The 261,291-nt window shown below is 35.7% G+C and overlaps 2 protein-coding genes across 2 annotated transcripts in view; both read right to left on the bottom strand.

Moving 5' to 3' along the window:
- Nucleotides 1-52, bottom strand: part of GPR25 (G protein-coupled receptor 25) — a 3,196-nt gene extending 3,144 nt beyond the window's left edge. The window contains exon 1 of the mRNA XM_074220402.1: nucleotides 1-52. This exon is cut by the window's left edge and continues 3,144 nt beyond it. The gene's annotated coding sequence lies outside the window, so the exon portion shown is untranslated.
- Nucleotides 53-17,874: 17,822 nt separating this feature from the next.
- CAMSAP2 (calmodulin regulated spectrin associated protein family member 2) lies at nucleotides 17,875-177,422 on the bottom strand. The gene is made up of 19 exons (XM_074220896.1): nucleotides 177,189-177,422; nucleotides 131,067-131,326; nucleotides 98,673-98,834; nucleotides 78,576-78,659; nucleotides 68,976-69,008; nucleotides 63,707-63,848; nucleotides 61,254-61,393; nucleotides 44,876-44,969; nucleotides 40,662-40,755; nucleotides 37,386-37,462; nucleotides 36,982-37,051; nucleotides 34,446-36,660; nucleotides 33,145-33,281; nucleotides 32,671-32,891; nucleotides 30,563-30,635; nucleotides 29,401-29,516; nucleotides 21,915-22,055; nucleotides 21,715-21,734; nucleotides 17,875-21,163 (listed from the first exon to the last, which is right to left on the bottom strand). The coding sequence occupies exons 1-19, from the start codon at nucleotides 177,331-177,333 to the stop codon at nucleotides 20,684-20,686; spliced, it is 4,704 nt and encodes a 1,567-aa protein (XP_074076997.1). The 5' UTR covers nucleotides 177,334-177,422; the 3' UTR covers nucleotides 17,875-20,683.
- Between the last annotated feature and the right edge of the window lie 83,869 nt (nucleotides 177,423-261,291).

Raw genomic sequence — 261,291 nt, 5'->3', positions numbered from 1 at the left:
TACCCAAAGAAATGTGAAAGCCATTCCATGCTCTTAAATTCAGTCTAACAAAGGAGACAACATGCAAACATCTATGTCTAAACAAGCTCAATACAGGATAAACTGGAAATAATTAACAGAGGGAAGGGAAGGCACTAAAATGGAGGCTTTCTGTAGAAAGTAGGATTTTAGCTGGGATTGAAGGAATTTAGGGAAACCAGGAGGTGGAGATGAGGGAGGAGAGAATTCCAGGCAGGGGAGTCAGCCAATAAAAATGGTCAAAGTTTGAGGGATGGGGAGGTCAGTGTCACTGGGAAGGTATACAGGTTAAGAAGACTAGACAGGGGCACCTAGGTGGCCCAATGGATAGAGCACCAGCCCTGGGGTCAGGAGTACCTGAGTTCAAATCTGACCTCAGACACTTAATAATGACTTAGCTGTGTGGCCTCGGGCAAGCCACTTAACCCCACTGCCTTTCAAAAACTTAAAAAAAAGACTAGAGAGATGGGGGTCATTAAAGGCTTTGAATGTCAAATCCTGAGGTGATGGGGAGCCCCAGAGCTGATTGAGTAGTGAATTGGTCAGACCTGTGCAGAGTTGGGAGTCCTGGGTTCTAAACCTTTATTAGACTATCTTGGTATTGTTAGCTAATTTACTTTAACTCTCAACAGGGAAGATAGGATAGTGGAGAAAACAGAGCATTGGGAGGCAAAGGACTTAGGCTGGAACACTAACTCTTCTCTATATCATTTGTATGACTGTTGCAAGAGACTAATACAGTTCCATTATGTGTAAAATGATGGAGTTGGACTGGATCAGTGATTCTACTCCTGTGGTCTTTGGAATTATTGCTAAGAATCCATCTCAGTGACTTCACATAGCAAACAGGCAGACATTCTTTCTGGAGTCTCACTGAATAATGTCTCATGTATTACTACTTTTCAAATGCAGGCAGATGTTATGATGAATTTACATTCAAAGTCATTCCTGAATTTAAATGATTATTTTTGTATTTTATATAATACTTTATCATATTAAACACAACACACAAATAAATTACAAATATAATATTATAAATACATTAAATATACTATATAATGTAACATTTATATATTATACATTATAAGTAAATAAATTTGATATATTTATATATTATAAACATTAAATATAAAGTATAAATATAATGCATATTATAAATATAGTAAATTTAACATATAAATGTGATAAATATAATATATAAATGTGACATGTAATACATTTGCATATTTTACATAATTATAAAATTAAAATTAAATCATAATTTGACTTTTAGAATGATGTCTCTGAGTCTGTGTTCCTATCTTTATTTGTGCTTCACCCTGCCTAGTTTGTCTCCAGGGCTGTCTCTAAATTAATTTATGGTAGGACCATAATGCCGGAAGAAACCTCAGAGAACATTTAATCCAACTTCATCATTTTTCTAGATGAAGAATTTGAGACCTAGGGAGATGAAATGATTTGCTGAAAGGCACAAAGGTAGTAAGCTGGGATTTGAACCCAGGTCCTCAAAACACAACCAGTTTTCCACAAGACAATACTATATAATTCCTGGCTTTTTATCCATATATATAAATGGAACAATAACTACTATTGTGTGTAGAAGGAGGATAAAGTTTTGAGATAAAATCTTTGTCCCTTTGATAAGTCTTCTAACCAAGTGTGATTTGTCACAAGGTTAAAGGTGATGCTAAGTTAATTGTCTTAAGAGTCAGAGTTGTAGAAATGTTTGGGGCAGCTTTAGTTGGGGACTGGTCCACAGTGGAAAGATGAACTTAGATACAGTTGTGCAGGTTCTCACCACTATGGAGTTTGGGGGGAAGGTCCTGGAGACTCATAGGTGAGATTTAGGAATGCTATACTTGTAGGGAGAAATTATCTCTATTATTGCCATGTTGACACTTGGGAGCTAAGCCTCTCTATGACTGCTAGGAATACTCCCTTGGCACCCTAGGGCTATTCTTTCCTGCTGGCATCCAAACTTGTTCATATTATTTTATTTCCCAGAAGCAAAACCCTACAAGTATAAATTATAAATAATATTCTCTAGTTCTTCAGAAGATGGTGAATCTGTTTATCACTGTGATTCATAACTCTGCAAATCTGTGACTCATTGTTACAGATACTTATCCCTAAAAATCTTTGGGAAACCACTATCTTTAGCTCCTATTTTCTACAGTGAAAATGAATACAAAACATTTGCTTAACTCCAAAAGTCAGTCAGCAGGAGAACTGGAATCCAGAACTCCTGCTGCTTTCCTCACTGTCTACTCCACTGGGTGTAGCTACCTGCCTCTCAAATTCAGAGAATAGGGGCAAGTTTAGTCTGATACCTAGGAAGTGTGATTGATCCTGAAAATCAAAGATGAATAAAGAGGAAATTCCTAGGGAATTTGGTCTGGTTGGTTAGATGAGTTTTGAAGGGGAAGAAGATGTTTTTTAAGAGTAGAGAAACAATTTGATATGATGAACATGGAGTTAAGATTCTTTCTGGGGATTTGGTCTCTTGCTGACTACAAGTTTATGGTCCAAATTATAGGATGAGGTTCTCCTAGGACAGTGGGGGAGATCCAACAATACTTATTGTATTGATCACCTTTGCTTTCATATGCGTCATTTCCAGATATAATTCAAAGTCACCACCCTATCACTCTCAGTTCTCTATTATAGTAAAGAAAAAAAAGTTAAGCAAAATTAACTATGATTAACAATGGGTACAAGATTCTGCCCCATAGGTTCCTAACTTTCTACTTAAAAGTGGAAAGTGCTTCCTTCTCTCTGGGGCCAAGATTAGTCATTACAATTACTCAACATTTAGCTCATTTTTGGTGTTTTCATTTACATTATTTCAGTTATTTTGTGCAAGTCCTTCCAGTTCTGCCTATTTTCTTTTGACATCAGCTCACACAACTTATATTTCTCTGATCTATACTTAATTTTTCTAAACCTTTGGAAGGATCCACAATTGCCTGGCCTTGTAGGGTCATGCCCAACCAGACTACACAGGATTGTGTTCCTCCTCCTCATCACATTGTCTCCGACAACCCAAGATAGATTTTTGTTTCATGCTCATACCAACATATTGGTGCATAGAGGACACAATGGGCTTAGTGGGGGAAAAGTCAACAAAGTCACTTCTCTTTTATTTGCACCAGCCATAAAGAGTTAGCAGGTCATTATAATTTGACTTTAGAATGATGTCTCTGAGCCTGTGTTCCTATCTTTATTTGTGCTTCACCCTGCCTGGTATGTCTTCAGGATTGTCTCTATCTAAACCCTAGTCATCCTTCAAGTCTCACCCCCCAGTCAATACTCCCACATTTACCAGCAATCTGGAGAATGGCAAGGGACCTTAGAAACTATTGAACCCAATTCCATCATTCCACTGAAGAGGAAAGGACAGGAAGTTGACCAAGATGACAATTAGTTTAATAACAGAGTTAGGGGTATCATAACGGGAGTACCATTTAGAGCTGCTGCTTCTAATCCACACTGCCTTGCTGGGTTCTTTTCTCATCTATCAAATTGTGATTGAACATTCTATGACCCTATGACAATTCCCCTCTTGATTATATAATATGTATTCTCTCAATTTTTCATAGGTTTTCTCTTGCCAAGAAGATAAGTTCCTTAAGAAATTGTGAGATGGGGGGTGGCTAGGTGGTACAGTGGATAGAGTACCAGCCTTGGAGTCAGGAGTACCTGAGTTCAAATCCGGCCTCAGACACTTAATAATTACCTAGCTGTGGCCTTGGGCAAGCCAGTTAACCCCATTGCCTTGCAAAAACTAAAAAAAAAAGAAAAAAAAAGAAATTGTGAGATGGAGAGATGTCTATGTTTGTATATGTTTAAATCATGACCCAGTCTGAGATTTTGCCATGTATTATATTTTTAAAATATATATAAATATGTAATATATTTATATGAATTATGTACATTTCCTGTCATATCTAGACCAATTTTAAAAATGAAGTAAACATTCTGGAAAGACAGAGTAGGCCAGAAAACTTTCAGTTCTTCAAATTTCCTCCCCTCCAAAAAAGACAGCACATTGCCTCAGAGCAGCAGAAATAAATATAGGGTAAAGAAGCTATCCCCCTAAAATAATTTGAGATCTCAGGAAAGACCCAACCTTGAGGGGCAGAGGTTCAAACTGAGTGAAGTGAAAACATCCCAGGCCAATTCTGCAGAATCAACAAACCTCTAGTGGTGAGGGGCAGCTGGGTGGAGAGGCACCATGAGCCTTAGTGTTGGGATGGGGGGAGGGGGCTGAACAAATACAGCTGGGCTGACCAGACACATCCAGGGTTGTGGCTGCTGGAGAAGGGGTTCACACCTGCTAAGAGTGGTAGTGAGGGGCGGGGACCCTGTTGACTGTGGGCAGTTGCAGGAGAGCAGAGTCCCCAGTTTCAGTTCCAGGGCAGAGAGAATAGCTGTAGTTTGTAGTCAGCTAGCTGTGACTTAGGAGTGGAGAGGAGAGTCCAAGGTTGGGTCCTGAAACACACCTTAGAAAATAACAGGGAGAAGAACTTGAAGCTTGGGGCATCATTCCTCAATCTTGGGAATGACAACTTAATGACATAATAGCTTCTATAAATCAAACAATCAAACAATAAATAAATAAAAATGAGAAAAGCAAAGGATAAAAAAATCCAACTACAGATAATCACTATGAGGATAGAGAAGATCTGGGTTCATATTCAGAAAGCTTCTCTTTTTTTCAGTGAGAAATGTCAATTTGTCCCAAGCACCAAAAAAAAAATTCTCAGAAGAATTTAAGAAGGACTTTCAAAATCAAAGAAATTGAGGAAAAATCAGGGGAGGAGAAATTGGGTAATCCAAGAAAATTATGAAAAGTCAATTTAAAATAGAAAATCAAAAACTTAAGAAAATAATTCCTTGAAAACTATATCTAGGCAAGGGGAAGCTAATGGAATTCTAAAACACCAAATATTCATTGAACAAAATTAAAAGAATGGAAAAGATAGAGTAAAAAGTGAAATGTCTCATCAGAAAAAAAAATTGATCCAGAGAACAGATTGAGGAGAAATAATATAAAAAATAGAACTACTTGAAAATTAAGATAAAAAGAATATTGCTACAATATTACAAGAAATATTATAGAAAAATTGCCCTGAAGTTCTGGAACAAGAAGACAAAGTAGAAATAGAAAAAAAATCCATTGATCACCACCTGAAAGAGATTCCAGGAGGAAAATGTACCTTAATATCATAGCAGAGTTTCAAAGTTTCCTGGTGAAGGAGAAAATATTGGAAGTAACAAGAAAAAAACAAATTAAATATCATGGAGAGACAATAAGGATTACAAGATAGGTCTTAAACAACTTAAACTACTAAACTGAAGGTCTTAGAATACTCTATATTCTGCAGACCAAAAGATCTGGGGTTACAACCAAGGGTAACTGACCTAGAAAAGTTAAGTAACAATAATGAATGGAAAAAAATGGACATTTAATTCACTTAAAGTCTTTCACTCTTTTTGGGCAGAACTGAGTATGATGGGGTGATTCTAAAAAAAGTGTGTAGAGAAACAAAAAAAGAGTTAATTATCTCATACAAGTGAAGCATAAAAGAAAAACTGACACAGAAGGAACTCAGGAGGGTGGGTAGTGTGGAATCTTATCCTCATCAAGAATGGGTTAAGCTAGGTGGCCCAGTGGATGAAGCACCAGCCCTGGAGTCAGGAGGACCTGAGTTAATAGCCAGGTTCAGGCATTTAATAATTGCCTAGCTGTGTGACCCTGGGCAAGTCACTTAACCCCATTGCCTTAAAAAATTAAAAAAAAGAATGGGTTAAAAACAGATTTTACACACACACACACACACACACACACACACACACACACAAACACAAACACTTGTTTAAAAATCTTCAAAATAGGGGCGGCTAGGTGGTGTAGTGGATAAAGTACTGGCCTTGGAGTCAGGAGTACCTGGGTTCAAATGTGGTCTCAGATACTTAATAATTACCTAGCTGTGTGGCCTTGGACAAGTCACTTAACCCCATTGCCTTGCAAAAAAAAAAACAACCTAAAAAAATCTTCAAAATTGGGGCGGTTAGGTGGTGCAGTGGATAGAGCACCAGCCCTGGAGTCAGGAGGACCTGAGTTAAAAGCCGAGCTCAGACACTTAATAATTACCGAGCCGTGTGTCCTTGGGCAAGCCACTTAACCCCATTGCCTTGCAAAAACCTAAAAAAAAAAAAATCTTCAAAATTTAGAAATAAATAAGAGGGTAAAGGCATAGTTGGGGGGAGAGGATAAGGGAAGGACTTTTAGAGGGATGAACAGTTAAGGGTAGGAAGGTCAGGTAGCAGATATAGAAGTAATGCAGAGAAGTGGGGGGGAAATAGGCTAAATAGAAGGGGAGTGAGCCAAAAATAGGAAGGATGAAAATACACAAATAATTGTAGCTTAGAATGGGAAAGGGAAAAACATGATGGAAATGGAGAGCAGATTAAAAATATGAATTTAACAATATGTTGCCTTCAGGAAATATCATATAAATGAAAGCTACACACAAAAGTAAAAAGGGTAGGAGTAGAATTTAGTATGCAAAAAAGCAAGGATAGAAATCATCATCCCAAAGTTAAAATTAAAAGATTTATTTAAAAAATGAAACTACACTATGTCAGCAATATTATTCAATATTGTTTTAGATCATTTAAAATAATTAAGACAGCATTAATGTCTGCCAAACAGACACAGGAACTATATGAACATAAACATAAAGCACTTGAACATAAACATAAAGCACTTTTTATGTAAAATTCAGATCTAAATAATTGAAGTACTATTTATTATTCATGGGTAAGCAAAATCAGTATAATTATTAAAATGACAATTTTACCTAACTGATTTATTTATTCAAAGTGATCCCAACTAAATTACTAAAAAAAAATTTTACTGAGGAAAAAATAATAAAGTTAATTTGGAAAAATAAAAAGTCAAGAAAAAACCTTAGAAAAAAAAGTGTAAAGGGAGTCCATTCAGCAGTATCAGATCTTAAACTATAAGGGAAAGCATTGCTAATGTGTGAAAAAAAATAATTGATTATTTTAAATTAAAATTTTCTATGATTGGCCTCCAAATTTATCAAGGCTTTAAGTATGTTTTGGAAATAAGTTCTAAGTTTAGTTAAGGACTAATTCGATTTTACTCATAAATTATATTGTCAATGGAAATTATTTGCCCATTTTTTTATTTTTTGTAAGGCAATGGGGGTTAAGTGACTTGCCCAAGGCCACACAGCTAAGTATTAAGTGCCTGAGGCTGAATTTGAACTCACATCCTGCTGACTCCAGGACTCAATATTTCTCCATTTTTTAAAAAGTATCTATCTGATCATTTTAAAAGGCAGAAAAAGAGTTCTTAAATGAGCTTCCTGAGAAAAAGCACTAGGACCAGACAGATTTACAAGTGAATTCTATTAAACACTATATCAGGAACAGAATTTAGGTAAAGATAAAGACAGCAAATAGTATTTGAACTGAAATTTTCTGAAGTTTCAAAATTGGATAACCAGATTTAAATGGCTGTATAACCTCTAGATTTTGTAACCAAAGAAGCAGAGCCCCGATTAGAGCAGTACTGAGAATAAAGCATTTTGTATACCTGGATACACTTCACTTAATGGACTAATCCCAGTTAATTTCTGCCTCTCCTTTATTGGTCAAGGGTAGGGGTTTTTTCAAACCCCCTCCCTTTGGCCAAAAGGGGAAAATGTCAAAATATTTTGAATATACCATTTCCCTGACTTTAATTGATTTTTAAAAATTTATTTTTTCTAATTACATGCTATGAAAGTTTTTTGACATTTATCCACTTGCATATTTACAAATTATATATTTTTCTACCACTCTCCCTTCCCACCCCCCTCCCCTCAGTGGCAAACAGTCTAGTTAAAGTTGTTTTTAAACATTTGTGTTTAACATGTTTATATATTAGTAATTTTGTGTGTGAGGAATTAAGACTTAAAAGAAAAGAAAGAAAACCATGGGACAGGAAGAAAAAATATAAGAGAAATTTTTAAAAAAGTAAACATAGAATCCATTCAGATTCTGAGGGGGTTTTGTTTGTTTTTGGTTTTTTTCTCTGATGTGGATAGTATTGTCAATAGCAGGTCTCTCAAGGTTGTCCCAGCTCTCTGAACTGCTAAGAGGAGTGCATCCATCATAGTTGGTCAACTCATGTTGTTAATGTGTACATTCTCTTGGCTTGAGCAGGCTGAAGAGCTTGGTATAACAATAATCCTTTGTTCTGGGTGATCTCAGCCCCTGGCTAAGTGTATTGCTGTGACCAAAACCAGGCATTCCCTAAGGGATTTATGATTTTAGCTTGCTCTATTTCCCAGGGATCTGAGAGCAGCATCCATTGAATCTCTTGACATGTTCATAATCCCTTTTTGCAACCAGCTACTCCTGGTCCCATTACAAAACTCTGGTGCTGTACTGGGTCCTCTACAGAGTAATAATGTGTATATAAATTCTGCCTTTTCCATCAGCAAAATGAGCCCTCCTTCTCAGGACTCAGGGCGGGAGAGGGGGGAGTTGTTTGCAAATATCATTCTCCTCACTCAAATTAAGTTTGTCCTGACTCTCCTGTCCCTGGTCTGTTTTATGTGGCTCTAGCCACCCACAGGTTAGAGGCTGGTTCCAGTCCAGTTGACATGGGTATGTCACTTAACCTCAGTTTCTTCAACTGTACATTTACCTTTGAAAGTTTGTTGTAAGGATCAAATGAGATAATATTTGAAAAGGGCATGGTATATGGTAGGTGATATATAAATGTTTATTATCTTCCCTTCCTAGAATGTAAACTGCTTGAGAGGAAGAGTTTCATTATTTATATTTGTATTGTCTATACCTAGCTCAGCAGAATCCTTAGCATATAATATAGGTTATTAATATATGCACATTAAATAGAATTAAATTCCTAGAGTAGGAGAACAAGTTGTGAGGTCGATCCTTTGAACATTTTCTTCCTGGCCCCATGACTGGAAGGGGAGATCTTACTATTTTGGGTAATTGAAAGGGCCACCACGCTATCAAGAAACAGGACCAGAGGACCACAGATTTTGTTCTGGACAGTACCTCAGAACCAACAGTTTAAAGAGCTGCAGCCAAGAGCCTGTGACTGGCCCAAGGTTACACAGGTAGCAAATGATATAGGAGGTATCACCATTGTAACAACAAAGCTGATTGTATGTCATTTCCCCCATTAGCATGTGAGCTCCTCAAGGGCAGCCACCAGGTCTTTGCTTTCTCTAACAGTGTAGTCACTGGACCCAGGGCCCTAGACTCCACATCCACTCTACCTTCCCATATAGCTATCATCTCAGTATGGTTCAAATGGTCCATTTTTTCATAAAGTGTCAGTACTAAATACAGGACATGGTGGGGAACCCAAGTCTGGGTTAGAAATGACTATCTAGGCTTCAGACTAAACCCAGGGTGATGACTCAGATGGAAGCCCTGTGGACTGAAGCTGCATACAGATAATAATCGAGCAATTATACGGCACTCCCATAGACTATCTATCGCATCTGAGTCTTACCACAACCCTATGAACTAGAAAACAAAAGTATTATTGTCATCCTCATTTTATAGATGAAAAAGCAGGCTCAGTGAGGTTAGTGCTCATGATAAAATGGCTAGTAGTTGGATTTAAACCTGAATCTCTAAGACCAATTCTCTTTCCATTACATCATACTGCTAAGACATAGATCTCCCTCAGATTCCTCTTCTGGCTATTTGAGGATTTTTTTTGTTGCTATTTGGGGATCTTAAGGAGGAGTCAGAGTTGATCAATCAATTAATAAATTTCTACTATGTATCTGGTACTGTGCCACATAGGATGCAAAGACAAAAAAGGAATCCCCACTTTCAAGTAACTTATTACTAAGGGAAACAATGTGTACATATTTAAATTTATAAAGAATAAATGTATTCAGAATAAATGCAAATAAATATAAATATATTTAATATAATTATATATTTAATTGAACACAATATAAATTAAATATATTTAATAAAACATATTTAGCAGAAACACAAATACAAATATAGTTAACTATGAGGTTAAAAATACAAATATAGTTTAATACGAGGCAGAGGAGGCACTAGCAATTGTTGAGGGTGGGAATGATCAGGAAAGGTAGTGCTTTCACTGAATCTTGAAGGAATGCATTCTAGATATGAAGAATGATCAGTTCAAAAAAATGGAAGTGGGAAAGGGGCCTAGAGGAGGCCACTTTGGTGAGAGGAGGATGAGGAATAATTTATAAGTTTAAAGCATCTGGAAAGAGATTACAATCAGCTTGTAAGGGTCTGTAAAAGTCAATTAATTTTTATTTTTATACAAGTAGCAATAGGAAGTTACTAGAGTTTACTGAGTGGAAAAGACATAGTCAATTTTGAACTTAAGGAAAATTGCTTAAGTAGATAAAGTCCAAAGAGAAAAGATGAGGCAGAAATGCTAATTAGAAGGCTTCCTCAATAGTTCAGGCAAAAATTGTTTAAGGCTGAAATTAAAATGGTCATTGAAAGAGTCAGATTTGAAAGATGAGAAAGGTATATTAGAAATGGTAAAATTTAGCAAATGATCAGGTATATGTAAGGTGAGGGAGAGCCAAAGTTGTTAACCTGAGATACTGGGAAAATGGTGGTCCTTTGATGAAAAGACAGTTTTGGTAGAAGTAAAGACTTGGGGAGAAGATAATTCCATTTTGGAAATGGAGAATGTTATTTTCAAGATAAGAATGACTCCTTCTTGCTCTTACAGATTACTTCTGTTCAAGGTCTCTTAAGAAGATGAAATGCAAACCCTAAAGAAATGCAAAAGGGGGCGGCTAGGTGGTGTAGTGGATAAAGCACCAGCCTTGGAGTCAGGAGTACCTGGGTTCAAATCCGGTCTCAGACACTTAATAATTACCTAGCTGTGTAGCCTTGGGCAAGCCACTTAACCCCATTTGCCTTGCAAAAAAAAAACCTAAAAAAATGCAAAAGGAAAGTCACTGAAAGTACTTTGAGAACTTGTGATGGAAAATACCATACACATCCTGAGAAACAACTATGGAGTCTGAATGCAGACCAAAGCACACTATTTTCCATTTTTAAAATTTGTTTCATAATTTGTTTTTTCCTCCTTTCATGGCTTTTCCCCTTTTTGTCCTGATTCTACTTTCACAACACGACTAATATGGAAATAAGTTTAACATAGTTATACACGTATAACCTTTATCAGATTACTTGCTGTCAAGGGAGGGGAGAGAAAGGAGAAAAATGTGGAACTTAAAAATCTTACCAAAAAAATCAAAGTGAAAAACTCTCTGCATGCAGTTGAAATAATAAATTTATAAAAAAAACCCAATCAGTTTAAAAAAAAGTACTTTGAGAAATAATATTCCCAAGTGGATAAAAATTGCTGGTTTTCTCAAATGCAAGAAAGCATTGGATATATTAAAGTGGTCCTGATATACATTCAAACAAATTTTGTTATTTTATCAAATTCTGTAATGTATCCCTTTGGTAATTTGATTAGTATAGCATCAAAACTATAAATTAACTTTGGTGGTAGTCATTTTTGTCATATAAGTATTAACATGGTCCAGCCATGAGCACTAAATATTCTTCCAATTATTTAAGTTCTTTATTTCATTAGAGCACTTTATAATGGAATCTACCCAAATCTTTCTTGTGCTTTGGTAGTTTGATGATCTCCATATGCATTCTGAAGTTATTTGGAATGGGATTTCTTTTTCTAATATTGACCCTTGTATTGTGTTATCATTTAAGTCATTTTTAAGGGTTTCTTTTGTAGCCTACAATTTATTGTTTTTAAAACTGCATTTCCATTACTTTTTCTGAAAAGAATTTCTTTGCTTCATTCTCTTCATTTAATTTGCTTTCATTCATCTTATCTTTCAGTCTATTCTAGATTTCCCCCCCTTGATTTATAGCCTTTATGCTTTTACTAAAATTTTTATTTATTACCTTACAGTTTGCCCAATGGGTTCCCTTTTCTGTAATGCCTCATTTTTAGTTTCTGTAGTAGACAGGATATTGCCCAGTGGTAGAAATTTTCATTTGTCCTTGGTTGTGTTGTTCATTTGCCTTTTGCCCTGCCTGTGGTCAGTATTTCCCATTTGCCATGAAATTTTCTCTCTGGGAATTCATGGGAGGGACCATGCCTCATCCTTGGTGTTGCACTCAGGGAGCTCTGATTTCCCCTTCTCCTGAGGCAGAATGAGTGACTGGTCTCTAAGCACAAAATAGCTATTTCATATTTAAAATACTCATTTTAAGGTGCCCGTTTTCTTTTAAAGAATATTGGGAACATTTGTCAATGGGACTTCCTCCCATTACCGATATGAGATTTCCCCTTTTCTTTCCTCCTGTTTCAAGCCCTCTCTTTGCCCCTGTGAACATTCCCCTGTAGGTCCTCTTCTTCTTAAAAGACTACAGAAGTTATTTTCCTTTTATCGTTAAAACTTTGACTTGATTAGGGTTCAACACATATTTCCCTTTATCCTCTTCCTCCCCTCTCCTTATTTACATGTTCTCTTCTGCAATTAAGTTCTATAAAAAAAATTGACTCACTTGTACATAGTATATGAGTTTAGTCAATGTTGTCAGATCTATTTCTCCACCATAACTCCTATTGACTTCTGACTTTCACTTTGTTTCTTGTGTAGTTTTAGAAAGAAACCTCTTAAAGATATCTCTGCTGCTTTGTCTGTTGGCTGATTTTTTTTAAGATCATTTTTTTAAGGTTTTTTTTGCAAGGCAAATGGGGGAGGAGGGGCGCGTTAAGTGGCTTGCCCAAGGCCACAGAGCTAGGTAATTAAGTGTCTTGAGGCCAGATTTGAATGCAGGCACTACAGACTCCAGGGCCAGTGCTCTATCCACTGTAGCACCTAGCCACCCCTTCAGATCATTTTTTTTTAGGTTTTTTTGCAAGGCAAATGGAGTGAAATGGCTTGCCCAAGGCCACACCGCTAGGTAATTATTAAGTGTTTGAGACCGGATTTGAACCCAGGTACTCCTGACTCCAAGGCCGGTGCTTTATCCACTACGCCACCTAGCCGCCCCTAGACCATTCTTATATTTCTATTGTTTGGGGTTTTGGAGAAACAAAAAATTGTTCAGATCTCATTTTCTTTATGAGAATTATGTGAATAGTTTTAAATTGAAATGTTCAACTTTTTTCATTAATGGTTAGTCTCAGGCTTTATAGGTCTATTCTATTCCCTTCTGTGATTTCTTGATTTTGGCGATGTTTGTTTGTTTTGTCTTCCTGAGTTGGTGATTTTTGATTCTTTTGATTGTCACTGTTGTTTGTTGTGTTCAAAAGGTCTGGGCAGTTTTCTTGGATGTTCAGGTTTTTTGATTTGCATTCTTCTGGGAGAAAATCCTAAAGTTATCTCTCTTTAGCAACAATGCTTTGTTTTTATAAATGTTGATTTAATGTTTTGGGTTTTTTATTTTGTTTTTATTTCAGATTTTTTCTTTCATGTATTTTATGATCCTATAATGTTATCTTCCCTTTGTTTTTCCCCCGGTTTTTGCAAGGCAAATGGGGTTAAGTGGCTTGCCCAAGGCCACACAGTATTTTCCCTTTCTTTGGTGAGATACTGAATTCAAGTTCTTGTATTCTGAGAATTATTTCTGCTGTACAATATGCTTTTACAATTCTTATCTCTCTCTTAAAGCAATCAGAAGAATCCTTCTATGGATCTATCCTTTCATGTTTTCTTGGTAATTCTTAGGGTCCTTTTCAACAGGTGGTGATTCATTTTTTTGGTAATATTTATTCAATGTGGTATATTCATAGATGTCTGACCATCTGGCTGATCTGGAGGCCGTATTTTCTTATGTTATTACTTTCTGCTGATTTATCTACTATGTTCAATGTATTTGAATTTTTTTCTCCTGAAATCTTTAGTCTTAGGCTTTCTTTTCCTATATTCCCTATTACTCACATTTTTGACTTCTTCCTCTTTGATTAAGGTGAGTTTTCCCTGGATGCTAGAACTCAAAAGCTGTCTTTGCATACTTCCAAGCTGGACAATTCACCAAATTTTGTCCCTGTCTCCAGTGGTGGAGAACTGGTCCCAGCATTGTGTTGAGCATTTTGATTCAGGCATCATGCACACTCCCAGTCTTGTTTCAGTTCCCTCAGTTCTTCAGAATATTATTGCATCACAGAGCTCTGTAGTCCCAACCAGAGCAAAACTTCTGCCTTTTGGTTTTCCAAAGCATTGGTGGGGCTGGCTTGAGTTCTTTTCTGAATCTATGGGTTGGTTTAAGAATTAGGGATTAACCTCCTTTGCAGTTACTTGAAGTTTTAGCTTCTTAAAGTTTTTAGTATCTTAAGACTCAAGATAGCTGAAATTACTTTATCTCTCAGAAATGTTTGAGAGATCATGAAAATTAAAGAGAAAATGTCTAGTTCTCCATCTTGACTGTGTGACATCTCCCAATATTCATTTTAAGAGGAAAGTAACATACTTGTGGTCATATCAACACATTGATATCGTTATTTTCTATTTACAAACCTATAAAACCTGCTAATTTTCAAAAACAATGAGTTTCACAGGGCAAGGGAATCTCAATGCAGGACAAGAAGATCTGGGAGTTATTCACATAAGGAAAACTAGTTGAAGTTTTGAGAGTGAATGGGTTTCAAAGATATCAAATCAAAAGGAAAAGGAAAAATATTTACAGTGGCCCTTTTTTGTGGTGGCAAAAAATTGAAAATTGAAGAGGACATCCAACAAATTGTGGTATATGATTGTGATGGCTGTAAGAAATAACAAAGAGGATGACTTCAGAAAAACATGGCAAGACTTACATGAGCTGATGCAAAGATAAGTCAGAAGAACTGGACAATAACAATAATATTCTATGTTGATCAATTGTGAATGACTTAGCTACTCTGATAATACAGTGATCCAAGATAATTCCAAAGAACTAAAGATGAAAAATGCTATCCACCTCCAGATAGAAAACTGGTAAACTCTTGAATGCAGACCCATTTTTTTTTGCTTTATCTTGCCTTTTTTTTTGGCAATATGGCTAATATGAAAATGTTTTGCATGACTTCATATGTATATGGTAGCAATTTTTTTTTTGACCTTTTCACTGGTGGGGGAGAAGGTGGAGGGAGGGAATTTGAAAAAAAAATTTTAACTTAGGAAAAAAAGTGAATCAGTTCTCTCAAATACAAAGTATAGAGAACATGGAAGTCATCTGAGAAAAGAGCCTTGGATGATATCTGTATAGGGGTAGAAAGAGGAAAAGTGATCAGTTGGGGGAAGCACTGAGGAAGACAATAAAATAGGGAATGAGTCACATATACCTGAATTTGATTCAGATTCCAGAGCCAGAGTTCAGATTTTTTGTAGTTCAGTTTTTCTATTTAATTTCCTGAGTGATGGTCCCAATGAAGCTTGAGTCAAAGGGTCAGTTATCTCAGATTTTTAAGGACCATGCTTCTTTTGCAATAGATAGGAAGAAGTTGCAAAAACAAAACTGAGACACACAACACATTGGGCTGAGAGAATGGTGTATACCAAAAACATTACTGTGGGATCTTTGAAAGCTTTAAAGACTACATCTTGAGTTAAGTTTGTATTCATAAAACATCTTTCATTAAAGCATGCACATATGTACATACACACACAGACACACATTTTTACCTATGATTTTTTGACTGGTCCTGGGAGTTCATGGCATATAGGAAACTCCCAATGAGCAACCTCCTCTATTCAGATGGCATTTTCTCTAGTTTAGTCTTGACTTGACAAGTTTCCTTGAGTGTGAGTTATCCTTGTCTGCTCAATCTGTAGCTCCAATCAGTTGCCAGGTTTTTCAATTCTACTTCTCAGTATCTCTCATCTCTATATCCCTCTCTACTTACACAGCCAGCACCCAAACTCAGGTACTGTATCAAGAGCCTCCTAATTGGTCTCCCTGCCTCGAGTCTTTCCTCCAGCCAGAGGTCTAGAAGTTACTTTTTTCAAGCACAGCTCTTGTAACAATACTGTTTTAATTAAAAACTCCAGTGACTTCTGACCACTGTTAGGATTGAATATGAACTCTAAGATTTAAAGCTATTTGGTAGTTGGCACCAGCTTACTTTTTCAGTCTGATACATTACTTTATTCACTTTCATAAACATCTCTGGGATTCAGTCAAAGTGGCTACTTTGCTTACTCCTTCAACCAATCAATACTCTACAATCTCCATCTCTGTGCCTTCATTTCAAACATAGCACCTCTATTTAATATACTGCTTCTTAGAATCTCTAGATTCCTTATGCCCAAAGGGCAACAAAAATGTGCATACCCAGCAATACCACTTTTGGGTCTATTCCCTGAAGAGAGATCATGAAAAAGGGCAAAAACATCACTTGTATAGAAATATTCATAGCAGCTCTGTTTGTGGTGGCAAAGAATTGGAAATTGGGGAATGGCTTTATAAACTGTGGTGTATGTATGTGATGGAACACTATTGTTCTATTAGAAACCAGGAGGGATGGGAATTCAGGGAAGCCTGGAAGGATTTACATGAACTGATGCTAAGCGAGATGAGCAGAACCAGAAGAACACTGTACACTCTAACAATAACATGGGATCATGATCAGCTTTAATGGACTTGCTCATTCCATCAGTGCAACAATCAGGCACAATTTTGGGGCATCTGCAATGGAGAATACCATCTGTATCCAGAGAAAGAATTGTGGAATTTAAATAGAGACCATAGACTATTACCCTTAATTTAGGGAAAAAGTTATCTTATTGTGTACTTTTGCTATCTCTTATATTTTATTTTTTTTCTTATTATTTCTCTCTCATCACATTCAACTTAGATCAATGTATACCATGGAAACAATGTAAAGACTAACAAACTGCCTTCTGTGGGGGGTGGGAGGGAAGTGAGATTTGGGAAAAAATTGTAAAATTCAAAATAAATAAATTTTTAAAAAAGAATCTCTAGATTCCTTCAGAGCGCAATTCAAGTCTCATTTTCTGTATAAGGCCTTTTCTGTTCCCATCTGTGATTCCATTTCTTTTTCTTCAGTAATCAACTTATATTAATTTTTAAGTACAAAAGGAAATACAAGTCTTCCTAGCATACACAAAGTATGGCACAGAGTTTAATGCTTAGTAAATGTCTGTATTGAGAGAAAGTGTATAAGTTAGGCATCAAATGGTCTAGGCTTTACTTTTTAATCTCTTTTATTTGTTAACTAAATGAACCTGAGCAAATCAACTTTAACCTGTTTCTGGAGTCCTTTGTTTCCTCATCTTTAAAATGATACCACAACAGATCCCTTCCAACTGTATAAAACCAATAATCCAAAGGATATAATCATATACTAAATATGTTTAAAATTGTGACTAGAAATCCTTATAATCTCCAAGACCTGAATCAGACTATAAGATTGTGGGATAAACAGTTAAATAATCAATTTTCCTTGATCAACATATGTATTCTGGAATAGATTTGAAACCATGATTATCCACCACTGTCTTAAGTATTAAATTCTGTCACTATTCAAACTAAGATGACAGCTAATGTAAATAGACTGATGGAAAAGTCAATGTAATACCAGAAAACCTGAATATTTTATTATAGCACTGTTAAAAGTATATTCTTTTACACTACCCAAGAGGTGTGGAGAATTTGAATACTTAGCCTTTAAGTATATGTTACCACAAAGGAAACACAGAATTCATTTTTTTTAGTATACTAATGATTTGCAAAAATGCAAAAATTCAAATCACAGAGAGGATACCTTCCCCACCCCATTTTTAACTGGAGACAGATAATGAATCATTTGGTGCCATGCTTTTATTCAAATGAAAGGGGGAAAAATACACTATACCAGGAAATGAACAATATGACATTATTTTACAACACAGCATCTGAAAAAGAGTTGGAAATAATGCTCCAAGTGGATAGATAAGTACACCATACACTGTACATTGCTCAACAGCCCATTGAAACTATAATTACATTACCTGATTTTGGCTTTAAACAGCCAAACAAGAAAATCTGTAACAATCAGTTATACTAAAATCAAAACCCAAACAAACCAAGAGGAACTGAAATTTTTCCATAGTTGCAATTATAGTTAGAATTGGACATTTTTGCATTGATAACTAAGAATTGTTTGGGAGATTTAACCATACTGATCATAGTTATAATAATACTATGAAAGCACCAGTGTGTTCCAACTAGGTCAATGATAAATCCTATCTTAATAAGAAGCATCAATTTCCTTAAAAATTTATTTCCATGACTCCAAGTAAAGCCATACTGTAATTAGTTAGAAAATTTGCAGTCTTAAAAAGGAAAAGACCCAAACTCTTCCAGTATCAATAAAGTAAAATTTTATACTGAGAGCAATGAACTTGTGAAAATATTCACATTCTGCCATTAGACAACTCACAAGTTACAGTTTAACTGTTAGACAACCAGACTCCAGGATACATTGTGTCACATTTGATATCAATTATTTGAAGGGCTCTGTTTAAAATTACGCATCAAATTTTTTTCTTTAGAAAATATTTAGGGGCAGCTAGGTGGCGTAGTGGATAGAGCACTGGCCTGGGAGTCAGGAGGACCTGAGTTCAAATCCTGCCTCAGACACTTAATAATTACCTAGCTGTGTGACCTTCAGCAAGTCACTTAACCCCATTGCCTTGCCAAAAAAAAAAATTTAGGCAAACTTTATAAGGAGAATGAAATAGTCATCATTTCTAAATAGCAAATGTAATAATTAACTTCTTAATTTTCAATAAACAATCCCTAGTCACCATATTCTGATTTTTTTTTTTACTATGACCTTTCTGAAATGTTTATTTAAAATCACTCTGTTATATTATAACCATGGACATTGTTGTCTAACAGGCAGGCAAAATGTGCAACCCTCCCCCATTTTTTTAATATTTATATATTATATACATAATATGTATATGCTTAAAATATGAGTTACATATCCTGGTCTCTTACATGCAAACAGTAGATCACAAGTAGTTTTGAGCTACACATACATTTTGCACAGGAATTGGAAATTCTATGAATTTTTTTTACAGTTTTAACAAATATACATAAATATAAGAACATAAATTACAGAAAATATTGACAGAACTTCTGAGAAAATGTTAACTCAGATGCATTGATGCCTAAGGCCTTATAATAATTAAAAAAGTATGGTTCAGGGACATCTCATTCCTATTCTTTTTTTTAATAAGTAAATAAAGTACACCATATGCAACATTATCTTTAAACAACTCAATGAGAGAAATACTTCTTTTTAGTCTCTACTTCCCTTGAAAGAAAACACATGATGCCTCTCAATGACAGCATAATCCTGTCTTTTCCTCTAAGTCTGACACAGCTGTCACAACACTGAACATAACAGAGTCACATAATCATTCAAGTCCTTTCCTGAGAATGAATTTTTTTCCCCCAACTAACGCTCTGGTAGGCATTGTTAAAGAAACCAAAGATCATATAGAGAAGGGTTTCAAGTTTGTACTTATTCTAAATAATTCTATTTGAAAACAATTTAAAATGGAAGAATGTCCAAGCTAAGCAAAGATAAAATAGAATAGACATTGTTTTGGAAAAAAAAATGCAGCCCTTTATACATATTGTTTAAAAAGATTTCTAAATATAGTTTTTATACTGCTTATAAATATAATGAAAAAAGCTCTTGAAAACAACAGACAGCCAGATATCTTTCTTCAGGTGTAAAGACTATTCTCAAAATGTCACTCATTTCTGTAAGATTATAAATGATTTACAAGTGAGAGTCTTTTTGTTAAAAGAAAATCTACATCATTCTGAGTAGGGCAGAGCTGATGTGGACACAAGGTACATAGATTTAATTCTTTACAGTTACTTAACCCCCAAAAGACAAACCTTAGCAGCTCTATAAAAACACTTCCTCCTTTTTCTAAAGAAATGTTAATACTTGTGTGAATAATAAATACAGACTGTAAATACTTAGTGTAACAGCTTTTGAAACTGTTTTTACATCATTTAAATTTTGAGGATTTTTGCAGAACAAAATAGTGTTTTTTTCTGCAGCATCATTAAGAAAGGTGCAAGTTACCTCTTAAGATGTGTTTCATTTAATCTCACAGTCTCCACACATAAACAAAATTCAATGGAGTTTAAGAACAAGACAAGTTTCTTTAGTAGAGGAAAAATTAGCAAAATAAATCATTTGAAGACAAGTACATACATAAAAAAAGGTAAAAAATGTAACAAACAAAAAAATCCATAATTTCAGCCATATTTTCAACCTCAAGTCCAGCTACTACAGAAGAACATTCAGTGCTTGTGTATCAAACCTATGTCGTGCAGCTGTACCCTCTATTACCACATACACACCTCCATATGTGAATCAGTATATTCCCATGATCACTTGAACTTATCACCAAAGTGACAATCTTCTCAACTCCCAAATACTGCAGTTTACATTCCAGTTGTGCATAACATCAACAGAGCTTAGTGTCCAGTTTTAAGTAATAAAAGTCTTGTTGGCAACCAAAAACTTATCTTTGATAGGCAAGAAGATGAAGTGCAAATATATCACCAAGTGTTCTGAAGCAAAAATTTTTCCCAACTACTATGCCTTAGTGGTTAAAAGTTTCTTAGGTGTTACTGGTCTCTTGGACTGCCACAAATGACTATGAATAGTAATTGCATCCACACTGGCAGACATGGTCTTAGCAGGTATGTGGCTAAATTGCTTTCTGTCAGAATTATATTTATAAAGCCCTTCTATCATTTTTTTAGTGATAGATTTAGGGCCAATCCCAGCCAGTTTATTGATTTCTTCTGTTTCTGGGCAGTAGGTATATAAAGACCTAAACTGGCAGCCTGAATCCCGGAACAAGATTAAGAAGTTGTTGGCATCTGACTTTCCATTTCCTTGAGAAAAGAAGAAAGAAAAAAACAACACATTTGCTGAGTGAACATGGCTATGTTCTGCACCAGTATCTATACTCTGAAAAATATCAAGTACAATTAAGAATATTTGTAAAAAGGACAAAGTTGAATATATCATGTAAAATTTGAAATAAATGCTAATTAGAGATATGGACACCTTAAATGAAAAATCCTATTTATTCTTTGAAAATACAATTTCACAGGAAATTTTGCAATGAATGACTTGCTTATTCCAAATATTTCTTTCCTTTGACACTAATGTTTCTTTCCTTATAGTCTGCTACAACTTAGTTTCAGAAGAGGAAGTTATGCTATTTTTGAAACATTTTATACCTTTGGGCTTCAAAACTGTCAGAAAATTTGCGATTCTGTCAGTGTCATCATTCTTCTCAATGATATTCATTACAACTCTTCCACACCTTGAAAGACAATCTTTATGACTATCACAGCCCAAACCTATCACTTGGGACTACTTCTGCTAAGCCTCTTTTAAACTTAGCTGGGTTGATCCATGAGAAGAAAATATATCTTCTACTTTTCTAGAATCTCATTTTAACTGAACTCAATTTTATAATCAAGATTACAACAATATATCTTGTTACAGCTGCCTTAGAAATAATAATACTTCAGCATTTGCAAAACACAACACATATTATATGTCATTTGATCCTCAGAACAACTTTGGAGGTAGGTTCAATTTTATCACACCCGTTTTACAGCTGAAGAAACTGAGGCAGAGAGAAGCTAAATGACATGTCCAGAAAATGTTAAAAGAGGAAGTGAACTCTTTCTGATTCCAATCCCAGGATTCTCTTTATTCCCCACCTGACTACTTCCGATTACAAGAGGACTTAATCTAATAGAGAATGTTCTATAATTTAATTATTCATCACTTTAAAAAGAATCACTGTAATTAAAAATATATTTTACCTCCAATATTTTTTTCTTCTGTCCTTCATTTACTTTTCCAGCCAAGCAGCAATGAGCTAGTGCATTTTGTATTATATGCTTATTGGATTTTGCACTGGGTTCTTTGAAGAGCTTTGGTCCTATGAAAAAAAAGATGTTTTAAGAAATTTATTTTTTTCTTATCAGAACAGCCACTATTTTAAATGACAAAAACGCCATTATGTTAGTGGACATCAGGGTTATATTATATTTATGTTAGAAATTCCTTAAGTTTTGAATACATTTCTGAAGCTAATGAATTCAACAAAATCCAAGGCGTTAATGCACTGCAGTCATTTCTAAAGGTTCATTTAAGCCTCCTCTTGAAACCTCCAGAGAAGGTAAACTCAACAGCACTTCATTTATTGTTTAAATCTTTCATTAAAAAAATTACAAATCTCATGATATTATCAAATAAACAAAATGAAGAATAGTTTTTTGCTAAAATTTTTTTAAAAACTAAAATGCAAATGAGAAAAGAAAAAGCTACCATATTATATCCAGCAGACCCTAAGAAAGAATTTAATATATATATATAATAATATATATAAATAATATATCTACTCTTGTCCTTCAATAAAAACAACCAATTTCCATTTCAAGAAAACCTATATAATAAATATTACACATTGTTTTCAAAGCTGCCCAGCTTTGCTTTGCTTCCTTTGGATATTATTTTGTTCTCTACTGCGTACTTTTTACTTTATCCCCCCCCCTTACTCTAAAGAAGGTTTCAATTAAGTGCATGTGAGCGCGCACATGCACGCGTGCACACACACACACCCCTATAAACTTACATATATATAAATGGAAGATTGTATTATGCTTATTTCTACCTATCATTTATTTCTCTGAAGGTGAATGGCATTTTCCTTTATAGGTACGAGTCTTTTTATGTTTTTTCTAAATCAACCAGTTCATCTGTGCTACACTACAGCAATATTCCAACTCAATCACATCCTATTTGAGACATTGTCTATGAAACTTTTTTCCCCCAAATTTTTGCATTCCTTTCATTCTTGGCTACATAGATTTTATTTAAACAAGAAAATGTTGATTTAAAATAATCAAAAGTATTCTTTTTATACTTCAACAATGCTCTCCTTATAATATACTTTAAGTTTTGGTACTGCTGAATCTAATTTTTATATTTTTTTCCTGATGCTTGGAAGTTCCCAACTTTTTTGCTCTTCCAAATGAACTTTGTTATTATTTTTCCTAACCCAGTAAAATAATTTTTTAGTGATTTAATTGGAATGAAATTGAATAAATAGGTTAGTTAGGTAAATTGTCATTTTAAAAATTAATTTGGCTTTATCTACCTATGAACAATAAATAGTACTTCAAATATTTAGATCTGCCTTTATTTGTATAAGAAGTTATATTTAGATTCATATGTTCCCATTTGTTTTGGCATGTATATTCTCAGGTATTTTATACTATCTAGGTATTTTAAATGGTCTAAAACAATATTGAATAATATTGTTGTCAGTGCAGTTTCTCTATTTTTTGCTTCCAATTAAATCTATTTTAATTTTGTCTGAGATCATGATTACTATCCCTGCTTTTTTTACATACTATATTCTACTCTTGTCCTTTATTCTATCTTTGTATTTCTCTCTCATTTTTATAATTTTTTTGAAAGTAACAATGCTGAATTCAAATATTTAATCTGCTATCCATTTCTATTTTATGGGTAAATTATATCTATTTTTCTCCTTCCTATTTTTGCTCATTCTCCTTCTCTATTTACCCTATTTCTCCTCACTCCTCTACTTCATGACTTCATTTTTATTTATTTATTTTTTGGTCTTTGGGAGTCAATGGGTTTAAGTGACTTGCCCAAGCTAATTATTATTAAGTATCTGAGGTCAAATGTGAACTCAGGTCCTCCTGACTCCTGGCTGGGGCTCTATCAACTGCGCCATCTAGCTGCCCCTATTACTACTTTATATCTCACCCAACATCACTTTATTTTTTTTAGAATCACATCATCATAATAAGCAGCCCAAGACTTTCTTTCAAATTACCCAAATTGTGATGACAATCATAATAGTACTGTAAATGTTTTCACAAATATGAAGTAAACAATTAGACCTTATTGAATTTCTTATAATTGGTTTTTAATGTTTACCTTATATTTCCCTTGGATGTTTTATGTCAAATTTTCCCTTAAGTTCTGGAGTTTTCTGTCATGAAAATGAGTCTTTCAGTTTTTTAAATGTTGATTTTTAAAAATTTAATATAAATAAATTCAATATTATATTTAAGAATATATTTTCAACAAAAACCTTAAACCCCAAACCCCATGATGATTTTTTTAAGTTAGTAAAATGGTATTATTTTTCTATGTCTTCTTTATCTATCCCCCCACCCCATGTCTTAAAAAACTTGTTTTGATCTTTTAAAAATATAATCAACATGAATGTATATTTTAGCTTTGCCTCTTAGCCTTTGTGTGATCTGACCACATCACCTAACTTCTCTGGTCTTCAATTTCCTCATCTGCAAAGTGAGTGAGGGGGTTGGACTAAAAGGATCTGCAAAGTCTCTTTAAAATCAAAATCTATAATGCTAGGATACTGTTTGTTTTTCTAATTTGACTTTCCCCTCTATTTTGCATTGAATTGTGTACCAATATATTTTATATTTGTCATATTTTCTAAGTTCAATAATATTCTATTAATATTAAAATGTCATAATTATTTCAACCATATCACAATCATTGGCCAAACATCCTTTTCCCCTCCCAAATACAAGCGAAAATTATGTTTTACACCCTTTTAAAAAAATCTCAAGAGGTCTTATAGGCTAATCAATAGTCATTCCTGTACAAGACTCTCTTAGTGGACCCCTAAGCTTTTTCCTCACAGTCTCTAGAGAGAGGGAGCTTATTACCCTTAGAAAACAGATTATTCCATCTTGGTATAGTGCTATAAATTATAACATTTTCTTTAAATTAAGCTTAAATTTATCATTTTGTTATTTTAACTCTTTGTATTTCTAGTACTGTCTTTTGGGACCAAGCAAAACAAATCTATTTTCTCATTTGCAACAGTCTTTCAGATACTGATGGTAAGCTAGCATGTTTACTTTCCCACACACCAAGTCTTCCTTTTCCAGGCTAAATAAACATCCTTAATTCCTTTAATTTATTCTCTGAAGTAATGGATCCATGACTCTTCACAATGTTAAATGTCTGCCCCTGGAATTTTTCCAGATCATCAATGTCCTTTCTAAACTGTGGCAAACATAATGAAATACAAATTCCCATTCCAGATGTTATCTGATGAAGGCAAGGTACAAAGGGACCATAATTTATTGAATCATACAAGGCATTAGGTTTCTCTTACTAACATAATTTTCTAAGCCTAAGACTTGAATTAGCTTTTTGGGGTTGTTTTTTTTTACAAGGCAAATGGGGTTAAGTGGCTTGCCCAAGGCCACACAGCTAGGTAATTATTAAGTGTCTGAGACCGGATTTGAACGCAGGTACTCCTGACTCCAAGTCTAGCGCTTTATCCACTGTGCCACCTAGCCGCCCCAGAATTAGCTTTTTTTTGATTGTCAGATCACACTACTGACTCAAATTGAGAGTGCTAAGACAATGAAAACTCCAGCTCTTTTAGATGAACTGACATTTAGCTATGTTTCTCCCAACTTGAATTTGTAAAGCTGACTTTTTGAACCCAAGGGTAAGCCTTTCCATTTATTTTTATTAATTTCATATTATTACATAACACAGCCTATTAAGGTCTTTGTCAGATCAACAATCATTTATTAAGTACTACTGTGTCCTAAACACTTTACTAAGCCCTGGTGATACAAAGAAAGGGAGAAAACAGTCCATGCCTCCAACAAGCTCACAATCTAAAGATATGCAAAGAATTGTACACAAACAAGGGTAATTTGGAGATCATCTCCAAGAGAAAACATTACTGTTATAAGCAGGATTGGGAAAGGGTTCCAGGATCTAGGAAACAGATGAGGCAAGAGAAAGATCCAATTAGAGGGAAGTCAGTAAAAAGGCAGTCAGGAGACAGAGGGTCTTGCTCAAGAAACAGACAAGTTCTGAAGGGATTTACCAGCCAAGTAGAATTTATATATAATTCTGAAGGCAATGTGTTTTTAGGAAATTAACTTTGACTGCTGGATAGAAGAGAAACGTGCAAGTGAAGAGACTTAAAGACCAACTAGAAGTCTATTATTGATAATCTAGGAGGGAGGTAAGAACAACCTGCCTGTCCTAGGGTGGCAGCAACATTAGAGGACATATATGAGAGAAGTTACAAAGGAAGAATTGACAGGAATTAGCAAATGATTGGATATGAAGGAGCTAGAGAGAGTGAAGATTCATGAATGATATCTAGGTTGCAAACCTGGGTTCCTGGGGAGATGGTAGTACCCTTGAGAGTAACAGGGAAGTTACAGAGAAGTTAAGCACTTTGAGGAAAAAATAAGTTCAGTTTTGGACATGCTGAATTTGAGATGTCCAAGGGACATCCAGTTTGAGACATCAAGTAGATAATTGGAGATGTGAGACCAGGTTAGGAGAAAACTGAGTAAAATGAGAATCATTTATAATGGGATGACAATTACAACCACAGAAGCTAAAGAGATCAAGTAAAATAGTAAAGAGAGGAGTCTAATATGTCATCTAACCTATCATTTTATGTCACCTAGACATCTAAGAAGTACCAAGGGATGCATTTATCCAAGTCATTGATAAAAGTGTTAAAATACCACAAAACCAAGCACAGACAGGTAGGGTTCTCCATTAAAGATATTCAGTTCTAACCATGAATCATTAAAAACTCTTCTGATTCAGCCAGTCTACAACGACCCCTATAGCACCTAAAATTCTTCTTCTCTTACCAGATCAGACTCCCCTTTCCCCTGGTTACCCCCCCCAGAACATGTTCATCTATTCCCCCCTCTTAGAACAAAAGCTCCTTAAGGACACAGATAATCTTGCTTTTTTTTATTTGTACCTTCCCCCCCCCCCCCCCCCCAGCATCAAGTACAGGGCATAGCATCCAGTAGGTACTTAATAAGGTTTTTTTTTTTTTAATTTGTTAGGTCTATTTCTGCAGGAAATGCTGTTAAGTCTATGAATGCCTTTTCCTTTATACTATTTCAACACCAATTAGTTGTTTGAATTTGACATGTTGGAGTTCTTGTGCTTGTTGGCAGAGCTGATTTCAGATCTTCACTCTGACTCTGTTGTTCATTTTAACCTTTATTCTGGAAAAGAGGAGAGCACCGGCTGCTTTGTGGAACTCACTTTGACATCACTAAAAATCACAGGAGTGATCGTTTCCTGTCTATTAAGATGAACTCAATTTCACTTTTGCTATTCGCTCCATCCAGGACACACTAACTCAATCTCTTGCCCTCCAGATAAATTCTTCAAATTGACATTTTTTTTCTTTGCAAGGCAATGGGGTTAAGTGGCTTGCCCAAGACCACACTGCTAGGTTATTATTAATTATCTGAGGCCGAATTTGAACTCAGGTCTTCCTGACTCCAGGGTCAGCTCAGATAATCTGTTCCGCTTACATGATGTCATTTCTCAACTTTAAACAAATGATTTCTAGTTCTAAACATCCAATCCTAAGCTCCCTCCAGTGCTCTAGTTCCACATCTCTAGCTTCCTACTTGACATTCACTCTGGATGACCCACAGGCATCTCACACTCTGCATGTGCAAAACAACACATTATTTTCCGCCCTCTAAACTCAACCCTCTTCTTAAATCTAATAGTTTAAAATTGAATTAAGACTTCTGGGACAACTTATCTATATATAGCCTAGAGAGGTTGGAACTAGACCATAAAGGGCTTTAAATGCCAAAGGAGCTCTGTGTTCTTCTGAAGACAACAGGAAGTCATTGCTGTTTCTGATGCAGGTCAATAACTTCGAAAACAAGTACATTATGTACTTGTGAATGGTGAACTAGAGAGGGGTTAGATCGGAGGCAGGGAGACCAAGTCAGAGTCTAATGCAATAACCTAAGGGAAAGGGGTGGCTAGGTGACACAGTGGCTAGAGCACCAGCCCTGGAGTCAGGAGTACCTGAGTTCAAATACAGACTCAGACACTTAATAATTACCAAGCTGTGGCCTTGGGCAAGCCACTTAACCCCATTTGCCTAGCAAAAACCTAAAAAACAAAAAATATAAGGGAAAGATGCTGAAGACCTGGACTAGGTTGTGGTGTGGATGCAGGAGAAAGAAGTGAAAAGACTTAGCATCATGAGGGTGGGTGAATGAAGAGCTGAGGATACCTCCTGGGCCACAAACTTACATGACAAAAACGGTGGCACCTCCCATAGAATTAAGTAAGGAAGAGGACTTTGGTTAAGGACAAAGAGAAGGAGTTCTGTTTATAGGTACTGAGTTTGAGATGCCTATGGGTCATCCATGGGAGATTTCAAACAGGAAATTAGAGATAAGGGACTAGAGCACAGGAAAAAAATTAAGAGCTGGATATAAGATTTAAGTCACTTGGGTAGAGATGATCACTGAATCAATGGAAATGGAGAAGATTATTGAGATAATGGATTAAGAAAGAAGAGGAGAGAATAAAGAATAGAGTCCTGAGAAACATCCACATATAGGGACAAGAAGGACTGGTCTATAAGGTAAGAGAATTACCTTGTTTATCTCTCAGTGCTATTGGAACTCCCTATTTTCTTGAGCTAGCATTAACTAAATTTTAAGCCATTCTTTGAATTTAAATTTGTGTACATCTCTGTGTGCATTTCTGTGAACAAATTATTTTACTATTTTAAAAAATTCATATTTTGATTTATATTCACCTGACTATAATTGTTAAATTTTCTTTATTATGCAGTTAAGTGACTTGCTCAAGGTCACACAGCTGGTATCAAGCATCTGAGATTGGGTTTGGACTCAGATCCTCCTGACTCCAGGTGCTCTATCTACTGTACCACCTAGATGCCCCAATTTTCTTTACTTTTACATTATTTTGTACTTCTATAATTGTCCATCTCTTTTCTATGCCTATCTCTACCCCCATCCCCAATCACTTCAAGAGACAGCTACACTGACTCCCTAATATACCTTGTATTTGAGCCTCTTATCAAAATGCCAGTAGTTTAATATTCTAGTTCAATTTCTTAGAAGTCATATTCTAAGTTAGCTTATACAACAAAAAAATTGAATAGATAGAAAAACTCATATTCTTTTTTTTTGGTTTTTGTTTTTGTTTTTTTTTGGTAAGGCAAATGGGGTTAAGTGGCTTGCCCAAGGCCACACAGATAGGTAATTATTAAGTGTCTGAGACCGGATTTGAACCCAGGTACTCCTGACTCCAGGGCTGGTGCATTATCCACTATGCCACCTAGCCGCCCCCTAAAAACTCATAGTTATTCTAATAAATATTTCAAATTCAATTATTTCTTTAAAAACACCACACCAACTTACCTGTATACTCTGTTCCAGATGCTACTGAAGAGGTTGTAGATGCATTTTCCCAGTCTTTTTCACCATTTCGGCTGCCACAGCGACTTGGAGATAAGAAGCCCTCTACAGACTCTGACCTAAAGAAACAAAATAGTTTGTCCACCTCAAATTCTTAAGAGAAATGAACAGGAAATAAATTAAAGAGCATGATACCGTGAAATAGTATAATTTCTATTTTTTAAAGACTGTAGGTAATCAAAATAACATTTTTATTCAATTTGATTTTCCATTCTAAAGTTCTCTCCCTCCCTTACTCTCCCACTAATTACAAAGTAAGAAAAATGAAATCTATTAAAACATGTAAAGTCATGTATGACCTGTGGTGTATCTGAGTATTTCCACTATGACAGCCATGCATTGACAGGGACTCAGCAATCACATCTGCCAATTGCTTCAGTATCTGCAAATATAGTTCATCTAGGTCTGGTTACTTGAATTCAAAGGCAACTTATTCCAATATTCCTCCTTGTGAGTCAACTCCTCCATTTCTATTTTTATAGGTTCTTTCCAGTCCAAAATTCTTTCTCATTGGAAAGGAAAATGGAAGGGTTGAGCAGCAAGTCTTGTTCTTGGTCCTGAGTTATTACTATAACATTTGCTGTTTACTTTAAGTTTTATTTCTATCTTTCTTTGATACTCAGAATCCCCCAATTTTAAAAATTCTGCTTTTTAATTTATTCTTTGCTTTTTTTTGCCAGCCCTTCCACCTCCAATTACTTCATTTGTGTGTAGGGGGGGGTGATTTTTATGAGGATCAATGGTACAAAAACAATTCAGGTCAATAGCAAAAAAATCATTACTCTAAAGAAACAATAAACCCAGAAGATAACTGGCACTAAACCTAAGTAATTTCACTTTTCCTTTATCTTCCCCCACAGCAGAATTTTTATTTAGCACAATTTTAGTGACAATTCATATACATAAGTGTTTTCATGAGTAGCACAAAGTGTGGAAAACCTATGACCAGGAAGAAAAGTCTTCTAAAGGAAAACTATGAATATTATTTCAATAAACATAAGGCATTATAAGAGTGAAACTGAGAAAATTGAAAAGTTTCCATTTAATATTTAGGGATAATTAGAAAGACTTATTTTCCAAAAAATGTTAATGATTACTGAATTACCTTGGTGTTCTCTTGCCTGAATGCATGCTCTCATTGTCTCCTGTGTTCAATGATGCCAAAGAAAGGCTAGAGACTGAAAAAACACGATAAATTCGTGACCCTGGATAAAAACAAAGTTAGAATTTTTAAACAGGCAAATAGCAAAGAGTCTGTTCATTAGATAACACCAGCATATGGAGTCTGAGCTTCTATAATTTTTTTTAAACTTAGAATTCATATTAACATGTAATATGCTGCATGCATATATGATGAGTCTTGTGAATTTTTGTAACATGTAAATATGAACATGACATACTAGGCATATACTTGTAAGCAATTTTAATTTGTGGCTAAAATTTATTATTTCCAAAAGGTAAGCTTTAAATTTGATGTATGAAATAATAATCCCATAAGAAATTTTTTTTTAACAAAAATAACCAAAAAAATTCAACTCTGCAAAAAGCATAAGACTTTTTCAGAAATCCTTCATTGGTAGGTGGGAAAAAATCCAGCTTTTAAAATTACCAAAACATTTTTAGGCAATACTAATATTTTATCCACTAATGTTTCAGTTTGATGCTTCCTCATGACATGAAAAGGACCATGTACTTACAAAGACTAGGCCAACTGTACTTGAGCTTGGGCAAGTTCTGACAAGAAGAAAAAGCATTTGAGAAGGAGTGTGCTGATGGACTCTGATTGTATGAAGATCAGTCCAACTAACCTTAAAATTCTCGTCACACTAGGTTAGTTTCTAGGCAATGAAGTCCCTTGATTTGGGCTGCAAAGACCCAGGCACACCACTTAAGAAAGAAGGATAGGGCAACAAGGTGGCACAGTGGCTAGAGCAGCGACCCTAGAATCAGGAAGACCTGAGTTCAAAGCCGATCTCAAACACTTAATAATTGCCTAGATGACCTTGGACAAGTCACTTAAGTTCATTGCCTTAAATTTAAAAAAAAAAGAGGAGAAGGGCTGTGATTTGTGTTAGGAGGGAGTATAGGGAGTATCAACATCAGTGAAATAAAGGCAGCCTGGTGTAACAAAGTATGGAAGTTGGAGTCAGCAAGACCTGAGTTCAAACCTAACTTCAGACACTTTAGTAAATTTTATGACTTTGGACAAGTCACATCACCTCGGAGTTTCTGAAACTCAAAGTAAAGGGGTTGGACTAAACGATCTCAAACTTCCTTTCAGTTCTAACCTAAAATCCTATGAAATAGTGATTATTTATGTGAAATGTATTTCCAAAGAGATATCTACTGAGTAGTGGATCTAATGTAACCGTTACACAATTCTTTTACACATGAGCAACAATATTTTGTTGCATGTAATAATTATATTTTTAAGGGGTTTTTTTTTGGCAAGGCAATGGGGTTAAGTGGCTTGCCCAAGGCCACACAGCTGGGTAACTATTCAGTGTTTGAGGCCAAATTTAAACTCAAGTCCTCCTGACTCTAGGGCTGGTGCTCTATCTACTGTGCCACCTAGTTGCCCCCACATGTAACAATTATATTGAGAATTTTCTTAAGTTTTTAAAAAGACTAGGAGAATATTGTCAAACTTTCTAAAATATTAAATCATAAGAAAATAAAGATTTTGGGGAATAAGAAATTAACCATGCAAAAATGAAAGAGAAAAGATATTAATTCAAGATATAAGAAATGAAGATCTTTAATTTGTTTCTACATTAAAGGAGTTTGTTTAAGGACTTTTTACCTTACATTTCTTATTATGGTGAAATCCTTCTTGTCCATTTCATCTTTCTCAAATTATTATATATTCCTAAGTTTACAAGTGCAAGAATGGGTTAGTAAATTGAAAAGAATATGAAGTGGCAAAAGCACCCCAAAACATTAGTTTTATATTGGGGGGAGGGGGGTATGTTTAACATTCACATTTGTGTTGCTATTTTATATATACATATATATATATATATGCATGCAGACATAACATATTACTATTAATGCAACTTTCATCTGCTACTTTTGACTTTCCAATTACAATGCATGCAGATTTCTAAATTAGATTGATCAATTTAGCAGAAGCTAATCAATGCAAAGTCAAGTTAGTATTTCAAACCAAGCTGGTGTTTTTATATGAACAGACTCTTTCTAGCAAGATGTTACCTGGTGGACCTTTGATTGGTGTCTTAGGTGATTCAATGTGATCCCTGTGAATAGATTTTGGACGCTGCTTTTTTTGTTTTGCTACATGAGGGCGGGGCTTAATGACTGTATCCATATCTTCCATGAGTTTCAGTTGTTTTCTTCTCATATATTCTTGCCTAATAAATTCTCTACGTGCTCTTTCATCTTCTTTCTTCTGGCGTTCTTCCTCAGTTTTACGCCTAAGAAATCAAATACAGTTAAAATTCCTAATATTATAGATCATGGCTTAAAGCAAAGAGTGAGTTTATGTGAAACAGGCCAAAAGTAACTATTAGTTATCAAAAGAAGATAATCTGAAAACTATAAAACACTTAGAAATTAATAAATTTATCTATATTTATAGCAGAACCATTAATCCCATTATACTTAAAACCTATTAATGAATATAAATGCATAAGATATACTATTTTTAATATATAAAAAATTAATTACCTTGTTTCTTCCTTCTTATGTTCTAATTCTGCTTCTAGCTGCTGTTTTCGAAGTAAAGTTTCTCTTTCTCTCCTCAATCGTTTTTCTAACAGAGCTGCCCGTTTCATTGCCATATCATTTTCTGCTTTTTGATCATCCTAATAATAGGGGAATTTAATTTATTTAAATATTTAATATTCAAATTTAATAAAATTTAATAGTCAAATAATTCATATTTGGATGTGGCTATACCTCTAGCTGGTAATATGAACCATTTGTACAATGGATGGATATGGAAAATTTATGCAAATCTACTAGGCACATTTAGGCAGTATAAGGTGATGCAAGATAAGAGTTTAAATTTCTATAAAAGCAGGATGGTTTGTGCCCATTCCACAAGTTTCCTCTAAGGGTCCATTGGATGTTCTCTTCTCTACTCCCAGGTATTAATGCTTTCTTCTATACTCCTAGTGCTTACTGCTCCTTCACCTAGATGACCAACGCAGGGCTGCCCTCTGCTGGTCAGTTTGGGAATATGTTCTACAACATAGGTCTGAAAAAGATACCTATTTTAGATTTGCAAGAGAAACCTTGATTTACAAAGTATTCCCTTCCTCACTCCAGTTATAAATGATAATTTTCCACATTATGAAAATGGGTGTACTTGATGTAGTACTATTAATTTATCTTAGAATTCTTTTTTAAAAATATGTAATTGTATAAAGTGTCAATCTAAGTTAATGTGTTTTGCCCAAACTGATTCTTTTTCATTTTTTTAAAAAAAATTCTCTTTAACAAGGGATGGCTCCCTGAGTAGAAGAGACAGAAGGGTATATTTGGAAATTAAAGTGAAAAATAAAACAAATGATTTCAATAAAAATTAAAAAAAGAAACTATAAAAGAAGATATTTTGCTAAAAAAGACAGCTGTAAACTAAATTCAAAATACAAGTCTCACATATTTTCCAGTCCCTTTTCTAAATTGGCAATTCTTTGACAGATATGAAAAAAATTGAAATTCTAAAATGGCTTTCTGCAGAATAATTATGGGGGGAACGGCAATCAGGGGACATTTTTGTAAATATGGAAACTAATGCCTATCATCAAAGAAGACATTTTGACATCAAATCTTAACTATATCATCCTTCACTATTTCATGGAGATTACTGTATGCTTGAATATTATAATTCCCACTGGTCAACCAGGAATCACAGTATCAAACATCAATAAATGCATAGTGATAGACTGATTAAAAAGTCAATCTGGAATAAAAAAACAAACATACATTATCTGGTAGATGTCAACACAATTTAAATTGAATACCTTGAAAAAGAATCCACAGCATACTTTCTGATCATCATCAAATTGTTCTTTGTCACTTTCTCCTTCATCTTTTTCCACTGATACATCAGCCTTATCAGGAGGTTTCAAATCTGAGAGGGAAACTTCAATTAAATTAGCATTTTTAGGAGCTGGAGCTGGCAAAGTAGAAGTCTCAGGGGGTATGGTGGTTTGATTTATCTGATCGTCATTTGGTGTAAGACATACAGTCTCTGTAATGGGCTGTGACAATACTTCAGAAACTGATGATTCCACAGGTTTGATCTCCTTTTCCTCCAGTTTGTGAACATGCTGTTCCAAAGTCCCTCTGGATTCTGTTTCCTCCTTTACTTCTTCTGTAGATTTAGCTTCCTTTAACTGAGGTTCACATACATGCTCTCCATCATCTCCAAAACATACAAAAGATCTAGTCTGAATGGGAACTTGACTTGGTGAGAACCTCCTCAAACGAGGAAGGCTATCTACAGACCTAGGTGGCGTTAAGGTGCGATTTAAAGGTGTTATTTTGAGTTCATTTGGTCTAGGAGTCCTTTGAATTTTTACAGGGAAAGAAGAGGTCTTTCTGTTAGAAGGCTGTGGAGATGGATGAGTTGGACGAGGGGAGTCTGAAGAGAATGGCACAATTGGAGATGACATTCCTGTTTGCCTAGAAGATTTAAATTCTCTAATCTGTTTTTGTGGAGAAGGTTGTGGAGGTGAAATCACCCAAGACTGCTGCTCCCTCATCTGCATTAACATCTCTTGTTGTAATGACAAACGTTGCATTTCTTGTTGTAGAAAATGAAGAGATGAATTTAGCTTTTCAATGGATTTTGTATATTCTAAAATTTCTCCTTCATTTAAAGTCTCTTCAGAGGGACTAGCCAAGTTCCATTGCTTTTCAGGATCTACAGGTGTGGTTGGAGACTTCAACCATTTGCCTTGGGGGTTCTCAACATTATCTTTTATCACTTCTGTTGCAGATGTATTGATTCGTACATCTGCTTTCTGTGATTCTCTTTCCTTTGTTCGATCAGTATAGACTTTTTCATCCTCAGCACCAGCTGCTTCTTCTCTAAGAGGGGATATTCCATCTCCTTTCTTTTTCACTACAGTGAGGAAAGCAGTTCTACCCATTTTCTGTCTCTGCTTTGTGAAAGCTGCTTCCATTTTCTTCTTCTGAGCTTCTATAGCTCTCCGTTTTTCCTCTAGTTTCATCCTAAGATGCACCATTTCAGAAGCCAGTAGCTGTGTAGTATCTCTTCCTTGAGGAAGAGATGCTTCTTCAGGGATTTGAGCCCAAGAAACAACATGGGGAATATTGAGTTCAGAGCCTTCTGGTGTTGTTTTCTGAGAACTGCTACCACTACTTCTACTGTCTGTGTGATTCAGTTTTCTGAATTTTTGCTCAGCAAAGCTTGTCATTTTAACTCCGGAGCTGGAAGAAGCGCTGCTGCCTGGCTGAGACCTGGTACTCATAGTGCTTGGACAAGGACTCAAAGCTTCTCTGTGGTTTCCAACTCGCATATCATAATCCTGAACAAATTTGGAGGGTTCTTCCATGTCTGAATCCATACTAACGGTGTAGTCTTTCAACGAAGAATCTTCATCCATCGTTTCTGGAATATCTTCTGAAGGAACATGAATCCCTGTATCTACCTCTGTATTATCAGTCATAGGACTCAGGGCTCCTTTTGTGTCAGTTATGATGTCAGGACTAGATGAATTCAGTTTGAAATCAGTATTAAGGAGGCTTATTTCTGGGCTATGAAGAAAGAATCCATTTGTGACTTGATCTGACTGAGGGGTACAGGGAGATCTGTCTGCATCATGAATTATTTGTAAGGCTTGTTCAATGCTTGGTGTTTCAATCTGATTGCCAAACTCATCTAGACGTACCCTATTTTGCAAAGCTCCATTTGGAAACTTATAGTGAATATTTTCATTAGAATTTAGTTCAATTGTTCTATGTGGTACACAAGATTTGAGGTCATTTTGGGAATCTGTATAATTTTCTTCTTCAATGCTTTCTGTCTCCTCTTCTCCATTCACTGGCTTGAAGGACAAATTTTTCCTAATGTGTTTAGGCATACGATTGTTGTTTAGTGTAAGACCTTCATTACTAAGAGATCGAGTGATTCCTTTGGTTGGAGTATTTCGCCGTACACTATTTTCTTTATCGAAAGAAATATCAAATGAAACTCCATGCACTGATGATCTTTAAGAAGGAAAAAAAATGAGATAAAATCTTAGATAATTCGAGAAAAGAACAGCTTCAAATATAATAAAATAATTTGGGATGAACCCTTTAGGGACGAAACATATTCTTCTTTCTGCCTGCTTATAATTATGGCAATCTCATTGAATATGCCAGGAGATACAACCTACCCACCAAGTTTCTAAATTTAACTATATTTAATCCCTACATGCCTGTTCTAATGCTTCCCTTACTTTAGGGACTAAATACAAACTTGGATTAAGTAATCTGGTTAACAGATTTACTTGGTAGCTATATTTAAAAATAACTTCTATTATTTACCTTTTCTCTTTAGGCCATGTCCCTATGAAGCCATCAACATAAGACATAGATGTAGACCTTCTAATTCCTCCTTCAAATGCAAAACAGAAACATTTTATCACAGGAAAACAATATTTCTTTCTTTAAGAAAATAGGAACTTTTATAAACAAGTATTAGCATTACAAAAAAGCAAAGTAACAATTTGGAGAATTACAGATTTTCTAATTAACTGAAAAAAAAATCAATGAAACATGAGGTATTTAATCCAGCTCTAGATTAGCCACTATTTCAGGATAAAAAATGACCACTCCTATTTATTTATAAATGCTTATTCTTGGTGATTATTTCAAAGCTAAAACAAACAAAATAAACAAATAAAATATAACTAAAATTCATTTCCTTTTAATCTTTCATTTTTATTTACCTGAATCAGATGGTGGCTGGGAACATCGCTGTCTAGTAGATAGATGATGATGAGACTGGGAAAATGTAACACCTTCCCTAAAACAAATCAATGAAATATTACACACTTTGCTACATAAAAAATTTTATATACTATGGTTGGACATATTAAAAAAATCTCACCACCTCTCATTCTATGCTATGAAGATTAAGAAATAGAAACTCTATAAAATTTTCAAAGTCCAAACATTATTATTCTATAGAAAAAAAAATAATTATGATCATATGTGGCACAGGGGATAGAACACTGCCTTTGGGAGTCAGGGAAACCTGAGTCCAAATCTATCTCAGATATTTACTAGTCAATCTGATGTGTGTGAGGTGATATGTCAGAATTGCTTAGTTTTAATTTCTTTGGTTATTAGTGATTTTGTTCATTTTTAAATATGGTTATAGATAGTTTAGATTTACTTATCAAGTAGGGAATGGCTCATTTTTTTTCCTTGAAAATCTGTTTGGGGAACAATCAGGATTAAGTGACTTGCTTAGGTTCATACATAGTAAATATCCAAGACCAGATATGAATTTAAGTCTTCTTGACTCCAGGGTTGGTGTTCTGCTCTCTGCACCCTAAAGCTGTTCCTGAATTCACTTATCTTTTAACTAATCAGTCAAACACATGAACCTTTGACTATGTATGATTACTTAAAAAGAGAAGTTGATTTAGTTTAAATTAAATGTACCTAAGCAGCTGGAATGGTGAATCTTAAAAAAAAAGTTCTATGGATTTCTTTTTTAGAAAGAAAACAAGTGTCTGAGGACATTCTATTTAGAACAGAATTTCTTAATTGTAATTTTTTAAGTCTGCTCGGAATAAGAATCTTTAAAAAAATTAGTAAAAAAGGGCAAAGAATAAATTGTGGTACAGTGGAACAAGTATTTGATTGGGCACCAGTAGCCCTGATTTGGATTCTTAAGCTCTGCTACTTACTACCAGTGTGACTTTGGACAAGTCATTTAATATCTGGGAGTCTCAATTTCCTAATATATAGAAAGGAGGGACATACAATTTAACCAAAAGTTAATAGCTTTTCCAGCTCTTGAAGGCTGAGTCAGTGATATTGAACCAACATGAATAGCTGCATGGATGGCAAAATTAATTGGATATAAATTATATAATTAAAACAGTTATCTTTAGACTTTCCAAATCTAATAAGATATTTATACAACACAGTAAGGTTTGCCAAGGGTTTTCCCAACAAAAATTCTGTGAGGTAAAACGGTACATATATCATCCCAATTGGATGAGAAGTTAGTGAATTGATAATCATCTAGTTATTAAGTATCAGCTGTAGGATTAGAATTCCAGGTTCCTGATTGCAAGTCTAGTATTCTTTCCCATTAGGTCATACTGCAATAACTCTCAAGCAAAAGTTCATTTGTTCCCCCCAGGTACAATAAAATCAGTTGATATAGATGGATCACCAGTCAATTCTTACTCATTTACAACAATGGGAACAATAAGGTAGATATAATAAAAAACAAATTACCATTCAAAATAACTTAAATTTGTTCTTCAAAATGCATTTCTACATGCAATTAACTATTATTAGATCTTATAAGAGAAAATTCAAATAAAGGAGAACATTGAACAATAAAACTTGTTGACAGATCTACAATTCGTTTTTGTACTTATTTCTTTTTTTTTAGGAGTATTTATTTCAATGTGTGTGTGTGTTTGTGTGTGTGTGTGTGTGTGTGTGTGTGTGTGTGTGTATACACTTCTCACATCCTAGAAATTTAAAACATAGCAAACCTAATGAAGAAGCCACATATGAAATATCAAAGTGCCAGTAGAAGTAAGCAGCATTTTATTCTCCAACATCTTCCAATTTATGATAGGGAGAAGAACACACTTAAATAAGTGGTCTGAGATCTGGCCTGAGTTAGCCTATTTTCCAGAAGTCAGGAAAATTAAGTATTTCTTTTTTCCTGATGAATGAACACAGGTTGGGAGTAAGGGAGATAGAAACCTTAGTGGTATACTTGAAACATTCCCTTCCAGTTTCTTTTGAGCTATAGACTACATAACTTTTAAAGAGTCAACAGAAACTGTTCCCATTCACGTGCTATATTGATGTCCCTTGCTTGCTCTTTTCATCTCTCCAAAATTACTCCTTGTCACTTGTTCAATTTTTATAGGATGATCAGATTATAAACATAGAAACTGAAATGGCCTCAATCTAGTCCAATCCCATCATTTTACAGATAAAGAAACAGACCTGAGGAGGTTGCGTGACTTACTCAAGACCAAGAAGGTGGCTGCAGAATGGAGATATCAACTGTCTCTTAAAAAATCATGCCAGAAGCTATGACTTTAACAGACTAGGTGTAACCCTGAATATTTATATAACTTTAACTACTTTAATTTTAGTTTTAGCCAGGAAGAAAGAAATTATTGGATTTAATTATGATACTTTCATACCTCAGTAAAGTTCTTTGAAATCCTTAGCTAAAGGGTATAAAAAGTATAAAACATAAAATAAATGAAACAGGCTTTATTCAGCCTCTGGAAAATACAAATAAAGAAACAGAAAATAGAAAAATACAGGAATTTAAAATTTAGAAAATCAAAAATAAAAATAAACTTTAGATATTTTGATAAACAATTAGTAAAAGTTGCTTACAGAATTTGCTGCAAAAATATCGAACACCACTACCATGTGCAGGTTTTAGAAGCCAGGATATTCTCAGGTTTTAATGGTAGAGAAATGATGTAATCAAACCAAAATTTTCATTGTGCTTTCAATTCAAATTTCCAGATTTTAAGAAAGCAAAGTAACACTCCAAAATTTACACGGAGTAATTTTAATACTATTATATTGTTGAAATCTATTAGTAACCATAAAGAATATTTTTAAATGTAAAAATTAATGCCTTAAAAGATCAAAACTCATTTCTAAATATACTATAAATATATATGTTTTAAAAAAATCTAATAATAGATTTGTACTAAAGAGTATTAAGAGTTAATTCATCTGCTTTAACAAATTTTGCAAACTAATTGCTCTAAAAGTTCAGTTTTGGTTGTTAGGAATTCAGAGTACACTGCTGTACAGAAATAATGTAGCCCAACAAATATTTTATTTAGAGGTACTAAAGCCTATTTAAAGATGATTTTTAAGAGCTACAAAAACTCTTATAAGATTATAAAAACTTGCTTATCTTAAAGCAATTAGCACTTGCTGTAGTTTCATTAGTAAATACTGCAAGAATAGTGACACATCACTGTTGTTACCTTGTAGGGAAATCAGAACTGCATGAACCATCTGTAAAATTTCTTTTGGCAGCATTCAAGACTGGAACAGAAGGCATATCTTTCACAGATTCAGCTAGAAAAGAAGATGAAAGCTTTGAGTTACATTTTTCTTTTCGTCCATGTTTTAATATTTCCAATATTAAATACATTTAGAACTTAAATAATGACTTAAAAGTCTAAAAAATCAATTTCTCTCAAAATGGCAGGACAGGGACCAGAAAAAGAACAAAATTCTACTTCATCCGCAGCAGTCAGTCAGTTTCTATTTATTAAGCAGTCTGTGATAGGATCTGTGCACTAAACATAGGAAACATAAAGAAAGGAAAAACAGACTTGGCTCAAGGAGTTTATCTACAGACAAGTTCTATACAGAAAAATGTTGGAAGTGGGTTACCTCAAAGAGTAGACACAAAAGTAAGGAGAATTGGGAAAAGCTTCTTATGGGACTTTATTTAAGACATAAAAGAGGTTAGAGAAGTGAAGAGGTGAAGGTGAAGAGGGAGAGTAGCAGAGGCATGGAGGACAGCCAGAGAAAATGTTTGGAATCAGGAGATAGGGTATCTGAGTAGAGGAACAGCAGAGGCATGTGTCACCAGACTGATTAATTCATGGGGAGGACAGTAAGGAAAAATAGGAAGGGGTCAGGTAGGTAATGAAAGGTTTTGAAAGCCAAACAATTTTATATTTAATCCTGGAAATGACAGGGAGCCACTGGAGTGGCATCCCTACTGAATGGGGATGAGGAGAAGGGGAAAACTGTCACACTTTCATTTTAGGAAGATCAATTCTGACATGAGTGGAAGATGAATTGGACAGAGTAAAGACCTGAGGCAGAAGAACAAATAGCAGGCCATTGCAATAGTCCATGTGTGAGATGATAAAAGGCCTGTATCAAGGTGCTTGCAATGTCAAGAGGAGAGAAAAGGAGGCATATAAGAGACTTCACAAAAGTGAAAACAACAGGATATAATAATCACTGATTGTATAAGAGGATTAGAAGAGAGTGAGAAAGTTAAGGATGACATCAACAGCACTGGCAAATGTCTAAAGAACGCTTTGATTTAGAAAATATCTTTGGAGAAGAGAGAAAGAATCCTAACGAATTGCTATCTAGTTGTTCTACAGATGACTGGTTGACTGAACTGAAGTCAGTAGTACTTTTCTTATTTCACCTCCAATATAAGAGAGAGTAGAGTCCAAAGAATAACCTTGGGGCTGAATGTGAAAGGTTTCCCTTAAGTTTATAACTCTGTCTTCTATTACTTTTCCCCTTAGTAATTTGGTAAAACTATTATTACCAAATTTCAAACTTTACAGACTGCCCTGAGGGATAAGAAAATACTGATACTCAAGAAGGGCTGACAGGAGCAAATATAAGGTAGTAACTACAAGGGGTAGTCCCAAGTCTATGTAAGTTTGAGGAATTTTATGAATTAAGGGAAGATTTTAAGAGAATGAGAATAAGAATCATCAAAGAATGTTGTTTTCTTATTGCTCTAGGGATTTTCCTTATGTGTTAAAAGAAAAATTATAGGGGTGGATAGTGGATAGAGCACTGGCCTTGGAGTCAGGAATACCTGAGTTCAAATACAGCCTCAGACACTTAATAATTACCTAGCTGTGTGGCCTTGGGCAAGCCATTTAACCCCATTGCCTTTCAAAAACTAAAAAAAAAAAAATAATTTTTGTATATTACAAAAACTTATCACTCTACCAAAACAGGTTTTAAAACTCAACTCTAATTAATTCCTGTAGTGTTCCATATTTTCCATAATTATCCTCTAAAGCTTGATGAAAAAAGTGAGCTATAACCAGATGAATTCTAAATAAAGTTAGAGAATAGAGATATTTTAAAGTTAATGGAAATTTGGCATTTTATTTTCCAAAATTTCCAGGAATTTTAACCAGATGTAGATGTTTTCATTTCTTTACCTTATACACAGTATTAGAGGAAATATGGTATTCTTCCTATCGAGTAATTAAACAAGGATCTCCTCTCACCCAACCAAGAGAGAACATTTCACTGAAAAGGAAATTCAAACATGTCCAGGTTAAGTTTATGAAAATAATTAATGAAGAGGTTTGGGTTGTTTTCATAATCACTTAATTTTTGTAACTATTGAAATGGATGTATCTTTATATTTCAAATTGAAGGCTTTCTCCAGGCAAGCAAGAGAACCAGATTTTCTTTTTTGCCAGTAGATTGTTCCCTGTTTGCAGGATTAGGAAAATTATGTAGTTCATATTTTGGTGAGCTTTTTCCCTGGCTCCAGGTCTTGTTGTATTAGTCAAAAAATGACAAGCAAAGGATCACTGTACCTGTGTAGGAGAAGCCCCCCTTACTCCATAAAATCTTTCTTTCTGTTCTACTGAGATAAATTCAGTTTTAAACACTGTGCTTTAGATTAGGCTATGTTCTGAAGAGAGGTTTAGGCTCTTCTAAAGTGTGGGCAGCTTTTTCACTGATGTAGTAGTAGTAGTAGTAGTAGTAGTAGTAGTAGTAGTAGTAGTAGTAGTCCTTTTATGACTTGATAAATGTTGTCTTAATTCCATAAATTATTATATTAAAGTCACCTGTGTTACATGTTTTATAAGCTGTGTTTATTTAAAAAAAGATTTCCATATTAGTTACTAAAGTATAGAATACCCATGTTCAATTAAATTTTAAAGCCAGTTTTAAGTAGATCATCCATATTTAAAGCCTTCAATTTGAAATATAAAAGATACATCCATTTCAATAGTTACAAAAATTAAGTGATTATGAAAAGAAACAACCCAAACCAATTCATTAATTATTTTCATAAACTTAATCCGGATTTCCTTTTCAGTGAATATTACCTCCTTCTCAGGACTGGTGTGAGGATGAACTGAGACCATACTTGTAAAGCATATATGCAAAGCTTCAAGTGCCTTAAACATGCTAGGTATTATCATGATCATAAGGGGGAAGATGAAGAGAGGGGCTTGTCCATTTTGCTACTATGATAAAGTGGGAGGATCCGTGGTAAAGGTCAAGACATTCCAGAGAAGCAGAGCAAATGACAACTAGGTGGGAGGAGACAAGAGAAAGAGCAGGATTAACACCAAGAAATCCCTATCCAGATAAACCTAAGGTCACTGAAAAAAACTTGCTCCATGACTTGAACCCTGTACATTTACACAGAAGAGAATTGGAGGGGGAAAAAAAGGGTTTACTATAGTAAGAATAGTGACAAATTAAAGATTAGAAAGTTAAAGAAGAAACAAACCATTGAAGAAAATATTTTTCTCTACCAAAACCACACATTCAATTTTATAATAATGGAAGCCAAAGAAAAATGTAAAAATTTTGTTATATCACATTTTACTTTAGAGATAACATTTTAGAAATACCTCTTTGCAGTGTACTTCTATGGATATTTATAAGAAAACTTCTTAATTTCTCTTACTGTTTTCATGTCATAAAATGAGAAATTTGTAGCATGCTTAAATACATGTTTGTCATATAGTAGGCTCTTAATAAATGCTTTTTCCCTTCCCGTGCTTATAAAAATTTCAAATCAATGGAACATAACCAGTTTTAAATTCACAAAATCTGTTAGGTTTCAACATTTAAATAAACAATGTTCAAGTAAAAAGTAATTTAGATGGGTTATGAATATTTGCACATCAAAATGCTCAAAATCTTTTTTAGTTTTTTTTTTTTTTGCAAGGCAATGGGGTTAAGTGGCTTGCCCAAGGCCACACAGCTAGGTAATTATTAAGTGTCTGAGACCGGATTTGAACTCAGGTACTCCTGACTCCAGGGCCGGTGCTCTATCCACTGAGCCACCTAGTCACTCCCAGAATCTTTTTCAAGGGTAGGAGTAGGGTTATAGTAAGAGAAACTTGGACAAGAAATATGAAATCAGATAAATATGATACTAAGAATAACTCAATGTCAGGCTGCATATTAGAGCCTTCACAGATTCTGATCTTTTATTAAAGTCCTTCTGCAACATCTCTGTGCAGTTTCCATTGCCCTGCCTTTACCAATCAGCACCTTGGACCCACATAAAGAAGGGAGTTTTTCAATATCCTCATAATTGATTCATGCCAAAGCATGATTTTATAAGTGTCACAGGCCTGCCCTTTGAATATTTATAAACAATCTCCTTCTTATTTTGTTCTGCATAGGCTAATACAAAATTTTAAGTGTTTATATTTTTCTTTACCTTGTGGATGATTGACAACTCGAGGCTGTACGAACGATGGCTTCACAACTTCAAACCACCAGAACAGCTCCGCCATGAACACTAAATAATTATTCTGTAAGAAGGTTAAGAAAATTACAATAAAATCCCAATTAAACAAAACTCAATCTTATGTGGGGGAAAAAAAGTATAGAATTAAACCTGAAAATTACAAATTTATCAGCTCTGCTCCTGACTTCCCTGGATTTTCCTTGGAAACTCTGGATTCTAAATAATAAAGACTCTAGACAGAATTTTTTGAATGATTCTTAATTATGCTGAAATGTACAAACATAAAATTTATTTTACCATGAGTCAAATTTATTTTAAATAAGATTAATATTAATTAACACACGTGCTATTCTTGTCCTTATCTGAAAATACCATCAACATTTTTTGCAAATATTTATATTTGCAAAGCCCTAAGCCCTCAAAAGCATATATTACTTGAAAAGTCCATGTTAAAAAATACCACCCAGTATAAAAACTAGGAACAAGGAAGAAGAAATCAAATTCAAGAATTCATTAAAAGTCTCTTGTTCTCCCCTATTAAAAAAAAAAAATCACATGAACTCAACAAGACACATACAAGTAAATAACCTTGCACACCAACTCAATCTCCATTCAAGTTTTTCTATTAATGTTATTAACCCTGTTATAATGATCCAAACTAAAAAACCTATATTCCATTTTACAAGTTATGTTCCCCTTTGGTGCCTTGGGCAATTTCCTAAGACTAAGTTGACAGAAAAGGGCCTACATGTCTTAATAAGAGGGAATTTCTTAGAACACTGAAATCACATATGCAACTATTGAAATGGGTGTATTTTGATATTTTAAATTGAAGGTTTTAAATATAAATGATCTACTAAAAATTGGCCTTAATTAAAACTTAATTGAATAAAAATATTCAATACTTTAGTGACTAATATGCAAGACTTTTTTAAAAAATAGAACTTGTAAAACATGTGGCACCAATAGTCTATATCCAGCCACCAGCATCTGAGTATCACCTCTGAAATACATTTGTCACATTCTCATTCCTATAGTCATAAACACATGATTATGATATTGATATGATACTGCATAACATTTAGGCTACTCCCACTTTTTACAGATGAGGATACTAAGTCTGAGAACTAATGATGATGATGATGATGATGATGATGACGACAATGATGACTCCCACCTATTTAGAAAGCAACTAGGTGGCTAAGTGGATAGAGAGCTGGACCTTAGAATTCAAATCCAATCTCAGAAACCATCTATGTGATCCTGGGCAAGTCACAACCTTTATTTGCTGAATTCATTGAAGAGAAAGGAGAAGGAAATGTCAAAGCACTTGTGTCTATGTCAGGAAAATCCCATACTGGGTAATAAAAGAGTCATACAGGACTGAATGAGTGAACTATAACATACAGTGCTTTAATGTTTATGAAGTACTTTCCTCATAATCTGAGATAAATAAACAAAAGATATGATTCCTCCATTTTATAGAGGAAGAAACTGAGGCTCAGAATGCTGAAATGACTTGCCAACGCTATGACCTAAAGTTCCTGTTGCCTGATCCAGAGTCTTCTACTAAACCTTATTTCTGAACGAGATCACCCATTTGTGGATTACAATAGTAGAGTCAGTACAAAAGAAAGATGGAAGATGGAAGGTCCTAAATAAAAAACAGCAAATATTTACTAAGATAAGATCCAAATGGATACAGGATTTAGACATAAAAACAATACTATAAACAAATTAGAAGATCAAGGACTAGTTTACCTGTCAGATCTATGGAAAGGGGAGCAATTTATGACTAAGGAAGAGATGGAGAACATCACCAAAAACAAACTAGATGATTTCGATTATATTAAATTAAAAAGCTTTTGCACAGATAAAACCACTGTAACCAAGATCAAAAGAAATGTAGTAAATTGGGAAACAATCTTTACAACTAATGATTCTGACAAAGGACTCATTTCTAAAATATACAGAGAACTGAGTCATATTTTTTTTTAAAAAAAAGCCATTCCCCAGTTGACAAATGGTCAAAGGATATGCAAAGGCAATTTATAGATGAGGAGATCAAAGCAATACATAGTCCTATGAAAAATTGCTCTAAATCATTAATTATTAGAGAATTGCAAATTAAAGCATCTCTCACACCTCTCAGACTGGCCAATATGACCAGAAAGGATAATGATCATTGTTGGAAGAGTTGTGGGAAATCTGGGACACTATTACACTGTTGGTGGAGCTGTGAACTCATCCAACCTTTCTGGAGAGAAATTTGGAACTATGCCCAAAGGACAACAAAAATGAGCATACCCTTTCACCCAGCAATACCACTACTGGGTCTATACCCTAAAGAGATGATGAAAAGGGGTAAAAACATCACTTGTACAAAAATATTCATAGCAGCCCTGTTTGTGGTGGCAAAGAATTGGAAATCAAGTAAATGTCTTTCAATTGGGGAATGGCTTAGCAAACTGTGGTATATGTATGTCATGGAACACTATTGTTCTATTAGAAATCAGGAGGGATGGGAATTCAGGGAAGCCTGAAGGGATTTGCATGAACTGATGCTGAGTGAGATGGGCAGAACCAGAAAAACACTGTACATCCTAACAGCAACATGGGGGGTGATGTTCAACTTTGATGGACTTGCTTAATCTATCAGTGCAACAATCAGGGACAATTTGGGGCTGTCTGTAATGGAGAATACCATCTGTATCCAGATAAAGAACTGTGGAGTTTGAACAAAGTTCAAGGACTATTCCCTTTAATTTAGGGAAAAAAAACAGTTATCTTATTGTCTGATCTTGTTATCTCTTAGACTTTTTGTCTCTTCCTTAAGGATATGATTTCTCTCACATCACACTCAATTTGGATTAAGGTACAACATGGAAACAAAGTAAAGACCAACAAACTGCTTTCTGGGGGGGGGGGGAAGTAAGATTGGAGAGAAAAATTGTAAAACTCAAAATCTTTAAGAAAAATTTTTTTTAAAAAACTCCAGCAAATAAGGCCAATTTGGGTGCAGCACATGTACTAAGACTAGAAGAGGTAGACTAAGGCTTTAAAAATCCCAAATAAGGGAGTTTAGATTTGATTCCAATAATATGGAGGCACTGTGATTTAAGATTATTCAAGTTTTATTGTTAGGCCTGCAACTTAAGAAAATAATTTTGGACAATTGTATGCAGCATAGGCTGGGAAGGGGGAATGATGATATAGGGAGAATACTTATGGAGGAGAAGAGGGATCTTGACTATATAAATAAAAAGATGGAGATGGATGCAAGAGCCATTATGCAAATGGTAACAACAAAATTTGGCAATTCAGAAAATGTGTGGACCAGGCAACAGTGAAGAGTCAAGGATTATGCTCAAGTTTCAGGTCTCAGGAACTAAAAGAATTATGGTACACTTGATTGAAATGGGGAAGAAATGGGGATGGGGAGGGATAATTATCTCTGTTTTGGTCATTTTGAGTTTAAGAGTCAAGAAAATACCTAATTTGGAACATGCCCAGTTGGTGATAGAGAGCTCAAATGATTGTGATTCAGTTGTTTCAGCTGTGTCTTAACTCTGTGAAACCCCATTTGAGCTTATCTGTCAAAGATCCTGGAGTGGTTTGACATTTTTTTCTCCAGCTCCGTTTTTGCAGATGAAGAAACTGAGGCAAACAGGGTTAAGAGACTTGACTAGGGTCACAACAGCTAGTGAATTTGAGGCCAGAATTGAATCTGTGAAGATGAGTTCGCCTGAATCCAGACCTATGCTCTCAGCCCTATGATGCCACTTAGGTACTGACTTGGAGTATATCTGGGAAGCCATAAACATAGAGATGGTAATTAAACCATTGGGAGATGAAGAGATCATCAAAACAATGAGCATAGAAATAAGACCCAGGACAGACCTACAATTAGTGGGTATGCTAGGGATGACTAAATGAATGAGACTGAGAAAAAACAATCAAGACAGATTACAAAATAAGAACCAAGAAAGAAATATCACAAAAATCCAGAGAGCACTGGGAAGGACAAAGTGGGCTACAGTTGTGGTATCAAAAAGATCAGGTAGTATACTGACTTAGAAAACAACAAATTAATACTGGTTAGGTTGCATTATATTTTTATTCATTTTGTTAAACATTTCCTAATTACATTAGGCTGCCAGTTTGATAGCTCTGGTCTATGGTATCAAATATTTCTGAAACTGAGATGGTTGAGGGATGAGAAAAGAGCAAGATACAAAAAAAAAAGATAAAGAACTAATTGTGATGATTCCCTACACATGTCTAACACATAAAGCAGAGGTCAAAGTACCCACAGAAATATAGCAGGCAAAAAAGATGCCAGTTAGTAAATAAATCCATTTGTAAAATGCAAGAGGAGGATGGTCAAACTGTTACATCTAGCATTGTTCTCTATCTTCTCACCTGCTGCCTTCTAATGGAAACATCCAAACCTTACCTTGAGGACTTAATGCTTTTAAACTTATGAGTGCTTCTCAAGGCCTACTCTTTAAGGGACTCACTCTAGTCATGCCTTACTTTACTCCCTAGCTATCTTCTTATCAGTTGCCTGGCCTTCCGTCCACCCCAGCTTTTCAGTCCTAGAACTAATAATTAATAGTGAAATTATTACTGGAAAGAATGGTTCAAGCTACTCATCTATGGCTTCTTTCATTATCCCAGGGACTTCCCAAAACAAAAATTCTCTTTTTCTGGTCAATACTGCCCTTATCTGTGTGGTCTCCTCTCAATAAAATATAAAATCCTGTGGTGCAAGGACTACTTAGTTTTGTTTTTTTTAAAACTAATATTTCCAGGGGTTGTCACATGTGACAAAGAAATTTTTCCATTCATTCATTTTCTGTTTTTTGAAAACAAAAAGAAATTTGTTTTTCTAATTGCATGCTTTGGTAGTTTTTCAACATTTGTCTATTTGCAAATATATGTTATACTTTTTTTTAACCACCCTCCCTTCCCTTTCCCTTCCCCTTGGCAGAGTAGTCTGATAAAAGTTATACATGTACATTTCTGTTTAACATATTTACATATTGGTCATTTTATGAAAGAGGAATTAGAACCAGGAGATAAGGAAAAACCTAATTTTTGAAAAAGTGAACACAGAATACATTCAGATTCTGTGGTTTTGTCTTGTTGTCACCCCCCCCCACCCCGGTCTGGATGAGATTGGCATTGCCCCAATAGGTCTCCCAGGGTTGTCCCTGATCTCTGAACTTCTGAGAAGGAGCTATGTACATCATAGTTGAACAACTCATAATGTTATTGTTAAAGATATTATTTGAGTTTTACAGTTTTCCCCCAATCTTGCTTCCCTCCCCCCATCCCCACCCTACAGATAGCACTCTGTCAATCTTTACTTTGTTTCCACAATGTTATTGTTAATGCATACAATGTTGTCTTGGTTCTGTTCCCTTGGCTCATTTCATGTCTTTTTTTTTTTTTTTTTTTTTTAGATTTTGCAAGGCAATGGGGTTAAGTGGCTTGCCCAAGGCCACATGGCTAGGTAATTATTAAGTGTCTGAGGTTGGATTTGAACCCAGGTACGCCTGATGCCAAGGCCGGTGCTCTATCCACTGTGCCACCTAGCCACCCCTATGTAATTCTTTCTATGCTTCTCTAAAGTCCTATCACTCATGGTTTCTTATAGAACAATATTACTCCATTATAATAATATACTATAACTTGTTCAGCATTCCCCAACTGATGGGCATCTCCCCAATTTCCAATTCTTTGTCATTGCAAAAAAAGAGCTGATATATTTCTGAACATGTTGGACTTTACTAGAATTTTTTAAGATTTCTTTTGGATATAGGCCTAGTATTGGTACTGCTCAGTCAAAAGGTGTGCTCTGTTTTATTGTTCTTTGGGCATAGTTCCAGATTGCTCTCCAGAATGGTTGGTTCAGTTCACAACTCCACCAATAGTACATTAATGTCCTAATTTTCCTGCATCTTCTCCACAATTCCTTTTTTTATCATCTTAGTCAATCTGATAGGTGTGAAATGATACCTTCATGGTTGTTTTAATTTGAATTTCTCTAATCAATAATGATTTGGAGCATTTTTCCTATGATCATATATATATATATATATATATATATATATATATATAAAATCTATATCTTTAACTTTTTCATCTGAATACTGCCTATTTAATACTGCCTATGATCATTTGTCAACTGGGGAATGACTTGAATTCTTATAAATTTGATTCAGTTCTCTATTTTAGAAAAGCGACTTTTACCAGAAACATTAGCTGTGAAGTTTCCCAGCTTTCTGTTTTCCTTCTAATCTTGGTTGCTTTGGTTTTATTAGTGCAAAATCTTTTTTAATTTAATAGCTAAAAAAATCATCCATTTTGCAATTTATGTTTTCTACGTCTCACTTGATCATAAATTTCTCCCCTTTTCATAGATTTGACAACTAGAATATTTCTTGATCTCTTAATTGTTCTAAGGTATTGCCCTTTATGTCCAAATCCTATACTCATTTTGACCTTATTTTGGTCTAGGGTGTGAGATGTAGGTAAAATATAGTTTTTGCCATACAATTTTCCAGGTTTCCCAACAGCTTTTGTCTGAGAGTGAGTTCTTATCCCAGAAGCTAATGTCTTTGGGTTTCTCAAACAGTAGATTATTATAATCATGTGAATGAATTCTAATCCACTGGGCCATTATTCTATTTCTTAACCAGTACCAGACAGTTTTGATGACTGCTACTTTATAGAAGTTTTAATACTACTTTTTCTAGCTCTGTAAATAGTTTTTTTTTTCTTTTTCGCTAGGCAATGGGGTTAAGTGGCTTGCCCAAGGCCACACAGCTATTAAGTGTCTGAGGCTGGATTTGAACTCAGGTTCTCCTGACTTCAGGGCCAGTGCTCTGTCCACTGTGCCACCTAGCCACCCCCTGTAAATAATTTTTTTGATAGTTTGATTGGTATGGCATTGAATAAATAACAAATTCCTTTCCATTCATTCATAAGGGGGAAAATCCAACAAAGAATAGTACAGGGGAAAATGTAATTAAGGAAGATTAGCCTGAGTCATGATTAAGCTATATCACCACAAGACTAGACTAATAACCTCTGATATGAGGGCTGCTGAACTCTTTTCAGGGTTGTTTTCCACCTATGATGTCCACCCAAGTCACCTCTCACCTGTGGCTCCCAAAAACTGTAGCATAAGGAAGCCACAGCCTGGTCAATCAGTTCAACAAATGGATTAAACCAAGTTGAGGGTAACCAAGAGGGTCTCAAACCCATGAGAGAGTTAGTAGATTATCTACCTCAAGCATGAGAAGACTTCCATTGGTGTATTGGGCAGATGAGAACAATTCATTCCAATACCTTGAAGGTAGCAGAAGCAGGAGCTGTGGAGCACTTAGAGCTTGATTAGACACCAAGACCCCAAAGTCATCACTGTACCTAGATCCATTATCAGTTGTCTTGACTATCTTGCCACTGGACAATGATGACATTTGAAGAGATAGTGAGACCGATGACCACACAACTGCATTATTTTAAATTCAATTTATGAATCAAAAGACACCACCCATACTATTTTACCATTCTTATTTCAAAGTCCTATGGTGATAAGTAAGTGACAAAGCAGCAGGTGTGTATATACTGGGAGCTGTAACCACAAACCCATACACAGGTAGCCTAGACCAGAGGGTCATTTTCCCCACTGAAAGCAGAAGTGGGATCAGCAGTCTCCTGGGTGTCTGAGCAACCTTTTAAGGATTGTATTACATACCTCCCAGTGTGAGGAAAGGACTAAAAGATTGTCTGCTTACCCCACCCTGGTCTGATTACCATGGTAGGCAGGGATCCCATCTTGTAGTTAAAACACACAAAAAAATACAAATTCTTCCAAGAATATCCCACTCACCATTAGTGCATGGATTGTGTGTACACTCCTAGACAATACAAGTTCCAATAGACCTGAAAGATAAATAGCTCTTCTCGCAAGAAAACTCAACAGGTATCATATCCAAATAGCAGCTCTGAGTAAAACAAGGCTGGTAAATGTAAGCTAGTTTATTGAATATACAATTTTTTTGCAGTGAAGGGGAGCATCATGAAGCTGGGGTAGGTTTAGCAATCAAAATTAATTTAGATGCCAAGCTTGAATGCCTACCAAAATGACAATGATAGGCTTGTGACAGTGAGATTGACATTTGAAGGAAAATATGGCACCATCATCAGTGCCCATGCTCCCTCCATGACAAAAGCTGATGAAGGCAAAGAAAAATTTTATGATCTGGAGGCCCTTATTATCGATGTACCAAAAGAGGATAAGCTTAATTTTGGGTGACTTTAAGGCTAGAGTAGGCTCCAACTATCAACCATGACAGGGAGTCTTTGAGAGAAATGAAGTTGCAAACAGCAACAGCAATGGTCACATACTACTGAAGACCTACACATCCTATGATCTTCTCATCACAGACATTGTCTTCCATGTACCTCAACACAATAAAACTTCCTGGATTCACCCTCACATCAAACATTAGCATCTAATAGTCTATGTGATCGTAAGGAGATTGCAAAAGTGATAAAGGTGCAAAATGCTGGACTGATTACAGACTCACCCTAGCCAAGCTAAATATTCACATTCACCTGAAGTGACAGCCCCAAGGCAAAGTGACTACTGGAAGAATTAATATCAAGAGATTAGAGCAATTCTCCAGTGAGAACAGTTTGTTGCCAATTTGGAGGGAAACTTGAGCCAACACACAGGTGGCAACAGTAGAGCAGAAAAGGAGTGGGCAGCTTTCAGAGATCTTGATGTACTGCATTTGCTAATCTGGGTCAGAACACTCACAAACATCAAGACTGTTTTGATGAAAATGAGGGGGAGAAATATAGAAGCTTCTATATGAAAAACAAGAACTCCACAGAGTTTACAGCAGGAAAACTCATCCACTTCTAAGAAGGCAGAAAGTTTCCATCAAAAGTAAAGTAAAAGAGGCGGCTAGGTGGCGTAGTGGATAAAGCACCGGCCCTGGAGTCAGGAGTACCTGGATTCAAATCTGGTCTCAGACACTTAATAATTACCTAGCTGTGTGGCCTTGGGCAAGCCACTTAACCCCGGTTGCCTTGCAAAAACCTAAAAAAAAAAAAAAAAATTAAAAAAAAGTAAAGTGAAGTAAAAGTAAAGCTTAAAGAGATTCAGGACTCTTGACTCAGTAAGAATAGAGATGAAATTCAATTTTATACAGATAGTAACAATCTAAAGTGCTTTTATGATGCCCTTAAGTCTATTTATGGGACAAAGACATACAGTGCTGATGGAGCCACTGTGGCTTCAGAAAGGGTCAAGAAACATTGTTATGGGGGCTGCTAGGTGGCGTAGTGGATAAAGCACCGGCCTTGGAGTCAGGAGTACCTGAGTTCAAATCCAGTCTCAGACACTTAATAATTACCTAGCTGTGTGGCCTTGGGCAAGCCACTTAACCCCATTGCCTTGCAAAAACCTAAAAAAACAAAAACAAAAACAAAAAGATTGTTATGGTGTTTGCTGCCTGACAACTCCAGGAAAAAATGCCAGAAGCAGAGCAGAGGTCTGTATATAATGTTTATGAATCTGATAAGGCCTTTGATACTGTCACTTTTGAGGGCTTATATAGAAAATGATGTCAAAATTTGGTTGCCCGAAGAAGTTCAGTTATATTGCATGTCAGTTGCATGACAGCATCCTTGCCTGGGTTTCTGGATAATAGCAATGCTCCCATGCTTTTTACAGCATGATGTTTTCAGCCATGTTATCAAACTTCTTCATTGAGGATGAACACAGCCTCAATCAGCTACCACACTGATGGTAACTTCTTCAACTTGAAATGATTACAAATCAAGATCAAAGTGGAGGGAGTGTTGGTATATGATCTTCTGTTTGCAGATAATTGCACACTCAATGCAGCCTCTGAAGCTATGATCCAACAAAGTATGGATTGATCCTCTGCTGCGTGTACTAATTATGGTCTAACAATTAACACAAGAAAACATAGGAGCTCCAGTCAGCATGACACCATGCATATATGGAACCATTGGTTATAGCAAATGGAGAAGTTTTGAATAATATGGACAAATTTACATACCTTAGCAATGTATTTTCCAGGGAGTTACATGTTGATAATGAGACTGACACACGCATTGCCAGAGCTAGCTCAGTATTTGGGAGGCTCCAGAAGAAGGTGTGGGAGAGAAGAGATATTAGACTGACTACCAAACTGAAGGTCCACATTCATTGTGCTGATCTCATTGCTATATGTCTGTGAAATCTGGACAATTACCAGCATATGCCAGGAAACTGAATCATTTCCATTTAAATAGTATTAGGAAGATAATCTGAAGATCATCTGGCAGGAGAAAAATACCAGAATACTGAGGTCCTTTCTTGAGCTAAACTGATAAGAATTCAAAAATATTATAGAAAGTACAAATCTAGTAATCTGGACATATTCAAATGCTAAATGTATACCTGCCAAAAAGACTATTTTATGGAGAACTCACAGGGAAAGTGTTCACAGGGGGATCAGAAAAAACAAAACAAGAAGACTCTGAAGGTCTCTCTTCAGAACACTGGAACTGATTGTTCTGCATGGGAAACACTGGCACAGGACTGCCCAGCATGGTGCAACCTCATCAGAGAGGTGCTGTGCTCTATGAGCTAGGCAAAACTGAAACATGAAGATGCTTAAGTTTAGAGAACCCTCCCTAGGTATTCATAAGGACTAATTGTGCCTGATATGTGGTAGAGCATCGATCTGATTAGCCACAGCCACTTGTCTCTAATATAGTGATATCATTCAGATCTCCTTTGATAACAACAGGAAAAGAACTAATCACCATCATTACAAGAGCATTTATGGAACAGATACACAATGGAATTGCCACATTTGAACTTTGCTCCAAATTCCTTTAATTTGATATAAAGAGTTAAGAACAGTTGAGTCAGATAAAAAGAAATTCTGTCATGGAAGAAAACTAGTTTTCAAAGCACTGACTCCAAAGTATCTGGCCTTTCATACATTACCAATCTTCCTGCTTTACATGGTTTGACAAGCCTGATCTTCTGACCAGTCTATCTATATAGCATTCAATTGTGCACCAGACTTCTACCCCACATAAAATACTCTCGCTCTTCACCTTTGCTCTACAGAATCCCTGAAGTCTTGCAAGGTCTACCTCTGGTCATGTATTACCTCTCATAAGAAGACTTTTCTGATCTCCAGTGACCAGTGAGCCCCCCCATCCTGAAACTGCTTTGCATTTTATTCTCTATATATTCATATCTGTATATGTTACTTCCCCAAAAACAATATAAGATCCTTGAGGTTGGCTGTTTCATTCTCATCTTTGTAATCTGTTTAGCAAATTGTTATTAAATACTTGTTTGATTAATTGATCAATAATTTTTAAGGCATCTGATCTGAAAGAAAGGAAGCTGAACATTAAGTTAGGAACAATGATTCAGTTCTGAGAATGTATCCAATAGGTTCTGCTATCTATTATATAGATATAGTATCAAATAAATCAAAGTGAATAAAAGAATAGAAGTCCTAAGAGAACCAGAAGATGTTGGTAAGGTCTTGGTGCTGAGTTGATATAACAGATCAAAGAACTGGATATGCTCATGATGATGTTACACGAAACTAAGACTTCATTTCTCTTGCTTTTATCTGCTCATTAGAGGGTTTTCCTGCATATGCTGTACAAACATGCTTGACCAAACAAAAGTAGAAATAGAGACTTGGTTAGGATTTGCCTTGGCCGAGCACAAGTGCTTTCTATGTTTACATAGCTAGATATAAAACTACATGATTAAATAATGCTCAGTTCACTCTAAGATATAATACCTTAATTTAGTGAATTTCTCCATTTAACTTAAAATTCAAATACACAAACAGAAAAAGCAATTTCCATTTGTAAAAACAAGGTTTGAATATTTATATTTACATTTCAATTACCTTCAAATTCAAATAAAAACATGTTATATTTACATTTCAATTCAGATTCAAATAAAAACAGCTAAAGAATACATTTTTTTCAGAGAAAAAAGATCTACACGTGCAAAACTCTTTTTGTGGTAATAAAGAACTGGAAATTGAAGGAATGCCCATTAATTAGGGAATGACTGAACAAGTTCTAAGTATGAATGTAATGGAATACTATTGTGCTATCAAAAATGATGATCAGGGCAGCTAGGTGGTGCAGTGGATAAAGCACCAGCCCTGGAGTCAGGAGTACCTGGGTTCAAATCCAGTTTCAGATACTTAAAAATTACCTAGCTGTGTGGCCTTGGGCAAGCCACTTAACCCCATTTGCCTTGCAAAAACCTAAAAAAATAAAAAATGATGATCAGCTGGATTTCAGAAAAATCTAGAAAGACTTACATTAACTGCTGCTGAGTGAAATAAGGCAGAACCAGGATACCACTGTACACAATAACAATAACACTGTGTGATGAACAGCTACGACTGACTTAGTTCTTCTCAGCAAGACAATGATCCAAGATGATTCCAAAATACTCATGAAGGAAAGTGCTATACACATGCAGAAAAAGAACTATAATGTCTGAATTCAGATCAAATTATATTACTTTCAGGGGCGGCTAGGTGGCGTAGTGGATAAAGCACTGGCCCTGGAGTCAGGAGTACCTGGGTTCAAATCCGGTCTCAGACACTTACTAATTACCTAGCTGTGTGGCCTTGGGCAAGCCACTTAACCCCATTTGCCTTGCAAAAATCTAAAAAAAAATGAAAACCAAATAAAAAAATTATATTACTTTCACTTTTTTTATTTTTTATGGCTTATCCCTCTTGTTCTGCTTTTTCTTTTTTAGGTTTTTTTTTTTGCAAGGCAAATGGGGTTAAGTGGCTTGCCCAAGGCCACACAGCTAGGTAATTATTAAGTGTCTGAGGCCAGATTTGAACCCAGGTACTCCTGACTCCAGGGCCGGTACTCTATCCACTGCACCACCTAGCCACCCCTTGTTCTGCTTTTTCACAAAATTACTAATGTGGAAATGTTTCCATGACTGTATATGTATAACCTGTACCAGACTGCTTGCTTATTTGGGGAGGGAGGAAGAAAAATTTGAAACACAAAATCTTATAAAAATGAATGTTGAAAACTATCTTTACATGTAATTGGAAAAAATACTTTTGCAAAAAAAATTACACTTTTCATTTATTTTAATATCAAGAGATATTTAATCCTCTACTAGAAATGCTATAGTAATAGGGGAAGAAAAAGAAATTAAAGGAATTAGAACAGGCAATAAGGAAACATTATTTCTCTACAGATGGTATGTTATCCTTAGAAAATTATAGCAAATTAACTGAAAAACTACTTGAAATTAACAATTTTAGCGAAGTTGCAGGATACAAAAGAAACCTGCAGAAATTGTCAGCCTTCCTACATATTACCAAAGTTCAGCAGCAAGAATTAGAAAGAGAAGCTTCATTTAAAATAACTGAAGACAATATAAAATCCTTGGTAGTCTACCTGCCAAAACAAACCTAGAAATTATATGAATACAACCTAATAAAACACTTTTAACACAAATGAAATCTTATTTAAACTGGAAAAATATTAATTGCTCGTGCATAGGTCAGTGTCATACCAATTAAAAAATTATTTTATAAAAACAAAAGTGAAAGATATCAAAGAAATAAGTGGGAAAAAAACTGTGAAAGAAGGTGATCTAGCCATACCAGATCTCAATCTGTATTATAAAATAGTAATTATCAAAACAATCTAGTACTGGCTAAGAAATAAAGTGGTGGATCAGTGGAATAGGATACAAATTATTATTTAATAAATGAACATAGTAGTCTATTATATGATAAACCAAATATCTAAGCTTTTACAACAAACACATTTGACAAAACTAGGCATAGATCAACATTTCACACTCTATACCAAGATTAAGTCAAAATGGGTACATGATTTACACATAAAGGGTGATACCATTAGCAAATTAAGGGAGCATGGAATAGTTTATCCATCAGATTTATGATTTAGGATCAAAGAAGATATAGACAACATTATAAAATGCAAAATAGATCATTTTGACTCTATAAAATTTAAATATTTTTGCACAAAAAACCCAATACGATAATCAATATTATAAGAAAAAGAGAAAACTAGGGGAAAATTTTTGCAACAAGTTATATCTAATAAAAGTAACATTTCTCAAAATACATAGAGAACTAAGCCAAATTTATAAAAAATACAAATCATTCCTCAATTGATAAATGGTTTAAGAATGTGAAAAGGCAATTTTCAGACAAAGAAACTGAAGCTATCTAGAGTTCAAATAAAAAAGTTCTAAATCACTACTGATCAAAGAAATGAAAATTAAAACAACTCTGAGGTAACACCCTCACACCTACCAGAGTGACTAATATGACAAAAAAGAAAAATGCTGGATATTGGAGGGGATGTAGGAAAGATGAAAGACTATCAGTGGAGTTATGAAGTAATTAAACCATTCTGGAGAGCAATTTGAAACTATGCTCAAAGGGCTACAAAACTGTGCAGGTCCAACAATAATACTACTGGTTAGATCAATATCCCAAAGACAGCTAAAAAAAAGGGTAAAGGACCTATTAGTATAAAAATATTTGGAGCAGCTCTTTTTATGAAGGCTAAGCATTGAAAATCAAAAGGATGTCCATTAACCAGAAAATGGCTAAGCAAGTTGTGTGTGTGTGTGTATGTCTGTACACATATATATGATTATAATGAAGCATTATTGTGTTATAAAAATAATAAGGAAGATGATTTCAAAAAAATTTGGAAAGACATGAACAGATGCAGAAGTGAAATGAACAGAACCAGGAGAACGTTGTAAAAAGTAACAGCAATAATATATAACAAAGAACTGTCACTGACTTAGCTATTCTCTCCAAGACAATCCCAAAGGACTAACAATGAAATATACTTGCTACCTCCAGAGAAAGAATAGATGATGACTGAATACAGACAAGCATAAGATTTCATTTTCTTTCATTTTTTGTCTTCTAATACAAAATGATTAATATGGACTTTTTTATATAATTGCACATATAACCTATATCTGATTGCTTTTTTATCTTAGTAAGGGGTGGGGAAGGGTGGGAGGAAGGAATAGAATTTAGAACTCAAAAAACAAAATGTTAAAAAATTGGAGGGGGCGGCTAGGTGGCGCAGTGGATAAAGCACTGGCCCTGGAGTCAGGAGTACCTGGGTTCAAATCTGGTCTCAGACACTTAATAATTACCTAGCTGTGTGGCCTTGGGCAAGCCACTTAACCCCATTTTCCTTGACAAAAAAATATAAAAAAAAATTGGAGAAATAAAGATAAGAACATTTCCAAGAAAAAAAATTTAATATCATGAGATGCAGTTTATAAATTACCAGTTAAATGTTATATATAACCCAAGTACAGGAAATAATTTATAAAACCCTAAAAAAATGTGATATTTAACACCAGGCTCATAGTGAATCTTTTATAATAGGGATGGGGAACCTTTTCTGCCAAGACTATTTAGATGTTAATAATATCATTCACCTGCTATATTTGGTCAAAAATTAATTAATTCACCCCTAAAAAGCTGAGGATTTATTGAATTTCAAATCTTGTCTATGTTTGCTATAGAGGTGGCAGACCAATTGGCCCTTGAGTTCCCTGCCCCTGCTTTAGATTATTATTAACATTGATTATAAAACTTAAGTTCTGAGTTCTTTACACTCTTGCATGCTTGGACAGGTCATTCATCTGTGTAAGTCTTCATTTATAAAATACAGTTAATTTTCATTTGTTCTTCTTCCCTCATAGGAATTTTGTGAAATGAAATGAGATGATGTATGTAAAAGAACTTTGCAAATTATATAAGACTACACAATTATCATAAGTTAAAAATTTTAATATACCAACTCAGCCAAATGTTAAAAGTAACATGAACATTTTGAATTTTAGTGAGGGATTTTTAATTTGGAAGATGACACATTTTAAATTGTTCAAAAAATATTAAAACTTCTTATACTACATAGTTTTGTTGGTTTTCTCCTCACATATAAAATAATGATTTTTACTTAAGTCTTAATTTTATCCCAGAGTTTCCCTATACATCAACTAAATGTATAAAAGTTAATGGGTAAAGGTTAACAGAAAAATAACAATAGGGAAAAAATTTAGGACAGATCCTACAAATAGATGTTCTATTAATGTAGTCAACATTCTTTATGAAACTTTGGAAATCATAGCCATTTATGTAACTTTTCAGTAAATTTTAACCCATATGAAGCTTTGAAAATCACATTAAGAAATATAAACAATTTGGTTTACCTTTATAGATGATGCAGCATAAAGCATATCTTCAAGGGTAAAATGGCAGCATTGGTTCAAATACTCTTGGCAAAATTCTTGGATTAGTTGAAGATTATATAAGCTGTCAGCCAATGACATAGTTTCTTTCAAACAAATATCTTGGAAAAGAAAAAAAAAATGTCAGTGCTCATTTGATGGTAAAATGTTTTAAAATTAATTTTTTTAAAACTTGGGGTGGTTAGGGGCAGCTAGGTGGCACGGTGGACAGAGCACCAGCCCTGGAGTCAGGAGTACCTGAGTTCAAATCCAGGCTCAGACACTTAATAATTGCCTAGCTGTGCAGCTTTGGGCAAGCCACTTAATCCCATTGCCTTGCAAAAACTTAAAAATGTTAAAAAATGAATAAACCTTTTTAAAGTCTTACATGGAATTCTCATCAAGGCAAGGAGATGATCCTAGGATCTCAAAGGTTATGACAGCAAAGTTCAAGATCTGGCAGCTGCTACAGTGATAGAAAGGCTTTGGAGCATGGTCCAGCAAAGGATTATTATGTGGGTTTTTAGGGACTAGTCTGGTTTAGTAAAGATAGCCTCATCACAAGTAGGTTGATTACTCAGTGATGAACTCTGGTCATGATGACATTTAAATTAAAGCAAAAAATTCAATGAGCCTGGGACAGCTAGGTGGCACAGTAGACAGAGCACTAGTCCTGGAGATAGGAGAACCTGAGTTCAAATTTGGCTTCAGACATGCAAGTCACTTAACCCCCTTGCCCTGCCAAAAAAAAAATTAAATTAGTCTTCAGTGCTTACAGACCCTTCCCACTTTAAAGCAATGGTAACAAAGATGGAAAAGGGATCAGAAGGTACAAAGAATTATACCTCTTGTAGATTATCTATAAATATCAACTTAGTTGCTTGTGTTTTCCTTATGAGATCATTGTCTAATGAATGAATAGATGTACTACTAGAACAATCAGAATACCAGAGTAACACTCTTATTCATATTCTAGTTACAAATGCAGATGGAAGACTAAAGGAAGTTGAAGTCAAAAGAAAGGATTAGTTCACATCTTCTTAGAGAAGAAAGGAATACTTTATCATATCAAAAAAACAAGATAAATGTTCTAAGACATTCTCCCACCTTGCACTATAGTAGTTTATGAACATATGCAAAAAAGACAACCATGAAAATCAATGATCTAACCCATAAACAAGCACTGTTTTAATAGTCAAATACTAGGGGGCAGTTGGGTGGTGCAGTGGATAGAGCACCGGCCCTGGAATCAGGAGGACCTGAGTTTAAAAAAAAAAAGGTCAAATACTGGATTTGGGGGGAAATAAAGAAAAAAAAAATGAAACGGTTGCTGCCTTCAAAGAGCACTATTATCAGAAGAGACAATATGTATAAGAATACACAAAACAAAAGGTAATTTTGAGAAGATACTAACATGAGAGAAGATAGGAATCAAAAAAGGCCTAATAGAAGGAATATGGCACCAGAGCTAAGCAGCTAAGCAGTTAAAGAAATTAGGGCTTCTAAAATGAAGAAATGACAAAGGAGTGCATTCTACTCATGGGTGATAGCCTGTGCAAAGGCAAAGATGTCGGAATTGGAGTGTTTGTCATTGGCAACAGAAAAGTTAGCTTGGCTGTCTCTGGAGTGAATGAAGAAAAATGATCCATTATAAGGCTTTTATCAGTAGATTGGATCTAAGTTGTGAAGAACTTTTATTTTTTATTTTTTGGTTTTTTTTGCAAGGCAAATGGGGTTAAGTGGCTTGCCCAAGGCCACACAGCTAGGTAATTATTAAGTGTCTGAGACTGGATTTGAACCCAGGTACTCCTGACTCCAGGGCTAGTGCTTTATCCATTACGCCACCTAGCTGCCCGCTGTGAAGACCTTTAAATGATAAACAAAGGAGTTTCTATATGACTCTATAGGACACTAGAGATTACTGGGAAGGGGAATAATATGGAAAGAGTCACACTTTAGGAAAATCACTTTAGTATCTGTGTGGGGGATGAATAAGGAGGAGTTGAGATAGGCAGGTCATTCAGGAGGATACTACAATAGTCCAAATTCTTCTCTTCCTGCATTAGTAACAAGAGAACTCATTTTTTCCTTTGCAAGGCAGTGGGGTTAAATAGTTTGCCCAAGGTCACATGTCTAGTTAAGTATTAAGTGTCTGAGGTAGAATTTGAACTCAGGTCCTCCTGACTCCAGGACTTGTATTCTAGCCACTGGGCCACCTAGTTGTCCCAACAGAACTCACATTTAAACTAAAATCATGGTCCCATGAAAAATGGAATGTGTAAATAAAAGATATGTCTAAATATGCTATCTTTTGAATGTCTTAGAAGGTAGATTTCAAAATAAGCATTTATTAAAAATATGAACCTTTATTACTTATAAAGTACATTGATATTTGTCAGAATCTTTGTACAGAATTATTTAGCATTGGAACTTACCCTCTAGCCTGACAATATCAGGACAGTAGAAATGGATGAGGGCAGCTAAAGCACAGCCATCTGTACCATCCTTCAAGAGATTTTCCATTAATGGAATGCAAGGAAGCTGCTTAAGCAATGTTGGCTCTTTCCTATAACGAGCCTATAATGTAAAAGGAAAAAATTAAAACAAGATAAATGCTTAGAAATACATGAAAAAAATGAACATAATGTTACTATTGGGCAACTAATGCTTCATTAGCAAAATATATCCTAGAATAATTAAAACTAAACATTTTGTTAATCATTATCAGATTAATACTATCCATCCTTTTGTTTTATAATATTCTATTTTATCAAAGTAAATATATAAAATACCAAAGTCCAGAGAACATTTAAATATTTTATGATCTTGCAATTTATATAATTTACCATTCAGTTTAGATCTTTAAAAAGCTCTTATAGGGTGTGTCCCAAAATTCTTAGTGCACCTCTAAATGTTAACAGGTTGCTATTAATACTAAAACTGAGTAGCTCACCAAAGGCAGCTACATGGTATAGTGGGCAGAGCAGTGGGCTTGGAGTCAAGAACTCAGGAGGACCTGAGTTCAGACACAAGCTGTGCAAACTTGGTAAAATCACTTAACCCTGTTTGCCTCAGTTTCCCCATCTATTAAATGTGCTGGAGAAGGAACTAGCAAACTACTCCAGTATCTTTTATAAGAAAACCCAAAATGGGGTCACAAAGAACCAAAATGAAACAAATGAACATACTTTTGGAACACAATGTATAATTTAAATTTTAATAGTATTCATGAACTAATGAAAACTTTGTACTTTAACTAATGTAAAAACAATTACAAATTTTAGACAACAAAGTGTATACAGTATAAAGTACATTGATATTTGTTTTATCTCAATGATAATGATTCAGATAATGCTGAATTTTCTTTCTTTCCAACAAAGCTGTTAGTTCTGTGTAAGAAAGACACTAGAAATAGTAACAAGATTTTTTTAGTGCAAAAATAAAGTATTATTATTATTAAATTATAATTTTAATACCAGGAAAAATTCTTGAAAAAAAGAAATAACACAGGATCAGAAGAGACACTGGATTTAGAGGATTATATAGTCCAGTGCTCTTATTTTGCAAATGAAATAAGACAAGACTTGGAAAAATTAATCAGTTTACTCAAGGTTTCATGAGTAGTACAAATTACAGAGTTAGGATTCAAGACTAGGCCTCGACTGATTAAAAAAAATCCAGTAGTTGAATTATGCCATACTGCCTTCAACCAACACAGAATTCTATACCTGAAGTAACTGAGGTAAAAGACAACTCAGTTTTAAAATGGAAAAATGCTATAGATTTCTTTATATAGGGAATAGTTGTAGAGAAAAATCAATGGCTATTTCAAATGCCCATAATCACTTGAAAAAAAAAAATCAAAGCATTTTTCTCTAAAGACTTTATGATAGAGGCAGCTAGGTGGTACAGTGGATAGAGCACTGGCCCTGGAGTCAGGAGTGACTGAGTTCAAATCCAGTCTCAGACACATAATAATTACCAAGTTGTGTGATCTTGGACAAGTCACCCCACTGCCTTGCAAAAAAAAAAAACCAACTAAAAAAAAAAAGACAAGTTTATAAAAGGGGCAGACAGTTTTTTAAAACTTATTTTTAAAGGAGATTAGTTTCTCAAAACAGAAATAATAATCCTAAGTATTTAGTTATATAAGGTATAACTGATATGCTGGAATAGTGAAATTCTTGTATTCATAAAAATTTGGCAACAAGACATTTAGAAGAGTAGTTGAAGCCTCTTAATTTTAACAGGTGAGGATATCTGTATGCATTTCTATTTTTATCTGTCCCAGGTACCACTGCAATATCAACAGTTTTCAAGCATAAGGATGTTCAAAAATCAGAAATGTCTATAAGAATATTTAATTAGGCTTTTTCTTATTGGAACCAAATTTCCAATTCACAGTTTAACTCTATAATTAATGAGATACTGAAAATAATTAGAAATTAAAATAAGCATGGAGAAATTAAAATTTCACTGACAGAAGCATAATTATCTATGAGTTTTGATTTAATTTTAGCAATGGCTCAGAAGAACATCTAATAAAAAGTGGAAAATTTAATTATCAACATTTCTCCAATAAATGTAGGTATTTTGACAACATTACATAGGAATATACACATGTTATATAATCTTCTAATTGTTCAAATTGCTCTTCCTTAATACCCATTGAGAATGAAACTGAAAGCAAAAGGTAATAAATACTAATACCAATTTTTATACTATAATATATAAATATTTATATAGAAAAACTAATACCAATTATTAATAGAATACCTAGCAGTATTATTTCAACTACATTATGGGCTTAAAAGATCATTATGAAAACCTAATCATTTGTAATATTACTTCAACAGGAAAATGCATTCCATTACTCCATGAGATTACAATAGCGAAATATAAGTCTTATCTTAAACATAATACTATTCTTTTCTCTCTTCAGGGCTATGGAAAAAAATATGTCTTTTCCCCCATGCAGGGGTCTTTCAAATGTTCAAGATATCTATTAAGTCTTGGAATACCACTATTATTCATAGAATAATGCTGTATAAAGACATTTTTTTAATTGCTACCCATCTCTACTATTTTTTCTTTTAGAAAATCTTCTTCTTCCTATAACTCAACAGAAGCACCTTCTGAAATCTTGAGTAATTCTAGTCCCAGATCCCATTGTATGACAAAAATATAGATAGATTTATAAATCTTCAAATATTACCTCTGTATCAAGAAATTTTGCCTGACCATGAAAAAGGGGCTCATTTCTGTCAAGGACCTGCGGGGTATCATTTGGATAATCTGGTTCATCACTTTTCAAATGAGTCCAAGGAAAACAACTTAATGGAACATTTAAGTAGAAGACATAAACAGTAAAGAGCCTGACAGGTTCAGTTTATGAAACAGAATGAGGTCCAGTTCTAGGTTTACCATGATTGTTCAGAGAATTCCTATTCCTATCAGTACTGACCTGATTAAGGTTTGTTTCTAGGAAATCTAGGGAGACAAGTGGCCTAAGACCAAAACTACCCAAAGCTATTCCAAGCAGAGTGCAGGCTACTTTGATCACAGTCCATATTAATCATTCAAGATGCATTTATTAAATCTTTACTATATGCCAAAGACTAACCTAAGTCCCAAAGACAAAAATGAAAACAGTCTTTGATCATAAGGAAGTCTACACTAGAATCTACTTAACAATGGAAAAAAATGGTTTAAAAAAAGGGTAAAAGAATGAGTCTTTGAAAGTTATAAGAAGTGGGGCGGCTAGGTGGCGTAGTGGATAGAGCACCGGCCCTGGAGTCGGGAGTACCTGAGTTCAAATCGGGCCTCAGACACTTAACTCAGACACCTAGCCGTGTGGCCTTGTGCAAGTCACTTAACCCCATTGCCTTGAAAAATCTAAAAGTTATAAGAAAAGCAAATTGTTTTCTAGGGTGAAGGGCCTTTTGCTAATTTCTATCCATTGTATTATTTCCTATCAAGTGATAGTTATAATTAGTTAACAGATATAGTTTTCTAATGTTTGGAATAATAACTATGTGTGGTATACTACAGAGAATCAACACACTGAGTGGTGGTATAAAGTTTATCCATTTTCTTGAAGATTCTGTCCTAGAAAAAAAATTAAACTACAAGGGCAAAATAATTCTAGTTCCTGAGTTACTTATAAACTCCCCTTTCATAAGCCAGATTTTGAACTATTTAGTCATCTCACAATTAAAGAGTCAATACGTTCTTAACCTTATTCCCCTAAAAATAATTTCCTGGTTTCTTTTTTTCTAAAATACATAAGGAACATTTCTATTTCTAACAATAAAACTAATCAAAGTATCCTTATATTAAAATTAAAGATATTTGGGGTATTCCAAAAATCTGAAGGTAGTTTTAATAACTTCAGAAATATAAATGTTACACCTTATAAAAAAAATAAAATGTTTAATTATTTTATTTATTTTTTAGTATTTTGCAAGACAAATGGGGTTAAGTGGCTTGCCCAAGGCCACACAGCTGGGTAATTATTAAGTGTATGAGGCCAGATTTGAACTCAGGTAGTCCTGACTCCAGGGCTGGTCCTCTATCCACTGTGCCACCTAGCCGCCCCAAATGCTTAATTATTTAAAGATCTTTAAGTTGTTTAAAAAACTTGTTTAGTTTTTAAATTTTACTATTGAGTTCAAAATGCTAATTTTGACAAGGTGAGTCATCCTATCATTATGCATTGTATATGCAACACTTTACAAAACCCAGACATGTGGACCAGTAGATGAGGTTCTCTTTGCTTGATCATCATAGTCACCTGTTTTGTCTTTTTTGTATCAGAACTTCATTCTTTGGATGAACTTAGTGTTAGGATTACTAATGCAATTCTTTCAATCACGGAGCAACAATTGAAAGTTAAAAAACATCAACTATACAATGTATGGCACAAAATAATGGTTATGCTGAATATTAATGACAAATATTTTAAAATATTTTTTAATAATTTTAAATAATTAAACAATTTAAATAAATAATTTCAAAATATTTTTTTAAAGATTGTAGTACTTACATTTCTAAAATTATTAAAGCCCCAAACTGTATTAACATTTCTGAGACATCTTATATAGCATATCATTTCAAAAGGTCATCTTTATAAGTCAAACTAAAATTTGACACTGTGTGTGTAAATATCCTAAACACACAGAAGTAAATAAAAAGTTAAAGAAAATATAATTCATCTTCCTCCCTGATCCAACAATTTCATTCAATCAATTACTGTATAAAAAGAAATGCAAATAAAATTTAATGAAAAAGATGATTTTTATAAGCTAAAGCCAAAATTTTGATGGCTATTTTATGTCAAATTATAACTTGACCGAACATTTTTTTCATTGTGATCTGTACTCATCATTTTTACGGAGCTTGTTACAAATAAAGACTCTATATCCCAAAACCTTTTTTTACCTACACTATGATGGGCTGGGATTACTCCTATTTCAGATCAACTAAGGAACAGTTATTCTTCACATTATTTTAAACCTATCTCTAAACAACCTTTTTATATTTTAATTTTTCCCCATCTTGCCTTAAAATAACTAGAAATCCTAAAATTTCTCTAGATATCATCAGCAAAATTACATGAAAGGAATTACAACAGAGTGACATAGGATAAAGTCATTCTAAAGAAGTGAAAATGAAGATCAAAGTGAAGTAGGTGGGCAAACTTACAGGAACCAGTTTCCAAAACCATTTGGAAGGAGACTTCAGAAGAGGCAGCAGGAAAAAAAAAAGAGAAGGTAAAAGGCAAAGGGAAAATTTATCAGAATTTATTTTTAACTTTCTAAAAACATGAATTGCAAGTACATAGTATCCATAAAATATGAATAAAAGTTCATTTGAAGAGTTTCTTAAAATACAGTACCTATGATAAAGATTTTTAAACATTCTCCTACTGATCTCAAAACACCAGGATCTCGAGTTTATTCTGCTGGTAGGAAATTTCAACTCTGAATTTTGGCATCATGGTATTCAATTACAAATGAAATGTAAAAAAAATAGACACTTAAGTCATACTACCAAATCAAATAAAACATGCAGTGCAAAGCAAATGTGCAATTATTATATCTAATAATACAAAATTTTGCACTTCCCTTAAAGATTCTTTCTAAGTAAAATTCAATAAGGTGAGTTTCTACTCAAAGGGGAAAAAAGAGTTTAGAGACAGGTTTTTGCAGTGGCAAACACCAAAAGTAGTAACATGAGCAAGATGAAAAGTTCTTTTGCTTATCATAAGATTTGGCAGACTGATCAGTAGAGGAGGCTGTCTTGCTTGATCACCTGATCTGTCTCCATTAGGTTTTTTCTTATTGAGTCATGTGAAATTTAATAACCTGCCTATTTCATAGTCATTGTGAAAATACTCAAGTATACAAAGCAAGTAGCTATTAACTAAATATATTTGAAATAATATTAATGCATTTATTCAACAAGTATATCAAGCAACTATTATATGCCAAGCACTATGTTTAGACCTTGGGATGCAGGGACAAAATAATTTCCTGTCCTCAAGGATCCTACATTCGACTGGGGAATGTAATGGCGGGTGGGGAGGCACAACTACCTACTTTACTTAAAAGGTATTCCTTAGGGGAGATGGTAGGCCATACTAAATTAGACCTTAACTGAAAATCAATCCTGTACCTCCCAAGGAAGATACTTTACTTAATAGTAAGTTTTTACTTTCTAACAAAATATGCCTCTTTGTAATTTTCATCAATGTAGATCTACCATCTAGGGATACAAATTTAATTCTTATCCACATGACAAGTCTTCAAATACAACTGAAGGAAGGAAGGAAGAAGGATGGAGGGGAAGAAAGAGAGTGAAAAAAGGAAGAATGGAAATGTGGGTGAACAGGAAGGAGATCAAAACAAAAAAAACTAGTACTTCTATGATTTTAAGCCAAAACTAGAAGGGACTTCAAAATGTCATACAGTTTAACATCACAAATAAAGCTGAGACTCAGAGGACAAGCATACTGTCCAAGATCATAAGCAACTCAAACCCACAATCCTCTTATTCCAAATCTTTAGAAGTTAAATATATAGTAACAGCTTTAGATACTGTGATTACTTAGATAAATTTACATCAAAACTACTTTAAAATGTTTCCTAAGTAAAACAACTAGGAAAACAGCACTAAGGAAAAATTAAATAACTTTTTGAGACAATCAAATATGATATCCCTCCCTTGTTCAAAGAGAATAAATAAAATGTTTGCTAAGTAATCAACCAGAAAAACAGTTCGTGTTCGTTTTCTCTCTCTCTCTCTCTCTCTCTCTCTCTCTCTCTCTCTCTCTCTCTCTCTCTCTCTCTCTCAGAACTCTCATTCTTTTATAACCAGCCAGGCAGGAATACCTTCAGATACAAATCCCTACTCTGATCACCAGGCAGGACCAGAATCACAGAATTTAAAAGATAAGTTACATGGGACATCAGTTGCCACCTAATCTAACCCATACCTGAATTCCTAAGATGATATACCACACAAATGGCAATTCAGACTCTGCTCCACCATGGAGGAGAAACATAACGTGATTGGGACAGCTTTCATTGTTAGGAAGTTTTTCCAGACAGCATGTCTAAACCTCTCAAATCCATAAAGACGTCTGATCTGCCTTCTCACATTTTTTATTCCTCCAGCTCCAGTTCCTTCAGCTAATCTTGGTGTGATTTCATGTCAAAGGCCCTTTACCTCTCTGATTGGATTGCTTTGCATAGAATTTAGGTTAACAATATCCTTATTAAAATAGGATGCCCATGGGGGTGGCTGGGTGGTGCAGTAGATACAACACTGGCCCTGGAGTCAGGAGTACCTGAGTTCAAATCTGGCTTCAGACATTTAATAATTACCTACCTGTGTGATCTTGGCCAAGCCACTTAATCCCATTGCCTTGCAAAAACCGAAAAAAAAAGTGATGCCCAGGAATAAATATAAGAATAGATATGGTCTGACCATGACCTTTTTTAAATCTGTGCTTGTTCTCCTGATTTGGGGGGGGGGGGGGCGGTAAAAGAGGGGAATTAGGGATTAGATTTAGGTCACTTGCCCAGAGTCACAGAGTCAATAACTTACTGAGGTCAGGTTCTCCTGATTCCAGGGTTGGTACTCTATACACTGTGCTACCACCTACCCCTGCTTAATTTTTTCTTTAAAGATTCCCCTGCCTGGGTTTGTGATACTAGACTCTGCCAGTTCTGACTATTCTCCCTTCTACTAGGTATACTAGGTAGCTCTATTGGTTAGAGACTTGGACTCAGGAAAACATGAGTTTTGATTCTGCCTCAAATATTTATCAGCTATGTGATACTAGAAAAACAATTTCATCTCTCAACTCTCATGCCAGAGAGAACATAACAGGTTCTCTCTCTCTCTCTCTCTCTATATATATATATATATACATATAAAATGTTTATTGACTAGCAGGCTCAACTTCCTAATCTAAGAACTGGACATCATAATATTATCTATCTCATAGAGGAGTTGTATGTATGTTAAAGAACCTGAAAGCTTTAAACTACTATAAAAATGTCAACCATTATTGGGACAGCTAGGTGGCACAGTGGATTGAGCACCAGCCCTGGAGTCAGGAGTACCTGAGTTCAAATCCAGGCTCATACACTTCATAACTGCCTAGCTGTGTGACCTTGAGCAAGTCACTTAACCCCATTGCTTTAAATAAATAAATAAATAAAATTTTAGGAGACTGTTATTGATGATGATAATGATGATACTAATAATGTTCCCCCAGGATATATCCACAGATACCTTCTTATCTCTTTGTCTACACAATTATTTCCAGCAATTTCACAAAGAATTAAAGAAATTGGAAAGGAGGTTTTGTCTAGTTCCAGAATCTGGTACAATACACAATACATAAAAACTACTGCTTAAATGTTCAGTGACTGTTCAGCATCCACCCAATCCTAAAAGCAGCATCTGGTCCTCTGAAACATCCAAGAGTAGTCCCTACAGACCTCTAGTAAGGGGGAAACACTTTAATTCCCAAGATAACTCATCATAATGTTTAATAGTAATAACTGTTAGGGTGTCTTTCCTTTCAGGGAGCCACTGCTACAGTTTCAGCTATCATTTCTATGAAGATGACTCCCAAATATTAATTTCTAGCCTTGACCTCTCAAGTCCTGGATTTCCAGCTGCCTGCTTGGCAGTAAGAGACATAGGAAGAAGAGAAAAATAGCAGTAGTTGTTGATTCTTTGCTTAAAAATACTGAGGTAGCTATATTTCAACCTGAGAACAATAGATAAAAAGTCTGTTGTTTTAGAGTACAGATAATAAAGTTTTAACAGACAACTTCCCAAAGCTTATCAAAATGGATACACTTCTAGGATCCACATGGATAAAGGCAACAAAGAAAAAGTATTAAAAATTACTGCCAAAGATTACAAAGTATTAGTTAAGAGACTTGATAGAGAAGATTTAATTTATTTAGAGGTTGCATTTTAAGGAAAAAATGCAATTAGAACTAAATAATTATCTATTTTCCAAAAGTAATGGCTTCATTTGATTTCCACCCCTGCAATAGCCCTATGAATATTTCTCTTTACAATGTAGCAAATGTCACAATAGAAAAGAACCTTGTATTTATAAGTGGAATATAGTAAAAATGAAGTTCTCAAATAAGCATATAGCACACATAGGTTAATGAATACTGTCAATTTAAGAAAATAAAAGAATTAAAGTCTTTTTTCTAAGAATTCCCTTTTGCTCCTGCTAATCCCTCCCTCACTGATCCCCAAACAGACCTTCTGTTTTTATTGCCTCATATCAAGGCCATTTAAATCAATCCATGCTTAAACAGTTGCTATAATATGACTTCTATAGGTAGTCATTCAACCTTTTCCTTAAGGCCTGCTAGAAGAGGGAGCCCCACCCTTCTATTATGGAAGACCACTGGACTTTTGGAGAGCTCTAAATCTTGTGCTTTTTCCTTATAGCAAATCTAATTTTGCTTCTTCACAACTTCTAACCAATGCTTTCAATTCTACCCTGGGAACAAGCACAATAATTGGAGGGAATTAGATGGTATGGAGCCCTGGATGGGAGTCAGAAAGACCCCAAATTCAAATCTGACCTGACATTTATTGTGTGATCCTGGGTAGGTTACTTCCCCTCTGCCTCAGAACAGCACTTACCTTCTCAGGGTCACTGTAAAACAGGGTCACTGTAAAAGATTCTGTAGAGTTTCTAGAATATAGCAGGAGCTTAATAAATGCTTATTTCCTTCCTTTGTCCCTCACATGACACCATCTGTAGACCCTCTACTGTCCCTATTAATCACTTATTGTTTTCTTAGTCTCCTCATGGTCACTTCTGTGCTGCCATCACTCACAAACATCTTCCTCTAAAGTTCAGGAAGTCAATCTTCACCCTCCCCCCAGACCATGGTGTCTAGGGGCTGTTAGCCCTCCTCAGGTCATTTCATCCCCTTTCTCCTGAAGTTCAGCACCTAGTACACTGTCTTTCTCTGATCATCATGGCCTGACCTTACACTAATAAGAGATATCAAGATAAACTTGTTCAAGAAACAGAGACCAACAAACACAAACATTTTCATATACAAAAAAGAGCAGAAAATGAGGCTGGCACAACAGCAAACACGTCGATACTCCTTTAACATCTTAATATTCCAGGTTCGTGACTCTCTTCAAACCACACAAATGACTCCCTCAACTCCAAAGCATAGGCAGAGTCAGACTAGATTTTGCCATCAGCCAAAAATCTTCCATTATTTTGATATTCCTCCCTCTGATCATAACATCCTATCGTTTCAATTCTCCCTATGCCTTACTGCTCTTCTAAATCTATTCTTAGTCCTCTCTTCGTAACCTCCAATTTCCCCACTGTTATTATTTTCTCAAGCCATTAAGTCTACTCCTACTTTACTTTGTCCCTTTGCTTCTTCCCACTTAAGATTATCAGTGAAAATAGCATAACTGACTATATTTTCTCCGCCTACCTTAATGAGTAGCAAAAATTACCAAATGGCTGACAAGAGAAAGTCAAAATAATAAAAGATATTACATAATTCACTAAGTAAATAATGAGCTACTGAATTAGAATTAATAAATTTAAAACTTTAACGTTATATAAAACTATTTAAGAAGTTCTAATTGTAATGTAATTTTTAAGTATTACTTTAAAAATATATTTTTAAAATTTGTTTTAGTATATAACCAAAAAATGAACCAAGTGTGAACTTCTTAAGAGTCTACTCAAGGGGCGGCTAGGTGGCATAGTGGATAAAGCACCGGCCCTGGAGTCAGGAGTACCTGGGTTCAAATCCGGTCTCAGACACTTAATAATTACCTAGCTGTGTGGCCTTGGGCAAGCCACTTAACCCCATTTGCCTTGCAAAAATCCTAAAAAAATAAAAAAAAAAAAAAAAAAAAAAAGTGTCTACTCAAGAAGACTTTTTAAATGTGTTTGTATAGTTCCTGGGTTTATCTTGGCAGGTAGACTCCCAAGTATTTTATATTGTCTACAATTATTTTAACATTCATTTTTGTAAGATTTTAAGTTTAAAATTTTTCTTCCTCCCCTCCCTTTCTTTTTCTCTTCCCCAAGACAGTAAGCAATCTAATATAGGTTGTAGATGTACAGTCATGTTAAAATTATTTCCACATTAATCATGACAAAAGGGAACAACCATGAGAAAGGAAAAAAAAATAAAAAGTGCAAACAATATGCAACAATCCGCATTCAGACTAATTTTTTCTAGCTTTTTTCCCCCCTGAATATGGGGAACAACTATGAGAAAGAAAAAACAAAAAGTGAAAACAGTACGCTTCGATCTGCATTCAGACTTTTTTGAGCTTTATTCTGAATATGGATAGCATTTTCCATCATGAGTCTTTTGTAACTGTCTTGAATCACTATATCGCTGTAAGTAACTAAGTATCATATGTATACTATTATTTTTAAATGAAATTTCTCTTTTTATCTCTCTTTGCTGGACTTTGTTGATAATATACAGATTTACTTTATATCCTGAAACTTTGCTCAGGTTGTGAATTATTTCAAAATAGTTTTTAAGTTGATTCTCAAGTATATCATCATATCACCTGCAGAGTGATAGTTTTCTTTCCTCATTGCCTATTCTGATTCCTGCAATTTCTTTTTCTTCTTATTTCTATAACATTTCTAGTACAATATTGGACAACAGTAATGATAATAGGGATTCATTGCTTTGCCACTTACTCTTACCACTGGGTTTGTCCCCATTTCAGATTTTTAAAAAAAAGCTACATTTATTCCTATGTTCTCTAGTGTTTTTAAAAGGAATGGGTGTTATATTTTGTCAAATGCTTTTTCTTCATCTACTAAGATCTTATGATTTCTTGTTGGTTTTGGTACTGATATGGACAATCATGCCTATATATAAATTATGTTTATATAAAGTTAAACCAGTCCTGCATTCTTGTTTTAAATCCCACCTGTTCATAGTATATGATCCTAATGGCAATATTGCTATGATCTCTACTCACTAGTATTTTATTTATCATTTCTGAATCAATATTCATGAGGAAAACTGATCTATAGTTTTGGTTTTTTCCTATTTTAGGAATCAGAACTCTTATTTGTGTCACAAAAGGAATTTGGTAGCAATTCTTTTTTTCTTATTTTTCCAAATACTTTATATAGTAGTAGAATTAATTGCTCTTTAAATGTTTGGCAGGATTCATTTGAGAAACCATCAGGTACTGGATACTTTTCTTATGCCGTTCATTGATGGTTTGCTCAATTTCTTTGTCTAAAATAAGGCTATTTAGAGGGTAGCTAGGTGGTGCAGTGAATACAGCACCAGCCCTGGAGTCAGGAGGACCTGGGTTCAAATTGGTTTCAGACACTTAATTGCCTAGCTGTGTGACTCTGGGCAAGTCACTTAACCCACCATTGCCTTGCAAAAAACCCCCCAACAATCTAAAATAAGGCTATTTAAATATTCTATTTCCTGTTGAAATATTCTTTTCCCTCTTTTGTTAATCTGGCTAATTTATGGTTTTGTAAATATTCAACTGTTTTGCTTAGATTGTCAGAACTGATTGGCATATAATTGGGCAATATAGCTCCTAACAATGGTTTTTAATTTCTTCTTCATTGGTAGTGAATTCACTCCTCTTATGCTTGATACTGTTAATTTGGTTTTCCTTTATAATCAATTTACCAATGGTTTAAAATCTATTTTATTGGGTGCTTTTTCCCCATAAAACCAGCTTCTGTTTTTATTTAAATTCATTGGTTTTCTTTCAATTTTGCTATTCTCTCCTTTGATTTTTTTCAAGGATTATCAATTTGGCTTTACATGGGGCATTTATTTGTTCTTTTTCTACTTTTTTTTTAGTTGCATGCCCAATTCGTGAATAATTTGGATTATATAAAAATAAAAAGGTTTTGGAAAAATAAAATCAATACAACCAAAATTAAAAGGAAAGCAAAAATTAAGGGAAAATTTTTTTAATATGTATAAAATTTCACTTAAAATTTTCAAACATTTTAAAAAGATCTTCTGAATGTGGCAAAATACTTATTTTTGTTGTTTACTGAAGCATTTTGAAAAATAAAAACTTTAGAGCAAAGAATCTCTGAAAAGGTCTCATTTCTCAAATATACAGAGAACTGAGTCAAATTTATAAGAATACAAGTTATTCCCCAATTGACAAATGGTCAAAGGGAGTTTTCAGAAGAAATCAAAGCTATCTACAGTTTTTGAAAAAAACTGCTCTAAATCACCACTGATTAAAGAAATGCAAATCAAAACAACTCAGAAATACTATCTTACACACTTATCAAGATTGACTGATGACACAAAAAAGGAAAATTATAAATGTTGGAGGGAAAACTGGGACACTAACATACTGAGTTAAGAAATGCTCCAACCATTCTGGAGAATGATTTGGAACAATGTCTAGAAGGGTTATTAAACTGTGCGTACTTTTTGATTCAGTAAAACCACTACTAGGTCTGTAAAACCAAAGAAATTTTTAAAAGTGCAAAAGGGAGAGAGAAGAGTAAGAAGAACCTACTTATAAAAAATGTTTATAGCAACTTTTTATTTTTAGGTGACTAAGAATTGGAAATTGAGAGGATGTTCATCAATTGGAGAATGGTCAAACAAGTTGTATATAATTCTAATGAAATATTTTGTAGGGACGGCTAGGTGGCGCAGTGGATAAAGCACCGGCCCTGGAGTTAGGAGTACCTGGGTTCAAAGCTGGTCTCAGACACCTTTTTTTTTTTAGGTTTTTGCAAGGCAAATGGGGTTAAGTGGCTTGCCCAAGGCCACACAGCTAGGTAATTATTAGGTGTCTGAGACCGGATCTGAACCCAGGTACTCCTGACTCCCAAGGCCGGTGCTTTATCCACTGTACCACCTAGCCACCCCAACTGCTCCACCTAGCCACCCCAACCGCACCACCTAGCCGCCCCACTGCGCCACCTAGCCACGCTCGGTCTCAACACTTAACATAGAGAGAACGTAGGGAGGAAATAAAAGACCAAAACACTGTTCTTAATAAAAAAAACATTAATCATTCTAGAATTTGTTATGTTAAAAATTATTTTCTGGGGTGGCACAGTGGATAGAGCACCAGTCCTGGAATCAGGAGTACCTTAACAACCTAGCTGTGTGGCCTTGGGCAAGCCACTTAACCCCATTTGCCTTGCAAAAAAAAAAAAAAAAAAAAAAGAAATATTATTTTGTTGTAAATAAGAAATGACTAACAAGATGATTTCAGAAAAACCTGAAATGACTTACATGAACTGATACAGAGTGAAGTGTGAAGAATCAGAATACTGAACACAATAATAGCAATATTGTATGATGAACAATTGTGAATGACTTAACTATATTTAGCAATACAATAATCCAAGACAATCCCAAAGGATTCATGATGAAAATTGCTCTCTGCCTCCACAGAAAAGAACTGATGCCATCTGAATTCAGACCAAAGCATATTACTTTTCACTATTTTTTTTATGGTTCAAGTTTTATTTAATTTATATTGCTTACCATCCCAGGAAGGGGGGAAGATATAGAATAACAATAATCAAAACAAAAATTCAAATGTTGAAAATTCTTTTTATATGAAATGGGGGAGAATCATACATACATACATGTAGATATATTTAAAAAACTAAACAATGATCTCATTTAAATGTATATGAACATATTAAATGTGAGTTATATACATTCCCATAAAAAATTCCAACATTTACCATGAAAAATGTTATTTAAGTATACATACCTTTTGACCTCCTGGAGTTTCAACTATATGGTGGTCTTTCAATTTTTGTTCTTGTTCCATTATATCTTTCAAATGTTCATTTACCTTAAAAATATAAAAATGTTTACAAGTTAGTTTTATGTAGGAAATGTACAATAGACAGTTTAATAATTATAACAGCTCAGGCATGTCATTTACCAAAAATAGTTACTAAATTAAAAAACTGTACTTTACTTCCCACAGAAGTTGTGCTCTAAAATTTTAATGTGTTCAAAATTTAAGAGAATTTTATATATATGTTAATGAAAACTTCATAAAGCTTCAAAGAAGTTTAACTATAATACTTAATATTTAGTAAATCCAACAAAAGAGAGACAATGTGATTATGACAGAGAGCTGGTCTAGGAAACAGAAAATCCTACCACATATTAGTTCTGCCTATGTATAATCCAAGTAAAATCCCTTTACCTCTCTCAGTGATACATGCAATGCTCTTAAGACTCTATTACAGAGACTGTAGGGAGGAAATAAAAGACCAAAACACTGTTCTTAATCAAAAAAACATTAATCATTCTAGAATTTGTTATGTTAAAAATTATTTTCTGGGGTGGCACAGTGGATAGAGCACCAGTCCTGGAATCAGGAGGAACTGAGTTCAAATCCGACCTCAGACACTTAATAATTGCCTAGCTGTGTGACCTTGGGCAAGTCACCTAACCCACTGCTTTAAATACAAATTTTTTAAAAATTGTTTTCTGTAAATTAAACAAATAACCTCATTGATTAATGATTAACAATACAAGCTACCTGTTTTAGTGTATAGATTGCTTTCTGCAAACCATTTTAATTATTTTTGAAAAGTATATTAACATTTTCAGGTCATTAGAGTAACACTGAATACAAAGAATCAAAATATTTCTATAAATATTTCAATCATACAAAAGCATTTATCACAAGATTTTTATTTATTGAGTAATTTAATAACATTTAAAAAAATTTTTAGGTTATTGTGAGGCAATAGGTTAAGTGACTTGCCCAAAGTCACACAGCTAGATAATTTATTAAGTGTCTGAGGCTAATTTGAATTCAGGTCTTCCTGACTCCAGGCAAGGGCACTCTATCCACTGTACCAACCAGTTGCCCCTTACAATATTTTTAGGTACCAAGATACTGAAGTAGATGTAAATGAAGTCTTAACTGTCTGAAATTTGATGTGCTTTCTATAATTTAACTTGTGATAATAAAACCAATCAATAAAAATCAACTAAATACCTTCTGGGGACAGGGTTATATACTAGATATTAAAAGAATGAATTACAAAAATATTTAATTAAATCAGTAAACTGTGACTATTAAAACTTTCTGCTGTTTAGTTAAAATAAAAAAGTTAATTTACATGAAAATATCTTGATAAGACTTTCCAAAGTAAATAAACATGTACTTTAATACTTATTTATTTGGCTGCAAAAATATTCAGAGAGAACATTGAAATATATTATAAAACATGGCACAGAATCAAGAAATGAAAGCGGCAAAAGGATTATATATGATACAAAAGTATTATCGCTATAAATTATTACTACTTTCTTTAGGAAGTCAAGTGGTACCATACATAGCAAACATCAACTATAGTATACTATAACCAACCACCATCACTGCCTATCCCATACACTCCAAACCCCGCCCCCAACTGCTGATGTCTTCAGATAACAGCCAGCTAGATCTCAATATGAATCATTCAATTAGTTGCTACTGATTAAAGAAAAAAATTACGTAGCTATTAGAGATAAAAGATGTAAAACTTCAATGTCAAATTTTAAAAGCTTTGACCTAACCTATTTGAACAAGCTACAGAGCCAAAAGATGCAAAATGAATAAAGGACCAGATATCAACAGACTATCACCATTTACTACTGAAGTCCTAGAAAATAATGTTCTTGCTGCAGAAGACTTTGACATTTCAAATAGTTGAATATCAAAACATATATCATATATATGTAATGTATATATATGAGAATGTGTCAGTGGAAATGATATTTTAAAATGCATTACTATCCGCTTTGCTCCTTTATCTATAGAAGTGCCATGTGATTTTATTTGCAAACTGCTTTTCACATAATTAATGCAAAATAAATGTTCTTATCACCTTTGCCTAGACTATTGCTATAGCTTTCTATGTAGTCTCCCTACCTTAAATCTCTCCCACTGAAATCTCTCCATTCCAGCTGCCAATTTAATTTTTCTACACTGCATATCATCTCACTTCTCAATAAGCTTTAAAAGCTACTTCCAAAGGCTTCAATAGTAATTCTAGGATCAAATATATACTCAACTGCTTATAGAATTTAAAGTTCTTCACAACCTAGTCCCTTCCTGCCTTTTCCAGACTTTTTACACTTGACTCTACCCTGCATATATGCATCTCTGACGCAATTCCACTTGTCTCTGCAATTTCCCAAATATAACATGCTGCTTCCTCTCTCTGTGCCTTTTTACAAATCACTCTCACTGATAGAGCCACTGAAGCTTCTTGATCTGGTTAGAACTGTTCTTTGGAACAGTTGGAACAGTTTGGAAGACTGGAAAGAGAGTGCAGCTAGAGAATCCATTTAGAAAGTTATTGTATGCTATTCAATTATCACCAAATTTGTTCCTGAATAAGAGCTATAAGACTGCACTTCCCTTCTTCCTTTCTTTGGGGAGGGGATATTTACTATGGTATATGGACATGGAAAGCTACATAATATCTGACTTGGTTGATGGATTGTATAACTTTGCTGAACTGTTTCTCCCCCCCCCCTTTTTTGCTAAAACAGATGGCTTAGTGATATAGAGAAATGTCACATTAAACATTAAATCTATTGATAAATGTAGCACATAGTATTAAAAAGAAAAAATATTTTTAAAGCTATTGTTATACATGATAGATGATGAAAGCATGAACTCAATCAAGTTTGGGCTATAGAAGGGGATGAATTCAATTGATGCTGAAGAGATATAATCAATAGAATTAGCAGCTGAATAGATATAGGGATAGGGAAAAAAAGAAAGTTAAAAGAATGACAAAGTTGTTGCAGTAAACTTGGATGGAATGAAAAAAATGAAGGTACATGTGATAGAACTCTGGGAGTTAGGAAGAATATTAGGTATAGTTAAGAAATGATAAATTCAACTTTAGAAATATTGAGTTTTAAAGGTCTTTGACACATCTGGTGCATAGCAGGGGATCTGTTGCAAAAGATGAAGTAAATAGAAATCCTATGAGAATCCTCAAGAATTAGTCTATATCCACTGATTTTTACTGATTTCAATCTGAAGCACACAGATGGCCAAAAAATAAAAAAGTCAGAAAACAGAATTCAGGCCTAAAAAATTCAAAAGGCCAAAAGTATTTCATTCAGAAATCTTACTTTTACACATTAAACATACTTTGTATATTTGATGTATAAATAAAAGTAAGGAATTATGCATAGAGGCAAGGAGAGGAGAAAGAAATCTTAACTAAACAAAAGCTAAAGATGATCATAGAAGATAAATGGAAAATTCTGACTAAGTGAAATTGGTAAGTTTTTGCATAAACAAAGCTGATTCAGTTAAAAATAACTAGGAGAAAAAAATCTCTGCCTCAAACATTTCTGATATCTGAGATATTTAAGGGATTGATATATTAAAAAAAAAACAAAAGCTATCTCCTAAAAGACAGGTAGTCAAAAGATATTTACAGGTAATTTTCAAAATAAGAAATTTAAGCTATCAATAATCATATTAAAGAATGTTTCAAATGAATAATAAATGACAAATTAAAATAACTAGTTTTACCTTGTACTTAACTATCAGAATGGAAAAAAAATTTTTAAAAATTAAAAAAATACCAAGTATTGGAGAGGAAGAGTATTGCAGGATGGTTGAATCATTATTGAATACAATGTACATAAATTGTATCTCCAAAATCTATATACCTCTTGAGCAAGCATACCAAATTGAGGCATACATCCCAGAGAAAGTTTCCATATATACAATCAATATACATTTATTCAAAACCTATATGCCTTCAGGCTTTATAGAAGTTGCTAGGGGTACCAACACAAAAGTGAAATAATCCCTGTCCTCAAGAAGCTTATGTTCTATAGGAGATCTAGGTAGGTGATGGTATGAGGACAGGGTATGTACACCCAAGTCTCTACGTAATATATATCAAATGAATATAAGACAAATAGGTAAGGATGGGGAAAGAGCACTTTATTAGCTAGGGAAAAGGGTATTAAAAGAGTTACTAGGAAGTCATCTCAGCAAATTCTATCTACTAGCCTATAGAGAGACTCATAGTAACTAGCCAAGGACACCACTAATTTAATATTTTAGAGAGGATTATGAAAGCTTTCAAGCAATATAACTCTCAGAAAAGAGGAGAAAAAGGGGTGGCTAGGTGGTGTAGTGGATAAAGCCCCAACTTTTATGGAGTCAGGAGTACCTGTGTGGCCTTGGGCAAGCCACTTAACCCCATTTGCCTTGCAAAAAACCCTAAAAAAACCTTAAAAAAAAGAGGGAGAAAAAAGGAGGTAAAGGGGTGGTGGTAATGAATCTGAATATAGTTTTTGTCATAAACAAAATCATCCTGAGATCATTTATATGTGAACTTGGACTATCAACAAATAATATAATAAAAAATTCTTCTGGCAATTTGACCTCAATAGGGACAAAAGTGGGAGTAACACAACACTTGTGCATAACTACTTAGCCTAAGAACATATGAAGAAAGTAAAAAACAGAAAAGAGCCTTGAATTAAGCAGTAAGTCACTAGTGACCACATGATTAACTTCAAAATAGTCAGCTGACTGAAATCATCCAAATTTTCTTTCCTTTTTCTATTTATTTCCCTCTTCTAAAAGTGACTTGCTTATGTAAATTCAATGTGACAGGCTAATCATTGATAACGGGATCATAAATTCACTGGTGCTATGGAATGTTAACCCATTCATTTTAAAGTTCTATCTAGTTCTCAAGTCAGATGACCTGGGTTCAAAATCTTAGCTCTTCTACTTACTACCTTGGGAAAGTCACTTCACCTCTGTGGACCTCAGTTTTCTTATCTGTAAAATGAGAAGTTGGACTAAATGACTTCCAAAGTCCCCTTCCAATTCTAAACCTATGATCCTATGATGTGACAATAGCACTCAGAAAAATTAAGTTGGTAAGGCTGTAAGGATTATAGTATTCACAAGAAATCCATGATTTGTTCCAATAGTTAGCTTTAGATGAAAGGGGAAACCATGGAACAGGCTTGGACAAGAAATGGGCACTCACCAGCATTTGCCAGTTATCTTTTCTAGAGCTTAAATACACAAACACACAGCCTTGGGAACACTTTAGGACCAACTTGATGAGGTATTTGGCCATGCAAATGAGATCACCCTAACAATCCATAATGAAAGGGGGAAAAAAAAGATGGCTAAAGAATATATATTAGTTAAATTTTGACATGCAGTTGGCAGGCAACCCATTGAATTAGTTCATTAATATGTATATACTGATGGGGCGGGCTAGGTGGTGCAGTAGATAAAGAAGCAGCCCTGGAGTCAGGAGTACCTGGGTTCAAATCTGGTATCAGACAATAATTACCTAGCTGTGTGGCCTTGGGCAAGCCACTTAATCCCATTTGCCTTGCAAAAACCTAAAAACAAAAATGTATATACTAAGTAGGTAACCAAACAATAGGGTAGACTCAGATTTTAATGAGAGCAGAGTAGGTTAGGTTGCATTTAGAAACTCTTAAAAATCTCAAATTCCTTCAAGATATAAAGATGTTTTAACATCCATATTCTCCCAGTAATTAGAAAAAGCAGTGAACAATGGAACAAAATCATCTCAAGAAGAATCACAATTACAGATATGCTCAAATGGCTACTGCAATTGCATTGAAATATAAAACTCTGCAAAACAGTGAGACAATCAAGTTACAAGAATGATTGATAACAGATGGATGACCCAAGTTTTGAACTGAGACATTATCAAAAACAGGGAAAGCCTCTACAGACTAGGTGGCTCCTCAAATAGAATACTTATGGAAAGATAAGTAAAGGATAGGAAAGATGAGTTGAAATTTTTCTCAATGAAGGGAGTGTATGTAGAGATTGTAGTTCCACTGAAGTGTGAATTCCATTCATTAAGAACTTGTTACATGGGGGGCAGCTAGGTGGCATAGTGGATAAAGCACCGGCCCTGGAGTCAGGAGTACCAGGATTCAAATCTGGTCTCAGACACTTAATAATAATTACCTAGCTGTGTGGCCTTGGGCAAGCCACTTAACCCCATTGCCTTGCAAAAAAAAAACAAAAAACAAACCTTAAGAGTAAATGGAAAGGTCAAGTGAAAAATTTTAGGTCTATTTATTTTTTTTTTTTAGTTTTTTTGCAAGGCAGTGGGGTTAAGTGGGACAATTCAGGGAAGTCTCACAATAGACACAATCAATGACAATTACAATTTAGATAGAATTGAAGAAATTATAATTTTAGATAGAAATTAGGGGGTTCCAAAAAGGGAGAGAAAGATGTCAGATTACAGAGGATCTTAAAAGCTAGTTAGAGAACAATAAAAGCATTTTTATAATGCTTTAAAGTTTGCAAAGAGCTTTATATGTGTTCTCACTTGCTTATCTGGAGGGAAATAAAACAATGAAAATGGTATCTTAGGAAGATTAGTCAGGCAGAAGTATGCAACACAAATAGGTTGAGCCTAGCAGAGAACTGTAGCAAAAAAGATGTATGAAAATGAAAGAAACTTGAAAGTAAAGAACAATGGAATTTGGCAAAGAGTTGTATACAGAGGATGAAAGAAAAAAATTACTTAATTTTTATCCTTAGCAAAAAAGGTTAATGATATTATTTTAGCAAATCACACTATCTCTCTTTAAGGTCCAATTTCCTTATCTATAAAATCAGGAGATTGGATATGATGATCTCCAGAGTCTCTTGCCATTAATATTAATCTAGAATACTGAATCTGAGATCTCATAAATGGAGATAAATTCCCCAATAATGAAAATCTACAGACCTGAAAAACATTGATACCTAACCATCCTGTTTATCTCTTCCCTACATTCTCCCACAAAATTTTTTATAAGAATTCCTATCCAACATTCTAGATAGGGAAATCACTATTACTCTCTTGACATCATGTAGAATCTTAGAGAGAGCATCCAGGTTATTAGCTCTCAGTATGTGATTGATTCTTTTTGGAGTACAGAAAGACTCATTGCTCTCTGAAGACATTCTTTACACCATTTTATCCATCTACAAATTTTGGGAATTTTTTTTTTTAGATTTTTCAAGGCAATGGGGTTAAGTGGCTTGCCCAAGGCCACATGGCTAGGTAATTATTAAGTGTCTGAGGCTGGATTTGAACTCAGGTCCTCCTGACTCCAGGGCCAGTGCTCTATCCACTGCGCCACCTAGCCGCCCCTATCTACAAATTTTGGATGTTAATATGCAGTAGCATATTTATACTCAGTAAGCATTTCTTTATTGGAAAATAGCAATTAAGACATATGGAAATCAAAGGAAGTAAAAAACAAAAGATATCCAATTAAAAATTAAACTAATTCTTTTAAATCTTTAATTCTCAAGACTATGGTATCACGAGTAATAGTAAAACAAGCATCATTAGATAAATACTATTTTTAAAAAAAGTGATGGATCTTTGATTCTGGGAGAAGGTAATAGGTGAATAAAAGTACTGTCGACAAAGGCAATTCAGCCAGTTCTCCTTTTATTTATTATGGGTCCAAGTCACACTTGATTTACAATATTTGTCCAAGGGATATCTACTAATGAATTGGCTTAGCTCTATGGACTGTTCTTCTAATTATCATAGTTAAGAACAAGAGGCATTTGTTGTTCACTTGTTTTTTTCCCATATGGACAAGTAAGTTGGACTCTTCTGTATTAAAGAATGAACTCTTTTGCTAAAGATACTGTGCAGTATTCTAGGCATTAACAGAATAAGCAAAAAGTCAAGCATAAAAAGGAATATCTGAAAAGCCTATATAGATATATATATATATATATATATATATATATATATATATATATATATATAGATAGATAGGCAATACCTCCTCCATATATGACAGTAACGAACAACTTTGGTAAACACGCTTCTCTACTTTGTGCCTTTATATAAAAGTACTGAACAAATTTCTCTCTTGATTTCTTTGAAGGAATCTTGTATGACTTTAACAAATGCAGAGGAGATGTCCTGTTGGATAAAAATCTATTTAAGGTACAATTTTGCTCTAATAAGGCAAATTCATATAATAATAATAATTATTATTCCAATAATAGTTTTTAAGGCAATTGCATAACCGTAAAGATATGTTCTTTAAAAAACTACAGAATATTATTTCTGAAAGTCTGTCTATTTCTTCCTCAAACTTTCATTATGTATGTATGCTCTTAAAAGTTTAAGGATTGAAATCATAAAATTTTAGTAGAGAAACAACCATAGGTATCATTTGATAGTTATTAGGTCACTTCTGGAGCAGGATAGGGAAAAGCATTAAGAGTGTCAGAAATTGGGGTGGCTAGGTGGCACAGTGGATAGAGCACCGGCCCTGAAGTCAGGAGGACCTGAGTTCAAATGTGACTTCAGACATTGAATAATTTCCTAGCTGTGTAACCTTGGGCAAGTCAACCCCATTGCCTTGCTAAAAAAAACAAACAAAAAAACAACTAAAAAAGCTTTCCAAAACTTTTGGTATCTTCTTCTTTTCATATACCTTGAGAATTGATTCTTAAAATAGTATAACATGAGCTTACTTATTATATATTGAGTCTTTTCCCATTTTTAAATTTTCAGTGGTGGCTCCACTGTCACTGAAAGTGAACAGTTCTTAAAAAAAAGTCTTTCTAGATATTTCTTGATCATTTTTCATCTGTTGTCCTCCTCTTCTGTTTAAGAAAATTATTATGAACATTTTTTGTTTTTACATTGACTCTGATCATATTCCCTCCCATAAAACTATCCCTTATGATAATGAATTTAAAAAGAGAGGGGGGGAAGCTACTTTTATTAAAACCTAGTCAACATATCAAAAGTATGATAGTATAATTAATATTCCACATCCATGGTTCTCAAAATTCTGCCAAAAGAAATATCAAGAAGTATCATCTCAATATTTCTTCATTGAGACTAAGCTTGGACATTGCAATTTCACAACATTCAGTAGATTGTTTTTTTGTTGCTGCTTCCATTTACATTGTTGTAATCACTGGTTATATTCTTTTATGGTTCTTAACCTTTTATAAATTGAAATATTTCCTCAAACTTCTCTGTAGTTATCATTTCTTAGAGCATGATATTTCATTATATTCATTTACCAAAAGTGGCTTAACTACTCTCCAATCATTGGGCATTCACTTTTTAATAATCTTTTGCTACCCCAAAAGCTATTGCTATAAATATTTTGGTGTATATGGAGTTTTTTTGTTATTGGTATCCTTAGGGTCCATACATCTAGCAGAATTTTTCTGAAAATGAACATTTTATGGGTTTTGGATATGGGATATAAACACTTCCAGGCCATGGACATTTTAGTTACTATCTTTACATCATTCCACGGTACTTTTTAGAGTGGTTGAACTAGGTCATAGCTCCATTAACAATGATCAATGTGTCTATCTTTCCACATCCCCTCTATATTTTGTCAACTTGCTGGGTGTGAGATGTAACTTCAGGGCTGTTTTGAATTACACATCTCTTATTATAAGTAATTTGCAACATTCTACCATATTGCTGTTAATAGTTTGCAATTCTTCTTTTGAAACTGTTCATTTTCTTTGATTATATGTTCACTCTATATAGCTTGGTCAAGACTCCCGTATAAACAATAATTGATAAAAAAAAAAAAACCAGAGGTCTACCCTTTCTATCAGGGCCTCCTGGATTTTGTTACATAGAAATCTTGTTAATATTTTTGTAGATTTATTTTATATCCTCCAATTTTATTGGTTAGGTGTCTCAATTCATCTCTCCATTTGATTATACCTAGAATAAGAAAACAGAGAAATTAAGGAAGGTCACCTATTGAAAACAGAATTTGATTCTTTTAAGTCAGGTAAACTATGAGGAGAAAGAGTAAGAGAGTAAAGCATATATGTGTAATGAACTATTAAAAACTAATGTGGCAGGGCGGCTAGGTGGCGTAGTGGATAAAGCACCAGCCTTGAAGTCAGGAGTACCTGGGTTCAAATCCGGTCTCAAACACTTAATAATTACCTAGCTGTGTGGCCTTGGGCAAGCCACTTAACCCCATTTGCCTTGCAAAAACCTAAAAACAAAAACTAATGTGGCTATGTCATAGTGTGAAAGGAAGAAATATATATATATATATATATATATAAGTCTGGAAGGGTAGAATGAGGCAGTCAGATTGTGAAGAGATTTAAATTCCAGAGAAGCTTAAATCTGATCCTGATAACAAGCAGGGCCAAAGTCAGTTACACAGCACTGAGTGTGTCCAAATGAAAGACAGACATTCAGGGGACATACAAGTGGGCAGATGGGTAGGAAAAAGGTCTCTTTCAGATTGGAGGTTTCATGCGAAGCCCTTAGTCCAGTAGTGAGTGACTGTAGCAGTTTCTCTACAAGTCCATTATTCTACTTTTACATGGAAGGTTTTTGTCTGAGATTACAGAGATGAGGGGCAGGAGTAGGGAAAAAGCACAGTACTGTACAATAGAGTTAACATAGGCAGGTGGATTGGTTGTTTGGGTTTTTTTTATAAAATAAAGATTTCTTTCAGAATTCATTACATTGGGGCAGCTAGGTGGCGCAGTAGATACAGCACTGGCCCTGGAATCAGGAGCACAGGAGTTCAAATCGGACCTCAGATACTTATCATCTAGCTGTGTGACCTTGGGCAAAGTCACTTAACCTCAATGCCTTGCAAAAACAAAAAAACCCACCAAAATTCTTTACATAGAAGTCAAATTTGACAGAATTCACATAAAGCAAGATTTGTTTGTATCAAACTGTTTCCCTATGGGAATGTTCTTCAAAAGGATCCAAACATTTCCCCCAAAGGGAAAACCTTTTCTTTTCATTTGCCCTGTTTCAATCCCTCACTTAAGCCACGTGTCTCGTTCTACTCTAATCTCTCTTTTGCTGAGAGGATGTGGGATTTATCATCCCTTTGATAATAATACATAAACTTAATAAAAGTGTATCATCCATTTCCCCACTGTCCATCTCCCCTTTATCCTTATCCTCCCATACTGCAGTTTTATTTTTTAAATCTCCCAAGGATCTATAACTTTTGACCCAGAAATTCTGGTGCTAGGCATATACCCCAGGGTCAAAGATAGAAGGGACTCACACATACTTAGAACTAGAAATAAAGCAGACTGGGGAATGACTACATTAACTGTGATGCACAGATATAATGATTATTACTATGCTATTAGAAATGATGAAATTGGAAGTGGAGGGAACAGGATAGAGGAAAAATATGGTTAATAATAGTAACTGTGGGAAAAAAAATCAAGTTTCTCTGATAAAGATCTCATTTTACAACTACAGAGAAGTGAGTAAGATTTCTAAAAGGTAAGAGCCATTCCCCAATTGATGAATGACTGAAAGATATGAAGTTTTCAGATAATGCTATTTTAATATCTATGGACATATTTAAAAAATGTCCTAACTCACTATTGGTTGGAGGAATACAAATCAGAACAATTCTGAGGTACTACCTTATACCTACTGGACTGGCTAATAGAACAGAAAGAAAGAAAGAATGGCAAATGTTGGAAAGAAAGTCAGGAAAATGAGACATTAATACACTGTTGGAATAGTTGTGATTCAACAATTCTGTAAAGTAATTTGGAACTATGTCTAAAGAACTATAAAAATATGCCTAACTTGACAAGCAATGCCACTACCAGCTCTATATTTGGATATTTTTAGCAGCTCTTTTTTAGAGGCAAGGAAATGGAAATTGAGGGGATGCTAGGTGGGGAATGCTGAACAAATTGTATGTGATTATGATGTAATAATATTCTGCTATAAGACATGATGAGCAGGATGCTCTAAATAAAACCTGGAAAGACTGATATGAGCAGATGCAATGGGAAATGAACTATACGCAAATTAAGAGCAATATTGCAGAATGATCAACTGTGAATGACTTCCCTGTGACCCAAGACAACTCTGAAGGACTTATGATAAAGAATACTATCTATCCCCCAAGACAAAGTTAATAGTGTTCAAAGATGGACTGTTTACTTTAACAACATGACTATTATGATGTTTTGCATGACTGTACATTTTTAACTTATACCAAGTAACTTATTTTCTCAATGAGGGGAAGTGAAGATGGAAGAATGGAGAGAATTGGGATTTATTTAGAAATAAAATAGCTATTGAAACAAAAATGAACAAAAAAAGAAAATTTCAATATCCTTGGGATGACTTTGTTTTATAGGTGTCCCCTCACCAAGCTTCTTGTAAATTTATTTTTCCCTCAGAATTTCCCAGTGCTTTATGAGTTGAAATTGCTTATAATGGCAGCATTCTCCATTTTATTCACTTGTAAGATTTTAGAAATGAACTTAACATTTGAAATAGATCCTGCTTTTAGTTTTTCTCTTACCTTGGGGAGGAGATTAATTAGTTTGTGGTCTCATTAAGATAACTAAATCATATTATATGAACTCTTTAGGTAAATGGATCAATGTCTCTTCTTTTAGTCATTTCCCATTTTTGTGGACTCAGTTGCTTAAATAAATCAGGGCAGAGATGTCAATTGTATGTAATGTCTTCACAATTTTATCCATTCATCTTTAGTATTTGATCCAATTCTCTTATGAAATTAAGACTAAAGTGATGACTAGGCACCAAAGTGTTATCACTTTGTCCACACAACAGATTGAACAGCTAAAACGTAGTGAGAAAGCAGCGTGAAAGAGTTTATAGCCTGGATTTTGTTTTGTTGTATCAATTTAATATTAGCTAACATTTATAAAATATTTTAATGTTTACAATGCAGTTATCTCATTTAAATAAGAAGTCATATATCTAAGAACTACTACCCACATGTACTTTCAATACCAGTTCTTGTATAGTAGTCATATTGTACACTATAGTAAATCTCATTTTAGAAATCTATCAGTTATCCATGATGAAATTTTCCACTAACTGTGTACATGATTGATGCTCCCTATTAGCTTATTTAATAACTTGCCTAATTCTGCAACTTCAATTCCCTTTAACAATTTTAGCTCACAGGTTTAGCATTACTTTACAAAAGCAAAAAGGGTACATATATATTATGGTTTTTAACTAGAACTTTAGGGTTAGTTTTCATGACTGGTAGTTTAGTTGCTAAAGCATAAAGAACACATACTGTTAAGGGAGGGAGGTAGGGGAAAAATGGAACTGTGAGATATTAGTAAATTTTAGAATTTGTATTTATCTCAATATGCTGACAGGTAATGCTTAATTTTCCCATTTGATAGGTAGAGATTTTAAACAAAAGGGAGCTATTTTAGTCAGCAAAATGGTGGTAAAAGGAAAGCATCAAGGCCTGTTTCCTCATTTATAAAATGAGGGATTCAATTAGATAACCTCTAAATGTTTCTTCTAACTTTAAATCTATGATTCTTAAGCATAAATAATATCTCAGTTAATACATTCCAAAGATGCAAAACATTAGTTGACATGGTCAACACAAGCAAAGAGATCTTAAAACTTCCTAACTATAAAATGTGAGAAAATGGAAACCTAATAACTTGATAGTTTTGCTTTTTGTATTTGAATATTTTTTGAACAAAATTCTCCTACATCCTTAAAAACATCTTTACCTGATTCTGCTATCCCTTCAGACTATCATTCTACACCTTTCTCTCTTTTAAAGTCCAGACTCTAAGGAAACACCATCTACATTTACTGCTCATCCTCTTACAAGCTGATTTCCAATCCAATTACTTGCTGAAACTGGGATTTCAAAGGTCATGGAGACTCTTTAAAATGCTAAATCCAATAGTTTTTCTTTCTTTTTTTTAAGATTTTATTTATTTTGAGTTTTACAATTTTCCCCCTAATCTTACTTCCCTCCCCCCAGTCAGTCTTTACATTGTTCCATGGTATACATTGATCCAGATTGAATGTGATGAGAGAGAAATCATATCCTTACAGAAGAAACAAAGTATAAGAGAAAGATCAGACAATAAGATATCAATTATTTTTTTCTAAATTAAAGTTAATAGTTCTTGGTCTTTGGCCAAATTCCACAGTTCTTTCTCTAGATACAGATGGTATTCTCCATCCAATAGTTTTTCCTCAGTCCTCAGGGCTTTAAACTTTTTTTACACTTGTGACAATGTTGATCAACTGTCCCTCACTTGAATATTCTCTCTTCCTTCAGCTTGTCTGACACTGTTCTCTCCTTTTCCTACTGGACTGACACCTCAGAGTTCTTTGCTGGATTCATTATACAAGTACCACTAAACCTGAGTGTATCTCAGAACCAGCTCTCCTTGTATTCAGTTATTATCTCTATGCTGATAACTCTCAAATCTATTTCCAGCTATCATCTCTCTCTTGAGCTTCGGTCCCTAAACAATAATTGTCTTCTAGACATCTTCACTCAGATGTCTTATGGACATATTAAACTCAACCTTCCCAAAAACCCATCCTGCCTTTTAACAATGAAGTAGGGATTATGGACACAGTAGATATTGTGGAATATGTTGCAAGGAGTTATGGACATAGGAGATATGATTAAAAACAAACTCTGTAGAAGGAAAAATATTGTCTGTGCCTGTCTAGGGGGCTCCTAATTGTTCCAAGTGACTCCATTGTTAAATGTGAATTAGTCAATATGGGAATAGCCTTGGCTTGTTCCCCCTCCTCCAGATTCCAGTTTCCAGACTACCTGACTTAATGGGTCAAGCTTGAACTGGAGTGACAATCATTTTCTACAGGAAATGTCATATTGAACTTAAGAGTCACGTACCTGGGGACAGACAACACCAGCACAGAGAATACTCTCTCTCTCTCTCTCTCTCTCTCTCTCTCTCTCTCTCTCTCTCTCTCTCTCTCTCTCTCTCTCTCCTATGCCATGTGCTCCCTATCTAGGCCCACTGGAGAACCACTGGCCTCTATGCCATGTGGCCAGGCTAAGCCAGCCCTTATGGCTGTCTAGCAACAATATCACTTTTCTGTCACGGATACAATCATTGTCCTAGCTGTTGCTGTTTGTATATCATTCTTGAAGAAGATCATGACAACAAGGAGGTAATTATTAAGTGTCTGAGGCCAGATTTGAACTCAGGTACTCCTGACTCCAGGGCAGGGTGCTCTATACACTGCACCAACTAGCCACCCTGAGACCTTGGCTTTTTAAAACTAAGTCTTTTCCGGGGCGCAGTTTGACCGAGGCAACCCCAGTCAATAATATTGGGCTAAGAGAGAAAAGCACAGAGGACAGGAATGACAGAAGAAAGAGGAAAATAAAATTGTTGGGAAGATAAGACCTTTAAGGTATTCTCAGTGATTAAGGTAAGTGAGAAAGAAAAGAAGCAAGGAGCCTCTTTTGAAAAGCCACCCCCAAAAAATCTATCAGTAAGGAGAAGACCATCAGAGTTTATGGCCAAAACAAAAACAATTGCTATTTGAATTCACTCTGAACCAATCAAGGCCCAAAGGTGAAGTGGGCTTAGGATAAAACCGATTGTTAACCAATCCAGGAGAGCCAGAGTGATTTGGGGTCTATAAATCCCAAAAAATCTTATTAGGCCTATGCGCATAAGTACCCTAGTTACTTAAGATTTGAAATATCAGTCTTCTCAGACTTTATTCTCACCTACGAGCTGCAATGGTCCTGTCAATCTTCCATTCCATCTCTCACATGCATTCAGTTCTCTCCATTCACACAGCCAGAAAAATCTCATCAACATTTCTTGTCTAGACCAGAATTGTCAAATGTGCAGCTCACTAACCTACCCAATGTGATCCAAACCAATTTAAAATGTAATTGGGAAAGATTTCACAAAATAAACAAAATTCCAACAAAATACAGATATTACACTGTTAAACTAAATCCTACTGCCTGCTAGGATCCTACTGTTCTATTTCTTTATGAGTTTGGCACCACTGGCCTAGACCACTTTTTTTTTTTTTTAGGTTTTTGCTAGGCAATGGGGTTAAGTGACTCTTGCCCAAGGCCACACAGCTAGGTAATTATTAAGTGTCTGTGACTACATTTGAACTCCAGGGCCGGCGCTCTAACCACTGAACCACCTAGCTGCGCCCCCCCTCCGCCACTTTTAACTGGTTGCTCATCTCCAATCAATCCTCCAAAGAGCTACAAACAAAGCTATTCCAAAAGCACAGTTAAGATCATGTTACTCCTTGCTCAAGAATCTTCTGGAACTCTTTTAGAATCTTTTACAACAAACTAGAAGTTTTTCTCTTAGTTCTTCAGAACACAGTTCCAGCTTATCTTTGTAGACTAATTTAATGTTATATCCCTTCAAATACATCTAAGGTTCAGCCAATTTTCTCTAATTGCTATTTCCCATATATATATGACAATCCCTTTCTCTGCTCTAGGATTCTGCACAGACCCCAAACTTAGAATCTAACTCTCAAAAGATCAGGTTAAATATGCTACAAAAGGCCTCTCCTGATTCTCTTAGAAGTAAAGTATCTGACAAAGCTGCTATTCTTATAGAAAAGATGGAGAGATGTGGACTGAATGGAGAATAGTATAATTATATGACACAGAACTGTCTGGATGACTAAAGAGTAGTTGCTAATAGTATAATGTCAGTGGAGTTCTCAAGGAATCGAAGTTTGGCCCCTATGCTGTTTGTCTATAAATAAAGGCATAAATGACATACTTATCAAATTTACAGATAACTTGAGGCTGAGAGAAACAGCTACATATTGGAAGTTAAAGTTGCTACTCAAAGGATCTTGACAGATTAGAAGATTGAACTAAGATAAAATTTAATTGAGAGAAATATGAAGTCTTAATTTATGCATTAAAATCAACTTCACAAACAGAGGATGGAAGAGGCAAGATTAGAGCATGGATTTTCCATGTCTGAAAAACATCTGGGGGGGTTTTAGTGAACTAAGTGCCAGCAGGGTGATGTAACAAACAAATATTATCCTCAGTTATTTTAAGAAAGGTGTTACCACCTAGAAAAAAAGCTGTCAGTCCTTCATTTTCTTGCCTCAGTTAGATTACTATAGACTATTGTATTCTGTTCAGGGTGCCACTATTTTAAAAGGAACACTGAAAAGCTAGAGAGCAACCAGGATGATGAAAGATTCTGAGTCCATGACAGATGAGGACTGGTTGAAGAAAATGAAGCTATTTAGTCTGGTGAGAAGTGGGGAGGAAAGCCAGCTCTGTATTTGAAGGGCTATTGTATGGAAGGATTCTATTTGTTTTCTTTGGTTCCCAAAGGAAGAACCAGGAATAATGGCTAAAAACTACAAATAGGCATGGCAATATAGGAACAAAGTTCTAAAAAACTTCTTAAAATTAAATGTCTTCACAAGTGGTTGCTATAGGGTTGATGCAGAGAACCATGGGCATGGAGAATATTGAAATCAACTGGAAACAGATTTTGTAAATCTTTTGTTTGCACTGTTAAAAAAAGATCTTCATTCTTCCTCTACCACTCTGTTGAGACACTTCTTGACTTCCAGTCTGAAAGTGGCCCCATTCTCATGGGCGGGGCAAGCTAAATTATGCAGGTTGAGGCACTGTCTGAGAACAGAATCTGAGACCCCTCTCCAAAAAGTAAACTCTCCAAAGCAGGACTTGGGCAAGCCCAAGTCATTACCTCTTTCCATTGACCCTGAGGGGAAATTTAAGGAGATTTCTGGGGGCTGGGGTTTTCTATCCCCACCACCCCCATTTCTGCATAACCTTGGCAGCTAACCTACCAATATTAATTAGCAATCCGGGTGGCTTTTCTTTAATCTCCACTTAATTTCTCTGTGTTGTAACTTTTTTTTTTAAAATAAATCTCTATTTTCTTTTTACACCAGCATTCCTAAGGTCAAAGAGTGATTCTTCACAAGCAGAATACCAAACACCATGGTCAGCTGGATGGCACGGTAGATAAGAATGCCAGCCGTAAGGTCATACTTATCTTCATGAGTTCAAATCCAGCCTCAGTTAGTTACTAGTTATGTGATCTTGGGCACATAAAGCTTTCTCATCTGAAAAATGAGCTGCAGAAGGAAATGACAAACCACTCCAGGGTCTTTGCTAAGAAAACATCAAATGACATGAAGAGTCACATATGACTAAAAACAACTGAACTGAATAAGTAACTGGGTTGCCACAGAAAATAGTGAGGTTCCCAACACTGGAGGTTTAAAAGTAGAGTTTGATATGCTATAGTAAGGTCCAAGGATAGGTTGGAAGAAATAGATCCTGAGATTACTCTAAAATTTTGTGGTTTTGAGTTAACACTTTCTCACCTATCCCAGATCCCCAAGTTACTTTATAATTACTGATCTGTGTGTGATAGAGAGAGAGAGAGAGAATTCTCATGATTTAGTATAAGCTCTTTTGTTATTTTGGTATTTGTTATCTTTTTATTTCCAGGGCCTAGAATAGCACCTTGAATGAAGCAAACTTTTTAAATTTTTTTAAATTTTTATTTATTTTTTTTTGGCAAGGCAATGGGGTTAAGTGGCTTGCCCAAGGCCACACAGCTAGGTAATTATTAAGTGTCTGAGGTCAGATCTGAACTCAGGGTCTCCTGACTCCAGGGCCAGTGCCACCTAGCCACCGGCAAATAGAGCTTTAAATGAAGCAAACTTTAATAAAATCCTGTTTAAATGGAGAGATCTGCACTTTTGATTGAAATATATTAAGGAGGGGGTGGCTAGGTGGCATAGTGGATAAAGCATCGGCCCTGGAGTCAGGAGTACCTGGGTTCAAATCCGATCTCAGACACAATGATTACCTAGCTGTGTGACCTTGGACAAGCCACTTAACCCTGTTTGCCTTGCAAAAAACCTAAATATATATATATATATATATATATATATATATATATATATATATATATATATATATATATATATATAATGCCAGTGCTTAAATTTAAAAAACCAGTTAATCTGTTTTAAACATTATAATAAGAGATCAAAAGTCTTAACTAGAGAGAATGAGAATATTTAATTAGATTTTCATCATTTTAAATTTTATTTTAATAAGAGAACATCTAACTTGATTCAGAATTTCACTTGCCTTTGATGAGATTCAAATTTTTTCTCCTCTCAGGTCCTTATAGTGATGCTTTATTCATAGCAATAAACCTGACTTAAGGACCATGCAGCTTTAAGCAACTTGATTGTGTTGTGGACCCAGGGTTGATTTCAGATATAGGATTACCAAAAAAACCCCATTTATATTGAAATATAGTTATCAATTAAAAAATTAGTTTTATATAACCCAGCTAAGAACCCCTACTGTAATGGCTTCACATGTGAGCTTGGCAATATCAGACTAGGTGAGGTTCTAATCTAACAAAGTCCTGAAAGGCTTGATGATTTTTGAGGTAGGCCACAAAAACTCATTAAGTCAAAATTGTCCAAACAATGCTACTTACACTGGAGGGACTAAGAGGAAAGCAAAGTGAAGGTAAAAAATATTGATTATTTTTAGTGTTAAGATACATAAATGCATCTACTTTTTTTAAAATAAAACATCAAATAAAAATCTTCAGCTAAGACTATCATAACAAATTAACTTCTAATGAAATGGAAAACATTTAAGTGTAAATAAGGTCAAGTTAGAGCTCCCATCTATCAAATATTTATGCAATCTGCTATCATGTAGATTGCTTCTATAACATAAGTTATTTAAATAAATCATCTTACATAGTGATGGTGATTTTCTTTAAAAGGGTGGGAGATGGTACTGCTACATGAAATTTCAAAATGAACATACTGAAATTATGATCTGCATCAATGAAAGGAGTGCCACATATCAACAAAAATCACAGCTGTCCTCCCAGTATGAATCTTCATCTCATCTTTTCTCAAATTCTTTGAATGACAATGTCAGCATAAAACATGTATGGTCCTACCTTATTTATCCAATACATGACAGCATCCTCGATGTCATAGGGTAAATCAGTTGCTTGAAAGAATGTTGAATACTGCTGGGCACAAGCAATTACTTTCTCTATGCTGACCATTTCTACAGTATAAGCCATCATTAAGGTGTCAATCATGGCCAAATGGGCACTCTGAAAATATAAGACAAGATTTCTTTTAAAAAGTATTTCCATTTAGCAGCTATTGTACCTATATTAAAAAGTAGGAAAAGAATTCAAGATCATATAAGGTCAACTTTAATAATGATATTTTCAAACAAGAAAAGATGTACAAAAGGTATCAATACTTAATAATTGTCAGAGAGAGGATTCAAACTCATATTTCTTTATTTCATAATCATTCTAAAGTAATTCAGTATTATATTTTTTCAAAACCACCTCTATATTAATAAGTACTCCAGAAGTCCCATGATTTGTATCTCAACTAGGCAAACACTACCCCAACCTGTTGGTTCTTTTTTGTTTGTTTGTTTTTAGGTTGTTGCTAGGCAATGGGGTGAAGTGGCTTGCCCAAGGCCACACAGCTAAGTAATTATTAAGTGTCTGAGACCGGATTTGAACTCAGGTACTCCTGACTCCAGGGTCGCTACTCTATCCACTGCACTACCTAGCCACCCCCCAACCTGTTGGTTCTTAGTGTGCAAAATAGCATAGTAGTTGAATAGTATTATTAGTTCTTCATCTCACTAAAGTTCAATTTTCCCAATTTATCTTTCTGATAATGACCTAGAGTCTTAAATTGGAGGGTGCAGAGTTTTTTAAAAGGAACTATAGTTCTGTAATAAAAATTATATAAATGTAAATAAACTAATTATATTTTCAGGTCAACATTTTTGAACCATTTTTTATAGTTCTAGTATTTATATTTTGAACCAAAATTATAAATTCCAAACTACAACATTCACATTAGCATTAATTTCACTGTGAAATCATTTTAACAAAATAAATTCATGAAAAATTAGAAAATAGCATAATTATGGTGTGTCAATATAAAAAATGTAATGCATGTGTAAAACTTATACAAATAAGCTAAGCAAAAAAATCAAGTACTAAGTTCCTTGATCATAATGAATCTCTGCCCTGACCTCCAAATCATCTCTATGGAACTACAGAGAAATTGTTTAGAAGTGCAAAAATATTAAGAATATATTTTTTAAGATTTCTATGCAAAAATTATATGAATGATGATATACTACAATAGGTTAACTTCTAAAATTCAATCTTATGTGATCTAGAATTGGTTTAGACTTAGGAAAATTTTAATTAGAATGATACTGAAAAATATATTTTATACATATATCTGCATGTATGTATCATATCTTTCCATTGAGAATAATCCAATAATTAAAGAGACTCATGAATCACATCCTAGGGTGCTGAAAGACTAGAAGCAATGTTTGAATAATCATAGAAAACTTTCACTTATATCCAGAAATCAAAAAGTTAGAAATTAGGATGTTTTGATGCAATGAGTGGTAAGAGGGAGTATGGAATCTAGGAGACTGGAAAACAGCTGAAAAGAAGGAAAAGGGCTCCAAGATAATTTGCTCATTTTCTCAAAGTCAGTCATCTTGATTCAGAATCCCAATAAGATAATTTTTCAGAGCTTATGCAATACAGCACTTAATGTCAAGCTTTCTTGATGTGATAGTTTTTGTCACAATTTTTTCTCTTTTATTTTTTATTATAGGAGATAGCTCTATGTAAGAGGGTAAAGAAAAGGCTAATTAGGAAATATAATTGATACAAAAACAAAAGCTTTTAATAAAAGTTAAGTTTTAAAAACTGGCAAAACAAATTTTTTAAAGAAAAATCATTGACAACAGTCTTATGTTAGCAGTAGAAAGACAAAAATGTTGTCTTGACTTTCAAATAGTGAAAACAAAGTATATTATAGAAATCCTATTGAAGTTTGCTGGACACAATATGAGAATGGAGAGTTCAAAGAAAGGAATAATTGCTATAAGTGAAGGAGACTAAATAAGAACAAGTCATAAACTAATCTCATTTCCACTTTTTTGATAAGTTTACTAGATTGGACCACTGCAGAAATGCCACAGATGCAAAGCAACTTGACTTTACAAATACCTTGTAATATCCCTGAGCACAAAAGAGAAGAATATGGGGTGGATTTAGAGATGGCTGAACAACTGTTCCAAGGAATAATAATGGATCAGTGATGATCTGAAATTTACAAGGAAAGAGATTTCTATCTGATAGAAAGTAAGCTTTCAAACAAAAATGAAACAGGCAACTTTTGATATCTTCTATCATTTGATAAGAGTGCTACCTAACAATATGTGAGGTCAATGACAAAAAAATAAAAATTCACTTAAACTTTAGAGAAAACTTCAGCAAAATGCTTTTTTTGTGATAAATGAGAAAACTATTAGAAGGCTGAAAAAAAACTGGACAGTTATAGAAGAGTGGAAAACATTTTGAAAAAGAGTAAGCAATTTTAGAGTTCAAATTTTAATGCTTCCAAGTTATTTGTATGTGATTTGGGAGCCTAAATTTTTCTTACCTATTGCATTACCTGAAGAACAAATGAGATAATGTATATAAAACATTTTTAGGCCATAAAGAACTACCAAATTATTAACTTTCATAAAAAAATAGTGTTATAATGGAATGAGTTGGAATTTGTAGTACAGTATTTCTCATCACAAATTCTCATCACACTTTCTCATCACAAATTCCCAATCTGGGAAATCACAGATTCAGTTTCTTCCTATCAATTGTCATATTTATACACAGATTCAAAGGAAATCTAGTCTCAGAAAAAGTTGTCATAAATGTAGGCCTTATAAAAAAAAGTTGTTCTTAAAGCAAGCAGCCAGAAAACATGAAAGCTATGCCACTACCAATCTAAAATTAAAAGAATTCCAATCACATGTTAAGCCTTGACAAATAACTAATATTGTAAAACAAGAAAAAAACTATTTTAATGAGAATTTCTAAAGTATTCATTTATGTCAAAAGCTAAATGTGAAAGTATGTAATAGGGATAGACATCAGCAAAGAAGTGAGTAGATTCCTTCTACCTCCCATTTCAGTCTGCTTGCTAAGAAAACCACTAAGCTTTTTTCTGGGTTCATTCACTGATATGTATTTTCTCTCTTTTTAACCTTGCCCCCCAATCCTTTCCAGATATGTACTTCTGCATTTAAAGATGCAAAATCCCTTAAACTCCTAAGGAGATCTTAGGAAAAAGAATCAGAATGGAATACTAAATATCTGATATTAAGCTAGTCAATTAGCAGCAGTCTGTGAAGTGACAGCTATCTGTTATCCTTGTCCTTCTCAAAGAACTGTCCCACTGTTTGTTTTTTTATATATATATAAATGAATTATTTTAGGAACAAAATACTGATCAATGCAAAGAATTAAACAAATTTATTAACTATTTACATTAACACTAATTTAAATGAATAAAAATACTATTATATCATTACTATCATTCCCTCTAAGAATTCATCATGGTTTTCATTCACTTTTCCTCACACAGCTGCAGTTAATGTACACTACATTCTTCTAGTTTTTCCAATTTGCATTATTTCATAAAGATTTTATATATTTCTTTGTATTCTTTGAACTTGTTGGTCTTAATTGTATTATAATATACTAAAATATCAACATACCATTAGTTTAACAGCATTGGGTTGTTTGCTATGAAGATAATGGCTCTTTTTTTGTTACTGGAATCTCTAAACACATTTTCTGGGAAGCAGAGGTCAGGATTTATATAGAGCACCAACCAGTTGTCATGCACTGTGCTAGCAGCACTTCACAAATTACCTCACTGGATCTTTTCATTGGACTGGTATTCTCCGAAATGGAATTTAATCAGGACATGATTAATTGTAATTTGATGCACAGTTTCAAATTGTTCTCCAACAAGAAGAGTCTCAGTTCACAATTCCATCACCAATTGGCCAACCTGAAGTGGTACCTCAAAGTATGTTTTTTCCAAATGATAATGTACAATGCTTCCTCTTTTGAAAACTATTTCTCTAGCCTAAAAATTAATCATGATTTCTAGATATTTTAATTTTATCTATTTTATAGTATAAATACTTATAATTAAGATTATATTTATTATAGTTTCCTTTTAATCTATTCAGTTCTTTTTATTTCAATTGCTTACTGTTGTATAGGTTGAATTTTTTTAAATCTCAAGGTCATCACATCATAAAAAATTTAGAAGAAAACCAAATCAAATACCTTAACCAAGAGAGACAGAAACAATTTCAAAAATCTTCAAAAATGTGAAACTAAAAATTTTAGCACTAGCAAAATTCATATAGTTAATATAAGAATGGAAGTTGTGGATAAAAAATCATTATATAATCACCTTTGATGAGGTCAGAATATCCAAGACACATGAGATAACAGAAATTTTATAAAACCAAGACTCATCTTCAAATTAGCTAAATGGTCAAGGAAGAGAAACAAACAGCTATTAACTATCTAAAGAAAGAAGGTGGAACCAATATGAAAGAGTAGCAAGGAGGATTACACCAAACTCCCACACAAAAAACTCCCCCAAACACATACAGAAAAGAACATAAAGAAAACACACCAGACTGAAATCTTATGGAAAAATCCAAGAAAATGTCATAGTAAATTGTTTTTCCAACCTAAGTCTGCCAAGAAGGAGGTGGGGAGAAACTTTGTGGACTCAGGAGATGAGTCAGGAGCATGCGGCACTTAGAACACTCAAGCTAGTCCCCAGGAAGAGGCTGCACACCTGGAGAAGGGAAGGTCTGAGATTCAGGACCAGATACAAACTAGCAGTTTTGTGACCCCATTTCTGAATGGGGATCCATAGTAGACTGAGAAGGGAAGTTGAGTCCAGAGCTAGCATTCTTGGGGAGGGAGGTCCTGGACTGTATACCAAAAAAAAAAATAAAGGATTAAGTTCAGATGCAAAGAGAAGCCCTCAGATCATTGAAACTCAATGCAGTCTTAGTTCAAGCATCAAGTTCAGTCTAGAAGGGAGGGACCCTAAAATTCTGTCATTGAGAATGAAAGAAGCTTTGCTTTACAGCTGGTACAGCAACTGAATCCAGAAGCATTTTCTTCTTGCTAAGATCTAAGCCCAAGTCAGAAACTTACAGAGTTGAAGGGGAAAGGCATGCAACAGTTAGACTTAGCCCTGGATCAAGTCTTACAAAAACAATGAAAGGTTGCAGGCCCTTTCACTATCCCTGAAATCCTGGAATAACACAACAGTCAAAACCCTAAGAAAGAAGCAACAGGATCAGCCTAGACTTACTTTCCAAAAGTATACGCAGAACTTCATCAGTCCTAACACTGAATTCAAAGTCAATAAGAAGAATGGAAGAATAAGCAAACAAAAAAGAGAATTCTACCAAAAGAATTAATAAAAAGAAACCTAAGTCAAAGCAATGAATAAATAGAAGAAAATGTAAAGTATCACATAGCAAAAACAACTGATGAAATCTTAAAACAAAAACTGTTCTGATCTTGGAACCAGAATCTACAAGTTACCTACTGAAAGAAACTCCAAAATTAAAACTCACAGGAACTTTACAAGCATCCATATCAAAGAAATACTGCAGAATCAGAAGTACTCAAGAATCACAATATGGATTACACAAAATTTGACAACCTCTGCCTTAAGAGAACAAAGATACTTGGAATGTGATAGTCTTAAAGGAAAAGGATATACAACCAAGAATAATTTACCTAATAAAAATGAATATTACAGTATAGAGAGACAAATTTACCTTTAATAAAAAGAATATTATTAATAAAAAATAAAGAGCATCCAATAATTCCTTTGAAAAGAATAGAAATTCATAGAAATGTTGGAGTTCAAAATCAAGTTCACTTTTATTTTTTAAATAGAAACATAAAAAAGAATAAAATGCTTACATTCACAACTGGAGATTATACATATGTCCCTTCTGAACCCTATCATTATCAGGGGTCATGAGACTAATTGGACAATGTCTGGTAATGATTCCATTATAAATACCCTGGGGGGGGGATTAGTAAAAATTGTTTCACTAATCAAGGTGTGCAACTGGACATCAATACAAACAAGGAGAAGAGGCTAAGTAAAGGGAGCAGATGATATTTCAACCTCACTTTCTTATGAACTGATCAAAAAAGGGAAGAATACACACAAAAACACAGATATACTGCATGCATGCACATACATACATAGAGTTGGGTAAAGAAATAAAGTTTACTCAATAGGAAAATAGGAGGGAAATGAGATAGGAGGGATTCATCTCAAGGAAAACAAACCCTAATATGTTTAATTGTCCCCCAATGCTCTCTCCTAGGTTTTTTCTTCTATCTCTACTTTTTTTTTAACTTGGTGATCTCCTCAGTTCTCATAGATTCAATTATCATCTCTATGTAGTTGATGTGCTTAACATTTATTTATTTATTGAGTCCTAGCCTTTCTCCTTTACTTTAGTCTCTTATCTCCAATTGCCTCTCAAAAATATCAAACTGATGTCCTGTAAACATCTTACATTCAAACATGTCCAAAATAGAAATCATTGTCTCTTCCCTCTCCCTTTCTTATTACTCTTGAAAGCACCACTACCTAGGTCACAGCTGTTCAAAATGTGGCCCATGGACACAGGTTTATGCAGCCCACCTGTGGGTTTACTAAATGCTTTAGTAAATGAAGCTGAGCTGCCACAGAGCTCTCACTAAAATGGCAAATCAAAATATATTGTCTATTGTTTCAATAAAAACTTTTAAAAAGTAAGGTCACCAACCCTGATCTAGGTATTAGTAATCTTCAACTTCTCATTCATCTTTCCCCCTTAACCAATCCATTGCCAAATCTTGGTGATTTTATTTTATGCAACATCTCATAACACGACTATTTTTATCCTTTGACACTGCCACTACCCTGGGTGTAGAGGCTCTCATACCTGGACTCCTGTAATAGTTAACTGGTGAGTCTTCAAGTGTCTCCTCACTCCATTCTAGTCCTCTCCATCTTACACTCAACTTTCAAAGTTGAAGCTTCTTTCTAAAGCATAGTTCTGACCAAGTAACCTCCTTTCAAAAAACTCTAATAGCTCCCCAATACTTCCAGGATTCCTTTTCTATCTACATTTCACTCCCCTCCATATACTCTTCAGTCCAGTGACTGTGGCTTCCTTGATGTTCTAGGACAAGACTTTCTTGACTCCAAAAATGTCCTTCATGTCTAGAATTCTCTTCCTCATTTCCATTTCCTGGCTTTTCTGCCCTCTTTCAGGTTCCAGTTACAATTCTGCCTTCTGCAAGAAGCTTATACCAGTGCTCCTTAATCATAGTGCCTTTGAAAATGATCAATCTTGGAAGGGATGTGGGAAATCTGGGATACTAATATTGTTGGTGGAGCTGTGAATTCATCCAACCTTTCTGGAGAGCAATTTGGAATTACACTCAAAGGGCAACAAAAATGTGCGTGCCCTTTGATCCAACAATACCACTACTGGGTCTATACCCTGAAGAGATCATGAAAAAGGGTAAAAACATCACTTGTACAAAAATATTCATAACAGCTCTGTTTGTGGTGGCAAATAATTGTAAATAGAGGGGATGTCCATCAATTGGGGAATGGCTGAACAAATTGTGGTATATAAACATTATGGAACACTATTTTTACATCAGGAGGAATGGGATTTCTGAGAAGCCTGGAAAGACTTGCATGAACTGATGTTGAGCGAGATGAAACAGAACCAGAAGAATATTGTGCACCCAAACAGCAACATGGGGTTGATGATCAACCTTAATGGACTTGCTCACTCCATCAGTGCAATAATCAGGGACAATTTGGGGTGATCTGTGATGGAGAATGCCATCTGTATCCAGAGAAAGACCAGTGGAGTTTGAACGAAGACCAAAGAGTATTAGACTCAATTTTTTTTAAAAAAAAGTTCTTTTAAGTGTTAAATAATTTTGCTATCCCTAATATTTTCTTTCTTCCTTAAGGATATATTTTTTTCTCTCAACACATTCATTATTGATCTATGCATAACATAGAAACAATGGAAAGTCTATCAGATTGCCTTTTGCTGGGGGGAGGGAAGGGAGGGGAAAGGGAAAAATTGCAAAATTCAAAACCTTGCAAAAAAAGTAATTGGTAGAAACTACTACTGTATATAATTGGAAAATAAAATATTTATATAAAAAAATCATAGTATCTTCTATCTAAGATAACCTCTAGTTTTTCCTTTATATTATCTGTACAGAGCTGTTTGTAGGCTCTCTTCCACTGTCTAGTGAGTTACTTAAAACTTCAAAAGAATAACTTTTTAAAATTACAGTTTTCTTCAAATCTAATAAGCATGCTAAGCTTAGCACATAATGAACACTTAAAATGCTTACTGACTTGACATGTACAATTAAAAAGATCACACAATACAATAGAACCGATAAGAAAATCTTTTAAACTTTTAACATAGATCCTTGAAGAAAAGGTTTATTAGTGGTGAATAAAAGAAGTTCTAGGGCACTTTTGTAAAAATCTTGAAGACTCATGAGTAGTTTCAGAGCTTTAAAAGCTAATGATTTTTTTTTTTAATTGTCTCCTTTCACTTCAAAACTTTTTACTTTTCTTGATGATATGAGCTAAGGGTCTTGTCAGCAAGTGAAGATGCTACAAATTGTTATCTGTACCCAGTTCTACTTTAACATAATTGTATATCTGAGGTCATTTTTTTTACTTACAATTTTTTTTGCAGGGGGGGTGGGGGGAGTGGGGGAGGCATAACAAGTGAGGTGAGCGGACAAAAGTTAAAAAAGAAAAGAACAGGGGCAGCTAGGTGGGCTAGTGGATAAAGCACCCGCCCTGGAGTCAGGAGTACCTGGGTTCAAATCTGGTCTCAGACACTTAACAATTACCAAGCTGTGTGGCCTTGGGCAAGCCACTTAACCCCATTTGCCTTGAAAAAAAACCTGAAAAAAAAAAGAACAGCTGGGAGACTGGAAGAATTTAACAGAAAATGAAATGAAAATAGAAAGGAAAAGGGAAAAAAAGAAAGTGAGTAAGAAAAAAGGCTCAAGAGGAAAATACATATTGTAAATTATCCTCCTCAGGCAGAACAAAGAGAGGGGTTGGAGGTGAAGAGAAGGCCAGTGCTAGACAAATACTTCTACATTTTTACCACCAGATGGCAAAATTGGATCAGGATGGTTTAGTTGTTAATGATCAAACGAAAAATCATATTTCTTGTGGAGTCTCATTGAGTTTTGTTGAGTTTCTCTCTTGTCATCACTGTATATTCTTTTTTCCTGGTCTTGATTCTGCTCTACTCCTTTTTCTAATACTTGATATAAGCCTTCCCCACTCTTCTCTACACCCATCATCCTCAATTTCTTGCAGCACAATAGCAATTCCATAAATTTTAGTGCCACAATTTGTTTAGTGATTATCTCCAATTGAATGGACATCTAGTTCTGGTTCTTTGTTGTTGTATGGATATTTAATTCTTTGCAAAAATTCCATACATTATGCTTAGACCAATTCACAGATCTATCAACAGTTCATGAGTTTCATATTAACTGCTTTCTTCACAACTAGGAGAGCCTATTTCTATTATGCAGAAAATTGTCATAAGTTTCTTAAGGCTGACAAGATTCTTTAGCTCAATTGGTTGAAACATGCTACTAAAGGGACCCTAAAGTCCAATCCTTATACATGACCTGTATATAAAAAGTCACATCACGAAAAATTTAGAGGAAAGTGGAAATCGCCTTTCACAACTAAGAATAGAGGAAGAATTCCTGACCAAACAAAAGGAAAGAAAGGATCACAGGAGGTAAAATGAACAATTTTGATTACATAAAATGAGAAAGCTGTTATATGAATATTGATTCAAATGAAATTAGAAAGTTAACAGTTAACTATAAAAAATTTGCAAATTTCTCGCATAAAAGTCTAATATCAAGATTCATAGGGAATTGATTAAAAATAATATAAAAATAAGAATTATCCCCAATAGATAAATGGTCAAAGAATATCAACAGATAGTTTAATCTGAAAAAAAGCCACCAAATCACTAAAAGGAAAAAAATAAAATAAATGTGAGATTCTGCCTCATATCCACCAGATTGACAAAAATGAGAAATTGGGGGGGGGGGGGCGCACTATTGGAAGAGGTGTGAATCGAATACACCCATTATTGAAAGCAACTTTGAACTATACCCAAAAAAGTAGATAAAAGTCAGTAAGCTATAACCTCAATACCACTACTAATCATATCCTAACCCCCCCCAAACAAAGAGTAAAAGGGCAAATGTGAACAAAAATAGAACAATACCTTTTTTAATAGCAAGAAAGAAGGAAAAAAAAGTGAATATTCAAGAACTAGAAAATGGAAAAACAAATGACAGGATAGCTGATGCTCATTATAAATAATTCTGTTCTTGTGAATTCACCTACTCATTAAAGTGTATTTTTAATCCCCATATCAATACTTGTAGCACTCTTACATTCATCCATAGACCTGCACACAAAACTGTCCTTCAAGTGCAGTGCTTTAGGGTTGTCTAGTATTTCTAAGAAAATTAGACTTCAATATGACTTATAGAGAAAATAACATGTGTTAGATAAGTTTTGTTTGGGTATGAGTTCCAATTAAGATGGCCATGAGTTCAATGCACTCCTAAGAGTTTTATCCGTTACCCAAAGTAAACTTTCTTCTATGTGTCATCTTCCATAATTGGAGCATAAGCTGCCTGAGAAGAGACAATCAACAGTCAACATTTATTAAGAGATCACTTATTGAGTATTTACCATGTGTAAGACAAAAGAAAAGCAAAAAACAGTACCTGAGGGGCTTGGATTGCCTAAAAGAGAATTTTATATTTGATCCTGGAGGTGATAGGGAATCCTTGTAGTTTACTGAATAAGGAAGTGGCATGCTTAGATCTGGGCTTTAAAAATCATTTAGCAGCTAGAGGGGAAGAGACTTGAGGCAAGAAAATCCTCCAGTAGGCTATTGCTGCAGTTCAGGTGTCAGATCACAGGAGCCTGAACCAGAAAGGTGGCAGAGTTAGAGTAAAGAAGAAGACATATGAGAAATGTCATTAAGGGAAAATGGACAGAAATTGGCAAAAGATCTGGATATGGTAAAGGGGAAAAGGGAGGGGTTCAGGATGAAACCTAAGAATCCTCGACAATAATGGACAAGTTCAGAAGGGGTAATGATTTTGGAGGAAATATACAGAGTTCAGTTTTGGACATAATAGATTTGACATGTCCAACAGAGAATTGAAAATACAAAAATGGAGGTTAGGAAAAAAGTTAATGTTGGATTAAGTAGATCTAAAAATTATCATTATTGAGATGATGGTGAACCCATGGTAGCAAATAAGATCATCAGGAGAAATAGGAAGAGAAATAAACTAAGGACAATCAATCAAATCAATAAACATTTATTAAGTGCCAGGTACTGTGTTAAGCACTGGAGATACAGAAAAGGGAAAAGATAATCTGGTAAGGGAGACTACACATAAACAAATACACATACACATACACAGCTCTATATAGTATAAATAGGAGATAAGAGAGAAAGTAATGGAATTAAGAGGTTGGTAGAAGGTTTGCAGTAGAAGGGTGAGAGTTTAGTTGAGAGTTATGGAACACGTTGAAATTAAGATTGTCTAATGGATATCCAGTTTGATATGCTACTATTTAGAGCAGAAGAGGAAGAGCATTCCAGCCAGGGGGGGACAGCCAAAGACAGTAAATGTCCAGACCCAAGAGATAGAGTGTCATTGCTTGTGGCAGCCAGTTAGCCAAAGTCACTGGATCAAAGAATATTATAGAGGGAAGAAAACTATCTGAAAGACTAGTGGAGATGCAAGATTCAACGTCAGAAGAGACTGAGGCAAAATAGGCAGATCTGAGAATCATCAGCATAATTAAATCCATGGGAGCTGAGATCACCAAATGAAGTAGTATGAGAGAGGGAAGAGAAGAGAGCCCAGGACAAAACTCTGAGAGACACCTGTAATTTCATCCTAAACCCCTCCTTTATCCCCTCTACCATATTGAGATCTATGGCCAATTTCTGTCCATTTTCCCTTAATGCCATTTTTCATATATGTTCTGACTTGGGAGATATTGAGTGTGAGATATTTACTGAAGATCAAATTCAAGATGTCCAGAAGTCAATTGATAAAAGTCAAGATCTTAGGAAAAGCTAAAAATGAGAGTCAAACATATAGATCCAGGAATAATCAGCATAGGTATTATAAATGAACCTCTAGGAGATCATAAGGTCACCAAAAGAGATAACACAGATGAAGAGAAAAGGAACCAGGATAGAGCCTGGAGACCATTCACAGTCAGAAGCAAAAGAAAACAATGTCCTGAAAATCTAGAAATAAGTATCTAGAAGGGAATAGAGCATATCAAAAGTTGCTGAGAGGGGTAAGAAGGTGAGTAGATCATCATTGGTAACTATGGAAAGGATAGGTTCAATCGAAAAGTCAAGGTCTCAATCCAGCCTTTAGTGTAACATCAAGTTAAATATGAGAAATAAGCAGAGAACAGAATAGAGATATATTAAGAGGTCACACAGGACAGGATGTAACAGGAGGGACGGTAAGATGTTTTGCTTCTTTGTGTGTTTAAAGGATGAAGGAAACATGGGAGCATTTATAGGAAGTAGAGATGTCAAGTACCAAGGCTAGCACATTTTATCTAAGAAAGCTGCCTCTCAGCTCTATTACCCCATAGATAAATGAAATTTAAAGATCATGCTCAAATTTCATTAACAGCTCATTTTTAGTTTCCCCAAGCATTTTAATCAATAGGTATTAATAAGTAAGAAATAGACTTGTGTAATTCTTTAACTGTCTGTCTGGTCTTATTATACAGATAGCAATGATAAATGAAAAACATATAAACAAAAAAAAATCATGAACATGAAATCCTCCCATTCCTCTCCACAATCAATTCCTGTAAAATCAAGATTTAGAGCAGTACATAGGTCTTTTAAATGTCCTAGCCCAAATGTCCTGGAAGATTTTTAGGATAGTGTACATATGGCAGCCCAGGCTTAATCTATACTACCTCAAAAATCTAATCTGTCCCAGGATTTTATGTTATTTGCTTTCTATTTTTATAAATCTCTTATTGTATATTTCAGTATTGCCCTATAGTTTATTTTCCAGATTTGAAACTTTTTTCAAGAACTGATCTTCAGCCATAAATAGTGCTTTAATTGCATAAAATTCCAAATTCTCTCCCTCCATTTTTCTCCTCCTCCCTTGAGAGGCCAAAGAATTTGAAATAGATTATATATGAATTGCATACTATTTAAAACAAATTTCATAAAAAAAATGAAATTTTAAATTGTCATCAGCAAGTTATAGTTGACTTTAAAAAAAGTCTAATAGGATGGCTATTGAATAAATTCCTTATCTGTGGAGTATATATTGAAATTAAACCCAAAAGGACAGATTTTAGTATGTAAGTGATACTTACAAGCAAGATTAATCTCTTAAAAATTTCAGAGTTCATTTTAACTTTCCAGCATCAGAAACTTTACTTCCTTTAAGGATCAGCCCAGGAACTACTCCTTTTTTTTTTAGGGTTTTGCAAGGCAAATGGGGTTAAGTGACTTGCCCAAGGCCACACAGCTAGGTAATTATTAAGTGTCTGAGACCGGATTTGAACCCAGGTACTCCTGACTCCAGGGCCTGTGCTTTATCCACTACGCCACCTAGCCACCCCAGGAGCTACTCTCTTCCAAATTTTCATATCCCTCTAACTGTTATTCTCCCTCTTAAAATTACATTGCTATTTACATTAATTTGAATATATACATATATATATATATGTGTGTATGTATGTATGTATGTATATATATATATATATATATATATATATATATATATATATATATATATATATATCTATAACCTTAAGCTCCTTAGGTGCAAAAATAATTATTTATGTCTTGGTCTCCCCAGAGTCAATTATATTGCCTTTTGTGTAACTGGTACTTAACAAAGTTTCACTGAATTTTACTGAGGCTAGCAAAGTACTCTCAGAAAGAACAATCAGACAGGTAGAGAGAGAATCAGGAGAGGATCATGTTATAAAATTCAAAGGAGAAGAATATTTAAGAATAATAAGAGGATCAACAATTTCAAAAATTACAGAGAAGCCAAGAAGAATACAGACTGAGAAAGGTTGCTGGATTCAAAAGTTAAAAAATTTCAAGTAATGTTAGAGCTATTTGGTATCATAAAAACGATAGGATAAGAAATCTAATTGAGAAGGTGAGGAAGGTGAGGTGATAAATGTTAATTAATCTTTTCCTAAGAGTTTTGGCCAAGAAAGGGAGAAAAAAATATATGTTCTTGAAAGGATATAGGCACCTTGGAAGACTCTTAAAAATGAGATAAACTAATCAAGGAAAAAAATTCCAGAATGAACAAAAAAAAGTGGGCATCAGCCTAGTCAAGGAGAATCATTTCTTCCTCTTAAGAAAAAGGAGACAATAAAAGTAGTATAAAGAGGATTTGGGATATGGAATAGGAGAGAAGTAGCTCTCTAAAGTAGGAGGGTCAGGTTCTCTATTAAAAGAGAGAAAAAAGGTTTGGAACAGTAAATGGGAGGGGTGGTAGAGGGAACACCACCGAAAATAACAGAAAATCAATCTAGGAAAAATAAAAGAACTGATTAACAGAAGAAAACAAATTTATACTGGTCTCATTTGGCACAAATGCAAATGTCTAAGTAGCACTCAGAGTTATCCAGGTAGAGCGTGGATAGAGACTAACTCAGGGTTCATGTTTGACAAGTTAAAAAAGAAGAAAAGATTTAACAAGAATAAGGCAGAGGAAAGGCAGAATGACAGAATGTTATCCTCAAAAAAAAGGAATTTCAGAACTCAAAAACATGTAATCAATCTAGTTATGAATAAAGATGAGTTAATCATAACCAGCCTAGAATATGACTGAAGTGATTATGCTCAAAAACATGTACTCAGTCTAGTTATGTTCCAGGGGCAGAGGACAGAGCTCAGCAGTCTCTCTCTTCACTCCCCTCCCTAGGTTCAATGGGTTCATGGGGGGCTCCTGCTTACAGGCTCCGCCTGCTTCTGTTCCTGGATCTGGGCTGCCAAAAGACATGTGTCTTTTTCCGCTGTGTGCCCTGAGGGCTGGGCTTCATGTACTAGCTCTGGCAGAGGTCCCCCACTGTTCACCCACTTTGTGCCTGTAGCTCAGAAGACTCCCCTGCTGCTGTGAGTCCCGGGCTTCTAGCGCCCTGGGGCTGCCTCCTGGAGCTGAAGTTCTTTTGCTCTGGCGGGCCACCCCTCCCACCCCAGGGGAGCAGAGCCTTTCTACTCTTTTCCAGGTTACCTTGAGTAGGAGAACTGCCTTACTGGGTTCCTCTGTGAGTTCTATCTCTCAAAAGTTTAGTTAGAGTCCTTAGCTTATAAGTTTTATGAGAAAGCGCCTAAGAGACATTGCTCTCTTGTAGCCATCTTGGCTCCACCCCCCTCAGTCTAGTTATGAATAAAGATGAGTTAGTTGTAATCAGTCTCCTGGATAACTGAAGTAAAGATGTAGGTGATGAGAAATGAGGAAGATGATCACTTAGAAAACCAGAGTATTCAAGGGGATGATTCATATCCATCTAGATAATCCACTACAGACAATTCTTGCCATTCACCTTAATGCTACTTTTGGCACCCATGAACTTCCAATCTAGAGATTATGTCCTAGAAATTTTAGTTTACTCAGCCTTAGTTCTCCTACACTGAGACCAAAGTTGTCCTGTTTGGTTAGAGAATAAAGTACAAACTAGCTCATTTAATGTTTTCACACATATTTTTAATAAAAAATATGTTTTAATCTCTTGATAGAGGCAATATAAAATCTTCCAAATATGATTTGTTCTATAAAATACTTCAACACACAGCTAGATAAGCAATCTCTTTTTTTATTTTTGCAAGGCAAATGGGGTTAAGTGGCTTGCCCAAGGCCACAAGCTAGGGAATTATTAAGTGTCTGAGGCCGTATTTGAACTCAGGTCCTCCTGACTCCAGGGCCAGTGCTCTATCCACTGTGCCACTTAGCCGCCCCTTGATCAGCAATCTCTTTAAGGTGAGTTCTTCCTCTAATGCAATATTGTCACTCATAAATGCTTTCTCATCTTGTGCAATTCTGGTCCATGTTCTTGCCAAAAGAGTTTATTCAATTTGCTGTTGACTTTCCTGTAGATCTCTTGACATAGCAAGTTTACAAATGAAGAAAATAAGGTTTCCAGTGGTTACTCTTGACTCTTGTCATAGAAATTATTCACCTTCATTTCCACATATTAATTTGATGACATACTTTACCATGATTTCATTTGTATAATTATTCAACAGTGGCTACTTTGACCCACTATGTGCTTCTCTGCTGTTATTTGGGTAACTATTTTAATTCTCTGGAGACTATGGTTTTATATGCTTCACATATGAAGTATCAGCTTAAGGATACTGTTTTCACAAAGGCTCTTTTTTTCAGAGAAGTTTGAGACCACTAAAACCTACCACAATTATAAAAATAATGATTTCTAAATATGAGGCATGACTAAATAACAAGATTTATTTCATAAATCACAAAGAAAAACTGGTTTCATTACTTTGGAGGCAGAAAAACATAGTTTTATTTAATTATTTTCTATCATCAAAATTATATCAACTATGTCATTTTCTGCAAATGCAAAGACAGTTGAAAATACAATGTTACCAGCATGTTTTAGCCACAATGAATGCTCACTATAGCAATTTTTTTTTTTTAGGTTTTTGCAAGGCAATGGGGTTTAAGTGGCTTGCCCAAGGGCCACATAGCTAGGTAATTATTAAGTATCTGAGACTGGATTTGAACTCAGGTACTTCTGACTCCAGGGCTGGTGCTCTATCCACTGCATCACCTAGCTGCCCCCTGTGCAGCAATTCTTAAAGCAGATATGGTGGATTCAATTTTTTATTTAAATCTTTTAAAGTTTCCACTTATTTTTTCCTAGGAAATATTTTACAGGAAAGAAAGGACTGGGAATTAGTAGACATAGATTCATGTAACAGCCCTGTCACTAAATGGGCAAATCACTTACCCCCTATCCCATAGGTCAGGTAGATCAGTATCTGTCTCTGCAATTTAAAATCTAAGCTAATCAAGATACCACACTGGTGTTTCTTATTGTATAGGTACTTTCTGCTGTACCTCTGCACCTTTCTCTCTCTCTAGATCTCTCTCTCTCTCTCTCTCTCTCTCTCTCTCTCTCTCTCTCTCTCTCTCTCTCCCCCCCCCCCCCCGTGTATGTGTATATGTATATAAATAATATTGTTTTGTACATATGTATATATAAAATATGAGAGGTTTGGTCGAAGGTCCCTTCTAGATTTTAAATTTTGTGACTGAAAATACTACAAAGTACAAAGTTTTACTCTTCTAACAAAAACACATTATCAATTCTTGCACATAATATTCCCCCAAATAAAAAAGTCATAAAATTTTACATGGAACAATTTTCCCTAAAATAACTATATGAGAATCTATATTTTGGTTGCTGCTCAATTATTTTTTTTCCTTGTTTCTCTTTCTGACTTTATTTGGGGTTTTTCTAGCAAAGACCGAAGTGGTTTGCCATTTCCTTCTCCAGTACATTTTATAGATGAGGAAACTGAGGCAAGCAGGGTTAAGTGACTTGCCAAAAGTTACACAGCTAATGTCTGAATCCACATTTGAACTCAGTTAGATGAGTCATAATGATTCCAAGCAAAGAACTCTTTCTACTGTGCCCCTACATGTCCAAAAACCTGTATTAACTAATACTTATTTTCTGTGATTTCTCACAAATTTGTGAGAAAAAAAATACTAGAGATGTACCAGCCCAGGAGTCAGGAGGACCTGAGTTCAAATCAAGCCTTAAACACTTAATAATTACTTAGTTATATGACCTTGGGCAAATCACTTAACCTCATTGCCTTGCAAACAACAAAACAAACAAAAGAAGTTATGATAGAAAGCATTTTATTCAAAGTGCCTTATTATGATATAGGACCATTAAAAAAGATTCAGCCTAAAGTCTGAAAATCAAGCTTTGAATCAAGAAATAAGAAAGCTTTCATTCTAAATCTTTAATAGATGTAACTTTAAGGAAAAAAAAATATAACCATATATGGGGAAATCTGAATGCCTCAGAGCATTCACCTTCAATATTTAACATAATATTAGTGTATATATATTTAAAGATTAACATTTATCTTACAATATACATATTAATAAGACTAATTCAATGGACTATGTCTGTCATAGGGAAATTTGTGTTTTTCATCAACTTTTTTACTTGAGAAAGGATCTAACCCATTCTCTTTCATTTTATCATACATTTCACTGAGAAGCCTTTTTGAAGGGTTCTGAGAACAAGTAGAACTGGCAACAATAGCTAGTATCTATAGATAGCTCTTTAAGTTTGCAAAGAGTTTTACATATATTTATCCATTTATATCTCATAACAATCTGTGAGGAAGGTGCTATTATAACACTCATTCTATAGATGAGGAAATTGAGGTTAAGTGACTTGCTTAGAGTCATATACCTAGTGTCTGAAACAGGATCAGAACTTGGGCCTTCTGGACACTGAGATCAGTAAACTTTGTCAACAGGAGAATCTTTTTCTATATGGGCTTTAAATAAGGTAATTTACAAAGAAAAGAGGTAGTACTAAAATTCTTGATTAATATTTTGTAAGACTAAATGTGAAACCTGAGTTTTATACTAAAATAATTAATCTAGAACAAGTTATAAAATACATAAGATAAACCTCACTTTTTAAAAAAGATTTTTGCAAGGCAATGGGGTTAAGTGGCTTGCCCAAGGCCAGATTTGAACTCAGGTACTCCTGACTCCAAGGCCAGTGCTCTATCCACTGCGCCACCTAGCTGCTGCCCCCCATAAACCTCACTTTTTAAATGCTAAAGTGAATCATAACTATCCAAACACATGAGAAAATGAGACTTTTTAAAATAGTTTAGAGAGGGGTAGCTAGGTGGCGTAGTGGATAAAGCACCGGCCTTGGAGTCAGGAGTACCTGGGTTCAAATCCAGTCTCAGACACTTAATAATTACATAGTTGTGTGGCCTTGGGCAAGCCACTTAACCCTATTTGCCTTGCAAAAATCTAAAAAAAAGTAGTTTAGAGAAATAATTTCTTTTTTAAGAGTAAATTGTCAGGGGCAGTTAGGTGGCGCAGTGGATAAAGCACCAGCCTTGGAGTCAGGAGTACCTGGGTTCAAATCCGGTCTCAGACACTTAATAATTACCTAGCCGTGTAGCCTTGGGCAAACCACTTAACCCCATTGCCTTGAAAAAAAACCTAAAAAAAAAAAGAGTAAATTGTCTTCAAATCTAATTAGACTATACCCTATTATATAAAAAATTTTGAAAAAAACCTTTAATATAATGAAATATGAGTATTAGAATTGCCTCCATTTCCTACAGTCAATCAGTTAATCAGTCACCAAACATTAAGTGGTTACTTTGTACAAGTAAATATGCTATGCAATAGGTATTTTTAAAAAAAGGCAAAAATATCTTTGTCCAAAAGAAAACACCTCACATATATAACAAGAGTCTCTATCTCAGACTCCCGAGTCTATCGGGAATCATTTGAGGTTAAGAGGGGAGAAATACAGACAGTTTTTTTAGGAAAATCACTTTGGCAGCTCTATATAAAATCAATTGGGGTCAGTTGGCACACAAGCTTGTTACAAGGATTTACAATGGCACTTGCCAGGAGTCAATGTTGTGATAAAAATAGAAAGGTCAAAACATATTTCCTCTCCTTAAGAAACTCTCATTCTAATGGGGGAGACACTAAACAGGGGATTATTTATACACAAGAAAAATATGGTGCAAATGCTGCTGTTGGTGGTCCTCCTTCCTTGAAGTGGACCAATGACATCACGAAAGTGATGTCTTGATACAAATGCAGCAAAGTGGAATCACCTGAAATTCAAAGTCAAGATAACAGGTCAAGACCACTATCAATGGCCCAAGATGAGGTGGGGGACCTGGCCTTTCTAAATTAAGGTCTTTCCCAGGGTTCAGTTACTCCAGGTCAATGACTGAGGGCTGGGAAGGAGTTGAAGCAAAATATGGTTTTTTTTTAACCATCATAAAGATATCAATCTGGGAGAGTTTCTCTCCTCCAAGTTTCTGGCCAGAACAGAAATGGAAATGGCAAATGAAAAGTAATCTCAGAAAGAATGCACTAGTAAAGATGACAGAGGAAAGGCATATACCTTGTATACCTCCTAGCCTAAGCTTTCCCAAATTCCCTTCCAAACAAACTTTAAGTAGCACCTCAAAACAAATCTGGAGTGGGGGCAGCTAGGTGGCACAGTGGATAAAGCACCAGCTTTGGAGTCAGGAGGACCTGAGTTCAAATGTAGACTCAGACACTTAATAATTATATAGCTGTGTGACCTTGGGCAAATCACTTAACCCCATTGCCTTGCAAAAACTAAAACAAAAAAAACAAATCTGGAGTGGCAGAACCCACAAAAGGACAAAAGAAAATTTTTCAGCCCAAGACAACTTGACAATTATCAAGAAAGGTCTATCACACTGAGATGAGCCTGGAGTATGCTCCAGTGAAGGCCTTGACCTGGCAAACCAGCAAGTGGACCTTGGAAGTATCTGGCTCAGTGGCAGCAACCTGTTTCCACAGCTCTCAGCCCACAGATGGCAAGGGGGTTGGACAACTAATCAAAAGGAGGTTACAGGGGTCCCCCCACTTTGCTACACTGAGTGTGAGACTCTGTTGGATCACTCACATTCAGATCTGGATTGGAATCCTGGGGGACAGTCCCAGGGCAAAAAGGAGAATTAGCAGCTCATCAGGGCAACTACAGAGGAGTGGGGACAGTCCAAAGTCATAGCTTCAGGACTGAAAAGAGTGCTCGTGGTGGGTCAGAGAGCAGGGTACAGGTCAGGAGAGTAAATACACCTCTCCTTAGATCATACCACCTTGGAAAAATTGAAGGCTTACAAACTCTGGGAACTAGCTCTGAAAACTGCTGCATAAAAAAACCTGAAACTTGGGGCAATGCCCTCTGCCTCCAGGAGCACAGTCCAATATTAACATAAAGCTAAAACAGGCTGGAAAAATGAGCAAACAACCAAAAAAAAGACTCTGCCTACAGAAAGCTACTATGGTGACAGAGAAGATCAAAACATAAATGTAGAAAGAGAATATAAAGTCAAAATTGCTATATCCAAAGATTCAAAACAAAATAGTAAAAGGAAAAAGAAAAAAGCAAGTGAACTGGTCTCAGACCCCAAAAGAATTACAACAGAACTCAAAAAAGAGTTTGAAAATTAAATTAAGAGAAGTAGAGGAAAAATAGGGGAAAGAAATGACAATGATGAGAGAAAAGCATAAAAATAGAGTCAACATCTTAATAAAGGAGGCACAAAAAATACTGAAGAAAATAACACCTTAAAATAGAGATTAGGCCAAGTGATGAAAGAGGCAAAAACTCCAAGGAAGAGAATAATGTCTTAAAAAGCAGAATTGGCCCAATGGAAAGACACACAAAAATTCACTAAAGAGAAGAACTTCTTTAAAAAGCAGATTGGTCAAATGTAAAAAGATGTACAAAAATTCACTTTAGAAAAACTCCTTAAAAAGAGCAAAATAGACTAAATGGAAATGAGAAAAATTCTCACTGAAGAAAAAAAATTTTCTAAAAATAAAAACTGGTCAAAGGAAAGCTAATGACTCTTGAAAATCTCATTGGAAAAACAATAGACCTGGAAAACAAATCAAAGACTGCCTGAAGGTCATGATCAAAAACAAAGTCTAAACATTCTTTCAAAAAATTATCAATTTTACAAAACTTGATATTATACAACCTGAAAGTAATACAGAAATAGAAAGAATTCAATGATCACCTTCTGAAAAAGATCTCCCAGAAATACTATTAAAGTCAAATTCCAAAGTTCCCAGATCAAAAAGAAAATACTACAAGCAACCTGAAAGAAACAAGTCAAATATCAACTACCATGGAGTCATAATCAAGATAACACAAGATTTAATGTTAAAGAATTGGAGGGTTTCTGAAGGGCAAAGAATCACTTAACCAGAAAAACTGAACATCAGTCTTCAGGGGGAAAAAAATGGACATTCAATGAAACAGAGTACTTTCAAGCATTGCTGATGAAAAGACCAAAGTTCAATAGAAAATATGACTTCCAAGGATAAGGTTCAAGAGAAGAAAAAGAAATTCAATGATGTTGAACAGTTTACATATTTATAACTCCTAAGCACTTTCTCATTGTTAGGACAATCAGAAGGAGTAAATACAGAGACAAAAGATATGGGGGTATAAGTTGAAATATGATGGGATGATCTCTAAAAAAATAAAATTAAGTGATGAGAAAAAGGAATTCACTGAAGAGAAAGGCAAAAGCCTTTCTATATGGAGGAATATAGGAGAGACTGCTGAGTCTTTGAATCTTACACTCATTGGAACTAACTCATAGAGACAATGACTTACACAATCATTTGGATATAAATATCTATCTTGTCTTATAGGAAAGTAGGAGGGGAAGAGCTTAAGAGATGTCCTGATGAAAGGAGCTGGGGGGAGTAAGTTGGGGAAAGCAGAAGACAGAAGCAAACATTTTTGAAGGTGGACACAATGAAAGGAAAGAGAGTAAGATAAATTAGGAAAATAGGCTAAAAGGAAATATACAGTATTCATATAAGATTTTTGTACCAAATAACTCTGAAAAGCCTTTTCCCAAATATGTGGAGAAATGAATCAAATTTATAAAATAAATTTATTCTTCAATTGACAAATGGTCAAAGGACATGATAAGTTTTCAAAGTAATCAAAGTTATCAACAGATCTAGAAAAATTACTCTTTATCACTAGTGATTAGAGAAATGCAAATTAAAACAATCCTGAGGTACCAGTTCCCATCTATCAGATTGGATAATTACAACAGAAAAATAAAACAACAAATATTCGAGGAGATGTGGGGGAATTGGAGCTCTGAATTGATTCAACCATTCTGGAAAGTAATTTGGAATGATGCCCTAAGTGCTACAAAACCACATATACCCTTTGATCCAACAATAACACTATTAGGTCTGTATCCCAAAGAGATAAAAATAAATAAATGAAAGGAAAAGGATCTATACATACATAAAAATTTATAGCAGATCATTCATTGGTGGCAAAGAACTGGAAATTGAGGGGATGCTGGGAAATGGCTGACCAAGTTGGTACATGATTGGTGAAGGAATACTATATTGCTACTCTAAGAAATAATGTGAAGTGTGCTCTCAGACAAACCTGAAGAGACTTACATGAAATGATGTAAAGTGAAATGAGCAAAACCAATAGAACAGTGTACTACATAGAGCAATATTGATTATCTGTATAAATGACTTAGCTATCATCAGCAAAACAATGATCCAAGACAATGCCTAAGACTGATGAAAAAAATTATCCTTCTCCAGAGAAAGAACTGAAGGAATCTGAATGCAGATTGAAACAGTTTTTTGTTTTACTTTAATTTTTTGGTCTATGCTTTTCTTCACAACATGACTAATATGGAAATATATCTTGCATGACTACACATATATACCTATTTTAAATTTACTGCTTTCTCAATGAGAGTAGATATAAAGGAAGAAAGATAAGTTGGAACCAAAAATTTTAACAGAATGTTACAATAGTTTTAACAAGAAACTGAGGGAAAAATAAAAATAACAAATTTAAAAAATGCAAAATATAATGTTCTCTTGCAGGAAGTAGGATTTAAGTTGAGTCTTGAAGGCAGCGAGGGAAATGAAAAGATGGAAATGAGGAAGAGAATTCCAGGGAAGGGGTCAGTCAGTGGAAAGACATGGGGCATGAAATGGAATATCATTTGCTTAAAGCATCAATACAAATAAAGATGATCTTACAATATTCCAGGTGAGAGGTGATAAAAATTTAACTTAGAGAACAGATACAAAGAGGTAGAATCAATAAGAATTGGAAACTGACTGGATGTGCGGAGTGAGAAAGAGCAAGAAATCAAAAAAAGGTTCAAGACAAAAAAGTACAACTTCATGATAGGAAGGACAGCGTTGTACTTGAAAAAAATGACTATTTGGAAAAAAAGGTAGTATTTGGTAGAAACATAAGTTTTCTTTTGGACAAATTAAATTTGAAATAACTCTATCCAGTTCAAAATGTCTATCAACAATGAGTGAGGGGCTGGGTGGCCTGCCTGGGGTCACATAACTGGGTGCCTGAGGCCGGATTAGGACCTGGGTGCTCCTGGCTCAAGGGCCAGTGCTCTGTCTGCCACCTGGCCACCTTACTATTATTATTACTATTTTATTTTATTTTGGGTCTTTTTTTGGGGGGGGGTTGCAGGGCAATGGGGTTGGGGTGGCTTATACGGGGTCACACAGTTGAGTGATTGTTGGGTGTATGGAGCTGATTTGGGCTCACATGTTCCTGGCTCCAGGGCTGGTGCTCCATCCACTGCGCCACCTGTCCATACCTAAAATTATTACTATTTTTTTATTTTTTTTAGTTTTAACTTTAATTTTTTTCTCTCCCCTTTACTTTATTGCACATGTGGGTCTATATTTTTTTGGGGGAGGGGGTATTATATTTACTCTTAAACAAGAATATATTGTTAACGTATAAAAAAACCATTATTTGTAAAAATAAGAATAAATAAATAAATTTTAAAAAAAACATAAGTGAACAGGAATCCAAGCCCAAGAGAAAATATGTGTATGTTTTGTGTATGTGTATAACATAAATATAACAAATACATAGAAGCCGATAATGCCAAGAAAATATATAGAGAGAAGAAAAAGGCAAGATAGAGCAGAGAGCATATGATATGGATGATGAGCTTGCAAAAGGAAACCATGAATGAGGGAGACTACAAGAAGGAAGAGGAAAGGACAGTAGAGATTAATGGGATAAATAAATAAATAGATAAATGAATGGAGGGATAAATAAATAAATGAATAGAGATTATTATTTTAGTTAAGAGGGAGTAAACATAAAACATTTTAAATTAAAATTATAAATAGCTCATAATTTTCTGTTTTTTAGCTCACAGTTTTCATAGCACTTTAAGGCACTGTTCTCTAGAGGAATGCAAAGATTCATTTTGAGTCTTTTCTCTAGGTGAAAAAGTACTTATATACAAGGAAATTCTTCCCCACAATGAGCTTACATTCAAGGAGTGTGTACACACACACACACACACACACACACACACACACACATATATATGTAGAGTGTGAGCTAGGTTTATAGTCAGATTATTATGTTTGATAATTCCTGTTTTGGCTTTCTAATATGTAAATGTTATGATTATTATTGCTTTTGCTTTCTCAGACAGTAAATATCTTATGATTAAGAGTTAAAAAGAAAAAAAATGTGCAATTTCTCATTATGTATGGAATTAGGAGGACTTTTGGAAGGAAGTAACAGGTGAGGTGAGCCTTGAAAAAAGCCTTGAGGGAAGTGGTTCATCCTAGGTTTAAGAAATAGCATGTATGAATGAAGAAAAACATGAGCTAGACTATCAAGTTTAGGTCAAAACTAGTAATCCAAGCTAATTGGAGCCAAATGTGTAAACAGGTGGTTAAAACAAACCAAAAAACCAGGCAAACAGAAAAGAAAGGATGGATAGGTAGGTGGAGACCAGGCCTAACTTAACATTTTATCCCATAGAAAACAGAAGTCACCAAAGGTTTGTGAGAAGGATAACAGTCAAATCTATGATTCAGAGAAGATTATTTTGACAACTGTATAGAAGGATTGAAAAGATGAAGAATTCTCAAGTCTCTTACCATTCTAGGCTATCTTATACATTGCTGCCAAAATAGTTTTCTTAAAGCATATATTCAGTCACATAACAGTCATATGGAAACAACTCTTGTGGTCTCCATTTGATCTATTTATAAAGTGTAAAACTGCTTTGTGCTTGGCTTTTAAAGCCCCACAGAGCCTGGCCCCAACTGTCTTTCCAGCTTCCTCCCCTCCCATATTGCAATTCAGTGAAACGGACCTGCTCTGTTCCTCACATACCTCAGTCTCTCTCTTAATATCAAGCTCAAAAAAGCATCTCCTAATTTCTCAAATTGCTAGTGTCTTCCCATCCATACCACCTTTTATTTAGTACTTTGTTCAAAATTACATTTATTCATTTTAAATTTACCGTGCAGATACACATATACTCCCCTACTAAAATATAAGCTTCTTATGAGCTAAATTGGGCAGCTAAATAGTAAATTGGCTAGAGGACCAGGTTTGGAGTTGGGAAGATTCCTCTTCCTGAGTTCCAATCTGGCCTAAAATATTTACAAGTTATGTGACCCCGGGCAAATCACTTATCCCTGTTTACCTCAGTTTCCTCATCTGTACAATAAACTGGAGAAGCAAATGGAAAACCACTCCAGTTTCTTTGCCAAGAAAACACTAATGAAGAATCAAACATAGCTGAAAAACAACTGAACAACTAAATAACTGTTGCAAGTAGAAATTGTTTTATTTTTTACACTTATATCCCTAGTGAAAATGCAGGATCTGTCACATAACATAGTGCTTGATACATGTCTGTTGATTGATAATGATGGTAGTCCAGAAGATACATTAAGAACCTGAAAATGGATTGGGATTATGAGTAAAAAGAATAAGCATATGCAAAGGTACATTTCTCCAAGACATACAGAATACACTGGGGGGATACTGAAACAGGAAAACCAATTTAGAAACTCTCAATGATCTAGGTAAGAATTAATATGCACATAAATGTAGGGGCAGTAGTGACTGGGTAAATGGAACAGGAAAGATGTAAGAAACACAAATTAGGGGCAGCTAAGTGGCGCAGTGGATAAAGCACCAGCCCTGGAGTCAGGCGGACCTGGGTTCAAATCTGATTTCAGACACTTAATAATTACCTAGCTGTGTGGCCTTGGGCGAGCCACTTAACCCCATTTGCCTGACCGAAAAAAAAAACTAAAAAAAAAAAAGAAACACAAATTGGTTAAACCAATAGGTCCTAATGACAAAATGGACAAGTGAGGCTCAACAAAAGGGTGTAACTGAAAACAATTACAAAAGTGAATGAGAAAAGGGTGTTGTATTTTTTATCTATGTTTAGCCAACTTTTACACACAGGAAGGCCTAGGAGATTTCTCTTGCACCAATAAGGCATTTCTTGTATCCATTTCATTCTTTCATCTATAATATGTCTGCATAGTCTTTAAAGTCTTTTACAAAACTTCTCTCATATAAAAGTTTATCAGTAATAAGATGCAGTTTAGTTAGACCATGATTTACCATTTTCTTTTATATTCACCATCAATTTTTACTCTTCTGCAATTGTAACATTTCCTAAAAGATAACTGTTCTTGTAGATTTTTGCATAATGAAACCTTTACTTAGTATCTAATTATTTTTGGATTAAGTATAGCTTAATTCTAATACTAAGTTTTCCTTGAAAACAATATTAAAAGATCCCAATAACTATAAAAGAAATATTGGATTACTAATATGGTCTAAGACTCCTGCATCAAATTGCTATGATAATATCTAAAGTAGTAGCAATCACTTGGAAAAATTTATCTTTCCCTCATTCCTTGAAGATTTGGGGTTTTTTTAACCTACACTACTTCAATAAAACAGCTTTAATGAAAATGAGAGATCTCCTGCAGTTTTGTCAAATCTTTTCTCAAAGAGAATTGAGGGCATTCAGACAGCAAGTGATTCAATTCTGGAGCTAACTTAAGTTTCTATTCAATTATAGATCTAGTCTAAATTCTGTCTTATGAGAAAAATTTATTAAATTGTAGTAACTGGGAGAAAACCTTCTTGTAATGTTTGAACCTTAGCCCTATGGGGCTGAGAAATTGGTCCAACTTTCCCTGAAGCTTAGAAGTCCTTAATCAAGGACTTTAGAGTTCTATCCACGGTGCCATCTAGCTGCCCCTGAAACCTAGTGAGATTTAAAGATTAATGCAGGGGCGGCTAGGTGGCGCAGTGGATAAAGCACCAGCCCTGGAATCAGGAGTACCTGGGTTCAAATCGGTCTCAGACACTTAATAATTACCTAGCTGTGTGGCCTTGGGCAAGCCACTTAACCCCATTTGCCTTGCAAAAACCTAAAAAGATTAATGCAAGTTTTCTTACGTTGGTATATCTCAAGTAATACATTTAGTCTTACCTGAAAAATTGGGCATGTACCAATCAATCAGTTATTGTTGCCATGTTCTTTTAATTGTTTACAGACACTAAGAGGAAGGATACTTTCTTTTCTGATTGTAAGGCATTGTATCTATTCACTCTCTCCCTCTCAATTTACAAATTTCCTAATCTTTCATCTAATCAGAAATCAGATTACCTAATGCTGTGCTGTCTTAGTTTAAAAATTGGTCTTATTTGATTAATTATTTTTAATGTATAAAAGTCTATCTCCCCCATAGTTGGGAATCCAGGTCTAAGCTGATGAAATTTGGTCCCAGTTTGTTAGGCAGCTGGCATGCAGTGCCTAATAAATTGATATGCTCAGATAAAACCTTTATTTCCTCAGTCATCTCATCTTTCACCTGCCACATTCCCCATTAATCAAAACACTGTAATGGGGGCAAGTAGGTGGCACAGTAGATAAGCACCAGCCCTGGAGTCAGGAGGACCCGAGTTCAAATCCAGCCTCAGACAGTTAATACTTATCTAGCTGTATGACCTGAGCAAGGTCTTAACCCCATGCCTTACAAAACAAAACAAACAAACAAAACAAAAAAAAAAAACTTGTAATGAAGAATGGATAGCAGGTAAATTTATTTCTTTCCTGGAAAAACTCTCATTGTCAAAAAGTAGATCACAAACTCTTCCCTTCAGCAATTCAAGCAGAAAGTAAATATACAGGTAATCAAAGAGATACAAGAGGCAGTGGTTGAGGACTCCAAGATGAAGTTCAGACCAAGATGGCACAGTCCCTGCTGCTTCTGCAGCTGTCCCCAACTCTTATACAGGGTCCAGCTCCCATGCCACACTTTTGGTTCATTCAGCATTTAATAATCAGGTCACCCAAAAATGACAAATTCAATTGGAAGAGAAGTTATATTAATGTGGGCACTATTTCAGGCCTATGGGCCTTCCTCCTTCAATAATATGATGAATATATTTTAGAATATGAAAGAAGAAAAGGGCTAGAATAAATTATTTGAATCTACTTTCCTAATTGTGTGCTGTAAGACATAAAGACAACTAGTTTATGGGCATCTAGATGGTGCAGCGGATAGAGTACTGGCCCTGTAGTCAGGAGAAGCCAAGTTCAAATGCGGTCTCAGATACTTAATAATTACCTAGCTGTGTAACCATGGGCAAGTCACTTAACCCCACTGCCCTACCAAAAAAACCCAAAAATAAATAAAAAATAAGACAATCAGTTTGTGGGTCTATTGAATGATATAACAGAAAAACAATTTCTGGTAGAATTTCTCTACAATATCACAGGACATACAAATAAAAACTCATCTAAGAAAGGATATTTGCCTACTTTTCAGGTTACACACACACACACACACACACACACACATACATACTAGCAACTTGTAGAAGAGTCAGTTTGGAATCAGTATTTAATTCATTTCTGCAGAGGAGCAGGACCCTTACTTATACTTGAAATACATTAACAGAGATAAGCAAATTAAGAGTTTCTTTTTGTCTTGTTTTGTTTTCAAGGCAATGAGGTTAAGTGATTTGCCTAGCAAATTAAGAATTTCAATAAAAACTAAAAAGAAAATCTAGGGTCTGAAACTGAACATTGGTAGTTAATATTTTACAGTATTTATCATCAAATGCAACATTGACATGACAGTGGTATTAATTCAGAAAGTTGGTGGGAATTTTCTTTTAACTGATAATCTCAATATAATTTTGACAAGCTGATTTTTTCCTTATACGAAGTTTCATTTAAGATTCAGAATGTTAATTATTTAACAGTTTAGCAAATTGGGAGGACAGAGATACTTTTACTTAATCATACAAAGTGATCATCTGTATTTTCTTCTATTACAGCCATTTGGAATTAAAAAACTGTACAAATTAGTACCTAATTCTAGCATCCTATCTCTATTCTTTGGAAGTTTAATGACTTACTTTTGAGTTCTCATCCTTTTTCACTATTACAAGTACTTAATAGAATCTTTTAACCCCTACTTATAGGCCTGTTTTATAGTCTGTGATTAAGTGGATAAATTATTAAGGACTGAGAGGGATAAAGAAATGATTAAGATGGTCCCTTCCCTTGAAGAGTTTACCATTCACTAGGGTAGGTAAGGCTTGTCAAAGTAATACCAAGTAGATACCCAAGTGAATGTAAAATGTAGAATATAAAATTTCCTGAGAAATACAAAGGAAATACTCTGAAAAGTCACAAGAAAGAAGATATATAAAGAGGGAGAACACTGAAAAGCATCTGCTTACCAAAGAAAATATACCAAACCTGATTTGTACTGAGAACCCTTGAAGATAAAAATTCTACTTGTTAAAAAAAAAGGCAGTAGTTAATAGAACTAAACATTTAAAAGCACACAAGTGTGCCCTTTCTTCCTTCCAAAGGATCTAAATGATTTGATGATAAGCCATAAGGAGTTCAAAGGATAATTAGGAAATGATTACTAGAAGGAAAGCAATAGGGGGCAGCTAGGTGGCACAGTAGATAGAGCAGTGGTCCTGGAGTCAGGAGTACCTGAGTTCAAATTCAACCTCAAACATTTAATAATTACCTAGCTGTGTGGCCTTGGGTGAGCCATTTTAACCCCATTTGCCTTGCAAAAACTTAAAAAATAAAAAAAAAAAAAGCACTAGAATTAATAGGGGTTAAGGAAGGTTTCCTGTAGGTGAGATTTTAGTTGAGCCTTAAAAGGAAACCAGGGAGGTCAATAGTGAGAATAGGAATGAGAAATCTAGGGAGCTAGATTATAAAGGCTTTGAATGCCAAATAGAGCATTTTACATTTGATTCTGGAGGCAATAAGGAGTCACTTCATTTCTAGTTCTTTTTTTTTTGGTAAGGCAAATGGGGTTAAGTGACTCGCCCAAGGCCACACAGCTAGGTAATTATTAAGTGCCTGAGACCAGATTTGAACCCAGGTACTCCTGAATCCAGGGCTGGTGCTTTATCCACTGTGCCACCTAGCCGCCCTCATTTCTAGTTCTTTACTAAATAGACAACTCTAAATTTTGCTATCCATATTTCTTTTTGTGATTTTGTGAATTATTTATTTGTATTCTATTTTAGTCTTGTTCTGAGCAAAGTTTATCAATTTTTTGAATTCCATATTTACATTAAACATTTCAACACATAAAATAACACTATCTTACCACTCTGTCATTGCAATTACTCTCCACTTTCCAGTCTCTGGGACTGTTCTCCATACCTGTCTACTATATTTGTATCTGTAATCTTTTTATCTATAACCCAGACTACAGATAATAAATTGACCTACTTCTAATATATTCAAATTTGATAAAGACCTTCTAAGTTTTTGTTATCCATACTTCTTTGTGATTTTTACCAATTGTTTGTTGGTATTCTTCTTTAGATTTGGTTTGATAACACTAAAGAGTACAATTTTTACAATGCTATATTTATATAGCTATTTCCAAATATGAAATAGTATTATTTGACCAGTCTATGAAAGCAAAATGTTTTATTTCTTAATTATCTTTAATTATGCCCAAAATTTTCTTCATCTTTTTAAAAATAAAATAGTATATGAAACTGATTTCTTTTGGAAAATATTTCTGACAACTCTGTCTTTTCCTGGGTGATAACTTAAGAGCACAGATTATATCATCTTATAACATAGTAATTAAACAAAAACCTCAAAAATATTGAATGTATAGAAACTGATATTAAACTTATCATTTAGATAAGGAAATAAAAGAACTCTGAGTCTCACCTTTCTTTCCTCATAAACATATGTACATATTCTTATCTAACTATAAAGACTTTCTCCCAACCCTCTTGCATCCAGAAAAAGTAGCTAGAAAAGATTTTTAAATTTACATAGTTTCCTCAGTTTTAAGTGGGGAGAAGCTATAACTGTTTCACCCAATTAGTGAGAACAAATATCTCAAAAGACAATATCTTTTCACAATTCTATTTTCAATTATCAAATGGATATGGAATGACTGCAAAAGGGAAAAAAGTGCATATAAAATAACCAATTTGATCAATGTCCAATTTGACAAAAAACTGTTACTATGTTGAAAAGCATGCATATTAAATAAATGTGAGGTAATCACACCATTTAAAACACTCACCATCTGAATAGGTTTTTTATGTAGATCTCGCTCTGTTACCAATTTCTCTTGGTCAGTAACGTAGAGACCTTTCTGTGCTAAAGCCTGTATTACAGCATCATGGCCCAAAAGTGGTTTTGCAGCATCACTCTTGAGAATAAGACTCCCAGCACGACAATACAGTTCTGCTGATAGTAGCAAGTTCACAACAGGTGGCTTGATGTGCTCTTGGTCATATTGATCTGTATAAAATGGCTCTCGAAGTTCCTCTGGCACATTTTCTAAAGAGAACAAAAAACTTTACTCAATTGATTTTAATAAAAAAACATAATTGTATACTTACTAGTACTATTAGTTATAAGTTCTAAAGAAAAGTATGAAGAAACTAAGAAACCTGGAAGAGCTTCTGCCAATAATTCTCAAGTTACTTCCCCCAAAGTACTACTTCGGTTCTTTACTTTGGACACAACCATCCTGATGGGTCAGAGTTGAGCAAAGCGAGAAAAGCTTTCTCAAGTCTACAGGGAGAATTTCTTGATTAGTATTCCCTTATCTATATATAATTATCACTATAATAATATTATCATGTTTTAATACCTTATTATAAAAAATATTCACATAATAGACTTGCTATAAATGGTACTCTCAAACATGAATTTTGACAGAATCAAGATATATTCTTGATATATCATTGCTCATAATAGAATCAATGGATGAAATTATGGTGCAAATAAGGGAGCAAATACATTCAGTTCAATTCAATTCAATAAAATATTGAGTATCTAATATGTTGGGCTGGTTAGGTGGCACAGGAGCCAGAGAACCAGGTCTGAAGTCAGGAGGATGAGTTCAAATATGAATTTTAGACACTAGCCATGTGACTCTTGGTAAGTCACTTCAACTTGTTTGCCTCAGTTTCCTCATCTGTAAAATTAATTGGAGAAGAAAATGACCAACCACTACAGTACCTTTGCCAAGAAAACCCCAAAAGGGGCACAAAGAGAAGGTCCCAACTGAAAATGACTAAATAATAATCTATTATTGTCAACAGAACCAAGCAAGGTGTTGGAAATGATACAAAATTTAGACAGAGAAGACATAGAAGTTACTATGTAGAAAAACAAAGAAAAATTCACGTAAGTTTAATTCAAAGTAATATATGAAAAGTGAGTGTCAGAGAGTGACAAAAAAAATGTCCTTAAGTGAGGTCTGAGTTAACTGGCATGTAATCAAAGTCAGTTTCATGGAAGAGTTATATGAATTGGGCTGTAAAAGAGTGGTTAATAAGTTAACAAAGGGAAGTTAGGGCATTCTTGGCATATGGAACATAATGAGAAAAGTACTGTGGTGGAAAAAGACCAGGTATTTTCAGAAGATTGAGGGTAGCATAGTGGATAAAGCACCGGCCCTGGAGTCAGGAGTACCTGAGTTCAAATCCGGTTTCAAACATTTAATAATTACCTAGCTATGTGGCCTTGGGCAAGCCACTTAACCCCATTTGCCTTGCAAAAACCTAAAAAAAAAAAAACACAAAAAAAACCCCCTAGTTAATATCAAATATAATTAAGTTATTCAACTCTTTAAAAAATGCTTATTACTGGTGGCAGAGGCAAGATGGTAGCATGAAAGCAGAAATTTCCAGAAACTTGATCCTGCCAAAACTACAAAAGCTATCAAATTATGACTCTAGCCAAAATTGAGAGGGGTAAAACTCACAGAAAGACAAAGTGATACAATTTCCCAGTCCAAGACAACTTAGAAGTTTTGCAGGAAAGGTCTGTTTCACCGGGAGCAGGAGTTGGAAAAAAATGCAGTGTGGTTGAGTCAGGTCCCTAGATTCCTGAGGGCACCTGGGTCCACAGCAGAGGGGGGGTGGTTTCCAGACCTCCTGGCCCAGGAATCACTGGGAACAGTTTGAAGGGGTGGTGAGAGAACTTTGCCACACCAGAGTAGCCCTACAAGGAGAATCTGCAGAGGGAATCGGGAAAGCCAGCCTGTATCTATAGAAGACAGCCAATAAATGATAGGGGAATTGGGGGAGACTGCAGAGGTCTCTCTCTCTGCTCTCCCTGAGGCAGGACTCAGCTGTTTGCCCACACCCAAATCCAGGTTTCAGTTTGGGCTTCCATACTACCATAGCCAAGCAAGAACTGTCCTCACAACTCCAGGGCAGAGGCGAGGGCCTGAACACAGGCAAGAGAGCAGTCAGAGCATCTCATAAAACCTTGGAGGAATTAAGATCCCTATGGGTTGTCCCACCCCACCCCCAAGCCTTGAAAGTGTAGAAAATCATCCAAAGGCTGAAGAAATGAGCAAACAAAAGAAAAAGAAGAATCTGATAATAGAAAATTACTTTGGTCCCATGGAAGATTGAGAAGACAAAAATCAAAGCTTCTGTATCCAACACCTCAAAGAAAAATAGAAAATGGGCTCAGGCTATGGATGAGCTCAAAAAAGACTTTGAAAAGCAATTAAAGGAGATAGAGGAAAAATTGGGAGGAGAAATGATAGTGATGCAGATAAATCATGAAAACCAAATCAGCAATTTGGTGAAAGAAATACAAAATACAAAAAAAATTGAATAATATGTTAAAAACCAGTTTAGGCCAAATGTAAAAGCAACACAAAAGGCAAATGAAGAGAAGAATTCCTTAAAAGCAGAATTGGCCAGCTGGAAAAGGAGATAAAAAAGTTCTCTGAAGAAAATAATTCCTTCAAATACAGAATGGAACTAAAGGAAGCCAATGACTTTGCAAGAAATCAGGAAGAAATAAAACTATTCCAAAAAAAAAATTAGAAGAAAATGTGAAATATCACAAGAAATCAGGAAGAAATAAAACTATTCCAAAAAAAAATTAGAAGAAAATGTGAAATATCACATTGGAAAAAACAACTAACCACAAAAAACAGATCCAGAAAGATAATTTAAAAATTATTGGACTACCTGAAAGTCACGACCAGAAAAAAAGAGCCTAGACTTCATTTTTCAAGAAATAATACAGGGGCAGCTAGCTGGCAGACTGGATAGAGAACTGGCCCTGGAGTCAGGAGGACCTGAGTTCAAATACGGCCTCAGACACTTAATAATTACCTAGCTGTGTGGCCTTGGGCAAGCCACTTAACCCCACTGCCTTAATTAAAAATTTAAAAAATTTAAACTTAAATTTAAAAAAAGAAATAATACAGCAAAATTGCCCTGAGATCCTAGAAAGAGAAGGGAAAAATAGAAATTGAAGAAATTCACCAGTCCCCTCCTGAAAGACATCCCAAAAGAAAAACTTCCAGGATTACAGCCAAATTTCAAAACTCCCAAGTCAGAGAAACAAACAATTCAACTACTATGGCTCTATAGTCAGGATTACATAGGATCTGGCAGCATCTATATTAAGGGCTCGTAGGGCTTGGAATATGATATTTTGGAAGGCAAACGATCTTGGTTTACAACTGAGAATCAACTACCCAGCAAAACTGAACATCTTCTTTCAGGGGAAAAGAGGGACTTTCAAAGTTTCCTGTTGAAACAATCAGAGCTGAACAGAAAGTTTGATCTCCAAATACAGGACTCAGGTGAACCACAGATGAGATGGATTAACTGTGAAGAACTTAATGATGTCGAACTATTTGTATTCCTGCATGGAAAGAAGATACTGCTAACTCATGAATTTTCTCATTTATAAGAGCAGTTAGGAGCATAAATAGACAAGGCACAGGAATATAAAGACATATAATATAATAAGGTGGATTCAATGGGTGATAAAAGAAAGTACAGGGAGAAAGGGAAAGGAGAGGAAGAAGGGGCTAAGGTATCTCACATAAAAGTCAAGAAAAAGTCTTTACAATGGAGTGGAACAGGGGAAGGCAACTCATCCCAGAGTCAGAGCCACTGGAATCTGAACAGAGACTGAAATACTTTTTACTCTCACAATTCTTAAGGTTTCTCATCTTTTTTTTTGGGGGGGGGGGATTATGTTTACTCTCACAGCAAGATTATTGTAAAATATAAACAAAAACAAAAAATGCTTATTATTGCTATAAAATAATTGCCCTATTATCTATTTTCATGTGAAAATCTTGCATTTTCACACTACTGTCTGTTCAAAGATATGAGGGATTTTGCTATATATACAAAATTAATGAATACAGATACACATATGCACATCACAGGTTCCAAGGATATTCAAACATGAGGCTATTCAGAATAAAAGTGACAGAGGAAAAAAGGCTAGGGTAGGAAAATAATAGAAATTTGGGTTTTAGTAATTGTGAGGTCCTTCAAAAACGAGGTTAAAAAAATTTTGATTAAGGCTCTAAAGACCAGAAGAAATGATCAGGAGTTCAAGCCAAGGAAAAATGACCTGAGAAAAGTTTATTGTTGTACTGTTGAGTTATGGAAGACATTAGTATATCTAGGAAAGAATATGGGATTTGATCATTTGAAAACTGAATAAATGAGGTAAACTTGTTATTGGAAGTTTATTAAGCCTCTTGAGTAAGAGTTTTATTTTTATTTTGAGAACTGGAGGGGCAGCTAGGTGGCATAGTGGATAGAGCACCAGCCCTGGAGTCAGGAGTACCTGAGTTCAAATCTGGCCTCAGACACTTAATAATTACCTAGCTGTGTGGCCTTGGGCAAGCCACTTAACCCCATTGCCTTGCAAAAAACAAACAAACAAAAAAACAATTGGGAATCAATATGAAATGTGTTCTGAAAAAATCCATAGTCCTCATCATATTACAGCAGTTCTTTCCACAACAGTCCTTTGTCTTGTAATTTCCAGTTGCTTAATCACTTCTGTAGCAAACACATAATCAAATCTCAGACTAAGGCAGAGATCTGACTAAAGTAGAGCTAGAGCATTTGCCTACAATTCTACCACACACATCTATAAAAGAACATCAGATCATGTCCTAATCAAGAAATCTAAGATTTTCAGTCCTGATCAGCAAAGAGAGATAAAAGAATGAAGCACTACAGGTAGAATCTCACTAGGAGTAGCCATCCAGAGCATTTGGGGCATGGAGAGCCTATGTATTACAAAACAAAAGGATGCCCCAGAACCTGCTCAGTGGAATAATGGGAGTAGGAATTCCAGTATAAAGGAAATGTCTGCAGAGCTTTGCAGCTGGGAGATGGTGGCCAAGTATTACAGTCTACAAGAATTCCAAGAAGCAGCAAGCTCACAGATAAGCAGCTGAGACTGAAACCCAAGTCAGGAATTTGCAGAGTTCAGACTAGAAAGGCAACAATACAGCTTTGACCTGGATCACATCATTTTGGGGACAATGATAGCTGTCAGGTTTCTAGGCTGAACTCTCCTCCAAGATCATAAGAATAAAACAAATCGATACCTCAAGAAAGGAACAGAAGAACCTTAGACAAAATTCAGAGGTGTGCAGAACCTGGTCTGAACATAAAGTCCGAAGAGGAAGTAGGTTGGAAGATAAGTGGAAAAAAAAATTCAACATAAAAACACATCATAGTGGGGTCAAAGATGATTTCGACAAAAGCCAAGCAGAGAATGACTACAAAATATCTACCAGGCAAAGATTCAAAGAAAAATACACACAACTAGATACAACTGGAAACCACTAGAATTCCTGGAAAATATGAGACAATAAAAACAATTATTCTAAAATTTGTTTTCATAAAATGAATCAGACCATCAATAAACATTTTATTAAGTGCTTAAGATAAGCCATGCTTACCTCTGCATTTATATAAAAAGAGACAAAAGACAGTCCCTGTCCTCCAGGAACCCACAATGTAAGAGGAAGCAAACAAGAAAATGCCTATGTACAAACAAGTTACATATAAGTAGGAAATAATTAAATAAGGGAATTAAGAGAGGATGGAGGGGGGTGGCTAGGTGCCGCAGTGGATAGAGCAAGGGTTCAAATACAGCCTCAGACACTTAATAATTACCTAGCTGTGTGGCCTTGGCAAGCCACTTAACTCCACTGCCTTGCAAAAAAAAAAAAAAAGAGTGGGGGGGGGATGGGAAAGGCTTTCTGTAGAAAACGGGAATCTAGTTGTAACACAAAGGAAGTCAGGAAAGTCCAGGGACAGAGAAGAGGTGGGAGAGCATCTCAGGTATGGAATAAAATGAGTGTCAGAGATGAAAAAAAATTTTAAAAGAAATGAGAACTTTGAAAGAGAATTGGAAAAGAAGAATAACAGCCTGAACAACAGATATAGAAATTTTGCTCAGGCAATGAACTCCCTAAAAACTAGAATAGACCAAAAATAATAACAATTTAAAGAATATTTAAATATTTTTAAAGAATATTTAAATATTTTTAAAGAATATTTAAATATTTATTTAAAGAATATTTAAAAATTAAAGAAATTATTAAGTTAAAGAAAGAAAACAAAAGAAAAAGACTGAACAATAAATGAAAATGTAAGGCATTATTGTAGTAATAAAAATTGATCTAGAAAATAACAAATCAGATAGAAAATTGAAAAATTGCTTGACTATCTGAAAGCAATGACCAAAAAGGTGAGGATGGATAACATTAAAGAAAACTGCCCAGATTTCTAAGAACTGGGCAAAAATCAAATAAGATGTATATAGGTCACCTAAAGATGCTTCAAAATAATAAACTTCCAAAAATATTATAATCAAAATTCTAAGAAAGAAGCCACAGCCATGATCACAGATTTAGAGGTCATAACAAAAAAAAAAAAGTAGAGCACACGAATTTAATATTTCAGATGGGAAAGTTTCTAAGCTTTTAACAATAATAACATCAGCAACAGTTATAATTCATATAACCTGTTAAGATTTGCAAAATCCTTTAAAATAGTTCTTTTCCCAACTTTTTGAGATGAGGAAACTGAGGTAAAGAAGGATTAAGTGATTTGACAGAACAAAGTGTCTAAAGCTGAATTTGAACTCAGGCCTTCCTATTTCCAAGTTCTATTCACTACACCATTCACCTTCCACTAATAGCAAATCAGAGTATAATGTCCCAGGGAAGAAAATCCTTTGAATGAGAGAAGAGTTTCAAATGTTTCTTAAGAAAGACCAGTGCGATATAGACATGTTTTGCAAAGACAGAAGTCAAGATAAATGTAAAAAAGTAAACATGAGCAAACTATCATGAGACTTAACCATGATAAATTATTTGCATTCTAATATGGAGAAATAATACATTTATCCCCTTAATCTCATCATCAATAATGAGTGCTAGAAAAAGGGTAATTAGAATAAAAGGTATCAAAGTAATTCTATTATGATTGATGATCTTAAAAGAAAGGGAAGGGGAAAATATACTAAAGGTAAGTTAGAGGAGGTGGACAAAGGAGAGGAAGAAGAATGGAGAAAATGACTCATGTCACTGTGATGTGCAAGTATAAATTAATACAAACAAGTAGAAGGAAGTAGGGGTGGTTGACCTACAAGCCTCACTCTTATTTGAATTAGCTAAATGACAGAAGAACACACAGAGAATGGGAAGCAAATATTTCATTCAACCAGAAAGGGGGGAATGGAAGAAAAAAGAGGGAGCTCTAAGAAGAATAGATCAAAGGAAAGATTAAACCCAATCAAAGCATATTCCAAGAAAAGAAAATTATATTTGTAGCAGTTCTTAGCAATAAAAAAAAAAATCTTAAAAATGAAGAGATGTACATCAATTGAGGAAACACTAAGCAAATTATAATATATAAAAGTGAATGAATACTACTGTGTATAAAAAGAATGGCTTCAAAACATCACTTATACAAAAATATTCATAACAGCCCTGTTTGTGGTAGCAAAGAATTGGAAATCACAAAATCACATAAATGTCTTTCAACTGGAGAATGGTTTAGCAGACTGTGGTATATGTATGTCATGGAACACTATTGTTCTATTAGAAACCAGGAGGGATGGGAATTCAGGGAAGCCTGGAGGGATTGCATGAACTTATGCTGAGTGAGATGAGCACATCCACAAAAACACTGTACATCTTAACAGCAACATGGGGGTGATGATCAAACTTGATGGACTTGCTCATTCCATCAGTGCAACAATCAGGGACAATTTGGGGCTGTCTGCAAAGGAGAATACCATCTGTATCCAGATAAAGAGCCGTGGAGTTTGAACAAATTTCAAGGACTATTCTCTTTAATTTAGGGAAAAAAAACAGATATCTTATTGTCTGATCTTGTTATCTCTTATACTTTTTGTTTCTTCCTCTCTCATCACACTCAATTTAGCTCAATGTACAATATGGAAACAAACAAAAAAAAAGGATGGTTCCAGAGAGATTGAAGAATAATATCAACCAAGGCAGAGGGAAATGAGAACCAGAAATTATCAAATAACAACAATCTTGTAAACAATAACTCTGAAAGACTTCAAAACTCTGGTCAATACAATGACCTAGATTTCAGAAGATTTGATAAAATACCATGTTTCCCTGAAAATAAGCCCTACTGGGATTTTTTCAGGATACTCAGAAGTCCTACCCACAAAATAAGCCCCAGTTAAGATCATCAGCCAGATGAACATATTTAGTACACATACTGAATTATAAAATAGTATTACTATGTAAGAGCACTGGCCCTGGAGTCAGGAGGATCTGAGTTCAAACCCAGCTTCAGGCACTTAATTACCTAGCTGTGTGACCTTGGGAAAGTCACTTAACCCCATTGTCTCACCAATAAAAAATAAAAAATATATATGTAATATTATTGACATAGATAATAAATTATAATATAAATTATAATTTATAAATTCCTAAGCAGGCACCTTTGAATTTATAGGTAAATATCTATATGTAAACAGTACAGCCACAACTCAAGAATAATATGCACACTTGATAATGTCTGGATGGAAAGAAAGCCCCACCTCTAATCATCATTAAGGCAGAAAAGATAAGATTGAACAAGTTTCAGGCATTTATGTTCTTGAAACCAAAAAAGCCTAGTATACATACAAGCAGTTATAAGGAAATGGGTTGATTGAATACTGCCATTTGTTTTGTGAGATTTAACAAGGATTTGACAAGGAATAAGACAAAAATATTGACTCCTAGTGGGAATTTTCTTAAGCAATAGAATATAATACAGAGGATCACTTTCTGTCTCCCACCATGTTGAACAACTTCCCAGCTGACTGATTAAACTAATGATCAAGATGGATGCTATTTAGACTCCCGGAGCACAAGAAAAACTTGTCCAGTATCCAATGCAATTCTAGGAGTGGTGTTTCACTAACCTATTTCTCAGACAATGAGTTTCTACTACTTACAACATCAGAAACGATTGTGAAAGACCAGAGTGATTTTCACTGGTTCTGATCTTTAATTCAAAAAATAAACTTTGGTACTGACATTTCACTTTAATATTTGTCAGATTTCAATTTTTATTTTAGCTTTTTGCAAGGCAAACGGGGTTAAGTGGCTTGCCCAAGTCCACACAGCTAGGTAATTATTAAGTGTCTGAGACCAGATTTGAACCCAGGTACTCCTGACTCCAAGGCCAGTGCTTTATCCACTATGCCACCTAGCCGGCCTGAGATTTTAATTTTCTAGATGTCTGATGAAGCCTTTTCTTACACACTCACTCTCTCTCTCTCTCTCTCTCTCTCTCTCTCTCTCCATTAGAGAAAAGTTAGTAATTTCTTGACCTGTCTTATAGAGAAATTCCAAGGGTAAAAGTGTAGAATCTAGACAACAGTATCAGAAAACCTATATAACAGCTATTTTGGAAAAATGATTCTATTACTTCTAAAAGTTAAGTAATATATTTTGAAGGATTCTTTTACAATTATTCTCTACAGTCTTAAAAAAGCAATCTTACAAACTAGTTTTTCTATTAAATTTGCCATTTTGTACTGTTCTGAAGAATAAAATATTTTTCCTAACATGTAAAAGAAGAGCAGAATAATGGAAAGAATAAAGGACTGGAAGTCAAGGAATGTGATTTTTATTTCCCTCTTCCTAGTGGAAGTTGTATGACTTTCAATAATTTAATTTATGAATCTGTGCCTCAGACCTCATAAAATTGAAGAGATAAAACTAGATTAGTGGTTCTTTACTTGTTTTAATGTTTTTATATCTGTATTTCAATATATTTGGTTTAGTTTGTAATGCTATATATTTTACTCTATGCATTTTTTAAAAAAACATTTTTAAATTTAAATTTTAAAAACATTCCCCAAGGGCAACATTCTTTAAGTTATAAAGATTTAGATTCACTTCCTGGGTGATGTCAAGCTACTGATGAAAAGCTAGGAAGCTCCTGGAACTATTCCCAAGAAAACGTTTAATAAAACCTCTAAACAGACCCTAAAGTGAAAGAACCCACCAAAAACGGAGTGAAACAAATTCTCTACTCAAAATATCATCAGATGGGGTAGCTAGGTGGCGCAGTAGATAAAACACCGGCCCTGGAGTCAGGAGTACCTGGGTTCAAATCCGGTTCAAACACTTAATAATTACCTAGCCATGTGGCCTTGGGCAAGCCACTTAACCCCATTTGCCTAGCAACCCTCCCCAAAAAAATATCATCGAAGAACTTCAGAAACAGTAGTTCTTAAGTATGGGTAGGAGAACTGGGAAGCCAATGGGAGACTCTTAAGACAGACTGCAGCTGCCAGCAGTCTGGCACCCCAGCAGCCAAGAGCCCCAACCACAGTTCAAAAAGCTCTAGTCCAGAAATGCAGAAATAGGCAGGACTGGGTTGGGCAAGCCAAAGGCAGGGAATAAACCACGAACACCTGAAATACCATAAGTAAAATCATAAGCAAGAGGTAAGCCAGGGACCAGATCCCCAGGCCCCAGGTTGGAGCTACACATCTTGTACTCCAGGAACAGAAATGAATCAAAATGAGCAAAAAACCAAAAAAAAGTGCCTAACCATAGATAATTACTATTCTGATAAAGACATCCTCTTGAAGAAGAAGAAAGAAACGGGGGTTTAGGACTTGGTCTCAAATCCCAAAAGACCTCTTAGAAGAGCTCAAAAAGGATTTTAAAAACCAAAGAAGAGAAGAAAAATGGAGAAAAGAAATGAGAATCATGAAAGAGAATTATGAAAAATTGATTAAAGAAAACAATACCTTTGAAGTAAAACAGACCAAATTAAAAAAAAAAAAAGGAAAAGGCTAAACTATTCCTTTAAAAATAAAAATGAAAAACTGAAAAAGCAAGATAACTCATCAAAAAGTAAAACTGGGGGTGGCTAGGTGGTACAGTGAATAGAACACCAGCCCTGGAGTCAGGAGGACCTGAATTCAAATTCAGTCTCACACACTTAATGATTACCTAGTTGTATGACCTTGGGCGAGTCACTTAACCCCACTACCTTACCCCCCAAAAATTTATAAAATTAATCATCTAGAAAATGAAAATAAAAACTAGAAATAAAATTAATAAACTGGAAAAAGCACAAAAACTAACTGAAGAAAATAAAACCCTAAAAACCAGAATTAGACAAATGGTAACAAATGGCTCTATGAGATTCAAAAATTCATCAAACAAAACCAAAAGACTGAAAAAAGAGGAAAAAGAGCAAACTGGAAAATAGATCCAGAAAAGATAATTGATGAATTATTGGTCTACCTGAAAGCCATGATGAGAAAAGGAAACTTGACAATATCTTGCAGGAAATTATCATGGAAAACTGCCCTTAAATCCTAGAACAAAAAGACAAACTACATCAGTCACCCCAGAAAGAGATCCCAGGAAAAAAATTCCAAGGAATATTGTAGCCAAATTTCAGAATTCTCAGCCAAAGAAGAAAAAACTGTAAGCAGCCAAAAAAAGAAAAGCAATTTAAATATCAAGAAACCACAGTCACGATTATGCAGCATTTATAAGCTTCAACATTAAAGAAACAAAGGAACAAAATATGATATTTCAGAGGGCAAAGGAGCTTGGTTTTCAACATATTCTTTCAGGAAAAAAGATAGACTTTCAATGAATTAAAGAACTTTCAAACTTACCTCATATAAAAAGACCAAAACTGAATAGAAAATTTGATCTTCAAAAACAAGAGGTACATAAAAAGGGAAATGGAAAGGGGAAAAAGAAGTTAGATAATAACGTTAAACTGTGTACATCCCAACACAGGAAGACAATACTTTAAACTCTTGAAAACTGCATTTCTTTTAGGACAGTTAAAAGAAGAATATTTAAGACAGAGGGTGTACATTATAGATTGATCATAAAGTATCTACTAAAGCATTATCTCTTTTATCTCATGAGGGTCCTATTTCTATTAGAAGAGTTGGAGGGAGTGTACATGAAAAGAGGGTGTAGTTGTATATTGATTATAATTTGATGATGTTTATTGTTCTTGAGAACTGCATTTTTAATGGAATAGTTGGGAGAAGTATACTTGGACAGAGGCTGTGGGCATGAAGGGATTATGAGATAATGAAGATTAAAAATCAATCAACTTGAGAATTATACTTTTATCAGTAGAGATAAAAGGAATATACTTTGACAGGTTGTAATAAAACAATTAAGATATGAAAAAGAAGTTTATACTGGTAGAAGGCAAGACATTAGAGGATAAATAACACTACATGAAGAAGCACAAAAGACCTATTTTAGTAGATGGAAAGGAGGAAAAATGTGAGCACTGAGTAAATCTTACTCTAAACTGAATTGACCCAAAGAGGAAATAATATAAATTCCCAATTGGATCTACAAATTTATGCTAACCTACAAAGACACAGAGGGTGGGAAAAGGACGGAAAGGTGGAAAAGGAGTTGATAAAGGGGAAGAGAAAAGTAAAGTTAAAAAAAGGGGTAGGGAGTAGGGAAAAAAAGTTGGTTGATAGAAGGGAAGGCTAATCCAGAGATAGCAATCATAAGTAAAAGTGAGGAGGTAAGAGGAATAAGGGAGAGGAAATAGCAATACAAAATCAGAGGGAAGATAGGATGGAGGGAAATACAGTAGGAAGTTATAACTGTAAATGTGTATGGGATGAACTCTCCCAATAAAACGCAGAGAGAAGAATGAAATTTTAAAAAGTTTACAAGAAACACATTTGAAACAGAGATATATACAAGATAAAGGTAAAAGGATAGAGCATAATATATTATGTTTCAGCTGAAGTAAAAAAAGCAAGGGTAGCAATCCTAATCTCAAACAAAGTAAAAGCAAAAATAGATTCCATTAAAAGAGATAAGGAAAGAAACTACAACTCCTTAAAAGGTACCAAAGGAGAGCAGCTAGGTGGCACTGTGGACAGAGTACCAGCCCTGGAGTCAGGAGGACCTGACTTCAAATCTGGCCTTAGATACTTAATAATTACATAGCTATGTGACCTTGGGCAAGTCACTTAACCCTATTGCCTTAAATTATTTTTAAAAACGGTACCATATTAATGAAATAATAACAATATTAAACAAATATTCACTGAGTAGTATAGCATCCAAATTCTTAGAGACACTAAGTGAATTACAGGGAAATAGAGACAACAAAGATCTATACTAATGGAGGACTTCAACCTCCCTCTTTCAGAATTAGATAACTAACTACAAAATAAACAAAAAATTAAGATGGTGAATAGAATTTTAGAAAATTTTAGAAAATCTCTGAAGCAATTTTACAGAGCTGGAAAAATAGTAATAAAATTTATCTGAAGCAAGAAAAGGTCAAGAATATTGAGTGTGGGGCAACTAGGTGGCATAGTGGATAAAGCACCGGCCCTGGAGTCAGGAGTACCTGGATTCAAATCCCATCTCAGACACTTAATAATTACCTAGCCGTGTGGCCTTGGGCAAGGTACTTAACCTCATTTGCCTTGCAAAAAAACTAAAAAAAAAAGTAGCACATGACTACAGTAATCTACTGTTTGATAAATCTAAGACTGGTTAAGAGCTCACTATTGGACAAAAACTGCTGGGAAAACTGGAAATAGTACAGCATAAACTAGGCTGAGACCAACACCTCACATCTTATACCAAAATAAGATCAAAATAGGTCCAGAATTTAGACATAAAGACTGATACCAAAGCCCAATTAAGAAAACAAGAAGTAATCTGTCAAATCTATTTAGTGGGAAGAAGTTTATGGTCAAACAAGAGATAGAGAACATAAATTGCAAAATGGATGGTTTTGACTATATTAAATAAAATTTTTTTGCATAAATAAAACCAATGCAATGCAGCCAAGATTAGAAGGAATGCAAAAAGTTGGGAAACAATTTTCACAACTAGTATTTCAGATAAAGGATTCATTTCTAACATATATATGTTAGAAAAAAAAATATATATATATAACTTAATCAAATTTATAAGATTCCAAGCAAAGAGTTGGAAACTGAGGAGATGTACATCAATTGGAGAATGGCTGAACAAGTTATAGTACGTGAATGTTATGGAATACTCTTGTTCTATAAGAAACCATGAGGTTGGACTTTATAGAAGCATGGAAACAATTACACAAACTGATGCTGAATGAAGGGAGCAGAACCAAGAGAATTATTATGCATTAACAACAACACTGTGAGTTGATCAGCTATGATGTATGCAACTCCTCTCTTGTTCAGAGGTCTAGGACAACCCCGGGAAACCTATTATGGACAACACCATCTACATCAAGAGTGGGGAGGAGCCACAGAATCTGAATGGATACTATATTCACCTTTTAAAAATTTCTCATGTTTTCCTTCCTATTCCATAGTTTTCTTTTTCCTCAGTCCTAATTTCTCACACACAAAATTACTAATATGTAAAAACTTGTTAAATACAAATGCACACATAGAATTTTTACCAGACTGTTCACCACTGAGGGAAGGGGGGGGTGTAAAGGAAGGGTACTAGAAAAATGTGTAAATATAGTTACACATTTTTCTAGTACCCTTCCTTCCCATATGTATACACTTACATATACAGATATACATATATATATACACACACACACACACATACATATCTATATATATAAGTGGATGAATATTGAAAAACTTTCATAACATGTACTTGGAAAAATAAAATAAAATATCCAAAAAAAAGATTCCAAGTCATTTCCCAATTGATAAATGGTCAAAGGATATGAATAGGTAGTTCTCAGATGAAGAAATTTAAGATATCTATAGTGATATGAAAATATGCTCTAAATCATTATTGATTAGAGAAATGCAAATTAAAACAATTCTGAAGTAACTACCTCATACCTATCAAATTGGCCTAAATGACTAAAAAAGGAAAATGATCAGTGTTGGAGATATGTGAAAACTGGATCATTAATGCATTGCTGATGGAACTGTAAACTGATCCAGCCTTTCTGGAGAGCAAATTGGAACTATGCCAAAGGACAATAAACTGTGCATACTCATATTCAGCAATACCACTACTAGCTCTATATCCCAAAATGTTCATTTAAATACAAGACCCACATGTACAAAAATATGTATAGCAGCTCTTTTATAGTAGCAAAGAAATGGAAATTGAGAGAATGACCATCAATTTGGGAATGGTATATGAATGTTATGGAATACTACTGTTCTCTAAGAAACCATGAGGGACAGGACTTCAGAAAAGCCTGGGAAAATGTACATAAACTGATGTTAAGTGAACAGAACCAAGAGAATATGGTACACATTACAACAATACTGTGAGATGGGATCAACTATGACATAACTCCTCTCAGATAACCCTGAGGAACCTTTTATAGAAAACGATATTTACATCAAGAAAAAAATAAAAATAAAAAACATGGGAGTCTGAATGCAGAGGAAAGCATACCATGTTCACTTTTTAAAATTTCTTTTATGCTTTTTTCTTTCTCATGGTCCCCCCCTTAGTTCTAATTTCTCTTTCACATCATGACTAAAATGGAAATTGATGGATAACATTTTACCAGATTGTTCATTGCCATTGGGAGGATGGGCCGGGGGGGAACGGGGATGACAGACACTAGAGTGGAACTTGCAAATGGATGAATGTTGAAAACTATCTTTATATGTAATGGGGGGAAAAATAAAAATAAATTACTTAGATCCAGATCCAGAACAGAATCTAGGGTTGGAAATAACCTCAAAAACATCTCATGAAACCATTGTACAAATCAATCAATTGACATCAGAGGAGATTAAGTGACTTCCCCAAGTCACAAAGATAGAGAAAGTTTTGGAACCTCAGACTCTATAGTCTAGACTATACTGTACCCTTGGGGTTCCTCTATCCCTTTTCAGGTTGAAATAATCATTAAGACAAGTCAAGAAAATATTAGTTACTCTACTTAGGAAAGAAACAGAAGGTCCCAAAAAATGTCAAGAAAATTAAAATCTGACAAATATTAAATATTTTCTCATATCTTTGTGCTAGACTTGTGATTATTCCCAAGTTATGAATTTTCTTTCTGTTCAGATGTCCTGTACATACTCTTGATGACATATATATGTTTCCCATGTTAACTCTACTTTTATATTTCAATCTCCATTCATCTTTACCAAAATGCTCTCTCTACAGTGTTTCTTAGATTCCTCACAGGAATATATTACATGAGCATATCTTCTTAATAAATAGTGCTAGATCCCCTTTTTCCTATCCTGTTGCTTTTAAATAAGGTGAATTCTCCCAAAGTCAACTATTATTTTGCATCTCCTTTCTCTGCCAAAAGGAAAAACTTCTTTCCTAGGGAAAAAAACAAAATGATCAAGGAGTTGATAACTAAATAGGAAAATATCAAAGCACCTGACCTAGATTAACAATATTCTAATGTACAAACTGAACAACTGTCAGTCACCTTTGAAAGGTCATGGAAATATTTAGGATAGCACAGAATTAGATGAAATTAGATTTAATATCCAAATTTTCAAAAAAAGAATAATGGAGTCTGTAAATTATAAGTTGGTGACTTTGATTCTGATTACTGAAAAACTCTAAAAGATATTATTAAAAGAATAATGAACACTTAGGAAAAAAGGAAGCATGGTCCCAAAGAGCCAATATGGTTCCACCAAGAATAGATCTTCTCATGACCAATGCAGAAATTTGTTTTGTTTAACTTTATATATTTCTAACATAAGTTTTATATGTCTTTTTCTCTTAAAGAGGAGGAGCAGGGTGGGGAAGGTGTGAAGAAAGAGAAGGTAGATTTCTATTGACTGAAAAAAATGAATTTAATTTAAAAAAAAACAGGTCAAGTCAGACTAAGTTCATTTCCCTTTTTAAAAAAATTATTATAAGTGGGTAGAGTTTATCTAAATTTTAGCAAAGCATTTGATTCTTCCCAGATGATCTTTTTGGTTCCAAAAATAGTCATTAATAGTTCAATATCTAATTTACAAATCTCCAATAGAGAGCTCCAAGAATCTGTAAGTTGGATGTAGAAACAGAATACTTATCAAATTTGCAGATGACCTTAAAGCTAAGCAGACAGCTAACATGCTGAATGACAGAATCAGAATTCAGAAAGGTCTTGTCAAACCACAGAGAACAGTGGACTGAATCAAATTAAGATGAAATCTATTAAGGAGAAATGTAATGAAGTTTCAAAACAAAAATTTCAAATGTAAAAAGGTGATGAAGTATGGCTAAAAAGTAGTTTACCTGAAAAGAAAAGGGTGTTGTGGACTGTTAACTTTATATGAATCAATGTGACATGGTAGTCAAGGAATGAATACAATTTTAAGATACATTAAAAGACAATGTCTAAAGACTAGGAAGATAATCTTCTATGGTCTGAGCACATCTAGAACATCATCTTCAATTCTTCATATAACATTTTAAGAAGATCACCTGTAGGGCAGAAAAGGATCTAATCCAAATCATGATTTTGGCTATTATCCTCAACCTCCTCATCCCTTGAACCTTAGGACCAACCACCCTAGGCTCTGAGAGGTGCATTATCTTGACTAGAAATTAGGCCTACCAGGTCATTCCCAAAATTGCTGCAAGTATAGTCCCCTCACCCTATTCTATCTCCCCATTATGTGCTATTCTCCCAATCCAATTAGAATATAAGCACCCTGAGGATAAGAACTGTCTTGTTTCTTTTATATGTAACCCTTTGTGCTTGGATTAGTTCTTAAAATTATGAAAATATGCCACATCAATATCTATGTGCATCAATATCAATCAAAAAGATGTTTTCTTCTCTCTCTCTGCAACATGTCCCATTAACCAAGGTCAGATGATAAGAAAATTAAAATTACAAATAAAATTGAGGGCATAATTAATATTTTAAGAAGAATGTGTGTTATCTTATTTTTGAGGGAAGTAGAAAGCTACTTTTAATTACTTTGATTTGACTTTCTAAATTATGCATTTCTCTGTGAAATATAAAATCTTATTTTGCCTTTCCAATAATCATCACTGGAGAGCCTTAGATACTGAAATATGATAAAAACTGGGTCAGAAACAATTAACTATCTAAATTTAATATCTTAAAACAAAGTATCTAACTGGGTGAAACCCTGGAGCTGAAAGTAAAAGCACAACAAAATTTACTACAACCTGCCAAATAAATGCTAAAGTTGAAAGAGATATTAAAGAAAATTTTTCTTATGATCAATATTTTAATATATCAAAGTGTTGAAAAAATCTATATCCAATGTAGCACCAAAAAGCCCCACTCTATAGATACCTAATATGTAAAAAAAGTAAAAAAAAAATCCTGTTCTTTAAAAAAAGAACACAACAAAATTGTCGATTTAGATGCTGGAAAGATTTAAATCTTTTCAGAATCCATCTAAAAGACACTAAAAGGAACAAGAGTTCTTCAGATGGTTTCTTCCAAAGAAATGGAAGATAAAGAAACCTTAAAGATCATCCATCTAGTGCAAATTCCTCATTTTACAGATGATTAAACAGACCCAGAGTGGTTTAAGCAATTTCCCAAATTCAAAGGGATTTTAAGGAGCAGTCAAGATGTAGATTCAGAGCCTCTCACTCACAATCTAGCATTCTTCCTATTCTATACCTATATGGTTAACAAATAAAATTACATAAGAGTGAATCAATCCTGGTATCTCTAAAAAATAACTCAATTTTATTGAAAGGTACTGCCTAAGGGGCGGCTAGGTGACGTAGTGGATAAAGCACTAGCCCTGGAGTCAGTAGTACCTGGGTTCAAATCCGACCTCAGACACTTAACAATTACCTAGCTATGTGGCCTTGAGAAAGCCACTTAACCCCATTTGCCTTGCAAAAAAAAAAAACCCTAAAAAAAAAGGTACTGCTTGGGAAACACTAGATCACAGGAAAAGGGGTCAGAAAATCAGAACTATCGATAGATGAGGGCACACTAAATGGAACTGATCCTTTGCCTATCTGAGAAATCTCTTGCTATCCCTCATGTGTTTCCCATGTTAACTCTACTTTGTAACACACTGTTTGAAGTCAACAATAAAGAGAACCTGAACAGTTTTGAGTTAAGATGTAGGTTATGATCTAGATATCTGTGTTAACAATAATATTAATAATAAATAACATTTATATTGTACTTTACCTCATCCCAGGCCCTATGCTAGGTGCTTTGTAATTATCTCATCTGAGCTTCACAAAGCCATTGGGAGGGAGGTACTATTAGGATCCTCACATTACAACCAAGAAAAACAGTGACTTGACTAGGATCATCGAGTTAGTAAATGTCAGGCTATATTTGAACTCTAGTCTTCCTAATTATAAGTCTTGTACTCTCTCTCCAACCTACAAATCTGAGCCCATGATCAACAAAATATAAATACAAAATTATGTATTTGATTTCATGATGAATTAATAGTCTCAATAACTTTTAATGTGAAGTAGCATATACATTTTTACTACAATATAACTCCAATATTATCATTTGCAAAATAAAAATCAAATCAGAATCATTTAATTTCATATTACTCCACCCACAGATTAAGGAAAGAATTTGTTTGCTGAATCTTATATAATACTTTGAATAACTCCCCTTTCATGATTTTTTAAACCTGTGTCTCGATAATATTTTAGAAAATATTCAAAGATAAAAACAGGTTAGTCAGAAACTCTTAATAATACAAGATATACATCTATAGGTATATGAATGGGTGTGTATAAATATAGCTCAAAATGTGATCTTCATAGAATCACAAATTTTAAGCTAGAAGGGATCTCAGAGACCATCTGGTCCAATATTACCATTTTACATATGTTGAAAATTGAGAGGCAGAGAGATTAAGGAAAGAACTTGACCAAGGTCACACAAGTTGTTTAAAGAGGCAGAGTCAAGATTTGAACCCAGTTCATGATTCCAAATCTAGCACTCCCCCTTCCACTGTACCACACTGCTTCTTAAAATTGCATTCCTTATCAAATAATACCTAAAATCAATGTAAAACTTTTAATACCAAGAACTAGAGCAAACAAAACTTAGAAAAATGACTGAAATGGATAAGCAGATAAAGTTGTCTTGGGGCTGTGTAAGCTCTATTCATGTTTATTCCATTGCTAAGATGCAGTTACCACTGGAGACATTGGCACCCGTGAAATGCATATCTTCAAGGCTTATAACTATGAAGAAATCTAAACCAAAAAAAGAAAATTTGAAGACAATTATATTGAGAGAAAAAAAAAATGGAGATATTTTAAGAGACAGAAAAGACAATTTTGCTGCTTTAAAAAGTAAATTCTAGGGTGGCACAGTGGATAAAGCACCAGTCCTGGAGTCAGGAGTACCTGGATTCAAATCTGGTCTCAGACACTTAATAATTACCTAGCTGTGTGGCCTTGGGCAAGCCACTTAACCCCATTTGCCTTGCAAAAACCTAAAATAAAATAAAATAAAACAAATAAATAAAAAATAAATTCTAAAACAATAAAAGTTTGTAACACACACACACACACACACACACACACACACACACACACACACGCCAAAATATAATTTGAATGAGTCAGCAATCTTTCTTTTTTAAATAGAAGACAAAGTCATCAACTTCCAGTCAAGATAGCAGTGTGAATGGAAGCAGGACAGCAGTTTCTACATTTCTACTAAATAAGATAAACAGGGGCAGCTAGGTGGTGCAGTGCACTGGCCCTGAAGTCAAGAGAACCTGAGTTCAAATCCAGCCTCAGACACTTAATAATTACCCTAGCTGTGTGACCTTGGCCAAGTCACTTAACCCTGCTGCCTTGCAAAACAAAAAACAAAAAAAAAATAAACAAATGAACAAAAGAGCACCAGGTTGAATAATGAAGGAATAGAGAGACCACAATGAGTACCTTCATCCAAAGCAATAACAAACTGCTTACTACTGTTGAGCACAATCTCTTTTCACTTCAAGTAAAAAATGACAACTATGTAAGAAAAATGACAACTATGAGACTAATGAAACTAAAAGGCAGTTCTGAGAGGAAACTTTCTATCTTTTGACACTTTTATCAACAAAAAAAAGGAAAAAACAGATCAATGAACAGGGCACACACCTAAAAGAAAATCCTGAAAGTCAACAAATTTTAAAACTCCAATTAAACAATATAACAGAAATTCTTAAAATCAAAGATATTAACAAACAACAATATAATAACTATCAAATAGACATTCACAAATAGCACTTTACAAATTTGGAAAGCACTTTACAAATATTAAATCATTTGCTCTTTGCAATGTCCCAATTTTATGGATGAGGAAACTGAGGCATACAGGAGTTAATACTTGTTCAGTTTCACTCTAATAAGCGTATAAGGCCTTGGACTCAGTGCTTTATCTACTATACCATCTAGTTGCCCCTAGACTAATAATCCTAATTGATATTCTCAGAAAAATTTTAAATAAAATGGTAAAAAGGCCACAGTTATAAGTCAAAACATTGTACATTATGGTCAAATAGAATCTAAAACCAAGAATGCAAAATTAGTTCAATATTAGGAAACTATAAATATAAGCAGACTATATTAATAGAAAAAATCAAAACACAAGTCAGCAGGAAAAAAAAAGGAAATTCCTTTCAAAATAACTACAGAATATGCAAAATATATGAGTCAAAACAAGAAACACACAGGAATTAGATTCTCTCTCTCTCTCTCTCTCTCTCTCTCTCTCTCTCTCTCTCTCTTTTAAGGTTTTTACAAGGCAATGGGGTTAAGTGGCTTGCCCAAGGCCACACAGCTAGGTAATTACTAAGTGTCTGAGACCGGATTTGAACCCAGGTACTCCTGACTCCAGGGCCGGTGCTTTATCCACTGCGCCACCTAGCTGCCCCACACAAGAATTATATAAATGAAACTATAAAAAAATTTTTAATGGAAATAAAGAAATATTAATTGCTAATGTTTAAATGTTCCAATATAATATAAATATCTATCCAAAGGATTACTTAATAAAAATAGAAAAAATGATAACAAAATTCATCTGGAAGAACAATGTGCTTTGAAATAATTTTTTTATGTCTGAAATAGGCCTAGCAATACCAGATCTCAAATTATTACACTCTACTTCAAAGTAATAATTATCAAAATCACTTGAAGTTAATTAAGAAACACAAGGGGTACATCAATGGAAGAGATTAGGAATACAATAAACAAATGAGCATAGTAGCATAATGTCCAACATGTCAAGACACTAAAAGTACTAATAAGGATTCATAATTTCACAAAAACAACTAGTAAACTAGAAATTAGACAAATGGCAACACTGAAGAGAATAGCTTCAAACTGTAAAGGATAGAGGAGTGTATGAGCAGAGAAGTGGAGGCAAAGAGTATACAAATGTTTTTCAAGAAGTTTGGCCAATAAAGGGAGGTGATAGAATAATATCTTAAAGGGGTAAGGATCTGGGGGGGAGGGGTACGGACCATATTTGAAAACAATAGGCAAGGAAATGATAGGAAAAGGTGAAAATTAGAGTTAGAGGATGATATTGTAAAATTTCCTGAAGATGACAAAAGAAGAATAGCAGGGATAGTCCTAGAAAAGAAATTAGGATACACTGTCAAAGACTGGAAGGAGAGAGAGTGATGAATGACAAGGGGTTTTGAATAGTCATTTCAAATGGCCCCTATTTTCTGAGTAAAATAAGAGCAATAAGGTCCATCTAGCTAAAAGGAAGTGTGAAAGAAAAAAAGGTCTGGAAAAACTTTTGAGAAAGGGGGAGGAGGGAATATTTTAATTTTGTTATTATTTTCACATTCATTTTAAAAAATTTTGAATTACAAATTCTCTTCTTTCCTCTGGCCCTCCCCCACCCACTGAGAAGACAAAATATATGGTATCAGTTATATAAGTTATATCATACAACACATATTTCCATATTAGTTATTGTGAGGAGAGGAGGATCAAGCAAAAAGTAAAAAACAATATGCTTCAATCTGCACTCAAGAGTTCAACAGGTCTCTCTCTCTGAAAGTAGATGGTATTAGTTTTCATGGGTCCTTTGTAATTATCTTGGATCATTGCATTAATTAGAGTAATTAAATCTTTCACAATTGATCATAGTTATGCTTTCACTGTGTACAGTGGTATCCTAGTTCTACTCCCTGAACTTTGCATTAATTCATATGAATCTGCCCAGGTTTTTTCCTGAAACATTACCTCTAGTCATTTCTTCCAGTTTAACAGCATTCCATCACAATCATATACTTGTTCAGCCATTCCCCAATTGATGGGCATCCTCTAGGTTTCCATTTCTTTGCTACCATAAAGAGGGTTGCTATAAATATTTAAATCTTTCTTCTTTGATCTCTTTGGGATACAAAACTCAGTAGTGGTAGCACTAGGTCAAAGGATACACATAATTTTTGGCCATAGTTTCAAACTGTTCCCCAAAATGGTTGAACCACTTAACAACTCTACCAACAATGCTTCAGTGTACCTATTTTTCCATATCCAGGAGGGATATTTTAGTGAGAAATAAAAGGATTTCCTTCCTGTAGTGAAAACTCAGTTGAAGGTAAATAACATGAATTATAATATAGCAAATCATGATGCTTGTGAGATTTTTTTCAACTCTGTTCAACAGCATTCTGAGTAGGAAATAAAGTGAATAGTACAAATAATCCAGGTATAAGTTGGCAAAGAGATTAAGTGGTGATTTGAAAGGGAGGGAGAAGATGAGGGATTCTGGAATCCAAGAGTAAGGTGGAAGAGAACTGGTGAAAACTGATCCATGTTGGCAGGATTGTGGGAGAAAATGCATAGTAAGAAAATAAATATTGGTCAAGATGTGAATTAGTCCAAACATTCTGGAGAGTAATCTGATACTACGCAACAAAAGTGATTGAGTTGTTCATAGAACAAGCATTCATTTCTGCCCTGGGTCAGGCACTGTGCTAAGAGCCTTGCATATGCCATCTCATTTTATTTTCACAACATCAGGGAGGCAGGTACTATATTATTTTGATCCCCATTTTAAAGCTAAGGAAACTGAGCCAGGAAATGGTTAACTCACCTACTCAGGGTCACAGAGCTAGGAATTATCTGTGGTCTGATTTGAACTCAGGTTTTCCTGATTCCAGAACCCAATGTAATAACCAATGTCACTTAGCTGAACTAACTTGAAAGATATCTCCAAGGAGGCAAAGGACAGAAAGAAGTTTAATATGTATCAAAATTTTTCTTAACAGTATCTAGTGGCAGCAAAGAATTGTGAGCAAAATGGTTGTTCATCAATTATGGAATAGCCAAACAAAGGCATATGACTTATACTAGACTAACATGAAGAAAGAATTCATTTTCTTTAAAAAAAAAAAAAAGAAATTTTTTAAAAAGAGAAATAGGAATTCAAAGAAACATAGGAAGACAAAATAAGTGATGATTGTAAAAACAAAATGTAGTAACAAAACTTATTTTTCAAAAATAAATGCAAAAGGACTTCTGGCCAAGATGGCGGAGAGAAGACAAGCACAGTTCCAAAGTCTCCTGATCTTTCTCCATCTATCATATGAAACAAACCTCTTAACAGAAATCTGACCCACAAAACCCAGAAAGAAAAGCCAGGAGAAAGAACATCTACCTCAGGACTTGTCTTCCACAGCTTTGGGTGAGATTAGGCAGGTGAGTCTGGGCGCAGAGCGAGGGATCAGTCCCAGACCAGCCAGATTATTGGCTGAATTGGAGCCAGGGAGTCTGAGGGGTCGAGAGACAAGAGATGGACCTGCTGGATCAGTGGTGGGACTAGGTGGCAGGGGCTTGAGTCAACTAGGGAGCAGAGGCACTGGTGTTGGTACTGTCCCTCTGGAGCTTGCCAGCAGGGATGGGGGGAAGAGTTCCAGTGCAGGAGAGCTGCGGACACCATCCCTGGGCTCCTGGGGTCTGAGGAACTCTGAGTCCATACCTCCATTGCAGCTGAGACCCCTTCCCAAAACAAACAATTGCAGACTACTTCAGCCTCAGGCACAGGTGTGTGAGCAGAAGAACCAGCCCAGCTGACAACAAGGAGAGGAATGACCTCACCAGTAAAGCCCACCACAGATTGAAGGCAAAAAGATTCAATAGCTCCAACCCCTCCCTTCAAGCTAAGGGAGAAGGCCTCAATCAAGGTCACAGACACACCAGAGAAAGCAATCAGCACCTCCTACTGGCCAGCCAGTGAGTAAAGCCTCTAGGGATTTTACACCAAACCCCTGTGAACCAGCCCCTCCCCAACTCAAGGTCTTAGCAAAATGAAGAAGGGGCAGCGAAAAGGTGGAGTCGTAGAAAAATTCTTGGAAGGAAAAGACCCTAACTCAGAGAGACCTAGAATTTTTGAGGTGAATATGATCTGGTCTCCAGTACAGAAAGAATCCCTTGAAGAAATAAGGAAGGAGCTTTAAAATTAATTGGAAAATTTGGCAAAAGAAACCCAAGAGAAGATTAATACCTTGCAACAAGAAAACAAATCCTTAGAAAATACAATTGGACAAATACAAAATGAGAATAAATCTCTCAGATCCTCAATTGGGCAAATGCAAAAAAAGATTCTCTCAAAACCTCAATTGGTCAAATGGAAAACTCTTTCAAAAGTAGAACTGACTAACTGGAAAAGGAGTTGCAAAAGGTTAATGAAGAAAACTCCTCCCTAAAAAAAAGGAATGGAGTCTGAAGAAACTAATGACTTCATGAGACAGCAAGAGCCTGTCAAACACAATCAAAAAAATAGAAAAAATAGAAGAACATGTAAAATACCTCATCAGCAAAACCACTGACCTCAAGAATAGGTCAAGAAGGGGCAACCTGAAAATTATTGGACTTCCAGAAAACACTGAAGAGAAAAAAAAGCCTGGACTTAATATTACAGGATCTACTGATAGAAAATTGCCCCGATATCATGGAACCAGAGAGCAAAGTATTTATTGAAAGAATGCATCGATCCCCTCCAGAAAAAGATCCTAAATGAAAACACCAAGGAATGTTGTGGCCAAATTCCAGAACTATGAGATAAAAGAGAAAATCTTGCAAGCAGCCAGAAAGAAACAATTTAAATATCAAGGAGACACACAGGACCTAGCTGCATCAACATTAAGGGATCTAAGGGCCTGGAATGAGATATTTCAAAGAGCAAGGGAGCTTGGAATGCAGCCAAGAATCCATTATCCCGCAAAGGTGAGCCTTCTCTTCCAGGGAAAAAGATGGAATTCCAAAAATTCCTGATGAAAAGACAAGAGCTAAATAGAAAATTTGGACACCAAACAGGAGGTTCAAGAGACACATGAAAAGGTTAAAAAGGGGGGGGGGTGGTAAAAGAACAAAACTGCTTCCAACAAGTTGAAATTGACTATATCCCAGCATGGGGAAAAAAGATCCTCATAAATCTTGAGAATTGTAACTAACAGAGAGAATATACCTAGCCAGAAGTGATGGAGATTCATGACCTATCCTATCCGTAAGACTGCTATCCAATGGGATGTAACCTGCTTTAACCCCACCTGGGAGAAAGACTCTAATAACTCTCAAGAATTTTAACTCTATTAGATAGAATGTACTTAGCTAGAAGTGACAGATACTCAGAATTTTCTATGACTCAGATAGAATGATTTTTTAAAAACACTACCTCCTTAAAAAGGGGGATGGGAAGGGGACAGGAGGAAGAAGGGGATTGAATAGGGTAAATCTCATTACATTAAGGGGTACAAAATACCTATGGTAATAGAGGGGAAGAAGGGAGGAAATGAGAAACACCTGAATCTTCTTCTCATCAGACTTGACTTAAAGTCAACTTACACATACTTAGTTAACTTAAAAAACATCTAACCTTTCAAATATTAAAAGGGGGAAAGGGGAGGGGGGATGGAGAAAGGGAGTGGGAGGAAAAAGGGGAACTAACAAAAGGAAGGGAAGGGAGAAGGGAAAAAGAGAAAAGGGGAAAGAAAGGGGAGGGAGTGATATAGGAGGGCAAACACACTGAAGGGGGTGATATTCAGAAACAAAATACTGGGGAATACAGATAAAAGGGGGAAGGGGAAAATAGAAACAGAGGGAAGATAGCATGGAGGGCAATAAAGAACTAGTAATCATAACTTTGAATGTGAATGGGATGAACTCTCCCTTAAAACTAAGCGAAGAGCAGAGTGGATTAAAAAACAAAACCTTACAATATGATTTCTCTCTCAACACACTCAATTTGGATCAATGTACAACATGTAAACACAATAAGGACTGACAGATTGCTTTCCTTGCGGGGGGGGGGGGGTAAGATTGGGAGAAAAATTGTAAAACTCAAATAAAATCTTTATAAATAAATAAATGAATGAATGAATAAATAAATAGATAAATAAGTGAATGAATGAATAAATGAATAAATGAATGAATGCAAAGCACTAACAATCATATGAAAAGATGATATAAATTACTAATAAATAAAACAACTCTTGTGTTTCACCCCATTCTCAGTAAATTGTCAAAAATAAAAATGGTTAATGAGGGACTATGAATTAATCCAACTGTTCTGGAAAACAACTTACACACTCTAACCCAGTGAGTATAACTACTAAACATATCAAAACCAGAGGAAAAGGTCTCATGTATTACCAAAATATGTATAGCAGAACTATCATGGTGGCAAAAGATTAGAAACAAAGTATGTCATCATAAACTGGGGAATGACTGAACAAGTATAGGGGTTATGGACCTAAAGGAATACTGCTCCACTAGAAGAAACAACAAAGATCAGAGAAACTTAGGAAGACTTGAAAACAAAACTTAGTGGGCTATAAACAGTAGAAGTGAGAGCAAGTCACAGTAACTTAAAGGAAAATAAAACAGATCAATACAATGACCAATCGAGTCCAGAAGTCTAAGAATCAAACACACCTCCTCATCTTCTCAGCAAACAGGTGGCTACAAATAAAGAATATGGCATATGCTATCACTCCTCTAATTTATTAGTAATATTATTTAGCTGTACTTTGATAGAAAGGAAGGAATAGGGGTTTAAAATTGGGGATTGACAATGTAAAAAGGAATACTTTTTGAAGAAAAAAGAGAGCCTCTTAATCATTTTTTTAAAAAGATTTTTAAAAAAAGACAAAGTAACTAAAAGTTGCTTTTCACAAAGATCTTGTAAGTCTATATCCATGAAGTCTTTCCAAAAAAGAAAAAGCAGTTTTCTGTTAACTGTTTCAATATTCTCATGTGAAAAGGCAAGGGGGGAAGAGGGGCAGAAAGAACAGAATCCTCCTTAAATATTAAGCAAACATAAGATCATATACAATTGAAGACTGAAGGGAACCTTCCTCTAGTCATGGGGTGGCTAGGTGGCGCAGTGGATAAAACACCGGCCCTGAAGTCAGGAGTACCTGGGTTCAAATCCGGTCTCAGACACTTAATAATTACCTAGCTGTGGCCTTGGGCAAGCCACTTAACCCCATTTGCCTTGCAAAAAACAAAAAAACAAAAACAAAAAAAAATCATCTAGTCCAACCTTTTATTTTTTTTTGCAAAAAACAAAAAAAAAACAAAAAAAAATCATCTAGTCCAACCTCTTTTATTTTTTTTTTAAGGTTTTTGCAAGGCAAACAGGGTTAAGTGGCTTGCCCAAGGCCACACAGATAGGTAATTATTAAGTGTCTGAGACCAGATTTGAACCCAGGTACTCCTGACTCCAGGGCCGGTACTTTATCCACTACGCCACCTAGCCGCCCTCAACCTCTTTATTTTACAGACAGGGAGATTGCAGCCTAGTGGTCAAGTAACCTGCATCAGGTCAAAAAGCAAGGATTCAAATATAAAATAGAATTCATAGGAATTTGCAATTCCTCTTACACTATCATTATCTCTTTATTTTCCTCTGTTTTGACTACAACAACAAAAAATATTTAAATTGTTTGCAAAACTGGAATGATAATTATATCTCAGAAAAAAACAGATATCTAAAAAGGAAGGTAAAAATCATGTGAAAATCACTTTAATATATATAAAAACTAAATATAAAATGCATATAGTTTGCATAGTTTTTATTTTTAAAAAGAGAGAAGGGCAGTATATATTATAATACGATAAATGCCGGACTTGGAGTCAGGAAAAACTTGAATTCATATTCTGGCTTTGATACTTCTGATGAAGGTTTTGGGGAAAAAGTATTTTGTTAACATTAATGACTCTAGAAACATGAGTTATTATTAATTACTTATCTATTGTGGTTCTTCTTCCTATCTTTCTTCCCAAAGGCCCTATAGCAATGTAATATCTAATATGATCTCTACTTTATACTGAGGCTGAGAGGTAAAAGGTCTTGCTCATAGTCACACAGATCAGAAGTACCTTGACTCCTCTTTCTTTTTCCCCCCTTCCAAATATGATCTGATGCCAAGTCCTTGGTTTTAGCTTCATAATACCTGTAGTATAAGCCCCGGCTTCTCTCCTTAACACTGACCACCAATCTGGTACTCATCACCTCAGTCTGGACTACTGCCACAGCCTGCTACTTGGTCTCATTGCCTCAAGTCTCTCCCCACTGCTGTACACCTTCCAATCAGTTTTCAAATTAATCTTCCTAGGTTTAACCATTCCCTTATTCAAAAACCTCCAGCAGCTCCCTCTTTCCTCCAGGACTATAAAAAAAATCACAATTTGGCATTCAAAGCCCTTCAATCTTCTTATAGCTTACCCCATGTATGCATCAATACAGCATCCTCCCTGTGGATCCTCAAACATTCCATCACCTGACGCCCCAGGTCTGGAACTATCTATCTTCTCCTGATCTTTCTCAATACACAGAGAAAATCCTGCCTTTCCCCTCATGCTATTGATTGCCTACAATTCACCCTGTAAGTAACGTCTGTCCTTCGCTATTTCCAGCTGTCTTCCCCCATTAAACTGTGAGCCCCCAACAGCAGGGACAGTTTTTGTCTATTTTTATTTCCCTGATGTTCAGTACTGTGCCTAGCACACAGAACATGCTAAATAAATGTCTGTTGACTGACTTAGTTTTCTTCTAACAATCTCAATGCTAAAGCTGACATGGATGATATTTTATTTCAATAAAGAAAGAACAGACTGCTTAAGGGACTTTTTCAAAGAAGAGAAATAAATGTGTTGAAAAGAAACAGAAGATATTGTATTATTAGTTATATAATTCAAACTGACATCACAAGAGTATGTTTTAAAAACAAATAAAGATGAAAAGGTACAAATAAATATATATATTATATATATAATTAAGCATCAAGTTAATCACTACCAATGAATCTTGCCATTGTAACCAAAATATATTAATTAAAAATAATTACATCATATAAAAATGGAAAAATCTTGACAAAGCACAAAGCAGAATACTATACAGAATAGTGAAGAAAATTAAGAACATGCCCCCAATTAAGTACTGAATTTAAATTTGTATAGAAAATTTCCAAATAAGACTATTCTAATCAAAGAAAAAGCACCCATACTCCTAAAATTTGTAAGGATCAGAAGGCTCAGAATTTTCGGATTCAATTTTCCTTAAAGCAATAAGCAATATAAGGTCAGGGGTGAAACAAGAATTCCCATTATCACCACTATTATTTAATATTGTACTAGAAATGCTAGCTTTAACAATAAGAGAAGAAAATATTGAAGGAATTAGGCTAGGAATGAAGAAACAAAACTCATGCTCTGCAGATAATATGATGATATATTTAGAGAATCCTAGGGGACAGCTAGGTGACACAGTAGATAAAAGCACCAGCCCTGGAGTCAGGAGGACCTGAGTTCAAATCTGACCTCAGACACTTAATAGTGGCCTGGCTGTGTGACCTTGGGCAAGTCACTTAACCCATTCCCATAAATAAATAAAATTCTTTTAAAAAGAGAGAATCCTAGAAAAAACAACTAAATCCTAGAAAAAACAACTATTGCCTGAAACAATAGAAATTTTGGCAAACCAGGAGGATATAAAATAAACCCACATGAATCATTTATAGTTATTACCAACAAAGCATAGCAGCAAAAGATAAGAGAAATTCCATTTAAAGTAATTGCAGACAAAATCTACCTGCCAAGAAAAACTCATATAAAATAATTATAAAACACTTTTCACACAAATAAAATCAGATCTAAATAACTGGACAAATGTCAGTTGCTGATGGGAAAGTTGAACTAATATAATTAAAATGACAATTCAAGCTAACATAAATTACTTATTCAGTGCCTTACCAAACTACCAAAAAGTTACTTTATAGAACTAGAAAAAATAATAACAAAATTCATATGGAGGAACAAAAGGTCAAGAATATCAAGGAAATGCATGAAAAAAACTACAAAGGAAGGTGGCCTAGCCATATCAGATCTAAAATTATATTATAAAGTAGTCATTCAAAATTGTTTGATATTGGCTAACAAATAGAGAAATACAGCAGTGGAATAAATTAGGTTCAAAGGAAAATAGTAGTAAATGACTTAAGTAATCTACTATTTGATAAACACAAAGACTCCAGGTTTCTGGAGAGAACTCTTAACAAAAACTACTGAGAAAACTGGAAAATAGTATGGCAGAAACTAGGCACAGACCAACATCTCACAGCCTATACCAAGATAAGGTCAAAATGGGTATAAGATTTAGACAAAAGGTAATACCATAAGCAAGTTAGGAGAACAAGGAATAGTTTATCTATAAAATCTATGGAAAGGGGAGTTTATGATTTAAAAAAAACAGAGAATATTATAAAATGTAAAATGGGTAAATCTGATTACATTAAATTAAGAAGAGTTTTGCACAAATAAAACCAATGCAACCAAGATTAAATGCAATGTAGTAAGTTGGGAAACAAATTTTACAACTAGTGTTTCTGATAAAGGACTCTTTCTAAAATATATAGAGAACTGAGTCAAATTTATACAGAATATAAGTCATTCTCCAATTGATAAATGGTCAAAGGATATGAATAGGTAGTCCTCAGATGAAGAAATTAAACCTATCTATAGTAATAAGAAAAAATCTAAACTACTGATTAGATAAATGCAAATTAAAACAACTCTGAGGTATCACCTCACACCTATCAGATAGACCAATATAACAAAAAAGGAAAATAATCAGTGTTGGAGGGGATGTGGGAAAACTGGACATTTGTGGAGCTGTGAATGGATCAAACTATTCTGAAGAACAATTTGGAACTATGCCCAAAGAGTTTTGAAACTACATACCCTTTCATCCAGTAACACCACTATTAGGTCAGTATCCCAAAGAGATAATAAAAAAAGAGAAAAGACTCATGTACAAAAACATTTATAGTAGCTCTTTTTGAGGTGACAAAGAATTGGAAATTGAGACTGAAAGGATTTACCCAATCAATTGGGTAAAGGTAAAGGCTGGGTGGCTAGGTGGTACAGTGAATAGAGCACCAGCCTTGGAGTCAGGAGTACCTGAATTCAAATCTGGCCTCAGAAACTTAATAATTACCTAGCCATGTGGCCTTGGGCAAGCCACTTAACCCCACTTCCTTGAAAAATCTAAAAAAAAAAAGAAAAGCCTGGAAAGACTTCCATAAACTGATGCTGAGTGAAGGTAGCAGAACCAGAGGAATATTGTACACATTAACACAATATTGTGTGATGATGATCAGCTATGAAGGACTTGTTCATCTCAGTTGTACAATAATCAAAGGCAATTGTGATGGAAAATATCATATACATCCAGAGAAGGAACTATGGAGTCTGAATGCAGAGCATAGCTTACTATTTTCAATTTTTCAAATTTGTTTTATGTTTTATGATTTTTTCCCCTCCAATGCTTCCCCCCCCTTTCTCTTTTGATTCTTGATTCTTACAACAGGATTAATATAGAAATATGTTAAACACAGTTGTCCATGTATAACCTATATTGGACTACTCTTCCTTGGGGGAAATGGGAAGGAAAGGAGAAAGGTCAAAAAATGTACAACTCGGGGCGGCTAGGTGGCTCAGTGAATAGAGCACCGGCCTTGGAGTCAGGAGTACCTGGGTTCAAATCCGACCTCAGACACTTAATAATTACCTAGCTGTGAGGCCTTGGGCAAGCCACTTAACCCCATTGCCTTGAAAAACCTAAAAATAAACAAACAAATAAATAAATGAATGAATGAATGAATAAATAAATAAATAGGTGAGTGAGTGAGTAAATGAGCAAATAAATAAATAAATAAATAGATGATTTGAAAAAATGTACAACTCAAAACCTTACAAAAAATGATTTTAAGTATCTTCTCATATAATTTTGTTGTTTTTGCAAGGCAATGAGTTTAAGTTGAAAAATGTACAACTCAAAACCTTACAAAAAATGATTTTAACTATCTTTTCATATAATTTTGTTGTTTTTGCAAGGCAAATAGGATTAAGTGGCTTGCCCAAGACCACACAGGTAATTATTAAGTGTCTGAGGTAATATTTGAACTCAGGTACTCCTGCCTGCCACCTAGCTGTCCCCCTAATTATTTTTTTTTTAGGTTTTTGCAAGGCAAATGGGGTTCAGTGGCTTGCCCAAGGCCACACAGCTAGGTAATTATTAAGTGTCTGAGACCGGATTTGAACCCAGGTACTCCTGACTCCAAGGCCAGTGCTTTATCCACTCTGCCACCTAACTGCCCCTAATTAATTTTTTAAAAAAGAATTTTCAGATTCAAGTTTCCTTTGCCACCACTTAACTGTTATTTACAGAACTCTGACACTGGTGTTTCCCCCTCTTTCTCTGCCTTCTCCCCACTCCCATGTCCCTTCTAATCTCTAGATTTTTAGGACCCTAAAAGACCTCTCTCTCCCCCATTTGTCTGGCTATTCTTCAGTATTTTTCACTGTATCTTCATCCATTATTCTATATTCTATCTGTTGAGTGTATTTCTAAGGCTCTATCCAAGTTCTCTCTTTTCTCCCTTTATACCCTCTCTTGGCAATTTCAGCTCTTACGAGTTAAATTATCTCATCAAAGATGACTCCCAGGGGTGGCTAGGTGGCATAGTGGATAAAGCACCGGCCTTGGAGTCAGGAGTACCTGGGTTCAAATCTGGTCTCAGACACTTAGTAATTACCTAGCTGTGTGGCCTTGGCCAAGCCACTTAACCCCATCTGCCTTGCAAAAACCTTAAAAAAAAAAAAAAGATGACTCCCAGACTAATAGTTATATAGATATAGCTATATATGCTGAGATATAGGCTCCCAACACTAAATGCTTTTTGGACATTTAAAACTAGATGTCTCTCAAATTAAACTGTAACCTTTCCACCCAACCTGCCCCTCCTCCAAATTTCCCTATTTCAATTGATGGCATCACCAAACTTCCGGTTACAAAGGTTCACAAACTCAAGTTACTTATTAATTCCTCAATTATCTTTACCCCACATAGTCTAAGCAGTTGACAAATCTTGTTGGTTTTATCTTCACAGCATCTCTCATATAGATCTCATGTTCAATCCAACTCTAACCCTAATTCAGTTACCTAGACAATTGCAGTAACCTAATGTTTCCTTATCTTAACTCTTCCATCTCCAATTCTCCTAAACATATAGCAAAATGATTTTCCTAAAAATAGGTCTGACTATAACACCTCTTTCCCAAATTCCAACAGCTTCCTATTACCTCTAGCATTAAATATGAGGAGATGACGATTGCCAGAAAGCAAGAAGCAGCAAGTGGAGACAAAGAAGCAGCAAACAGGCCCTCTGAAAACCATCTTCTGCTGTTGGTTCTGCCCCCAACTATCCCCAGTCTTGCCAAACCCACTGGGCTCTCTCACACCCTCCCAGCTCCCGCCAGAGGGCGGGTCCCACCATCTAAGTTCAAGAGCATGGAGGAGGGCAGCTAGGTGGATAGATGGCCTCAGGAGGACAAAAGTTCAAATGCAGCCTCAGACAAACTTACCAGCTGTGTGACCTTGGGCAAGTCACTTGACCCTAATTACCTTGCATCCAGGGTCATCTCTAGTCATCCTATTTCATATCTGGCCACTGGACCCTGATGGCTCTGGAGCAGAAAGTGAAGCTGTTGTCTTAGCACAAGCCCCCCACCCCCCACTCAAATCAGTTTGTGTGCTTATCATGGCATCAACTCCCTTATGTCGAGCTCTTCTTTGAGAATGAAGGACAAACATCAGTATCAAATAATAACAAGTACTCTGTTTAGCATTAAAGCCTTTTACAATCTAAATTCTAACTTGCCTCAATCAATAATCAGTAAATATTGATAAAATACTTGATATATGTATATGTATATGTATATGTATATGTATATGTATATGTATATGTATATGTATATGTATATGTATCAGACACTATGCCATGTACCAAGCATACAAGGACATAAGTGAAACACAGTCTCTGCCCTCAAGAGTCATGCAATCTAGCTACATATGCATATATCTAAGAAAGTGTATATATATATGAATATTCAAAAATTAATAAAAAATTGTTTAAGATGGAAAGCACTAAAAGATTGGGGGGGGTTAAGCTTTAAGTGCCAGTTAAGTTGAGTCCTGATGACTGGAAGGCTGATGAAATAAGGAAGTTTGGAGGAGTGATAGATTTTGAGTGGGAAGGTTAAGTTTTGTTTGAACTTGAGGTACCTATGGAACACCCAGTTTTAAATGACCAATAGGCAATTGGTGTTAGATCTCAGAATTCTATAGTTTCCAGGAGGCAGAGGTGAAGAAAGAGAACATTTCTGACATGGTGAATAGCCAACACAAAGTCAAAGAAACAGGAACAGCAAGATGATTTCACTGGTTGGGACTCAGGATATATGAAGAGGTATAATTTATAATTAGACTGGAAATGTAAGACAGAGCTAAATTTTGAGGAATTTAAATATCAGGGAAAGGTATTTATGTCTGATGCTATTAAGTTATATGAAGTCATTGAAGTTTATTAAGGAAGAAAGTGATGTGTAAAGACATGTATATAAGGAAAATCACTGTGGCAGTTATATGGAGGATGGACTGAAGTCAGGAAAAGACTTGAGGCAAGAAGAGCAATTTCAAGGTCATAAAGTATCAAAGACCTGAACTGGATTGGTGGCTGTATGAATAAAGAGAAGGGAATTGTGAAAGTGCAAAAGACAGTACATGACAACTAACTAGATATGCAGGGTGAGCAAGAGGAGCTGAAAACCTCGGTGAGTAGAAGAATAGTAGAACCCTCAAAAAAATTATTATACATTGCTATGCTTTCATTCTAGACTCTAGTCAGTGACTTTCTTGCTATTCCTTACATAATATGTTATCTGTTCTATGTTTTTCAACTGGCTGTTCCCCCTTCCTGGATTCAACTTTTTACTCATCAAACACCACAGCCTACAGAAGACCTTTCCAATATCCTCCCAATTACCAGATTCTCTTCCACTAAATCTCACTGTACATACTTTATTCTCTCATGTATACATATTACCTTCTGGAATACTAGTTTCATTTTTATGGTTGCATTCCCTGAAATTAATCAAGTATCTTAACCTTTGGCAGGTACTTAATAAAAGCTAATTGATTGATAGGAATTAAATCTGAAAGGAATACTTCATTTTTTTAAGCCACAAGTACTACAAATTCGATTGTAATAAAATCATAATAAATTACAGCAAAATCACTTCTTTAATGGTAGAGAGCAAATAAAAGTTTTTTAGCAGAAAATAGATTCAAAACTCCTTAAAATTGAAATGCCCTTCAAAAATCAAGCCACCACAAAAACTCTTTTCAGCCTTAATTCTCGTTATTCTCATATATCTGTGAAGAGATATAGAAAGATCATGCACCTATTTACACAAATAGATATATCTGTATCCAAAGAAAGAATTGTGGAATTTAAATAAAGACCAAAGACCATCCCCTCTAATTTTTCTTTTATCTTGTTAGGTAATTTTGCTAGATCATTTTATTTTTTTCCTTAAGGATATGATTTCTCTCTCAACATATTCAATTTTGATCAATATATGGCATGGAAACAATGTAAAGACTATCAGACTGCCTTCTGTGGGGGGTGGGGACAGGGAAGCATGATGGGGGGATTGTGAAATTCAAACAACAACAAAAAAATAAATGGGTATCTAATCCAATGCTCTATTATTGTATTAATGCATCTTGTATTTTTTTTTTTGCCTTATTTTCAATCATATCATTACCTCTACCTGGAATACTCTCTACCACCCAGTGATGCCTTCCATATCTCTATTCGGTTTCCCTGAAGGCCCATCTCTACTAACACTTCCTTTTTAATAGTTGATCAAAGATTTGGGAGACTTGACCCCAACTCAAAAGGCACATTTATACTGCTCAGCAACAAATTTTTCATTAACAAACCACAAATTTTAGGCAGATGGGATCCTGTTATAATATTCTTGAATTTCCCATAATACTTTTATCTTGCAATGTTTTACAGGCATTCAAAAAATATTATAGTAGATAAAGAGAGAAATCCTGATTCTACTAGGCAAACAAGTGCTTTAAATAATCTTTGAAAAGAAAATGTTTGTCCTTTATTTTCAAAGACAACATCAGAACAAGCACATGAACTGGATATTAATGAAGAGGTGCTATGCTAAGTCACCAGATTCACTTTCTCCTCCAGAGCCATCTGAGTCCAGTAGCCAGATATGACTTAGGACAACTGCAGATGGCCCTGGATGCAGGGCAATCAGGGTTAAGTAACTTGTCCACACAGCTAGTGTGTGTCAGAGACTTGTTTCAAACTCCTGTCCTCCTGATTCCAAGGCCAATGGTCTAACCACTGTGCCATGGCATTCTATAACAAATGACTAGCAGGATTTGATTTCAGAAAAAACTGAAAAACTTAACATGAACTGATACAGAGTAAAGTAAGGAGAACCAGGAAAACACTATACAGTAACAGCAATATTGTATGATGAATTGACTTAGCTCTTCTCAGCAATACAATGATCCAAGACAATCCCTAATGATTAATAATGAAAAATGCAATCTGCCTCCAGAGAATGAACTGATGGGAGTCCAAATATAAATCAAATCATACTAGATTTCGCTTTCTTTTGTTTTGAGTTTTCTTTCAAAAAGTAACTAATTTAAAAATATGTTTTACATAACTGCACATATCTAAACTATATGAGATTATCTACTAACTCAGGGAGGGAGAGGAGAGAAAGGGAGGGAAAGAATTTGAAACTCAAAAACTTTTTAAATGAATATTAAAAATTGTTGGAGCAGTTAGGTGGCACAGTAAATGGAACAATGGTCCTGGAGTCAAGAGGACCTGAATTCAAATCTAGCCTTAGACGAATAATAATTACCTAGCTGTGTGACCTTGGGCAAGTCATTTAACCCCATTGCCTTGCAAAAACAAAAAAAATTTTGTTTTTACATATAATGGGAGGGGTATTAATTTTTAAAATAGCATTTAAAAATCTTCTAATAACTAATCTCAAGAATAATCAAATGGTCAAGTACCTATTTTTTTCATAATGTTCATGTAATTTACATTTCAAATTTCCTAATCACTGTTGTCTAACTTATTTTTCATTTTATGCTTCAAATTTTTCTCTCTCTAACCTCTAAATATAGAATTCAAGGATTAGGGTAAAACAGGATTTTTTGTTCTTAGGCCTGCAAGTAACAGAATTTACTTCTAGACAAAATGTTTAAGAATTAAAACAATTTCATATTCATAACTTGATAGTATTTCTATGCTATTTTCTTATTAGTTATCATCCTCTGAAATATTATTTAAGTAATCTTCGTGGCATGGAATTCATCTCTTTGTTCTTAAAGATCAACCAATACCCAAGGAAAACCTACTGACCTTATTCTGTGCAGTGATTCAGTGGATTTTTTAAAGCTTTGATGAGGATGAAACAATCTCATACAAACTAAAAAGAGCAAGGGATTTGGACGCAAGAGGACTTGGTTTTAATTCTGCCTTCTACTACATAACTACTTGTATGACTTTGTGCATGTAACTTAACCTAACACACTAATGAAATGAATACCCATATAGTAATTCAAATATTTTGAAGTATTAAAGATGACTTAAATTATATTTCTAAAATGGATTTTTAGATATTCCTTTTCTGATGTTTAGCCATGTAGTGCTTTAATTCAGTTCAAAAAAAAACTTATTAGGTATTATTTACTATGTTTCCAGCACCATGCTAGGCAATGGGGATATAAAGATAAAAATAAAAGTCTTTCCAAAAGACTTTACAGTCTACCAGGGTAAAACCTCATGGACACAGATAAGTAAATACAAAGTAAACAATGTATTTAGGGAAGGGGAACCAGCAAGTAGGGAAATCCTGTAAGAGATCAGAGAGGACCCAAAATATGGAAGTGAAGAGAAAAAATCATTCCAGGAAGGGGTCTTATTTCCAAGATATAGCTTTCCAAAAACATAGAGATAAAAAATATTTCATGTACAGAAAATATCAAGTAGGCCTGAAACAGTGCAGTATAAAGCATTCTAATCAACTTACAAAAATAAGGTAGAGCCAGGTTGAATCCAGAATGAGGGTTTTAAATACCAAACAAAGGTGGGTCAGGGAAATATCATGACCAAGACTGTTCTCTAACTATTTAGGAGGCAGTCTGGCTTGTTGGAATGAATACTGGTGAATAAGATAATTGCTGTTCAAATCCCACATCTGCTCATTACCACCTATATAACACTAAACAACCACCAGTATTCTCTTTCCTCATCTGAAAAATGGAGTGTTGAACCAGAAAGTTCAACAAGGTTTGTGAAGTTCTTTCCTAGTCTAGATCTATGATCCTATGACCACTCTGGCAACCCTGTAAAAAATGGATCAGACAGCAGAATGAAAGAGTGGCAAACAGAGATCTAACAGGGAGCCACTTAATAATCCATGCAAGAGAAGATGATGGCCTAGAATAGTAATAGCATTGTGACTAGAGAGAAGAATGGGTGTGAATGAAAAGGAGAGATGAAAGAGATAAGATCTGTCAATTAATTAAATATGGGGAGAGAGAGAGAGAGGGAGGAAGAGAAAAGTTCTAGCTGGTAAACCTAAGAGAACAAACTTTTATGAAGACAAACTATTCATTTTATATTGTGTCAAAACTGGAAAAGGCTAGGCTATCAAACATTTAAATTATATCACTATCCTTTATTTTAAAAAAAGGACCTATAAATTATGTGTCAAGGTCAAATTGATTTTATCAAAGAAATAGTAACAGAATTTGAAAAAATGCCTTTGAAAGTATTAATGGACAATGAACCCCTCTAAAGACAGAGTCTTCACTTCTTTCACTTGCTTCACACCTCATCACTCAACTAAAATGTAATCTGTAGTTACATCTGGTGGCCTTTTTCTCAGTCCTGATCTTTCTTGATGCCTCTGCAGCCATTTGACACTGTTAACCACCCCTTCTCCCTTCTCCTATAGGTTTTCACTCTCCTACTTCTTCTGCAATCTGTCTGACCTTAATCTCTTTAAACCCAAACCTCTGACTGTAGGTGCTTCTCCCAAAACTCTGTTCCAGGTCCCTTGCTTTTCTCTTCTCAGCCCCCTCATCAGCTCCTATTATCTCTATGCTGATGACTCACAGTTCTATATGTGAAGTTACAGCATCTCCTCTGAGTTTTAGTCTACATTATCAAATCGCCTATTGGACTTTGTGCAAACCAGTTTCAACCTGAATATGTCTAAAATAGAACTCAACTTTCCCTTCAAAACCAACCATCTTCCAAATTTCTCTATTTCTGCCAAAGGAATCATAATATTTGTTGTCTTTCAGGATTTTTATCCTCAGTTCTTCATTCTTCCTTCAACCCACAAATCTAATCAGTTGTCAGATCAAGTTGTCTGTCTCCACCTCTTTGACACCCAATCCCTTCTCTCTCTACTCAAAAAATTGCCACCTTTCTCAGGCCATCATCACCTCTTGCCTAGACTACTACAATGGCCTCCTACCTGGTCTTTCACCACTTTATTCAATCCTCCACACAGTTGCCTTAAGCCCAGATAGGACCATGTCATTCTTCCACTCAACTAACCTTTGGCTCCCTATACCATCTAGGAGAAAACACACACAACACCTGGCCCAAACCATTACTTCTCTTCCCATAGTCTACAGTCCATCCAAACTGGCCTTCTCAGCATTATCACATGTACTCCTTCTCACAAATTCCATGCCTTTGCACTACATGTTCTCCACTCTTTCTTCACCTCTAGAATCCCTTACTTTAAAATGCAGCTCAAGCAATGCCTTCTACCTAAAATCTTTCTTGATCCATCCAAGATGCTCTCCCTCCTTAACAGAGGGTCATTTCCTGGCACTCTGATCCACATCTAATCACTTGGACCCAGATGATTCAGATGAAGAAAATGAGGCTGGTGACTTAGCACAGCACCCACTCACATATGGTCATGGTATCACCTCCCTGATGTCATGAACTTCAAGAAAGAAGAAAAATAATAATAATACTCCTTAACTACATAATATTTAACTAAATTATTTTCTATTTATTCTACATGTATTTAAATATGTAAATACTAAACCCACCAATATTTATTGTGAGGTCCTTATAAAACACTGAAGGCAAAGTGGTACAATGGAAAGTGTGCTGAATGCGGAATCTGAGGAATTGCCTTATGCTTCCTTTGAAACCTTAGATATGTCACTTTAAACTCTAGATTTCTGTTACCCTCATCTACAAAATGAAATGTTGCTTCCAATTCTGAGGTCTTTTTCTTTTTCCTCAAAAACCTTTCCAGTTTAAAAGGAAGAACATGTCAAAATATCTAGAAATAAAAATTTATTGTTTCCCTGTCCCATGAGCTTCTAACTTAAAAAGGAAGGAAAAGAGAATATACAATATTAAAATAATGAAAGATGAGGCAAAAACAAAATATACAATTTTTCTGCCGATGTCTGTAACTTCATCAGTGTGCAGAACTTCAAGGAGGATTATTTCCCTTATCCCTTTTTCTACAGTTTCTAATCTTGCACTGAGAGATTTAAATGACTTTTTCAAGATTACAGAGCCAGGATGTGTCAAAAACTGAAACTGAACTCAGGTCTTACTGTGTCTTAAGTCAACTATCTTTACCACTATTAGAGGGGAAGGTCCCCAATACTAGTCTACAAAATCTCCATAAAAGATTAGGGCAGTTAATCTCCAGCATGAATTTTGAGATCAAGACCAAAATAACTAACTAAAAAGATTTGAATGGGCATATACAATGTGGGCGACTAAGTGGCACAGTGGGTGGAGCACTGGTCATGGAGTCAGGAAAGACAGACATTTGACCATTACTAGCTGTGTGACCTTGAGCAAGTCACTTAACCCTGATTGCCTGGCATCCAGGGCCATCTCCAGTCATCCTGATTGATATCCAGTCACTGGACCCATATAGCTTTGGAGGAGTAAGTGAGGCTTGTGACTTTGAAAATGAAGGACAAACATTATTTAGTTACAGTTTATACCTTCTCTCTCCAACTATCAAAACTACATTGGATGGGGTGGCTAGGTGGCGCAGTGGATAAAGCACTGGCCCTCGAGTCAGGAGTACCTGGGTTTAAATTGGGTCTCAGACACTTAATAATTACATAGTTGTGTGGCCTTGGGCAAGCCACTTAACCCCATTTGCCTTGCAAAATCCTAAAAAAAAATACATTGGAAAAGTTCTGCCTATATCAGGTTTTTTTTTTAACACATGTTAAAAATAATCACTTTTACCTAAACAGTCACATTGAGTTCTAGTGGTTCATTGGTGCTTCTCAGACCTAGGCCATTTTCTACTTACTAGAAGTTGGCCTTTCAAATTCAAGGCAAAATTTTAAATTTCAACTTCAAATTATGTTCTAAATAGGAAAAGAGTTTTAGGAAGCAGTTCAAATAAGCTTCACAATAATGTTGTGGGGCATGAGGTCTGAATATTAGTTTTCCTTTCTTACAAATAGGAAACAGATCCAGCAAGTTGAAATTCCTGGCCACAAAACTATTAAGCATCAGTGCCAGGACTTAAACCCAGCTCATTTAACTCTAGACCCAGGGTTCTTCCTAAAACTTCATAGTATCCAACCCCAGCCCCCCCCCCCAAAAAGAAAAGCATTCTCTATCCAATTTCTGTTCTGCAAAACAGTTGCTCCTCAAACTCAGGGAATGTTCTCAGCAAAATAACTCTTCATAGTTATGTAGCTTTAAAGTTTATAAAATACTTTGTCAAAAACAACCCCATATAGGATGAGTAGTTAAAAATTTCTGCACCCATTTTATAGATGAAACAAAGGAACTCTGCCCCTTATCACATAGGCATATTGTCAGAGGTAGATGCCAAGGCCAGCCTCATACTTTTAAGTCTGCAGGACAAATGAAAAAAGAAAATAATTTTAAAGCCTTTTGAAAGTAAAAATATTTTTAAAAAAACAACTGATGCTTTACCCCTATCCTGAAGGGTACTGAGTGGCCCATCTGAAAATAGCTCCATTTAACAAGTAGCAAAAGAGTGAAATGAGTTCTGGTTCTGGAGTGGAGTCCTGCATCTGATGCTTGGAACCTGAAGACATCTGTGGGAGGGAATCAGACAACTCTAGGCCTCAGTCTCCTCATCTGTAGAATGAGATTGGACTAGATGGCATCTGAGGTTTCCTTACAAATCTAATCTTAATTAAGTATAGATTCAAATTAGACTGTAATGTATAAGGGTTAGCACATATCCCCCCCCCCCTTATTTTTGGGTATACTTAACAGAATTTTCATTTCATACATAAATTGTCATTTCATACATAACCTGCCAGACAAGGTGTTTGGACGTTTTTGCTTGTTTTTCTTTCCAACTAGTAGTGGACATAACAACAAAAACTACCAATAAAAACCGATTTTTTTTAAAAAAAGAAAAATCATTATATTGTTGCATAAATCAGAATAAAAATATGACTACTTATAATGAATGCTCTTATTTTTAAAATCCGATTTCGACAGTGTACTAAGGTTTTTACTTGCTTATTCATTACTTAGAAAGCTATCATGTAAAAGTAAATTTAACTTTGAAGGAATATATATTATTTTGGGGTCCAAAATAACCACTATAAATTATCTTGCTTTGCTTCTTTATAACAGCGCAACTGAAGGAACAAAGTACTAACTTCAAAAGGCACTTTAAAGTATAAAATTGATTTTAAACCGATTTTAGCAAAATTATGTTTCATAGATATTATTTTTCTATTTATCATATATAAAAAATAAAATCAGTGCTATCAAAACCAAAATCAAAATGTGAATCAATCAATTTCAAAAAATAGAAATATTTCTTCTATGAATATTCATATCCTTGGCAATTAAACTAAATATGTAGGGATTAAAAATTCTTAGCTAATAACTTTAAGAAGTAAAATGTATGCAATTCCCTCCCTCAAAACCTTAATTGTTGGCAAACCGTAAAATATGAACACATATAGATTAGCACTCTTTTAAATATTAAGTAACTATTTCATGAAGGATTAGATTAAAAATTCACAAACTGCGAAAATAGTCATGAACTCTAAAAAGCTGAACAGCAAGTTACTTTAAAATAGCATTTAAAGTTTTACTAAGTGCTTTCCAAGAACAAGCTCATAAAACTAGTTGTTCAAGTACCAGATACCCCTTCTTTAGAGGAGGAAGCTGAAGATCAAAGTTAGATGCCAAAGCCAAGAATTAACCCAGTTCCTTCTGATTCTACATAAACCTATCACCTTTTCTACTTGTAACCATCTATATGAAAGGTAAAAGAGCTCTTTAAAACAATCTGTAACATGCACTCCAAACTGCAACAGTTGCAGAATTCTTCACTGAAGGATCTTGCCCACATATTTTGGAGAGATACGTTTAATAACAGCTGCTCTGTTAAATGCACAGCATTTAAAGTGCTACACACACTATCTCACTTGAGCCTCAAAACAATTTTATTTATTCCCATTTTACAGATGAGGAAGCTCAGTACACTGTCAAATTCTGGCTCCACCTAGGGCAGGTACTTCACCTCTCTTCAATGTCAAATGAAGAGGTTAAATGAATGACTTCCAAGAACCTTTCCTCTGTAAATCTACGCTCCTCCTATAACTCGTCCTGGTTCGCATAAATAATACATTTCAGAACCAGGGTCTGAAACAAGATAGTGACAAGTCCAGCACTTCAACTCACTACTATGTTTTCCTACCATCTAATAAACGCACCTAAATTCACGTTTTTCTAAATGCTTATAGATCAACTAAATACATCTGAGGAGTGGGGGAAGAGTTTGTACTGCAGCCAGAGAACTAAGAGGTCATTCTTCAAAGTCCCAAATTTTAGATGATATGGATCTAATTCTGCAAAACCACCAAAATAAGCTTCCCTGCACAGACGTTATAGAAGGGAACTGAGAGGCGAACCCGACAATACATAACAATAAAATATCTACCTCTTGGGGGACTAACCTTCCAGCTTACCTTGCCTGAATAGGCTGCTACTCCACAAACGTCAAAATCAATGTTGTACTCGTGCGCCACCCCCACCGCCTCTTTTACGGAAGAAGCTATGGGTCTTGGTGGTGTCATCAGAATTATGAGGGAGGGGGAAAATACGATTCAAAGCAAAAAAAAAACAAACAAACACCCAGGAAGAAAACAAAGTCGATCTAGTCGAGGTTTTGTTTTTAAAGGGGGGGACACCCCCACCGAACCCCGGGGAGGCGGGCCCGGCCTCTTGGCCTTTCTTTGTATCCTCTGCCTCGGTCGAGGGCCTCCTGCCTAGCGGACCGGCCGCAGTTTTATTTCATGTCCCGCACCCCCATCCCCAAGTCTCCCCATATGGATTACTCAGCCCGCTGGGAAAGGCGGCCGGGCACGGGGGCAGGAGAAGAGGCAGACACAAAACCCGGGAGGAAGGCGCAGCCTCAAGGGAGGCGGGCGGGCCGCCGCCAGGTGCCACCTACCTGTTCCGAAGGCTTTGGCCACCAGCCAGGCCAGATTGCAGGCGATCTTGGCCCTGGGGAAGTCGTAATGATCGAAGGGCTTGATGGCTGGGACAATGAAGGTCCTCCTCATCTCCCGCGGGTCTGCGGCGGCCGCATCCCCCATCTTGCCCGACGGCTCCCGGGGGGCTCCCGCTTCTCCCCCGCTTCTCCCCTTCACATGCTCCTGGGCTCCCGGCCCCGGGGGGGCGGGGCGGGGCGGAGAGAGAGCGCGAGAGGGGGCCGAGGAGGCGTGCGGGCCGGGGCCGAGGTCCGGGCGGCGGCTCAGCGGGCCGAGCCCGGGGCCGGGGCCGAGGTCCGGGCGGCGGCTCAGCGGGCCGAGCCCGGGGCCGGGGCCGAGGTCCGGGCGGCGGCTCAGCGGGCCGAGCCCGGGGCCGGCCTCCTCCAGCGCCGCCGCCGCCGCCGCCGCCCCTGCATAGGAGAGGCGCCGCGAGCTGCGGCGCGGGCCGCGCGGGGTCCAGGCGCGGAGTCCAGGCGCGGGTCCGTGCGGGGTCCAGGCGCGGGTCCGTGCGGGGGAGGGGGGTCTGCTGCCCTCTTTGTCCGCCCTCCGCGGCCCCCGGGACTGAGGGGGGCGGGGGGCCCCGGAATCGGCTGCCCCCGCAGGGGCGGGGGAGGGAGCGAAGGCAGATGTTAGCGATCACATGGTGGGCAAGAAGCCGCCGCTGCCCTCCGAGCCGGGCCGGGCCTCGGGCGGCCCCGGGGCGGCGCGCGCGCCGGCGCGCTCCCGGAGGGGGCGGAGGGGCCCGGCGGGCACGGGGGCGATGGGCGCGGGGAGGAACAGCAGGGGCAGGAGGACGAGCAGGAGCAGGACGGAGGGCGGGTGGAGGTGCGCGGGGGCCCGCGGGTGGTCGCCCACCCGGCGCGGCTCGGCCCGGCCCAAGCCGGGGGACGCGCCCCGCGACGGCGGGGAGGCCAGGCGCGCGAGGCGGCGCGGCGCCGGGGCCGGGGGCTCGCGGGCCGAGCGGCCGGGCCCGTCCTCCTCCCCGCCCCCGCGGCGGCCCCGGCCCCGGCGGCCGGCCGGGCTGGCGCTCGTCCTCGTCAGCGGCGGGGGCACGCTGTGGCGGGCGGCGCCGAGCGCCCTCGAGGGCCCGGGCCGCTCGCCCAGGCTCTTCTCGGCCTCGGCCTCGGCGGCGGCGGCTCCCCGCGCCTGCTCCTGCCCGGGCCCGGGGTCTCCTTCCTCCGCCGTCGCCGGCGCCGCCGCTGCGGTTTTCCTGCTGCCGCACTAGGTGGAGGAGCTAGCGGCTGCGGGGCGTGCGCATGCGCCCCGGCTTCCCGGCCTCCCGACGCCCCCCCCTCCCTCCCTCCCAGCCGCCGGCCCACCCAGCTGCGCCCCCTCCCCCTCCAGCCGTCCCACCCCCGGCGCCCCGCCCTCGCTTCCCTCCCCTCCCATTGTGATCCGGGGCCAAGCCTTGCCCGGGACGACTGAGCATGCCCGACGCTGGCCTGGGGGGGAGGGGGAACCCCGGGGGGGGGGGGTGCTCTGTCCCCCCCCCCCCCCCCCCCCCCCCCCCGGGGCTTGTCCGCCGGGAGGGACCGGCCGACCCTCCCTCCCCCGCTGCCAAGCCCGGGCCCGGGGACTTTCGGGACGGGAGGCTGCAGCCCCTGCCTGGGCAGCCTCCGAGCGTGGCGCGGGCCTCTGAGCTGGGCCCGGGCCGAAGGAAGGAATTCGGTGCCTGGGCTGCCGGCGCCCCGTCTGATAGAGGAGATGGGGCAGGGGAGGGAGCTAAGGGGGAGAGAGAGAGAGAGACAGACAGAGAGACAGAGGAGGGAGAGACAGAGAGGAGAGAGAGAGAAAGAGAGAGAATGGGAAAGGGAGAGAGAGAGAGAGAGACAGAGGAGGGAGAGACAGAGGAGAAAGAGAAAGAGAGAATGGGAAAGGGAGAATGGGAAAGAGAGAGAGAGAGACAATGGGAGAGAGACAGAGAGAATGGGAAAGGGGGGGAGAGAGAGAGAGAGAGAGACAATGGGAGAGAGACAGAGAGGAGAAAGAGAGAGAGAGAATGGGAAAGAGAGAGAGAGAGACAATGGGAGAGAGACAGAGAGGAGGGAGAGACAGACAGAGAGAGACAATGGGAGAGAGACAGAGGAGGGAGAGACAGACAGAGAGAGACAATGGGAGAGAAACAGAGAGAATGGGAAAGGGAAAGAGAGAGAGAGAGAGACAATGGGAGAGAGACAGAGAGAATGGGAAAGGGGGGGAGAGAGAGAGAGAGAGAGACAATGGGAGAGAGACAGAGAGAGAGAGAGAGAGAGAGAATGGGAAAGGGAGAGAGAGAGAGACAATGGGAGAGAGACAGAGAGGAGGGAGAGACAGACAGAGAGAGACAATGGGAGAGAGACAGAGAGAATGGGAAAGGGAAAGAGAGAGAGAGAGAGAGAGACAATGGGAGAGAGAGACAGAGAGAGGAGGGAGAGAGAGAATGGGAGAGAGACAGAGAATGGGAAAGGGAGAGAGGGTAAAGTAAGGGGTTTAAGCATTTCTGTTCTAAAGGCTCGCTCATTAAGCAGTCTGGGCTACCTTGTATTTTTATTCACTTAGAACTTTTGCTGTTCTGAACCTCATCATGAAGAAGAGATTGAAAAAGGCTACTGAAAATTTGTAAACTGAAGTTCAAAGAAACTAAGTTGCCTTCAATTATTGGCTCAGTTCCTAGGCCCACAATCTTCTGTCTCAATCTTTGTCGTCGTCCCCCCCCCCCACTGCTTCTTTTCTTCTTAAAGCTCTGACACCTTCCAGAAGAGCAGAAGATAAGGAGTGGTCCAAAGATAAGCATTTTAAGGGAAAGAGGAGTTGTTTTTCTCAAATTTTATCACACCACCTTTACCATACTCTCTTAAGTTTTCCTCTACCTTCTATGCATCTAAAACCTTATTACCTCAGATTCTTGTCAAGCAGAAGTCTAAAGCAAGAGAGAATAAAAGAAACTTAGTCTGGAAAGGCTAAAGAACAATGATAAAAACCATTTAAAAAATAAAACCTTAGCAGGCCCTGAAAGACCTGTAAGCCAGTTTGGAGAAAACTGATTTAACATTTGGAGAAGGGGACAAAGGACAGAGAAAAAGATTGTTTTGATACTGCTTTTGTGTACAACGGTGGAGCATCCCATGGTAATAGTATTACCTCTGACCCCAATTAGTTTGGACTGTGTTGTAGGGACACAAAAAACTTGCCATGGTAGTGGGAAGCTTTTTCTTAAAAGTAGTCGGTCAGACAACTTGGGGTCAGAGTGGGAAGATTAACAAAGACACACCTTGGGTACAAAGTAGGATCTATTTTCAGCTAGCCAAACATCTTAAAAGGATATTCTTTGTTCCAGAATTTTCAGACTGCTTCTCAAAAACTTAAAATTTTTTAATGAATTCTCAAAAAAAAAGTTCTCCATTATGACCTTTAAGAGATACATAGTTCTTTTTTCAAAGAAATCCTGCTCAATGTGTTTCTGATGCCTGTCTAACACAGAAGAATGTCCTTCCTTTTTTTTGTTCTACAGTGTATCAGCAAATCACTGTACTTAAATTCTAACTGTATTTCAAGAGTTCATCTCTTTTCCCAGGAGAAGTTAGCTTATTAGTCAGCTTTCTGGGTTCTTTTTCTCACCCTTCATTTCTTCTAGGATTTATGAAGCATATTTACATTGTTCAGTCATTTTTCAGTGTTTTCCAACTCTTCATGAACCCATTTGAAGTTTTCTTGGCAAAGATACTGGAATGAGGGGCAGCTAGGTGGCACAGTGGATAAAGCACCGGCCTTGGAGTCAGGAGTAACTGGGTTCAAATTCGGTCTCAGACACTTAATAATTGCCTAGCTGTGTGGCCTTGGGCAAGCCACTTAACCCCATTTGCCTTGCAAAAAAAAAAACCTAAAACAAAAGCAAAGATACTGGAAGAGTTTGCCATTTTCTTTTCCAGTTCATTTTACAATGTAGGAAACTGAGGGAAACAAGAGATTTGATTTGAACTAAAGAAGATGAGTATTCCTAAATCTAGGTCTTGTACTCTATCCACTGCCCCACCTGGCTGCTGCACCTTGAAACCCAAAGTGAAGTGGGGTCTCTTGAAGGGCAGAGAAAACCAGCTGTCTAAAATAGAATTTGTCAAGGGATAGCTACAAGAACAGACTCTACATAAGACCTAATGTCACTTTTAAATCAGAGGAACTTTAAGAAGTATAATTGTTTTAACCCATTTGGGACTAAAGAGTAGCTGATTTGTTGCAGTTTCTAATTTTCTTTTTAATTTGAAACCATGTCGAATAAGAACCAAAAATATTTAGCTATTTAATTTAAGGCTGCCTACAGTACATTTTCAGTAAAGACAATGGGATTAAGTGACTTACCCCAAGGTCACACAGCTGTCTGAGTTTGCTTTTGAACTCAAGTCCTCCTGACTCCAGGGCCAGTGCTCTATCCACTGCATCACCTAGTTGTCCCACTCAGCAAAGTTTTCTCAAAATTCTTTTATGTTCTATGCAGTTAAATTTATTTCTAAGCTAGCTATGAGTTAAATATTTTAAAATTATATAATATCTTTATTAGTGGAATGTGACTGAATCCAAATGGCAAAATTTCTTCTAAGTAGTGCTTAGAGGTAAAACCACTATTTATATTGCATATACTTTACCCAAAATTCTCTGTTACTGAAAGCCAGAGAAATATTGACCCAAATGGGTAATGTTTGTCCTTCATTCTCCAAGACCATCAAGGAAGGTGATGCCATGATAAGGAAGTGAATTGGATTTGAGTGAGGGGGTCCTATGCTAAAGTCACCAGCCTCACTTTTTCCTCCAGATCATCTGGGTCCAGTGGCCAGATATGAATCAGAACAACTGAGATGATCCTAAATTCGAGGGAAATCAGGGTTAAATGACTTGCCCCAAGGTCACAGAGCTAATAAGTGTCAAGTGCCTGAGACCAAATTTGAACTTGGGTTGTTCTGACTCCAGGGCAAGTGCTCTATCCACTGTACCTAGTCTCAAATTGGTAGATGGAGTATCTTCAACAGGAGTTTACTATACTCATGAAATTGTAGAGCTAGTCCAAATAGATATGATATTAAAGAGAGTTTCCAATTTCAAATTTATCATTTCTCCCTTGGATCAGAAGACAATTTAAAGAAATCATTCCACTTTTTTTTTCCCTGAGTATACTAGAGCCTTTCATCTAAAGAACTAAAAGCTTTTATTGAGTAGTACCTCATTAACCTTCACAACAAGTCTTAAGAGATCAGACTGGTATTAGAATTTACAACAGAAGAAACATAAAGGCATCAAAATGACTTATCCAGAGTCAGGTTGTGAGTCAGTTGTTGGACTGAACATAAGAGCCCAGGCCCTCCCATTCCCAGGTATGACAACAGCCCTTCCTAAAACTCCAAAAGTGTTTCTTTCTTTCTTCTATGCCAAAGCAGCCTCTTCTGCCTTTGGTCTCCTTGCCAAGTCGCTCTCCATTCTGGAAATGTGGAGTCAGGAAGAAGCTTTCCCTTCAAACTCTTATGTCTATTAGCTTATTTTTAATATGTATGAAATAATTTTTTTAATCATAAAATGAAAGCTACAGAACCTGGGTGCTGACCCTAGTTCTGTCATCTGATTTTGCATTGATCATTTCATTTTTCTGTGATCCCCATTTTCATGCCTGCAAAATGAAGGAGTCAGATTATTGAATGGTAAGATCTTGCTGGTTCTAAGTCCCATGATGTTCCTTCAATATATTTGAATACAAAATTTCAATATAATTGAATATGAAATATGCCCATTAGCAGACCATAAGCAAGAGAGTCCCTGTGCCTGTTTCAAAAAGGGTTCATAAATAAGAATGGAGAACTGACCTTAGAATCAGGAAGAACCGAGTTAAGTTCCCTCCTCTGACACATCCTAGCTGTGAGGTCTTTGAGTGTTCTGGTCAGAAACTCTAAGGGTCTTTCCCTTTCAGATAGATTCTTTTATGAAGGTAAACTAAATTACCTTTTGCCTCAGTTCTCACGCAGCCTTTAATTATTGATTGGACATTGCCTCAGACAAACTGAAACCCAGGAAGGCCCTTAGCTTAAAAAGGCTAAAGGCCCCCCACCCCCGCGCACTGCATTTGGAGCCATTACCAGTCATCTTGACCTATATTTTATTTCTGAACTTTAATGACTCTGGAGGAGAGAGTGAGACTGGTGACTTTGCACAAAATCTGCTTCACCTAAATCCAATTCACTTACAAGTCAAGACATTACCATCCTAATATCAGTCCTCTGAGACTGAAGAAGGAATGACAATTCTCTAAGAGAAGATATAAAGCATGTGCACATTAACACTGATGAAGAGAGTTGCTTCAGAGTTCTCAAGTTGGGGTAAAAAAAATCACCTAAATCATCTTAACTATTTATCACTCAAAGGTTTAAGCCTTTAAGACAGGGCTTTCCAACCTTTTGCAATTCATCTTGGCTTTCAATATACCTTTCTATATATCCTATTCAACGGTAAAGAAGTAAATTCTAGATTTTACCATATACACATAATAAAAACTTTTATACCCCAATTCACCATGAAAAGAAATAAATTTGAGAATTTATCATAGATACATATAAGAAATAAAAAAGATCATGTCCAATAAAATAATAGTTATTTACCAAATATTCTCATGCCCCTTGAAAAGGTCCCTAACCATTTCTTTTTCTCTGAAAGATGTATTTTCTATTTTTCATTTTCCTAAATGACTTAAAAACAGGGAGTAGGGGAAAGCATGAAATAAAGTTAACAGTGAGAAAGTTACCTATAAATTTATGGGTGCTACTAAAGATAAGTAATATAATATTAAAGACAAGAACAGGGGTGGTTAGGTGGCCCAGTGGATAGAGCACCGACCCTGGAGTCAGGAGTCCCTGAGTTCAAATCCGACCTCAGACATTTAATAATTACCTAGCTGTATGGCGTAGGGCAAGCCACTTAACCTCATTTGCCTTGCAAAAAAAAACAAAAAAAAAGACAAGAAAGACTCTGGAGATCTGAGACTCTGGTGTCTGCTCTTCTGTTATTTTCCTGTTGGACTTTGGGGAAGTTGCCTCTCTAGACCATGTTTAAAAAAATGATCTCTAAGGTCTGTTTCAACATTAGACTGTTTAAATCAGTAACCAGATTGCAGAAGGAACCTGTAAAGGAACCTCTGGAAATTGAATAGGTCAGTATAATTTTAGACTAACAGATAAACAATCTCAGATCAACCATCCTCTCCAGACTCTGCCATCATGGATTTTGCTACTGTAACAATCATCTTCACACCCAAAAACTTCCCTCAGTGCCTGGGACTTTGTTACCCTAGCATAGAACAAATCTCAGGTCCTGAGGACTCCCTTCTCCCACCAGGGAGTAACATTCTAAAATCTCCAATTTTGAGTGAGAGCAAAGTCATGCTTCATTCCTCTCCTGGCTTTCAATCTGACTCGCTAGAGTTTATAACCATTCCTCACTTTGGTTACCTTCCTTAGCATAATGCTTTTCAGCTGTTTTTCATTTATGTGCTATGTCCAGTAGAATGCCAGGCATTGATGGCAAGATAAAGGATTCAGGTGCTGTAAAAATGCTTATTATTGATGTTGTTATTATGCCACAGTCACCAAGCCTTCAGTCTGGTCATGGCTTCATTTCCTGAGTTTTCTGTGGATAGAGCCAGACTCAAATTCATATCTGACCTCAGATACTTACTAGCTGTTGTGTAACCCTGGGCAACTCATTTAAAACTGTTTGCCTCAGTTTCCTCAACTGTAAAATGAACTGGAGAAGGAAAGGGCAAACTGCTCCAGTATCTTCGCCAAGAAAATCTCAAATGGGATCAGGAAGAGTTCAGACATGACTGAACTTCCCAACAACAAAACTGCTGAGCACAAGCAAAGGTTATAGAGAAACACTAGAGTTCTGGTAAATGTTTAACAACCAGGCTCTTGAAAAAAAACCCCAAAATATCCTAGCATACACTTTTAATCTGCATTACTAACATCTTATTAAGTCTAGACAATCAAGAAAACAATAAATTAAACCCCAATTTGTAGCACTTGCTGATTTCTGGAGTGTAAGTGCTCAAAATGAACTTTTAATAATCAGTTCTTTATTTTTGTTTTCCAGTATACTACTGGTACCAGACAATCAATTGAATATTAGGTTAGATGCAGAGGGGTTATTTTTGCTTTTTGTTTGTTTTACCCATGTGCTATAGACCTGCCTTCCAGATTGTTGTTTTTTCCTTTCTGAAGTACCTTCAGTTGAAGGGCTCCCAACACTGTCATTATTATCTATGGAAAAAGCCTGTCCCCATATTATCCATTCTATCAACTCCCCCCGCTTCTTTACCCCTAAATATCTGTCTTCACAATGTCTTTGTCCTCTTCTCCTAATGTCTTTTCTCAAAGAAAAATAAAATGTCCCTTTCTCTACTGAAGTTTCCTAAGCTTTTGATCCTAATCTTGTCTAACAAGGTAGACCCTTACTTAATGTTAGCTGAATATGAATTTAAACCTATGCCCTTTCCTTCAGGATTTTATTTCATCAGTTAGCCTTCTCTTTTATATTTCCTATGTTTTCTTCTTTATTGCTTTCATTCTCTCTAACCACTTATCAGGTGTTCACCAGTATATAAAAAACTCTTTCACATCTGTACCCATCAACTACTGTACTATCTTCCTCCTTCCATTTGCCATCAACCTTTTCAAAAGAGTAGTTAACATGCATTTTATGTCCTGTAATGTGGGTACCCTACCACACTATTAATATTTATCTCTAGTGGATTACAACTTTTTTAAATTAATTTTTTCAATTAACAAAAATTTATTTAATTTCCCTTCCACTTTACCCAGCTCCTCCATTAGAAAATATTAAGGGTGCAGCTAGGTGGCATAGTGGATAAAGCTCCAGCCTTGTAGTCAGGAGTACCTGGGTTCAAATCCAATCTCAGACACTTAATAATTACCTAGCTGTGTGGCCTTGGGCAAGCCACTTAACCCCATTTGCCTTGCAAAAAAAAAAAAACCTAAAAAAAAAGAAAATATTAAGAAGGAAAAATTTATAACAAATATGCATAATCAAGCAAGGCAAATTCCAGGTTCAAAAAAAGTTTCATATTCTATTGTGCCAAATACTTTCTAATTCATCTATATTCTAACTAAATGAACTAAGCAGCCACAGATGTTACTTAAAAATTCCTTGTTACTGGAAAATTCAGTTTCCAAAGTCAGTATGACTCCCAATGGCATTCAAAGAAATGAAACTAAATATATGTCATTTCTGTATATACTATCTGCTCTGGAAACTATTGTTTCTGTTTTATTATGTCATTCATACAAATATGTGGGCAGTGGGCATCTGAACTACATATGTCATATGAACTAAACTTTCCTTCCTCTTTGTTTTTTATATACACAAGTCACATCTCCCAAAAATGCTACTTAGTAGCTATGGTTAAACCCTCTTCACTGTTCTTTTTATAGATTATGATACATCAGTGAGACATAAAAAATTTGTCATTTTACCCCATTCTTTTTGTACTAGCATGAGGATGGATGAAAAAAATAGAATATACTCATTTCTGGCCTTTGATCCTTTGAACTAAGAAGATTTTGAATTTATGATCCTAATGAATATGAGCAATACATGTTGGCTACCTTCTTCAGCTTTATTTTTTCTCATCTGCTCCCTATCTTCTTTCTAATTTTCTAGTTTGGAAAAATGTAATTTCCTGTTCTTAATTGAAGAGTTGTGGGAAAAATTGGAATGACAGAAGCACTGCTCAGAATTTTAGCAGCTTGAGATTGTGGGAAAAAACATTGGAATTGGAATCAGAAGACCTTGCACCAAGACCAGAGCTATCATATAGGGTACTAGATGTGTGTTTATGGAGAAATTAATTACCCTCCTTGAATTCTTAACTTTTTTTCATCTATAAAATGCAAGATAATAATACCTGAATTGCCTACAACACAATTGTAAGGAAAGGTTTGGTAAAGCACTTTATAAATATAGCTTTTATTACTGAGATTTTAAGAATCAGAAGACTAAGATATTTGACCAATTAAAAACTTTCCTTCATCAAGTATGGATAGGATAGTTCAGAAAATTGTTTTTCTGCTGTAGAATTTGACACTTAAGTTCTTAGTTCGATCCTGACACTAGAATTCAAGAAAGAAAAAGAAAAGAAACAGGAAGCCTTAAGGAAATAAAAATGTTCTAAGTTCATCTTTTTAGAAAACATGAGATTTGTTTTTAATGAGAGTTACACTGTCATTCTTTGATTCAATGACATTTACTTCATTTCCTTCACTGCAAAAGATAAAGTAAGCAATAAGCTCTATTTTTTCATAACATCTCAGTCTTTTTGGAAATTTTAAGAACCAGTTTCAATTTATGAAAACTATTCTCTCACTTCAAAAATTACTACATTATTCTCTGTTCCCAGATCATGACATTCCCATGCTCATTCTTCATTCTGCCCTGAATGTTTTCTCTCATATCTTAAAGCCAGTTAAATGTTATCTCATCCAGAAAGACATTCATGATCTTCCTCATTAGTAATGATCCCCCCTTCTTTTCTGTACTTCTTTAACAAATTTTTTGCATAATGTCATATATTATAGTTGTCTGTGTATGTGTCATATTATATGGGTTGCTATCACTAAAGAATTCATCACTAAGTGCTCAGACAAGCATTTTAAAGGTAGCAACATAAATGAGGACATCAAATGATCAACTTTTTTCCTTTAAAATAAAGTTTTATTGATATCTTTTATTTTCACATCACCAAAATTTCCCCCACATCTCTCTTCCTCCCAAACTCTTCCAGAGAGCCATCCCATATACTGAAGAATTTTTTAAAAGGTAAAAAAAATAAAATCAATACATCTAAAAATCTAAGTTGATATGCAATAATCTAAAACCCTGAATCTCCCTCCTTTGTGAAGGAATTGGGGAAGTGTGAGAGATCAGTTCTTAAAATATCTGAAATAGAAAAGAACACTAAGTATTTGGGAAAAAAATCTAAGCCCTTAAATCAAATCTTGTCTAAAAGGCAATCAAATATATCAATTATCTCTAGCCCTTCATTTTTTCTATTTTTCTCATCTCTACAAAATTTTTGCGAGAATAATCTATAGCATATTTGTCACAGATGAGCCAAGATTATGGAATAAGCAACATAATAGAACTCCCGTCCACAAAATAAAACCAGAGAATGCAGAATTCAGAATAGTTCACAGTGAATCGTTTGTCTAGAACTATGTTAGCAGAGAGAGACAGAGAGGTTTGTTGACACTGAGGACTGGATCTGCAGCCAGCAGAATACTCCAGCATCCAGTAACACCCCAAGGTCCAGGGAGAAGCTATGCATCAGGGCAAGATGAGAACTCCCAGACCCATACTGGTGTATAGGGACAGGTGTCAATTGGCAGTTTTGTCTTTCACTACCCAATTTTGGATCACAGATTCAGGGTATATTGAGAAGAGATTATGTTTAGAGGTGCTATTACTGGGTAGGGAGAGCTTGAGATGTGTACTGAAGAAGGGGGAAATTCAAAAGTCAGAAGGAACTGTGGTGTAGTTCAACCCAGGAGCAGAGAGGGATCTAGGTTTTGGCATCTGGCCCAGAATGCAGAACGACAAGAGAAGGAATCATAGACCAAAGTGGAACCCTGAACCAGCAGAACTTCCTAGATGATTCTCATAGGGACTGGGTCCAGCAGCCTTTTATTATTGCTCTGACCAAGCTTCAGATCAGGTCAGGAACTTGTAGACTTCAAACCAAGTGTCGGAAATCAGACTTTGGGGGCGGCTAGGTGGCATAGTGGATAAAGTACTGGCCTTGGAGTCAGGAGTACCTGGGTTCAAATCTGGTCTCAGACACTTAATAATTACCTAGCTGTGTGGCCTTGGGCAAGCCACTTAACCCCATTTGCCTTGCAAAAAAACCTAAAAAAAAAAAAAAAAAGAAAAAGAAATCAGACTTTGCCCTGGATCAGAATACTCTGGGAACATTTCAAGTTTGCAAATTCCTACTCTTTCTCTGAGATCTTGGAAGAACACAATATAATACCCCAAGAAAGCAGCTGCAAGACCAGCCCAGACATTCCCTCCAAAAGAGGGAATAGAGCCAGCCCCAACATCCAAAGTACAATCAGGACACAGACTAGAAGAATGGGCAAACTAAAAAAAGAACCCCACCATAATGAGATATTATAGTGGTAGGCACATTCAAGATATATACAGAAGAGAATAACTCCCCAAAACATCTACAAGCAATTTACTCAGAGAAAAACACAATTTGAGTACAAACTTAACCAGAATTCCTGAAAAGGACAAAGAAAGAATAGGAAAAAATGGTTTTATACATGAAATGAAAGCATTTGATGGGAAAAAATGGTGAAGAAATGAGAGCTATGGAAGAGGGAATTAGAAATGCAATCAATAACTTGGCATAAAAACTACAGAATCTTGCCTGAGCAATAAACTCCCCAAAAAATTAAAATGGAAAATAGAAGACAAGGACTCCATAAGACAAGAAAGAATAAAAACAACTCAAAGGATTTTTTTAAAATTTATTTTTTATTAAAGATATTATTTGAGTTTTACAATTTTCCCCTAATCTTACTTCCCTCTCCCCACCCCCACGGAAAGCAATCTGTCAGTCTTTACTTTGTTTCCATGTTGTACATTGATCCAAATTGAGTATGATGAAAGAGAAATCATATCCTTAAGGAAGAGACAAGAAGTCTAAGAGGTAACAAGATCAGAAAATAAGATATCTGTTTTTTTTCCTAAATTAAAGGGAATAGTCCTTGAACTTTGTTCAAATTCCACAGCTCTTTATCTGGATACAGATGGCACTCTCCTTTGCAGACAGCCCAAAATTGCTCCCGATTGTTGCACTGATGGAATGAGTGAGTCCTTTAAGGTTGATCATCATCCCCATGTTGCTGTTAGGGTGCAAAGTGTTTTTCTGGTTCTGCTCATCTCACTCAGCATCAGTTCATGCAAATCCCTCCAGGCTTCCCTGAAATCCCGTCCCTCCTGGTTTCTCAAAAGATTTTTTTAAAAAGAAAAGAAAATATAAGGTATCTCAGCAAAAATAGCTTAACTTAGAAAACAGATTGAGTAGGAAAAATTTAAGAATCATTAAATTATCTGAACTCCATGACCAAAAAAAAGAGCTTTGACATCCTATTTCAAGAAAATTGCCTGCATCTCTTCCAAAGTTGGGGTGACAGACTGAAAATGAAGATTGTTGCTGGTTGAAAAAAAGAGACAGTCCTATGCATGTATTGAAAACAACAAGTAGGCTTTCACAAACAATATATTATAGTAGACTCTATCTTTACAGTCACAAATTGACAGAAGAAAGCAAAGCATATAAAATCCTATTGTGCCTATTGTTTCTTGATGATAAAAAAACCCAAAAAGGATTTGACTTGCTAGAGCAAAAAGCTGTGTCAAAGGTTCTCCTCCAACAAAGTATCTCCTATGCATGTATTAAGATCACAAAAGATTTCTTGAAAGATTATTCAGTATAGGGAATTTTGTTTGAGGAATAAAGCAAAGAGATGTACTGCTTGTCAAACATATTTGTCATTGTCAGAGAAAAAGTGCAGTAAGGAGTTCAAAGAGAAGAGGAATGACCTATAGATAATAGATAGTGAGATCCTAGATGCTATGTGTGGATAATGTTCCTGTTCTTTCTCACACTGTCCTGGTCCTCCTTGCATCAAACTTGGAAACATTACATAGATTTCTATATAAGAGCTAGAATACCCCCCAAGGGAAAAATGTGTTCACAAATGAAAAACCAAGTGGATAAAAATATTTATTGTTGGGAAACAATTTTTACAATTAGTATTTCTGACAAAGGACTCATTTCTAAAATATATAGAGAACTGAGTCAAATTTAAAAAAAAAACCAAGCCATTCCCCAATTGACAAATGATCAAGGGTTATGCAAAGGCAATTTACAGATGAGGAAATCAAAGTGATCCATAGTCATATGAAAAATTGTTCTAAATCATTACTTGTTCAAGAAATGCAAATTAAAGCAACTCTGAAGTACTACCTCACATCTCTCAGACTGGCCAATATGACCAGAAAGGACAATGATTAATATTGGAAGGGATGTGGGAAATCTGGAACACTAATACATTGTTGGTGGATCTGTGAGCTCATCCAAACTTTCTGGAGAGCAATTTGTAATTATGCCCAAAGGGCAATAAAAATGTGCATACCCTTTGATCCAACAATACCACTACTGGGTCTATACCCTGAAGAGATCATGAAAAAGGTTAAAACCATCACTTGTACAAAAAAATTCATAGCAGCCCTGTTTGGGTGGCAAAGAATTGGAAATTGAGTGAATGTCCATCAATAGGGGAATGACTGAACAAACGGTAGTAGATCTTTGTTATGGAACACTATTATTCTATTAGAAACCAGGAGGGATGGGAATTTGGGGAAGCCTGGAGGGATTTGCATGAACTGATGCTGAGGAAGATGAGCAGAACATTGTACACCATAACAGCAACATGGGGTTTGATGATCAATCTTAATGGACTTGCTCATTCCTTCAGTACAACAATTAGGCACAATTTTGGGGTATCTGCAATGGAGAATACCATCTGTATCCAGAGAAAGAATTGTGGAATTTGAACCAAAATTTGACCAAAGACTATTACCTTTAATTTAAAAAAAACTGTTATCTTATTATTTAATTTTGCTATCTCTTATAATTTATTGTTTGCCTTAAGGATATGATTTCTCTCTCATCACATTCAACTTAGATCAATGTATACCATGGAAACAATGTAAAGACTGTGGGGGGTGGAAGGAAGGAAGTGAGATTAGGGGGGAAATTGTAAAATTCAAAATAAATAAATTAAATTTTTTAAAAAAAGAATATTTATTGTTATCATAATACTCTAAAGAAACCAAAAAAAGAGAAAAAGGACCTAAAGGTAGAAAAATATTTATCAAAATTCTTTTTTGGGACAGCTAGGTGGTGTAGTGGATAGAGCACTGACCCTGGAGTCAGGAGGACCTGAGTTCAAATTTGACTTCAGATACTTAATAATTAACCAGCTGTGTGACCTTGGATAAGTCACTTAACTCCACTGCCTTGCAAAAACCAAAAGGAAAAAACAAAAATGCTCTTTTCGTAGTTATCTAGAAACAAAAGGGATGATCACTTCTTATAGAAAGGCTTAATAAACTATGACATAAATAAATGTAGTGAAATATTACTGTTCCATAAAAGATGACAAAAATTAATATTATCAGAGAAAATTAGGAAGACTTTTATGAACTGATGCAGAATTAAGAGAGCATAGCTAGAAGAACATTTTATGCAATAACAGTGAAGGAAAAAAAGCTTTGAAAGACTTCAGAACACTGATCAATGCAGTGATAAAATATTCTTACAGAGAACTGAAGATGAAGCATACTACCCATCTTCAGCCAAAGAAGTGATGGAGTTAAAATGCTATATGAGACATACAATTTGGACATGGACATTGTGGGAATTTGGACTAAGCATGTTTACTATCGGGGTTTACTTTTTTCCTTTCTTTTTTTTATTGTTCAGTTTAGGGTGGGAAAGAGGAAGGAAGTGACAATAATTGTGAAAATAGTTGTTAGGTCTTTTTTTTTTTAAGAAGAATGCCTGTTGTCCAGACTACAATATTTATTGGGCAATTGATCCCAAGAATTTGTCCATTTACAATTACCTTTGATATACTCCACAAAAATACAATCAACTGGATCCAGCATTGAAACAGGAAGAGAAGAACAGGCTGGTTCAGTCTTGACCCCAAGTTTATTTCTGAAGCCAAGGTCCACTTTTATAACATCACTATTCTTTCATTGAAACTAGTATGGCTACAAATCACAGACTATACCAATATCCAACAAATCAGATCTTTAGATCAACCAAAGGACAATGGTAAGGCGCAGCAGTAGGAATGAGTATACTAAGAATCTTGGGGGTGGCTAGGTGGCCCAGTGGATAGAGCAACGGCCCTGGAGTCAGGAGTACCTGAGTTCAAATCTAGCCTCAGACACTCAATAAGTACCTAGCTGTAGGTGGCCTTGGACAAACCACTTAACCCCACTGCCTTGCAAAGAAATTGACAATATTATCAGAAAGACAGAAAAGAAAGTCAGTTAGTAATGAAGCGAGAGCAAAGGAAAACCAGTGGACAGCTTTCATGCCCCACTGGTATCTCCACAATTCTAAGAGATATGGAGGAAGAATCCAGCAGGTTGAGTGAACCCTATATAGAGCACTTATGTGTAAGCATGAATTAGAGTCACACAGGATGATACTCTCTCATGGAAAACCTACATAGATGAAATCATAATTTGATTAAAGTATCAATACATGTATATATTTCCTTATTAAACTGCTTATTTGATCTGTTCCATGTGAGCAGATACTGTCAAAATAAACTTTCTATTTCACAAAGGGCCTTCCTTAACATAGTATTCTCCCAAACACAGTAGGTAGATAATAAGTGTTTGATGAATAAGGGGATGAATTAATTTAGATCCTCTAAATGAAGATAACAATACAAAGGTAAATACAGGAAGATCCAAACTATTTTGTGATTTCATTGTCATCTTTTCTTTTCTTTTCTCTTTCACTTGATAATGAATTTTATGTTTCACCTTGCTGGGAACAATTGGATAAGTTGATTAGATCAGGAATCTCATACTTTTTTAAATTAAATTTTATTTTTTTAATCAACTAAAATCTGCCTTCTCTCCTTTTCTCCTTGCCCCTCCCTCCTGATTGAGAGAAAAAGAAAAACAAAATCCCTGAATAGTCAAACAAAACAAATTCCTGCTTAGACTTTGTCTAAAAATAAATAAATAAGTAAATAAAATGTATAAATCTACACCCAGAGTTCATCACTTCCCTATCAAGAGATGGGGTAAAATGTTTCATCCTGAGTTCTCTGGATTGAGATTGTGTTGTATACATTTCTGGAGGGAATGAATAGGTTGTCTTGTGCTACTTTCTTTGTATATTGAGTGTTGTGTTATTCCAGGCTTTCTGGGGTAACTCAGGATGGAGCCCTGTAAGCTTTCAGTACTCCCAAAGCAGTCTGATCCAGGGTAAAATCTGATTTCAGTTCTCTTGGTCTTAGCTTTGCAAGTTTCTAACCTCGGTTTGTGTCTAAGCAATACCCTGTGGGCTTCCCCTTTTAGAGTCCCAGTAGATTGTTGGACTAAACAAATTTGAAAGTTCTTCTGACTCAAAGTGACAAATTCCATGAAGACTCTCTTTTGGTCTGGAATATTTGTCCTGGTTATTCCATTGTAGGCTTTGAACTTAGCTGCTGGTTGAAACTGAGACTCTATTGAGTCCCTGGAGTCAGTCAGCTGCATACTTCTATAGTTACTCCTTTGCTCAGTGTTCAGCTTAGGGTCTGTGACTACTGTTTACCCCGAAACTCCACCTCTAGGTACAGATTCTCTCTTCATTCCGTCCTAGATCTGTAATCCAAAACTGGATACTGAGCAACACAGCCACTAGTTTGTGCCTTTTTCTGAAACCTAACTAGGTCAAGGCTCTTTCGTATTAGATCTGGGACCTCTCCTTGCCCTGGAACACAGGCTTTCTCTGGGTCAGAAGACTGTGCCATCCCTAGTGTCTCCAGAACCCTTTGTCTCCCTATGCCCAACTGGGGTAGAAAAATGTTTCACTGTAATTTTTTTCCCTTGGATTTCCCAATCAGACTTTATCTGATGCATTTTCTAGCTCCCTTTGAAAGAATTAGGGGAGGAGGGAAGAGCTCACTGTACTTCTTGTTGCTCCAATATCTTGACTCTACAAAGATTTAGGTAGTAATAGTACAAACATATTAATGCTATAAATTTAAAATAAATAGTCAATTTGAATTGGAGACAACTGTTTCAGGAAAAAAAAACTACTAATGAGGTTGTGGATCAAAAATTCTAACCCCCTCAGGACCAGTTAGTTTTCTCAAAAAAGAACACGATACATAATCTTGGCCAGTTGCCTCACAAATGTTTGATATTTTTCATCAGTGGAAATATGAATATCTTAGGGGAAAACCCATTACTATTATTGTTAAAACAATTTTAGTGTTTTACAGCAGACTAATAATCTCTTTATACAGGAAAAAAATTAAGTGCACTGTTGAATTTTCAATTTCATTATTCCAAAGGATATTCACATTTGATCCAAAAGTTTAACATGAATAGAAATTTTAAGAAAGTAAAACTGAACAGTTTTTTATTTTTTATGAACCTGGTATAGAGGAAATAACCCCAAAGTGTTAAAATGTGTATAGAGTGTTAAAATGAAGTAGAAAGTTCTACTTCATATAAGCAGAAATTTGGGATGAAAGGAGAAATTGCTAGAAATATTATAGCTAATTAACTGACATATTAGCCAAAATAGCTTTGGAAAACTCTGACTTTCCCCCATATTTCTTGTTGGTACAGGATTGAATCTTTGTGGTTAAAGATTTAATCTTCATTTGTGGGATGAAGTCATAACCAGGCAATGACCATTTGCTTAATAATCACTAAACAGCTCTAGGGTTCTAGGTTCACTATTAACAACAACAACAAAATAATATCTTTCCTGTTGGTCTATGGCAATGAGTGGTGAATAGGTGGTAAAAAAAAAAATACAGAGGGCAAGATTTATTTTCTCAGCTGATATTCAGTTATTTTACCTGCCTTTTATTCAGCCTTTTTACCTGCCAAGGAATTACTCCAATCTAAGCATCTTTTAGGAGGTGCAAATGTAAGACTTCAAAATTTCACTTCTTTTATAAGATGTGAAATAATTCATTCAATCTCAAAGGGACTTAGCTTTAAAAAGGTATGGGCAGCTAGGTCGGGTAGTGGATAGAGTACAGCCCTAGAGTCAGGAGGACCTGAGTTCAAATCTTACCTCAGACACAAGTCACTTAATTCCATTGCCTTGCAAAAAAAAAAAAAGAGTACATATTCAGTCTGAATAGGATATCTCACTGTTTCTTAAGTTCTCGAGCCTCAGTTTATATAGTTATAGAATAAGGCTAATGATAATTATATTACCAAATTTATAAGATTGTTCTGAAAATGAATTTAGACTAGATATATATACATATATGTGTGTGTGTATACCTACACATAAAAACATAATGATTCATAATATATAATAATCAAAATAATAAAATTAGGGTATATGGAGTGTTCAGGGAGATCTACCACCTCTGATATGATGGTCTGTCAAGCTCTTTTTAGGGCTGCTTATCCTCTTTTGATGTATACTTTGTCACCCAATTCTCACCTCCAAGAAGTTGTAGCATGTATATCAGCCACACCCCTATAAAATGTCTCAGCAGACAGGCTAAACTAGCTTGAAGGTAAATGATAGACCTCAAAGTCTGCAGTGATTTAGGGGATGTCTACCCTAAGTATGTGAAGACCTCCCTCAGGTCTTCACAAGAACAATTTGTTCCAAGGCCATGAAGGCAGCTGAAGAAGGAACTTGGTCAAACATCAAAGACACAAAGTTCAGTTTTGCCTCTGGACTCCAGTGATTCTGGTACAGAGAATAAGGCTAACAAGTTTGAGTAACTCCCTCACTTAAATCCAATTCACACACAGGTCAAATCACATCATCCCATACTGTCATTGCTTTTCTTTGGACAAACAACAAAATCTAAGCCAATATAAAAGTAAGCTGCTATTATTATTATTATTATTAAGCCAAAAAGGTTTTGGCCAAGAAGAAAATGTAATGATAATAGGGAAATTTGATGAACATAAGAAAAAATTGCATATCCTTCACAAAACATTTAATTTGTGTACGGTAGTGGCAGCTAGGTGGTACAGTGGATAGAGCACTGGCCTTGGATCAAGACAGGAGTTCGAATCCAACCTCAGATACTTACTAGGTCTGTGACCTTGGGCAAGTCACTTCACCTTGATTGCCTCAAATCCAGAGCCACTTCCAGTCATCCTGATTTATATCTGGTCATTGGACCCAGAAGACTCTGGAGGAGAAAGAGAGACTGGTGATGTAGCACAGTATCTCTCTCACTCAAATCCAATTCATGTGGTTGTTGGAACATCACCTCCCTGATGTCATGGTCTTTTTCAAGAATGAAGGACAAACATTATAATTTGTTCAAGGTCAAACTGATCCTATCCTTGGTCATTCTAGAATGATGAAGCAGAAAGAATGTTGCATTTAAAGTCAGAGGACATGAGTTTGAATCCTAGCTCTGATACTTATTACATGTGTCAACTTTGGCAATATCCTCATGAAGTAGGATTTGAGTCTATTAGAGTATCCACTGCATCTCCTAACTACCTCAACTAGTTATTCACTACTACATTCTGGATACTATGATAGACTGGGGGGGAGGGGGGAGCATAAAGACCAAAATTTAGTAAATAACACTTTTAAAGCCCAGAAGTTTAAATGCATCTTGAAAATATTGTTACTTAGCTATCCCCTCAAGGCAGCTAAGTGGAATACGTGGATAAGGTTCTGGATCTAGAATCAGAAAAATGTTTGTTCATATCCAGCCACAGACACTTCAAACTGTGTGAACCTAGGCAAATCATTTAACTTCTATCAGCCTCAATTTCCTCATCTGTAAAATGGAAATAATAATAATAGCAAAAAGCACAACTTTTCAGGGTTATTGTAAGGATCTAAAAAGCTAATATTTGTAAGGCACTTAGAAAATTTTAAAGCACTATATAAACACTACTAGCTGTTATATGCTCAACATCAGGGTGGAAATCATGGATTTCTACTAGTGTATTGGTTTTGAAGGAAAATGATTGGTTTGGTCCAAGTGAAAAACTGGGCACTCTGACCCCCAAGAGTGCGGGTGTAAAAGAAAAATACAAACTTATTTTTTGTTTGTTCTTTAAATTAATTTTTATTAAAGATGTTATTTGAGTTTTACAATTTCCCCCCCAATCTTACTTCCCTCCCCTCACCCCCCCCATGGAAAGCACTCTGTCAGTCTTTACTTTGTTTCCATGTTGTACATTGATCCAAATTGAGTGTGATGGGAGAGAAATCATATCCTTAGAGAAGAGACAAGAATTCTAAGAGGTAACAAGATCAGACAATAAGATATCTATTTTTTTCTAAATTAAAGGGAATAGTCCTTGAACTTTGTTCAAACTCCACAGCTCCTTAACTGGAAACAGATGGCACTCTCCTTTGCAGACAGCCCACAATTGCTCCCGATTGTTGCACTGATGGAATGAGCAAGTCCTTCAAGGTTGATCATCACTCCCATGTTGCTGTTAGGGTATACAGTGTTTTTCTGGTTCTGCTCATCTCACTCAGCATCAGTTCATGCAAATCCCTCCAGGCTTCCCTGAAATCCCATCCCTCCTGGTTTCTAATAGAACAATAGTATTCCATGAAATACATATACCACAGTTTGCTAAGCCATTCCCCAATTGAAGGACATTTACTTGATTTCCAATTCTTTGCCACCACAAACAGGGCTGCTATAAATATTTTTGTATAAGTAATGTTTTTACCCCTTTTCATCATCTCTTTAGGGTATAGACCCAGTAGTGGTATTGCTGGGTCAAAGGGAAAATACAAACTTATAAAGGGAAGTCACAACACAAAAGAGAGAAAGTAAGCGGTGATTAAGAATTCTTTAAAGGTCTAGTGAGGTTTGGACTTGGTAGTTTAAACTAAAGATCAGAGAGACACAAGGTAAGGGAGCAAGGTAAGAAAGAGGAGTTGACCAGACTGACCTTAAAAGCCCTCCAGGATGGGTGGAAGGGACAGCGGATTTTTTGGGAGTGGATGGGATTGTATTGGAGAGATTGCTAGAGGAGGAGTAGCTAGAGGAGGGTCTCTTACCTGGTTTTACATGATATATTGTTGAATCTGCATAATCTAGCTTGACCCACAGGTAAGACCAAGGCCAGAGTCAAAATAAAGGTCCAGAGGAAACATTTTAACACTAAAGAGATTACAAAAATCGGTTATCTCTCTCTGTATAAATACATATATACGTATATATATATATGTGTGTGTGTGTGTGTGTGTGTGTGTGTGTGCGTATTCACACACATATGTAAAATTGTCCCTTTCTCCATTACTTCAAAGATTTAGAATTCCTTTGCTATGGATACTGTTTTCACATGCCACAGTGACTCAGTAGATAGTCTTCAAGAGTGTTTGTGGTTGAAAAATTGATTACTCTGAAGCTCACTTGATGATGAGCTTCCAGAAGCTTACTAAGATAGTCCCCAAACAATCTACAATCTGTCCATCACCTGGCCTCTACTCAAGATCTACCCAGGTTTATTGTTGTTTATCCTTCATTCTCACAGAGGACCATGACATCAGGGAATGATAGCATGACAAGCAAATGAATTGGATTTAAGAGAAGGAGGACTGCAAAGTCATCTGAAGTTATCTGGGACTGGATCAGGGAGATGGCCCTGGATGCAGTGGGAGATCTGCCAAAATTCATGTTTTAATGGCACAGATTGCAAGAACTAAGAGTTATCTCCATTTTCATTATGTGTTTTACAATTTATACAAAAAAGATAAGCAAGACTTTAGAACAAATAAGAAAATATATGGAAAGTTATCTGGTTATGATAAATTATTATTATGAATAAAAGAAACTCTAAAATTGACCCAAATGGGAAATCTCATTTAAATAAAAAGATATCAAATATTCACTTTTTGAAATTTTCAGGGTATAAAAATATAATTATTTTCATGTTAAGGTACTGAGATACATGATTATTAGTATTATTATTCTAATAGTTCTGTTTAGTTCATTTACCTGCCTTTTCCATTTAATCCATTAAGTACTGTCTTCCTCTGATTTTCAATTTGTTGAACAAATACATCTATGACAACTTCAACACTTTGAGTTCTTTAAAATAAAATAATAATAGTGCATTACATTTTTTTAGGTTTTCAAGTTTACTAAACCTTTCCTCTATCTTCACAAGCTTGCCTGTAGATAGTGTAAATGTTAGGGTCTTCATTTTACATATGCAAAAAGTAATGATCACAAAGATTTGCTCTCAGTTGCACAGATAATAGATGTTAGAGCCAAAATTTGAATCTAAATCTCTCCTTATTCCAAGGCCACCATTCTTTCACAGCCTTTCTCTATTAAAAAAAAAAGAATCCAACCCAACTCAACCCAACCCTTATTTATTAAGAACCTATAAAATACTGTCCTAGGTCCCAGAGTGCAAAAACTTAAAAAAAAATAATAACCACAACAGAAAACAGTTCCTGAACTCAAGAAAGTTATATAAATTATATATAGATACTTAACTATTTACTTTATATGAACACAAACTAGGATTATCATGTTCACATTTAGACTTTCTCTTGATTTTTCATTTTTGGTTATTAAATAGGAATGATCATTAGTTCAAAAAATTAATTTTTAAAATTATTTTTGATCATGTAGCCAAGAAAGAAAATAGAATATAAGAAAATAACGCTAGAAGAATCCTAATCTCTACTCCTTTAGGCAAGTCACTGGATCCTGTAGTTCTCAATTTCCTTATCAGCAAAATAAGGCAGGAAGCTAGACTAGAAAATATACTTATGAATCTTTCCAATTTTAAATTCTATGATCCTGTGTTTTCTTTGTCATGATTCAGTTTGTAATATAAACAAAAGCCTTATAACATGTTCTCTGAGAATTGTAGTAGTTTATTTAAAATGTTCCTCTCTTTGATTTTATTTTAAATTACTTTAAAAAAATCCTAATGTGGTAAAGAAGATACAAATTTAAGTAAACACACATTCTCTTCCTTCATGGTGCTTACATTTTCTTGTTTCAAAAGTTACTAAAGACAAGTTGATTTGAAACACCACAAAATTTGCATTAACTTAAAAGCCCCAGTTACTCAAGGAGCTAGAAATGAACATTGGAATTAATGTAACAAAAAAAAGAGTCGATTTCTTCTTTAATCACTCAATTGATGGAATAATATCAAAACTTGGTAGAGCATTAAATAATAATAGGATCAGAGATTTAGAGTTAGAAAGAACCATAGGGGGGCAGCTAGGTGGCGCAGTGGATAAAGCACCAGCCCTGGAGTCAGGAGTACCTGGGTTCAAATCCGATCTCAGACACTTAATAATTACCTAGCTGTGTGGCCTTGGGCAAGCCACTTAATCCCATTTGCCTTGCAAAAATATAAAAAAAAAGAACCATAGAGGACTTATATAATACATATATCATTTAACAATTATATCAGCTTGCCTAATATCAAGATATAAATTTTTTAATGTTTTTAATTTTATTTATTCCATTTGTATGCAGAGATATTTTTCAACATTTATCTTTTTGCATGTTATGGAGTTCCACAGTCTTCTACCATCCTCTCTTCCCTTTTCTATTCTCATGGCAGAGAGTAATCTTTTTTTTTTTTTGGTTTTTGCAAGGCGATGGGGTTAAGTGACTTGCTCAAGATCATAGAGGTAATTATTAAGTGTCTGAGACTGGATTTGAACTTAGGTCCTCCTGCCTTCACGGCCAGTGCTGTGCCACCTAGATGTCCTGGTAGAGAGTAATGTGATAGAGGTTATGCATGTACAATTGTGTTTAACATATTTCCATATTAGTCTTATTGTGAAAGGAGAATCAGAACTAAAAGAAAAAAGTTCATGAGAAAGAGAGAAAAAACATAAAACAAGTTTTAAAAAGTGAATATAGTATATGTTTTGTTCTGCATTCAGAATCTATAGTTTTTTCTCTGAATGTGAATGGCATTTTCTATCACAAATCTTTTAGAATTGTCCTTGATCTCTGAACCGCTGAGAGGAACTGAGTCCATCCTAGCTGATCATTTTATAGTGTTACTATTAATGTTCCCCTGGTTCTGCTCACTTCATTCAGCACAAAATATAAAATTATAGAGAGCAAGACTTCATTCATCATAGTGTAGAAATAAGAGCATTGGTTCTGAAGTAAGAAGACCTTGGTTCTGGTTCCAGGTCCAATAGTAGCTGGAACAAATTGCTTCAACTCTTGGATCCTCATTCTTTGTCTATAATTCAATATTTCAGGAATCTGTGATTCATTCTTGCAAGATCCTCCCTTGGTCATAAATCCTTTGTGACTTAGTAGGCAATCTTTAAGAGTTGCCAAGACCAAAAACTCCATCACTTTGAGGCCAAGTAAATGAGAAGAACAGCTTGGTTATGTTAGTCTCTAAACTATATTCTGTCTGCATTTGAAACCTCAACTTGCTAAGCATTGACTACAAGCTAGGCTCTGTTGGCACACCCTCAGAAACCTCAGAGCTGCCTCCATTCCCCAGAAAGACCTAGGAGGAGATTGACCTATAAGACTGGGCACATAATATTTGTATCACCTACTTCACAAGGTTTTATGTGGAAAGTGCTGTATAAATGAGTGCTATTATTAGAACATGAATCATTGTTACACTATTACACAGAATCAGAGTGTTGTGGAAAGAATCCTAACCCTGGAGTTAGGAGAGACCTGGCTTAGAATACTACCTCTGTCACTTAATAGATATGGGATAATAGTTAAGTCACTTAATCTCCTTTAGGTAGCTAGGTGGCACAGTGAGTGCTGGCTGGAAGACCTCATATCTGACTTAAAATACTTTCTAGCTGTGTGACCCCTGACAAGTCACTTAGCCTCTGTTTGCCTCACTTTCCTTCTCTGCAAAATGGGAATAATAATAGTACTCACCTCTCAGAATCATTGAGAGGATATAATGAGATAATATTTGTAATGTGTTTAGAATAGTGCAGTAAATTCTATATATATGAAAGCTTATATAGAGTTCTCATACTCAGGGAGTTTCCACAAATGATGAAGTCACAGATGTTTGACATATTGAGGTTAACAGAATCATGAAATAGTGGACTTAGAGTCTGAGAGGTCCTTACCAATTATCAGAGATGGGATCTGAACCCAGATCCTCTGGTTCCAATTGTGTTACATGTAAAGAGGAAGAAGGGTTGGTTGAATGAGTTCTATGAGCTGTGCCTATATAGCACAGGTAGGGAATGTCTGGCACACAAACTGTGTAAGGCCTGCCAGAATCATTTGCTCTGGCTCTGCCAAGACAATTACAGGCAGGACTCAAATTTCAATAAATCTAGGGGCTTTTTAGGAGTGAATTAATTAAATGTTTGACCAAATGTAGCAGGTTAATATTTACATTGATAATTTGTATAGCCCACAAATGATGTTATACAGATCCATGCAGCCCTTGGCAGAAAAAATTTCCCTACCTCTGCTATGTAAGGGAGGCAATATATATTTTTGAAGAAGTAATGAACAGTTGCAGGGTCCCTAGGCTGAAGTTAGAGCTTGTTTGGTGAAGAATTCAAAGAACCATATGAACCCAAAGTATAAGGGTTAAAAAGAGTAAAAATTTATTAAAAGTTAGAAAAACAAATAATAGACAAGTGATAGAAAAATCTAGTCAGTTAAACATCTTTTAGAGGGTTAAGAATTCTTTTTTTTTTTTTTTTTTTTTTTAGTTTTTGCAAGACAAATGGGGTTAAGTGGCTTGCCCAAGGCCACACGGCTAGGCAATTATTAAGTGTCTGAGACCAGATTTGAACCCAGTTACTCCTGACTCCAAGGCCAGTGCTCTATCCACTGCGTCACCTAGCCGCCCCAAGAATTCTTTTAAGAGAGGTGATCTCATGGAGATGTCACTTCACAGTAGTAAAAAGAGTCACATAGAAAAGAGAGAGGGCGGCTAGGTGGCGTAGTGGCTAGAGCACTGGCCTTGGAGTCAGGAGTAACTGGGTTCAAATCTGGTCTCAGACACTTAATAATTGCCTAGCCGTGTGGCCTTGGGCAAGCCACTTAACCCCATTTGTCTTGCAAAAAAAAAAACCTAAAAAGAAAAAAGAGAGAGAGAGAAAAAAGGACTGAGCAGGGGAGTAAGACCCTCTTTAAATATACTTCTGTGGGTAAGGGGCTGAGTTTAAGGAGCGGTTAACACCGGGTGTGAGGTAGTCTACTGTGCCAGAGTAATATTTACTATGCAGCCCTAAGAGCTAGTATAAGTGACCAAGGTCAGACCTGGGAGCAACTGTTATTAAGTCCAGAGTGGTTTAGGATTAAAGACATAGAAATAAGGAGCATCTCTTTCTAGATTTACTGCTAGAAAGGGGTTTATAAAAACCAATCCAGAGAGGAAAAACACTTTAACAATACAGAAAAAATTACAAGATTTGTTTCCAATACAAAAAAGATTATAATATTTCTCTGTGCCCAAAGTTCTGCTTCAGAGAGTCAGGAAAGATCTGAGTAATCATAATAGCAATATTTAGCAATTATACATTGCCTTAAGGTTTGCAAAGCACTTTACAAATAACTCACTTGATACTCAACCATCCTAGAAGATAGATAGTATTATTATTCCTATTTTACAGATGAGAAAATTGAGGCAAACAGTATTGAGTTGACAGGATTACACTACTAGTCTACTATCTGAGGCTGGATCTTCCTCACTTCATGTCCATGTACTAACTAGTTGCTGCCTACCATTTATTAACTGTGTAACAATGGTCATTTGCCATCAACTTTGAGTGCTGGTACTCTTGAGAATGTTAGCTAATTAAAAAAACCAATGTTTTCTAGAAATGTCAGTTATTATTTTAGGATACATGGTGGCAGCACTTCCCACCCCTATCCCATCCTCACCCACCTCCAGTATTGGCAATTATAAAAGAGTTTGTCTTAGCACTAAAACCCCTCCTAACTCACAAGAAGACTAAGGGAACTTGGACACAAGAAATAAATTCAACATGCAATAAATAAAATAAGCACTCACTCGAGAAATGCTAATTAATGAGGTGTTTTCAACATTGCTCCAGTTGATGAAAATACTTAAAAAAAAAACACGAGGATTCAAGGCACTGCATTGTCTTGTACTACACTGCCTCGGGCATTTCAAATCTGGCTGGAGAAAACACTCCAGAATACAATGGATAGAGCTATCCTGCACTGGCACCAAGGAAGGCCAAATGACCTCAGAGGCCTTTTCCATCTTTGATATCTGTGAAACTTCCCAAGCTGCCCAAAGCTTCTGCAAACTTAAACAAGTCTTTGGTACACTTTTGCTGAAAAACAAAGAAAAATCATTAAATATTGGATTCATTGATACAATTCTGAACTAGATTTTTTTTTTAATAACAAAGTGCTCTGTGGTTGACTGATTGAACTGCTCTTGTTATGAGTAGAAATCCTTAAAATAACAACTTATCAGCCATAACTACCAGCCTGCTTTCAAGTATTATAGCTTAGTGCTTTATGGATTCCAAAGGAATTAAATTATGTTGTGTAAGTTACTTGCCAAGAGTGTGATTATTTTTTAATTGGAGCTTTTTTTAAATCATTGTTTCCAAGCAATATCCTCTCTGAAAACACTAAAATAAAATTCAAATTCCTGATTTTTTTTTTATTAAAGAAATGTCAGATTTAATGAGGACTTTAGAATTTCATCCATATTCTTAAATTTGAGTGTGTCTGTGTGTGTGTGTGTGTGTGTGTGTGTGTGTGTGTGTGTGTGTGTGTGTGCTTCAAAGAAAAGGAATTTTAGGAAGATTGGAAAATAAAATAAAAATTGAAACTTCAAGTTATAGAGGGAAAGAAATGGACCTGAAATGAGTTTTTTGATGACATACTTACAAATATATGTGTATATTTCATATCTTGCTGAAGTAGTCCTTTGACAGCGTGCTAAAGAAAAAGATTTGCAGCCAACTTGTAAAACTCAGCAAAGAGAGTTTAAATGGCAAGTGCTTGGCAGAAATGTCCTTACTGTAGGACAAACTAAACTGTACCACAAAGAAGCATTCATAAGTTCAGAAAGCCATTTAATGCTTGAGCTATGTCACCAATTAAATATAAAGTGCCTAGTTTTGCTGCTAAGGTTTATTAGGAAAATCCAAAGGCATGGCAAGAGCCACATGAAGATGGAACTGGCATGCTCTTGCCAGTTGTATATTTCTTTATCTTGTAATTTTTGTTGTTCAGTCATTTTAATGCACAGAATTATGAATGTAGGAAAATTATAAACAGAAACAAATTCTGTATTCTTTTAATGCTGTTAAGGGTATGGAAGGATCTTTGCTTTTGAGATGTAAATTGATTCCTATTGTTTAATTGTTTAATGTAAAATTTGTATCCTGTCTCCTCTTTTCCAACCCCCAGCCTTCAGTCTTCAACTCTCTATACCTAGTTTTGGTCACATAAGTGGGGGAGGGATTTCCCTTTTTACCCTCAGTGTCCAGATAAGGGACAAGGCTATGAAACCTGGGTTGGATCTCCACTGGGGCCAGTCCTCTCTCTCTGGCCCAGTCAGTTCTCTGACTCTCTTTATCCCTGCACTCCCTATCTCCCTCTCTATCTCAGTCTCAGTTTACCAAACAACTGTGCCTTACCTTTTGTTATTCACTTGTTAACCCTTCTGGAGGAAAATTTTTTTTAACCTGTTTACTTTTCCACATTTTTAATAAAATCCTGAATAGTTTTAAAATCTCAGAGAGCATTTGAAGTCATTCATCTTTTAGTGACCCCACTGAAAGATGTTATTGGTTTCCCCAAAATTTCTTGGTTACCCCAAAATTCTATCTTTAATTGATGACCCCAAAAATCCCAGCAACAGTTTCAGTCATGTCCTCCTCTTTGGGACTCCATTTGAGATTTCCTTGGCAAAGATACTAGAGTAGTTTGTTGTTTCCTTCTCCACTTCATTTTACAAAGGAGGAAATTGAGGCAAATGGTTCAAGTGACTTCCTCAGGGTCATACAGGTAGTAGGTGTTTGAGAATTTATATATATACATATCTTAACCATTATGATAGATAGGTTTCATCAGACTAAGACAATAATTAGCTTTTACAATTGGGCAAAGCCAAAGCTCAAGGTGATAAGCTCAACAAGGAGAATGATGTATTATTGTAGAAGGAAAGGTCTCACTACACTCCAAGGGTGAGGAGGATTTGGATTAGTGTTCTGCTTTTGCCCCAAATGCCAGTTTTGCCCTGGGCAAATCCTTTAACTCCTCAGAATCCCTGGTAATTCACAGAAACTGCAAAAGAGGGGCGGCTAGGTGGAACAGTGGATAGAGCACCGGCCCTGGAGTCAGGAGTACCTGAGTTCAAATACAGCCTCAGACACTTAATAATTACTCAGCTGTGTGACCCTGGGCAAGCCACTTAACCCCATTTTCCTTGCAAAAACCTAAAGAAAAACTGCAAAAAGAATAATGATCTACCATGGTAGAAGAATTTTCATTACTGGAAATTTCCAATATTAGTACAATAATTTTTCTGATCCTTATTGCCTGAGCACTCTTGTAAAGTTGCTTAATCCCTCCTGACTTCAGCTTCCACGTTTATAAAATGAAGGGATTAGACTAAGTAGTTCTAAAATTTCTTCTAGACCTAAGATCCTATTATTTCATAATGATTATTAATTAAGAATGGTATTTATTAATAATTATTTTCTATTGCAAGAAACCATTACCAATAATATTAAATATTCATTTATTATTGAAGTATTTATTAAATGGCATTTTAAATTATTAATTAATAAATATTAATGCCAATAAAAATAATAACTAGCATTTATAACACTAAAGTTTGCAAACTGCTTTACATACATATAGTTTCATCCTCACAAAAAAAAATTCTGTGAGGTGGGTGTTATTCCTATTTCTATTTAACAGATGAGGAAATGGATAATCAAACAAATAGAATCACAAAGATATATCAGTAAAGGAAAGTTCACCCAAACCAATTTGTTGAGACAAAGAAAGAGAGGCAAGAGGCAGAGAGGCAGAGAGAGAGAGAGAGAGAGAGAGAGAGAGAGAGAGAGACAGAGACAGAGACAGAGAGACAGAGAGACAGACAGAGACAGAGAAAGAAACAGAGACAGAGACAGACAGAGACAGACAGAGAGCAAAAGATGTGAAGAGTTTCTTAAAGCATTTAGTTAACTTACTGATGTAATAAAGCCATTTTCTTCAGCTATATGAAACAATTTCTTATCTCTTGAATGGTTTGAAATAAGGACTATATGAGAAAATCACAGACTGGACCCAATAAGAATGAGGAAGGAAAGTAATTAACTGGAAATCTAAGTAAATATATTTACTATTTAATTGATCCTACCTATTGTTTTTTGGTTGTCTGTCATATTTCTTGTTTTTAGCACGTTAAAGCCAACTGGGAAGAAAGACTCCTTAATGTCTTTTCAACTGCTAGAATGCTGGGAATTTTTTTAAAATAAAAAAAAATTGTGCTAAACTCTAAAGAAGAAATATGTTGAGACATGAGGAAGTGTTAAACTAAATGGAAATAAAATGACTATCCGGATAATAATAGATGATATTTTCATAACACTAGAGAGTTTGCAAAATGGTTTTTCATATCCCATCTGAGCTTCACAAATCTGAGGCAGTTTCCACAGAGATTATTATTGCTTTTGACAGATAAAGAAATTGAGAGGCAAATCCCAGGGACAAAGCAACATGCCAATGATAAAGATTTTTTCAAAAATTTATTTATTTAAGGCAGTGGGATTAAGTGATTTGCCCAAAGTCACACAACTAGGCAATTATATAGTGTCTAAGGGTGGATTTGAACTTGAGTCCTCCTGATTCCAAGGGCTGATGCTCTAATCATTGTGCCACCTAGGTGCCCCTGATCAGTGATTGCTAGGTCATATAACAACTACATGTCTGAGGCAGGATTCAAAGCAAAGGACTTTCTAAATTCAAATATAAGACTCTAGCCTCTAGGTTTAGTTAGAATTTTGCTCAGGACTCCATGGTTTAAAAAGATGCAACCAGTACTTTAAAGGTCTTCAGGGTGGCTAGGTGGCATAGTGGATAAAGCACTGGCCCTGGAGTCAGGAGTACCTGGGTTCAAATCTGGTCCCAGACACTTAATAATTACCTAGCTGTGTGGACTTGGGCAAGTCACTTAGCCCCCTTTGCTTTACAAAAACCTAAAAAAAAAAAGGTCTTCTGTACCTTAGTACCTAGTTAGCAAGAATAAGTAGCTAAAATTGGAAGTGACCAGGTGGCTGGGTCCTTCCCCACTATGTGAGCTCCATCCCAGTCTGCTCTCTTCCCCCAGCATCTCTCTCCAAGTTCTCCCCATGTGAGATCTCATGGTCCCTGTTCCATTCCCCTCCCCCATCCAATTCCCTCCCTCCAAATGATTTTACCTTTAAAAGATTTATATTAGGGCATATTACCTTCTACTTGTCCCAGCTCTGTTTTTTAACTTCATGCCTCAGGGCAAAAATTGCTACTTTTAGCATTAGATCTTAATTCTCAAGCATTTTCATCATCCAACTCCCTAATTGACATAATTTCTCCACGAAAAAGAAAACAGGAACCCCCCCCACCAGTAAGCTCAAAGGCTTTGAAGCCAAGAGGAAGGGAACAGAAGGGAAAGGCCCAGGAGGTAGAGCAGAAGGCCAGTTCACTCTATTTGTATAACTTTGCCAGGCCACACCACAAAAAATACCTATTCGGAGCTTTGCAAACTTTTGTGGCCCCTTAGGACTGCCCTTTAAGAAAATTCTGAAATTCTGGGGATGTGAGGTACTGTGATAAGAGGAAAAGTTTCTCATTTAAGAAATAGATGGATTATAGACCCTAGAGGTTCTAGACCTCTGCTGCTAACTTGCCACATGACTTCTTTTATTTTTCTTCATTACAACAAACATGTATTTAGTGTTTCCTATGGACAAAGAATCCTTTGGTAATGGTAATACCAAAATAATGGTAATACAATAATTTCTACCATTTATATAGTATTTAAAATATTTGCAAAGGACTTTGTCTGATATTTCATTTGATCTTCACAATAATCTTTGGGGTAGGTGTTATTATTAACCCCATTGTTGCTGGAGAAATTGGTGTGGCCAATAGATTAAGAACTATCTAGAATTGAAATAGCTCAAGATTTATTTCACAAAGTTGTAAAATTCATAGACTAATACTATTTTACTGATGAGAAGGCAAGCAGAACAGGGTGACTAGCAAAAGATTTAGATGAGGTACTTGAGGGAAAAAGTGAAAGAAAAAATAACCATAAGAGAATAGAATTCTCCAGTGGTCTATACTGGGAGCACATGGTTCTAATTTAGAGAGAAAAATTAGCCATTCTACAAAGGGGAGGAAAGAAGGAAGAAATAGCTTCTCTTTTGGTATCCTTTCCTTAAATGCATTTCTACAATGGGTTGGACAAGTGGCACTTGGGGACTGGTTTAGAACAGGGCTCCAGGTACTCTCCAATATACATATCACAGGGACCACCTTCCAACAAGTGGCCAATTCAGTACATATTGCACATGGGTGACAGTCAGTCTAGGCACTAGTCTTTCCTTTTCCAGAGCTTGATTTTTAAGTCCAACATGTCATTTCCCCTTTCCTGCATCAATATCACTGGGGAAAAAAAAGCCCAATTTATTGACTAGTTTATTGAAATCAATGAATAATCAAAGGGATAGCACAACAGTAGGGGGTTATGAGTTGTAGTATCAGGAAATCCCCGTACTGTTTCAAAATTAATCCCTAGAAACATAAGAGGTCCAATAGAACTTTCAAGAGCTTGAATAATATAGCTTCAGAACTTGCTCCTCATCTCATGGGGTCTGAAGCATTTCCTACTATCAGGCTTAAATTTGTCCCTTTGTAGCTTTCATTCGGTGCTCTCTGGGTCACACAGAACAATCTAATCCTTCCTTATATAATAGCCCTTCAAGTATTTGAATCCTGCTATCAGGTCTTCTCTATCTAATTTTCTCTAGGTTAAACACACCCAGTTACCAATGAAGTAAGTATGGAGTTTTTATACATAATAATAAGATCTTCTTTCTCTGAGAAGCAGTGAGTCATTGTGGATGGAAAGTTGACCTTGATGTACCAAATACCAGAGTCCAAGAGATACCTTTGACACATACTGCAGATGTGACCCTTGCCTCTTAACCTTTGAGTTGTGTCCTAAATCACTAAATCAGTGATAAAAATAACTCCCTAAAACTCAAGTTGTAGTGTATGTGCCAGTTTTGCAATAGAGAACAACCTTGGGGAGGCTAGGTGGTGCAGTGGATAGAGCACTGGCCCTGGAGTCAGGAGTACCTGAGTTCAACTCTAGACTCAGACACTTAATAATTACCTAGCTGTGTGGCCTTGGGCAAGCCACTTAACCCCATTTGCCTTGCAAAATCCTAAAAAAAAAAAAAAAGAAAAAGAAAAAAAGAAAAACCTCATCATTTATGAATCTCCTATATCAATGAAATCTGAGATCCAATTCCTAGAGAGGGTGTCCCAAACATTTTAGTGAAGGTTTAAACTTTACTGCACTAAGACTTTTGGAACATTCTATGTTTTCCTGATGAAAGCATTTACCCATGTGATCTTGGATGAATCATCAAACCTCTCTGGACTTCAGTTTCCTCATCAATAAAACTGCTTTAGATTCTCTAAGGATTTTTTAATTTTTTTGCTCTCTAATTCCATGCTATATTAAAAGATCAAATACAATTGTCTAATATATGATTTTTATGAAATTGGTGGCCCAGAACTTAAGAGAATTGCACCAAGAGACTGAAAGACTGGAATCAAATCCTGACTCAGACATTATTAACTGTATGACCCTGGGCAAGTCACTTAGCCTCAACTTCAATTTCCTCCTCTCTAAAAGAAAGATAATAATAGTATCTATCTCCATGGATTATTGTGATCAAATCATAACACAGCAAATCTTAAGTTGATCAGTGAATACTTGTTATTATTATATGTGATGATGCTTGGCATTTAAAACTGCCATTAAATATGTTTACTTTAGATGATATAAATAAACAAATACAAAAATGTTTAAACATTCCCCTTTTCTCCTCTTGGCTACATTGAGCACTTCTTCCTTTTTATAAATGAAATTATTTTTCAATTAGCAAGCATTTATTTTCTTTCCCTCTTACTTTTTTCCCTTTAAAGGAAAGGAAGAAGAAAGAAAAAAAGAAGGAAGAAAGAAAGGAAATAAAGAGAGAGGGATGGAAAGAAGGGAGAGAGAGAAAAAGAGAGGGAGGGAGGAAAGGAGAAACTAATTTTAATAGTCAAGCAAAACAAATTCCCAGATTGACCATGTCCAAAAATGTGTTTCATTCTGCATATCAAGTGTATCATCTCTTTATCAGGAGTTGGATAATTATATTCATCTTCAATCTTCTGGAATCATTCATTTTTTTTTTCTTCACCTGTTTTCTTTTCTCTGGTTTCTTAGGACCTTTTTCTTCTCCCTTTTCTCCCAAATTATAAAAATTTTGAACTTAAGAACAAAATAAATTGAGGATTTCTACATTGTAGAACACAAGGAGATTATACATGAAACCATGAATCTTAATTAGGTAGCACTTTGCTTCTATTTTTAAATATATGATAAATTTAACATTGAACTTTAAAAACTGACCTGATCATCTCTGATTCCTTCTGTCCTCTTCTATTTGGGTTGCAAGAAGGGGACTATGATCTTCCTCTATTTCCTATCCTATCTTCCCCTCTCTTAAACTGTAAAGATGAAAACTAAAATCCTTGTAAGAAATATGCACAATTGAGGGCAGCTAGGTGGTGCAGTGGATAAAGCACCGGCCCTGGAGTCAGGAGTACCTGGGTTCAAATCCAGTCTCAGACATTTAATCACCTAGCTGTGTGGCATTGGGCAAGCCACTTAACCCCATTTGCCTTGCAAAAAGCTAAAAAAAAAGAAAAAGAAAAGAAATATGCACAATTGAGAAGAACATTTCCAAACTGGTCATTTACAAAAAAGTTGTCCCATTTTGTACATTTTTTTCCCTCTTAATTCCTTTTAACCTTCTTTGTCCTGTCCATGGTTGATCCCAAATTTTCGGTCTATTTTCAGACTTTTCTTATTTTTTTCTCTACTCCTTATCTGATGTAGCAAATTTTAAGATATACTTAATTGGTCTTTCATTGTACTCATCCACTTACTAAGTCTACAAAAAATAAAAATATCACAAATGACATATCCAGAGACCTCAGATATGAATACCCATACCTGGAATATTGCAAAAATATTTTGAACTTCTTACAGAATGTGGTACTTATATTTTTGTCACCATGAAGAGCACTAGGAATGTACAGAATTACAAAAGCTAAAAGAGGAGAGAGCTGGAAGACAGGAAATGGTCAATTGGTTCAGTGGGTCAAAAATAACTCATCTCATTTGGGAAATAGAAAATCACCAGTGACTGTTGAAAGGACTCTTTCAGGGGCAGCTAAGTGGTACAATTGACAACACACTGGCCCTTGAGTCAGGAGTACCTGAGTTCAAATTCAGCCTCAGGCACTTAATAATTACCTAGCTGTGTGGCCTTGGGTAAGTCACTTAGCCCCATTGCCTTGGGTGGGGAGGTATAGAAAAAAAAGTATAGAAATCAGTGTGGTATGGTAACAGGAAAACCTGGATTCAAATCCTGTCTTTGACATGTAGAAACTGCTTAACTGTGGGAAAGTCGCTTAACCTCTCTTTTTTTTCATCTGTAAAATGATAGGGTTATATTAGATGTTTCCTAAAATCTCTTCTAATTCTAAATCTATTATCGTATGATAAGTCCTGTGGAAAGATATGATGAGGAAGTGGAGAAAGTCAGTCTTGGTTATGCTTTTAAACAGTTTAGTGATAGTAGAAAAGAGAGAAATAATATGGCAGTTTGATAGAGTAGCAGGATTACAAATGTTTAATTGTGCTATATTCTATTTTTAAAATACATTTTATTGATGATTTTATCTTTACATTGATCATTTTCTTCTCACCCACTCCAAACTGTAGTTTACGATAAAGAAGAAACAACTAAACAAAAACAGCCAATACAAAAAGCTAATAATCTAAACACTATTCTATCCTGGTAGAATTTAATATTATCATGGTCTCATTGATCTTCAGAATTGGAAGAGACCTCCTTAGTGTCCATCTTGTTCCCCTCTATATTTGAAAAAGAATTCCACCCCCTTAAACACACACAAGAAACCTAAGTGGTCAGTCAAACTTTGTTTGAAGACCTTATTAAGAATCTATCCAGTTCCACTTTGGGATCAGTCCAAGTATTCCTGCTGTACTAGCCCTGCTGAGGCACTGAAGCTTTGGCAGTGTAAAAAAAATAAACAGGCAACTTAAGTCTTCCCTTCTCCTCCAAAGATTCTGTGAGGCCTGGGACCAAGGGCTTCTTTTGTGACTATCTGGCTTTGAATGAACTTCTCTCCTTGGATTTTGTTTACTCAGGTCTTTTCTCTTGAAAGATCTCTGGAATTACAGCAGAGGACTGAATTCATTTCTACTGACCATTTATACCTGGATTAATAGAGGTGATATAACAGAGTTAAAAATGAACTAAAGACTCAAAGCTAAATGAACTCATTCTTAACTTTTTGGCTATGGTCATTGAGAATACAAAAGCTGCTGCCTTGGAAGCTGAATTAAATATGCCATTCTTGCTATCAGATCATTTGTCAACACAGTCTAAGGCAGAGATATTCATGCTTTGAGAAAGGACACATACTTTTAGGACTTTCTTGAGGGGCAAAACCATGGAGGGTGAGAAACAGAAACACAGAGAGACAAAGAAATAGACTTTTTATGTTGTTATTTTTTTTTGTTTTTGCAAGGCAATGGGGTTAAGTGACTTGCCTAAGATCACACAGCTAGGAAAGTATTATGTGTCTGAGATTCAATTTGAACTCAGGTCCTCCTGACTCCAGGATGGGTCCACACCACCTAGCAGTCCCCCAAAGAGATAGACTTTAGAAAGAAACAGATGTAGAGGAATTGGCTCCCAACTTTCAACTTACCTCCCAATAGACTGTATAATTTCCTATTGAGTAAGATCAAGAATTGTCTTTCTGGGGCACAGCTAGGTGGCCTAGTAGATGGAGCACAGACCTTGGAGTCAGAAGGAGTTCAAATCCAGTATCAGACACTTAATTATTACCTAGCTCTGTGACCTTGGGCAAGTCACTCTTAACCCCTTTGCCTTAAGTAAATAAAAATTTCAAAAAATTACATTAGGAAAAAAAGAGATGACTTAAAAAAAAGAGTTGTCTCTCTATCTTTTCTCTCTTTTTCTGTGTCTCTCATGTTCTCCGTGTATTGCCTGGTAAAATAAGTATAATATCTCTGATTTCAGTTTTCTAACTGCTTATATAAATGGATTAATTAACTATTCTGCAAGTGTGACTGTCTTTTATGTAATTAATATTTGGAGAATATAAACTTGGGGTACTCTTTTTCTTTTAAGAGATTAGATACCAGGAAAGTGATCTGAACCAAATAACGAAATCACATCCCTAGACTATCAGTACTTAAGGGAACAGATAGATATAATTCTAGTCTAATATCCCAACTCTGGGAAGAGAAGTAAAGCCTTGTGTCCACAATTTTCTGCTTCTCTGTAGGCAGGAATCAGTCTTCCTTGGAGAGAGGTAGGCAAGATTCCAGAGATAATCCTTCCTGTAAACCACAGTTAGACACACACCCATATGGATATATACATAACCTACATGGAAAAACACACCTTTCATATGGACAATACATTCTTAGCTATGAATCATTTTAAGTAATGCAGGAATGTGATGAATAAGACATTTCCTGAATTTAAGCTTTTAGAATACAACTAGCATGTGAATGCGATTAACCAAGAATTTGTAATGTTGACTATTTTTATTAACAGTTCTACATTTTGCTTCTGAAGTCTTGTTCTAATGTGTCTTTCTGGTGTAGAGGTTCCTGAAGGATATGCTAACAAAGTAGCAGTATCCTTGGTGGGGTCTACCAAGCTGGAAAAGATTTCTAATACAGCTTCAATGTAATGACCAACCTTGCCAAGTATCTTAGAGAAGCTCACAGTTGATGATGATGATGTTTTCCCTTTATTCTTTTTTTTTCAAGGCAATGGGGTTAAGTGGCTTGCCCAAGGCCACACAGCTAGGTAATTATTAAATGTCTGAGGCCAGATTTAAACTCAGGTACTCCTGACTCCAGGGCTGGTGCTCTGTCTATTGTGCCACCTAGCCACCCCTGCCCTTTATTCTTGAAGACCATGACATTGGGGAGATAATGCCATGACAAGCACATGAATTGGAGTTTGAGTGAGGGGATGCATTGCTGAATCACCAGTTTCACTTTCTCTTCTAGAGTCGCCTGGGTTCAATGGCCAGATATGAATCAGGATGACTGGAGATGGCCCTGGATGTAAGGCAATCAGGGTTAAAGGACTTGTCCAGGTCACACAGTTATTATCAAATGTCTGAGGCAGAAATCAAACTCCTATTCTTCTGACTCCAAGATCAGTGCTCTATCCACTGTGCCATCTAGAGACTGGCTATAAAGTATTGAATTTCTCTGAGCACAACATTTTAAGCCTCTAATTAAAGTGTTGAGGGATTGCAATTTTTATTAGTTGAAGACAATAATCAACCAAAGTTGATTTATAGATTCATGAAATATGGAAGTAAGCACATCAGTACTGTGCAAAATATAGAAGTTCTAGGAGATCAACATACTGGTCAAAGCAGTGGTGAACAATGGTAGCAAAAATACATCTTGCTTGTATTTTTGTTTATTCTCCTTATATTCGGTATATACTCCAATAGAATATACATGAAGACCTTGAGAGAAGGGTTTGTTTCATACTTTGTGCCTACATTTCCTAAGTCTGTCAAAGTGTTTGGTCCCTGATCGGCACATAATAAATGCTTATTGATTGATGCCAAAAATGCTATAAAATGTTACTAAAGGTTTAAAGGATTGAATCTCCAGAAGAGGTGGGACCACTGAGGAGAATGAGTCATCTGATGACTCTGAAAACTTTCACTTTTTTAAGATATCAATACTGTAAGTCTGCCTGTCCACAAAGGTTGCTTCTCAGGATGATAAGTGAGAGCACTGGACATTGCAGGGTTCTAGGCTATCTCCATCAAAATCTGAGGGGAGACAGTGGTCAGGGTTATAGTCAAACTAACTGGCACATACAAGCACATTCCATCTTTCCACTCCCAAGACTCCTATACCTATTTGACTGTTGGCAAGAATGATACTTGTAATACTCACCTCACAGGGTTATTATTACTATTGTACTGAAAACACTGTGTAAAAAGTAAATTCTTAAATTAAATTGAATTAAATTTCTTATACTAAGAGAGTGATTAAAATGTCTATTCCTTTGACTCAGAGGTCCTACTAAAAACCCAGATATATGCCCTCAAGGTGTAAGAGGGATAAAAGCACTTCTCATATTAGGAAAGAATGGAAACAAAGTAAATGTCAATGAACAGAAAGGCTAAACCCATTGTGATACATGATTATAATGGAATGTTACTTGATGTTACCTGCACAGTAAGAAATAATATATGAGAATACAATGGAATATAAGGAAGATTTTATGAACTGATGAAAAATGAAGTAAGCAGAACCAGTGAAACAATGTGCACGATAAATGAAACAATGTAAATGTCATTTGTTTTATCTCTTTTGGAGTTATTTGTATAACATAAAAATTTCTACACTGCTGCTGTAACACAGGGAGATGAATTAGGATTCTTATTCTCAGTTCCTCAGTTCCCCTGTTTACCCTTTTTTTCTTTAAAATTTTATTTAAGGCAATGGGATTAAAAGCCTTGCCCAAGGTCATACAACTAGGTAATTATTAAGTATCTGAGGCAATTTGAACTCAGGTCCTTCTGACTCCAGAGTCAGTACTCCATCCACTGTACCATCTAGCTGCCCCTACCCTTTCTCTCTCATATTACACATGATATTCTTTCAAGTTGCTTTGAAGAGGTCTCCACCTTATGGAAGGTCCTGTGTGAATAATCTTGGACAGAACAGAGAAGTCTGTATGACTTACTTTAAGTGCTCATTCAAATGCTCAACAAATAATAATCATTACTTTGTTCACATTTTATAAGGGAAAAAATTAGTTTCATGCTTTTAACCTGCTTTGGAAATTTATAAAATTATCTTTTATGCAGTACCAGAGTGCCCAGCTAGAAAGCTATTAACAGAGAGTCTATTTTCACTATCCCCATCTCTTTTCTCTGTATATCTTGTCACTGCCATTATCTCTGACATCTCTTTTCCATTAATAAAGCAGAAATTGCCATGGCTAGTCATACATCTTATGCCAGCTTTTGCTATTAATTTAATAGAATGTAAACAAGTTTTGAAGAATAGGTAGCTTTGATTTTAATATAAGTTTTTCCAAGCAGAAAGGGGGAAAATGAGGGACAAAGTAAGATCTCAGTCTGTTACTACTTCTTCTGAATAGGAAGTTCATCAAAGAAAGGTCTGCTCAGATATGTCTCTGGTTGCCATCTTTGCTTTCTACCAGCAATAGTAGGTAAGCAGGGGTAATGTTTAAGATCTGGTGGCTGCCCAAATCCCAGGAATACCACCCATCTCCAAATTCAACCACTCCAGTTTCTTACTCAAAACTTTGAATTTATATATTTTTTCTGATTCTCATAAGCATTCTTCTCTAGGGCAAGGAGCAGGTAAAGGCACAGTCTCTAGTCAGTTGATCAAAACAAACTGAAGATATGATTCAAACAGAAGGCTTCATCTGAGCTGCTGTAAATTCTTTGATAAAGAGGTGCTACAAAAGAAAAAACACTAAAAGTAAGCAGTGCTATATAATTATAATAATCAAACTTGTTCTCAAAGAAGAGGTGAAAAATGTACCTCTTTTCCTTCTTTGCAGAGGTGGGATACTATTTGGATGGAATGTTACATTTACTCTCAGACTTGGTTTATGTGTTGATTAATTTTATTGAATTGTTTTCAGCCCTGCCCCTACCCCCCCTTTTTTTAAACCTTACAGTTAATAGCTCTGGATGAGGGAAGCCAAAGGATATATTGGTAAATGACAGTCAGTCAACTCTCTGAGAATATAAAGTAAACAGTCTCTGTCCTCAAGGAATTTACAATCCAAAGGGGAAGACCAGGAAAGGTCTCTGATAAAAATTGGGAAGGTAGAAGATTCAGTGTAAAGACATGGAGACAGAAGATTTAAGTAGGCCAGGGCAACTAAATGATAGAGCATATAGAATAAAGTGTAAGGAGAATGTAAAGTGGTAAGGAGTCAGTTTAGGAAGAGTTTCAATTGCCAAATAGAGGAGTTTATATTTGATCCTGAAGGTAATAGGAGCTGTTGGAACTCATTAAGGAAGGATGATGTGGTCAGACCTATGCTTTAGAAAAATTACCTGGAAAACTACCTGGAGGATGGATTTGAATGGGGAGAGACCACCTATCAGGCTATTCAAATAAACCAAAGGAGTGGTGATAAAAACCTGAAGTAAGGTAATGATTATATGAGTACAGAGAAGGATACAAATAAGAAAAATGTGAAGGGAGAAATGATAAGACTTTCCAATGGATTGATCAGTGGAAAGAGTAAGAGAGGGAAATTGAGCTTTACACTGTGGTTGTCTGGGTGACAGGGAGAATGGTGATGCCTTTCAAAGTAATAGAGAAGTTCATCAGAGAGGAAGTGTTGTGATAATGACTTCTGGGATGTGTTTGGTATTGATGTGCCTGTACAAAATACAGTTTGAAATGTCTGCAAGATAGTGATGTGTGAATGTAACTCAGGAGAGAAACTATGGGTAGATGTATAACTGTAAATAATCTACAAAAAGAGTTGATAATTGAACTAATGAAAATTGATAAGATTACCAAGTGAGCCTTCTGTGGGGGGTGAGGGGGAGGAAAGCAAGATTAGGGAAAAATTGTAAAATTAAAAATAAATAAAATCTTTCTAAATAAAAAAAAGATCACCGAGTGAGATAGTAAAGAGCTAAAAAGAAAAAAAGGTCCAGGACCGGATCTTAAGGGACATCCGCAGATAAAGGACATGATATAGATGAAGAATCAGTAAAGGAGACTGAGGAAGAAGTCAGACAAATTATTGAAATCTTGATTTGTAGGTGAATTAAATTTAAGTGAGAAGAATTGCACAAAGTTGTCAGCTTCACTTTGTTTTCCACAATTATCAAAGTTCCTGGGACAATATAGAAGTCAAGAGGATTGGTGATGGACTGGGTGGTCTTCAGTGTCTGAACAAGCTCTAAGTGTTCCACAGCACCTTCTTCAGTTACCTTCATGGCCATTAGAACAAATTTTTCTTATCTACTTATTCTCCTGGAGTCCCATGCTTGGGGTAGATACCCAGCTATTTCATTGAAGGGTTTTTGGTCTGTGGGGACCTGCTTTATTCATCTGCTGAGACAGTTGTACCAGGGTGTGTGGCCACTGTACTTACTACAGCTTCTTGGAGCCACAGGTAAGAGTTATGTGCCAGGTAAACACAAAAGGTAGATGAGTAACCCTGAAAAAGGCTTGACAAACTCTCACATCACAGATGCTAGTCCACTTGAATACACCTATCAGACAAATAAGAGAAGTAGCAGAGAGTATACAAAAGGTCATGAATAGTGCTGTTAAGGCTGCAGAGTGATCAAGAAGAATGATGGCTGAGAAGAGACAATTAAGAGAAAATTGATAACTTTTGAGAGGGCAGGTAAAAACAAATTACATTTATTAAAAATTTTTTTGACTTAAAGAATAAAATAAGTATGAGTTCCTTTCTTTCTTTCCTTCCTTCCATAAATGTTTATTTCATGACTCCTATGCAAAATTATATTTGGAATACATGGAGCTTTCAATCGGATTCTATAGGATATTCAGTCTGTTCAAAAAATTATCAAACAAGGCATTATGTTTTATTAGTTTGTTACAACTTATCATACATATACTCTGTTACATTTTGCCAGACCTCATTTAGTTCAAGATATTTGAAAATCCATTGAAGACTATTTGTTTAGTTCCATGTTTTTTGAAGCTTGAATGCCTAATATTTATTCATACATCCTTAACTAATGTAAATGTTTGAGAGGTTTATGCTTTGGGCTTTAGTCTGAAATTACAAGCATCATGGCCATTTCTTCTTTCACACATGTTTATTTTATTTCTCCATGAAGTAAAATTATGATAACTGAAGAGATCTGTTTAGAAAAAATAAAATTCAAAGTTTATTTTTATTACCTAAAAAAAGCATAAACCTACACCAATATTTACCATGAATGTATTCCAGGAAATTCAAGCCCCCATTACATCTATTGATTATCTCAGGAAGTAACTTCAGAAAAATCCAAAACTTACACAGCCATATTCCTCTTCAGATTTGAATAATATATTGACATATCTTTTGAGGTAGTGTTTGATCAAGATTTCTATCTTCTTAGACTTTAGCAAGTATGATACAATGCATGTGGGAGAATAACACTAATCTATGCTTTTTCTTCCTTTGTTTACTCCCATTTTGAAGTAATATTTAATAAAAATTATCTTCAATTGGGGAAGAACACTTGAAAATTTTATTTAATGTCCTTGTTTGGTGTTTATTATTGATATTTCAAATACTGTATTTTTTTGCAAATTGAAGTTTCTCTGAAGTACCACCTCACACCTCTCAGACTGGCCAATATGACCCGAAAGGATAATCATTGTTGGAAGGGATGTGGGAAAATTGGGACACTATTACATTGTTGGTGGAGCTGTGAACTCATCCAACCTTTCTGGAGAGAAATTTGGAACTACACCCAAAGGGCAACAAAAATGTGCATACCCTTTGATCCAGCAATACTACTACTGGGTCTATATCCTGAAGAGAAGATGAAAAAGGGTAAAAACATCACTTGTACAGAAATATTCATAGCAGCCCTGTTTGTGGTGGAAAAGAATTGGAAATCAAGTAAATGTCCTTCAATTGGGGAATGGCTTAGCAAACTGTGGTATATGTATGTCATGGAACACTATTGTTCTATTAGAAACCAGGAAGGATGGGAATTCAGGGAAGCCTGGAGGGATTTGCATGAACTGATGCTGAGTGAGATGAGCAGAACCAGAAAAACACTGTACACCCTAACAGCAACAGTGGGATGATGATTAACCTTGATGGACACACTTATTTCATCAGTTCAATAATCAGGGACAATTTTGGGCTGTCTGCAATGAAGAATGCCATCTGTATCCAGATAAAGAACCATGGAGTTTGAACAAAGTTCAAGGACTATTCCCTTTAATTTAGGAAAAAAAAATTGATAACTTATTGTCTGATCTTTTTATCTCTTATACTTTATGTTTCTTCTTTAAGGATATGATTTCTCTCTCATCACACTCAATTTGGATCAATGTACAACAAGGAAACAATGTAAAGACTGACAAATTGCTTTCTGTGGGGGGTGGGGGGAGGGAAGTAAGATTGGGGGGGAAATTATAAAACTCAAAACTGAAATACTATATTTTTAAACTATTTGTATGGAATATTACATTTACTATCAGACTTAGTTTATGAGTTGATTAATTTTATTGAATTGACCACAACTTGGTCTAGATTTGCCAGAGTTCATCAGAGAACTGTATAGAAGCAATTGAAGGAAGTTAGGATGTTTACCATGGAGAAGAAAAGTTACTCAACTGTGTTCAAGCTTGTGAAAGACTATTATATGGAAGAAGAGTCAGGTGCAAGCTGTAAGAAATAAAAGAAATGCATGAAGGTGTTCCTAAAAGTCAAATTTAGTCTTCCTAACAGTTATCCAGAAAAGGAATGGTCTGTTTAAAAGTAATGGGTTGTCCTGAGTCACTAGAGGTCTTCAAACAAAATCTCTATGTCTACTTCCTTAAATGTATTATAAAAAAGGTTCTGTTTTTGTATATAGATTGAATGAGATGTCTACTGAGATCATACTGTTTCCTGAAAGTCCACTGTCTCATTATTTGTATGAGAATTTATTCCTCAGAAATCAGCAAATGCTACATATCAGGATTTTATTTATCACTCTGATTAAGAGAGATGGAGAAAATATTAATAATACAGATTAAACTTAAAAGCACCATCCTCCCCACCCCCAGGGCTGATTGTTAAATATTAACAGCACATCTCTCTTCAGATCCCTTCCAACTTGGAAATTCTGTGATTCTGAAAGTGGGCTCAACAATCCTCCTAACAGACTTAGTAATAATGCCTTAGTCATATTAGTAAACATCTTGTAATGCACAAAAGGTTTTCATAACTACTTTCTCACTTAATCCTCACAAGAAACCTGTGAGATAGATCCTGTCATATTTGATAGCTATTGTCTTATATCTCTCTGCCCCTTCTAATTTAAACTTCTTGAAAAAAATGTCTGCCCTAGCCCATTTCATTCCCTTTTTTCTCACCATCTTTTAAATCTTTTTGCAGACTGACTTCTGACATCATCATTCAATCGACTATTCTCAAAGTTACCAGTGATCTCAGGTGCCAAACCTAATAGCATCTTCTCAGTTTTTATCATTTTTGAAATTTCTGGATCATTTGAAGCACTGTAGGTTATCTATTCCCATGGACACTCACTCCCCTGGGTTTGGGTTTTTTTTTTTTTAATTACATTTTTCTTGAGATTCAGGTTCTGACTGTTTTCTCTTTCCCAGCCCCCTTTGTTGGATCTTCATCCATTCCATAATCCCAAATTAGAATTTGTTTGCTCCTTAAAGTTCTTCCCTGAGACGTATTTTTTTTTTCTGATTGTCTAGAGCAGGGATGGGGACCTTTTTTTCTGCTAAAGGTCATTTGGATATTTATAACATCATTTGCAGGCCATACAAAATTATTCATTTAAAAATAGCCTGCTAGATTTGTTTAAACATTTAATTAGTTCACCTAAAAAGCTTCTAGATTTATTGAATTTCAAGTCCCATTTGTGATTGCCATGACAGTGCCAGACCAAATGATTTTTCAGGCCTTAAATAGCCAGCAGGTCAGACTTTTCTCACCCCCCTCATCAGACTTAAGAGAATGATGAAGAAGATAGAGATAAAATCTAAAAATATCCCCTTTCCCTCCCCGGAAAGTTGGCTCTCTCTTGCTAGATGATATCATTAATTCACACGAGTTCAATTAACATCTTTCTGCAAATGATTTCCAGATCTGTATATCTAGCTTCAATTTTTCTTCTAAGTTTCAGTTATGTATTGTCAGCAATCTATTAGAGGCAACTAGGTGACCCAGTGGATAGGGTACTAGACCTGGAGTCAGGAAGATCTGAATTCTAATCCAACCTCAGACACTCACTATTTATATGACCTGGAAAAGTCACTTCAATTTCTATTTGCTTCTATTCCAAAGCTATAAAATGGTAATAATAACAATAACTACCTCACAAGGTTATTGTAAGGCTCAAAGGAGAGATATTATTTGTAAAAAGTGCTTAGCACAGTGCCTCACAAATCATGGGTTCTATATAAATGCTTATTCCTTTCCATAGTATACTGGATTTTCCATAGGTATTTCAAACTCAACCCATCAAAAATAGAAGTTATCTTTCTCATTCAAATTCCACTACTGAAGTTTGGTATTACCACATCTTTTATAGTCACCCAGATATGAAACCCCTATGTCTTCCTTCTTCTCTGTCTCTGTCAATCTCTTTTTCTTTATCTATCAATACACATATACACACATACACATACTATCTACAGGCAATTCTTTGATGTGTTCCAAAACCCACCTAACTATGTAAAAATCACTCAAAACCAGAGTTCATGTAGAAAATAGGAATGGAGCACAATACTCAAAAATTTCATCAGGAACACATTAAATGAAAAAATATAGGACCCTAATAAAAGCAGTAGCATAATTTTATTATATTAGCTTGTTAAGAAATACAGATATACTACAACAAATATTGACTCTGTCCAAGCCTCCAACTTGCAGTTTGGTCTTCTACCTGGGCTGCAGGAGCAAGAGGGTTGTAGGAGTTGTAAAGACTAGCATTTCTCTGCTCCTTACTTCTGCTGTACCAGAAGATATACAATAAATATGACATCTTACTTTGACAAAAGTCTGAAGTTAACTTGAAGAAATGGATTTCAGAAAGATTGTGAGTTATTGTAAAGTAATACAATTGTCTGTGATCACTCATTGTTTCTTGCTGAAATTTGAGTTATATTCAAATTATCTCTTTATATCACAGTTGGAACAAATTCATATTTCAAAACATATATTATATTAGAACTACCAGTACTTGATCTGATATTTTTCCTGTCTTTTCCTTAATATTATTTCTATTTCTCTATAAGAACCTCAGGTGATATAATGTTATAGTTCAATGTGATGTTTCCACTAACTTTGATGGAAAAAACCAGATCCATAATCAGTCAAAAGAATTTGGTTTAACCAGGAATAACTACAGAAATGAAAACAATGAGAAGACTTTTGGGAAAGTAGACAGGGATTGATGAATTTGGAATCAGAGATCTCAGGTTCAAATCCTATCTTTTCCACTTATTCCTTCTGTGACCCCAGGTAAGTCACTGGATCTCTCCAGGTCACATCTGTAAAATGAGGGGTGGCTCAAAGTTATCAAATTCATGGCTATGGACAGCTTCCTAAAAGTGTAGTTGGGAAATATTAAGCAAAATAAATTAAAATGCAATATAAAATAGATGTTGCTAATTTCTAAGTCAATATGGTAGCTTGGTAGCACTGTAAATAGAACACATTCCTGGAGTTTGAAAAGTCTGAGTTCAAATCTGGCCTCAAACATTTTCAAACTGTGTGACTCTGTGCAAATCACTTGACTCAGTTACCTCAGTTTCTTATCTCTAAAATGAGCTGGGAAAGGAAATGGCAAACAGTTACAGGAGGTTTGCCAAGAAAACCCTAAATGGGATCATGAAGAGTCAGACACAAGCAAAACAACTGAACAATAACAAAGTCAATATTCCACTGCAAAGATCTTTATTTTTTCATATGTTTCTTTATCTATTTTCACATTACTATATTGGTATTGTTGTAAAGATAACCATAATTCCCCCTCTCCCTACAAAGATAGAAAAGCCTCAAGAAAAATAAAATGAGAGGGAAAAAAAGGTTACTTCAGTCTGTGTTTAGATTCCATCAGCATTGGCTCTGGGATGGTTTGCATTCTTTATCATAAGTCCATCAGAGAAGTTACTTTAATATTTTTTCCCACAGTTTCTATAGATAGCTGTATTTCCCTCCATCCTATTCCTCCCCACCTCCATTTATTTTAGTTTCTCTCCTTCCACCTTGTCCCTCCTCAAGAATGTGTTGCATCTGACTACCTTCTCCCACAATCTTCCCTCTTTTCTATCCCCTACACCTTCCTCCCCTCCTCCATCCTCTTTCTCCCATCCCTTTCCTCTTCTTTTTCCTCTATGGCATAAGATTTCTGTACCTTATTGAGTGTATATGTTATTTCCTCTCTGAGTCACTTCCAATGAGAATGAAGACTTACTCCTTCCCCTTCACTCCCCCCCCACTCCATTGCAAAAGCTTTTTCTTGCCTCATTTGCATGAAATATCTTAGCCTCTTCTACTTCTCCTTTCCCTTTCTCCCAGTACATTCCTTTCTCATCCATTAACTCCATCTCTATAATGTATTATATATTCTCTTCAGTATTTTTTGTATCTCCTTCACCAAGTTGCTGACTTGGTTTTCATGATTTTCCTGCATACTCTCATTTCTTTTTTCAATTTTTCCTTTACCTCCCTTACTTGATTTTCAAAATCTTTTTTGAGTTCTGAGTGTGCCTTTTGATCCTCCATGGGACTGAAGTAATTATCTATGGTCAGATTCTTTTTCTTCTGCTGTTTGCTCATTTTCCCAGCCTTTGACTTGATTTTAACTTTTTTGTTAAGGTGAAGCTCTGTTTTCAAGGTGGAGGACATAATTTCCCAAGCTTTTGAAGATTTGGGGGACACCCCTCCTCACTACCTCAATTATTTCAACGTCTTATGAAAGGCTCTGACTGCTCTTCTGGTCTGTGCTCTGGTCCTTGGATGACCACATGCACTCCTTTCTGCCATGAAATTGTGAGGAGGGCCTCTCCTCCATTATGGCAGTATGGGGTCCCAGATGGCAACCTGGATCTGAATATGGGCAAAACAACAGAATCCTGCCCCTGGAATAGCAGAGAGACCTCAGCAGTTTCATCCAACCCCCTTACCCACCATGGGCTGAGCACTCTGGAAGCAGCTGCTTCCCAGGGTAGGTTCCCAGAGCAGAGTTGTACTGTCTTGAACTAGTCTGGGTTCCAGAATCACTCTGGTGTGTCAGTTTTCCTAGTGACCTTCCAAGTTGTCCTTGGTTATCCATGGTTGAGAGTTTTGGAACCATCCTGCTCCATGGACCCAGGCACCTTGCAGGCTGTTTTTGGATGGCTGGAGCTGATTTCCTTTGCTGTAGCTCCTTTCCAACCCTGGTGGAATAAACCCCTCCCACAAATCTTCCAAATTGTCTTGGACTGAAAAAATGTTTCCTTCAGTCTTTCTGTGGGTTCTGCCACTCTAGAATTTAGTTTGATTTATAATTTTAAAGCATTTGAAATGGTCTGGAAGAGAGCCTGTGGGAATTCCTACCTTAACTCTACCATCTTGACTGCTGCACAAATCTTTATATACAATTATTGGCCCCCATTTCTGTTTGAGATTGATAACACTGATCTAGATGAGTAAACAGTCCCTTCCAGTTCAAACTCCACAACCCTAAGAGATGTAGTTGCATGAACAACCTATAACCCTTATCTATCGGTATAATCATCTTTGATAGACACTATAAATAGATAATGAACTGACCTTAGAATTGAATAGTAGGGAAAGAATGGACCTTATTACCTCTGGAAAATTTCAAAATTCTTTTAATGAATTCAGGTTTTTTTCTGAAACAAAAGTCCATATGTTTTAACAAAAATAAACATCAGATGATGTTATCTGTCTATAAGTCATGGAATTTTGAAGGAATAGAATATGTGGTCTCCAATGAACCCCAAGTTGAAGATTATTTAAGAGCAATAGGGAGGTACATATATATATATATATATATATATATATGTAAATTGCATATGACACTTCACAAACTGGAATTACATGAGAGATGAAGTGCAAATGATATAGTTAAAGAAATGTTTAACCAGAAAAAGACAATCTGATCATGTAGCAAGAACAAAGGATAACCAATAGACAACCTACCCTCTCCATTGATATTTTACATTAAGAGGACAGAAAGAAGGTTCACAGCTCATTTGGTGAATTTCTTAAGGCAAATTTGTGCTCGTGATGGTCAGGCACAAAATGTTCTACATTTTGGAGGGAATAGTCATATTGACAAAATTTCAGATTCATTGAGATACGATATGTAGAAGATTCAACATTCCAATATTCTTTATTCACTAGATCCTAGTAGTTACTGTCTTGATGTTCTTCTAATGAAAGGACACTTTTTAATATAAATATTTTGTTTTCCAATTATATACAATAGTAGTTTCTGCCTTTCATTTTTTGTAATGTTTTGAATTTTACAATTTTTCCCCCAACCTCCCTTCCTTCCCTCCCCCCAAGGTAGTCTGATAATCTTTACATTGTGAAAGGACACTCTTAATGAAATCTAAGAAAACTTGTATGAATTAATGCATACTGAAGTGAACAGAAGCAGAAAAACACTTTATACAATTAACAAAAACACTGAAAAAAACAACTTTGAAAGATCTAAATCCTTTGATGCAATGTTCAATCATGATTCTAGAGAATTAATATTGACTACCCAGCTGTGTGGCCTTGGGCACGCCACTTAACCCCATTTGTCTTGCAAAAACCTAACAAAAAAAAAGAGAGAGAATTAATGTTGAAGAGTACCATCTACCACCAAAGAGAGGTGATAGACTTAAGATGCATCTGAGGCATGTTTTTAGACATGGTCAATGTGAGAATTTGTTTTGTTCAAATATATATATTTATTACAAAGATTCCCTTTTTATTATTTTTCAATATGGGGGAGTAGAGGGAGAGAAAATTTATTTTTATTAATTAAAAAATATAATTGAGAAAAAAGAAATTCTTTTCAGTTTTGTCACTTCATCTCCATTTTCTCTGTTATTAGTCTTATCCAGCTCTCATCACCTCAACCTGTAATATGTCAGATAAAAAAACTTCCTTATCTAGGGTATTTTCTCCCTTCCACTCATTCTGAATATCAACAGTACAAGATTTTTCTAATAAGTGCTTTAATTCTTTAGTGATTGACAAACCCAGAGACCCCCCCCCCCCAGTTACTAGTAGAAGAACTCACTGACAAAAACTGATGGGGAAAACTCCACAGAAATCTGGCAGAAAGAGGTTTAGGCCAATACCTCATATCACATAAGAATCAAGATATTTTCTAAATGGATACATGAATTAGAAACAAAAAGGATATAAAAAAATTAGAGAAATAAGAGGGAAATTTACCTTTCAGATCTTTATGCAAAGAACTCATGATTAAACAAGTCATAGAATGGATCACAAAAGATAAAATTGAAAATTTTTGAATATATAAAATTAAAAAAATTTTTCACAAACAAGGAAGTCTAAATTAGAAGGGAAAAGGTAAAAAAAAAATCTTTGTAATAAATTTCTCTGCTAAAGGTCTCATTTCCAAACTATATAAGAAATTGATTCAAATTCATAACAATATGAGCCATTCTTTTTTGGATAAATGGTCAAAGGAAATGAATAGGCAACTTTATGAGGAAGAAATTCAGACAAAAACATATGAAAAGATTCTTTAAATTGTTAATATTGAATTTCAAATTAATGCAACCTAGAGGTTCTACCTCTAGCTTATTGAACTATTAAAGATAATAGAAGAGGAAAATAATAAATATTGGAGGAACTTTCAAAAATAGCTATGGTTATTGTTTGGGTTATGATGGATCAGAGTGAATATGAATAGCAATTTTTTTTTCTGTTCTAGCCAGAAAATTTGAAGGTCTTCCCTCCCAGTTTTCTTTATTTATTTACTTCAAGTAGACAATCTAGGCAATCTTTTGCCTCATTTCTTATCTTAAATTATTAAATGGGTATTGTCTCTGACAAACTGAGACTTGGGAAAGATCTTAGCTTAAAAAGGCCAAAAGCTGCCATTGCATCCAGTGTTATTTCTAGTTACCCTGATTTATGTCTTGCCAAAAGACTGAGATGCCTTTGAAGGAGAGAGTGAGGCTGATGCCCTTGCACAGCCCCGCCTCTCTAAAATTCAATTCATTTGCAAGAAAAGATCACTCTTTTGATGTCATTGGTCCTCTTTAAGAAAGAAAAACAATACCAGTTCACTGTTGATGGAACTTTGAATTGGTTCAGTTATTCTGGAAAATGATTTATAATTTTGTCCTAAAAATTGCCAAACTTTTTATCTCTAACACATCTATACCAGAAGAAAAGGACTTAGAAAAAGATACAAAAATATTTACAGTACTTCTTTTTATCATAACAAAATTAGAAACTGAAGGATTTTTCTTCCTATTGAGAAAAATCTAAACAAATTATGGTATATGAATGTAGGGAGGTAGGTTGTTGTCCTTTGAGCTCAAAGAGGACCATGTCATATACATGATATGACTTGCATATTATATTTTTTATAGTGAGGGGAGTGTTATGCAAAGACATCCTTCTCATTGCCTTTTCAGCAATATTATCACCCCATGGCCTGAGTGATAGGAAATAGGGCTTTCTGGGGATTTTTGAATAAATTACCATGCCATAAGAAATAATGACTTGAACAATTTCAGAAGAAACTGGGAAGGTTTTTATGAACTGATACAAAGTAAAGTGAATTAGGCAATGGATAAGATTGCCAGTTCTAATTTTAGAGTATCTGCAATGGAGAATGCCATCTGTATCCATCTGTGGAGTTTAAAGACCAAAGATTATTACTTTCAATTAAAAAAATCTGTCTTATGTATTATGTAATTTTGCTATCTCTTATATTTTATTTTTTCCTCAAGGATATGATTTTTTCTCTCAACACATTCAATTTTGATCAATGTATAACATGGAAACCATGTAAAGATTATCAGACTGCCTTCTGTGGGGGGTGGGGGTGGGGGAGGGAAGGGAGGTTAGGGGAAAATTGTAAATTTCAAAATATTACAAAAAATGATAGGTAAAAACTGCTATTATATATAATGGGAAAACAAAATATTTATACTAAAATTTTTTTAAATGTTAGACATTTTTAAAAAAATTGCCAGTTCTAGTGGCAGGAAGACCAGAGTTGAGTTCAAATATAACCTCAGATACTTAGTAGCTATGTGACCCTGGGCAAATCACTTAACCCTATTTTCCTCAGTTTCTTTTTCTGTAAAATGAGCTAAAGCTAGGACTGGAAAAGAAAATCACTGTAGTATCTTTTCCAAGAAAACCCCAAATGGACTCATGAAGAGTGGGACACAACTAATCAACTAAATAGTAATAACAAAAAGTAAAGTATATAGTACTTTTTTTTTGGTTTTTGCAAGGCAATGGATAAAGCAACTTACCCAAGGTCACACAGGTAGGTAATTATTAAGTGTTTTTGAGACTGGATTTGAACTCAGGTTCTCTTGATTGCAGAGCCAGAGGACTACACCACCTAGCTGCCCCCATAAAATGTATAGTACTAGGAGAACAAAGTATGCAATGATGATATGATTATAAACAAAAACAATTTGGAAAACTTTAGAACTTTGATTAATACAATGATAAACCAAAGTCCAAAAGAAGGAAGATGAAATGAAACTTGCCTTCTGGCAGAGGGGTAATGAACTTAAAATACAGAAAGAAACATACAATTTTGGACAAGGTTAATGGGGGAATTTGGAGTCAGAGGATTCCAGCTCTGGATCTGAAAGGGATCTTAGTGATCATCTAGTCCATCCAACCCATCCTTATTTAGCAGATGAAGTCCAGAGAGGTTGAATGACTTGCTGGAGGTCATACAAGTTGAGGAAGGAGGATTTGAACTCACCCTCTTTCAGACTCCTAATCTATTGTTCTTTCCACTTTGATCCAGGAAGTGTTAGATTCAGATCTTATCCTTGACTCTTCCTTGCTTATGTGACCTTGGTCAGATCAGTTGTTCTCTGAGGACAAGTCTTTGGAACCACATTGTAAAATCAGATAATGTACAAAAAGTGCTATATGAATGCCAGATATTGTTATGTTGTGCAACACCTAGCATTTGCTGATATTCATCTCTATTTATTTCATTATCTTCCTACTCAGATTGGGAAGGTGGGAATGGGGGGAGCTCTAATAACTACTTCTCTTTTGTCTTTCATTTTGAGTTCATCAAAGGAATTTAGCAAATATTTATTGATTTGATTTCCTTCAGCAACCAGTTCAGATTTTTAACAGCATTCAGTAGTTCTTAAAAGCAATTAAATATGTTCTTAAAAGCAAATAGGGGCAGCTAGGTGTCGTAGTGGATAAAGCACCGGGCTTGGAGTCAGGAGTACCTGGGTTCAAATCCAGTCTCAGACACTTAATAATTACCTAGCTGTGTGGCCTTGGGCAAGCCACTTAACCCCGTTTGCCTTGCAAAAACCTAAAAAAAAAGCAATTAAACAGAAAAAAGCAATTAATATATGTGAACAACCTACTTTGTTAAAAGTGTTTTTCTTAAAAATATCTTTTGGTCAATGTATACCATGGAAACAATGTAAAGGCTAACAGATGGCTTTCTGTGGGGGGGGGGAGGGAAGCAAGATTAGGGGGGAAAATTGTAAAATTCAAAATAAATAAATAAATTTTAAAATATATCGTTTGTTAGAAGTTCTCCTCTCCCCATTCCCCAATCCTTAGTGATCTCTCTTTGCTTCAATTACATTGTGTTATATTTATGCTTCCCTGCCCCAGGTGAACGTAGCTCCTACAGAGCAGGAACTATTTCTAGAATTTTGTCTTAATATCACTAATTAATAAGTTTAATTGATCTGAAATAAAAGAAAGAATAGGGAAACAATCTCCAATTTGGCCCTAGGGCGCTTCAAATGCCCAGGAATATCAAGTTGTGGACTGGCTTAAAAGAAGTGATACTAGAGTCCCTAGGGCTTTACTCCCCTGATTTTACCTGAGGTTATTGGTATGTCAATAATCAAATATTTAACCACCTCAAGCTGCCAGATTTTGCTACCCTGACAGCTCTTAGAACATAGGCAGCAGTCACACCTCTAGACTCTAGATCCCTCCCGCATGTTGTACCAACTCGTGTTCACATTATTGTTGTTTTTCATTCATGTCTGATTCTTTGTGACCCCACTTGGGGTATTCTTGGTAAAGATGTTGGAGTGCTTTGCCATTTCCTTTGCCAAGTCATTTTACAGATGAGGAAACTGAGGCAAACAGGACTAGATACAACTACTAAGTGTCTAAAGCCATAATTGAACTCAGAAAGATGAGTTTCTTGATTCCAGGACTGGTGTTTGAAATCCATCTGAGCCAGCTTCCTTTCAAAATTGTAAAGCATTCTGGAAGCTAGAGGTGGAAGGGATCATAGATATTATATCATCTAACCCTCTCATTTTACAGTTGAGGAGAATTAGGTACAGTATCATCTGGTACATAGCTGGTTAGGATTAGAAAAGGGACTAGAACTTGGGTCTACTGTTGGCCTATTCCAGGATACTTTCTATAAAGCCACAACCTCTGAATCATAATCCCACCCAGCTAGAGTGGCTGCCATTTATATAGTAGCTTCAATTCATCTTATTTATAATTTCATTTTGGTTCCCAGAATCCTGGTACAATGAGAAATACAATTGATTTGAGACAAGAGATCTGACTTTAAATTCCAGCTTTGCTAAGAGAATTTCTGGCTTAGCTTTCTTATCACCATTTATTTAAGGTGAGGACATCAGGTAATTAGCTAAAGGTCACAAAATCAAGCTGGCCATATTAACTAGAAATGTAGTGTTAACTGACTAGTTTCTGGTTTCATTTCAAAAAAAGATTTTTTTTTCCTTCTGTCATTTATTCTTTGATGTGTATATCATTATTTTTCCTGATTTGCTCTTTGAAATTCCATTTATATCCATTCAACTAAATGATATAGTAGCCTATGTTGGGGCTCACTGACTTTTGTACCAAGTGAAGCCTGCACTCTGAGCATAATAAAATAGGGTTTCCCCCTATCTCGGCAGTTTTTGAGTGTATGATTTGCAGTGGTACCTAATCAATAGATCCTGGTACAATTTTTGTCCCCTGATTTAATACCTGTATGATCATAGGGTTGGTACTTAAACTCGCTAGGACTGTTTCCTAATCTGTAAATTGAGGGGGATAATCCATATAAGGAAAGACTTCATGGGAAGCCGCACACAATGCAAGATTGTGTAAGATTCCTTCTAGATCAACATCTATTTGAGTCAATGAACTCTTCAATGACCCTTCTCCCAAGACTTGCCTACCAGGACTGAGACTGCATAAGTTCTATGATAGGGACCTATGTATTCCAATTTTGATGAGTAGGGAGAGATACATACCTTGAAAGTTCTTTTTTTAGGGAGGGGGCAATATTAGCATTGTAATTGATTGGAGCGACTAGGTGGCACAGTGGATAGAGCATCGGCCCTGGAGTCAGGAGCACCTGGGTTCAAATCCAGCCTCAGACACTTAATAATTACCTAGCTGTGTGGCCTTGGGCAAGTCACTTTAACCCCATTGCTTTGGAAAAACCTAAAAAAATTTGAGAGTAGGTGAATTGTATTGAGAGCCAGGGAACTGAATTGGGAAACATGTAGATAGAATACTGAACCTAGAGGAAGATCTGAATTCAAATACAGTTTCCAATACTTACTAGCTGTGTGATCCTGGGCAAATCACTTAATACCATTTCCTTCAGGTTCCTACTTCACAAGATTGTTAAGAGAATAAAATGAAAGAATTTTTTTAAGGTATTTTGCAAATCTTAAATTATTATTATCATGAAAAAATTGCATTGTCTTTCTGCTAGTGGATGGAAGTGCCATTTAACTAGACTATTTAGAAAAAAGAGAAGCTAGGTGGTGAAGTGGATAGAAAGTCAGGTCTGGAGTCAGGAATACTCATTTCCCTAATTTCAAATTTGGCCTCAGATCCTAGCTCTGTGAGCCTGAGCAAGTTATTTAGCTCTATTTATCTCAGTTTCCTCATCTGTGAGGAAGTGAACTAGAGAAGGAAATGGCTTACCATTCTAATATCTTTGTTAAGAAAACCTCTAATAGAGTCAGAAAGAATGAACTAGATTGAAACAACTGTACCACAACTACAGATTTGGGGCAGGGGAAGGTAATTGATTCCTGCTAGTGATTCTAGGACAGGATACTCTGTTCAGGTAGAGAATAATTGATCTAAGTAAAACTTCAGACCATAAGGAAGAGCAGATTTGCATTGTGTGGGGTTTCCCATGAAGTCTTTCCTTATATGGATGTTTCTGGGTGTTCAGTAGCTTCACTGAAAGCCAGGAAGGCAGCTGGATTGAATAAGGATATCTGTTCTCCAGAACTAAGAGGTTGTGGTGACATAGCAGCTTGGAGAAAGCCCAGACTGCATTCTGTGAAGGCATTGGTCTGAGACGTCTTACTATCTCTCCAGGCTTTGTTTGAGATCCCCATTTAAACAACTTAGCAGAATCTTTGTTAGAACCATCCAGGATCAACAACCAAGAAAAAAAATTAGAAAAGTGGAAGGACTGGAATCAATAAATAGTATCTAAGGCAGAAAAGAGGTCAAGCCCAGGATGGGCACACTGCCACAAAGTCTGAGAGAGCAAATGTGTGGTGATGCCTGAGCTGAAACTGCAGGTGGTGGATAGCAAAGTAAGCAACAAGATGTCAATGCTGAGAGAGTTCATTCATTTTTCTGAGGTCAATTATTATATAGGTATGTAAGTGTTTTTATATCATTACATCGTGGACACCTGGCCCGGATCTTTAGTTTTCTCTGAATCCCGTTTAGCAAAAGAACTCCAACTGCTGTTGTTGTCATTAATGTTCATGGCAATGGATACATCTCTGTGGCAAAAAGCTCACTTTCCAGGGTCAGTTCTATGATTCGGGAACCCAGAGCTCTTTATATAAACTGTTTTACTGAACTTCAAAACCATCAACTTCAAAAAACTTAGTTATAATAATTCACACAGTTCTTTATAACTGCCTTACCCGGGCATATCTGGTGAGAGATGATTATTTCTCTCCCATACTGATAGACAATTATTAAAATTAGGGAGACAAGCTTTTTTTGACCTGTTCTATTTCATTGTCCAATCTTTCAAGGATAGGACTGATGGAAGACTAGATTAAAATTTGCCTCATTCTCATTATTGCTATTCCACTCAACTAGTTCAAGTTTGGATAGGGGATATGGATTCTTTGTCTAGATTGCCCAAGACTGAGGGTAGTTTGAGTATAGCAATAGTCTGTCTAGCCAAGAGTGACATAATGTCAATCTTATTCCCTTTATAAAGTTACCAGTCAGAGTTGATTATTACCCTAAGGAATACTCAAAGGGCACATAAACTGTGAGTCCATCATCATGATTATTTTTGGTCTAAGATAGAGATGGTCAAATGACCATGCTTTTATTAATAAACACGTTGACATTATTAATAAATTACCCATAAATTGTCTCTCAAACTTTTTTAGATTTCATAGAGATTTATCAATGTCAGTATTCCCTCCTATCATTGAAAACTGTAACCTATTCTTAACTTCTTGTCTTGTACAATTCTCATCTATGTTTTCCCTGAGATTTTCTACAGAAGATCTGAAGGTCTTTTTTTTTTTAGTTTTTTTTTGCAAGGCAAGGGGGTTAAGTGGCTTGCCCAAGGCCACACAGCTAGGTAATTATTAAGTGTCTGAGGCCTGATTTGAACTCAGGTACTCCTGACTCCAAGGCCAGTGCTCTATCCACTGTGCCACCTAGCTGCCCCCGGTCTTTTTTTTTTTATTTATTTTAAGGCTATAGGGTTAAGTGATGTGCCCAAAGTCACACAACTAGGTAATTATTAAGTGTCTGAAGCCTGATTTGAACTTAGGTCTTCCTGATTTTAGGGACAATGCTCTATCCACTGCACCACCTAGCTGACCCTGAAGGTCTTTTAAAAAAAATTAATATTTTCTGAGTACCAAAGCAGAATTTAGACTGTTCTGTTACATTTTTTGCTTGTTATATAACTAGCTCAACTCTTTTTTTATCATAATTTATGAGATAATATCCTTTATTGTATTCCTTGTTCTTAGGAAAACAAGGCCAAGGAAGGAGTTTAGGAACATTTGTGTCAAGTCCACAGCCCCAAAGGGACTCAGAAAAATATATGAGACATGCAGAGGTAGCTAGGTAGTATTGTGAATAGTGTTGGAGTCAGGAGGATCTGAATTTGAATTCCTCCTCCAACACTTATTAGCTGTTGGAGGGTAACTTATTATAACCTCTCTAAACCTCAGTTTCTTCATCTATAGAGTGGAGATAACAGTTGTACCTACTTCATAGGGATGTCGTGAGGCTATATTGACTTAAGCTTAAGTCCTTTGGAAACCTTAAAGTGCAAAATAAATACTAGCTACTATTAAAAGATGTTACTATGAAATGATGGATTTATATCACTGAGTTTCTTGTCTCACATGCAAAAAAGGTGACTGTCCTCTAGTATGGAGTCAGTAGACTTGGATACCTCGATAACTGTGCTGTCCTAAATGTAAGAATTCAATATAATTTTAATTAATTAATTTTTATTTTTGTACAGATGATTTTTTATACATTACTAAAATATTTTAGTTTAAGAGTAAACATAATACCCCCTCCTCCAAAAAATATAGACTCTCATGAGAAATAAAGTAAAGGAAAGAGGAAAAAAAATGTGCTTTAGTTTGTGTTCCAACACCACCAGCTCTGTCTCAGGTTGGTCACATTCTTTATGATAAGTCAATCACAAAAGCTACTTCCATATTTTTCCACCAGTGCTGTTGCTGATCTCAACTCCCTCCATTCATACCTCCCCACTACCATATACCATATTTTCTCTCTCCTTTAACTCTGTCCCTCTTCTAAAATGTGCTATAGGGCAGCTGAGTGGCATAGCAGACTGATAACTGGCCCTGGGGCCCAGAGGTACTGAGCCCACATACCATCCCTGAGACCCAGCAACCACCTGGTCCTGTGGTCCTGGACAGGCCACCCAATCTCAGCCCCTTGCAAGAAGTAAAAAAAAGAAAATGAGTTATATCTGACCACTCTCCCCCACGATCCACCCTCTCCTCCATCACTCACACCCCCCCTTCCCCCTTTCCCCCTTCTCTCCTTTTTACTCTAGATGTCTATACCCCATTCTTCTCTGAGCCACCTCTGATGAGAGCAAAGGTTCCCTCATTCCCCCTCACCTTCCCCCATTCCATATCATTGCAAAAGCTCATTGTAAAAAAAGATATCTTTCATATGAATTATCTTAGCCTATTCTACCTCTCCTTTCTCTTATTCCCAGTATGTTTCCCTTTTGACCATTGACTCCATTTTTATATTATCTTCATTCAGTTCTCTCCTGTGCTTCATCTATAAAAGCTCCTTTTACCTGCTCTATTAATTGAGAAGTTTTATATAAATATTATCAGTATCATTTTTCTATGCAGGAATACATGCAGTTCATCATCATTAAGTCCCTCATATTTTACCCTCTCCTCCACTCTCTATGCTTCACCTGAGTCCAGTATTTGAAGGTCAAACTTTCTGTTCAGCTCTGGTTTTTTCAACAGGAACAATTGAAATTCCCCTAGTTCATTGAAAGTCCATCTTTTCCCCTGGAAGAGGACGTTCAGTTTTGCTGGGTAGTTGATTCTCAGCTGTATTCTGAGCTCTTTTGCCTTCCAGAATATTATATTCCAAGCCCTACTAGCCTTTAATGTAGTTGCTGCTAAGTCCTGTGTGATCCTTACTGCAGCTCCACGATATCTGAATTGTGTCCTTCTGGTTGCTTGTAATATCTTCTCTTTGACTTGGGAGTTCTGGAATTTGGCTATAATATTCCTGGGGGTTGTTTTAATATTTTTCTCTTTGACTTGGGATTTCTGGAACTTGGCTATAATATTCCTGGGGGTTGTTTTAATATTTTTCTCTTTGACTTGGGATTTCTGGAACTTGGCTATAATATTCCTGGGGGTTGTTTTTTTTTGGATCTCTTTCCAGGGGAGATTGGTGGATTCTCTCAATTTCTATTTTGCCCTCTGCTTCTAGGATATCTGGGCAATTTTCTTGTAGGAATTCTTTTAAAATGAGGTCAAGGCTCTTTTCCTGATCATGACTTTCAGGTATCCCAATAATTTTTAAATTATCTTTCCTGAATTTGTTTTCCAGATCAGTTGTTTTTTCAATGAATGTTCCACACTTTCTTCTAATTTTTCATTCTTTTGGTGAAGTATTGGGTCTTGATTTCTTGTAAAGTCATCAGTTTCCTTTAGCTCCATTCTACATCTGAAGTATTTGTTTTCCTCAGAGAACTTTCTTTTTATTTTTTGCCTTTTTCTCAACATTTAAGCTTTTTCTTTTTTTAAATTTATTTTTATTAAAGATATTATTTGTTTTACAATTTCCCCCCCAGTCTTGCTCCCCCCCCCCCCGCCACGGAAAGCACTCTGTCAGTCTTTACTTTGTTTCCATGTTGTACCTTGATCCAAATTGGGTGTGATGAGAGAGAAATCATATCCTTAGAGAAGAGACAAGAATTCTAAGAGGTAACAAGATCAGACAATAAGATATCTGGTTTTTTTTTCTAAATTAAAGGGAATAGTCCTTGTACTTTGTTCAAACTCCACAGCTCCTTATCTGGATACAGATGGCACTCTCCTTTGCAGACAGCCCAAAATTATTCCTGATTGTTGCACTGATGGAGTGAGCAAGTCCTTCAAGGTTGAATAACACTCCCATGTTTCTGTTAGGGTGTACAGTGTTTTTCTGGTTCTGCTCATCTCATTCAGCCCTCCAGGCTTCCCTGAAATCTCATCCCTCCTGGTTTCTAATAGAATAATAGTGTTCCATGACATACATATACCACAGTTTGCTAAGCTATTCCCCAATTGAAGGACATGAAGTTTGAAATGCTAGAACAACCTCTACCAAGAGGATTGAGCACCAAACTGCAATTTAGTCATATGTTGCCACTTATGTTAAGGAATTTGATCAGAGTATAGCTAGACTCTATCAGAGAAAGCACTTGATCTCAGGTATCCTGAAGTCAAAGACTGGTCCTCTTTACACTAGTCCACTCTGTCCCTCAAATGAATGGATACTATCATTAAATCAGCAATATTTCAATTCACTATCTAGTGATTTAATAGTCCTTGGTACAGTTAAGCTTCAAATAGCTATCCTTGAGAATAAATGAGTAGATTCAAGCATAGTTTTTTTATTTTGCCATAATCTTAATAATAATAACAATTACAATGTTATTATTTTTTCACCCTTGTAAAATAGCTTAAGACTTATGATGTATTTTCTTTACAACTTTGTGAGGCAGATATGTTTGACCAACATTGTTTTTTATCATTCCCCTAAGAACTTATTAATAAATTTTATAAACAGGTTATAAAGTTACAAATAAGAACTTGAATATAAAACTAATTTATTGCTATCCTGATCATTGATGGATATTAGGGCTGCCAAATTTAACCACCAGTAGTGTGCTTGCTCATTCCTACTTCCCAACCTGAAAATTAAAATCTTTATAACCAATGCCCACCTCTTCCAAGAATGGTTGGAATAGTGTGCCTTTCTAGAAGTTTCCCTCTCCCCCTTCTCTTCCTCTCTCTCTCTAGACTAAGAGGTAAGGAGAGGTGGGGTAGCATTCAGCTTCAAGGACTTTCATAATACCATGCTTGCACAGGTTCTGACTAATGGATGATACTCTCATGCTTTTCCAGTTACCAACAGAGTGAAGCAAGGCTGTGTGCTTGCTCTCATGCATGATATTATCAGCTATATTATCACATGCCTTCAACAAGAACAAAAATGTCATCATGTTCAGCTACTATACCAATGGCAAATTTAGCTCAAAAAGCCCACAAGCCAAGACTAAAGTGGAGGAAGAGTTCATCCATGATTTTTTTTGTTCACAGATGATTGTATACTCAATGTGGCCACTGAGAGTGAGGTGCAACAAAGTTTGGATTGATTATTACTTGTGCTAATTTTAGCCTAACAATTAACACCAAAAAAACCTAGGGATTTTTCCACCAGCCAACATTACACCATCCACATGTGGAACCATCACTTATAGTAAATGGTGAAATATTGAATGCTATGGAAGTTTGCTTACTTTCATAATACTTTTTCCATATAGTTGATGAGGTGGATGTACACATTGTTAGAGTGTTTGGAAGGCTCCAAGAGAAAATATGAGAGAGAAGAGATATTAGAGTGACAACCAAACTGAAGGTCTACAAAGCCATTGTGTTGTATTCATTGTTTACCATTTCCATGCCAGGATATTGAACCACTTCCATTTGAGTTGGAAGATAAGTATCATCTTCCCATGCAGAAATACAAACAGTTCAACCTCATTGAATCCCCCCATTATTTGCATCTCCTGTGCTTCACCTGAGTTCTGCACTTGGACATCAAACTTTGTATTCAGTTCTGGTTGTTTCAGCAAGAAAGTTTTAAAGTCCCCTATTTCATTGAATATTCATCTTTTCCCCCTCTGGGATATCATATTCCAAGCCCTATGAGCCCTCAATGTAGAAGTTGTGCTAATTCTTGTGTTATCCTGACTGTGGCTCCACGATGTTTGAATTGTTTGTTTCTGGCTACTTGCAATATTTTCTCCTTGATTTGAGAGTTCTGGAATTTGGCTATAATATTCCTGGAAGTTTTTATTTTGGGATCCCTTTCAGGAGGTGATCAGAGGATTCTTTCAATTTCTATTTTACCTTCTGTTTCTAGGTTATCAGGGCAATTTTCTTGGAGAATTTCTTGAAAAATGAAGTATAGGCTTTTCTTTTGGTCATGACTTTCAAGCAGACCAAATTATCTTTCCTGGGTCTGTTTTCCTGGTTAGTTGTTTTTCCAATGAGAAACTTCACATTTTCTTCTAGTTTTTCTTTTTTTTGATTTTTCTTTTATTTTCTTCTCAATTTCACACAAATTCATCAGCTTTCCTTTGCTCCATTCTGGATTTTAAAGAGTTATTTTCTTCAGAGAGTTTTTGTACCTCCTTAACCATCTTACCAATTCTACTTTTTAAAACATTCTTCTCTTCATTGGCCTTTTTTCAGCTTTTTTTTTTTGGCAAGGCAAATGGGGTTAAGTGGCTTGCCCAAGGCCACACAGCTAGGTAATTATTAAGTGTCTGAGGTTAGATTTGAACTCAAGTCCTCCTGACTCCAGGGTTAGTGCTCTATCCACTGCGCCACCTAGCTAGCCACCCCTTCATTGGCCTTTTGAACTGACATTTCCATTTGATCCAAACAAATTTTTAGGGTTTTTTTTTTGCAAGGCAGTGGGGTTTAGTGGCTTGCCCAAGGTCTCACAGCTAGGTAATTATTAGTGTCTGAGGTTAGATTTGAACTCAAGTCCTCCTGACTCCAGGGCTGGTGCTTTATGCACTGTACCACCTAGCTGACCCCCAAACAAAATTTTAAGATATTATTTTCTCCAGTTTACTTTTTATCTCCTTCACCAAGCTGCTGACTTGGTTTCCATGATTTTCCCTTATTGCTCTCATTTCTCTTTCCAATTTTTCCACTTCCTCTCTTACTTAGTTTTTAAAATCTTTTTTGAGCTCTTATATAGCCTAAGACCAATTTATATTTTTCTTGGAGGCTTTGGATTCAGAAACTTTGACTTTGTTATCTTTTGAGGGTGTATTTTGATCCTCCAAAGGCCCGAAATAATTGTCTGTGTGGTTGGATTTTTTTTCTTCTGTTGTTTGCTCATTTCCCCAACTTATGACTTGATTTTAACTCATTGTTAAAATGGAGCTCTGATTCCAGGGGGAGAGGATATACTGTCTCGTGCTTTTGAGTATTTTTGCAGCTGTTTTCAGGGGCATTCCCTCCCCACCTCAGTTCCTTCAAGGTCTAATGAGAGACTATGACTATTCTCCTGGCCTGTGCTCTGGTCAGTGAATGGCCACAGGCACTCCTGTCTGCCCTGGAATCTTGAGGTAACTCCCTGCTCCACTACAGGCAGTAATCTCGATTGTACTGTTCCTCCTCCTGAGACTAGGGTTACAGTATCTGAGTACAGGTGAAGCTACAGAGATCTGCCTCATGGTTAGTGGAGAGATCTCTGCAGTCTCCCCAGACCTCCTTATTACACATGGGCTGAGTGCTCTGAAGCAACTGCCTGGTGGCTCCCTGCTAGGTGGCTCTCTAAACCTTCTGGTCCCCTGAGGTTGGATTTATATTGAGCCTTGTGCTGGCCTGGGCTCCCCTCTCATTTTAGTGTAGCAGAGTTTTCCTGCTGACATTCCCAATTGTCCTGGGCAATCCCTGGGCTGAAAGGTCTGGAAACTGCCCTGGTTGCCTTGGACCCAGGCACCCTACAGACTGTTTCTGGATGACTGGAGCTGGGTCACTCTGGCATGGTCAGGGCAACACTGTGGACTCTTTCTAACCCTGGTACAACAGACCTTTCCCGAGGATATTCCAAGTTGTCTTTGATGAAAAATTGTTTCACACAGTATATTTGTGTGTTCTAGTTTGAGTCATTATTTTAAGGTATTTGGAGTGGTCTGGGGGAAAACACATGCAAGCCCCTGCCATGACTACCATCTTGGCTCCTATATAAGATAATAAATACTAGACAACAGGGTGAATTAACATGCTCCTTGAAAGCAAGATAATTCAGCTTAAGCAAGAGAGAAGATCCTGGATTTCAACTCCCCAAAGTCATTAGAATAGAAAGCTGAGAATAGGGGATATGATTGGAACTGTCCACTCTTCTCGTATCTTCCCAGAGTTTTTTCCTTCAGCAGTTTGGAGTGGGGTTGGCCTTTTCCATCTTTTCTCTCAAAGCTGGAAGCTAGTATCACCAAAAGCACTGGAACAAAATTCAAATCTTGAGATTTCCCCAAGAGGAACTGGTCTCTGGAGATTCCCAAAGGGGACTCTCACTTGAAGAATCAGGAAAGGCAATAGATCTTTCTTTGGAGAATTCTAAAGGGGAAACTGCTGAGAACTAAAGCTCTCTTTGTCTCATAAGTACTGCCCCACCCCTCTCCTTAGGGCAGGGTCTTCATTGATTCCCGTGCCAATGGGCCCTGGGACAAGGGTTACACTGGAATTGATTTAGACTATGAAAATTCCACCTTTCCCCCCAAGCTGTCTCCTTTGGATACTCAGACAGTGTCCAGGTATATACAAGGAAATGCATGTATCTGAGTCAATCACAGATATTTTATGAAAAAGAAAGAAATAATTAGAATAAAAATACCAATATAACATAGAGAGTGGATCATAAAAGTTTGCTCTTCATAGCAAACTCAAAGGGAGAAGAGGAAAAGGAGAGCTGATAAGATAAGATAGTTTCTTCACTCAATAAGTATTCTTTGAAATATAGTGGAAGACCAAGGCCAAAAAACTGCCAGCCCCTAATCTCAGTTTATAGTCCTAATTTCGATGGCCATTTTATCCTTCTCCAGATCATAATTTCATCTCCAATTCCATTTTTTAGTTGGTGCTCCCTTATCCCATCATTCTTTCCAAAGAATTTGGAAAATTCCCCCCAAATTTCCCCAAACTTTAGATTTGCTCCCAAATCTTACTTTGCAGTTTTAAATAGTGTGCCATTCTGTGGGGACATAGAACTATATTTCTCAGGGAACTATGCAGTTATGATCTTTGTCCTTCATTCTCAAAGAACACCATGACATCAGGGAGGTGATGGCATGACAAGCATATGAACTGGATTTGAGTGGGGTGGGGTGGGGTGCTGGGCTATCACCAGCCTCACTTTCTCCTCCAGAGTCATCTGGACCTAGTGAACAGATATGAATCAGGATGAGTGGAGATGGCCCTGGAGATGAGGCAATCAGGGTTAAGTGACTTGCCCAAGGTCATACACAGTTAGCAAGTGTCAAGTGTCTGAGGCTGGATTCCAACTCCCATCCTTCTGACTTTAAGGTCAGTGCTCTATCCATGGCATCTTCTGGCTGCCCTTCTGAGTGACTATTTTCAGGAAGTGTCTAAAACCATTTTAATCAATAATAATACCTTATTGATAAAATATTCCTTAATAAATGCAGTTAAATTATTTTTAGATTTTTTTTCATCTCTAAATCCTATTAGCTTCTAATCTACAATGTATTGTTGCAGTACAAAATATCTTCATTGATGAAATGGTATTAAATGGTATTAAAAATCACCCCACCCCACTTAAATCACTTCATTGTAATTACAACCATCACAAAAGAGGACAGGAAAAAAAATGATGAAATGGTATTAAAAATCCATTGTGGAAAAGGCTGTAAATTTGTAGTCTACATTTTACACAAAATAGAATCTGTTGTTTGACTTTAAAGCCTTCAAATAGGCATTTTTTTAGGTTTTTGCAAGGCAATGAGGTTAGGTGACTTGCCCAAAGTCGGTCTGAGGCTGAATTTGAACTCTGGTCCTCCTGATTCCAGGGCCTGTTCTCTATCCACTGTTGACCCCTACCCCTACTTTCTAATATTCTCACACTTTGCACTCTCCTCTCCTCCCCAGGTATTCTGCAATCCAGTAAAACTGGATCCTCATACTAAATTCTCCATCTCCAGATGTCAAATATTTTCATTTGCTGTGCTCTATGTCTGGCACTCTCTCCCACCTTATCTCTGCCTCCTAGATTCCCTGGTTTCCTTCTAGTGTCAGCAAGAAATTTTTCCTGATTCCCCTTAATGCTAGTGCCTTCCTTCAGTTGATTATCTCCAATTTATCTATATGTATATATATATATATATATTTTTTTTTTTTTGCATACATGTTTATAAATTCTTATTTTTATGTTGTCTTTCTCATTAGACTGCAAGTTCCTTGAGAGCAGGGACTGTCTCTTCCCTTTTCTTTGCATTCTCAGCTTTTGATCTAATTTCTAACAAATAGTAGACTCTATATGAAGAGAAACCCTAAGGCTTCTTACTGCAGCTGTGATAAGAAAAAGATTGTGATGGGATAGAAAGTCTGGATGAGACTTCTAGACATCACAATGTAAGAAGGGAACACTGTTCTTATCTCTGTTTTGAGATACCAGACATTGTTCCTGTCAGCTAGAAGGTCATACTTATAAAATCAAGGTTAGGAAACAAGCTGCAGATCTAGTTTGGATCAGCTGGCAGACGATCTTATCTTCTCCTTTTGATGTTTGTTTCAGATGTATATCCCCTTTAATCTTTTCCTCTGGCTCTCTGAAAATTCCTTTATACCCATGCTGCCTGTTTGTTTACCTTCTATATAAAGTTGCTGAAGCTGATGATCTAGACTCCCCAATTCATTGGAAAATTTTAGTTGAGCCTACTTTCTGAGCATAATAAAACTAGATAACTATCTCTAAATTATTGAGCTAGTGATTGACAGTCATACCTAATCAATGGACCCTTAGATAATTTTTTTCCTCAGGTCTTAATGATTGCTAGTTGAATAATTGATTGACCAGGGACCAGTCTGAATCCTAGTTCTTCTATTTATTACCTATATGGACTTGGACAAGTCTCTTAACCTCTTTTAAACCCACTGCTCTTCTCTGAAAAATAAAGGGTGATCCAACAAGTTCAATTGTCAGGGGAAGGGGAAGGGGAGGGAAGGGAAGGAGGAAGAAAAATTGCAAAACTCAAAACTTTGCAAAAGACTAATAAAAACTACTGTTGCATGTAGTTGAAAAAACAAATAAATAAAATATTTAAATTAAAAAAATAAAAGTGATCCAACATACTCTTGGAGATTTAAGATAGTCTGAATTAACTATTTATTTAGAAATGCTTAAGAATCTAAAATCTACAAAATGAATTAATGAATTTTTCTATGGATCTGTGACTTCTTTCCTAATGATGTGAAATGTTGATTTTAAAATGACAAAAATAAAAATTAGAATACTTTTGAAAAGGCAAGTATTCAAGATGAATGCTATACCTAGTTTCTGAGATCTTTCAAAATATACAAACAAAAGATAGGTATTATATCATGTGGTTTATCTAGTTTTATTATTGAGGAACTCAAAATATTGCACCTCATCAGGTATTCTAAGAACATTCATATAAATTAAGCAGAGGAGAAGTTATTATTGTCCCCATTTTATAATAGGTTAAGTGAATCACATAATCATTCAAACAGCTTGCTTTACAAGTGACTGGTAAAACCAGACCTAGAAGTCAGTGGCTTGAATTGTCAGCTGTCCATTTTAGAAACAATATATAATGGCAGATATAAAACTAGAATTTGAATTAGGAAGATGTGTATCCTTTTGCATAGCTAAGGGCAAATGATTTTACTCCACTTACCTCAATTACCTTTCTGAGACTTCTCTACTAAATTTAGAAAGGATGTGATTTGACTCTACTGAGAAAATCAGAGTTTCCATATGAAACAATGCCTGCCATCCATTGTACTTTTTCCTGTCTTTCACACACCTGACTACCAATAATGTCTCTTCATACCTTTTTGTAATCACTATTGTTTCTCTTTTCATAGGGAAACATTATGTTCAAACCTTTTCTGAATTCTCCCAGGAACTGTAACTTACTCTTCCTCTCATATAGCTGAGAGAATGGTTGTTTAGTAGGAAAAGTCTCGAATTTGGAATCAGAAGACCTGAATCCACATTTCATATCTTATTTTTACCATCAGTATATCGGGCAAATCATTTACCAACTCTGAGACCTCTGAGTTCCACTTCAGTTCTAAATATCTGACCCTGCGAAGGTAAAAGCTATACCTTAGACTGAGTTTTTTTTTTTAATTTTCATTTATTTAAGGCAATGGGGTTCAGTGACTTACCCAAGTTCACACAACTAGGCAATTATTAAGTTTCAAAGGCCGAATTTAAACTCAGGTCCTCCTGACTCCAGGGTCCAGTGCTCTATCCACTGGGCCACCTAGCTGCCCCATGAGTTAACATTACTGAGTTTCCACTAGACTAGCCCTTGAGGAGCTGCTGTTCATCCCTCATACTCAAAGACAACCAATGATATCACAATATTGGAAATCAAGGTACAATATATTCAACATGACTGATCAGACCAACATGAGCTTGGAAGGCTTTGCCTTTGTGAATAGTTCATATGCACACTTGTACATCTCATGATTCCTTTGTGCTGCCCTGATTATGGAGCACTGTATCTTTTTTGATGTGAACACATTGTGATAGGTGGTCCTGTACCAGCATCTTCTATGTCTCCCAATCAATACTCAAGTTCTTCAGAGAGACCTTGAGAGTGTCCTTGGACTGCTTCCTCTTTCCCTTGTTTGACTGCTTGCTTTGTGTGAGTTCTCCATTAAATGGTCTTCTAGGTAAACATATATTTAGGCTTCACTTCAGTCCATCAGAATTGCCTTCTCTGCAGTAGAGTTTGTATGCTTGACAGTTCAGCTAGAGAAGACCTCATTGTCCAGTATTTTATCTTGACAGATGATCTTCTGTATCTTCCTAAAGCAAATCAAATGGAAATGATTCAGTTTTTTGGTATGGCCCTGTTAGACTTTTCAAGTTTCACAATGGTATACAACAGTGAGGTCAATGCAGTGATTTGATAGACTTTCAGTTGAAATACATTCCAATATTTCTCTTCCATACTTTCTTTTAGAGCCTCCGAGCTCTGAGGAGCTTAACATTCTAGTTGTGGGAGAATGATGGTGATATAGAGATGAAAAATAATACAAATATAGACTTTTTTTCAAATTAGTAATATAGAACTTCAGAGAAAGATTAACTCTTGGAGGGAAAGCTTTGAGGAGCTCATGAGGAAACCTTAACTAATAATGAAACTTGGAAGATAGGTAGAAAGTAGATAAGCACAGTGGAGTAGAGAAGGTACTCCAGGCCAGGGGATAACCATCAACAAAGATTTTAGGAGCATAGATTTCTAGTTGGAAGGAACCCTGGTGGTCATTTAGACCAACCATCTTATTTTATAGATGAAGAAACCAAGGTATGGATAAGGTAAATGACTTCCAGCTTCAAACAAATTATCAAATATTATTGCTAGATAAAGAAAAACATAGGTTATGTGTGTACAGTACTATTCTATTAATTTATAGGAGAGAAAGAACTGCAAACAGCACACTTGGAAACAAGATATGTGTAAAGATTGATGATTCTGAATTTTTTTTTTGAAATGACAGAATTCTTGCTCTTGTTGAGCAGGAGAAAGGAAATTAAGGACTAACTGAATTTCCACAAGCATCACTTAGTTCGCTGGTTGTGGTGTTCCAAAAACCTGGTCCCTGAAAATAAGGTTATTCTTCTGGAGAAAAAAAACAGGATCACACATGACCAAGACTTTAGAAAATAACAGATTCTTCTCTTTATGAAAAGGAAGTTATTAAAGGTGTTTCTATTCTATCTCCCTCACTGAAATAGTTGAGGATTTTTAAAAAATTTTATTTATTAAGGCAATGGGGTTGAATGACTTGCCCAAAGTCACATAGCTAGATAATTATTGTCTGAGTCCAGATTTGAACCAGGTCTTCTTGACTTCAGGGCTAGTGCTTTATCCACTGTACCACCTAACTACCCCATAGCTGAAGCTTAAAATCCTGGGCTCTAAACTAAAAGCAAGAACACAAAGCCCATTCCTCCTTTCATTGGGAAGAACTAATATCACAACTGAGTACTCCAGTTGATGTCTGAAGCCAGGAGCAAGATGAACATCTATGTCCTCAGAAGAGCAATGATTAGCTGTATCCATGAGATTACCAGGATATCAACCTTAGAGTGAAGTCTCTAGGGGTGGGAGAAAGAGTAGGTAAAGTGGGAATAGCTCAATGGCATGCCCACTGATAATCCTGCAGCACCAAAGACCCAAGTTACTCCTCTATCCATGTACTCTGGCAGCCTCGAATTTTCCCTATGAATTCAACCTTTTACATGTATATCCTCACTATGTATATTCCCCAGATGTTACACTTATTCTATGTATGTATCCCTTCTTCCCACTGCTTATGTGTTTAATCTGTGGGTTAGTGTTTATCAAGAAAATGCTCTATTTTTTACTCTTCTTGCTATACTATTATATGAACTGAATTTGCTTTGAAATGTGGCTTCTAGTTTACTAGTACCCCCATAAGGGGGGTACAATATGGTCTTCAAGTGATTTTCCTATAATCTGGGCAGCTTTTCTGGGAGTCCCACATGTTACACATATTCTAACTGTCATAGTCACCCAATTAGGCAAGAGGATTTGCTTAACTGTTCTCAGGGAATGTACTTTGTGTTTGTGATGGGAGGGGGTTGTTTGGGTGTTTGCTGGTAAGAATCTGTTATGTCAAAAATGAAATGTATCAGTTAAAGAAGTATATAGTATGAAGCCTTTCAGACTTTATTTCTGAGTTTTGACAAACCATTTCTTTCATGCTAAATGAATAGTCAGCAAGTGAAGCTCTTTATGAGTCATCTGAATATAAAAACAAACTTGGAGCTTCAGTTTCTAAAGAACATTTTTATTACACTTACATAATTCAAAGCCAGTCTGATGATTCTTGCTCAAGATTTCCACCATGAATATTTGTAAATAGAAGCAAATTATGAAAAATGCCAGAAAATACAAGAAAAAATATAAATGACAGAATCTATGTTTTTTAGAAAGGAATGGTCACTTTATCCTTCTGAAAACCTCAACATACTTTTTTATAACCTCTGGAAAGCTATAATTTGGATTTTAGAACAGTAGTTAGGAACAAAATTTGTCTCTCCCTAAACTCTTTCATTTTCATAAGAGACCAAAGGCTCTTGTAGGGGCTAAGAAAACTTTCTGTTTTCAGAATCAGAAAGCCATGTATTAAACCCAATTTGACATAGTATGACCTTTCCCTGGACCGTAAAAAGCAGCCACCTTCAAAACACCATGTTCCTATTCAAAACCATCATTCTATACTTCCTTGGCTTTCAGTGCCAAGTACTTACCATGCTCTTCCTTTGGTCATTACTTAAACTATCTGAATTATTTCCATTTCAAAGTATATAATTCAAATATAGAACACTCTTCCCTGTTTAATATACTTTCATGAATGTGAGACAGTCCAGAGGATAGTTCAACATAAAGATGCATCTCTGCCTAAGGGAAAAGGACAGGGTTAAAAAAAAAAGGAAAGGGACAAAAAAAAGAAAACATTATACCAAATCACACTAAAAAGAACATAGGTCGAAAAATTCTTCCTATCTTGTCTGTGTTCTCCTCTTTTCCATTTTTTTAATTATACTCTCCATATTCCAAGGATGGATTCCCCTGATCTCTACCATCTTGGTCCTTCCATCAAGGTCCAGAATAGAAACTCAATCCTTCATAAAGACTTCCCTGTTGTTTCCCATGGAAATAAATCTTTCCTTCCTTAATTTTCTTTTGTACTATGTCTTAAATTCTCCTTTGAAACTTCTATATTGTCTCATAAGCATTTGAATACACACTTCATCTTGGCTATCAGACTATAAGCTTCCCAAAGGTAAGAATTATGTTTTACTTAATCTTCGTGTCCCCAGGTCTAGTTTAGAGCTTTGAATTTATTAGATATTTGATGAATTGCACTGATTTGACTCACTATATATTTATCAACTCAAATCAAAATTTATTTTGCAAGGGGGAGGTGAATAGAGAGAAGTTCATTGAGGCATTTAAAAAAAAATCTCATGGGGGTGGCTAGGTGGCGCAGTGGATGGAGCACCAGCCCTGGAGTCAGGAGTACCTGAGTTCAAATCCGACCTCAGACACTTAATAATTACCTAGCTATGTGGCCTGGGGCAAGCCACTTAACCCCACTGCCTTGCAAAAACCTAAAAAAAAAAATCTCAGCAGAGTGTTAACCAAGAACACACCAAGAAGAGGGAGAGAATAATACTTCCTCTTGGAATGTGGACCAGCAATACCAGAGGCAGCAGTTGTAGGAACCTTAGCAATTCCTCCTTCCCTAACCTACACTTCTTGGGTGACTGGAGAAGTAAGTTAATTGGACAAGCAGCAAATTATAAGACTTTTGTGAACTCTCAATAAAGCATGATGTAAAAACAGATATATTAAGGGGAATGTGAAGGAACTAGTGTTCCTTATCTCCTTCCCTTGCCTTTCTTTTAGTAGGGTGAGATTAACATCCAGTTCTTAAATTCTTTTATTCTGGTAAAGACTATATCTGAGTGATATGATCTTCTAAATCCTTGTCACTAGCCATGCATTTTCTTGAGGTCACTGGTTCAAGGCCACACAGGCCTTGTGACCTTTCCTTGGACTCCAGCCCATTATTAGATCATTTTCACTTTGTAAACTGGGGTTAAAATCACAAGCCATTTATATGTTTCATAACTACTACAAAAATTACTATGAATTTGAACTTTTTGATTTTTCCTATTAGATCCTATTAGACCCTAAACTTATAATATTTAGTTTTACATACATAAGCCCTATTTAGACTTAGACTTATTATATTATATAAATTATATAAATGTCAGTCACTATTATTTGGTCACCATAATAGATGAATAGTTCATGTTCCAACCCTTGAACTGTGGTTATAAAAGAACCAAGGGAAGGTCATGTTGTATTTATGAAAAAATGTGAGCAAAAATCTTACAGAATAGGAAGACATGGAGGGGTGAAGACCTGGACCACTCAAGAAATTGAGCAATCTCTGAGATCACAGACCAATTTAAAAAATTAAAGAATCATATTCTAGTGTCATAAATTTTTATCAATATATACATACATATGTACACTTGTATAAATGTATTTGTACAAATATAAGCTTGTAAAAACTACAATACTGTTCACTGGTCACCATTCCCTATAAGCCTTATTGCTTCCTTTTACAATATAAGCTCCCTGAGGGAAAGTGCTATCTATGCTTTTTTTTTTGTATCATTAGTACTTAATATAGTGCTTGGCACAAAATATATGCTTAAGAAATAATTTATTTATGTTATGTTTATGTTACCTTGTATTTTATCATTTGTTAATGGTTATGGCAAGAAATGATGTGGTTGAAGAATAAGATGATATTTAATTCATGTTAGTAGTTAAAAGAAAGTTCATTTTGTTTAACATGAAACCAAATTATACATGATTTGTGCTGTGTGTGTGTGTGTTTGTATTTATTGAGGTAAGGGAAAAGTCCCTACAGCTGCATTTTTCCCACATGAAAACTTGACTATTTTAAAACAAAAATAAGCAAGGAAGGTAGTTCTATCATAGTCATCTCATCATCCCTTGTCTATTCCATAATCCATAATAATTTTCTTTAAGTATATATATAAATAAATAGATACATATATATTATATATACATATGTATTTCAAAAATATGAATTTGAAAAAAATATCAACAAATAGAACATTTCCATATACAAAGGACTGAAAATTAAAGATTGTAGATGAAACCCTGGATCTACCATGTAAAATCTGTTTTTCAAAGGATATATATAGTATATACTGTCACATGGTAGTTCTAACATTCTTCTTATATATGCCCTTTCTAAAATTCCTTGTTTCCTTTTGTGTATTTTAACATTTCATTAATGTTTTATCAGTATTCTCCCTTCCCTCAATAAAACCTTTCCCTTGCCACAAATATAGTCAAATAAAATAAATTTCATTGCATTGGTCTTGTCTGTTGTTGCATCTTCTCTGGGTTTCCTCCTCCAACAGGTAGGAGGGATCTCAGATGGATGTTTGTATTTTGTATATGCTTACTATAGATAGATAGATGATAGATAGATAGATAGATAGATAGATAGATAGATAGATAGATAGATAGATAGTTGGATAGATATGGACACATCTCTCTGGGTAGAATGCAAATTACTTGATGAGTTTCCTTTTAGCTTTGTAGCTCCAATGCCTAATACAGTGCCTAGGCAACATAGTAGGTTTTTTTTTTTTTTTAAATTTTAGGCAATGGGGTAAGGTGACCTGCCCAAGGTCACATACCTAGGCAGTTATTAAGTGTCTGCGGTCAGATTTAAACTTAGGTACTCCTGACTCCAGGGCTGGTGCCCTATCCACTGCACCATCTAGCCACCCCCCATCTTTCATTTTCAAAGAGGACCAATGACATCACTGGATAATGTCTTAACAAGCATGAGAACAGATTTAAGTGAGGCAGAGCTTCACAAAGTCATCAGCTTCACTCTCTCTTCCTGAGTCATTGAAATCAAGTGACAAGACAGATGTCATGATGACTGGCAATAGCCCAGGAGTGCAGTGGATAAACTTGACCTCACTGAAGTCTAGCAAGCTCTGAGTCTAAGCGTTTTTCAGAACCTTCTTCAACCTTCTTCATGGTCGTTATAACAAATTGTTCTCATTTGCCCATTCCACCAGACTCTTCACACACTTGGGGTAGACATTCCCCTAACTCATTGATGGTTTGGAGGTTTGTCAGTTATTCTCAACCTGGTTTAGTACAACTACCAAGATAGTTTACTGGTGTTCAGGGAGGACTAGCATCTCAGATGTGAGGGCTTAATGAGCCTTTTTCAGGGCTGTTCATCCACCTTTGGTGACTACATTCTCCCAACTCTCACCTGGCTCCAAGAAACTATAGTATGCTCAAGGTATAGAAGCATCATTTAGCTAGGTTATTTAAGAAAAAAAAAGGGGGGGGGATGGCTAGGTGGTGCAGTGGATAGAGCACCAGCCCTGGAGTCAGGAGTACCTGAGTTTAAATCTGGTCTCAGACACTTAATAATTACCTAGCTGTGTGACTTTGGGCAAGTCACTTAACCCCATTGGCCTTAGAGGAAAGAAAGGACTTTACTATTGCTGTTGAAAGTAACTTTTAAGCTGAAAGAAATACAGCCAAGTAAATCTTTCAATTTTTTTTAGTCTTGGTTTTGTTTGTTTATTTTTTAAGATAGGGTAGGTAGGGGTAGATTAGTACCTTATAAGCAATAAGACAGACTTAAGACTGAGGAAACTGGCCATGCTGGCTAGGGACATCAGGCCCACACAGCTTTGGGATGTTGAGATTCTCACATAAGAATGATAGTTCTTGTCTAAGAACTATGTATAAGTAGCACTACTGTAGTCTTTGTGCAAAGCACTGGAAAAGACGATCAGAAATTGGATGGTAGCCCTGTTGAGTCAACCAGCATGAAGAAAAGGTTCTTTTTTTTTTTGCTAAGGAAAATCCTACTACATACACCCTTGCTTTAAGTCCATCCCATCTTTTTCAGCAGGTTGCCCCTTCAATCATTACCACACTATCCTTAATCTCCAGTGTTTTCATATGTACTAGCTATTCACCAGTTGCCTATAGACATACCCATGTCTTCTTCATCCTTAAAAAAATAAAAAAGCCCTCACGACCCAAATATTTCTCCTTTCTTTCTTGAGAAAGTCAAATATAGTGTGCTCACTACCTTCACTTCTTTTCCTGTCACTTGATTCCAAATTCTCTGTAATCTGCTTCTGGTTTCGTCATTTAACTGAAGCTGCTCTCCCTAAAGCTACCAGTGATATAATTGATAATCTTCTTTTCTCAGTCCTCATCCTTCTTGACCTCTCTGCCTGAGCTAGAGAGATAGACATAAAGAAAACAAAGGAATTTACAGTTTTCTGGGGTACACAATATTTAGAAGATAAATAAACATAAGGTTAGCAGGTATACAGTGACATAGAGAGAGAAGAGTTTTCATCCCTAGCCCAGTGTCTTACTCATAGAAGAATATATAATAAATGCCTCTCAAATTGATTTGAATTTCAATCCAAGAATTTCAGAAACTTTGTAGAAGTCTAAGTTGTGCTCTGTCTTTATATTCTCACATTGCCACTAAAAGGAATTGGAAGGAGTTTGTTCAGTTCTTTTTATGTTCAGTATAGTCTTCTTCTAAATTATTTATTCATCTTAAGTGGCAAGAAAAAATGTTTTTCTTTTGAAGAATCCTAGGGATGGGCTAGAGAATCTGTGTCAATGGGGAGACAAATTGATTGTTTAAAATAATAATAATACTGGAAGAGAAAAAATCTTCCTAATATAAAACAATTTAAAAAAATTATTGAATCTACAGTAATACCCACCATTAATTATTTATACTTAGAAATAAATTTAAATTATAGATTTTGGAACTTATGGTCAAGTTGGCTCTCCATAGTATATATTGCAATACCCAATACCCAACTATGCAATTCTTTTCATTTACTCAGATAAAATATCCAAACCTATACCCTAAATATTCCAATTTACTTGGAGACTATTTACTCAGTCTTTAAAATACTTTATACCTTTATTATACAGTGTCAAAATTATCATTTATTTCCTTGAGGCTAGAGTGAATCCTAGGAATCTTGTTTTCAAGTATTTACTGACACATTTATCTACTCTATCTAATTAAATATGAGATGACACAAATGGAATTATGATTTACCCTAGCCCTACAGAACAATCTGGAATAAGACTTTACAGCAAATCACTTAATTATTCCCCATCTCTTAAAAAAGTATGAGCCAGCAAATTTAGGGAGAGGCCCACTGCTTCAGCGTAATACTTACATTATTGTAAAAAATGATGAGAAGTAGGAAAGAAAGGGAGAAGGGAAGACAAGAAGCTCCACGGTTCTCCCTTTCTTTTTCATTTGTGTTCCTACCCCCCTTTTTTAAAGCAGATTAAGAGTTATAGTGAATGTAATGGTGCTTTGAACATACCCAGATCACCCAAGATGGAGGTATCCATGAGGGGGATACCAGGGATCTATTTCTGGAAGAAGACATTTTACATTACTCTACTTTGTGGGTGTTGCAAGAATGAAATGAGGTAATATTTGAAAACATGCCTGACATATATAAATGTTTCTTTCTTTTCCCTTTTCCTTCTTCTCTTAGAAAGGGTAATATCATAAAAACCCAGAAAGGATAGAGTTAGGTTAAGAAGGATAAGAATTGAGAAAAGGTCATTAGATTTGTAAATTAAGAAATCATTGGCTATTTTGGAGAGAGCAATTTCAGTTGAATTATGAGATCAGAAGCTAGATTTTAGAGGGCTTAGAAAAAAGAAAGAGGAGGAGAAGAAGGGAGGCATTGAATATAGACACCTTTTTAAAAAAAATAGTGGAGCAGGCATGCTGGTAATAGAGAACCTGGACATGTCACTAGGGAGCAAATAGTAGTCTGACTCCCCATCCCTCCTCCCATCATAATCAGTGAGTATAGGTATATGAGAAAAAGTAGCTAGGGGGTTAGAGAAATAGTGTGATTGAGAGGCAAGTCCTAGAGACTTTACAGAAGATAAAGGAGAAAGGAAGACATTTAAGATAAAAGAAATTTGTCAATTATATAACAGGCATCCCAGAGGGCACAGTGGAAAGGATAGATATATCTGGAGTAGGACATTATGGGGAAGGGTTGAGGATTATGGCAATAAATGATCTGAAGAGTAAGGATTAAGTTAGTTTCATGTACAAGTAAATAATGTTAAACAATGAAGAAATTATGAAGATGAGGGCAGAAATGTCTAAATCCACAGTGCTAAGGGCAACTATTCGTCAGAATTCTGATCTATGGAGAAATGTGAAGAGCAAAAGCCAATAATCAGCATACAAAAGAAGGAAAGTTATGCTGGACTTCTTCATGGAAATGTGTAAAATGAAGAGCTTTGGAGAGGATCAGGAGTTGGCAGATACTTGTTTTAGATTCAGTGTCTCATGGACACATTAGATGATTATAATAGATCATTTGATCATGAGACTAGATCCCACAGTACCACATATGGGAAGCCAAGAGGTTAAAGATTTAAAAGGTTAAATCAATGGTCTGGCTTTCTGGAAAAAGGCAGAAATTCTTATGTTTTGTGAACTTATACTCTCAATAATCCAAACTCAGTCCTGGTACAAACCTCAAAGGTCATCTAGTCCAACACATATAAGAACCCAAAGGAGTTGTCTAGCTTTTTGCTTAAAGATCTTTGGTAAAGCAGAATCTATTACTTCCAAAGGAGGTGCTCTGCACTTTCAGATAGCTATAATTGTAAGTCTTTCCTAATATTGAGTCTAAATTTGCCTCTGAAACCTGCTGGTTCCAATCAAAACAAGCTTAAATTTTTCTTTCACATCACAGCCTTTCTAACATTTGAAGACAATTATTATTATGACCCTTCCTCCTCTGTCCTATGACCAAGTCTTCTCTTCTCCAAATTAACATTTTTCAGATCCTTTAACCAATTCTCATCCAGCATGGTCTTAAGAACCTTGACCACCCTGGATACCCATCTCTAGATGTTTTCCAGCTTATTAATGTTCTTCCTATAATGTGATATCCAAAACTGAACCTACAATACTCCAGATATAGAGCATAACAGGACTGTCACCTCCCTATGCCCCTCAACATGAACTAAGATTAAATGAGTTTTTTTGACCATTTTTTACATATATGGAGTTTGTTATCCAATAGAATCAAAGTACTTTTTTACCTATACTCTTAGTATAGCCATGTATTCTCAGTTCTGTATGTGTAAAGTTGAACATTTGAAGCTGAGAATAGAATGTTGGCATGATCCACATTACAATTCATTTTACAGTTTTTAGCTTATTCTTCTAGTCTATCAAATCTTTTTGGATTCTAGTTCTATTACACATTGGTCTACAAATTTCATAAGTATGGTATCCAAACCTTCATTTATCCATGTTGATTAAAATGTTGAACAGAACAGAGCCAAGGACAGATCCCCAGGGCATTCCACTAGAGGCATGCTTCCAGGTTGAAATTGATCTAAATGGACCATTTGAGTCCATTTATTCAACCATTCTGATCTATCTAATGGTATCTGTCCAATTTGTCCACAAGAATATGAGCTTTTCCAGGAATAGTGCATCTATAACATGTCTTTGATTTACCAGTCTAATAATCCTGTAAAAAAAAAAGACCACTATAGCCATCTCTATCTTTGGTATGCTCAAATGATAACAACTTCTCTTTGTTTATTTTCTAGGCTACAAAGTCAGAGCAGCAGTGGCTGAAAATCTACATGCATCATCCCCTTCTATAGCAGAGTCTATTTAGTCCAGGAAACCTTATATCTGAGTTTTACTGCCAATCTAACCTTAACCCAGAAACAAAGTCTAACAAAAGGCTCTCTTAAGACACTGATGATAGTTAAGTCACATGTAGCTTCATCAAATTCCAACTCAGTAAGGATAAAAGAAACATATCAAAGTGTCTACCTTAACTGCACTTTCTCTGGAACACTGCAAAATCACTCTGGGAAACAGGGTATCCCAATTTCCTTTGCAACCTTTAATGTGTCTAGTGATTTTCTATGTTTTTTTAAAGATATAAGCACCCTAGGATCCAGAAGTGCTTTAAATAAGAAATTTCAAGGTGACAGCGACTCATTTTCTCAGTGTTCTTTCAGAAAGAAAACTCATTTGTGCTTTCTACCTATATACTGAGAGTCACCAGATACTTCTGGCTGCTAATTTCAATTTTGTTAGAATATCCTAATGCAATTGCCTAGCTTCTTTCGGCTAGGTTGGAAACTCTGATAACAAGAGAATAAGTCTTCCTTTTCAATCTATTAAATTCAACATTACTAAAAAAAAGACACCTTTCTCTTGGGAAATAATATTTTTTAACACATGAATTAATTCTTAAACAATGTGTAAACAATTAAAACATGGTAGTATTCTCAGCATCATCTGGATCTAAATTTGTATTTTTTATCCTACAATTCTGATAGGCACCTGCAATCCAATATAATCGTCTGTGGCCTTATAAAGGACTTTTAGGACCTCACAATGATTTTTCCCTTGTATTTGACTGCCTCAATTCTAGGTGATAATATTTATTATAATGGATAGATGAAAAGGGATAGAAAGAATACAAATCAAGGGATAAACACTGACAATAAAAACAATGGAATTTTAACAAGAAAATTCTCTGAAAGACTACAGTTAAAAAATATGGAAATAATGTAAGTACCCAAAATATCCTTTTATTTCATAAAATAAAAAATGTAGAATGTTGACCAGGAAAGCATAATTAGGAGGCCAAACAGACATAAATTAGTTCTATATCTGTATGATGATGGCCAATAAGGAGATGACTTTGAAGATGTTAAATGTTAAATGTTAAAATACATTGTGTGGGTAGCAACAATATAATGATTCTTTGTATCAGAAGCTATTCTACAATGAAACAGAATCCTATTCAACTTGATGAGATTACAGGGAGGTAAACATTTGTTTGAGATTTTTGCATCTACCTATAGGAGTGAATTTATACAGTAACTACTCTTTGAGAGAGTAGGGAGATCTCTTGATTCAATAAGAATATGCCAAGATAGGATGGGTGTTCTGCATATGGAAAGGCATATTATAAATCAATGCCTTTGCTAAAAGTTAATTGAGTCAAATGGTTGATTGTTGGTAAGAAGTTTGCCAGTGGGCAAACTTGTGAACAAATCTCTCAGTTACCCCTAGAATCCTGAAAGTAGTAATAGCTGTCACCCACTAGAGACTTAATCTGTGACTTCCAGGGGTAATTGGGGAAATTCTCAGGGAAGATTCTAAAGAAGAATGATTTGATTGATTTAGACTGATGAGAATCAGAGCTGCCCTTGTAGACTCAATCTATAAAAGGAAGTTGAAAGGTTTCAGTCAGAAAGAAATAGGAAAATCCATGGAGAAAGAACAATAACAGAGCTAAGACTAAGACATGGAAGAGTTTGGGGGAGAGGTAAATTAATTGCTAATTAATCTATATGTCTTTATACAGCCTTCCCCTGGAAGCAGCTCAAATAGCCTCAAATTGACAAAAGCAGAACATTGCAGTTGTTTATGTTCTCATCCATAAGGCTCAAGAGGCAGCAGCTGAACCTCTTACCCACAAGAAAATGGAATCCCCATGACTCAGCCAGCGTCCTGGAGAGAAGGAGGAAGATTTTTATTGGGTGTGCCAAATTCTAGGAGAGTTCTGGACCTCAAATTCTAGAAAAGTAGAGGGAGTAGGAAGAGAATAAACATTTAATAAGTATCTACTATATATCAGGA

Source organism: Macrotis lagotis, chromosome 2, assembly GCF_037893015.1.
Source record: "Macrotis lagotis isolate mMagLag1 chromosome 2, bilby.v1.9.chrom.fasta, whole genome shotgun sequence".
Lineage (NCBI taxonomy): Eukaryota > Metazoa > Chordata > Mammalia > Peramelemorphia > Peramelidae > Macrotis > Macrotis lagotis.
This window is presented reverse-complemented; position numbering and strand designations above follow the sequence as displayed.

What these genes read in the sequence shown, in the direction of transcription:
- CAMSAP2 (XM_074220896.1), bottom strand. Translation starts at nt 177,333, where the DNA reads ATGGGGGATGCGGCCGCCGCAGACCCGCGGGAGATGAGGAGGACCTTC. An exon ending in ACATGGCCTAAAGAGAAAAG is followed by an intron (nt 36,661 to 36,981) that starts GTAAATAATAGA and finishes TCCTTCTTAAAG; the next exon opens with ATCATCAGTGCATGGAGTTT. An exon ending in ACCAATCAAAGGTCCACCAG is followed by an intron (nt 30,636 to 32,670) that starts GTAACATCTTGC and finishes GTGTTTTTTCAG; the next exon opens with TCTCTAGCCTTTCTTTGGCA.